This window comes from Ursus arctos, unplaced genomic scaffold (genome assembly GCF_023065955.2).
Source record: "Ursus arctos isolate Adak ecotype North America unplaced genomic scaffold, UrsArc2.0 scaffold_19, whole genome shotgun sequence".
NCBI classification, from domain to species: Eukaryota; Metazoa; Chordata; class Mammalia; order Carnivora; family Ursidae; genus Ursus; species Ursus arctos.
In genome coordinates this window covers 1954761-2189790 of record NW_026622863.1, presented here as the reverse complement: position 1 = coordinate 2189790, position 235030 = coordinate 1954761, and the positions used below count along the sequence as shown (strand labels likewise).

Genomic DNA, 235030 nt, shown 5'->3' with positions numbered 1-235030 from the left:
ACAGTTAACCGCTGTGCCACCCAGGCGCCCCTCCCAGAGGAGCTTCGAGTTGTATTCATGTACAAAATAATTTGGTTAAATTTTCGTCAGAAGAATGGTTAAGCTATTTTTTTTTTTAAGATTCTTTTTACTCATGAGAGAGAGAGAGAGAGCACAAGCAGGGGTAGGGGCAGAGGGAGAGGGAGAAGCAGGCTCCCCAGGTGAGCAAGGAGCTGCACTCCAGTCTTGACCCCAGGACCCTGGGATCAGGATCACAACCTGATCTGAAGGCAGATACTTAGCCGACTGAGCCACCCAGGTACCCTCAAAGTGAGGGTTTTTATAGTTTGGATTATGCAACCATACAGTTAAGAAGACCCATCTATATCTGTATATCCCTGAGAGCAGGCCTAACAGAAGGCTGTGTATGATAACCCACCCCCATGTGGAAGGATTGAATTACTGCTAACCAGAATAGAAAGAAACATAGCTGTCGGGGCGTGGGTAACCCCTGTTGGCAGGAAGGACCCCAAGCAGAAAGGTCGCAGGCAGCAGATAATTATTTCACGCCGAACCCCAAAAGCTTTGTGTGTCCCGAACACTTTTATAGTCCCTTATATATAACGTATCCCATACAAAGAACACTAAGGAGGGTATGGTCATAGCACAATGAGAAAAAACTAATAAAAAGAGATCATTTGTTTTTATGCTAGATGAGACTATAATAACGAACACTTTGTTATGGGGAACTGATAACATCCAAGGAGATGAGCAGGTCACAGGGCAGGATACATTTCAGTTGGTTCCCCACAAGTCCCAGAAACTAGTATTTCTTGGACCTGAGTAAACTGTTAACTTTGCCCATTCTGGTTCTTACAATCCAGATGTGAAAGGTGGCATCTTACCCGCTGCTCAGAAGAAACAGCCAAGGTAATGGGAAGAAAGCAAAATATTCAAAGGCCAAATAAGAGGGCCCGTAGACTCTCAAGAGATCCCTCCCTTAACAGTCCCATATATGGGCAAAAGCTGGAAAAACAGCAATCCTTGAGAATTTCCTTAGAATTAAACAAACGAAAAACCTGTGGAACGGCGAATCAGCTGTTCGTGCTCATTCCAGAAATAATGTTAGATTATGTGAGTGATTTGTGATGGCTTTCCTGCATGCGCTCGCTTGCAGATTTCTGAAGCTGTCCACCAGGGACAGCTTCACGGGGAGAGGAAGAGCTGCAAAACGGTGCCTCTCCCAGCCGCTGACACTCCAAAACACTGCAGTCTAGTGAGGGTCAACTTCAAAATCCTCCTGACTAAATCCTTCCTGAGAATAGCTGCCGGGGCTGCTCTTGAGCAATACTTGTTTGTTTACTTGTTCTAAAGAGCGAAGAGAAGACACAGGAATGATAGGACAGTGGGCCAATAGCTGCCCAGACAGCCTCCAGGCTGGACTATTTCTTCCAATCAGAAAGAGGAGAGGTGGGACAGGCCAGGCAGGCCCGTGGCGAGGAACGACTTCTCGGTGTGACTTGTCCTCCATGTTGTATGTGTCAAAAATAATGTGTCCTGCACTGCAGCTTACTGTTTCATGCCTCATTTAACAGATTCTTAGAAATAGCTAGACAGCATGATGTACAGCCATGTCACGTCACTAATGCTGGAGGCATCATGTTCGATTTTTTTGTGGTTACCCTATTTTCTCCACAATATGGCCATTTCATTTGATGGAAAAGGGAAGAGGGTCGAGGTATTTAAAACTGACACCATCTGGCTTTCTAGACTAATAGTTTGATAGTTTAAAGGCACCCTGAGATTACTGGAGAAAATATTTAATAAATTTGAAAGATGTGTTCTTGCTTTTCTACTTCATATGGATTATTTTAAGGAACAGTAATATGTGTCATTCATTTAAAAATAAATCATACTATGCTTACATTAACTAGCTTAAAATAATTCATGAATAATATTAATTTACCACTCTGAAAATTGTTCACTACATCAGACTTCTATTAAACTGCAATTGAGGGCACATGAAAATTTTCTAAGTTATTTGTTTATCCGTATGTTAATATAAGTTAATAAACTTTAGATATAATTTATATATTATGAATATGCTATTCTTACAAGGAGATTATGCTTATGAGACACCTTTACATGCCCACAGCCTTGGATGATTTTCTGAGAAACACATAGGGAGATGTGGTTTTAGATGCAAGTAGGAATTCAAGGTTAGGGGAAGACTTTAACAGTCACTGTAAATGTGGACTTCAGTACTTGAAAATCACAGTGATCCTGTCCCATCACTTGCCCAGCCCTTGAAGCCTATCCCTGCATGGCTGTGAACTCAAGGCCTGGGGTAATTTGGCAAAGCTTTATGGATGCCTAAGGGACTAGGGAAATATGAAACTCTCCTTCCCTTCCCCCAAACTCCATATGCCAGATAATTGATTTTTTTCCCCTCTTGCATTTGGAACAGTTGTCCAGCAAGAGAACGAAAAATCCATTTCTTACAAAATAGCAATTAAGCCAAGAAAGCAGCTCACCAGTCAATACTTAATATCCAAAAAAAAAAAAAAATCCAGAAAAGAAAGCAGCAAACAGTCCATACTTTTTTTTTTTTAAGGCTTATTGATTTATTTTAGAGAAATAGAGAAAGAGCGAGGGGGTGGGGGCAGAGAGAGAGCATCAGAGAATCTCAAGCGGACTCCCCACTGGGGAGTCTGACACTGGATCTCACAACCAGGAGATCATGACCTGAGCCAAAATCAAGAGTCCCCTGGCCAACTGAACCCCCCAGGTGCCCCTGCACTCTCTTTAAGACTTCAACCCTGGTTATTTTGTTTGGCAGAAGGTAGGTACGTAAGAAGCACTGATTGAATTTTTGTTTTTCAACTTTCACAGAATAAATACAAAGCAACCAAGATGGTACACTTGGAGCTTGAAGCCTTCGTTCGGAACTTTGGAAACCAGATAAGATGTTTAAGTGCTTTGATTCAGAGGTTTTTCAAGGTAAAGAACGGTGACAAAGAGGGGAGAACACCTGACAGAAAGTGACACAGGCACAAATGAACTGTTGTCTAGTAAACAGCAGAATGAAAAGCTACAGCTACCATCATTGTTCTGGGCTTGGGGAATAATAATACAAGGATATGCAACATGTTTGGCTTCTCTGTAAGGAAAGAAATCCCAGCTACATTAAAACCATTTTCAGGAATATATTTTAGTATGTTTTGTATGTTTGCGTAATCATGTATACAGCACAATGCAATTACTCTATCAAACGGTCCTATAAGAAAGGCTTCCACAGACTCAGAGGGTAAGAGGTCGGGAGCTATGGTAATGTTTCTAAATATTAGGTATTACAAAGCAGGCAGTCTAGGACTGCAGCGCTGTCCACACAGCTGCACGTCCAGCAGACGTGGGGACGCGCAGCGAACGAACGGTCTGCAGTTTGCAGGCTCCTCTCCAAGCACCTGGCGTCCTCCAATGTAACTGTGCGCTCACAGCGGACTCTGAGGCTCGGGAGGATGTTCGGCGGCGGGGAGCCCGAGGGGTGTGAGCGGGCTGGGCCCTAACTCCCTGGGGCCACATGGGACCAGTTTCCTAAACACACAACAGCGACAGGTGCCCGACGTGGACGAGCAACCAGCAGCACCCAGACCCGTGGCGCTGAGGCGGGAGCACGCAACGACTGTACTTTCGAGTCGAAGCTTCCTCGGCCGTCGGCACAGGGAGGCGGCACACCAGCGACTAGGGGTCAGCAAGAGAAGCTGGGCCACGCGGGACGGCGCAGGAGGCGCACCCACCCTCCTGCGGCCGCGCCTGGACCTCCGCGCCAGGTTTGGGTCGGCCCACGCTCCTGCGCATCGTGGGCTCTCCGCTGCGCACGCGCGCGGCCCAGCTTCCGCCACGCCCGCCATGGCGGCGGCGGCAGCCGGCCTTGGCCCCGCCCCCCCGGGACGCCGCGCCGGTCACCTGACGCGGCTGCGGGCTGAAGAGACACAAGGGAAGTCGCTGTCGCCACAGTCAGAGCTTTTGCCGCCGTCGTCGCCACCGCCTGCAGCAGCCGGGATCCTCCGCTTCACCGCCTCCGCCTCGCCGCCCGCGCTATGCCGTCGGAGAAGACCTTCAAGCAGCGCCGCACCTTCGGTGGGTGCCGCGGCGTGGGGGGGGGGGCGGTGCGCGGGCCGGAGGAGGGGCTGAAGCGGGGACCCAGGGCGGCCGGGGTCGGCGACGGCCGGGGCGGGGGCCGACGGGGGGCTGACGGAGGAACGGGGTTTGACGTGGGGATGAGCAGGGTGGGACCCAGGAGGGGCGGAGGCGGGGACCCAAGGTGGCCGGGGACAGCGACGGCCGGGCCGGGCCGGGGGCCGGGGGAGGGCTGAGGAGGGCTGAGGGGCCGGGGGCCGACGGCGTTGTGGGGTTGCGGGGGGAGGGTCGGGGCTGACGGAGGGCTGAGGGGGTCGGTGTCGGGGCCGGGGGAGGCTCAAGGGGCTGAGGGGGCCGGGGCCTGAGCGGCGTCGGACCCTGGCAGCTCCCTCCCTCCGTCGGCCGCGTCTCGGGCGAGGGCGGCCGTCCGTCCGTTCCGGGTCGGGGCTGGGGGCCAACGTGGGCCGGAGGGCCGAGGCCTGAGCGGTCGGACCCAGGGAACCCCTCCCCCGGCTGTGTCGCGGGCGAACCCAGAGAGCCCCCCCCACCCGGGGCCGGGTCTCGGGCGAGGGCGGCTGTCCGTCCGTCCGCTCCGGGTTGAGGCTGGGGGCCGACGTAGGGCTGGGGGGCCGGGGTCTGAGCGGGGTGGACCGTAGGAGCCTCTCCTGGCCCCCAGGCCGTGTCGCGGTCAATGGCGGCTGTCGGCCGGGGGGGTCGGGGTTAGGGCCTGTGCGCGGTCGACCCAGGAAGGCCCCCCACCCCCACCCCGGCCGGCTCGCCGTCGAGGGCGGCTGTCAGTCCAGAGCGCGCCGCGGCGGAGCTGCTGAATCACCTTTTTGGCCCCCAGCGGCCGTGGCCCGGTTGTTTGCTGGGTTCTCACGTCAGCCCTGCAGTCCTGGGGGTCGCTGCGCCTCCGGAGGCGCAGACCCGAGTAAGAAGGGTGCCCATGGGGGAGGCCAGGCTGTGACAGGTCCTTTGAAGTGATGACACCAGTATGCAAGTGAATCATCTCCAGGTAAGTCGCCTTGGTCACACGTGGTCGCTTGCAAACGTTGGTACCCTGCTTGAGAGGAGGAGTGTGCAGACTGGTGAGCTCTGGAGGTGGAGCTTTGTCCACATCCCTGCGCCGTCCAGTGTAGACCGGGTGTGGCGGCACGTCTGGATCTTGTCCGTGGCAGGCGAGCGAGGGTCAGTGGCTTTTCTTTTTGGCTTGCCGTTGCATTCATACTTTTCCACCAGCAGTAAATCCGTTCTTTCCCAGTTGAGGCTAGAAACCCAACTTGGATTTCCTAGCATTTGGCGAAACTGAAAGTAACATTATCACAATATTTACGCCTCCAGAAAAATGACGATAAGGAAGTGACTGGTGTTCCCCGGTATCAAGAAAATCCTGCACTAACAACGGGGCCCCCGGGCAGTGTGTTGAGGGGGTGGTGTTTATAGCAGCTCAGGGGAGTTCCCTGGGGTCATCTTCCTTAGGGTCTGTGGCGGCAACACCAACACCACGCACTCCTTTTGTTTCCTTGCCTGAAGTCTACAAAGAGCTGAGCATTCCCACAGCTTGGACGTGGTGGTGTGGGTCTCAGTACTAGTAATGATTTGATTGCTTGGCCCTGAGCAGCTGCCAAGCACACCTTTTCAGTCTCTTGGGCAGTTTGTTGTCTAGCAACAACACTTGGATGTGCGGTTTTTGTTGGGAATGTTCTCTTTAATGACCCCTGTGAACTCTCAATATTGTTTAGCTTTTATGCAGCCCTGAGAGCAGCATCTGAAGCAGATTTCCTCTCGTATCTGGCTTCAGGCCTCACTGGCGTTTTAAAGTTAACTGAGGGGCGCCTGGCTGTCTCAGTGGATGGAGCACGTGAGTCTTGATCTCGGGGTTGTGAGTTCAAGCCCCACGTTGGACATAGAGCTTACTTAAAAAAAAAACAAAAAACAATAGAAGTTAACTGGGGACATTTGTGTGGGAAAGATGTTTATTTTCTCATGACTGAAACTATAGTTACTTTGCTTTTGCTTTGAGTATTTTTAGGTTATTCTAGAAAAATCTCTGAAGAGTAGGTGGTAAGACTAGGAAAAGTGAGATTAACGTATTCTAATTCACCTGGAACCTGTGGCCCTGAGGGTAAACCAGGAATGCTTACATTTTTTCCCCATTAGTACATCTTATATATACTCTTTGTGGGCTCCCCCCTTAGCTCACCTTTACCCCCCCCTTTTTTCTTTTTTTTTTTTATAAGATTTTATTTATTTATTTGACAGCACAAGCAGGGGGAGCAGCAGAGGAAGAGGGAGAAGCAGGCTCCCCGCTGAGTAGGAAGCCCAATGCGGGGCTTGATTCCAGGACCCCGAGATCATGACCTGAGCCGAAGGCAGCCGCTTAACAGACTGAGCCACCCAGGCGCCCCCCCTTTCCCCTTTTAAAAAGATCTCTTTAATAGTCATTTTGCAGAAACAGATCAAATATCATTTAATGGCTCCTGCCTTTCTTTGCTTCAGTGCTGACAATTTTTACTGATTTGTAGCCCAGTAAATGAGGGAAATCAATTCTTTGGAGAGAACCTCTTCAGTAGAACCTAAGAGCAGCCGCACTTAGCTTAAGCAGTTCTTTCTCTTTCCAAGTGAATGAGTTTAGGTTAATTCGGAATTGAATATAGCTCTGCTGATATCTTCTACTGGGATTGACAGGGTTGAAGTGGACCTTGGGGCTCACCCCAAAACAGCCCTTTTTTTTGTAGCTGAAGAAACTGGGTGGGGCCCAGAGGTGAAGATCATGGTCCACCTAGTGGCAGAGTCTGGATTTGCACTTTATCTTCTGCCGTGTATTTTCCCCGCCTCCAGTAGGTAGCCATCATTTCCAATACATGAGATGGGCCAGCACTAAGTCAAAAAGCATAATGTGCCTTTGCAGGTATGTGGAAAAATTTTATGAACTTCCAGAGTTGTGTTTGAGCAAATAATTCTGGATTTGGTCTGCTCACATGTAATAATTTTGATTCAGCTTCTGTCCCAGTTTATTTAATGACACTGTTCTGCTGTGATTTAGTGGTGAGCAGGTTGAAGCTTCTCCATTAATATCAAAAAAGTTAGCATGTCTTGAGGGAAGTTTATGTGTTGGTCTAGAATAAACACCTCCAAGTACTCTAATAAGGTAGACTGTAGAGCGAGGGTTATGCCAAAACGTAGGTAGCGCTGCCAGAACTGACGCTGTGGTACTCCTTGATGGATTGAATATTACGTTTATGATTTATAGACAGATGGGGGCAATATTTATTCTTCCATTTCACTGAGTGAAATAAAGTTTTTTTACTTTAAATACCCCAGGGAATCCCAAAGCAACTTTGCAAATGGTACGTTGGTAAAAATAAGACACCTTAGACTCCTTTCCTCTATTTTTATGTTTCTAAGTCTTGTAAGGATTCTTAGAGACAGGAGAAAAGGAATCTGGGAAGTATATCTTGACACACATTTGGAAGAGTGTTTATTTCCATTTTACAACTTTAATTTGTTTATTAACCATCTTGTGTGTGCAAGGCTGAGCCCCTGTAAATACAAAGATGATTAGAAGCAGGTCCCTGGCTGCCAGGGGCACTCTGTTGAAGAAGACAAACAATAAACAGGTCATTACAGTATTAAAAACAAACAAACAAACAAAAAACCCACAAAAAACTTGAGTAAAAGAATTGCTCATATGTGCCTTTGATTTGTGTTGTTGGTAATATTTTTGTTAAATATACTGTTTGTCTCTGAAAATAGCTGTCTATTCAAAAGAGTAAGGCGCAGGCCTATACCATATTTGCTCAGTTAATCCAGGCTTACCACTGGGTTTTCACTGCAACTGGCCAAGATATTCATGACATTCCTATGAGACTTTGCTATTACTTGTTTTTACCTTAAGGAAGTAACTCGTTTCATACCTCAGTTTTCCCACCTTTAATAAAAATAATGATTTTTGGTCATATTTTGGGAATAAATCAAGGTAAACTTTTGATACTAAAGTATAGAAATTACAGTTTCTGATTTGAAGCCCCACATTTATTTTTTTTTAAAGATTTTATTTATTTATTTGACACAGAGACAGCCAGTGAGAGAGAGACAAGCAGGGGGAGTGGGAGAAGAAGAAGCAGGCTCCCACCAGAGGAGCCTGATGTGGGGCTCGATCCCAGAACGCCGGGATCACGCCCTGAGCCGAAGGCAGATGCTTAACGACTGAGCCACCCAGGCACCCCATGAAGCCCCACATTTAAAGCCTATTTTGTTTCTTTCATTTTCCACTTGCCAAAACAAACCTATTTTCTTGTATTAAAAAAACTCCCTCTTCTGTCTGAATGTTTCCACTTAACTTTCAAATTTATTAGGATAAGCTTTTTTTTTAAATTTGAAAAATCTTAAGCAGACTCTGCCCTGAGCGCAGACCCTGAGATTTCGACCAGAGTGGAAAGATGCTTAACCGACTGAGCCACCCAGACATACCAGTTAGGATACGCTTTTAAATATGAAGCATATTCCAGGGTATATTAAAGAATTACCATTCATTTGCTAGAGTGAATTAATTGTGATTTCCTCTAACCTCTAAAATAATCTTCCCTGACAAAATGGAGGTTTTTGGGGGCACCTGGGTGGCGCAGTCGTTAAGCGTCTGCCTTCGGCTCAGGGCGTGATCCCGGCATTCTGGGATTGAGCCCCACATCAGGCTCCTCCGCTATGAGCCTGCTTCTTCCTCTCCCACTCCCCCTGCTTGTGTTCCCTGTCTCGCTGGCTGTCTCTGTCTCTGTCAAATAAATAAATAAAATCTTTAAAAAAAATAAAAAAATGGAGGTTTTTGTTGTGAAGAGGGTTGATAGCTAAGTCTAGATGGTAGAGCACCTTTTCCTGGGGTAGGACAGACATAGGGTAGGTCTCAAAGCTGAGAGAAGCATTGAAGGGGGATCAGTGACACCCACAGAAATGGAGAAGGATTTGAAGGATGATGCCAGGGGAAAAAAGTCCTCCTCCTCCTGTGTTTCCTTTACTCTCCGTATTCTACTAATCAGCTCCTTCACTTTGGACCCTAGATGTGTGGGTTTTCCACACATCAAGCAATTCGGCGGACTGTCCTACAATTTAAAATTTTTAAAAATTTTATTTGATTAATTTATCTGTCTATCTAGTAATCTCTATACCCAGGGTGGCACTTGAACTCACGACCCTGAGATTGAGTCAAATGCTCAACTGACTGATGACTCTCCTACAGTTTAACTCAGTTCTAATTCTGTTTACCTGGTGAAAACCTCAGCCCAGCAGGTTGAGTTCAGCCCCACAGTACTGCCTCCCGCCTGCGACTCCGAACACTAACCGCAAGTGCAGCTTGTTACTTGTGCTTTGGACCAACTGGCTATAAATCAGAGGTTCCTACGCCCCCCTCGTGTTCAGTTAAATTGCTAGAGTGGTTCACAGGAAAACTGTTTCTTTGCTAGATTACTGGCTTATTACAAAGCATATGAAAGCATACACATGAACAGCCTGATGAAAAGTATATAGGGTAAGGTCGGGAAGAGTCCTGAGCACAGAAGCTTCTGTCTCTGTGGAGTTTGGAGTGTGCCACTCTCCCAGCACCTGGAAGCCTGAGCGCCATCCTTTTGATGGAGATTTCATTACTTGGGCATGATTGGTTAAATCATTGGCCATCGGTGATTCGTCCTCCAAGCTCCTTTCCCCTCCCTGGTGGTTGGGGTGGGTCTGAACATTGCAAACCCCAAATCACTATTCTTTCTCCCTGGCAACCAGTCCTCCATCTTTAGGAGCTTTCCAAGGAGCTTTCCAAAAGTTACCACGTTAAAATAAACTCAGGTATGGTTGATTGGGGTTTGCTGTGAATAACCAGCTCTGCCGGGACCAAGTACAGATTTTTTTTTGTTATTACTCACTACGTTGTAGATTGTGAACCACTAAGCTAAACTTACTATTAACAATAACTAAATTTATCTCTATTCTCACGTACTGAATAGGAATGTGTGCCAGTAGGAATCCCTGAGTTTGCAGTCTTTTATAGCAGATATGTTAGTAATTTTATCTTAGAAGCTGATTTAAAAATGTTGAGTGGGAAAATAGAAATAGAACCTATATGTCCGTATTTGAACGTGGGAATTATTTCAGTCATTTTTATGAAAAATGATACTAAATGTTTTTTTTAGATCCAAAAAAATAGGCAACGGTAGAATATATTTATATAGATGATAGCATCTTTTTTCTGAAGCCACCAGGACTTCTCAGGAAGTCCATGACGTGGATCATTCATATAAGGGGGAGGAATACAGAGATATTCTCCAAAAAAAAGTATTCAACAGTAGAATTTGGGCTTTAAACTTTTTGGATGGGGGTGGGAGGGGGCAGTCACTGAGCAAAACTTTTTTTTTTTTTTTTTTTTTTTTTAAGATTTCATTTATCAGAGAGAGGGGGTACAAGCAGGGGGAGCCTGGGCTCCCCACTAAGCAAGGAGCCTGCTGAGGGACTCAATCCCAGGGTCCTGGGAACGTGACCTAAGCCAAAGGCAGACTCTTTTTTTTTTTTTTTTAACATTTTATTTATTTATTTGACAGAGATAGAGACAGCCAGCGAGAGAGGGAACACAAGCAGGGGGAGTGGGAGAGGAAGAAGCAGGCTCCCAGCGGAGGAGCCTGATGTGGAGTTCGACCCCAGGACTCCGGGATCACGCCCTGAGCCGAAGGCAGACGCTTAACAACTGAGCCACCCAGGCACCCCCAAAGGCAGACTCTTAAACAACTGAGCCACCCAGGCATCCCTGAGCAAAACTGTTTAAATGTCAAATAGGGCATTCTTTTTTCCCCGTATCTCTTTTGGGCAGTTTCTTTTCTATTAAGCACTGTATCATTGAAAAGCAGGAAGTAATAAGAGAAAATTGCATTGACGAGCCTATGGTTTATCTTAGATTCCTATATCAACTTAAATTTTGGACAATTCACAAAAATAGGTCGTGGGAGTCATTGGAGGAAAGATTGGTAATGCCACGCAGTTAATCTGCTCTTTATATTTGACTGCAAGCCTGTGGTCCCAAACCCTTGAAACTGGGAATTCTGTACTCTTGGTCTTGTGTCATACACCTGCAAGAGCTGTGTAATTGCATGTTGGTTTACGTACAAGTTGCATATGACCTTACATATCAACTTCTGCCAGATATGATGTGCCAGGGCGTGGTTCCTCTCAGTTCTACGGAAGATGTCATTATTGCTCTGCTCTGCCACAGCTAGGGATAGGTGAATTTAGATACAGAAACCACCAGGAGAAATGCAGGAAAGAAGCTGCATTTTGGCCCTTAATAATGCCTGTGTCTCTTCCTTTTCGTTGCAGAACAAAGAGTAGAAGATGTCCGACTTATCCGAGAGCAGCATTCTACCAAAATCCCAGTAGGTAGTCTCCGGCACCTATGTTTCAGGGGTTAATAATGTACTCAAAAGAGAGCGCTGCTTAAGTACTTTAGTACAATGCTGAAGTATGCGTAACTGTGGGACAGGTTTCTACGGAGCTCGTCAGACAAGTAACCCCCATTGTCACTTTCATGACCTAGAATCGAGATATCTTAATATACAGTTCTTTCATATAATCACATTCTGTTTCCTCCTGAGTCTGAGTTTGCTGCCTTAGTGTTACACTCTTCACAAGTCAAATGTATTTGGGGGGAAAAGGACAGAGGGGCTAGGACTGTTGGTATTTTATCAATGGAAGGAAGTGTCCTCTCTGTGCCAAAGGAAGGAGTACTGCGGTAGGAAAATCAGCTCTCCGGATTGAAATGTGACTGTACGTTCCAGGCTGTCTTTTGATGCCCCAGAGAAGTCTGTTGTATTTGGCTGCTTTGCAGGAGATGGAGGAAAGACACTGCTCGTTCTTGTCATGCATAGGTGTCTCCGATGCTTTTTGCTGTGCCGAGGCGGCAGCACCCTCTACCCCAAATCCTTTGCTGGCAGACCCTAAAAAGGTTTCTGCTGAGGCACCAGGTCTGAGGAGAAGTGGTTAAGAGGAACTTCTGGTTTCAGATAGCAGCTGAGTTCAGGTCTTAGATTCAAGGTTACTGAGTGATGTTGAGCTAGTTACTAAAATTCTGAAAGGGGCTGCCACATCCTTATCTGTAAAATGGGAAGAGAATCCCATTCCGTGTAGTAGTTGGAAAGATTTGCCTAGTTCTGTGTACATGGTTGTTACCTCCTATGAAGGCTACAGACCACTTAGAAAGACACTCCACTGTTAAAAGTTCTGTAGAAGTTTCCATGTTTGGCTTTCTGACGTGTCCTATCAGACTAAGCTGAGGGGAAAGAGAAAAGGTCCAGAGGGTTGGGGCTGTAAGGTACATAGACAAGATAAGATGGGTCTGCCTAGCATTTTCCCAACTGTAGGATTCTACAGTAAAAGACACAGTCTCTGTTTTCCTTGGACTGTTTAGAAATTTCAGTCTGTCCTTATATTTGGGGTCAACATATGGCCTGGGGAATTTCCTTAATTTTAAGGTTTTCTTCATTCTTCACTTTTTGGTGCTAGCTAGTGGAAACAGCTAGCCCAGCAGTCTGCCAGGATTCGTTCTGCCCCCTCCTTTTGAAACACGAATATCTGTGTACATCAGCTGTCCTCTTTGCTAGCAGTTCCAGGGTTTTTGCAGAAATCACATACTTGTACTTCCACATATGGGCTCGTGACCCCTGAACAAGTTTACAGGCACTTCTTATTGGGAATAGCACAGATGGACAGAGAAGGAACGGGCAGCTTGCTGGCTCTCCGGTCCCCGTTCTCCACTCCCCAAGGACGGCTTTTTCTTCTGCGCTCCTGTCCATAACACTGCTGTCGAAATGTAACACTCGAGAAGGCACTTTTCAGGTCTAGCCAAATGCCTTACTCATAACTTACGTGTCTTCTCTCCCGAATTCAAAGTACAGGAAAAAGAAAAAATAAGAACCAGAAAGTCAGTCATTTGTAGGGGATTGTTTTCATGGAAATCACCAGCATCAGAGAGTCAGGGACACCTGAAAGGAGGGAGGTGCTCAAGGCCATGCTGTCCTGTGTCCCCAGGCTGCTGCTGTGTCTTCCTTTAATGAAAAGGGTCTAAGGTCAGGAGATGTTCTTCTCATTCTGACTGCTTCTGCCTCTTCCTGGACCAGGAATTTAAGATTTCTGTATTGCCTCTGATCTCTGCTGCTAGTCTAACCCAGGCAAAAGTAGTCTATCTGCTGATTCTCCCTTGTGGCTACCATGTTCTGAACACGCCCCATGAATAAAAGTCCTCGATCTTATCAAGGAAAGGAATAGCAGTTTGATTTGGCCTTACACAGACCCTTATGTGGGTCGCATACAGTGGAACAATGTACAGACAAGTATCTTCCCCTTTACTAAAGAAACGTTATGCAAAGATTTCCGTTCCTCTCTCCCAACTTCTCATTGTTGTGGCAGCGTGGGGCGTTGCTCTACCTGGAGAAGAGTGTCTGTGCTACAGTAAGAAGATGACGCGGCAAGGCGGTCAGCTCCCTGTGGCCAGCTCTTCTAGTGGCTTAGAACTAGGGGAGAAATTGTCCTCTGTGGAAAGGAAGTATGGCAAGGAGCGCATGGATTTATTTCCGTTCATGATGTGGAGCTGTTTTTGTTCCCTGCGTAGTGCAAGATTCTTGACTCTTAAAACTCATTGAAGAACTATAAGAAGTATTTCGTCAAAATGAAAGAATCTTCAAGTCTTTCTGCATAAAATTGGTTTCCAGAACCAACTGATCATTGTTATCTGCTTATCAGATTTTTACTTAGGACTTTTTCCACATTAGATAGAGAAACCAGTCTAGTATTAAAAAACACTTGTATTACCCAAATTAAGATCTCACACATTTTAGAGGAAATAGTGGTATTGCAACTGAATAGATTCTGAGGTTACACTTTAAGCTGGTGCCTAGCATCTGCTCTTATTTTTCTGACTACTTAGTATATTTTCATGGTTCCAAATAACAAAAAGAATATATAGAAAACTTTCACTACCGTGTTCACCTCCCTGGAGGCAGCCACATTGGCTTGCGTCCTCTGTTCTGTAAGGGATGAGACAAGTCTAAGCTAATGATCAGTCTTCCCAGAAGATCTGTGGGCAAACTAACAAATGTGCTGTTTCTATTTCAAACCCCATTTTGGTACGTGCCAGTTACAGCATAGGAAGTATTTCATCTCTTCATTGTTAATGGTTATTTTAATCTCTCGTCTGGCTGCTTTTCTAGGTGATAATAGAACGGTACAAGGGTGAGAAGCAACTTCCTGTCCTGGACAAAACCAAATTCCTTGTACCTGATCATGTCAACATGAGTGAGCTCATCAAGATCATTAGGTATTTAATCACCTTTCCCCTATTTCTTTGGGTAACTGCTCATATTCTGTATCAGACTTACAGGTAACCTTTGGTTCTGATTAACACTGTGCAAGCTTAATAAAACCTAAAGACATTTCCTTCCTTTCCGAGTTCTTCTCTTATCTGCTGGGTCTCCTGTCCCTCTCATTCTTCCATCATAACATCTAGTGTAGATGTTGTCTTTTTTTTTTTTTTTAAGATTTTAGTTATTTATTTATTATTATTATTATTTTTTAAAGATTTTATTTATTTATGTGACAGAGAGACAGCCAGTGAGAGAGGGTACAGAGCAGGCGAGTGAGAGAGGAAGAAGCAGGCTCCCAGCAGAGGAGCCCGATGTGGGGCTCGATCCCGGAACGCCGGGATCACGCCCTGAGCGGAAGGCAGACGCTTTAACGACTGCGCTACCCAGGCGCCCCATTAGTTATTTATTTGACAGAGAGAGGGCACAAGTAGGCAGAGTGGCAGGCAGAGAGAGAGGGAGAAGCAGGCTCCCCGCAGAGCAGGGAGCCCAATGTGGGACTTGATCCCAGGACCCTGGGATCATGACCTGAGCTGATGGTAGATGCTTAACCAACTGAGCCACCCAGGTGCCCCCTAGATGTTGTTTCTTAATCAGAAAAGTGTACAAGTTTTGTATGTTTCTCTCATTAGAACACTAATGGCTAGTCAGAGAGCATACTAATTTAAAACTGGCCTCGGGAATACAGTAAGAACGATCTAAGGATTACTGCTACTATCAGTCATGAATGTAGTCCCAGGAGATGCCCTGTGTTTTATGAGAAGTTTCAGGAGAGTCATCATCAGTAGGCATACATGTTATTTTGCCAGAAGCAGCATTTACAAAAGCTTTATACTTTTCTTTTTTTTTTTTTTTTTAAAGACTTTATTTATTTATTCGACAGAGATAGAGACAGCCAGCGAGAGAGGGAACACAGCAGGGGGAGTGGGAGAGGAAGAAGCAGGCTCATAGCAGAGGAGCCTGATGTGGGGCTCGATCCCACAGCGCCGGGATCACGCCCTGAGCCGAAGGCAGACGCTTAACCGCTGCGCCATCCAGGCGCCCCAGCTTTATACTTTCCTATTAGTGCGGGTGGGGATATTTTTACATGTCCCCTGCGTATTGATGCGTTGGTGTCTCTTCACATTGTTTTCTTTCAATAGGAGGCGCTTACAGCTCAACGCTAATCAAGCCTTCTTCCTGTTAGTGAATGGACACAGCATGGTGAGTGTGTCCACACCGATTTCTGAAGTGTATGAAAGTGAGAAGGACGAAGACGGGTTCCTGTATATGGTATACGCCTCTCAGGAGACATTTGGAATGAAATTGTCTGTGTAAGACTAGAAAAATGCATCTGTTCTTGAATTTTTTTAAACCCTTACCAAGAAAAAAAAAAAGGGATATTACCAACTGAGATTGATTGATCAGTTCATCCAGTCACAGATCATCAAAACAGTAGTGTTCCTGCCTAGGAGTTTTAGGAAGTTGTTTTGTCCTGCAGGCAGAAAAACTGAGCTCCAAATGAGCACATTCAGCTTTGGAAAATTATATTATTTAACCTAGGCTGTTTTGTTTTCAAATTTAGAAGTTTAAAAATAAAATACTTTGCATTCTAAGTTGCCAATAAAATAGACCTTCACATTGTTTTAATGCTCTTATCCTATTAGGAACCTTCAGTTTAAGCAGAGAGACATTCTTCACTAGGTTCACTGAACCAGCCAACTTTTTGTAGAAGGGTTTCTATTCAACTGGGGAAATCTCTGTAAGAGGATCTTTAAGCATAAGTTGTCAAGCATAGCCCCCCCCCCCCCCCCCCCCCCGCCGTTTGCCATAATAGTTGGCAAGAAGCAGGGAAAATGGGGGTAGGAAAACTCCGGACCGCTGCTCAAGGTTCCTGCTCCTAGCGTACGTGTACCCTGAGTCCGTGCTCTTGCGGTGCTGGCGAGTTCGTGCGTGCTTCTGTAGACGGTAACAGAGAAGAGCACCACCGCTCCGTAAGAACCTTGAATAATTTAAAATTTTGGTTTAGTTTCTCAAAGGGCCCAGAGAAGGGACGTGTGACATTTCTCCCGGTTTGTATGTTCTCTAGGAAGTCAAACTGCTGTCTGCTTTGGTAAAGAAACAAGCTGTTCTATCAGTTTCATTCCTTAGGACAGTGCTGGAAACTACAGAACACGGAAACTAAAGCATTACAGTTCAGATGCGCTCCCTCCACCCTTTGGCCTAAAGCTGTAGATGATCCATGTTTTATGTTAAGTGTGTGACTCCTATTAAAAAGCTACCACATTTTTGAGAGTATTTCAGTTGGCACTGGAGGTCAAGCAACCATTCAAGTTCCTCCACTCCTGAGTGCATGTCAGCTGTGAAGAAAACAGCAGCAAAAGGAGACCTAACGCTCTTTGCAGTTATTAATGTCAGAAGTTAAACATTTTCCAGGTTCAGCTAGACTAACCAGTGCTTCATTCTACCTGCATGGGGTTCACTACTTACTGTCTTTGTGGGAGTAGCACAGAAGGCTCGCAGACCACTTTAGACTGTGCCGTACAGGTCACGACTTCCCTCTGTGTGTTTAGGTGTGTGTGGTATCCCTGTACCTGTTAGTGGAAGTGACTTCTTAATGGGGGGGAGCAGTAGTACTGCGTATGCGCACTTGGCCCCCGACCTTCCAACCACTCTTCCCGCTGCATGCATCTGTCCACATGGCTAACTTTTAATATGTGTATTTTTACATTATGTAAATTCTTAATCAGCCTGTCTTGTTTAGAATGTATACATCATTATATCTGACATTCTTGTAACTACTGCGTGATCAGTACTATTCCTAGAAGAAATTCTGCTTTTTAAAACAACAAGTACCATGCGGAGAGGGGTGACTTCTATCCCACATGAGTGGGTGGTCACTAGGATCTCTAAACCAAGTACATTTTTAATGAACTAAGGTGAATAAAGGCACAACTAAAAACTGTCATCAAGCTCAATTTAATGGATCAGTATTTGATACTTGCAGTGCTGTATGCTGTCCGTACTATCCCGAGCCAGGCGGTGGTGGCAGTGGCAGGGGTGGGGTACAGAGGGGCACCCACCTCTGAAGGTCTCTGCCTTGTGCCAGGCACCATCCTCACCTTGGTCAGGGTTCTGCCAGCTGGTCTTGTCCTTGCACAAGTAAATTCTCCTGAGAACTAAAAGACGTGGCACAAAGTGGTTGGATAGATGGATGTGGGACCTGGGTGTTTTGTGGGAATAAACACTTGAAAACCTGCCACTCCAAATGAAAAAGTAAAACACAGCAGGTGCTGAGTGGCCCAGGAGGCATTACGTGGTTTGTGGTACCTTATGCCGCATCAGGGAAAGATGCCGTACAAACATCAGCCAGGTAGTGGCCAGCGTTACTCATTTGAAAAACTCACCCATTCCAAATTTAAGCAGGCACTTAAAGTGCTTGTGAAACAAACAAGCCAGGGAGCAAGATGAGGAAATGTTCTGCTTCCCCAAGTTCGTTGCTCAGGTGTGCATGTCCCCCTATCTTCAGAGGCCTGGTCTGACCAAACAGCAAGTCGGGGGGGCGGGGGGGAAGGCTGCTGTCGGCCGCAGGGATGGGCCAGTTGTGTCTCCTGACAGGAGCCCTGACGGCTGGAACTGTGTGTGCACGAAGTTTCCTCTGGGTAGCCACGGGCCTGGGGACCTCTGCTGGCAAAAGGCACCAGATTTCTCCCTCTGGTGTCAGCACTGCTCATGAGAACACCACAGTCCGGGGCCAGTTTGTGCTCATTAGACCACCACCATCCCAAATCCAGAGAGGATGGTGCTTTAAATGCCAGGACATGTTCACACCATGTGTTCTCACGTGTCTGGAAACGTTCCAAAGAAACTGGACATCAGTACATGCCAATCTTGATTTCTTATGGAACCTAGAGCTGTAACATCCCAAATCAAGAGTTAATGTTTCTGGTCATAGCAAGAATATTTTTTAAAGCCCGGGAAACTTGATAGAAAGTGGATTTAAAGCCATGTATCTCTTTTGTCAAGTGGAGAACGCAGAAAGGGGTGACTTGACTCCCTAGTCTGCAAATCAAGAATTGTGATTTATTTGAAGAGACGTGTGCTTCACATTCTATGAGACAGAGACCTAATAAAATGAAACAGCTTTTTTTAATTTTTATTTTCAGTACATTAAATTTACTCATAAAAACATTCTAAAAATGTACAATTTTTCCTTTTTAACAAAGTATAATAAAACATAAAAACTTCAAAAACAATACTTAACATTTACAATTCAAAATCAAATTAGCAGAATATTAAATATTTACAAAACTATATCTTTTAAAAATATTTATAAAGTTACATGCAATTTTGTAGAACTGACATAAAAGAATGGCTCAAAAATGGGAGAATTTTCCTTCATTCCTAAAAAGAAAATCTGTCCAATATAAGCTGTGAAGATTCTCGAGTACACAAGGTCTCTGGTTTCACTACCAAAGCCTTCATCTTTGTGCATGTAAGAACTTAATGCGTGTGAGGGGCTTGTCACAATCCCGGGGACTGACTGATGAGCCACACTGAGCTCCCCTCCCCCCAGAATAATGTAGTCAAGTTGACCTTTGGCCTCGACCAGCAAGTACATGGTTTTGAGAGTGCTGATTAAAAGATTTTTTCATTCAGAACCTCAGGACTTTGCAAACTGAGCCTCTTCGGAACCCACGGCTTTAAACGTCACCGGACTCATTCTTTGGGAGTCACCTGCACTTTGGAAAGGACGTCTGCCCACTCAGGTTCCACAGACCCATCCTCTGGGAAGGACACGGTTTCCCTTGCCATCCTTAAGACTCAATACATACGCCATCAGTAACCAGTATGTAAAACTAGCAAGGCATCAAATAACCCACCACAGAAGCAGGAAGAGTACAAAATGATAGGGAGTGAGGAGGGCGCAGCCCGATTCCGCGGGGCCAGCGCTCTCCAGCGCCACTGGAATGAGCCCAGAGCAAACCTCACTCAGATCCGGATGGATCGGATCCGCTGGCGCTCCAACCCGGACGCGCTGCAGTTGCGCTGTGCCGCTGGGCGGGGTCGCTGCGGCCGCTCCACACCTCCACGCACAGTGTAGTGCAAACTAGCTACGGTGACTTCTAAACAGTGAATTAAAACACCGAACCTACTAACTACTATATTCACAAGCCGACTCCTGTAATCTGGAGATTATAGATGATGCTGGTTATTTTGTTTTTTATTTTAATACCCAATCACACATACCTGCTTTGAAGAAAATAATTCTGTCGTTACTGTAAGTGCTACCTCCCATTTCCTCAGTGCTCTTTAGCAATTACGAGTTTTAACATTTAAACACTTTTCCAATTTTCAATATTACCATGAAATAAAAATTAGAAAAGAAGGTAGAAAGTTGAATGTTTGCTAAAAAAAAGAAATTAAATAGTTGTTTTATCCCAACGTTGTCTTCTACTTCAATCTGTACATTCCGCTTCCCCCATTCTTGGAGACAAAAAACGGGGATAGAAACTTTGCTGTATGACAGACGACACAGAGCCAAGTGGCTGGGCCACACCTACCTGGTTGCCACAGCATCTGCAAACTGAGCCCATGATTTCAGGACAACGACTACGCAGGTGAAAGGGTCAGTCAGATCTGTGTTTCTAAGAAGATGAGGACATCTGAGGAAATGCAAAATGCTCTTCAGGCTTACTGACTTTGGTTGCTTCTGGAGAGAAATTTATCAGAGATTACACTGCCAGCAAACATTCCCAAGTCCGAATGTTCACTTGGGAAGAGTCTCCCAGGTCGGCAGCTGGATGCTCTGTGTCCCATGTATCTCACGTTTACGTTTTAAAGTTCTCACCTTGGAATGGCCTCACTGGAGACATCACACTGCACATGCACTTTCAAAGACAAGTGGGACTTTTTCTAAGACCTTTGATGACTGGAACACAGCCGCACAATGTCTGGACTTCTTTACCTCAATCTGTCCTACTTCGAATCGAAGCTCCTATTTTAATTTTTTGTTGTATGGAACACACTAACCTCTAATATTTATCAAAATAGTCATCAGGGTAACAACAGACACTTTCATTCCCCAATACTGACCACTAAAACAAAAACCTTAAATATGATTTTTTTTCTTTTGTTATGAGACAGTTTTCAACAATTTCACTGTGTTGAAATAGGATTTATTTAAAATATTTCTTTGTTTAAAAAACCAAAAAATTTAAAAGTTTGGCTTTCAGCACATGTCCAGGCCACCGTAACGGCCTTCAGAAATATTAAAATCGTAAACATCAGTGGACACTCCCAAGTCTTCCTTTAACATCATATGACAAGTTCCAGGCTCGTACTCTTTAAGGCAAAGTTGTGTCAGTTCTCATTATTTTGACATTTTGTAGTGTTTAGAATTAAGAGATCAATGTAACATTCCCCAAAAAAGTTGTTGTAAGCATCACCATCACTTCAAAACTGTATGTAATACTGTGTACCAGGAAGAGAGAGAAGCATACAGAGGTCTGTCAATTCTGCATTGCATAGAAATGAAACTCGACTAAAATAAACTCTAAAAAACTCTACTAAAAGCCTTTCATAAAAAAATCTAACAACTCTGCTTTAGTTTCCCTCCAGCCAGGAAACTGATCATAAAATTTGAAGCCTCACGTCACCGTGCCTCAAATTCTAGGGTATTCTTTTGATTTACACCAATTCGGCATGAGGCTGATTGTCCCATTTTAAGAAAGGTCTCAACACTATGATTTTCTTTTTTTAAATAAATATTCAACTGCAAAATCCCTGGGCAAGGCCTTACCAATCAATATTTTAATATTGAAGGCTTTAGTGTTTAATAATGTTTGAGCAGAAAATTCCCTTTTAGCTTTAAAGGTTTAAGTCCCTAAATTTCAGACCAAGAAGCTTTCATTGTCATGGGGTGGAACAGAGCTGCGTGGTGAGGGCTTATTTCCCACTTCGGATAAAACTAGACTTCTGCAGATCTTGCAGCTCTGTGCTGTTGGTGTGGGCTCTTTCAGAGTCTTACCACTTTCTGTTGTGGTTTTCAGGTAATTTTTAGCAGAACTAACCACTAATACACAGCCTAATACAAAAGAAGTTGACAGGAGAACATTTCAAATCTTTTGCTCATAAATTATAGGACTGTATTATTGTTGAAATGTCTGTCTCAAGTGTGAATCCGTTAGCAGGAAGCCTTGGGGTCCTTGGGAGATCCGTGTGAGATAAAAGAACTTGCAACTTTGCTAAGGACGAGTAGCATCCCTCAGAGACTGCTCACGAAGGCCATGCGGTCACCGTGTCTCTGCGAGAGCTCCGTCGCAGTGGAAGATGACAGGACTTCAAGCTACTGAAGGGCCGGGAAGGAAGGGATTCTCAAAGCTTTGACAACTAGGGATTCTCTGGGACTTGGACCCTTAGATATTAAGTTGTTGCGAGTAACTACTTCTATTTAATAACATAGTTTAAATTTATTCGCAGAAAAAAAAATTAAAAACTTGAAACTGCTACAAGTGTTTTAAGGAGGGAAGGAAATGCTAAAATCTCTGTTGTGTACCAAGTCACGTAGCCTGCTGGTGCCAGCTCCTTAAAAACGGATTCTCTGAGTGTCTTGCACTGACTGGTCTCAGGGAGTCTGTCTCCCAGAACAGCGAGATTGACATCAGTTTACATTCTTCTGTAGTGCAATCCTTAAAAAGCCCAGAGAGATTAGTGTCTAACCACTTGAGGAACAAAACAAAACAAAAAACAAAACAAAAGGAAGGCGACATTTCCCTCACCCAGGGGTGTCAAGAGTCCGACTGGTGGAACTCCACGCGGAGAACTCCAACCTTCAGTTCTCGATTCCGATCTTGCGTAGCTGCCCTGGAATTACGTTGTGAGCCTGGAAGGACCGATGACGGCAGTGCTCCCCGGGAGACGGAGGTCTCCGCATTGCGACCACGGTGGAGGCGCCGACCAGGCAAGTCCTGACGTCAAGCTCCGATCTAGGATTTTGGCAATAAAACTGAGTTTGATGCACTCCTACGCTAGGTTTTCTATCCAGTCTAGTAAAGTAAAGCACCTTTGGATTAAAAATATTAAGCTCAACAGCAACTAGACTTCTCAGTTTTGTATTTAATTTTCCTTATGTCTCCATGGCTTAATAGTGTTCTGTTGCCAGAGAAAAATATCAGTCTGTGGAGTCCAGACTTTCTGCCGGAGGGGCATATTTCAACCTAAAAGTACCTAGAGAGAGGGGGGGAAAAAGAGATCAAATTTGAATCACTGTGCAATGACTACCAACAACTGAGCTGTCCGAAGTCCTTCCCAGAGTCACTGGTCAAGAGACGGGTGCTGGAAATTGGGACTACCTATTGTACCCACTCCCGGCTCCTCACTCCCACCCCCAAAACTAGACACTACAATGGGTCAATGCAAGGGGTGACACCGCCGGTCACCAGTCCGGTTCCCTATTCTTCAGGAGCTCGGTTGGGCTGTGGGCAGGGGAGGCCTGACCCTCACCACGGGCCTGTGCTCCCTGTTTCAGGAGACAGCCGCCGGGTGAGCACAGCCCACAGCCACGCCCACCTGCCACCAGCGTTGTCCCTAACGCTCTCTGGGTGACCGAGATGCACAGGCGGGCTTAGGAATCCCAGGTCTGGGGCAACCATCAAACGTCTATAGAGACCAAGTGACTTTTCCAGGCTGCACAGTGAATATCACAGAGCTGAGAGAGACCTTCCTCCTGCCTAGTGTAATCTCCCTTGCAGAGCAAACAGAAAGAACCAACCAGTGGCACCACCGCATCAGATACACACTAGAACTGGACTAGAGACACAGCAAGTGGAAGTAAGAACTTGGGGGGCGCATGCGTGGCACCACAACGAACGGTGACATCGCGCAGCCACGCACCGCCAGCCCGGCCACCGCGGAGGCAGAGAACAGGAGCAGGACAGCCGCAGCATCCGCACCGGCGAGCCACGCCCTCGGCTCTCAGCGGGACGCTGGGTGGGGGCGGTGCTCCCCAGCTCGCCGCCGGACAACCCCTCTCCCCCGCCGCCCGGTCCCCTCCGCCAGGAGGAGCAGGCTGCGACCAAGGGCAGCTTCGAGACAAAGCAGCCCTTTCGGAGGGCTTCACGGCCTACCAAGAACCACATGCTTTTCCAAACAGCTTTCAGAAAACTAGTTTTTGCTTGAAAAAGAAGGACGTTTCCTACTGTTCTCCTACAGAGGAGAGCTGTGCGCGCCCGTCTCCTCGGGAGCACGCCGCACCGCTAAGCAGCGCAGCCCGCCCTGCGGCCGCCCGCCTTTACCTTGCCGATTGAAGTCCATGGACGGCTGCTTGCAGTCCTGAGCGCGGTGCCCGGTGGCCCCGCAGTTGTAACACGACAGATTGCCACTCTTCTTGTGGCCGGAGCCGTTGCTGCTGCCCACCAGCCCCGGCGCCTGGTACACGCCCGCCGCGCCCGCCATGAAGCTCTGCATGGGCGGCACGGCGAACGCCGACTGGCCGCCCAGCACGGGCTCGGGGGGCACGCTGCCGCCGTAGGGCGAGTGCACCACGGGGAAGGCGCCGCCGCCGTACTGCTGCGCGCCCACGTAGCCGCTGCCGCACACGGGGCTGAAGGGCAGGAAGGGGAAGGGGAACACGGACGGCCCCGAGAACGGGTGCTGGAAGTAGTTGGCGTAGCTGACGGTCAGGCCGCTGGAGCCGCAGCTGCCGCTGCACCCGCAGGACGTGCACACGACGCAGCCGGGCGGCGGGGCGGGCGTGGGCTGCTGGGGCGCCGACTGCTGCTGATGGTGGTGGTGGTGGTGGTGGTTCTGGGCGGAGGCGGGAATGTTCCCGGGGGAGCCGCCGCCGCCCCCGCCCCCGCCGCTGCTGCTGTAGAAACTGCTTTCAGGGGCCGAGGAGAGCGCGGGGCTGGAGCTGGGGGCCGGGCAGCTGGGCACAGTGGCCATGCTGGCGAAGGACGTGGAGGGGTGGCTGCTGGAGGAGGCAGTGTTGCTGTTTGCACAGAAGCTGCCCTGCAGGGGCCCCACGGGCACACTGCTCATCGCAGAGAAGGCAGCTTTGGTGTTGGCGGTGTACAGAGCAGTCCGGGGGTTTATTATTGCAGGGGGCACGCTTATTTGCACGTTATTCGAACAGGGAGTTTGCCCAGAAATGGCAGAATCCGCAGGGACAGATGAAGACACCAGAAGTTTGATGGGTGGCCGAGCCACGTGGAAGACGGTGCTCGACGTCCCCGCGGCAGCAGTGCTCGCCTCCCCGCCCAGGGCCGGCTGCGGGGCCGGCTTCATCACCCTGTCCAGCGCAGATGTGTGCACGACTTTGGCGCGGGGACCGAAGGAGACGGTGGGTGACACAGAGCTGCTCTCCGCCAGGGCAGAGAGGACCTGCAGGGGCTGTTGGGGGTTGGGCGTGGGTGCCGCGTCGATCACGGCGTGGCCGAAGTTCTTGTCCACTTTGATGCCGCCTCTTGGTCCCGAGAGTTTACTCCTTTCTTCTAGAGACAGCAGTGAGTGCACGGAAGGCGGGAGGAGCTTCATGTCTGCGCCCCCCCTTTCCGACTTGTGCACGGAATTCAGCATCCGGATGGGCGCCAGGTGCGAGGCCGCGGCCATCATCTGTGGGGGGAGGGGGTGGTGGCCCGACGGACCGGAGCCTGCCTCGTTCTGCACTGGGAGAACCTGGGCCGTGGGTCTGGCGGAACTTGAAGCGAAATGGTTCAGTAGCATGACGGGCTTCTCCTTCTCCGAGCCCTCCAAGTGCATCTCCACACCTAGAGATGGAAACAGAGCAGTGGACACGGCGCCGCGGGCCAGGGCAGGGGGAGCAGAGCGCGCACCAGGACGGGCGTCCTTACGTCTGTCGCTCTCCTCGGCGCTGTCCGAGCTCTCTTCCCGGGCCTGCACCCCCATCGGGCTGGGCGAGGAGCTGGAGCACTCCGAGGAGCTGCCTTCCCGGGCCGTCTGGTGAGGGGGCTGCTCCACCTCCACCCGCAGCGCTGCAGAAAAGGGGCCGACATGGGTCGTGCCGGCCAACGCCTGCCGCGCCCTCCCCCCTGCTCAGCGCACGTCGGCCCCGCTGACCCGAGCGCCAGCCCCGGGGAGGCAGGTGCTGTCACTCCCGCTTCAGACAGGACCCGGAGACTCAGAGGAAACGGCTGCCGGGGGCCCCCACAGCTGGCCGCTCACAGGTGTGAGCACAGCCAGGCTCTGGGCCGGGTGCTGCAATGCCTCCCCACTCACACGTGGGACGAGAAGAGATAAGGGTCCCCTGGCCACCACGGTGCTACAGAAGTCCCCTCCCAACACTGAGGGACATCCCATTTTATGAGGCCAAGGGACGGAAGACCTTTTAGTCAAATAACCACTAAAAAGATACACTGCATGCTTTTCTCCCTGGCTTCCTGTTACTCTTGATACTTCCACAGTGTAAAGAAAACGACGGGCCAGCTGTCCCCATTGTCCTACGCCCATCTGCGGAGGCGAACAGCTAAAGCCCAGGCCCCGCGCAACAGGGAAGCCACGCTCACACACACCGGGGAGTTTCAAGATGGACCTTCGAGGCGAAGACCCACACAGGACCTGCCTGCACCCTCCTGGGGAAGAAGAGTATCTTCCTCGTTTGGGGTACTTCCTTCTCTTTCTCTCTGGCCATGTAGCTTCTGGATCTAATTCTTTAGCCCAAACAACTTCAGGAGAGTCACCGGTCTCCAGCTTCTAACCCAAACGTCCCTTCTATTTTTTAACGGTAGAAATGATAAAAGCTAAAATAATGAGCAGTAATTGTAAATTCTAAAAATAGGCAAATGGCAGGAGTCTGTGTATGGTCTGCGGTCTAATAACTACCCTCAAAAGGAAGAACCCGTGATCCCCCATCAAGGCCGCCCCGCCCTCGCCCACCTGCGGCGTGCGTGCCCCGCACGGTCTGCACGGGCCCGACGTGGCTGGTGGGGGGGACGCGGGCCACTCCGCTGCTGGTGACCGGGGGTGGGGCTGCGGGGTTCAGGCACCGTTTCTCGGACTTCTCCCTGTGCAACAAGACAGCACGTGAACAAGTGAGTGTTCAGGTCTTCTGTTAAAGAAGCTTTTAAAGTCTCCCAAGCTCTGCTCTAGTGCACAGATTCCACCCAAAGGTGACCGCCTCCAAATGCCCTCCGAGGTGGAAAACAGCGCATTCCGCCTTGTCGGGTTCGCTGCGAGGGGCCTTTCCTCGCACACCCAACCACGTCCGTACAACTGGAAAAGCGGGCGCAGAGCTCTGCCAAGCAAAGTAACGCAATCCCTGGCATCAGCGGCGAGTGCAGCCGGGCCCTGTGCTGTGTAGGGGCGCTTTCGGAGCGACCCCTGGCTGAACACAGGCCCACGACGTGACCCACCTCGGAATATCCCTGGGCCCCAGACCACCACTGCACTGCTTACAACCAGCACAGTTACCAAAAACGGGAAGAGTCCACACGTCCTCACCTTCCCTCTTTCAATAAAGCCCCACCCGTGGCCTCCTGACAGCCTCTTAACACACCTGTCTCCTTTGTTCCGCCTCAGGTGAATTCTTTCACTCTCCAGGCCACCCAACGGTCACCCCCCTTGTGGGGGCCCCCATCCAACTGAGACATCCCACAGATCCCACACTCAGTACATCAGGGATGAAAAGGGACAGACGTTTCGCAGTTTCCCACTTACTTCTCCAGCTCCAGCTGGGTCTTGAGTTTTTTCTTCGCTCCCATTGTGAGGGATTCAAATTTATTTAGATCTTCCTCAGTAAGGCTCAGAAACTTCCGCAGAAGAAACACAGTACAAAGTTACCGAGAATCAATTAGGACTCTGAAAACAAAGACCTTGGAGTACAATTTAATAAATGTATGCTACCAGGAGGATACATAGACAGATCAAACCTAACTGGTTAATAAGAGTCTTGGGATCAGTGACTGCCTTCAGTTCAGCTCATGATCCCAGGGTCCTGGGGTGGAGCCCCCCATTGGGCTCCCTGTTCAGCGGGAGCCCGTTTCTCTCTCACCCGCTCCCCCTGCTTGTGCTCGCTCTCTCTTGCTCACTCTGTCAAATACCTAAATAAAATCTTTAAAAAAGCCTTGAACAGTCCATTGCTAAATGATGTGGTGTCCCTCGTTCAAAATATGAAATGCTCTCTTCGCATATGAGGCTCACAGGCCACGTGCACCGGGCCTTCTGCACACTGCCTGGAAGGGACAGGGCACCTGGAAGGTCTGCGCTATGCAGGCAGGCGACTAAAGAAAATGTCTTGGCAACTTCCCCTTCTACGGAGACTGGGTCTCCGGAAGTGTCCCCTCCTGCCCAGGGATCCACCCCTCAGACGCAAGCCATTTGTCCTCCCGCACACAGGAGGACTCTTCACTGCTCTTTTGTCTCAAAATCACCACCATTTTAGGGTAAAGCCAACTTTGTTGGGAAGCAAACGATCCGGAAAAGCAGACGCACCTGAACTGAAGGGCTAGCTAACCCGGGGGTCCTCCACCCAGCAGACACAACACGCTGGCTCCCACGACAGCTCATAATGCGATCTGTGACTTTATGGCAAAATTCAACCCCTACAGTACATCAACACTTTAAACTGATTATGAGACAAAGTTAGCAATACCTGTTGTTTTTTAGGGTTTATGAATCCTAAGCCAAGAGTATTACAAATATACCTAGAAGCTATTTATTATGTACTAAAAGCTTGATTTCTAGGTTCAGTTGTAGATTTCTGGACACAAGATTTTTATAGAGATAAAAGCACCAAGTGACTGTATCCAGCAGGGGGCATCAGAGCTCAAACATGGCCATGGGTCAAATTTAGTTTTCTCGGGGACGCCAAGACTTCAGAAATTCCAGAATTTTCTTTAACAACAAAAAAATGTTCATCAAAACTCTGTCGTAAAAACTAATTTCCAGGGCGCCCGGGTGGCTCAGTCCCTTAAGCGCCCGGCTCTTGACTCCTGATTTCAGGTCAGATCATGATCTCAAAGTCCTGAGATCAGCCCTGGGGGGCTCTGCGCTCAGCAGGGAGTCTGTCTGAGATTTTTCTCTCTCCCTCTGCCCTTCCCCCACCCCCTCTATCTCTTAAAAAAAAAAATCTTTGTAGGACTGCCTGGAAGACACATCAAATTCATCTATTCCTTTCAGCTGTATGACCCTCCCATACAGGCACCCATCATGGACAGTCTGGACACCCAACGCCAGCCCTCCAGGAATGCGGCCGGAGGAGGACTCCGCTTTGCCTGCCTGGTCACCCACATACCTTCTCCATGGTCAGCTGCTTGAAGACAGGGTAGTACTTGTGCAGGCGCAGTTTCCTGAGCCAGTCGAGGATCCCGTTCTGCTCCTGGGGCTGAGGGGTCTGCAGACTGGAGGGCATCAGGATGGCGGGCGAGGTGTCCATCTGGGCCCGGTAGGCCAGGGCGGCGCTTGCACCCCCCGTGTGGGAGCAGTGGGGCAAGGCGGCCGCACTGGCCGAGTGCTGCATGTGGTGCTGGGCGCCGCTCTGAGAGGAGGGGATGCCGGCCACGCCGCACACAGGCCTGTGGGAACAGCAGAGAGGTGGTCGTCACGGGACCGCAGCCTCCACCACACCCGGGTGGGCAGTGGGCAGCTGCCACGTGCTGGGCTGCATCCGAGGCCGTGCCCACTGCCAGCACCAGAGCCCTTTCGTGTCCCGGAGCTGTGGGTGGGTGTGCCCAGGTACACGGATGTGCACCCATGTGTCCAGGTGCGTCTGCGGGACGAGCCTGCGAGCAGGCACGTGTGTACATCCGTCTGTGAGTACGTGTGGGTGTGCCACCACCGGGCTTCTGGCGGAGCTGCCAGGTTTCTGTGACTCCATTGTAGCCCGACACTGAAAATCATCGATTTCAACAGACTCCTAAATCTTTAATCTCTGAATGAACTTCCTGTGACAGCGAGTCCTAGCAGCAGGCTGCATGGAACACTCGGAATTCCGCGTCCTGCCCTTGGCCCTGCAGCGCCGACTGCAAACCCCCGATGTTTACGGTGGACTCGGTTCGCAGCAGGCCGGGGTACAGGAAGCCCCCCCACCTGACTGCATCTCACGTAAGCGTCCGCAGTGCGTACCACTGTCTGTGATGCTGGCCCACCGTCACAGCAGCCTGTCACCCGAGCACCGCCACAGGCACCGTCAGGCCTCCTGCTGACTGGAGCAGTGACTCTGCCACCTCATGGGCACAGTCGCTCCCTGGGAGCTTGTAAAAATGAAGATTTTGTGAAATTCTGCTTTCCTAGGATGCACAGGGCCCGGAAATTGGCATTTGCAATAAGGGTCCTTGGGAATTCCAACTCCAATGGCTCAGAGAACCATTTCTTTTTTTACATGGAGAAATCGTAAATTGCAGTATCTCTATCCAATTCCCTCACAATATTATTCAAGACCAAGACCAAAAATGACTTCACTCTACAAACAATTATTTACACACAGTCAGAAGTAACCTCTATGCTGATGGGAAATGTGGTTACACAGGACGCCTCACCTTCCAGACACGCCCATCATGGTACCCACTTTAGAGATGGAAGGGGTGCCCGGACCTGCAAGTTAAGATAAATGTCATGAAGTTTACAGACAATAAAGATGTTTTTGTCTTTACGTAATCACATTTCACAGACTCACTTGGACTTTGAAGCTGTTGGGTGGGAGATGGAGTGCTGAAAAACTTCTTAACGTGGTCATTTTTTAGTACGTGAGAAGGTAATGAAGCCAAATACCTAAAAATTAAACAAAGTGGTTTTATCAGCATTAAAATGGTTATTACCAAAAACTAATGGAGAGAAATTTTAATTTTCAGTTAAGAGAAATACCCTGAGAGAAAAAAGTAAATGGAAGTGCCACAACCTATATTCTCCCTGCTCTGATTCAGTTCCTGTCTTGATTCCTACTGTTCCCCACACCCACCGCATCGCCCTGTGCGGGGGGCAGCGGGCCGGTACGAGAGCACAGTCGGGCCCACCGCCGTCTCCTGCAGCGTGCGGCTGCTGGGCCGCATCCCAGTCACCGGTGCTGGGATGCCGGGCCTGGACCCAGGAAGCAGGCCTGCCCCTTCTGCCCACTGACCTATGCAGGGTGTGCTCAACAGCCAGGAGACCCCGGCTCATGGGACTTTATCGGGCCCTAGTTTTGTCCTCCAACAGTCTCAACTTTCCACTATGGGACAGAAACAGTAGCTGGATTTTATTTCATCAGACTGTCAAAATCACATGAAGCAGTGGTATGTACCGTGCAACTCCTTTACTCATATCCTCAAAATCATGCCTATGTTACCAGCTCCACCAAACTCTCCATAACTGCTGAAAGTCCCCAGGGACAACAGAGAGACCCAGACTGCTGGGATGACCAGGCAGCCCAGGCGTGCACCGCTCTGGCCACGCCACACATCGCCACACAGGCCAGCAGGTGCGGAGCAGCCTTACCGCAGGTCCGCTTCCAGATCCATGTGGTTTCGCTCTATGTAAAAGGAATCTGGGCCAGCTAAGCAAGGAATGAACTTCTCCAGATTTTCCTCAGGGTACAGCTGGGGTAACTGAAAGAGACGGAAAAGCATCGGACGCCTGTCAAAATTCACCTGACACGGGCCTCTTCTGGTTGAGAGACGGGCAGGCACTAGATGCTGACACCTGCAGGACACTACAACCCACCCTGCTCTCAGCTATCTGCGGCTCTACTTCCACTCAGAACGTGGAAAGCCATGAAAGAACATGGCACCCACCACAGCACTAGTAAAAACCTCCACAGCCTACATGAGCGCACCCATTCGTGAACCCATCGGGAACCCCTTGCAAGGTCACCACATGAACGGAATTTCAAGAGGGACCTGCCCCTCCAAGGAGAGACAAGACACATGACCCGTCTCTGAGGTGGCAGAACATGAGGAAGAGGTGGCCGCCATGCCAGCAGGCAGAAGAGGTCAGAAGATGGACACTTCCCACAGGCTGAGTGTGGGCCAGACATCGGTCAGCCAAGAGCCCCAGACACAAGGGGAAAGTGCTCCCCTTCCCGAGCTCGCTTCCACAGGAGACTGGAGAGAGCCTGCAGGGCAGCAGAGGTGGGGCCTGGCTGCCCCTTGGGGCCCAGCGGGAACTCCTATGCCTTCCCTGGACCCTAAATCCAAGGCAAAGGGCCTTAAGCCCCTGGGGGAGGGACAAGACCCTCCGTTTCTGGGGATGCAGCAGAAGCACTACTGTCCTGCCTCCGTGGGAGGGGAGGGAGTCCTCCTGGCACAAGGCCACGGGCAAAGACACCCTGCTTCTGGGGGAAGGTACAAGCACAGCCTGCCAGCCCTGAAGAAAGGGCAAAAGCCATCTTGGGCTGAGGATACTGTACCAGTACAAAGAGGAGGTCAGCTGCTGCTGGGGAAGAAAGGGGCAGGGATGCCGAGAAAGCCCCCCAGGGCCCTGAGCCTGGGACTGAGGCTGGACCAGGAGGACGGAGAACGCCCCACCCCCACCACAAGTCTTCACCAGGCAACAAGCAACCGCAGTCTCCCGGGTGGGGTGGGGGGAGGTCAACAGAGCAGGGAGAGCCCCTCCGGGCCATGGACACACAGGACTGCTAAAGGCCAAGGGTGAAGCCAGACCACTGAGAGGAACTTCTCCCCAGGCTCAAGGTACCAGCCACCCTCCACCAGAGGAGGGAACCTGCAGCCCTCGGGGACACTGGAGGAAACTGCAGCAGCAACAAAACCCAAACCCAGCTCAACTCCTGATGGGACCAAACCGAGGACCCCACTGAGGGCCTGAGAGAAGCAGCAGGATGCCCATTTCCGGGCAGATACACTGTTTCCCTCCGTCTCCACATTTTCTAAACATCATGTCTAATATTCAGTCAAAAATTACAAGATACAGAAAACAAGTAAGAGGGAATGAAAAGTATCGTGAAGATAATCGTCAGAGCCAAACTCAGAGATAACGAGATGCTGGAACTATTAGATAAGGGTTACAGAACAACTATGATTAACATACTGAAGGATTTAGTGAAAAAACGGACAACATGCACGACAACAAATGGGAAACCTCAGCAGAGAGATGGAAACTTTATTAAAAGATGTGTCAAATGGAAAAGCTAAGAAAAACAAGAAATCAGAACAACAGAAAACCATGGTCCCAGAGATGAAGAGCTCAGCACATAAAACAGGCTAGCGGCAGCCTGGGCAGAGCTGCGGACTGGACGTCGGCGAGCCTGAGAAAAGGGCAACGGAAATCGTCCAACCAAAACACACAGCGAAAAGAGCAAGACAAACAAAAAGGGCACCCAAGAGCTGTGGACAATGTCAAAGGTCCAGGTGCGCGGAGCTCCAGTCCCAAGGCAAGCGAGAGGGGGCAGAAGAAAAATCTGAAGAGATAATGGGGACAAATTCTCCAAAATTAATAAGAGACAACAAACTAGATATCCAGGAAGGTCAGAGAACGCAAAGCCAGGTGAACACGAAGCACCGTCAGCACCCAGTGGGGTCAAAGTTCCCGCCAGCGTCAGCGCAGTCCAGAGCAATGAATGTTCTACAGACAGAGAGGCGAGGCACGCGGGAGAGGAAATCTGGCATTCTCGGTGTCACAGGGGAAAACGTGAATTCCACGGGAAGGTCAGGACTCCCAGAAAGCATGGCTGACAGGCCAAGAGGGTAGGCGTGAGCAAACAACTTCTGTCCAAGCTTTTAAAATATCCATCAGCTGGATTTTCTCCTACAGAATTACATCTTTGATTTTACAGGGAAAACGTTAAGACTCGCTTTGGAGACACTTTCGATATGTCAGTCCATGAAACAAAGGGGACTAATTCAGATGCTTTGGCTAAAGACAGCGGTTCACCGTGATGGCCCGGGCCAGGGGGCGGCAAACACATTTTAACTGTGGAGGTCCGTATGTAGGTATGTAGGTAAGGACACGTGTCTACGTAGGGAAAGTGGTATTTATTTAGTAGTGGAACCTTTTGTTTAGATGACATTTGTTGAAGCAATCAGAAAATGAACAGGAAAACCCAGTATGGACAACAGATGGAGCTGGGACTGGACTCTCTCTGTCTTGGCTGCAGAGGAACTGAAGCAAACACCCTTCAGCCGCCTGTGCAGGTCACAGCGTCCTGCCTCTTCTCTTTGCCAACAAGTGCGAGGAGCACAGATCGTGGCATCGAGGACCATGTTTTCATGGTCGTGCACGAATTACTTGCTCTGCCACTGAAATCACTCTGCAATATTATCGAGAGCCTTTTAGTTTTGTAAGAGCCCTTAATCACCTTACCTTTGAAATAAATTCAGTCACTTCAGAGGAAGATTTGGTTACTGATGTTACTGAAGAATCAGACCACAAGACCTTAAAAACAAACAAACAAACAAACCTTAAAAACAGACGCCACGTACGTCCCTCACAACACACCTGTCCACGGAGTCTTCCCGGGCAAGGTGCAGTGAGCATGCTGAGCCCTAAGTGCGTGCGCCTTGGGAATGGGGTAGTTCACATCCCCCGACTCGTGAGAAAGAAGTTCACATAAGTCCTTTAAGCTGCACTTCCTGTCTTGTGCAATTATTCAAATCTCACCAAATTACTCAAGCATGGAGTCTGAGGCTTACTCCACAAAGTTGTACGCAGTCACCGACGAGCACAACTGCTTGTGTGTGCCAGTGCACACCGTCCTCAAGGGGGCCCCCTCTCAGCTGAAAATGAGATAAGGCCCCCGCCCTCGGGAACCTGACAGAACAGGGGGCCGGGGCAGTGAGCACTCGGGGCGCGGCGGGGGTGCGGGCGGAAACCTCAGGAGAAAGCAGAAAGGGCTCTCTGCAAGCGCCTCTACCGCGCCAGGCGTGCCCGAGACCCGAGCACACGGCTGCGTTTCCGCGCTGCATGTGGCGGGCGGGCGGCCTCACGTCATCACTGCGTCCCAGCCAGTCCCCTCAGATGGACTGCAGGTGTCCTGGAGGGAGTTCTCCTCCCTCCATCTTCCCAGTGCTTCTCCAGTGTTTCCTGATCACCTCGGGGCGCGAAGGGCTGGTGGGGGGGGGGGGGGCGGCACTCAGACATGGGAGCAGGGCTGGAACTGAGCTGGGAAGCAGGGACTCCACCCCAGTTAGAGGCGAGCAGGGGTCAGGCAGGAGGGCCACAAGAAGGATGAGACCATGAAGCAGGATTTGGCCCTCAGATCCAGAAGAAGCACCGGAGGGCTTCAAGTCACGAAGTGAAACGATCAAAAAGAAAGCATTACATTTGAAGTGATGGAGCAGATGGAGCGTGGCGGTTTGGAAGACCCCTCTGGCTCCCGCCACCCGTCCGCGCCTTCCGAAAAACAGCCCACTGTGGCTGCTGACAGACGCCACGGCCCCTTTGCTCTGCTGAACCCCACGTGAGTCCCTTCCGTCCCCACAGCTGCCACACCACAGAACACCTGCGAAGGTGGCCATCTCCTCGAGCTCCCAAGAAACACAAGCCAGCAGAGGAAAGGGGGCTCCTCCGCGATCTCCGAGTTCCAGGAGCCCGGGGACACCTACACGACGCGGCAGGCGCAGGCACTCCCGGAATGAATGCTGCCCCGCCGCCCAGATGGACCTGCGCCCAGCTGCAGAACCCCCCCTCCTTTCGTCGGAGAAAATCTCACGACAGCACTGAACACAAGTCTGGGGCAAGCTGCCCCCGATGAAACACCAGCGCCACCTATGATTAAAGGCGGAAACTTTCTGGTCCTTAGATATTGGACCCAAAGCACGGCTGACATCTCCTGTTTGTCACAGGGCAGCATGAGGTGGAAGATTCTTCTTTTCCTTGCGACTCTTACACCAGGATCAAAACCCGATTCTCTTTCCGTCCACATTCAACGGCATGAATGCATCTTAAAGCCCACGAAACACGAAACCCAACATCCAAGAAACAAGCGCAGCACAGACGGAGCGTGTTATGTTCAAACAGACAACGTGCTTCCCCGACGATGATGTCCTTGCACCATTACCACAGGCTGTCACCTCCTGATGCTTTACTTTTACTTCCAAAAGGAGCAGACACTTCAGTCCAAGGCAGACAGAAAGCAAGGGCTCGGTCCCGGGCTGACGTCAGCACCACCACGCTCTGCAGCGGACGCAGGCTTCCTTCACACTCACCCTCGGCCTCACCCGCCAGGCCCGGCCCCCGCACCAGAAGAGGGGACGGGCCCCAGGAGGGGCAAGGACACACAGCATGGACATGCTACACGCGTCCTGTCAAATCCGAGGCGGCACCAACTGTAAGCCACCCCATTATGTTACGCACCACCAAGAAAAAAGCTGCCAGAGGAACGACGGCAGTGCGGTTTCCTATTGCCTGTACCTGTTCATCAAGGGCCTCACTAAGCCAGAGCATAAACTACCCTAAATGCACACAAAAAGCCGAACATGCACAAAACAGATACTTAGGACTCATCACACCACGTCTCAGTCCTCTGACTCACGTGTCAGCTCTGCCCCCAACGTCCCCACGTCCCCCACAGCACGCTACTCTGGAGCACAGGGAGCAGAACGTTCTCTCTGCACAGGGAGCAGCCCAGCTAGAGGCCCTGCCCACGGCTCAGGCCGCACCACGGACGTGAGCCCGCGGCCCGGCACCAGAACACCTAGCGCCGGGCCTCGAAGAGCTCAAGGCAGCCAGGCGGAAACACAAACCATGTGTGGAGAAGAAAACGGTTTTAAAAGACTAAAAACTATCATTTATATTCTCAGTGATCTAAGAAAAGAAAAACATAACCAAGAACAGGATGCTATGAAAAAAGAATTGTCAGAGAACAGGTATTCTTTGAAATTAAAACCAGGACAGAAGTGACAAATTCCACTGATGAAGAGGGGAGATGATGCAGTCCTCCATCAAGGAGATCAAAATATCAAATGGAAAGAAAACAGAAAAAAATAAATAAAACAAAGGACCAGGTGTGAGGTCCAATATGCAGACAGCAGGACTTCCAAAGGAAGGACACGGAGAAACACAGAGCAGAGGAAACCCAAAAGGGAGCAATCAGGACGGGGCCCCCAAATTATGGACCTGAGTTTTCAGGTTAAAAGGGCCCACCGAGTCCCAGCACAATGACGAAAACAGACCCACAGCCAAGCACGGGTGAGGAGTGTGCAAACACCCAGGACTGAGGAAACCGTCAAAAGTGCCAGAGCTCGGGATCGGGAGGTGGGAAGTCAGCAGCGCTCCCCGACCCCTGAGGAAGAGCGAAGCCCAGCCTCCTTCTCAGTCATATGTCGGGGTGGGGTGGGTAAAGGCATGTCCAGACATGGAAGGCCTCGAAGTAGGACCTCCCAAGTGCCCTTCTAAGAAGCTACCAGACAGAGGATGACATAAGACCTGAGAACAGGGGATGGCGCCTGTAAGGAGGGAGGGGCCGCGCAGGTGGGGATGAGGGGGAGAGCTGGGGCCCACCGAGGGCCATCGGGTCCATGTGGGAGCAGAATCACAGCTCTGAGATGGAACCAACAGGACTCTGAGCCTGTCTGAGCACAATGGGGGGACTCTGAGACAATCAAAGGGCTTTTGGGGTGAAGTCATTTCTAAACACTTGTCCCTAAGCAAAAAACAAACCAGGAAACACAAAGAGACGACTCGAGGGAGAGCCCTGAGCACACGCCAGGTGGCTCCGGGACCAGCAACCCTCATGCAGTCACACGAACCCCACAGAACCACTGAGGTGCTTGTCAAAACACACACTTCCCTGCTGCTCTTGGCAATGTTCGCAGAGTTACTGGACTCCAAACTCTGCAAGAACAGCTGATGAAAACGAAATTAAATTTAAAAAATAGCTGTCAAGACTCATCTTTGCTAATGGCTATAAGATATTCAGAGCAGTTAAGATTATTTTGAAATGAAAAAATAAAACTTTCAAGGAAAAGAGACAGCACTAAGGTAAAGGTAACGGCTGGGTTCTTCAGAAAGAATGGCTTTGAATAGCATTGTCCTACAGTTAAGGTGCTAAAATTCTACAGTCTAGAAAGTGCTTCAAGGGTTTGGGTCATCTTCTGATATCTTCCCTCTCTATCCTTCACTTTGAACAAGAAATATTTTTATTTAAAAAAGATTTTACTTATTCCAGTTTCTCAACAGTGAATCTGGGAAAACGGGCAAACTCGGGACACTTGACACGTGCGTACTTCCACGCTGACTTTGTACGTGCAGCCACTCGCTCCCCGCACTCCGGTCTGACCCCTCAGGAACCAGTAAGGAGCAGCTCCGACTCCAGTACCAACACGGCCAACCCCAGGGACAAGAACGGGAAGCGCAGACCCCTATCTGCAGGACACGTTCACGTACAGGAGCGTGCTGAAGCAGCCCCGCGGGCTTTCCTGTACAAGACGCCTTTCATCTGTATCTGGAAAACACTGATCCATGAAAAGTGAAACTAGAGATGGACAGGACTGAGGGAATGGTGGGCAGCCATGGAGGCCGGCAGGAGAGAGGGTTCTCTGTGGCCCCCTCTGCGGCCGGCAGCGCCGTCCCATCGCGGCCGACGCTCCTGAGAAGGTGTTCGATGGCTCTGGTCCCGGTAGGGTAGCTGTTTATTTCCACATACAAAAGACACCTTAAAGGACAATTTATTTACTCTTCATTAATTGGGGTTCTGTGGACAAAAGGAAAGCCTTCGTCTCAGGTAACCTTTTTTTTTTTTTTTAAGTTTCACTGAGTGATAACGGACGATAAACCACACCTGTCTAAAGGGCATAGCATGATAAGTCTGGGCAATGTTTACATCCAGGAAACCATCACTCCCATCAATGCCACGAACATGTCCATCATCCCCAAAAGTTTCTCCCTCCTCTCCCCAGAAAGCCACTGTGTGCCTTCCGTCACTCTAGACGGTATGCATTTCCTACGGTTTTATGTAAACGGGCTCACACCATGTATCATTTTTGGCAAAGGGTCTGGTTTTTTTCACACACTGTCATTATCTGAGTCTTCCCCACATTGCTGGTGTAACAACAGCTCAGTCCTTTCCACTCCGGGTGGTCTTCCACGGCGTTTATGGAACCGCCACATGTTTATCCATTCTTTGTGGACGGACACTCAGGGTGGTCCACATCAAGCTGGTGTGAACATTCACGTACAAATCTGTGTGAACACATGCTTTCTTTTCCCGCGGATTAATACCTGGTGGTAGAACTGACGGGTCATACTTTAGTGAAATTAACTTTTTATAAAACTGCCAGAGATTCCTTTCCCTTGCAAAGAGGTTATACCCTTGAGCACGCGCGCCGGGCCGCGAGGGGAGAGGCCCAGCGGCGCTGTGTGCGCCCCTGGCAGCAGCCGGCCAGTCCGCAGGAGCAAGGCACCACCTCCCTGGGGCTCTAGTGGTCATTGTCCTAATGACTAGCGAGGCCGAACATCCGCTCACGTGGGGTATTTGCCCTCCGAACATCTCTGCTGAGGTGTCAGATCTCTGGCTCATTTTCTACTGGGTTGCTCTCTTATTACTGAGTTGTCAGAGTTCCTTATCTGTTTGGAATGAAAGCTGTTTATCGAACATGCAACGTGCAAATATCTCCTAGTCTGCACCCCTGTTCTGCCATCCCCTCACGGTGCCTTTCGAGGAGCAAGTTCAACACTCTGATCGAGTCTCACGTATTCATTTTGTCTTTCGTGGATCATGTTCTTGATGCCGTAGCAAAGACACCTTGGCCTAGCCACACAGTCTTGTATGCGTTCTTCCAGAACTTTTATCAGTTTATGCTGTACATTTAGGACTAGGATCAGTTTTTTTTTTTTAAGATTTTTTATTTATTTATTTGACAGAGAGAGAGACAGCCAGCGAGAGAGGGAACACAAGCAGGGGGAGTGGGAGAGGAAGAAGCAGGCTCCCAGCAGAGCAGGGACCCCGATGCGGGGCTCGATCCCAGGACTCTGGGATCATGACCTGAGCTTATGATATGAGCTTATGACGAAGGCAGACGCTTAACGACTGAGCCACCCAGGCGCCCCAGGACTATGATCAGTTTTGACTTGGTTTTCTATGTGAGGTGAGAGGTATGGTCAAGGGTTCTGGAGCCATTTGTTGAAAAGACCGTCCGTTCTTCACTCAACTGCCAGTCTGTCAATCGGCCTTGATCTGCGAGTCTAACCCTGGACTCTCTGCATCGACCTGTGAACAGGTGCCCCATGCTCACGGCGACCCCACACGCCAGCATCCCTGCAGTCTAATAGCGAGTCTCCAAGATAGGCGGTGTGCAGCTTCCAAGTCTATTCTTCTCAAAACTGTTCTGACTACTCTGTTCTTTGCATACATGTTTTAGGGCTAGCTTGTTGATTTCTACGACAGAGAAACCCGACTGGGGCTGATTTTTGAGGGAAGTCACCTCACACGACAGCAGGTGGGTAAGTTTAGGTGGGTCCGCTGCTGTCCTCGGGCCACCTGCCCTCAGCCCTCCTGTCTCCGGGGCGCAGCGCTGGCGGCAGCCAGCGGGAGCCCCTGCGCTTACACTCCCGAAGGTGCACGGCCTCGAGCAGTCCCCCTTCCTTGCGTGACAGGAGTCCCCAACCTGACACGTGAATGACAGCCGTCAGCAGCACCCTAGCAGCTTCACACAAAACAAGCACACAGTTTAAGCTGCGCAAATGAACAGTGTTCTGTAAAAACAAAGTAAGATTTTTTTTTAACGCTGACCCTATCTTTCCTTTGTGCCTCGAGTTACCATTCAACACACACAGTTTGGGCTGTGAGTCCCTCGGGGCATATCCAATTAGTATCCCAAGGGGTGCCTGGGTCGCTCAGTCGGTTAAGCGTCCAACGCTTGATTTCGGCTCAGGACGTGGTATCAGGGATTGGGCCCCACGTACGGCTCCGTGCTGAACACGAGGTCCGCTTGAGATGCGACCTCTCTCCCCGCTGCCCTCCTTCCCACTCACTCACTCTCTCAAATAAATAAATAAAATCTTAAAAACAAAAAAAAAAGTTAGTACCCCAAAAGAAAAAGTAGTTTGGTCTTCCAGGTTAGAGAAGAATTTTCACTTTTCTACACACAAGAATACTTTTGTCACTTATCATTTCAGGAAAAGGAAGATCTGCAGATAACCAAAGCTTTTGCTGTGTTAAAACACCGCAGCTCACCCACCGGGGTAGAGACGTCTTCACCTGTGTGACAGCGTCGACACCAGGCGACACTCCCGAGCCTAGGGCCGCAAACTCATGGATCCAGGCTCCTTCTGGAGTTGTGCAGCCTGCTTGCAGAGGACTCAGGGCGCCATGTCCTAATCCTCACCAGCTTGTTGCCTCCCCATTCCTGCCCATAACTGCCGTCTCCTCTGAGAGGCCAAGTGTCTATTTTGCCAAAGCTCATTTCTTCAGAGAGAAGCTGCAGGCAGTCACGTTCGCCACAGTCACATATCTCACAGTGTACAAGCCCAGGCTGTGGGCTTGAGGATGGGGGCAGATCAAAGCCCAGCAAAACCAGACGGGCTGAGGGGGGCCCACCCCCCAGAATGGCTCAGCCCTGTGGAGGCAGATGACCACGAGGGGAGGTCTGGCCACGAGACTCAGAGCGTGGTGAAGGGGAAAAAACATGCTCAGCGTTCCAGGGACCTCACCCCTACGAGGCCCTGAAGACGCTGGGATTCCAGGGTTCTCTGGGTGCTGAGACCTGGGTGCTGGTCACAAGTTTCAACAGCCTCAAAGCCTTAGGCAAGTCTTTCCCGTACATTCTGAAGACACATGCATAGTGAAACAAGGGATTTGCACAATGCAGTACACCTCTGAAACAAATGAAGATTTTATCTTTTTCGTGGTAAAACTAGCTGAAGTATTTCGATGCAGCTATACCCTCTGAAAAGTTAGTGAAGCACACACAGCATCAGAGCATACAACCTCGGTGCGAACTCGAAGCTTTTACTCCTGAGAACACTCCCTAGTAACGCAGGAAGCAGATTCTTCCTTATCAATCAGTCTTCAGGCACGCGGTCAAAGGAGAACCTCACACAACATGAGGGCCAAGGAACAGAACCGGGGACGGCCAGCCAGAGTACATGTCCCAGCCTCCTGCACAGCTAGGCAGGACCAAGAAGCCAAGTGTTGGCCAACAAAATGTAAGTGGAAATGTCTAGGGGCCACTTTCAGAATGTTCCTTAAAAGAGAGAAAAAAATAAAGTCTTCCCTCCTTTTCATCCTCTGTCTTGCTACCTGGAACGAAAACGTGAGGACTAGTGCCCTGGCTGCTACCCCAGACCGTGAGACTGCGGGTGCACACCCCAGGGATCTCAAAGCCGTCAACTGGGGGGAGCGCAGGCCCCCAAAGACCTCATGGAGCGCAGCTCCCGGCACACTGTGAGGCCGCTGAGCCACGGTTCCCGGGGGCCTCCGATCCTAATACGCAGCGTGTCTCGATTGTCACACGGGGTCTCTGCGTCAGCCAGCTCTGGTGACCAAGCAGCAGCAGCTGAGCACGCCGGTCTAGACGCTCAGCACACAGGCGGGAGGCAGCCCGCCCGTGGCCCAGGCCCGGCTTTCTGCCTCCCACAGCCTTGGTACGGTGCTTGGCAAAAAGGCCCATCTTCCATTTACAGCAATCTAAGTATCTACTCATGGCAAATGTTTCCTTCCTACCCCTTAGAGGAGAAAAGGGAAAAAAAACTTGGCATCTTACCTCAAAGGAACATTCAACATTTCTTTCATTTTTTTTGTGTGATAATCCCTTCAGGTCTATCTTTTCAACACTCACTGTAAAAGCAAAAAACAACAACAACAACAAACAAAATTATAAAAATGAAGTAAAACCGTGAAGTACATTTCAGTTAGCATTTGCTATTTCAGCAGTTTTCAGAACGAGGCTCTCGGCGCCGGCGCCGCTCGCGGTCCTCTGCACAGTGCTCGCCTGGGGGAAAGCAAAGAGCCGTCACACTCAGGAACGGAGGTGAATTTAAAAGCAGAGCAGAAGAAAACAGGCCACACATAAAAACAAGTCACAGCAAAGGAAGAGAACGGTCCCTGGAAAGAGAACCGGAGTCGACGGGACCGCACGAGGGCACAGACGCCCGGGACGGTGGGGACCGGGGAGGCTCTGTCTGGACTTCAGAAAAGCTAACGCTCCACACTGTCGGCTGCGGCCGTGTCAGAGCCCGGAGCCCAGGCAGCGTCTCGTGGGGATCTTCTGGTCACCAGAGAGGGCGTCCTCCTCCTGGGACAGGGCCGGGCTGGCGGGACTCGAGGCAGCGGTTAGGGAAGCGGCACGGAGGGCTCCCCTCTGCAGGACAGGGCGGGCTGAGCGAGGCGGCTGGGTGCAGAGCGCCCGCGCCAGCGGGGACACAGCCACACCAGCGGGGACACAGCCCCGCCGCGGGCCTCCACACGCCGCTTTCGCCCACGCTCTCCCGACAGGGCTACACCCTGTGTCTCCTCAAAACTAGAAGGGCAAGTAAGTTCTTACACACTTAAACTGAAGTTTGAAAATGCAGATATCTGAGCACAAACATTGCTGAAGATAAAAGAGCCACTTACAAACCTGACGCAGGTTCCAAACTCCCAAACCACACTGAGGCGTGCGCGTCCTGTGTCCAATTCAAATGAAACGCTTCTCAAGTACTAATGGGACAGATTCCCGGAGCGTCTCTGTTGTCTGCAGACACCGACAGTCCAACCCCTTGGCGGCTAAGGAAGAAAGTCCACGACAGCCGAGGAACTTGAGTACGTGCGTGTTACACACGTCTTCCTCCGTGTCAGTTCTCCCAGGCCCAGACAGCCCCTGGCCATGGACCACGAGGACTTCCACAGACCTTTCAAACCTAACTGTCCAAGAGGAAGCACTTAACAGAACCTCTGAAACTACTAAGCTCCACGTCCTGCAGACGCCCAGCGTCCTGGCGGGCCACAGCGCGCCTCCCAAGGTCTTCTCCAAGAACACCGGTGCTCTAAGATGTTCAAGGGTACCCCCAGAAAGGTGCATGGTCAAAAAGCTCAGAGGAAAAAAAACCTAACACTTTCTGGTAGACTGTGTACATTAACAATATTAAAGGCTCTGAGCAGTCCTGAAATGAACAAGTCTGTTCTGGTAACAATTCCCCAGTTTTTTGGGCCACAGAACTCTTTCTTCCCCTCCTGTGTACACACCTTCCAGAGAACAACACACGCTCTGTGCAGCGCGCTTCAGGGATGGTTCCAACCCTACAACGCCCAACACCGCAGCCACTCACCACATGTGACTATTTACATTTGTATTAATTACAACCAAAGAGAATTAAAAATCCAACTCTCTGGTTGTACTAATCTCATCCTAAGTGCCCCACAGCCAGATGTGGCTAGCGGCTGCCTCGCTGTGCAGCACAGATAGAACATTGGGTCATCGCCGAGACCTCTCCTGGACAGTGCGGGTCTAAGCGGGGCTGGCAAACTAGAGGCCGTCCTGGGCCTGTTTGTGTAAACGGCTTTGTTGGCACACAGCCACACCGTTTGTTTACATATCATCAGTGGCTGCTTTCCACCCCACGACAGCAGAGCCCAGCCGCTCTGCCAGAAACCCTATGCTTCCCGAAGCCAAAAATATTTACTATCTCGATCTGCGCAGAAAAAAATGTGCGATCCTTGATCTAAAACCAACAGTGGTTCACTCACCAACATGTCCTTTCAGATTCCTGCTGTGCGCAAGGTCAAATTCTAGGGGCTGGGGACAGAGCAGTGAACACGACAGATGGGTCCTCATACTCAAAGAAGTTACTGGCTGTTTCGGAGAAGACCCTTTACCTGCTCAACTGTTCTCTCCTCGCGGCCTCCCTAATTGTGTAAAGTGGCATGAGGGTCTATATGCATCTTGGGAGATGCGAGAACCCATTCGGTTTGAAGTATTTTAAGCTTAAAATAGCACCTTACAGGAAGGAATTACTCTTAAAAAAAAAAAAAAAGTGTTTGTTTCCTTTCTGGCAAAACGAAGAACACACAGTTCGAGGCTGCACACCTCCCTATTTTCACTCAGTGAAACCGCTCGCTGTTCTCGTCTGGCTTCCTCCATCAGACTGTCAGCAAATAAACAGCTTTTATGTTTTCCCAATCAGTATTTTTTAAAAACTGACCCACAATGACATCACTCTAATCCAGATCTTCCCCCTTTTTAAACAACAGAACATACGAAGTCAATGAACACAGAAAAATGTAGTCAGCATTTTCCCTGGCCACGGGACAGCAACGTAAACCTAAATGTCCCAGGGCTGAATATTATTAGCATTTATGAAAAAGAGTCAAGAGAGAAAACCCCAACTGGACCGGGAGCGGAAGTGACTCATCTTTGGACAGGAGAATGTGGAAAGCAGATGAACGCCACTCAGCCGTCTGCAAGTCCGCGGCTGCAGTCTGGGCGGCCGGAGCGACTGGCGCCACCACCCCACCTGCGGGCAGCGTGTGCGGCTCGGGCGCCAGGCGCCGCAGGGGAGCTCTGCTATGTCGCCTGCAGTGGACTTGTCCCTGTGGAGGCACCTGTGGTCATGAGGGGTGGGGCTACGGGGCCTTTCATTAGGCTTCAAAGATAGTGAAACATGTTCTCGATTTTGGAACTCACGTTAAGGACCATGATTTCAAGAACAAAAAAGTGAAAACAGCTTGCAATATTAACTAAAAAACTACAAATTGTATGTGTAACATGGCTATAGCTGTTTAAACCGTAAAAGAAAGATGAAAAATAAGTTATCAAAGCTAACAAGGGTCATTGTGATTGGTGGTGGAATTATGAGTAGTTTATCCCAAATTTCCAGAATGCAGTTTCACGCTTTTAAAGGGTATTCATCTCCACACGCACACGAGCATGTTTGTGACCCACTTCTCTACTGGTAGATACGGCGACCCCTGTGCCTCACACCGCCCGTCAGTCCTGTAGACCGTCATCCCAAGGGCACGCAGAGGTCTCACGACTTTCTGAGGAGTGCAAGCAATCACGGCTAGGTCTGAGGGCTAGAAATCAATCCTTCAAGAAGGGTTGGGATTCGCACCGCCCACAAAGACTCCAAGACATAAAGGCCACGGCCAGTGGAGCACTGGGAAGGTGGGCGGGGGAGGGGGGGGCTCCTATGTGGGAAGAAACGGGCTGGGGTCTGGACTGCGTGCAGGCATGTCTATCGAGGACCGACTGGGCCCGGCCAAGGGCACCCGAGTCTAGGCCAGCCGGCTCGCTCACGCTGAACTGAGAAAGCAAAGCGGGATGTGTGTTCTCCTTTTAAGATGGTTTGTTATAACTTTCCTTCTTTTCCCATTCAAGACACACATGAGGAATCTGCCTCCAGTCCTGCAAGTCGACCACACAGCCTTCAATAAAACATCTAATTGCACTGAACTGCCACTTTTATAACTGCATCAATACCTAACTTCAAAAACCAATATGCTAATGTAATTGGAAAAGGCGGGAGGGGATTCGTGTGGGAGAGAAGTACAAAGGCATTGCTCGAGCAGTCAGACAGGGGTTCCAAACGTCCTGAAGCAGGACTGGGCATCTGAATGGGGGCGGGGGCTGGCAAAAAGTCAAGACGGTTTAGGGCTGAGCCGGCCCAAAGGCCTCTCAGCCAGCAGCGACAAACCCAGGACCAGGAACACAGTCTCGCCATCACAGCCCTCGGAGTTCCCAGTTCAAACTGCTGTGCTCTAAGGGTCACCCTCACTGCCAAGCATCTTCGAGCGGTTTACGAGAGCTGACCGTCACGTCACATGTATATCAGACACTTACTGTGTTCCAAGAATGAGTCACTCTTCTGAAACTTCTTCCCTTTCTACCCTAAACTCTTCTGGAAAAAACTGGGTAGTTGGTACTTTTCTGCCATAGATCCTTTCCTTGATTTTGAAGTATCTTCGGTCAAACAGTTTAATTTCTACGTGCCCCACATAGGAAACCACTTCATAACTTAACAAAACTATGCTATAAGCCATCACAGGAGGGTATCATTTATGACTGCGGGAAAAGATGCGAGACCCCCCTCCCCCGCTGCATAAACACCTCCTTCTCCTGAGCCCTATACTGAAGAACTCAATGTCTTCCTACTTGAAATAAAGAAACTGAAACAAAATAACATTTATGATGCTTCCTGCTTAAATTTTTATTACTGAAATCTAGTTTTCACCTAAAAATTGAAAAAGTATATTCTTAAAAGTATATTCTTAAAAGTCTCAGGAGTAATAACGTTCCTCAAATTATCGACAGACATTCTCCCTTCCGTTTGGTTGTCCGTGTTGGTGGAACCCTTTCTAGAAGCAGTTCTTCAGCTGCTGTGAAAATCTGAGTGTTCACTGCTTCACTGATTAACCTGAGCCTCCTCTCTGGCTTCTTTCTAGGACGTATCATGTTATATTTAAGAGTCCCCTAATTTGTTTTTCTTTTCTTTTCTTTTTTTTTTTTTTTATCATCTAGCTACCTTGCATTTACTTGATTGGTCAGTTCTCCAGAAATATAAACAGGAGTAGTACACGGCATGATCTAGAAAACATAAAGCTGATAAAAGGGACTTCTCAAGTAGCAAAAGTAGGAAATGAACACACACATACTCTATTTGAATGGTTAGTGATATGGCACTTGAATCTAAGGGCCCAAGGATTTTTCACTTATTTAAATATTCAGGCAAACATTTTATTCAGAATTAGTATGTTCCAGGCACAGCACTAACCATAAGTGATACAAAAATTACAAAGTTCACAGCAGTGACATGTGAGTTCGACTTCAAAGGGAAGAGCCCATTTAGGCAGAGGAACGTGGTGATCAAGGCTCAGGCAGGACAGCACAGGGAGTCTAAGGAAGTTTGCTCACGGCTAGAGCCAGGAACTCAGAGTGGTGACAAGAGACCAGAGAAGGGACACGAGGACAAGATGAGGCCAGCCCACAAATCCCAAAAACCCCACAGCGGGCCTCCTCCAGGCAGGTCGAGGTAAGCCCGTGGGCTCTGCTGTGAAACGGGCTCAGTCAGAAATGTGACACTTTCCAGCTCAGTGATCTTGGGCAGTTACTGAATCCCTGAACAGAAGGAAGACTGGTCCCTACTTCACGGGCCTGTGACATCAACGAGGTGCACACACACATGGAGGGGGGCACCTAGTGCTGGTCGGTGCTGTGACAGCAGTTGCTGCTGGGAGCCCTGTGGTCCAGCTGCAGGGCAAGTCCCTGCTTGGAGATGGACCAGACAGGAGAACCCACAGGCAGCAGAGGGGACGGAGACCTGAACCAGGACGGCGGCTGCAGTGGTGGCCCCGCTGAGCCCACTCGCGTGGGGGCAGGGAGCTGGGGTGGGCCTGCAGGTGTGGCTCCAGACGCCTGAAGGCTGGCACTGGAAACTCATTTTAGGGGCAGCAACGGAGGGGTGATGGGTCCATTCTGGGCACGTGGGCAGAGGCACCAGCAGGCCACATCAATGGGAATATTCACAGGAATTCGGGGTCCTGGGCAAGGGTCTCAGCTGAATGCTCAGATCTCAAAGTCATCGACAGGTGAACAGAAGACACCCAAACAGAGTGTGAGCGGGTGCCAGAGAGGAGCCCAGACAGCACCAGCGTTTCAGGGGCAGACAGAAGAGGGGATTTCACAGCAAATGAACACAGAGGCAAGAGGGGAACCGGGACGTGTGTTACCAGGAGACCAATGGAGCACAGCCCCCAACGGTTCTGGATGTAGGATGCTCCATGGTTTAAAAACGGAAGGAAACCAAGAGAGGACAGAGTGGTGGCGGTGGTGGCGGGAGCGGTGTCAGATATGCCAAGAGAAGATAAGAGCTGACCTGTCGTGACTTCTCATGACAGCATGAGAGGAGGGTGCTGAAGTCAGGGTGCAGGGGTCCACGGGTCGCAGAGAACCACCTGCTCTTCCTGGAGCTGGGCTGCACCGCACAGCACGCGTGCACATGATGGACACAACCGTAGCAGACAGAACAGGCGGGGGGGGGGGGGGGGCACTGCAGCATCACTCTGCAAAATGTGTCACGGCTGGGGGCACCTGGGTGGCTCAGTCAGTGAAGTGTCTGCCTTCAGTTCGGGTCATGATCTCCAGCTCCTGGGATCAAGGCCTACATCGGGCTCCCTGCTCAGCAGACAGCCTGCTTCCCTCTCTCCCTCTGCCTCTCCCCCTGCTTGCACACTGTCTCTCTCTCAAATGAGTAAATCTTAAAAAAAAAAAAAAAATCCGTCACAGTTGGCTGCGGGACAGCCTCTGCTCTGCGGTCTGTACCCACTTCCAAGGTGTAAATACTTCCACCACGGCTGATTCACAGCCATACAGGGCGTCAAGAGGCTAAAACCCTTCCTGCGCTCTGCACAGCTGACCTCACGGGCCCGCGTACGCTGGCTTCGGCACATGCCACTGAGCACACTGCGAGGTTCTCATGCTCCGCATCAAGGGCTGGCTCTGAATTCAACATAAGGCTTGAAAAGTCACAGATGGATGCTGCAATCCTGGTGGCCTCCCTCGATGGGGACTCAGACCAGCTGAGCCGTGCTGTCTGAAAGAAGCTGCTGTGGGACGGTCAGCTCGACTCCAACCTGTCACTCTCTCTTTGGGGGATGAGAAACCACCACTCAGACAACTCTGCTCTGTGCTTCAAGTGAGACTCGTTGGCTGCAGAAGGCTGCAAACAACCAGTGTTCGAAAAATAATAATAATACTGCATGAAAACATAGCAAAAAAGTCAACAGAACAACTTACTTTGAAATGCAAAGTCCTAAAAAAAATGCAATGTCTTCATGGATGGAGAGATAGTTAAGAGAAGCAGGTAAAATAAAATGAAATTATGGAATCTGGATGGTAGGTGTTCACTGTAAAATTCTCTGAACTTTACCGTACGTTTCAAAGTCTTAATAAAATGTTGAAAGAGCCAACAGACAAATTATCTAAACGCCTCAATCCCAAACACACCTTCAAATCCCCAGTGCGGCCTGAGCAAGGCAGCCTACTACTAGGCTTCCAGAAGCTGGGTTTCACTGCCATGCTTCTTACCAAAATTCGTACTCTAACTCTCTATGGTGGGTTTGCATCCCCAACAGGACAAGACTTTTGGAGCCTGACCTTGACGGTACCGCATGTCGTCATGCTGCTGCACGACAAACACAAAAACCACAGCGGCACATGACAAAAACCATTTATTTAGATTAAAAAGAAAATCTCAGTTTTAACTTCAAATATGATAAATATCTGTAGGTATAACCTACATGAGCAAAAGCTCTTTGGAATCCTTAAGTTTTAAGAATGCAAAGGTCTAGAGGCCAGGTTTTAGGACCGCTGGTAAGTGGTCTGCGGTACCATCAAGCTTACTGCGACTGTCTCGCACAAGGACAACTCTAAAAAACAACTACTCCAACCCAGGAAACCAAGTTACACAACACCTTCCACTGACAGCATCACTAAAAGCAATTCAACCTCACCTTGTATGTTACAGATGTTTCCCTAAGTGTCAGTAAAATAAGCCGGAAGCTGTGGGTTTGGGGAAAACCCTGAGCTCTCCCAGAGCGAGCACAGCAGTGCTGCCTGACAGTCTCAAGGAACTCAAGGCCCGTCTCTGCTGCTGAAGCCAGACGCTAGGAGCTGCTGCCCTAGTCCCTCCACTCCGTACTTGAAGACCTTCACAACGAAGCGCACAGGGAAAGACGACCGCCACCTCGAGTGCCACCTGACGGAGCAGCCGGTTTCCAGCTGAACTTTCGCACACAGCAAACCTAAGTCTGACCTCTTTTACCGCTGAGGACTTCCAAGGAAGCAGAGGAAAATCAAACACAAGGAGAACACAGAAAAGACAGTGAGAAAACTCCACGGTAGCAGCACTGCAGTGACTTTAGGCTTTGCCAAGAGCAACCGCCCAGCCCGCACAGCATCACGAGAGGCGTGACTACGAAAACTGACTTCGCTTGCTTGCCAAATTCTGGGCAGAAGCAGCGCCTCACTCAGAAGCATTGAACGGAGACTACGGTGGACAGCTAACAACGCCTGGCTCTCTCTGCTTCGCGTGCTGCACCTGAGGCCAAAGCCGGCTCATCTGCGGGCTCTCAGGGCACCACAGCACGTGGACAAGGGAAGGACAGGCATGTATCTTGCAATTACATTTAAAAGATAGGAATGAGGGTCTTGATAATTATGTCTCAAGGGAAAAGCACTATGGGAAAGAGGAGGCCATCCGCCCACAGGAGGAGGGTGCAGGGCACAGGTCCCATGCTGGACAGTAGAGGGACAAAGGACGCGAAACCTAATTGGGAGGCACTTCTCCCACAGTGACGTGTCTAAGGAAAAAGGACAAGAGCAGTCCCAGGATAGGAAAGTCCCTATGCCTGAGGGACAACTAACCATGGCGGGAGGTGAGGCCCTGCGTATCTTTGGAACCACGGCCCCACCCAGGAGCTGACCTGCGAGGATTCACGGCTTCGGTTACCAGCACGTGCGTACACACACAAACACAGGCAGCAGTTAGCATGTGGCTGTTTCCAGCATGTGACCTAAGTCAGGGCTGGCTGGCTCTGTGATTCTGTCAGAACAGGGCTTTATTTTAAAAACAAAGCATTTATGAAGCACCCGTGAGGTACGCTGTGCTGAGGCACGATCCAAAGGGGAACAAAGGTGAGTGAGCGAGGGGGTGGGGGCCTTGAGTGTCCTGGGCCTCTTGATCACTGGGCCAAATCGGGGCCATCCTGGCCCTCACGAGTCCCACACATCACCTACACTCGCCTCCTGGGAAGTCCCCATATACCACTCAGCCTGCAACCGTATGGTCAGGGTGACACTGACTGTCCGGCTGGCCCAAGAATCAAGGAGACTCAGCTTCGTCTGACATGCTGTCATCTCTAGAGCGGCGCTGTCCAATACGGTGGCCCCTATCCACGTGGAGCTATTGCGGTTCCAAATGAAAGGAAATGAAAATAAAATTTCAGGTCCTTGGTTGCATGAGGCACATTTCAAGCGCTCAGAAGTCACATGCGGCTGATGGCGACAGACTTAGTGCAGAGAGAGAACATTCCATTCCTCCATAGAACGTTCTAGAGGATAGTGCTGTTTTAGAATTTAGGACTTACTTGGTACGGGGCAGGGACGAGAGTATGTAACAACTTCCATTTTTCCCCTTAATAAACGTCAATATTTGAGACTTTTACAGCCAAGGTGTGTTTATATATTACTTGCACAATTTAGAAAACCAATGTACCTTACTAAAAGACCACGGCTGATGAAAGATCTGGAAGTATTTAACCAAAGAGCATCACAAAGATCTGCCTTCCACACCCTGGTGCACCTCTTTCCCTTGGAGCCCTCGCACAGACGGACTCACCTTTGGAGTGTTTCCCCACAGTCCTCTTGGGCAGCGACTCCTCTGTGGAATGTGCTGATGTATGTAGTGCGTTCTCCAAACTATTACTCACGCTGCTGACGGGGGCCTCGGTTCTTGGAGTCACCTGGGAGGACAAAAAAAAAAAATTATCTTATTTTCTTCCATCTGGTCCATGCAGAATGATTTTTTGTTATTATCTGAAAGTCACTGATGCTTAATGTAGTTTCGAGTTTCATATAAAACATACATACAAAAATTTTATATATAATTTTTTTGTACAAAACACTACTTACACAATATTTTCACAATAAGCACTTCCTGCAACAGACAAAAACATCACCAATCTCCTACTCACCACTGAAATTGAAAACCAGCCAGGTGAGCGTGAGCGCACACGGGAGCCTGGCTGTGCCGCAGCTTCGTGCGCCCGCACCGGAGCGGTGCCAGCCGAGCTCTGTCTCAGGTAAAACCTTACATTTTATTTCTTCAAATCATACCGATCCCTAAACAATTAATTACGCAGCTGGACCTAACACTGCCCTATAAATCTTCAGTCACAAAATGCTCTAAAGAGAACAGTCGAGAGGAGCATACAACTGGGTCTACGTGGGGTACACTCTACAGCACACGGCAGGCCCACTTCGAGGAGCTCGTCACACGAAGGCCCTACACGTGGGGGGGGGGGGTGGCGCTCACAGCAGCGGCTTCTCTAAGAGTGAAAGGCAGGAAGCCTCCGTAACAAGCTGCGCACAGAGCCCCGGCCAGAGGAAGGTCGGCGGGTGCCGGGCCGGCCGGTGGCACCGTGGTGGCCGGCGAAAGCAGCCCTGCAGCACACGGCCAAGTTCGCGCTCGGGCTTCCCCCTCCTGCTCTCTGCCCCCCGGCCAGCGCGTCTCTGTGCAAACACACGGCCAGAAGCGGGAGGAGACAGCAAACTGTGCACCGCGGTGACCTCAGAGAAGAGAGGAGACCCCCGGGTGCCTGGGGTGGGGGCAAGAACTTTCACTTTTTCCCCCCTTAACAAGAATCAGTGTCTAAAAAGTTCACAGCCAAAATTTATCTAGTACTTGTAGGACTGAGAAGAATGAAAGTGGCCAACGCTCTGACCCCCTCAGAGTCACAGCTTAATATACATCAAAATTTCAAAGGAGAGTAAATTAAGACTTTAAAGTTTATCAAGAGAGGTGTGAGTTTTAAAGGGTGAGAAACACTATGCTACACATACAAGGAAGGGGAAAGGTTTGGGGGAGAAGAGGAGCGTGACTGCTGGCCTCCATCCTGACGTGGAGTCCCGTGAGACACATGCCTCACCAGCCATTGGGTTTAGAGATTGTCTTCACTACCTGGAAGGCGGGGGCGGCCCATCGGAGGGGCCTGTAAGCCCTCTGCAGGCACGGAGGGGCACGAAGGCAGAGGCAGAGGGCCACCAGGAGAGGCCAGAGATGTCACCACGCCGGCAGCACGGCAACAGCCAGTCCCTCCCGGACAGACAGCACATGCCGCGTACCCGGTGAGCCCTCTGTCCTCCCACCACCCACATGCAAGCCATCGCAGGGAGGCCTCCCCACACACACAGCACAGGACCAACAGGTCCTACGCCACACCAGAAAAGCAACCCAGCAGTCCAGTTAAATGTGAAAGTTCACATAGCCCAAGGAAATAAATCCTAACCACCCCAATACTCCTCTAAAAAGTCAATTTTTTGGATAACATTACAAGATATTATCAAGACAGTTAAAGTTTTAAATTACTTATATTTGTCATTTAACTAAATTGGATTATTTCCCTCAGATTGGGCAAGGTTTTATCCAATGGTCTGAATATTCCAGAAATGAACTACTTTCCTATTAAATAAGATAAGAGAAGCAACGGTTACAAGTAATTACTGAAAGAGCTAGAGTTTTAGTTCCCAACAGTAAATACTACTTTGGGAAACAACTCAAGAGGTTAGCATTTTTACCCCTTGCAACAACTCTAACCCCAGCAGACACCATCGGATCTGGCCCGGCTCAGTGAGCCTCCACGTCCTCGGAGCTACCATGAGAAGTATGTCTATGTCCTCGGCCACAGCAGAGCGAGGCTGAGTTGTCTGGACAGCCAACCGCAGCAGTGCCAACCTCTCCCGCACACACCGACGCCCATCCGAAAGCATCCCGAACAGCCACAAACAGAAGCAGGGGCAGGAGGATGACGCATCGCAGCCAGGACGCCTGCCGCGAGCGCAGCCTGGGAGGCACAGACAGCTGCACTGGACGGGTGCTTCTCAAGCTCGATGCATGCAGAGCCCCCGAGGCCCGGCAAGAATGCGTGTCGCCCACCCCCACCCCATCAGAATTTCCGGAGCGGGGCCAGGACACTGGTCTCGGTGGTCTTTTGTCTTGCGCACTGGGCACCTCAGCCAGGGTGCAAAGCACAGGAGGCCCGTTGTCTGGTCAGCCCCTGTGAGGGCCAGGTGTCACCTGGGGGACAGGAAGCTCCTTCCGTGGGCCGACAGGAAAGGTAAGGGTGTAGGTCCACGCGCCACGGCTCCCGGGAGAAGGGGAAAGCCTCGGAATCACACTGTGGAAGCACATGCCATGCCGACGACACAAACATGCGAAAGAAAACTCTTTAAAATTATAACCAGCGAAAAAGAAGTATTTGTTTGCCTCACTGTCTTACCAGAGCGCCTCTTCCTAGTTTTCCAGATGCTCACTTTTTCCAACCAAGCCTTTATCTAGACTTTGCTCCTTTGTTTACATTGAAAGCTCTCTTCCCCTGCATTTCCCAGAAATGCTGTGTTTGGGGTTATTTTTGGTTAAGTTAATTTGCCCCATGTGACCTCCACAGTTCAACTCAGATGCTCTCTGACTCACGCTCACAAGCGGAGCTCCAGTCATGAGCCTGACAGACACGAGAATAAAGACTTGATCAGTTCCAAATGTCACCTCCTGCTACGGCTGGAAGGGCAACGAGAAGATGCTCTCCGACAACCAGCCCGACTTAGCCGCTTCCACGAAGTTCCAAGTCCTCTGTCCTGTGAGCCACCTTCCTTTTTCACTCAATGGACACTCTCTGTGCCCCTGGTCACCATGCCACCTCCAGACAGCCTCTGCCACGACCTACAGGGGACCTGTCACCTCCCACTTCTCCCCTCCACTCAACCCACTGTGGCCACCAGGGTGGACCTGGCAGCCAGGATCTGCCTGAAGTGCCCCCCAGACCCTGTACATATCTGCATGGCCCCTCACAGCTGTCACGTCTATGCTCGTGTGACCTTCTTAGTGAGGACCTCTCAAAGCTTGATGAAGTAGGACTTTTTGTGTTTCGTTCGCTGCTGTGCCCTCTGCACTTGGAATAGTGCCTGATACGACACAGGTACCTAACGGGTGTCTGTAAAAGCTGACGATTTCACCACGTTTTAGTGAAATCAGGATTAAAACGGACAAAAACGGCAGCTCTACTTCAAAGGAAAACATCTGCGTGCTCCGTGACACACTACACAACCAGCAGAGTATCTCGCCGGACCCAACTCAGGACCGACTGAACTGCGAGCGTGAAGGAAACCGGACTGGAGCACGTTCCTGGGCATGAGGCACACACTCCAGTCTGGGGCGCCTCCGGGAAGGTGATGTGGTCCGACAGGGGCAGCATGCTCATGCTCGGGGAGACAGTAACGGACCAGAGTGCCAGTCCCAGGACACAAGCAGCTGGCACCCCAGCTCTGAGCGCCGGCCCTCTCACTGGCACAGGCCTCGGTTTCCAAACTTCCACGTGCACAACGCTTCCAGCTTCTAAAGTGCTGGTTCTGACTCAGGTCAGGTGGGGCCTGAGACTCCGCATTCCTCTCAGGCGCTGCTGGTATTCGAGACTGTTTCAAGGTGAAGCAGCTCGCCGCGGTCAGAGCGTCCAAAGGCCAAATCACCTCCCCTCAGGCGGGATGCAAAATGGAACCCCAGCACTGCACAGAAAATTAGATCACATGACCTCCAAGTCCCCTCCAGGGGTAAGGGACAAAGACGCCAAAGTGCAGCCCAGCGGCCCGGAGAAGCGAGGCTCCCGCCCGTCCATCAGCTCCCTCAGATAGATGCTTTCCTCAGAGGTTTCCTCGGTGCCGGCCTCTGACCAGAGAGACCAGAGGAACACAGGCTGCCTGAGGGCTTGTGCTGGAAACTCACTTTAATACTCAGGGACCAGAACTACAAATGTCAGAAGAGAGGTTTCATTTTTAAAAATCGATTTCATCACATATCATTCAAAGTCACTGGATGGGACAAAGGTGTGCAGAGGGCAAGGCCTGCAGCAAGTGTGCAAACGTTCAGCATCTGAGTGATGGACGGGAGGTTTTAAGAAAAACCTGGTAAAGCAAGAGTGAATATGCTGAGAAACCAGAGTCTCAGGGTCCCAGCTGTGCTATAATGTAAACAAATCTCCAATAATCAAGGCAAGAAGCTGAAGGCGCTGCAGCAGCGACAGGAGAGCCCCATGTATTCCGAAGGTGATGCTTCTCAATGGTGAGGCTCCCCGAAGAATCTCCTGCGGAACTCCTACAAGAACACGGTGGCCAGCCTTTCCCCCCTACCACGAAGTTGGCAGTTCCAAATTCTACTCTCAGATACACCGGGGCACATTCGACACGACATCTCTACGAGGTTTTCCCCCACAATGATGCACGCAGTAACAATAAAGTGCTATTCCCGAGGGCTGTAAATAACACGACGGCTGTGCACGGGGCCGGGAACGGGACGGTGAGCCAGGCTGTACCACCAAGAGGCTTAGGTTAAGAGAGCACTTCAGCTTAAAACGCAGGTGCACATGGAATGCCCGAGACATGAACGCACAGGAAGAGGCCACGGAGAATAAGAAAATGGAAGCGAGTAGATTATGAGCACACTTTATGCCATTCTTATCATGGCTGCAATCTGCTTGTAATCGCACCAACCTACTCAACCCTCCTAATCCTCTCCACTTGGAGCCGTAGGAGCCACCAGCCCCGCCAGGAATTGCTGCCACCAGACCAGTAGGGGGCAGTCCCGCAGCTACCAAGCTTCCTGAGTTGGCTGGTGCAGGTCAAATCCAGGAGAGCAGAGCCCGCCTCCAGAGGCCACAGCGCTGGTTCCAGCAGCCCCGGCTGGCTGTGACGGGCGGCCAGGATTCACGCCACTCAGGTCCAGAGTCCCACAGTGCAAACGGGGATAATGGTGTCTACCTCATACAAGAAATGCACTGAAAGTAGTGTGCTGGGCAAACAGTCAATATTTCACTCTAACGTCGGCTGCTCGTGCTCCTGTGACCGCAAGCCTGGCTGGGACGCAGTGACAGGCACAAGCGCTCCGGCGGAGACTGGCTCCGTGAGGACGCCTGGAAGAGAAGCACACCTCCGACATCCTGTCAGAGAACCGCTTCCACAAGGCTGATTCTCCCCAAGCGCATATCAACTCAACGGTGTTTGGCCGCAGCGGGACACACATGCTGACAGGCACTGGCCACGCCCACCCGGGACGAGCTCTGCACGGCCACCACTTTCTGTGGCCCTTCACCGGAAGCTGGGGGCTACCTTCTCTCAACAGACAGGCCACTGAAACCCGGACTCCACCAACACCAGTGATCACCTATTCTAAAACTAGCACAGAGCAGCTAGAAAGATCATTTATCATTTGAAGGACAGCTGGACAAAATGCTCTTAAGAGTCAATGTTTGTACTGCTACAATGCGAGCAATCTCAGCCCCAACTAGCAGGTGCAAAATGGGTCAACGGTCCTCACAAAAATTAGGCGTAAGTAGCAATCTTTTATGACGCCAGTACTGGAGCTCTGAATCTACTAATCCCTCTGGGAATAATCCATCCTAAAAACACAATCAGTGATACAGGCATAGGTTTGTGTACAAGGAGGTTCATCTTAGCTTTAAAAGAGCAAAATATATGTATCTACATATGACAGAAATAGTAAGATTAACATCTAAACACGTAAATAAATTCACATCCACATGGTGACTATTACACAGCCTTTCAAAGGTCATTTGAGAAGACAAAAGGCACGGAAATGCTCACACTCAGATCCTGGGAGCGAGGCAGAACACGTCGCCAGTGCGTGCACACAGGCACTGAAGACAGAAGAAGATATTCCACAACACTCACAGCGTTTATTATCTTTGGGTGATTTTCTAAAAATATTTTTCTATTTTCCAATTCTTCGACAAGGAACAGCTACTATTAGAACTAGAAATAAAAGTTAGAAACTACTAAGCCTCAGCATAAGTAACCGCTACAAAACAGGAACACAACAAGGAAAACAGAAGCAGCTTCTAAAACCAAACGGCCCACCCCGAGGTGCTGAGCAGCCCAGACAGGCGGGGCCGATGCTGCCGGGACTCCGGACGCGGGGGGCAGACACAGCAACAACTAAGGCAATTCCAAGGGGGGGGCACGGACTCCGTGGGTGCAGGGACCGCTTGGCCGAGGCCGAACTGGAGGAGGAGACAGCCAAGCAAAGGAAGGGCCTTCCAGGCACAGGAACGGAAAGTGTGGAGCCCTGAGGCAGAAGGCCTTCCTGCCCAAGCTTACGAATGTCGAGGGGCAGCGGGGGCCAGGGCCCTCGAGCACAGACACGAGCTCCAGAGTGTCAACAAACGGACTCATTTATTTTCAGTTTGTTTTCCAAGCAACCCACCTCCATACAGTAAAGAATATCATCTGTTAAATACTTTTAACTCAGTGGGAAAAAATACATAAAATCAAAAAGAAAAGTGATTTGTAAGCATTTTACTAAAATAGTAATTATGTGTCTCAAAAAACCAGAAAAGGAAAATAGATAGTTTAGTACTGAAAGCTATTTGCTGACTTAGGCCAAGTGAAAGCCAATGCTAACCAGAAACCGTTCTCCTCGTGAAAACATTCCTTTTAAAATTTCTTACCCTACAGCTGTACTCATTTAAAAAAGAGAAAAAGATCACTGCTCACAATCTCGGCAAAAGGTATCAAGTACTTTGCTACAGGAGTTCCAGCGAAGTGACTACAAAACCAAGTCCTTCCACCAGGAGCCTTCAGAACAGAGCAGCCTCTTCCAGGAGTTCCCCGACCTCCCCGTGCACACCCGAGAAGCTCTTACAAATTCAGACTCCAAGGCACCCCCAACAGACCAATTAAACTAGAACCTGGAGGGGGAGGTCAGGTACAAACAGCCGTGAAGCGCCCACAATCCCTGCCCCAGAGACTGCAGCGCAGACTCAGCACGGAGTCAAAGTCAAGAGCCCCAGTTGGCTAAGACCACACTTCCAGCCGCGGAAACCTGCGGAAAGGGGTTAAAGTAGCACCCTAATCCACTTCCTAGGCTTGTGCAGGTCAGAGCGGCTAGTACCTCGAAAGCCCGTCAGCTAGCAGGTGCTCCGCAAACAGCCACCGCAACCCAGGTCAGAGGCACAGCTGGGGAGCAGGTGTAGCAGGAAGGCTCTTCCCTCGGAACAGCCACACGACCAGCATCTCAGTCACCTTAAACACAGTGCCAAGAGGCTTGGTGTGTTCTTCAGAGAAGAGGCAGCAAATTTAAGGCGAGGGCAGGGGAGTAAAAGCAACCAATGGGTGCCAGGGGAAGGTACAACGTTAGCAGGAAGGAGCGACAAGTGACAGGAATTTAAAAGGCACAGCCATATGGGAACAACGCAATCTTAATAAACTTGAGGGTAACACCGCATGTGAATAAAGAACAATGTGTTCAGGAAGACAGTCCCTCCCCTTCCAGAAACACTTAAATCATGTGACCAGCGTGCTATGGAAAGTGGTGAAGCGCCCCGGAGCTTCAGGTGTACAGGCCACAGCTCCGTCCCTGTCACACTGAGCCCACGAAGGCAGGGCTTCATTCCGCACAGGCCGCCTCCAAAGGGGCAGCGGGGAGGCATCTGCTGCCGGCTGTTTTTACCTTCAAGGCTTCTGACGTTAAGGGAATATATACCCAGTACTGTTGTGATGCATATTTTGGTCAAAAGTAGTTTAAATATTGGGGTTTTTCTTTGAGAAACTGGCTCAGTGTCTAATACTAATAAGTAAACTCTGCTATAATGACCATTTTTGTTCCCAATGTAATATGCAACTGCTGAGATGAACCATTTAGAGCTGTTAGCACATGAAGACAGTTGCTTTATAACCCCATGAGACACTGGCCATGACAGGAGTTCGGTCACAGAGCATTTAGACATCCAGGATGGGAAAGAACACACATTAAAACAAGCTAGAAGTGACCAGGAAGCACCTGGATGAGAACGAGAGCATATCAAAGGTCCAGAAAGTGTCAGTAAAACATGCCTCTGGGTTTTATTTCCATAGAAGCCACAAATTCCACTTAATGAGTCTTGACACCTATTAGGAGCAAGGCCCAGCCGCTCAGAGAGTCAGAGACCAGGCCCCTATGGTTAGCCACGCAGGGAGAGGTCAGGCCAGAAAGGGCTCGACTGGATTGAACAGAAAAGACTGACCTCCTACAGCAGATATAACCAGACCCTGCATCCAACAGGGAAAAAGTATTTGCCCACAGGAGTCCCCTGACAGCAGGGAGGCCAGAGCCCCCACTGCCCTCCCACACTTCTCCCGCCAGCTCACGTCCAGCTCCTCAGCACCTACCTCCTCAGGACCAGAGCACCTAATAATCACCCCACTTACATTCTCAAACGGCTCTCTGATCTCAAGGCACCAGGCCAGCTCGTTTCTCCTCCACACAGAGCCTCATTCTTTGTAAGGACAAATGTCAGTTACCGTAAAACCCTCCTTTCACAGCTATACTTGCTTAGAGAGAATTAATCCTTCCTACAACACACGGCCCATATTTACCACAACACGCCGATTATAAAAAGCAGGTGGTTCTACTTTCAATAATGGCTGAGTACTCAGACCAACCTCGCAGATAACCATAAGCTCTGGACAAAGCATAAAAAAACTGAACATGACCAAAAGCAGACAGCAACTAAAGGAAGGTCTACACTTGGAAAAAGAGGTTTGCACGGGGTGGGTTTTATGTGCTGCAGGCACATCAGAAAAAGCAGCAGCTGAAGCTCAGCTTGAACTCCACAGTCCTACTGATTCCAGGAGCCCAAGAGCAGAATTCTGGTAAAATATAATGGCAGCAAAGTGAGGGAGATGTGCCTGACAGAAGAGTGCCTTAAAGGGAAACACGTCTAGGGGCTCCTGGGGGGCTCAGTCGGTGAAGCATCTGCCTTCGGCTCAGGTCATGTTCCCAGGGTCCTGGGATCAAGCCCCATGTCGGGCTCCCTGCTCAGCAGGGGTGTCTGCTTCTCCCTCTCCCTTTGCCCCTCCCCGTGTTTGTGTGCACACATGTGCTCTTGCTCTCTCTCAAATAGATAAAATCCTAAAGAAAAAAAAAAAGGAACATGCCTAATTCTGCATATAAATTCTGCCCACACCTCTGTATGAGCCCTTGAAATAAGCACACATCGGGCAGGACCCAAGAAGCCAAGCCAACACCAAACAACCAGAGACTGGGGCTGCTGGTCAACAGAGGAAGACAGTTCTGGAGTTTGAGTCCAGCCAAATGTACTGCCTGCTAAAACAAACGAAACAACAACATGATCCTCTTCAGGAGGACCAAACAAAATCCAGGGTTTCTACAGTGTCTCGTTCACAAAATCCAAGAAGCAATTACTAGACACGTAAAGAAACAAGAGCATGACCCATACAAAGAGAAACAGGAGGCCGAGCACAAGGTGAGTCACACACTGGAATCGGGGGCAAGCAGCCAGAAGTGGCTGTTACAACCAAGCTCAACAAAAGGAAACATTTGTGATGTAAGAACCAAAAGAACATCTCAGGAGAGAAATGGAAACTCTTAAAATATGAAAATTCAAGAAGCAATCAAGATGCCCACTGTAGGGGAACACATAAATGAACACATGGACATGTGCGTCCATCCAAAGGAATATTATTCAGCAATAAAAAGGCGTTGTCAAGTCATGAAAAGGCACTGAGGAAAATGAAATGCATACCTGAAAAGTCTACATCCAGCGTGACCCCACCTGGATGACACTCTGAAAAAGGCAAAACTATGGAGACGGTGAAAGATCAGGGGCTGAAGGGCAGTGCTGAACAGGAAGAGAGCCCCAAGGATCGTAAGGACAGTGAAAAACTCTGAGGCACCACGGTGGTGGACACCCGTCATCACACGTTTGTCCGAGCCCCCAACCCGTACGACACCAAGAACCGAGAGTGAACCCTGATGTAAACCACAGACCGTGGATGATTACGACACTCGATTTACCTGTGAACTTAAAACTGCTCTAAAAATTAAAAAAAAAAAGCCTTAAAATCATAAAAGAGAATTTAAATAAGAATCATAAAATGAAAAAAAATGTTATTTCTGAAACAAAAAATCCATTGGATGAGCTTAACAGCAATTTGGAATTAACACAAGACTTGCAGAATTTCAAGACAGGTCAACTAAAAGTGTCCAATCTGAAAAAAAAAAAAGAGAAAAAAACTGGATAGAAACGAAAAAGCTCCGGGGACCTGTGGAATAATATCAGAAGCCTTAACATCCCTACAGGGGAGCCCCAAAAGGAAGGAGACACTGAGACAGGAAAAACAATGGAGAAATTCTGAGTAAAAATTTCTCAAATTTAGTAGAAGACATAAACTTCCAGATCTAAGTTCAGAGAACACCAAACAAAGATTCAGGCAAAGGGCGCGGAGGCGCGTCACAGCCAGACCTCCTGCACTGACGGCGCGGGCGCGCACCGGGGCGGCGGGGGAGCCAGCGTGGCCCGGCCAGGAACACGCGCTGCGGCCCCTGCAGAGCTGCGGTCTCCCCTCCCTTCGCTGCTGGCGGAAGGCTGTCAACAAAAACTCCTACGTCCAGTGTAAATGCCCTGTCACAACACAGGTACAAGCAAAACACTCTTTGGATGAAAGAAAACTAAGGGAACTTCTAACCCACAGACCCAGACTCCAGAAAATGCTGAAGGAAAGTTTTCCAGACTGAGGGGACAGAGTCACAAACTGGCTCTTCATTGAGGAACGGAAAGCACTGAGAACAGCAAATATGTGGGTAAATATAAGACTAGATTTTTCTTCTTAATTTTTAAAAACACACTCGTATTAAAGCAGAAAGTGCTATGGTATCATTGGGGTGTCCAGCACGTGCAGAGATAACAGGTATGACGACCACAGCATGAAGGACAGAGAAGGTAAACGGTCGCAGCCCAAGTGCGAGAGGCTTACACTTCATGATAAGCCGGCTGCCACCATCGCGATGGGCTGTGGAAGGTAAGAACATGTGCCGTGATCCCCAGAACAGCCAGTGAAAAGAATGCAGCGTGGTACACCAAGAGCTACAACGGGATCCTGTGATTCCACTTAAATGAAGTTCTAGCACGGGCAGCACTAATCAATACTGGAAAAAAAACCCACAACAGAAGAAAACATAGTTAAAGGTGGGAGGTAGGGGGAGGCCTGAGAACTGACCGGGAAAGGACAGCGACAGGAACCGTGCTACAGAGCTTCACGCATTTACCGAAACTAAAAAGACTGAAACAACCTGAAATGATACACATAAATGACCACGTTTCACGGAGTGCACATATGCGAGGAGCTGGAGTGCCACGGATCCCCCCCTTCGGGTCGCTGAATGAGCAGGAATGAACACTGCGGGTGGCGTGGGCGGCCATCGTGCTCTCACGACAATGACAACACCGTGGAGTCCACAAGCACCACCAGCACAGGGGCTCAAGGGCCCCCAGGGCCCCCAGGGCTCCAGCGCCCGCGAGCCCCAGAGGTCTTCTCATGTCACAATCTTCGCTTGTCCCTCTTACTTTTAATGATGAAGTGAAAACATTGTTAAATATACTTCTGGCTTCACATAATAAAAATAGCCAGTTACTAATGTCACCTTTGGCAAATTACTTACACTTAACCTCTTGGTGTCTGCCTTCTCACTGCTAAAATGGGGACAAAGACAGACGGGGACTCACGGAGTTGTTCTGAAGACTAAATAAATACATGGGAAGCTCGCAGACAGCGCGTGCACACAGCCAACACCGAAATGTTATCGCTGGCATCATTCCTTCTCACTACCTGTTCTCTCCTTCCTCTCTTTATTGATAATTCTGAAAGAAAGAAATCATTCTGATTGGTAAATTAGCCTCCTCAATACAAATATTAATAGTACACCAACTCATGAGCTTCATACCTCACCTCTAAAATAAAAAAAACCACCGCACAGCAACTGTTCTCAGAAGTCCTACACCTTGCACAAGTGCCCACACAGGCAAACTCATCGGCCAGGGGAACCCCACGCTCACGTAGTGAGCAGGCTCCGGACCGCAGCTCCATACGAACGGTGTCCTGGTCCAGCACGCACACCACGCAGCACCACACACAACTCCTGGACCCGGTACTTTCAAAGTGTCTCACTGATTTTACTAACCTTAGCAGGGCTACGTGAGTAGCATTATTCCCAAGATTTTACATTTTGTTGAAATGCCCAAAAGAGATGAGAGAAGGGATCCTCTTCCCTATAAATTAATTCTCCTCCTTCCATAGTTATTTTTTCTAGTCTAGACTATATTTCCAGAAGTTGTTCCTACATATACATGTCTTAATTAGATTCACTGTGACTCAGTAAGAAACCTGAGGATATAATTTCTTTCTAGTAATTCTACTGAAGCTTTTACATAAAAGTCCCAAATAATTAGGACATGACTCTGTAATGCTTCCTTCTAATTAATCTGATGTCCCTTTTGAAAGTATAGAAGAATATAAACTACACTTTAATTGGCATGACGAATACTTGTTTGGTTTATTGCCATTCTCTAGCAAACTATAACACCAAGACTTGCCGTGATCTATACTCCCGTAAACACGAAAGGACCATAATCACAACAGCCTTACTGCTAGGGCTGCCAACACCACTCTATCAGCAAAGTCCCAGGAGGCAGGTCTACAGAGCACCAGAGAGCTCACGCCTTTCCGGCGCCCAGTGGACTGGTCCATACACTTCTCTCTGTCATGGGGTGATGCCTTTTGAACTCTCATGCACAGAGAGTTGCTCCCATGGGAAGCTTCTGCATACCAGCTTTTGAAAAATAATAAAGTAGAATACTGATGTTAAAAATTCACTAGAACCCACTGCCATGTAATGCATAAGAGAAATAGCCAACAAAGCCGTTAAGGAAGAGTGTGATCAGGTGTCACTGACAGGACCCTAGGAAAGAAAAGCAGGAAGGAAAAAATGTTTTCACCAGAGTGGCCTTTCATAAACACCCAACACCTCCCTCGCACTTGGCTTTCACAGACGCTCGGGACACAGCCCCTGTTGGGTGGCAGGGACCATGAGGCTCTGGACCGAGAGAGACAGGCTCTGCCCTCCAATAAGTCGTCTGGTGATGGAAAGTTAACAAAATCCACTTCAGGAGAGTATGATAAGGTCTAAGACAGAAGAAGGCCACAGAAGGCTTGTGTGTGTTAGCCAACAACTGGGGGTTGGGGAGCCCCAGGTACCAGGGAGCCTACCTGAAAGAACAGTATCTACAGAGGCTCAGGGGAAAGAGGGATTGCAGTAAACATAAGGAACCTCAAGTCCAGACATAGGTGAGTATAGACAAGCAGTGGACAAATCACAAAGGCCACAGCGTGCCGTGCTAAGACCTGCATGTTGGAGAGTAACAATCCTATAGGCATTTTACCAAGACCATTCCAGGGACAACACGGGACCTGCCGTTAAGAGGCTAATGATGGGCTGTCACAGTAGAGTAGATCCAGGCCACGGGGAACAGGTTGTCATAGCAGACTAGACCCAGGCCAGGGGGAACGGCTTGTCACAGTAGACCGGACCCAGGCCAGGAACAGGGCGTCACAGTAGACTAGACCCAGGCCAGGGGGATGGGTTGTCACAGCAGACTGGACCCAGGCCGGGGATGGGCTGTCACAGCAGACTGGACCCAGGCTGGGGATGGGTTGTCAAAGCAGACTGGACCCAGGCTGGGGATGGGTTGTCACAGCAGACTGGACCCAGGCCGGGGATGGGTTATCACAGCAGACTGGACCCAGGCCGGGGATGGGTTGTCATAGGAGACTGGACTCAGGCCAGGGGACAGGTTGTCAGACTAGACTAGATTCAGGACAGGCGGGTGGGTTGGCATAGTAAACTAGACCTAAGCCAGGGGACAGGTTGTCATACTAGACTAGACTCAGGCCAGGGGGACAGACTATCACAGATTAGACTCAGGTCAGGAAACAGGTTGTCAGACTAGACCCAGACCAGGGGAACAGATTATCATAGTAGATTAGAACGAGGCTGGGGGTACGGGTTTTCATAGTAGATGAGACTCAGGCCAAGGGGGACAGGTTGTCATAGTAGACTGGACCCAAGCCAGGGGGAATGGGTTGTCCCAGCAGACTAGACCCAGGCCAAGGGGGCAGGTTGTCATAGTACACTAGACCTTGGTCAAGGTGAGAAGCTGGACATGTCACTGTTATTTCTAAGAGTTAAGGTACTAAAGTTTCTGGATAATTTAATTAAAAAACCAAAGAGAGCAGCTACAAGTTGTTTCTTGTAGACTTTAAACACTGACATCAGCTTAATTCTAAAAGGAAGGGATCACTCACGTACATGCCAACATGCGTTCTTGACTGACGGGAAGGAATGAAGTTACACGAGGCTAGGGTTGTGCTTGTTCCCTTAAGACTATTTTAATCTATGCCCTGGCTCTCTGGCAAATGGCCCAAAATCTAAGGCCGCCTCCACAGAAGTGTGCCATATATGGGACCATCACGTCAAGTGAGATGGCAAGAGAGAGGGACAGACAGAGGGGAAACACTGACTGGGGCTGTGGTGGTGTCAACAGAGAAGAAACCTGCAAAGTTGCTGAGGGCCTGGTACCTGACTGGGGGACCAGGAGAGAAGGCAACGGAAAGGCATGGGCTTCTGGCTGGGGGATGGGGCAGCAGTCAAGGAGAGTGAAAGGGGAGCTTGCCTTGGACATACTGAGCTACCTGGAACCTCCAGCTGGAGGCCAGGTCTAGTGGGGCATGGAGATTTTGGATGGATCAGTGAGAACACCAACATGTAAAGGGCAGGAGAGCAGAGAGAAACTGAGAACACTCAGAGAAGCGAGAGGAAAACCAGCAGTGCCTAGGAAGGAAGGAGGGCAGAGACTCTCAGCAGGACACCTAGGCCACGCCCAGACTCCTGAAAGCCCCATCTGGGGGCGGCACCTCCACAACCATGCTTGCTTAAAAAGAAGAAAAAAGTAGCCTCCCCTGGGTATTCCACTGTGGGGGGGCCCACGGAACCAATGAGAGCTAAGACGGGTAAGGACTGAAAAGCATGCAATGAACCAGGCAAATCAGAGGCCACCCAGATAAAGACATCAGTGAAACCAAATACACACCGTCTAGAAGGAAACCCACATCTACAAGGGGAGGGCGGCACGCAAGCAAAGGTATCACTTCAAACGGGAGAGGGAAAGACGGATTATTCAACCAATGGCATTGGAGCAACTGGGTTTTCATTTGGAAAATATTAAACTCGCTCTGCACCTTACACCAAATAACTCCACATGGATGGAGAAGCCACACATGAGAAGCCACACGAGTTCCGTACCTGCAGACGCCGCAGGGAACGCTCTCGCGACGTACACTGCGGAGCGCGCCCCCGTCACCATCCGTGCGACGCGAGGTAGAACGCACTTCTCACGGCGACACAAAACCCAGAAGCCATACAAGACTGATGAACAGGAACTGCAGGGTAAAGTCGACAGGCAGGAAAAACCACAGAAAAACAAATTCTTGCCACTTCTACTAAAGACAAAAGGACAATCTCCTTGAAACTTAAAGAGCTCAAACAATAAAGACCAACAACTCAACAGAAATGGGCAAAGGATATGGAGAGCTTGCCAAAAATAAAACTCGCTTGAAGCAATGTTCAGCCGCACTCATCAGAGGACTGCAGAACACACCTGTGGCACCTGCGCACCGCCTCCCAGCAGCCGGGGGCCACCACCAGCGGGGACGCCGGGAGCCCGTGCACCCCACACCGCCGGGAGGCATACAAACAGGCACTCTCATGCACACTGCTGTGGGGGCGCCAGAGGCGGGCCACCACAGCGTCTAAAATCATGACGCAGGTACACACCCTTTGGTCCACCATCAACCTCACTTCCAGGTTTCTAGTCCCCAGATAAACTCGCCGAAACGTGAAAGGCCAGGCACCCTGTTTGTCGTATAGGTGACGCGTACATCACCCATAATCGACCGAGTTGTTTGTAGTAGCAACATGGGAACCAAACGTCCACGAGCAGGGACTCACTACACAGCCTGCCTGAGGCAGAATGAAGATGCTCCATGGCCTGATGTGGGCTGCTCACCCGGAACGGCGGCCCGGAGAGGACAGCAAGGCACAGGCCTGTCGGAGTAAGAGGCCAAGTACCCGTCTGTAAATACAAAGCAAGTGTCTCTGGAAGTTTCTATAAGGAACAAAGAGGGGGACAGACTGGGAAAAGGGTAGGAAATCTTGTTTTTTTTAAATGTGAAATAACAGGAATCAAAGCCCAGGTAAAGGAACAGAACACTGCCCACACCTCGAAATGTCCCGTGGGCCCTTCTCTGATGTGAGGGGGAAAAGGAATGTCTCACTGAATATCCTTTTGTATCTTTTCAATTTTTACCTCTGATTATATTAACTTTTTTTTTTTTTTCCAGAAATCTTTGAGTTCCCTTTACTAAAAATTGATTTAGTCAGAGAAGTTGGGGGCAAAAGCCAGGTTCCAGGAAGCAGAGGCATAAGCTGATGGTGACCTGGCTCCACTCTATCATTGGGGGGGAGGGGGCAGCGTGCAGAATAGCACCTGTCGGAAGATCCTGTATTATTTAAACATGTCCATAGAATGTTTTAGAAGAACACATATATATTTACATGTGCATAAAAACATCAGAAGGATATACACCAAAATGTTAAAACTGGACTACCCCTGGCAAGTAGGAGTGAGGTTGGTTGGGGCAGGACAGAGAAGAGGAGCGGCTGATGGAGGTGGCCAACAGCGAAGGGAGGAACCATGACTGTATTTATGCGCCAACTGGAAAAACAGAGGTCAAACACTGAGGTGGGGGAGGCGGGGAGGTCAGGAAATGGCAAAGTTCAGACACCTGAGGTAACAACATCCCTGAGGAAACAGAAAGATATAACCAAAACAGAGACTGAGGGACTCGCTTGTGACCAAAAGAACACTGTCTCAGAACGAGAAGAAAAAGGAAGGAAGGGTAGGGGCTCGTGATTTTTCTACAGACCTGAGAAACACCCACCTAAAATCCCAGACACCACTTAGAGTAAGACTCAGTAAAAAGCGTCCTCAAGGCCCAGAGTGCTCCTCGCTGCTTTAGAGATGGGACCACAAGTCTGCGCCAGTCCTTGGGGACCACATGGCGGGTCCAGGCCCACTTCATTACGCCCTGATCACAGATTACAAGTAGCTGCCAGAGTATCAATTATGGGAAAGATATTCAGGCCTCATAACTCAGAACAAAACAAACTGCTTAAGAATGAACCTATTTCATGCCCATCCATTCAGTGTAAGAGTGACTGAATAAACTCTGGCTGTACTAACAAAAAAAAAGAAAAAAAGAGAAAGAATTAACCTATTTTATGAAGCGCTTGATGACGGCTTTTCAACCTGCCAGAAGCAGCTCGATAACGTGTTAGGTCTCTGTATGTACAAAACCTCCATGGAGCCTGGGAAGGAGCCACCTTGCGGACACTATCTCCACATTGCACACGTCAGGGCTGGAGTACGAAATCAGAACCCCTCAGTGATCTGTAATCTCACTGGGGAGCTTGTGGCAATGGTTCTCACACTCACGAGAGAGCTGGTGTCCTAAATGGTGGTGAAAGAAAGAAAGAAAGGAAGAAAAGGAAGAAAGAAAGATCCAAAGGATCTTTTTTCTGAAATGTAATCTAAGGCAGAAAAAAGACACAACACTTATATGGAAACCATTTTTCCCTAAACATAACAGAAATTTTTGTTCCTAACAGTCTCTGGGAGGTTAGCAGCGACCAACTGAACGAACAAAAATGTCCCATCTACTAGCTTGCCTCTGAGGTCGTAAGATGCCTATGTTGATTTGTGCGGAAGAAAGTGTATCAATCCCAAATGTCCTCAGTCCGAAAGGAAGGAAAATGAAGTATGCAGGGCTGAGGGAAGAAGGGGTACACTGAAGCCTGCGTAACTGCTGAACGTCAAACACTGCAGACCAGGGCAAACGCGGACGTTTGTCATTACGCTGTGTGAAGTCACACCGCCACGTCGCTCCGGAGAAGCTACCAGAGGACCTGCAGTTTGCACAGCGGCACTCGGATCGCCGACCGGAGCAGGAGCGCCAGTGTCGCCGAGTGGGGCCCAGCACACGCGCCCACGAGGGTCCGCAGCCCCCATGCCGCCGGAGGGCGAAGGGCAGCACCCCCGCAGGGCGCCTCACCCTAGGCCGGGGCACCGGCCCCCCCGCGGCTCCACACCGGCCTGACGACGTGCGCAGTTTCAGCGAGGGACCCACCCCCACCCGCAAGCAAACGTGCACCCAGGTCGTGCCCCTCACCGTCAAGAGGGCAGCTGGCCAGCCTGTAAAAGCTGGCCAAAACCGAACAATCCAGCATGTGTTAGGACATGATTTCCTGTCGCGTCATAACCAAAGTGGTGGCAGCAAAGGCAGCCAGACCGAGCTCAGACCGCAGGCCCGAGTCCGTGGGCCGCCCTACTCAGCTGACGGGAGCCCCAGGGCTGAAGCCCCCGCGGAGCCGCCACCATCAGGGATAACAACAGCCGCGCTGGACCTTCCCGTGGCGCATCACTCTCAGCGACACCGGGCAGCGTCTCCAGGTAAAGGAGAGACCAGAAGGGGACAGTCACACCCTGCAGGACAAGCTGCGAGCGAACTTGGCTGGCACCCGTGAACCGCAATGCTTCTGACAGCTCGCAGGAAGCACTGCAACAGAGCCAGCTGCCGTCTGGCCGGGGTGTGCCCTTGTCAGCAGCGCACCCCACTTCCAGTGCTTCCCCCAGAGTGCCCGCGGGGGACATCCCACGGAAGACCGCCGCTGCACTCCCGCAGCAAGCCCTTTCAAAAGGTGCGGCACCCACTGGACAAAATCAACCTCGTGACTTTTCACAACCTCGTTGTTCGGCTGTGATCCTTGTCATGAGGATTCTGAAACACCAGGGTGGGGGCAGCTTCCCGCTACCCTGCCCAGCTAGAGCTGATGCTGCCACCCGGCTCCCGACCACGATGGTCAGAGCAGTGTGCTCTCTGCCACCTTCAGCCATGGTTCTGGAAAGCGGCGCTACACACGGCGCCCTGCACACCCCAGGCAGCCTCTCACCACCATGGGGAGGTCCCTCAGACGGCCACGCGTGGACAGTGCTCCAAAGACGACTCGTTAAGTGTTAGGTGTAAGGGATTAAAATAAGAGTCTATTAACCACGAGGGGGAAAAAAGTCTAAAAATAAGCACATGCAACAACTCAAGGGTCCATCCACAGAACAGTGGATAAACAAAACGGGGTCTATCCACACAGTGAATATTATTCAGCCCTAAAAAAGCAGAGAAGCAATGACACATGCTTTGAGAACATGATGCTGAGTGAGAGAGGCCAGACACGGAAGGCCACACACTGTAGGATTCCACTTCCATGAAATGTCCAGGACAAGCCAGTGCACAATGCCGACGACTGGCTGTCAGGGGCTGGGGAGAGGGAATGGGGAGGGAGTGCAAACAGGTACAGGATTTCTTTGCGGGGTGATGAAATGTTCTGTAAGGATACAGTGGTAATGGTTACACAGCTCTGTCAGTATGTTAAGAACTACTTAAGCGTACACCCTGAAAGGGTGAATTGTATAATTTTTAAAAATTAAATCACAAAAACTTTAAAAAACAAGCATATACCTCCAACACATTACGATTTACATAAACAAAAAAAACTGCAAAGGGTAAAGTTAAACTTTTCCCAAAGCTACGGCTTTTTACTTAAGTAGGAAGAGAGTGACAGTCCCAGGCGACCTTTATCACTAGCTCACGCGGAACTCCGAGGAGCAGCGTACCTACGGCACCTGTCGCCTACTGGGCACAGCAATGCTACTGTGCTCTACCACCAGCTTAGCCGGGCTGACTGCTTTCCTTTCTGCACGTGAAAACGTCTATTTTACCTCACTCACACCCCGAAGTGTCTCCTGCTCATCATCCGAGCAGGAAGAATCATCGAGTAACAGTGAGGATCTGGAGACGCAATTGCAAATCATGAATATATCAGAAAACATCGTTGTACGAACTATCGCTTCAAAGTAAAGAAAAAATCAAACCCATGTCTTTATCCCTAAAGGATAAACACAAAGCCTCTAAGCTCAGAGAGTTCAAAACAAAATAACAACAGCTTACAAACGAAATGCAAGCAGAGCTTTAATGGGGCTGTTTTCCCAGGATGACAGTAAATGTTAGATCCAGAGACACCAAGAAGGGAAAATGCTCAGACGTTAGACTTCACTGGAGGGACCGCCTGCAAAAGCAGCAAAGGGTGTATCAGGCCTTAACAGTAACAGAAAGTTACATGAATGTGACTGAACTTAGCTGAGCAGTGACAGAGGGGATGTGGGGAAAACTAGACACCATGCTTGCTCTGAAATATGGAAGCAATAGCCCTAAGGTTACTCACCATCACATCATTAAGGGTCAGGCAGAATTCTTCAATTTCCCATGGATAAACAGAAAAAAAATTGTCAGCTCCAAGTAACTACTCAAAAATCAATTTAGAAAACAGGAACCCTCTGAGACATAAATATTTCACTCTGTAACAATGTGCCTTGCCTAAGTCAGCACTCCTCCATAAAAACCCAGAGAGGATGGACGTGGCAGAGAAAGGAGCAGTCCCTGCACATGTGCTGGGCACATCACGCATGACCTCATGCAGCCCTCCAGCAAGCCCAGGAGGCAGGTAACCTGCCATCGACTCTACAGAGAAATACCAAGGGGAGGCGGGATCCTGGCCAAGGTCACACAGCTGGCCAGTTCCAAGTGTGTGAGCAGGGGTGAGGGGGAGACTGGCCCTTCGTGTCATCAGAGGGATTTCTCACTTGACAGAAAGGTTCTCTTAGCACACTTTCGTTCTACCGCTAGCCCCTGCCCCCCCAAGATAATAATCGCCATCTTCCCCTTTTGTAAAGGGATGAATCTGCATACACAAAGGAATCGCCCTCCAGAGAGGAGCAGGACTGGAGCAAGAGCCCCAGACGTCAGCGCACAGCGTCCAAACACAAGGCTAGCAGCACAGGAACCTGACCATCAGGGACTGAGATCCCACGAACAGGTGACATGGCACTGGCACCCCAAAGCTGACTGAGCCCCCTACAGACAACCACACTGCCTAGGACACTGCTTTCCCTTTGTTGCAGTGGGAACACCATGTTTCTGCCCAGTGCACAACATGAGATTCACAGTGGCATTTCCACACTCATTTAAAAAGAAAACCACAGTCTCGGAGCTCCACGTCACCAAAAAAAGAGAAGACACATTAAAACCAACGTAGGTAGCACAACCACATCTTAGAGAAAAACATTAAAAAAGAAAAGCCACAACCCAGGGCTGAGAGACAGCTTGAAAACCACCAGCAGCAAACCAGAGAGGACCCAAGAGGACCCAGACACCGAGAAAGGCACGCAGCACTACTGGTCCTGACTGCCGTCTCTTCTCCAAGAGTCCCAGTGCCATCTGAACACACGCCACACTGGGTCAAAGAGAAATCCTTTTTCTTGGAGCACCATTTTGGCACTGTGTCCCAGGGGGCTGTGAAAAATGAGTTTGAGCCCCGAACAAGCACTTGTTTACATAGTTTTGAAACATTTAGACAAAAGTTCACATTTCCAAGTGAATAACCACAATGCTCTTCCTGTTTAGTTTGGAGACGGGAGCCGTTAACCTAACATTCCTTAGGAGACCAACACCCTGGGACTCGCGGCAGACCCGGGATCTGCTCCCACAAAGGCAGGCGGCCCGCATGCGTCCAAGGCTGCAGACGTGTTTCTGTGCCTGTCACGGGAGCCGGGCTCCGCACCTGCCCAGCGGCGACACCCGCCCCACCAAGGGAAAGGACACGTAGGCCGTGGGGGCGCCGTACAGCCCCCGCGCCGTCCGCTGAGGTTCCCACCTCCACCTCGCCAGCGGCTTCCCTTCCGGCTAAGAAGCACCGGATTTGGAGAAACTCGGACGACACCCGGCGTAACTGACCTGTAGCCCAAGGGCCCCATTAAGGGGACAAAGGTCTTACTGCGCCTGCAGCCGCAGGCGTGAAAGGAAAAAAGAAAAGCACAAAGGAACAGCGAACTCTGACTGGGCAGGCCTCCCCGGGGCCCAGGCGCCCCGCAACCTTCGTGCGGCGGACGGGTGCGACCGCTCACGAGGGGCCCCGGGGGCGCGGGGTGGCAGGGGGCGCGCACCTTGTGGCAGGCCGGGCAGGTGGGCAGCGCGCTCTTGCCGCCGTGGCCCCCGCCGCCGCCGCTCAAGCTGCTCTGGATCTGCGTGAGCTCCTGGCGCAGCACCTGCTTCTGGTGGAAGCTGAAGGCCGGGTGGTTGGAGGCCATGGTGAAGAGCAGCAGGAACTCATCGCCCGTGCGGCCCTCGTTGAGCTGCAGCCCGTAGTTGTGGATGATGGAGTCGATGTGCGTGAGCGTGCGGTACAGCACGCCCGCCGCCTCGCGCTGCTCCGAGCCCAGCAGCGCCAGCGACACGAGCAGCTTGCTGCGCACCACCTCGTCCGTCAGGTTGGTGAGGCTGCCCAGGTCGGCCGGGTTGTTGGCCTTGATCTCCGAGTCGCGCAGCGAGTGGTAGTCCTTGCGGGCCAGGTCCTCGAGGCACGAGCCGAGGAAGCGCAGCTCGAGCGGGATGCACAGGTCCAGCAGGCCGCACAGGAACTCCACGCGCTGCGGCGACGGCAGCTCCGAGAACCAGCGGTACACGCCGTCCCTCTGCAGCGGGCAGCGCTTCTCCACCATGCTGCCGCCCGCGCCGCGCCGCGCCCCGGGGCCGGGGGCCGCCGGCCGGGGCCGGGGGCGCGGGCGGGCGCGGGCGCGGGCGGGGGGCGCGGGGGTCCGGGGCGCGCCGGGACGGGGGGCGCGCGGGCTGGGGCCGGGGCCGGGGCCGGGCGAGGGCGGGCGAGCGCCGCGGGCCGCGCCGGGGCCGGAGCCGGGGGCGCGCGGCGCGGGCGGGACCCCCGCCAGGGGCCGGCGGGCGGGCGCGCGCGGGGCGCCGGGGGGGCCCGGGGCGGCCGGGGCGGCCGGGGGCGGCGAGCGGCCGCGGGCCCCCCGCTCACGGGCGGGCTCCTGGCCCGCGCCCGTCCCCAGCGGCGTCCGGTGCGCGGCGGCGGCGGCGGCCGCTCCTCGTCGTCGTCGTCGTCGTCGCCCGGGAGGCGGCCGCCCCCATCTCCCCCCGCGCCGCAGGGTCTGTCACTGCGGGCCGCCCCCCGCCGGAGCCGCCCGGGCCATGCCTCCTCCTCCTCCCGCTGCTGCTGCTCCTCCTCCTCGTCCTCCGCCGCCGCCGCCGCCGCGCCTGGGCCGGCCGGCCGTTGCCGGGTCGCAGGCCGCGGGCGGCGGGCGGGCGCGTCGGGAGCGGCGAGCGGGCGCGGGGCGCGCAGGGACTGGCGGTCGCGGCGGCGGCAGCGGCGGCGGAGTCAGCGGCGGCGGCAGCGGCGGAGGGATCTGCGCCGGCACTCGCGCGGCCTCGCGCTCCGGCCTCTCCCCGCGCCGCGGACGGATCCGGGCCGAGCGCGGCCGCGTTCGCTGCTGACGGGCGCCGGGACAAGGCGCAAGTGGGCGGGGTGGCCGCCTCTCGCGACAGCCGCGCCGGCCAGGCCCGCCCCCCCCGCTGATTGGCTCGGGCTGCCCCTTCTCGGCCCGTGATTGTTCCGGGTCCCCAATCCGATTCGCCCCCGCTGCGGCCACGCCTTCCCAGGGCTGTCGATCACATCGGAGCCGCCCCGTCCCGCCCCTCGGCGGCCGGCGGGGCGGGAGCGGCGGAAAACCCGGGGCGGATTCCTGCTCGCTTTTGTTCCCCCAGATCTGCGCCGAGCATTGTTTGAGGTGAAAGCCGGGCGTCCGGCCTTCCTGTGTGACTCCCGGGCGTCGCCGTAGGGAGGCGGCGAGCGTCTCCGGAAAGCTGCTGGAGCGGGGTTCCGGAGACCCGAGCCGCGCGCCCCGGGGCTCCGTCAGCAAAGCTGTGTGACCTTGGCCGAGTCGCTTGGCCTCTCTGAGCCCTGGGCGCCTCCGCGGAACCCGAGGGTAATCCTGACCGCCCCGGGGGGCTTGCGAGAAGGTCGTGAGCTTACGGAGGGCCGGCGCTCGCCCGTGCGAGCCAGCCGGCCTGCCTTGGGGTGAGCAGGGAGCCCGGTTCTCCGCAGACCTCGCCCAGACGGAGCCATTGTTAAGCCGGCCTCCTGTCCGCGAGCGGGGAGGCTAGAGAGCGCAGATGCGCCCGCCTGCCCCAGCCTGTGCGTGGAGCCGGGCTGCAAGCTGCGGGGAGGCCGGCGCACCCTGTCCCCTGGACACCCTACAGCTGCAGGCGGTGGGTGTGGAGACCGCTGCCGCGGAGCACTCGCCCATGCTCCCCGCCCTGCCCCTAGGTCCCGTCTGCGGGTGTCTGTGACTCATGTGCGGGTTCATTGGTTCAGCAGCTGTGTGTGCCAGGTTCTGAGGCCTGGGGCCAGGGGTGCGCACTGCCCTGCCCTCCTTGCCCTGCGGAGCTCATACCCTGGTTCTCAGCAGTGCACGAGGCGAAGGACTGGATCCATGAGCGCATTTCTTCAGGACATGGTCCGAGATGCTGGAGACTTCCTAACAGGACGTTCTCCAGCCTTGGGACTTCAAGGTTGGACAGATTTTGCAGAGCCACACTAGGGAGAAAAAGAAAATCTGCTTCCCACTTCCTTACCCCTCTCCACTCCCTGGGCAAAATTTCTCAGAGCCACTCTGGGGCTCTTGGCCAGTGACAGGAGGAGCAGGCGTCCGGGTGACAGTCCCAGACATCCCAGCATCCAGGTGACACGCCCAAGCATCCCAGCATCCAGGTGACAGCCCCAGGCATCCCAGCAACCAGGTGACACTCCCAGACATTCCAGCATCCAGGCGACAGTCCTAGACATCCTAGCAACTGGGTGATACTCCTAGGCATCCCAGCAACCAGGTGATAGTCCCAGGCATCCCTCATCCAGGTGACAGTCCCAGGCATCCCAGCATCTGGGTGACAATGCTAGGCAGTGTAAAATCCACATAGGCAGCAGGGGAAAGTCTGGCCCCATTGGGTCTTCCTGCCTCATTTCCCCAGTACAGACTAATTTCTATAAATAATTAAATTAATCCTTGTTCTCTTTGACCTCATGTTTTCAAGTGGCTCCAGGGAAGTAGGCACATTCCAAAATTTATGGTATGTGGAAGTAAAGCAATGTGAAAATCAAGGCAAGTCAACACCTTTGCCTTCTCTTGGTTAATTAGGTTCCTCGGAGCAGAAAGATCTCAGGGCTCTCCGTCACTGAGGGTTCCTCCAATCCAGCCCAGCCATGCTGTGAAGGCCCCAAGTGATGGTGTCAAGCTGACCTGTGTTCCAGTCCCAGCTCCAGCCAGCTGTGTGACCTCGGCCACTCACTCAAGCCTCAGTTTCCTCATCTGTAAAAGGAAGCCAGGACCCCACTCCCAGCTGGCAGTGGTGGTCAGAGGTGCTAACAGGGGCCCCGGACAGCTGGGACAACTGAGCCACACGTACCAGGACAAGGCCTGCCAGCTCCTGACTGCTTTCTCGCCACTTTCTGCTGTGCTGTTTGCTGTGGAATGTGTGTACTGGCCTGAATGGTGTCCCGCAAAAGGTCGTGTCCACCCAGAACCTCGGGGTGTGACTTTTTTTGGAAATAGGGTCTTTGCAGATATACTTTAGGTAAGAATCAAAATGAGTGTGTCTCTTGTTATACACAGGAAAGAACAAGCAGGGATTCAGGGGACGGGGGAGGGGGGGTCACGATTGAAGACATAGGTAGAGGTTTGGAGCCACCAGGAGCTGGAAGAGGTGGGAAGGACCCCCCCCCCAAGCCTGTGGAGGGAGTGCAGCCCTGTGACCTCTCACCTTTCGATGTCTGACTGCAGAAGAACACTTCTGTCTTGTGAGGCCTGCAGGCTGTGGTCATTTGTCATGGCTGCCCCTGGACACTCTTACAGCGTGATTTCCCCTCAACTTCGCTCCAGCGCAATTTAATTCAGCTCCACAGATGGTGAATCACTACCCTGCAGGACCAGACCCCACTAAGGACTTGGGGACCTCCAAGAAGAATGAGACCCAGCTCGTCCACTTTAAGGAATGGACGGCCCGCACTCCCGTCTTCAAAGCAGATGGCCACCCATCTGTGGGAGCTTTCTCTTAGCATACTGTTCCCTTCCCCAGGAAGCAGCCAGGAGCCTCCTGGAGGGGAGAGTGGACGACGACCTGCCAGTCCCTCCCAATGTTGTCCCTCAGGCCTGGCCATGAGGCTGCAGTTCCCTTAGACAGCTGCTGCTCTTCCTCACACTTAGGGTTCTTTCCCTAAAACAACCTCCAGCTCTGAGCTATTTGGAGCTGGTCCCTTTCCCTCTCTCTGCAAAAGGTGATCCCTGGCTTCAAGTGGGATTTGAACATTTCTCCACTTCCTTCAAAGTGGAGGGCCTGAGGATCCATGGGAGGAGGCTGGGGAGGGGGAGCACAGGATAAGTCAGATGGCAGGGCATTCCCCCATGTGATCAAAGGGGTTGTAGGCAAAAGGGAAGCAGGCCCTGTGTTCAGACAAGGAGAGATTCCTGGTAAGAGGCTGAGTGGGACAGCAAGTTTACTCCCAGGAGTGAACACACCTGCCACGTGCCTAACTTGGGCCAGGGGCTGGTCCAGGTGCTGTGGGCCCTGCCCTCGGGAGCTCACAGTCTAGGTCTAGGGCAGAACAGTATGTCTCTGTTTTCCATAGAGCTGGAATGGAGTTTAGATTAGTACTATTTTTGAGGAGAGAGAGAGAGAGAGGGGGAGACACTGGGAGTTCACCCCGAATGCCCCAAAGAAATGATTTTGCAATGAAGACGTGATGTGCCTGGGATGACTTCCTTTGTCTGGAGTGGTAATACCGGTGACATTGCTGTGGCGGCAGAACCAGGGCTGAGGCCAGAGCTTGGCCACCTGGACTCCATGTCCGGTGCTGCACCCCATCCCCGCCTCTGTCACCCCACTTCTCCCTTCTCATTTACAACCTAACCCTAGAAGAGGAGCCTAGAGGCCACATTGTGATAGGAAAATGAAAACAGCGCCTTAAGGTTGGGACTCTGGTTAAGACAATAGCTCCTTGAGCAGTCAGGGCGCAGGTGCACACACAGGCTCTGTGCTGGGATCCCCCACTTATTTTTCCCTGAGGGTTCGTTCAAGGGTATGCGTGGCCTCCAGTTGGAGACGCCTACTGAGTTTCATTTTTTCTTTGTCCAAGGCCCTGCCTTTCTGCGACAGAAAACAAAGGGACCCCAAACCCCTTATGTGCAGGCCTTAAGGAGTGGGTCCCTACTCTTCCTGACGGGATCCTTGCTTGGTGCCTCAGCTCCTGATCGCCTGGTGTGACCACCACAACTCTGCATGCCTGGTTCTCAGCTACTGCTATTGTTCCCTTTTACAGATGTGGACTAGTCACCGTGGGCCCAGGGCTGCGCAGTTTGTGCGTGTTGGAACCACATCCTGACCTAAGTCAGTTGCCCAGACTGTCCCTCCCGGAGGAAAGCACAAAGGTGACATGTCATTTATTCATTATTTCTGCAAACCAGAGACTCTGGTTGTATTTGTTGCATGCCAGTTTTTCCCAGCCTGGACTTTGCTGACTGAGTCCACCTGAAGTCATAAATGGGCAACCATTGCCAACAGTGCCAGGAGCTGTTTCTGCACAGCTGCACATTTTCCTCCAGGGCAGACCTGCTTTCCTGAGTGTCTATGGCCTTTGGCTAGGTGCAGCATTTCCACAGTGGGAAATTGTCCGGGCTCTTATTTAAGATGGACATTCCTTAGCCTGAGCCTGGGTACGGAGTCAGACTCCCAGGGGCTGGGGTCTTGGACTCGGCATTTTGCTAGCTCTCGGGTGACCCCGGTGCACACTGATGTTTGAAAACTGCTTTGGGGAGTGGAGGTTTTGCTTTCAGGCATCTAGCCTGCTTCTCTGGACCAAGAGCAACCACCAAAATAATCAGTCACGTCCATACCATGGGCCTGCCTGTGGACAAGGATCCTCCTGTTTTACAGCCGGGGAAGCTGAGGCTTAAAGAGGTCAGACCCTCAATGGCTCATGGGTTCTCGTTAAGTCCTGAGTCTTCTTTCCTTTGTCTGTTTGTTCATTTTTCACATTTCTACCTTTCTCACACCACCGTTATATGCTCTGAAAGCCAGCAGTTAATTCATAGCTGCTTTCGGTTTAGTGTGTTTTGCTTATCTTTCTGCTATGGAAATTCTCAAGCATACCCAAAAATCATTAGACTGGTATAGTGATTTCCTGAGTCCCCACTGCCCAGCTTCCACAGCAGTGGTTCATCTATTGCTCCCACTGCACCCTGGCAGACGTACGTTTTTCTAATGGACCATTTTAAAGCAAATAAGTTAGGGGTTTTATACATATATAAGTAATAATATATGTATATATTAGTGTTGTTTTGCCTGATTATGGGGTAATACATACTCCTTGTACAGAGATTCTGTCTCACCAAAAAACAATATAAAAGTCACAAGTAATCTCACTCCTCAGTCATAACCAACGTTAACATTTTAAAACACATCCTCCTGGATGCTGTTGTATTCACATGTATTTATGCACACCTATTTTTACAGAAGTGGTATTCTCCACAGAGATAGGGCTGTTCTCCACATTTTACGATCTCTTTTTTTCCATTTAACAATGTATTGCAGATGTCTTCCCATGTCACAGACTCTCTTGTAAGTCCTGGTTTTCAAGGGCAGCCCAGAATCCTGTTGTTTGGATATACCTCGATATATTCTACTAATCCCCTATTGCTGGGCGTTCAGGTTGTTTCTGTGCTTTGCTGATTGAGTTTCGGAGGGCAGTTCTGCTTACCCTGGACCTTGCACCAGGCTGAAACCCGATCTGCCTCCTCTAGATCCCCTGGTGTGTCTGAGAAGCACAAGCAGGGCTAACGTGGAGGAACTGGATTGCTTCCCAGTGCCATCCCAGTCAAGGCTTCACTGCCTGGCTTGACATCTCAAGACACAGGACACACCCAGACTCAAATCCGGGTGAAAAACACATTCCAAAGGCAGATAACATGTTGTCTGGGTGACAAGGTGTAACTCTAAAACATGGGAGGATTCTTTTTAAGCAAACACACCAGAGCTCACCCAACCCAGTAATGCTCCCTCCTTCAAGGTGCTCACCCCAGAAAGCAGTGCTGCTGTTGTGATAAAACTGTGATTGAAAATATATCCACAGGGGCACCTGGGTAGCTTAGTTGTTAAGTGTCTGCCTTTGTCTCAGGGCGTGATCCCGGCGTTCTGGGATTGAGCCCCATATCAGGCACCTCTGCTGGGAGCCTGCTTCTTCCTCTCCCACTCCCCCTGCTTGTGTTCCCTCTCTCGCTGGCTGTCTCTAGCTCTGTCAAATAAATAAACAAAATCTTTAAAAAAAAGAAAAAGAAAAAGAAAATATATCCACAAACTCTTTCACACAGCTGTCTCTACACTTACACACTCTGTGTAAGTAACTTTTGGAGACACTGTAGGCTGGAAAGTCTTTGCGCTTTGAGGTGGATTGGTATCTGGAAACAGCCTGTGCTTATGAGATAAACTGCAAACAGCAGAGTCTACTATGTCTGGTTTGACCAGAAACAGGTTTATTAAATTACAACAGGGGACTCAGAGTCTCTGGCAGGGTTGGAGAACCAGATGTAGATGCCATTTTTGTATCTTTTTTTTTTTTCTTAATGAGTTGCCTGTTCATGTTTTTTGCCCATTTTTCTATCAGGTTTTGCGTCTTGGTTTCCATCAATTTTCATTTAATTATTTATTTTATTTAAATATTTATTTATCTTTAGAGAGATGGAGTGGGGGGCATGAGTGGGGAGAGGGGCAGAGGGAGAGAATCTTTCAAGCTGAGCAAGGAGCCAACACCGGGCTCCATCCCACAACCCATGAGATCATGACCTGAGCCGAAACCAAGAGTTGGATGCTTAACAGACCAAGCTGCCCAGGAGCCCCTCCATCAATTTTTAACAATTCTTTATATATTAGAGTTAATAGCCCTTTATCTGTCATTTATTTTGAAAATATTCTGTCCCGGTTTGTCAATTGCCTTTGACTTCATTTACGGTGTTTTTACCTTGAAAACGTTTATTTTTATGATCATTTATTACATCTGGATTTTTAGTTGTGGTTAGAAAACCCCTCACTACACCCAGGTTATAAAGAAATTTATATGTTTACATGTTTTCTTATATTATGTATATGGTTTCATTTTTTTTCATATTTAGATCCCTGACCCATTTGAATTTATTTATTTATTTATTTATCTATTTATTTATTTATGAGAGAGAGAGCCCAAGTGCACACGCACAAGCAGGGAGAAGAGGGGCAGAGGGACCGGGAGAATCTTACGCAGGCTTCACGCTCAGCACAGAGCCCAGTGCAGGGCTTGACCTCATGACCCTGAGACCATGACCTGAGCCAAAATCAAGCGTGGGATGCTTAACAGACTGAGCAACCCAGGCACCCCTGGAGTTTATTCTTATGCATGATATGAGGTATTTGCTTTTGAAATCCAGTTTTATATATAATTACACCAAGGGTTACAAATTAAAATACTTTTAAAGAGGCCAGCAAAAAGTGAGTGACTGAAGGTGGATGGAATAGTAAAGTCAAGTGAGGGTTGTAGCCGGTCAGGGTTACATTCAAAACATGCACACACACCAGGGCGCCTGAGCGGCTCAGTGGGCGAAGAGTCTGCCTTCGGCTCAGGTCCTGATCTCAGGGTCCTGGGATCGAGTCCCCCGTTGGGCTCCCTGCTCAGCGGGGAGTCGGCTTCTCCCTCTCCCTCTGCCTGCCCCTCTCCCCCACTTGTACTCTCTCTCTCTCTCTCAAATAAAGAAACAAAATATTAATAAATAAATACATAAATAAATAGCACACATACTCAGTGGGGGTATTAGTTCCCTAGGGCTGCCACAGATTAATTATCACAAACCTTGTGGTTTAAAACCACAGAAATGTATCCCCTCACAGCCCTGGCAATTGGATATTTGGAATCACTGGGCCGGTGGGGCAGCCTCGCTCCCAGCCTTGGTGCTCCTTGGCATGTAGCCACATCACTGCAGCCTCTGCCTCCATCTCCACGTGGCCTCCTTCCTGTGTCTGTGTCCAAATGTCCGTTCTCTCACAAGGACCCCAGGCTTTGGGTTCAGGGTCCACCCGAAACAGTGTGACCTCATTTAATTTGTTTATATCTGTGAAGACCCTATTTCCAAATAACGTCACGTTCTTAGGTGCCAGGTAGACGTGGGTTTTGGGGGGATACCATTCCACCCAGTACAGTGAGGGAAAGGCAGAGCCGTCCGAAGCCCCTGTAGCCTGTGTACTGAGAGCGTGGGGACCCTCATGGGTCTCTTCTTCTGCTGCTGGGGTCATCTACACCTAGTGAGGAAGAGTCGCTATATTGGGAAACTCATTACACTTCATTCTGAGAATTGGTTTTGAAAAGCTCTGACACCTCGTCACTTTAAAATGTACTGAAAAAAGGAAAAAGAAATCTAATGGCCAACTCTTCCGAGTGTGACCTGATGGATGGCCTGCCCCACAACCTGCAGAAGACACGTTTGTTCGGTATGAATATTTGGGTTTCCCCTTGGAGGCCAGGTCTCTGTTATGTTTTTTTCTTTCAGGGTAAGGGGTAAGGGCCTATTTCATACCAGAGAAGGAGGAAGGTGGTTCTTCCCTGCCAAGAGATGGGGTGGGGGTCTCTTGCAGCTAATCTCCCTGTAAGACCTCCCAGGGTAGGCAGAATTCCAAGGACGCCCCCCTCCCCCGATTCCCAGCCCCTGGTTATCCAAACACTGATCTAAGTGGAGAGATTTTACAGATGTAAAGTCCCAGGTCAGGTGACCCCGACACATACAGAGATGATCTGGGTGGGCCTGGCCCAATCAGGTGAGCCTTAGAAGTAGAGCTTTTTCTCTGGCTGGTGGCAGATGGGGTGTCAGTGATGTTAGAATAGTCAGGAGGGCAGGAGATGTCATTGCTGCTTGTAAAACAGACAGGGCCACATGGGAAGGAAGCAAAGGGGGTTCCTGACCTATACCCAGTAAGGACACAGGGACCTCAGACGTACAGCCTCAAGGAAGTGGATTCTGCCACAACCCGCTTGTGCTTGTAAGCAGATTCTCGATTCTCCCATGGGCAAGAACCCAGCCACTGACACCTTGATTTCTGCCCATGAGACCCGAGCCGAGATCCTAAATGAGTCTGCTCCAGTTCCCGGTGTGTGCGGCTGCCAGATGACACATGCGTGCTGTTCCAGGCCTGTGAGTTTGTGCTAATGGGTTCTGCAGCCGCACAGATTAACACACCTGTGCTCCTGGTGAGGGTCTGGGGGTGGGGACGCTGAGAACGACGACGGGGAATGAAGTTGTAGGGTTGGACAATCCCCTATTATCCCTCCCCCGGCCCTTACAAAGTCATAGAGGCACCAAATGAACTCAGCTTGGGGAGTGCTCGGTGGCTGCAGAGGTGAACGGAAATCAGACACGCGTCCCCTGTCCTTGTGCTCAAGCAGCTACTGAAGATGAGGGAGCTGAGTGGGTCTAACCACGTTTTATCCTGCTGTTTCATAGGTTTTTAGGACCAGGAGACATCTTGCTAAAGTCCTCTAACACAATGAATTCCCTCTTTGGGGTAACATCCCAGAAAATTGCATCCTGCCCCCCCCCCAAAGAAGCCAGCAGCAAAGTTTTTTGCTCTAGGTGCACCTAGCTTGGGCGCAAGCCGCTTCCCAGCTCCCAGGAGCTCCTGCCTCATGACTCGGAGGTGGTAGGCGTGAACCACTGGGCTTGCAGCAGGTGCTCAGTAAGTGCGAGCAGTCAGGGTTGGGATCCTCAGGTGTAAGGATTCTTGCCCCTCACCCCGCCCCCACGTGCTGAAGCTGCATGCCCCAGGGCTGCTCCTCCAAGAGCAATTTCCTCATCTGGTCACAAAGGGGAGGACTGCGGAAGGGGCTTACGCGGCTCTGGCTGCACAGGCATGTCACCTGGGGACAGGTAACCACTGCCGGTGCTGGGCCAGGGGAGGAGCTGAGCCCTGCCTGGAAAGGTGACCCCAGGAGCCCTGAGCATTGAGGGGCCACGTGGACGGCAAGTGCCGGGTTTCAGGCGGGAGGTAAGTTCAGGTGTTTGAAAACCATTTTGTCTCTGAAGGGCTTTGGGACTCACATGTCTAAGAAAACCCTCAGGGAGGTGGAGGAGAGAAGAGCCCCCGCCGCAGAGGACCCCGGAGGGCCTCTGGTGGACAGGGAGTGTGAGGAAGGAGAAGGGGGGATACGAAACCTCCTACTCAGGCAAGGCTGACCTGACTCCATGGGAGCAGGGTGGGGTGGGGGGGGTCTAATCGTGGAAGAAGATGGCTTTGTGCTTCTGAAGGGGACAGGTGTGGTCCATTACATTCCCTCCCAAAGACAGAAGGCTGACACGGTCTCTGTTAGGAGTTGTGTTCCCCCAAAAGTCCCAACCCCCAGTACCTGCGAATGTGACTTCATTTGGAAATAGTGTCTTTGCAGATGTAATCAGGTTGAGATGAGGTTATGAGGGTGAGTCCTAATCCAAGAACTGGAATCCTTTTAGAAGAGGAGAGGAAGGACCTCCCGTAGAGCCTCCAGAGGAAGAGAGGCCCTACACCACCTTGACTCTGGGCTTGTGGCCTCCAGAGCCGAGAGAGAGCAGATTTCTAATGTTTTAAGCACCCCCCCCCCACTCTGTGTGTGGCGGAGCTTTGCAACGATGGCTCCAGGGCATGGATCTGGTCTCCAAGGCAAGGGTGGGGACGGACACTCGGACACTTGGTAATTGTTCACCACGGCTGGTGAACAACCAGAAGGCCATTCCCGGGTGTTCTGTCTCACCATCTCTGGCTACAAAGGTTGGAAAACAAAACTTCTACATGTCCAGCTTCACTTGTATCCAGGAGGAACCTTGTCATCCAGTTCTGGCCAATAAGACAGGAAAAGCCTGACGAGGGGTTTCTGGAAAACCGCTTTTCTAACAGAAGGGGAACTGCGGCAGGCAAACCTCTTCACCCTCCCCACCAGGGTTCTCTTGAACACGGTGCGGCCACAGCGTTGGAGGGCCTCAGCTGCTATCTTGTCACCTTGCGATGATCAACGCTCGCCCAGACCTTGTGCCTGGCACCACCCAGCTGCTCCACTGTGCTTCTTGCTTGAAAATTAACCCACATTTGTTCAAGTTAGTTGGGCTGTCTGCTACCTGCTGCTGAATGCCTTCCTAGCCGATACCATGGTTTGCCCACCGGAGCCTTCCCAAGCCCATCTTCCCTCTGGTGGACCAGAGAGGTTAAGGGCAGGAGCTGCAGAAGTCAGAGGGAGCGGATTCTAATCCTGGCTCTCACCCCTGGATTGCAATTCGCCTCCTCTCCTGTGTCTCCCTTCCTCTGCAAAATGGAGGTAAATGTGTCTACTTCAAAAGGTGGCTGGGGAATGAGATGAGATACTGCTCAGCAGGTGATCAAGACATGGTGGCTGGTGGCGTCTCTAGGAGCACCTTCCTCCTGTGTTCCGACGAGGGTGGGGGTCCCACAACAGGCTTGTGCTGTCAACAGTGGAGACAGGGCCAGGGTGAGGCGTCTTCCACATCACCTGGACTCTGAAGGAGCTCTGGATGCCGAATGAGCCTCCCTGACCTGTGTGTGTGTGTGTTTACAGCACAGACAACCCCCAGGTTGGCCCAAGCCATCTCCGTGTCACAGACCAAAAAGAACAGGATGTTATCACACTTGCCGTCATTTATCCAGTGGGTTCGATGCACAGGGCACAGAGTCGCAAGTCACTTTTAAAGGACAGACAGCCTGTAAGTGACAGAGCTAGGCCTCAAGGCTGGGAGCTCACCGTGCCTCCTGCCAAGCCCGGCCAAGCTAAAGGTTTTGGCACCAAAGCAGGAAAGGCAGAAATGCCAGGGGACAAAGCACTTTCACGCCTCATTTAACCGTGTGACATGCCTTCGAAATCAATAGATCATTATCCTCACCTGGCAAAGGAGGCGATCAGGCCTCAAGGAAGGAGAGCAGATGCTGGCATAGTGGGACCAGAACAAAGGTTTCCTGGTCCCCAGTCCTGCTGCCCTGTCCCCTCCACAATGGCTCAGCTGGAGGCCGAATACTGAGGAAGGTCATCATAGAGTGTGTCTTCCACACGGCTTAGGGGGCCGTGTTGTCACGGAGCTCACAGCCCTTCTGGAGACCTGCCGGAGGCTGGGTTCTTTGCATCATTTCCCTCGGTTCTCCTTTCACAGATGAAGAGGCTGTGTTCTCTCTGCACACAGCCAGCAAGGACAGATCCCATGTCCTGGCCACTGGGTGACCCTCCTCACATTAGAGGTGCCCTGACTGAGTGGAGGCCTTGGCCTCCCACGTTAACCACAGCAGCCCAGGTACACATGTGTGTTCGCGTGCTTGCATATGTTAATGTGTATTGACGTCAGACCACAGCAGCCCGGGTACACGTGTGTTTGCGTGCTTGCATATGTAATGTGTGTTGACGTCAGCTTCAGATATTGTTTGAAGAGTTGTTTCTATAGCTGACTTTTTTTTTAAACCACTAGTCCATATGTCGTACGTGTGATTCTTTTCATGCATTGGCTCCTTGGTGCTGAGACTTCCTCTCTTTCACGCAGGGACAGCATGCCGCGCAAACATCTGTACGAACCATCAGAACCATCCTGGCTGTAAAATGCAGTGAGGCCATGCCAGAGCATCCCAAGGGAAGGTCAGTCCTGTCGACACACATCTATTAGAACCTTAACTAAATTCTTAGCTCCCTGAGGACAGGGACTAGTTCTGATATGTGTTTGTCACTCTGGGTTTCCAGCTCTAGATGGACGCCTTATATACAGTAGGCACTTATTAAATGTTTGCTGACGGTCGTCCTGACTTCCCAAATAAGTTTTTGCAATGCTTCTTCCAAAGCTCTCCCTTTTCTTTTGTAAAGATTGTGGTACCATGCTGATTTTTCCAATTAGTACAGTATCTTGCCTATCAGAGATGACTTGTTATGTGTAATTAAGTTTCTACCCTCATGCTTGCGGAGTGGAATTTTTTTTCCAAAATATTATTAATATTTCCTTATACTACGAATCCCAGGATAGGAGAGACTTGATCTGGAGGAGAATTTGGTGGTCATGTGAGGTTAACTTCTTAATTAGCAAATGAGAAAAGAGGCAAAGGGGCCATCAGGGATCACTGAGCCAATCCGCTTATCAACCTACATGTGGGAGTTGATTGCTAATGTAAAAAATAGTTGGTATGATTCGCAACATCTTCATATTTTTGGTCACCTATGTTTGGCCACATTTTTCTGTATTAAGGGTATGATGACATTTGACAGAAATACGTTCTATTCACTCTCCATCCATGCTTCTGACGTTAGCATGTGACATTATCCATGTAGCCTGCTAACTAGCAGCTCAAAAAGCCAAAAAGTCCTGAGATAGGAAGCTCCAGAGTTGTTAATGCCCTGGCTCACAGACGCCATTGTGGACCCAGCCTCCTTCTGTCCATACACTGTGTCAGCCTTGACCTCAGTCTGGTTCTCCTCATGCTCACAAGTGGCTGCAGCTGTTCCAGGCATCACATCCAGCTTCCAACAGATGGAGAAAGATTATCTTTCTTTGTGTATCAATTTTAAGGGGAAAAAAATCTTTCACTGAACCCCTCCACTCATTGGCTAGGTTGTGTCACGTATCCGTGCTGGAAGTAGCCACAGACAAGGGGACTAGAGCCATCATGGTGGCCCTTGATCTATAGGGATTTTCTGGGGCTGGAGCTGGCCTCTCCTGAAGTCCAGGGGTGTGCAGAGTGTGTGGAAGCCAGAACAAAATAAGGGTTCTGTTTGCAGAGGAGGACAGTGAGGCTCAGGAGGTCAGCTGTGGTATACCGTCGTGCCGGATTTCTAACTTTGACCCCGGCTGTGTCTCCACAAGGCTGCACTACATGAGGTGTGGGTGGGTGGAGCTGGTATCGTGACCAGGCTGTTGTCGCCCTTTATCATCATCGTGGGGGTCATCATATTCCATGAGGGTCTGCTTTTGATCGTGTCTGTGCTCCATAATCAGTTGTTTCACAGCTGGGCAGATACGGCTAGCCCAGATGACCACCTGGGCGCCTTCCAGCATTGTCTGAGGCCAAGTCTGCCTGGTTTATCTCCTCGCCAGCGGGGATGGACTCTCAGGCGCTTTCTGCCTTCCCATCCACTCCGTGGCTGGTTAGCCCAGAGCGAGGGATGGCACGTGTTGGTTCTGTGTCCCCTGTGAGCCCCTCTGGGAGGTTCGAGGGGCTGTCCATGGTGAGATAGGAGCACCCCTGGATTATCTCCCATCGCTGGCCCATTGCCACGGATAACCGAGGGGCTGGCCCCTCCACGACAGCCTTCTCATCCTCCTCGCTCCCTGGGCATGCACACGGCACTGCCTGTGCCCTGCCTCGCCCTGCGGTGACCATGCCGGCACCCTCTTCATTATACCTGGCTTCACTCACAGTTGGCTGTGTCGGAAATGAGAATGAGCTGGAAGAGCCCAGAGCCTTGGGAACCTGGGTTCGTGGCTGTGTGGCCCTGGGCACACCACTCAGTCTCCTTGCACCTTACTTTTTCTATCTGCATAATGGGCTGCTATGTGGCTCAGGGCCGTTGAGCACAGCAGCCTGTGAGTGGCTGGTGCCCGTGAGCAGGGGCAGTTTCTCACAGCGATTTGGGTGTGGGCGTGGTGGGATCGGATGGAGCAGAGGGGTCACCTGACATCTTAGCATTCTCTGAAAGGAGAGCTTGAATTTTCCTATGGGGGCAGGCTTCCAGGTCTGTGGGCTTGCTCGTTCTGTGCAGGGAAACCAGGAAAGAAGCCCCAAATGTTTGTTTCGGGGCAGGTGTCTTGCCTTCCTGTGGCCCCTGTAACAAATGCCCACAAACTCCGGACTTAAGACAGCACACGTGCCTATTTCCCTGTTCTGGAGGTCCGAAGTCTGACACGAGTCTTACAGGTTTAGAAATGGGGGTGAGACTGGAGCTCCCAATGGCCAGAAATGTTGGGGGGCCAGGTCTGGCTCTCTGCCTGTGCAGTGTGCTGGTCCTGCGTGCACAGGGCCGCTACAGGGAACACACAGTTCTGGGTCCTTCTCCCCTTCAAGGCTGTGGTAGCAGGTGGAGACCAACATCCCTCCACTCCTTTCCCTGACCACAGTGCTGGCCCAGGGACACAGGGCGGAGGTAAATGTGTTTGGACAGTGGACGGAGATTCTTATCAGAGGCCTTCAAGGAGAGCTTGACCTTCCTGAATTTAGCCGCCACGTTTTGCACAAAAGCCTGTGCGCATTTTTTAAAGCAGAGTATGTGGCCTCCACAGCGTCCCCGAAGGAGTCCGAGACCTGAGGGACATTACAAACAGTGGGGAGAGCATCGTTCTGAGCTCAGGCAGTGTTCTGGCTGTGGCGCTGTCCTCTACCTCTAGGAGCCTCAGCTTCCCTTGCCTGGACAATGGGACCATCTTGCCCCACTCGGGTTGTTGTCATGGATGCACAGCCAGGCGCCTTGAGGAGTTCCGTGGTTGGCGCCGATGCCCAGTACCAGCGGCACTGGAATTCGCTGACTCCATCCTTCTCTCTAGGGCTGCAGTGGCTGCCCCGGGTTCCCAGCCACCAGTTTCCCCAGCAGCCTTTTTGTTTGTTTGGAACGGTTTCTTGGGGTCTCCTAGAGAAAAGATTCTCCGCTGAGCTCCAGCAAACAAGCCCGCTCTCCACCCCCTGCTTGGAGGGCTCCCAGCTGCTCTCTTGGCTGCCCGGCTGAGAAGAAATGATGTCAGGAATGTTTATCTCTTGGGGAAGCTGGAGACTCCTTTCAGCAGGACGAGAAGACACCATGAAAAGGGGCGCAGGGGGTCTTGCCAAAGCATCCTCACATGGTGCTGTGGGAATATCCGGTCCCTATGTCCGCCTCCAAGATGGGCTGGGCGGGCTGGGCTGGTGGTCTGGGTCTTGGTTTTCTCAGCCTCATCATGCTCATTTTATGCCACAAAACACGTTAGTGGCTCCTGACCGAAGGGGCTACCCCAGCTCCCATCCTGAGGGGCCGTCTCGGGGCTCCACATCAAGGCCTCCCTTCCTGGCCAGCCGGGAGGTGGCGCTGTCCTTAGATGCCCTGTGGCAAGAAGACGCAGGGCCCCTCAGTGAGGCTCCCGTCCACACATCACCGTTAGGAGCCTCTGCTCTGGAATCGTCCTAGCCGGAGCTTGAAACCGGGCTCCACCACGTTGGAAAAATGACTCAGTCTGTCTGAGTCTCAGTTTTCCAACCTGCAGAGTGGCAACAGCAAGGATTCCTGCCGCCACAGGTGGTCGTGAGGCCTGAAGGGGTCCCTGTGGCCGGGCGTTCAGCACAGGTGAGCACGGGCACGTGGAGAGTGGGGCGGAATCAGGAGCCACTGGGATTTTAGTCACCTGACTATGAAGTCAGAAAATCGGATAATACAGAAAACGTCAAGGAAGAGAACCCACAGCGCTCGCAGCCCCCGGGGCCTGGAGACGCACACTGCTAGCTTTTGTTACGCGTCCCTCAGGCCTGTTTGTAGGCTTGCGTGTTTCACAGACTCGAATCGCTGTTGAATGAGCACAGCGTACGTCTGTATATGCGTGCTCGTTTTTCTTAAGACCGGGCATGATGTTGCTTAACCCACTTCTTTTAAACTTAAAAATGTATCGAGAACATTTTCTCCAAATCATTCCATTTCACCAGATTGCATATTTTCCCACACTTTGATGTTTCTGAAATAGGGACGTGTTTTAGAATCATTGTCAGAAGAAACGTGCCAGCTGCTGCTTCTCTCTTTCTCTCCCCTGACGGGGGTTACGGGGTGGGCGATCGTGTGACAAATGACAGCGTCTCAGACTCAAAGAAACGGGGCGTTCTGAAGATGCTTCTGGAACACCACAGGGTATTCTTTGGTACCTTAGCCATAATTACCTTGATTGACCCCTATTTTTTGGACGTTTTAGCTCCTTCTGGTTTTTCGCTGTTATCAACAATGCCGAGAACAAAAAAAAAACCATATGGCAGGAAATGCAATCAGGTGGGTCACTGACCCAACCAGAGAGGCTGGGTGGAGAGGTCAAAGTTACGGCCAGCCTGTGGTGACCTTTGAGGGAGGAAGGCAGGAAATGAGTAGCTCCCGGTGTCGGTTCCTCAGGTCAACCCCTCCTTCGTGGCTGGGGCGCAGAGTGGCCCTGGGTGGGAGGGGTGATGCCCCACGCAGCAGCCCCATTGAATCGCAGTGCTGGCTCTAGGCTGGGGAGCTTACCACATGGGCTTTCCCTTCCCCACGCGGAACAGAAGGCGCGGGGAGAGGCCCCTTGTCAGCGCCAGGCACAGCTCGCTCAGAGTCCGCGTGCTCCAAGGCAAGGGAGGAGATGCTTTCTCCTTTTCTGGAGTTCCGTCTCATGCCTACGTTTCGGGTAGGATGCTATTTTTAAGTGCCTGGCACTGTGGGTTTGTACACCCCAAGGGAGGAGGGGGACTCAACGCAGGGCAGGGCTGGGCGGGCAACAGGCTGGGGAGCGGGCGGGGGGCTGCATTTGTTCTGCTCGAACAATGAGACTGCGGGCTGGCAGGCTGGCGGGCTGTCACACCCACGGCCGACATTAATCACATCCTGCCTTGCCTTCCCCAGCAGCTCTGACACATGAGGCCACATCCCACTTCTGGAAAGTGCCCCACTCCGACTGTAAGGGTGCTTCTTGGCCATACTTCCTGTGTTGGGTCCTCCTCCCCGCCGCCCCCCCCCCGCTCCTCCCCCGCCGCCGACATGTGGCCATTTTGCCTGGCTCTGGAGACTGGGTGGGCTCTGGCCACCACCGGTAGCAGATAAAGCACTTTGCAGGCTTTGAGGCGAGGATGCCAGTCCCCTTTGGGACGTTACCAGTTATGTGGGGCAGGGCGTGATGCCCAGCTGGGTCACTTTGTCACCCAGGGTTTGGGGGGGCTGGCTCTTGCTAGCCGTGTTGGGTTCAGGGGTGGGGATTCCTGGGTGGAGTCAGGCGAATTTATAAGAACAGAAAGGAAAGATGGATGCCTGATTACGGGTCAGACAGGAGCAGCACAGTGCCCAGGATCTGGGAGTAGGATCAACAAGCAGCCTGGACTGGAGGGGGTCAGTGGGCTGCGGGTATCAGTTTGCTCCATCTTAAACACAAGCAGCTGAGAATCAGAGAGGAAGGGACTGGCCCAGGGTCACATGGCTCACTGGAGGCAGAGCCAGCCCCGGACCTCAGTCCACTGACGCTGTGCAGTGGGACCAGCCCAGGTCCATGAAGGCTAGGGCCCCCACCACGGTCCACCCTGCAAAGCTCGAGGTCCTCACAGCAGGATCAACTATCCCAGGGCTCCTTCCCCTCCTAGATCCTGACCCCTCGGGCCACACTTTGCTTACTTTGGATTGGCAGGCAGCCTGCTCCCCAGGAAGAGGGAGGGAGGCTCAGGCAGGACCGGGCTGTGACTCATTTCTGTCTACCCAGCCAAGTGCCAAACAGAGAGGCTGGCAAGCAGGAGCCGGTCCACAGCCACCAACCAGAAACCAAAACCCTGCTCAGAGTGGCCAGGCCTCAATTTACACACAGGTCACCAAAGAATGGCCTTGGCAGGAGGCCAGTCCTTGCCTCTCTGACCACCAGCAAGCCCCCTCGTCAGCATCTGCTCCTGTGATGAGCCCCTCCCCTCCTTGCCACGTGACAGACTTGCTGGTCCTCCCTCCCCACGCAGAGGCAAGCATGTGGTCCCCTTCGGCTAGAACGCCCTGCGCTGGTTTCCTCTCAGCCCCGCTAGCTTGGCATGAAAGAATTCAGGCAGTCAGAAACCCACACGTCTGGCTTCCCAGCTTCCTGGTGTGGATCTTGGGCAAGCTGATGGCTTCTCTCCGCCTCTGTTTCCTCCTTTGTAACATGAGACCTCCCTTGCAGGATTACTGTAAAGATTGGGAGTAAGGTGGGCAGACGACACCAAAGGTCGGCACAGAGCAGATGCCAGCTACAGTGCTCTTATTCTCTGCCCAAGGCCTGGCATCTCCCCGCAGGACCAGCCTGGAGGAATGTTCCAGGCCCCACGGTTTCTCTCTCTTGTGCTGACAATCACCTTGATCTGGGCCATTTGGACCACACTTAGCATATGCTACCCTGTACTGCACTCGTGGCAAAAGGGAACATTTTGGTTGCTTAAACCCAAGCCAAACAAAAAACAGACTGTCATCGATTCTTGCCCTCTAAAGGGAGTGGCAAATTCATACTGGGGATGCTGGCCTGGGGACTCCGGTTAGCCAAGAGCAGAGGAAAATATGTCATTTCAAAGCACAGGCTTGTGCTTCATGCTGCTAACTGCTGGAGTCCCGCCTTAGCCGAGCTTTTTTGTGCTTCCAGTCTGTATGTTGCTTGGGATTCTTTTGGCTGCAAATGATAGAAATTCCACCCAGATCTCTAAAGGAAAAATAATGTTTATTGGCTCACTAACTGGAAAAGACAATCGACAGGTGAGTCGAGCTTCAGGTACAGCTGGATCCAGGAGGCTCTCCTTCTCTTCGCTCTGCTTTCCTCTGCATTGGCCTTGTTTTGTAGATAGCCTCAATGTTTGGCCAGGGATGGTGGTAGCTCTAGGCTTCTGGGGTACGTTGTTGTGTATTCCAAATTTGGCCACATCTACACACATCCCATCCACACGTTCTTCTAAAATGTGACCTTAACATACAGTTGTCAGGAGCTAGGGTTTACAGTCCCTCCTTTTGACCTTGAATGCCCTCTGAACTGCCTCAATCCACAGACAGTGGTGGAAGTTACTTGTGATTCCTGAGGCTAGGCCTTAAAAGGCATGCAGCTTCTACCTGGCTCACTCTCTTTGGGGACACTAGCCCTGGGAAACCAGCAGCCACACTGTCAGGAAGCCCAGGCTGGCCTTTGCAAAGAGACCACATGGAGAGGACCTGAGCCTTCTGCTGACAGCAGCCACTGCCCCGTTTAAAGGCTGGGCCTTCGGTGAATTCGACTCTCGCTTTCAAGACTCGCCATTGAGGCCCCGGATGTTTCGGAGCAGCAAGGTCATCCACACTGTGCTTTGTGCTGACCCACAGCATAGTAAATGGTGGTCTTCTGTCACTAGGTCTGGGGTAATTTGTTACACAGCTGCAGCAACTGCAGTAGATTTCATGATCGCTAGAGCTCCCAGTCTCAGGTGAGGAGCTCGACTTTCCCTCTCCCAACATCCAGCGTCAGTTCTTAGTAAAGATGCAGGTCGATTCAGCTTGGGTGTGAGTCACATCGAAAGCAGCTGCTGTGGCCAGAGGTATGAGGAGCCCTGGCCGCCAGGCTGGGTCGTGAGGCACGCTCGAGCCTGGTGAAGGGGGGGGGGGGGGTACAAGGATAGGCAGCCTGGTGAGGTCCCCTGGGACTTGGCCAGGGCGGCTCAGGAAAGAAGAGTGCGATGCAGCTGGTATTGCTCTGCCTACCAAGAAAACGTTTTATTTGTCAAGGTGTACGTGGTGGGGAGCTGGGCAAAGGAACCCAGAAAAACAGGAGTCCTGCTGTTTTTCCAGCCGTACTTGGGTAGGATTTGGAGAAAGCAGGATAACGCAAACTGATTCCTCAGTTACCTCGGTTTGTGTTTGTGTGAGGACCTGACTCTCTCCCAGCGCCTGCTCTGAGCTCAGCACTGCGTTGGGTGTCTTATATACATTCTCATTCAGTGAGCCCACAACTGTTGGAGGGCTGGGACTGGGCCTCCCGGGCAGCATCCGGCACACAATGGTATGTATTAATTAGGATTACATCTTGGCTGCTAGAACAGAGGCCAAAATAACAGTGGCTTAACCAAGGAAGAGGTTTCTTTCTTTCTCTCACAATTGCCCAAGACTAAACAATTCAGGCTAATATGACAACCCTAACTGGTCTTTTATATTTTGTCTTGTTGCTCTGCCAACCCCAATATGTGGTATCCACCCTAAGATCTAAGGTGGCTGCTCCAGCTCCTGCTAGCACATCTGCGTTCCAGCCAGGGCAAAGAGAGAAGTCAGAGGAGGGAAGGGGCGCCCCCTCCTCTTTGTAAGGACAAGGCCCGGGAGTTTTACTCGTTTCTTCTGTCTACATCCCATTGGCTGGAACTCAGTCATATGGCCCCAGCTAGCTGCAAAGGAGGCTGGGAAATGTAGTTTATAGCCAGTGACCATGTCCCCACTGGAACTCAAGGTTTGTAATGCTAAAGAAAAGGGGGGAGAATGGCCATTGAATGACAGCCAGGAGACTCCGCCTAGGACTCTCAAAGCTGTAGAATTGGTAGTATTCCCTGTGGGAGATGCAGTGTGTACCCTAAGAGCTCAGGCCCCAGAGCCAAACTTCCAGTGGCTTTCATCATGGCTCTACCCTTTAAGAGTGGGGTAACCTTGGCCTCGATTTTCGGTTTTCATATCCATAAAATAGGGGTGACGATAGCACCACATGTCATCGATTTGAAGATTCGCATGTTAACATCTCTAAAATTGGGATGTGTTTTCAAGTACAGATGTGTCTCACTGGAAGTTTCTTTATTTCTAAATAGTGTAGAACATAACGGTGTCTCTTACACGTTTGGCGTCTAGTATTTGATGAAACACAGTTGTTTTGAGGGTAAAATATGGAGTCAACACATTCGATTTATGAATAGATTTGTCAGCAGATTATATAGGATGGAGATGTCAGTATTTGTATTTTGCACTTGGCGAGTGCCAGGGCTTTAGGAAGGACTCAGTAAATGCCGCCGCTCTTGGTATCAAGCATGCCCCGTGGGGAGAAGGAGCTGGCTCAACCAGCTGGAGCTGACATACCCAGGGCTCAGTGAGTCTATAAACCCCCCGTCGTTCAGCAAAGCAAGAGCCCGGCAGGTCCTTCCTCCACCCCACACACCACCCCGGTTCTCAACATCAATCTTGCAGCTGATGGCTGGATGGAGGGGATGGGAATCAACCTACATATTCGTCGGCTCAGGCTGCGGCAACAAAATGCCGCACACCAGGCCAGGGGTGGTGGTGCTTATCAACAACACACTTATTCCCATAGTTCTGGAGTCAGAGTGCGGCACGGTGGGGCTCTGGTGACCTCTGCCTGAATCTTCACATGATGGGCGGCAGAGCTGGGGCAGGAAGCCCCTCCCAACGCTCAGAAGGGCACGGGTCCCGTTCCCGGGGCTCCATCCTTATGGCCTCGTCTAACCCTAAGGATGTCCCAAAGGTCCTACCTCCTGATGTCACATTAGGGGTAGGGTTTCAACATAAGAATTGGGGGGGGGGGGTTTGGACACAAACATTCAGTCCACAACACTTACCTTCTCGGTTTTCCATCGTAAGCCCTGGAAGAGTTTCCTGTGGCCGCCATTACAGATGGCACAAACTGGAGGGCTTCCAACAAGAGAGATATATCCTCTCAGTCCTGGAGGCCAGTCTGAAGTCACGGTGTGAGCAGGGCCACGGTCCCTCTGGAGGCTGTGGGGGAGGGCCCTTCCTGCCTCTTCCACTGCTGGGGGCTCCTGGAGTCCCGTGGCTTGTGGCCATGTCCCTCCACCCTCTGCCTCCGCTGCCACCTGGCCTCCCCTCCGTATCTCTCTGTGTCCTGTCCTCCTCTTACAAGAAGCAGGCCCATGTGAGGGCACACCCCAATTCCATACGACCTCCTCGTAGCCTAACTACACAACTGTAGACACCCTGTTTCCGAACAAGTTCACGTTCTGAGGTTTTGGGTAGATGCGAATGTGGGGTGGGGGGGCGCTGTTCGACATGGAGCGCCCTTCCTCATGGTCTGCTCCCTGCCTGGCTTTGGTGGGCTCTGAGCCTCACCTCCTCACTTTTGCTTTGTTCCGCTCCCTGGAACATCTGCCAGTTCTGTGTGGCATCCCTGACACCACCCGTTCTGAACATTGTGTTCCACGCAGATGGCAAAGGCGGTGCCCAAACCCTTCTACTAGCTGCCATTAAAATATAATAAGCTAGAGAAGAGAAGAGGGAAGATAAGCCTTGGAGCAGTAATTAACAGGAGGGAATGTCACGCGGCGCGAACTCACTCAAGCACAGCAAAACTGGTTGCCAGAGACTTCCTTGGAAGTCGTCTTCTATTTATTTTTATTTTATTTTTTCTTTCAGTAAACATTCCAGTTAGGCACTGAACTTGTCAGAGCACAAGGAAATGGCATAAGGAAGAGTTTGAGTCTGGGGTATCGGCTTTTCTCTCTCTCGAGGTGAGAGGGAAGCACACAAGGCAAGCTGGTTGGGAGTGTGGGTCACCGATGGGCTGCTGATCTACCCGGGGACGAAGGAAGCCTCTGGAGAGCCCCGGGGTCAGTGAGATGAAGTCAGCTTCTGGACACACGTGGGCCACTGTGGTGCAGTGACAGTTTGGGGTCGTGCAGAAGGCACCACACTCGGTTAGCATTGTGGAAAAAGCTTTCTGAGGTCAGGTTCCATCATGTAGAAGCTGGAAGGGATCTGAAGAAATCAAACAGAGCTCAGTGGTCCGCAGACTTATTTCAGCCCTAACGCACACCTCAAAATTTTTTTGAATGCTCTTTTTCTTATTCTGAAATGAAATTCATAGGAAACATAATCTATCCACACACCCGTTGCAAAAAACAACCAACATGAGGGCCTAACTGTCACATAAAGGGAAGGTCATCTGAAATGAAACAGTGGACGTCAAAGATAAATGTTTGGGGCTGACCCTACCAGACAGCACGGTCACTTGAGCTGGAGGGGGAGGCTCGGTGACACGGTGTGTCCCACGGAGGCTCAAACACCATGAAGGCATTGCTCCAGTGATGTGATTTTCCGAAGTGTTGACCGACTCTTGGCCAAGTCCGAATGGAAGCGACGATTTCCCCTTGACCGCGGGGTAGTTGCAGTCCTGGACGACCCCCTGTACATTGTCACTCTGCAGACAGCAGACAAACAAGGAAACGGAGCGAGGTTCTTGACCCGTGAATTGCAAGAGGAGCTTTCATTTCCATGAAGGTCTGCTGTTGACAATGGAAAGTGCAGGGATTAGGGGATTCTGCGTTTTGGGGAACTGTGCCACTCATGGAACCCCTGCAAATTTACAGAATACTCTTTAGGGGGCATCAGTGCCCCTATTGAGGACCAGTGATGTGTGGCGGTCCCTCATTTTTTAAGGTAAGTGAAATGAGGCTGAGAGGGGGAGTGGGGCTTACTGAGGTCGCCCAGTGGTGTAGCCACAGAACCAAGTGTCAGAGCGGGACCCTGTCCCCTTGGCACAGGCTTCTTTCCCGCAACAGAGGGCCCTTCCTTCCAGCACTCAGTCCTTTCTGCTGAGAGATGGGGGGCTGCTCCTAGGCTAGGTAGCCTTGCAAGCTGCAGAGTCACCCGAACCAGCATCCTGGAGGAGGGAAGAGGAGTCCCCCAGCACCCCAGACCTTACTTTACAACAGTGAACTGTTTGGAGTGCGATGGACCGGGGTCCAAGTCCTGACTGCTGTCAACTGCCCAGTTGCTTAATTTCACTCTGAGCCTCTGTTTTCTCACCTATGGAATGGGATTAATAATCTGACCCCCCCGTAGTGGGGTTGAGGGACTTAGTGGGAAACGTGCACGTGAAGTGCTTCCTTAGCCAAGGACCCTGGGCGACTTGGCCAGTCCCACTCGTGATCATGAGAGGTTTGTAGAAGGCCTCCGCGGGGTGTGTGCGCGCGCGTGTGTGTGTGTGTGTGCAGAATCCCTTTTCAATTAATCCTGCACTTTGTTTGCTTTATATCCAGTGGCATTTAGGATATTCAGACAGTCACGCAAACATCATCACTACCTACTTCCAGAATTTCATCACCCCCGAAAGAAGCCGCATATCCAGTAGCAGTCACTCCCCACTCTCCCTCCCTTCAGCCCCTGGCACCGCTGGTCTACTTTCTGTCCCTACAGATTTCGGGACATGTCACGTGCGTCATGCCTCGTCCTTTATGCCTGACTGCGTTCACTCAGCATAATGTTTCAGGGGTTCATCCCCATTGCCGCCCAAGTCGGGACTTCATACTCTTCACGGCCGAATGATATTCCACTGGATAGACCACACTCTGTTGATGCGTTTATTAGTTGCCGGACACTTGTTTCTTTCCCCCACATTTTGGGCTCTGATGAATAGCACTCCACTTTGATGGCCCACCCCCTGGTGCGTCGTAGGTGCTGAATGAGGGCGAGCTGAATCTTTTCCGAATCTGGGCCTTTGTCTGGGGCGGGAAGGACCTGGATGGGATGAGCCCGGGTTGGGATCCAGTTCCATATAAACCCCTGTGCGTCTCTATTTCCTCATTGAGCAAATGGATGGTTAGGAGCAATCAAGAAGGTGTTTTGTACCTGACTAGCCCGTAGCAGGTATTCAACACATGGTCCCATTCGTCCGAGGACAGCCCCTTTAATGCCTAATTATTGCCGTCTGGCTGGGGCAGGGTGTACCTGTTCAACCCCGCTCACATTTACAGAGTCCGGTGGGCTTTAGCGAGGGGCTGACTCGCGTGCCTTTCTTCCCAACTCTGCAGTCAAAGACATGGATCGGTAGCTTGAAATCAGCCACAGTGGGAGCATTTACACCTTGGAAATCCGCACGCCTTCAAATGAGGGCTCCCCCTACCCCGCCCCTGAGAGCCTGTTGTTAAACATTAACCAGCACTCCACGGGTACTAGTATTTTCTGTCAAGCTGGCCTGGGTGGCAGCCGGCCAGAGAGGTCAGGAGGGGGTCAGGTGAGACAGTCCATGGATGAAGCCCGAAGGTGCTGGGGCAGACACAGTTTTCTGCCCAGCGCCCGACTACAGGGCCTGCCACCCACTGTAGATGTGGAGACATCCGTCGGAACCTCACCCTATAGCCAATAGGGCCTGGTGTGGGGGCTGCTTTGAGGGAATGCTTTCCTCCCCCATAAGTTTTTCAGAGCTCAAGATGCACCTGTTCCTGGGTGTTTCCGTGTCCACATACGTGATGCCTACCACGACAGCAGCTGTCACGTTCCGTGTGCAGATAAATGCCAGGGATGAGGGAGCAGAAAGAAAGAAGTGGGGTCCTCAGTAGCACCCTTGTCCCCTGAACCAGCTCTGGAACTGCCCGACTCTGGACTACTCACATTAAATCGTAAAAATTCTTTGTTGTTTAAGCCATTTTTAGCCCAGCGTTCTGCTCCCTGCAGCCCGCATCATCCTGATTCAGATGCCGACATTGGAAGAGAGGAGTGGAAGGAGACTGGGCTTCCCCAGAGAGTCGAGGGCAGCCAAGATTCAGGAGGCAGGACCGCCCCCTAGAGCTCGCCAGACAAGGAGTCTTCAATAAATGGAAACAGTATTAGAAAAAACATATCAGCCAAAACCGGCTCACAAAGGAGGAAGTCTGAACAGTCCTGCAACCAAAGATGATACGGGACAGTCATTCCAGATCCTCCCACGAAGAACACACCAGGCCCAGCGCGTTTCACAGATGTAGTCCTACCAGATGTTCCAAGTCTCTGTCGTGGTCTTACACACACTCTTCCAGCGAATACAGAAAGGAGGAGCAGTTTCCAAACCCATTCCCTGAGGCCAGTGTAATCTTGACAGTTAAGGAACACTGACACCAGTAGTGTGAGAACGGAAAATAAACGTCAACATTACCCATGAACACCGACACAAAAATCTTACAATATTGGCAAGCCCAGTCTTTGATACATGAAATGGTAACGCTTCAAAACAAATGTAAATTTACACCAGGCATACGAGAGTGATTTAATATGCGAGAATGTATAAATGTCAGTTATCACAGTAGCAGATAAAGGAGAAAAACCAGGTGACCATCCACACTGATGCAGAAAGAGCCGTGGCTAAAACGCAACATTCTTTTCTCCTAAAAACTGGTAAAATAAGAACAAACTTAAACTTTAGCTGGGGCACGTGGCTGGCTCAGTCAGTGAAGCATGCAACTCTTAATCTCAGGGTCGTGAGTTCAAGCCCCACGTTGGGCATGGAGCTTACTTAAGATAAAAATTTAAAAAAATTTTTTTAAATTTCTTAAAAAGAACACAATTAACCGTTCTTAATATGATAAAGCACACCTACCGAAATGCTTTAGTAAATACCATTCTTAACAGACATTCAAAGCAGTGTCTTTAAAGTCAGGGGCAAGGCAAGGATGACCCTTGTTTCTGCTCAACATTGTACGGGGGGAGCTCCCAGCGTAAGGGAATGAGGAAAGTAATGAAAACTCTCAGGGTTGGAAAGGAAGAAGCAAAGCCATCAGTACTCTCAGATGATATGACTATTAAAAACTTGAATCTACAGGAAAAAATAATTAGGAATGATAAGAGTTTAACAAGGTTATGTCCAGTAATAAAAACTCAGATATAGAGCCCAGGGAACAGAGTGACAAGCAGCAGGACTTAGACGGAGGCCCAAGAGCACAGTCCATCACAGAGCCTCTGGTCCCCAGGCTGGGTTGTGCCCTAGGCCAGAGCTGGAGCAAGAATGTGGGTGGGTCTGGTTCCACCTGGTCAGAGAGGAGGCACGGCAGGGTGGGGAGCAAACAGTTCCTGCTGCTAGCCTCAGGAATCCCGGGTTTCATTCTCCACTGGTCCCAGAAATGCCGTCTCTGGGTCTCTTCCAGTCCAGCTAGCCTGCAACCAAACGGTCAGCTTAGATTCTTTCATGTTTGTGAGAAACGGGCACACCCAGACCCCATGCCCTTGCTCTGCTGCCAGCGAGCCTGGCGTCTCCGTACCTTTCTCCCTCTGTCTCCGTGTGCCTGCTGCCCTTTGGCCCTCATCTCCCAGAAGAAACGATCTGGTTGAGCACGCCTGTCCTTCACCCGTGCTCACCTCCTCTTGTTCAGCTTCTCTGGGGCTGCCTGACCAGCTACCCCAAACCTAGTCACCAGAAGAAAAAGGAAATCATGTAGTATTGTGAGCAGGACTTGGCAGGGACAGCGGGTCTGTGCTCTGTGGATTCAGGTGGGGCAGCTCGGTGCCTGAGGGTGGTTCAGTGGTTGGGAGCTGTGATCCGCTGAAGGTTCTCTCACTCACAGGGCTCATGGGACCTCACTCGGGCACTGACATGTGACCTCTCCATGGCGGCTGGCTTCCAAGAGCGAGCATCCCAAGAGAACTGGATGGAAGGTGCATCGCCTTTATGACCCAGTGCCAGATCTGGGATAGAGTTACTTTGACCATTGTCACAAGCCTGCTCCAACTCAAGGGAAAGAGATCTAGTCCCCACTTCTTTTGGGAGGAGCAGAAAAATCCCACTACAAGAAGAGCATGTAGGTGGGAGATATTGTTGGGAAAACACAACCTGTAACTCCTTTCCCCTGCTCCCGGGCTCCCCCTTTGCTGACAAACCCATCCTCCGTCCAGAGGAAGCCCATGACCCAGGCTGGGCCAACTGCAATGGACTGTCTCTCCAGCCACAGGGATCGGGCCGGGAGTGGGCACGTGACCCCAACTAGCTCAGTGGAAGCCAAGCCCATGGCCACAGACCCATGTCAGGAATGGACAGCACAGCAGAAAGACATAGATGACGCCATCCTGTTGCTGTCCACCCGGGACTCCTGTCGTCAGGGTCTAACGAGGAAATGGACAGCCCAGCTGGACGAGCCACGGGAGTGGGTTTTCTGTGAGAGCCGAACACAGTCCTAGTTTATACTCGGAACAAACAGCCACTTTCCCATCCTCGCCGTGTTCATCACTGAAGGGGGCACAAAGCCCAGGATCACCGTGGACGGTGACGCTGTTTGAATGGCTCTTCACAGAGGGACCACGTCTCTCTTGTTCATCTGGGACAGTGGGTCTGGGGTCAGATCCATCTGGGTTCTAAGCCCACTCCCCCTCTCTCCAGCTGTCGGATCTCGGGCAGGTCCACTAACCTGTGTCGCCCTCAGTGCCCTATCTGTCGAGTGGTGCTACCGCGATCAGCCGCCTGCGAGGCTTGTGAGGATGCGTGGGTGGAACGGGGCTTACTCTGGTGTTGTCAGCGACCCAGGCAGGAGGGAGGGCGGCCCTGGAGGCAGAATGATGGGAAGGGGCTGCCACCTCCACGCCCGAAGGGGTGGGGTCTGGTTCCAGCATTTACATGTCCCTGATCCTTAGGGTGGTTTGGGCTGGGCTCAGCTGGCGATTCTTCTTCAGTGGGATGGTGTGGGATCGCTCACGTGGCTGTAGTGATTTGGTGGCTCACTGGGGCTGCGTGGTCAGAGGTGGCCGCCGCCACCTGCCTGGTGGTTGGTGTAGCTTACTTGGCTCTGCTCTGCTCCACATGGCCTCATCTTCCGTCGGCAGACTGGGTCTCCCGGTGGCCATCCAAGAGTGGGAGTGGGGACTGCAGGGCCACTCGGAACCAAGGTCAGAGGTCGCACATCACTTCTGCCACACTGTGTGGGCCGAAGCCCTTTGCAGATTTGCCAAGTCACATGGCAGGGAAGCAGGTGCATGGGCCCACGTGTTTCAGCACCTTTCCGAACCATGTCACCCCCTTGATAATCTACCCCCGAAATCTGCGGTTTTTACTCTGAATAGTTTTCTCCGGCTGTTGTCATAGATTGCCACAGACCTTGGATTAAAGCTCTGGAGGTCCGAAGTTTAAAAGGGTCTCCATGTCTGCGTTTCTCCTGGAGGCTCTGGCGAGTGTGCTCTCTTGCTTTTCCCAGTTTCTCGAGGTGCCGTGCTCCCTGGCCTGCGGCTCCTTCCTCCCTCTTCCCAGCCAGTGGCTTAGGATCTTTGCCCCTGTCTGTCCCCCTGCCTGCCTCTCATGAGGACACTGGGATTGCATTTAGGGCTTATCTGAATCGTCCACAACAATCCACTCGTCTTGACACCCTTCATCACATCTACATGGGTCCTTTTGCCAAGTGAGGTGAATATTCACTGGTTCCTTGGGACGTGGACATTGCTGGGGTGGTTGTTCTCACACCACGGATTCTCACATGCTTTCTTTCTAATCTGGTAGTTTCCAGACTTCTTCTAACACATTGCCGTATGAGGTTAAAGGAAAAAAAAAGCGTGCTGCACTCTATGTAGTTAAGAGCCTGGGCTCCTCAGCCCAACTCCCAGGCCCACCCCCTGCCTGCTGCCCTGGCCGCACTCCTCCTCTTCCCCACACCTCCGTTTCCCCAGCTGCACGACGAGGGCTGCTCACATCCTGTGGCTGCCTGAACAAAACCTCACATGCTGGGTGGTGTAAACAGCACACACTGACCGTCTAATAGCTCTGGAGGCCAGTCGTCCGAGATCACGGTTTCCGGGGAGGACTCTGGCTCGCAGGCCGCCAACCATCCGTTGCATCCTCCCACGATGGAGGGAGCAGGCGTGCTGTATGACATCTCTTCTTGTAAGGACACTGAACCTCTTGGGTCAGGGCCCCCTTAGGAACTCCTTTCCTCTGCTATTGTCTGCACGGTCATGAGCGTGCAGCCATGTGGGGGGCTTGGGCTTTGACGGATGCATGGGGGGGTGCCCAGGTCTGTCCACAGCGGGGGTGAGACATCTCAGCGAGTAGTGAGGGGCGAATGAGTGTGCGTCCGTGAGTAGCTGGGGCCAGGGCTGTGTAGCATGGGCGACAGGAGGGGCTAGCTGGCACTGGGATGTCACGCAGAGGGCCCGGGTCTGCACCCGGCTGTAGCTTTATGCACGTCATCAAACATAACTGAGAAACTGTAAAAGGATGAGATGAATTGAAGTGGAAATTATACTGGTTTCTTCCCGCACTGCCAACCGGTTCTCTTGCATCCAGCACTTCCGTTTAAAGAGGGTGCCTCCTGTGTTCTCGGTGTCCAGCGAGCTGGCCCTTGGACCTTCACTGATGCCGGTTCTCCATCCCCGTGGGCACAGCCGGCCAACAAAAACACTGGTTTGGGAGGCCCGACTGCCTGTGACGGGTGTTCGTTTTGGAATGCGGAAAGCGCCAGCCCGGTGGGCTGTGGCTGGGCTGAGGGTGAGGGCATCTGCCCTGAGAACTGCTTCCCCCTCGCTCAGCTGCTGTGGAATCCAAACGCCAGCCTCTGCGCAGGCGGGGAAAACAAATTCAGTTTGCCCTTTGCCCTCCAGGACGCATTTGCTAACAGCCCAGGGGCTAACGCAGGTGGAGAGAAGCCCTGTGCTGTCTGATTTGCATTTTCATGGCCTGTGCTGGGTGTGCAGACTGAAACGGCACTGGGCCTCCTGTCTTCTGACCTCCCAGCCACACACCCCTGAAAGCCAGAAGAAATGAAGATTCCTGCCTCCCTCCTGCCTCTTTCGTTTTCTGCCCTTCATTCTTTTTTTCCATTCATCTTTTTTTTAATTGAAAAATTAATGTATGCAAATGATGAAACAAGACCCAGACACTACAGAGAGGTATGCAATGAAAAGTAAGTCTCCTTCTACCCCAAACCTTCAGGGTGCCAGACCCACCTTTCCAGAGCTGAGCAAGGTCATCCGTTCCTTGGGTGTGTTTTCAGAAATAGTCTCTATCCACGCGCGTGTGTGTATGCGTATCCGTGGACAAGTGTGCACCACGCAGGTGTGTGTTTACAACACAGCATGCATCTCTTCCTACACAAACGGGAGCATCCGTGCGCCTTGTTCTTGTTCCTTCGTTCATCCTGGAGACTGTTCGGCGTCACCTCAGACAGACCCAGCCCTTCTTTCTCTCCAACTGTGTGCTGGTTGTTGGTGTTCGGGCACCAGGCAGAATGTATCCTCCCCTCGCTCCAGAGAGACATCAGGCCCTTCCTGGTCTCCGCTGTAGTAAACAGAGCTGCATGGGACGTGGCTCCGGCACGTGTGTGGAATGCACCGTGACACATGCATGCTGGTGCCTGGGACGGCAGGAACCTCAGAGGCAGGACTGCACAGGGGACCCGCCGTCACGCTCCCACCCAGGGTGGTCAGCACAACGCCCTGCGGCCACACCACGCAGCTGGCCGCGTGCCAGGGGCCCTTCAGGTGTCCCAACAGGGCTCACTCATCAGAGAGCAAAGGCATTCAATCGGCTTGATTTTCAAATGACTTAACCACGAAATCCACCTCCTCAGCCCTTGGTTTGTGAATGTGAGTCCTTCCCCGGAAACACTGTTATTAGAAAAAAAGATAAAGAAGGAGGAGAAGGAGGGGGAGGAGAGGGAGAAGAGGAGGGCCGGTGGAGAAGAACATCCTCAGAACGTGGACAGCACGACTTCCTGCGCCGAGGGAGCCAGACAGACTAGAACCCAGACCCGCAGACCCCAGTCCCTTTGCTCTACCAGGGCTCGCCCAGCCCAACAGAGCATTCAACAGGCACTGTCCTTTCCAGCTCAGAAGCAGTGAGACCCATGCCTGTGCTCCTAAGCCTTCCTTAGTCCCCAAGTCACCAGAAGGGGTCCTGAACCCACACACTGCCCCCTGCCAACACGCAGCCGGTTCGGATGAGAACATCTCTGGGGTTCACCGATGAGATGAAACAGCCCCAGATACATTCTCTGAAGCAGAAACTGCTGCGGGATCGGGCTAGGACGCCCCTGCCCAGCGGGACAGAATGGGGCTTTAGACAGACTTTCTGGCTGCGACCTTGCCTCCCAAGCATGGCCGTTTCCCATGGACGGTGGCCCGGCCTGCTGCCACCACGAACCGCCCTGCCGAGCCCACCCCATTCACACCACAACGACTGATCTAGAAATTATTTATAAACCCGAACTCCACAGAAACCGTTGTCTGTCGTTGCTGTGGCAACAGGGATGTGGCACAAGCACTGGGCTTGAGGGGACCACGGAGGCCAGTGAAGGTGGCAGATTTCCCGCCGGGAGCCCCCAGCTCCCACACGCCATCGGGGGTCACCGGGAATTAAAAGAGGCTTTCAACTGTGCTTCCAGTGAGGGCTGGCACGTGTCCCGGAAAGCAGCACCACCTGGATGTTTGGCTGCTGGCTCGTGGTTGGGTTTTTCTCAGAGCTCTTGATGAAATCGTCCAGAACAAGGTGCCCAAGCCTGGCGGAGCATCGGCCAGCCGTGGAGACTTTCAAGATTCTGGCTTCTCATCCCAGGCCAGCTGCGGCAGGCTCCCGGAGGATGGGGCCCAGGAGTCTGTATTTGACTTTTTGGATTGCTGGAAACCCATGGGACTCAGTGACCTAGCCCCACAAGGGTCGCACAGGCACACTTGCACCCGCTCACTGTCCGAGGCACTTTTGTCAGCATCCCAATTTCTGCTGGTTTTCTGGATGGAGATCAAACACGTACAATGTAAGTTCTATCCTTCCCCTTTCAAAAAATAAGGGTACTCTATCCACTCTTAGGCACCTTGCTTTTTTCACTTAGCAGTATATTTTATTTTATTTCTTTGTGTTTTTTTAAAGATATATTTATTTATTAGAGAGAGCATGCACAAGCAGAGGGAGAAGCAGACCTCCCACTGAGCAGGGAGCCCAATGTGGGGCTCGATCCCAGGACCCCGGGATCATCACCTAGCCAAAGGCAGGCGCTCAACTGACTGAGCCCCCCAGGCGCCCCAACAGTATATTTTGAAGGCGTCCCCAGATCAGTAGCTGCCACTGCTGTGTCTTTTCATAACCGCGCAGTGCTCTCCCCTCTGTGTAGGTCCTGCGTACTTCCCCAGATCTTTTTTCTAGGGAAGCGGAACCTAACGTGAAGATTTGCTTGCGGGTGACTATTAGGAATGTCTGTCCCTTGGAGAAACGGGTACAGGTGTGGGAGAAGGAGGCCACACAGGATGCCCACGTCTTGGTTAAGGGCTGCCTGGAGCGATATAAACTGCCAGGCATTTCCACTGGTGAGGGCAGAGGGGCTGCAGGAGCCAAGGACAGGGGGAGGTGTAAACACAGCAGACCTTCGGTTTACAGAAATGGCAAGAATGGATCCCCAAAACCAGGCAGGAGCCCGGACACTGTGCCCTGAGTTTGATTCACAAACTGCAGCTTCCCAGAGGCTCTCCCCTAGCTTAGGGGCCATCCCTATGTATGGGGGACCTCCGTGAACAAGGGAGGACGAGGGGTCCACGGGGTACGGAACAATTCCCTCCCAAAGCCCAGTGCCCGGCCGGTGAGCACCGTCAGACATGCTGGCCCCGTTCTCATCACCCGGCAGCCGGTGCCTCGAGCTCAGGCGCCCTCTCTGCCGGCCATGGTGTACACAGAGCCCCGGTGCCGAAATCACTCCAGTCGTCACCACATTTGATCGATCTGTTTGTGTCATCAGTGTAAAATACGTTTATTGGTAATAGCTTGGTGATCGATTCCCCACAGTCGACAGTAAAGCTTAAGGTCTTTTGGATACGCAAGGTCCTGAACGTGCTGGCACAGATGCGGCCTCCGCGGTCACTCCAGGCCGCTGCCCACACAGACCTGCCTGCCGCGCATGTTCTGCCAATCATCCCATGGCTGGAGGCCCGGCGCCGGCACGGCCTGCGTGGTCCTGTGTCAGCCGCATGCTTCCTGGTTCAGCTGCGTTCCTGCAAGAAGTTCCCCGTAAGGACTTCTGACACTGCTGGCCACCGGTCATGCTGTGACCGGCCTCAGCGCCTTCCCAGTCCTGTGCAGACCCTGCCATGGGCAGGCAGGGGCCCTCGTCATCTTCTCCAGCGAGTCTTCAAGGCTGTGTCAGCATGTGAGGCGCAAGCCAATCCGTGGGGTGTCTTAGGGCAAATGGGAGAAAGCACAGCTGTCTGGGTGCAGGAGCCTTAAAGGTGCCCACGGGGACAGGGGCTCTGTCCATCTGCGCGGCCTGGGCTCTTAACTGTCCCGAAGAAAACCAAAGCCGCAGAGGTGGAGTTTCTTTCTGCCTCTCTCATGTCAAGGTCGAGGTCAAGGTCAAGCTGGCAAGGTTCAGGCACCTCCTCACTCATGACTTTCTGAGTCCCCTGGTCCTGCACCAGGCTACAGGGGCCGGCCCCCAGGGGGAGATCTGCACGCAGGAGGGGTCCCGAGGCGCTGCCAGGCGGAGGGAGCACCTGCACTGTGATGCAGCCTCGCGGGCCTCAGCTGACCCCATGGGGGAGTCTAAGGAGGCGTTCAGGAGCCGTGCACATCACCTCTGCTCAAGGTCCTGACCAGAACTCAGTCCCGTGGCTGCCTCTCCCTGCAAGGAGGTTGGCGGTGTGGTGTTTACCGTGAGCCGCGTGCGCCTGTTGGAAGCCAGGGGTCTGTGCCGTGAGAGCGGCAGGGAGATAGATCCCAGCACCTAAGCCCCCACGGGCCAGCCCAGAGCCCAGGGGCTCGTTAATGATGGCAAAGAAGAGGTGAGGGCCTGACTGTCTGCTACAGGTAGGAAAGTGGGGATGTTCAGAAGAACTCAGAAGGACCATGCGTGCTTGTTTTCTAGGCTGCATAATAATTGCCACAAGCTTAGGGGCTGAAACACCCAGTTACTGTGGGTCAGGAGTCCAGTCTCGGCTGTGCTGGGTCTCTGCTCCAGACCTCAGCGGCTGCAGTCACCGTGTCAGCTGGGCTGGGCTCTCATCTGGAGAGGCAGCTGGGGAAGCTGGTTCCAAGCTCTCTCAGATTGTTGGCGGTATTTATTTCCTAGTGGCTGAAGGACCCAGGATCTCACTTCATCACTGGCTATCACCTGGAGGCCATGCTCAGGCCCCGCCTCACGGATCTGTCCACGGGCATTTCCTAGCACGGCTGTTTACTTCTGCAAGGCCCTCGGGAGGGTGTGCAAAGACATAGCCTTACATGAGGAAACGTAGTGCCATCCTGTATCCTATTGGTTAGAAGCACGTCACGGGCACCAGGGTGGCTCAGTTGGTTGAGTGTCTGACTCTTGGTTTTGGCTGAGGTCATAAATCTCAGGGTTGTGGGATTGAGCCCTGTGTCAGGCTCTGTGCTCAGTGTGGAGTCTGCTTGAGATCCCCTCTCTCCCTCTGTCTCTGCCCCTCTCCCTGCTCTTGCTCTCAAATAAATAAATAAATCTTTTTTTAAAGAAGCAGCAAGTCACAGGTCTTGCCCACACTTGAGGGGAGGGGATCCCATAGGGCGTAGTTCATTGCCAGTCACCGTGGGACGTGTCTGCCACAGCATGAGACTGCGAAAACAGTTCCAGAAGGCCCTTGTTTCAGACCCATTTCTGCTACTGCTGTGTGACCTCGGGCAAGCTACTCACCTTCTCTGGGCCTCAGCGTCCTCATCCTCATCTGTGTAACTAAGCAGTAGAGGTCAATGGTCAGTAGTTTCAACATTAAAATAGATGCACGTTTTTCTTATGTTCAAAGAGCATGCTTAGCAATGCTGTCTTTGTGTCAAGCGTGAGAATGCCCCCGACTGTGGCTCTGCGTGCTAACCATAACTAACTGTGCCACAGTTGGAATGGCTCATATACACATCGGTATAATTGTACAAGGGCAGGAATGCCGCCCTCACTTCACGGACTGGGACACCTGGCTCAGAGAGGCCGAGGGACCTGCCCAAGCCACCCAACTAGAAAACGGCCGAGCTGGGCACTCAGCCGAGGCAGGCCCAACTTCAAAGCGTGTGCCCTTCCCGCTGTCCCCTCTATCTCTAATTGGCAGCTGTCACTGCTCTCTGATGGAATTTAACTTTCCAGCAGGCAGGCTGGCGGGGGGGGAGGGTGGGTGAAAGGAGGCTGCCTCCTCTGACCTTGACAAAGTGCTGGGGAAAACCTGGGCCCATCACCACGCCCTCCTGCTGACCGCACCCCCCCTTCACTGCCTAGCTGTGCCCAGCAAATGCAGGAAGGGACAGCTTGACTCTCTGGTGGCCAGGCTGGCCCTGGAGTATGCTCACTGTCATCACACATCTTTATGACATCCCATCTCGAGGAGAACAGTGACCCAACCGGTCATCACCAGTGAGGTTGTCTTTGGGACCTGTTGGTGCCTTTGCCTGCCATTGCCTTTCTGACTTTTACTGGGGTTTCTGCTTCGAATGATAGCAGTTGGGGTTTCTGAAGGAGGGAGGGTGGTCATTGCACACCTACAGTAGGACAGCACAAGGAGGTGTTTACGGAGTGTGATTTACAGTGGCGTGGCAGACAGAGGGCCACAAGGATAATGCAGTGATCTCGTTGGCCAGGGGGATGCAGGGGAGTGGGGCTGGAATGTGGGGGAACATGAAGCTGTAGCCTTGAGGGGGTGTGACCTTCAGTTGAGGGACCTGGCCAGATGCAACCCTAGGGGAAGTTTCCACAGGAGGAAGCACTCGGATCTCCTTCTGTACCCTCACACTCACTTTGCACCAGGGCGCCTGTAGGCACCCAGAAGCCAGAGAGCAAGGGTGGCCGTTTCTACAGAACATACAGGTCAGCTCTGTGGGCAGAGAACAGGGTGGACAGGGGTGGAGTGTGGATGGGCAGCGTGGTTTTGGTGGCAGTCATCTGAGCATATGTTTGCACGGGCGTTTACATCAAGCACGTGTTTGTGGCGGGCTGATCATGTGGCCAAAATCGCACGGCGGGCAAGTATCAGAGCCAGCGTGTTAATCAGACTCTCTGGGCTGGAGCTGGGTGCAGGAGGAGGGCCTGGGGAGAGCGGAACTGTTCTGCAGGATGGATGGAGGACTGGACAGGGGGTGGGAGAGCAGACGGGAGGGAGGACTGAGGAGGGATGGACGTGGAGAGAGCAGAAAGGAGCCAGCGGGAGGCAGGAAGCTGGGTGGGAACCAAAGTGAGGGGCAGTCTGACTCTTTGATGGCACGCTGCCTTTAGCAGCAAAGTGCCTGTGATTGCAAAAAGCAAAATGTACACAACTTTGGGGAAAAGAAGCCATATCTTCCTGACTTTATGGCTGAGAAAGAATTCTTTAACAAGATCCCCAAACACAAATTGTGGAAGAAAATGTGGTGCCTTTGGCATTAAAAATGTAAAAATTTCTGGGGCATCTGGGTGGCTCTGTCAGTTAAGTGTCTGCCTTGGGCTCAGGTCATGATCCCGGGGTCCTGGGATCAAGCGCCACGGGGTCTGCTTGCCCCTCCCCCACTCGTGCTCATGTAAATGTGTACACAGGCGCGCGCTCTCTCTCAAATAAAGTCTTTTTTAAAAATGTAAAAGTTTCTGTTACAAAGTGAAAGCACAAGTCACAGACTAAAAGATACTTGCAGTATAAGTAACCGATGAAAGAGTAGCATCCATCCAGATCATCTGAAGAGCTTCTGAAAACCTGTAAGTAAAAGGCAAGATACCAAATAGAAAGATGAGCAAAGGGCACAAGCCGGCAGGCGAGGGGAAGAGAGAATGTGTTTGGGCCCCGTGTGCTGCACGCTGCGGGACTCGCCGGTCCTCGGGACGCACAAGTCAAGTCACAGCGCGATGCTGTTTCAAGCCCCGCAGGTCAGCAAAGCACCAGGCGTGGTCAGGATGGGGGACGTAGGTGTGTGGCACTCCCTGCAGAAAGTCCCCGCGGGCAGCCCCCCGCAGAGAGACGCCGCACACGCACCATGACCCGGCGGTAAGTACTCTGTGGAGGACAGGACACAGAAGAGTGCTCCCGGATGTGCAAAGACACACGCACCAGTGTTCACTGTGTTGTTGTTTATAATAGAAAGCAGCCTGGGAGCGTCGATCAGTGGGAGAATGAATCACTCAATTATGGTGCATTTGTACAGTGGGATCCTGGAGCCATTACATTAAATGAACGAGAGCTGGTTAATCTCCCAACATAATGAATCAGAAAAGCTGAATGGCAAGTGTGGTATAATGCTACTTCCATACGGTTTGAAAGGAAGCCCAGAAAGGTGGTCTGGGGTTTACCTGGGAGGTGTTCGAGGCACTGAGATGCAGACTCCTCCCTCCCCTGCCCCTCACCGCGTCAGAGAGCCCCACCGCCCCGGCCGGGGGAGGGGGGGGGGGGGCTGGGAGCGAGGCAGTGTAGGATCGTGGTGGGGGGCTGTGGCTGAGGGGAGCGTACATGTGAGCGTGGGTGAGTGTTGGTGTGGGACTGTGTGTGTGCACATCTGTGGAGGCGTGTGGCTGGGTGTGTAGGAGTGTGAGTGTGACAGTGTGTGAGGGATGTGTGTGATTATACGTGAGCGCGAGTGTGAGTCTGTGGACATGTGTGTACTGTGAGTGTGAACAGTGTGAAGACAGATGTGTGAGTTGTGCTAAAGTGAGGCTGAGTCTCGAGGTCACAGGTGGGAAACCCCGAGCGGCCATCCCCGAGGTCCCCGTCACTGGGTGTGGGGCACTCGGCCAGCCAGAGCCAGAGGGGGGGCCCGAGGAACGGGGTCGCTGGCCTCCTTAGGAGTCACCTTGGGGTGAAGAGCACAGCGATGGGGCCCCAGGCATGAGGACCTTTCGTCCCCAGTTCTTGAGGAATGTTCCCACCAGGTGCACTACCTGGGCTTTCCAGCAGGTGGCGCTGCCCAGGTAATTTGCAGCAGGATGTCTGGGTTTGGGCCCAACCCCCTGTGTGCAAGTCGGGGAAACTGAGGCAGGAGTTCTCTTGCCCCGGAGGCTTTTCCCTCCACACCCAGGAATTCATCCTCACAAGTGCCAAGTGCTCATGGGGACCTGCTCCATGCTGGGGGGCTGTGAACTGTGGTGAGCAGAGAGGATCAGGGCTCCCTCTGGAGTTCATGTCCCTGAGACAGGACAGGTGTATGCCCAGTGGGAAGTGCCTGGCTGGCCCTGAAACAGTGCCCTCATCCCACACCCGGAATAGCGTGCATGGAAGCCCCAAGCAACGGCTGACCCTGAGCCCCGTCTGGGATTTACGGTTCTGGCTGTGCACCTCGTCTCCCTCAGTAACCCCTGGTCTCTTCTGTCTCCACGTGTTTTGGGGACAGGCAGCACATCCCAGTGCACAAGAATGGGGACACAGATGGATGTGAGACGCCCTGCAAAGGCACTGGGACCCCTCCATGCAGGCACCTCAGCAAGCCCTTACCTCGTGTGTTGGAAGGGGTGTGGTCAGCACGTGTTCAAGTCCTACCTGTTACCTGTGGATGCGGCCTTTTCTCGAACAGGGTGTGTGGAGAGGTCAGTTAAGCTGAGGTCCTGTTGGATGCAGTAGGGTGAGCTTTAAATCCAACGTCACATGTCCTTCTAAGAAGAGACGCAGTGACAGACGCACACACCGGTCAGGCAGGAGGGTGGGCCTGGAGCAGCCCACGGCTCAGAGGACAGACTTTACCCGAGGGCCGAGAGACGAAAGTGCCCCCCGGGTGGGGCTGACGTGTAAGGCTCCCACACAGTTTGTGGGTTGAAACCTGAGTGTTTAAGAGCACACAGAGGTTCGGCTGGAGGAGCTTCGGAAACGGATGAACAGGGCTGTGAGGTTCCTGAGCGGAACATGAGCCCTTCGGACGCACCGAATCCAGATGGAAGGCCCCCGAAGTCGGGGTAGAGTGAACGGCACACAGTGGATCCTTGATTTTCTGGCAACATGTGTCAGAGATCCAGTTTGGGAGACTGACCTTAACATCCATTCACTAGAGCATAAGGCCCGACCGCAGAGCCCGGGACAACAGCAAGTGCAAGCAGGAGCGAGCAGGGGGCCTGGGAGTCCGGAGGCTGGGGCAGGACACCCACAGCAGCCCCAGGTGCCAGGTCTCCCGTCCTCCGCAGTGGCAGGTGCTGCATGGTCTGGCCCTACGCAGACCATGCTGGACCCCACTCTGCAGCCAGAAGTATCTGCTTCCCTCTGTAGCAGGAATAGGCAGCTGGAGCCCCAGAGGAGAGAGGTCGAGGTCCGATTTTTGTTGCTTTTTTTTAAGGTCAGATATTTCTGTAGGACCCACATGCTGGGCATCTAACGCCCAGCTGTCCTCCTGATGTCAGTGGACACATAGACCACGAAGTAAAGCCGCCATTCCTCTCAGACTTGTCACTGCAATGTAAACTTTGGCAGGTATGGCTGTTTTAAACGAACCATCAAACATGCACCGGAGGGTCCCTGGGCATCTTGTCTGTAGCCAATTCGGTAAAGCCAGGCCAGCCAGAGGGCAGTCCCGGACACAAAGGGCACTTTGGGCTTGAAGACGTTCCCCCCATTGTCATCTATTGTGGAAAGTACTGCGGACAGCAGACGCGTCCAGCCCCAGGGCATGGCAGAGTGAACAGCGCTGTTTCTCCAGGGCGTCACCGGATCATCGACAGAGGTGGCTAGAAATGTTATCGCGTGCTCTCCAAGACCCAGTGGGTTCACTTCGCGGAATCCCTCTCCAAGGCACACCCAAGGGAGAGTTTACAGTGTTTCACAATCATTGTGAAAAGCCGGACTCCACCTCGCTGTCACCCAGCAGAGACGTGGTTAAATAAGCTTCCGAACTTGGAGCGCGGAAGGGAACGCAGAAACAGATGGGCAAGTTCGAAGAATTCAGTGCAGGGTCGATTTGTGAAGGTGTGCGTGGGGCTCAAGGCGGTTAGCAAAGGAGGCGGGAGCCAGCAGCCCTAGCCTTCTGGGAATGGGGAATGCAGTCCCCTGCCCACCTGGATGGAGGAGGATGGAGCCCCCTGTGCTTCGGGGAGGGGGGCAGCAGAACAGCAGGGTCTTGGGACAGAGGCCGCGGCATTTAACAATGTATCTGAGTATATGCAGAACTCCTAAATTCGATATATTTTAGTGTCTTTGCTCTCCTATCTCAGTGGGGGTGTGAGACTGTGCAATGAAGTAAAACGTATAAATGTATGTACAGGTGTGAATATAAACATGTGTGGATATGTATACACACGTACATGTGTGTACATACATGTAAAGTGAAAAATGTAACAGCAAGCACATATGTAGGTATGATCTTAAGTTTGTAAATAAGTCAACAAATACATTTCTAACAGAGATGGTTTTTAACAATCAGCCTGGCCCGGTGGGCACCGAAGGGTTAACAGTGACAAGCCCTGGATATTAGGGTCAAGGGCAATCTTTTTTCCCCTCTCTCTTCATTACACTTTTTATTTTCTGAATATTTTGCAATGAGTACTCCTCTTACAATGAGAAAAATAGCTATTTTGCAATAAGTACATAAATAAGTGTTGCAAGGGAAAGCCAGCGTTTGCCAGGATTACGAAACAGTGGGGATAGACACTTCTGGAGGTGCCGTGAAGTGGGACAGGACGGCGGCCCAGCGCGTGTGCTCGGTGTATGTATGACACGTGTGGACAGAAGGGACCCTGTCTAGGCCCTCTGATGGGGGAGGCAGCATGGGAAGGGCTGCTTCTGCCCCCTTTCTCTGCATCAGCTTTTCTGTAAGATTCCTGCACAAAAATAATCAGGCTTTTCAGAGAGGGCAGAGAGGCTCAGCTGTGAGAAAGCGAGCCGGACGCCATCTCCAGACAAGAGGAAGGGGTCACGTCGGATCTAGACAGTCCTGTAAGATGGGACAGAGTCCACTCTCCCAGTTCCCACATGGGGAAACCGAGGTCTGGAGGCACTAACGCTCCTTCCTCGCTCGCTGTGCCCTCAGTGTTGTCACATGGGCTCCCTGCAAGAGCTCTTAAGACTAGATGCTCTGATAATTCCCATTTATTGAAACAGACAGAGCAGTTATGCAACTTGCCCAGGACCGCACAGCCAGAAGCAGGCTTTGAAGCCCAGAGCCAGACTCCGAGGCCGCGTGCTCGGCCGTGCTTGCTGCCTCCAGGAAGGGCTTGTCCGCTCTGGCCCACGGTTCAGTCCTTGCTGCTGAACACCATTGCCCTGCCTGCGTCCAGGCCGATCCCTTGCCTGAAAAACCCTCACTTTTACATTCTGCCTGGAGGAAGGAGGGGCTGGGCTGCTATGTGGGCAACATCCCTTCCCACACACTCTGACTTGCCAACCAGCTTTGGGCCATGCCCCTCACACCCAGCCTCCCCAGGCACAGTGGCCACTTACTCACAGCTGGGTAGCGTCTCCGTTTCCCAGCCAGACAGCATTTCCCATTCTGCCTACGCTTTCCGGAAAACCAGTGTGATGGCTGGTGACTAGATGGGCCTGGCCCTGAGTGGCCTTCCTGGCTTGCTGGGCCCCGGGGACATGGTGGGCACAGAAATAGCCTAGGTTCTCCCCAGCTGCTGAAAGCCTGCCCAGCTGCTGGCTCAGGGTCTGAGGGCCTGACTGGACTGTCCTCTGCTCGGGACTGGCCCCGTTTCCCTCCTGGGCAGAACAGAATGCAAAGCCTCAGTCTGTGACCCCAGGGTTTCCAGGCTGGGACTCAGGGTGGGGTGGGGGCACAGAGGCCATCGCCTCCAACAGCCTGGACTTTCCCACCGCCACTTGGGGTCGCAAGGTTTAAAAATCCCCACTGCTCGGGAACGAGAAGGACAGCCTCAAGAGTCCCTGCCAGCCCAGCAGCGAGGGCTGATTCCCACTGGAACAGGGATTCCTAAGGGGTTCATGGAAGAATTTCAAGGGTCTGTCAACTGAGATGGGTAGAAGGAATGTCACCTTTTCCCCACCAGTCTTTAACTGATACATGCAGCCCCCAGCCTCAGTGGGATTAGCCAGGAGGCAACTTTGCCTCCCATGGAGACTTCAGGTGATGGTCATATCAGCCACAGTCAGGGCAGACATCTCAGAGAAATGCTGTCCTCGCCTCCAACCTTCCAGGCAGGTGCTGTGATCATCCCCACTTTATTTACAGATGAGAGAACCAAGGTTGGCAGGGAGACGTGACTCAAGCTTGTGAATTCCAACACAGGTCCATCTAACCCCACCTACCCAGCCATCCTCTTATTTTTGGACATATTTCAGAGTGTGTACATTTCCCCCTAAGTATTTCGACATGCATATCGCAAGCAAGATATTAGTACTATAGACACTTAATTTTACTTCTGGAAATACAGATATCCTGCCTCCTTCTTGCCTGTCCCCCCTCCCACCCTGCACCCACAGGCTGAGAGATCCTGGGCCAGGAACCAGCAGGACCCTCTGAAGTCCCCCCCTTGACCCCTGGTTTCTGGAGGACACTCTTCCTTGGAGAATCTGAGGACAGAAGCTGGTGTCTTAGTTTTTGCCTGGGCTTGCTCCTCTGGAAGCCTTCAGTGCTGCCTTTCTGCTATGGAGACACACGTGCAACATTTTCCCCCAGGTGTCCCACCAGCTCTGGCACCAATGCCGAGCCCCTCAACTTGGACCAGCTGTTCCCATAGGTAGTGAGCCCTCCGTCACTGGAGGCAGTTAAGCAAGGGCTGGGAGGAGCGCTGGAGTGGGTGGGAAGATGTCATAGAGCAGATTCGAACCCAGAACAGGGCCTGACTGGCATCAGGGTTTCTGCGCCCCTGCCCCGTGGATGCTCTGGATTGGATGGCTCTGCTGCTCCGCCCCGGGCACTGCAGGCTGTTTTGTGGTGTCCCTGGTCTGCGTCCACTAGATGCCAGTAGCACCTCCCATCCAACCAAAATGACCCCCCAAAATGCCTGCGGCCATCGCCAAATGTCCCCTGGGGGGAACTCGCCCCCTGTCGAGAACTCCTGAGCTAGCAGGAACTGAAGGTCCCTACTGTCGTCAAGTCCCAGGATTGGTTCTGCTCCCAGGACAACCCCCTCTATCCTCTCTGTTCACGGTGCTGCAGCCTTTCCGTTGCTATGGAAACTGGGCATTTTCTTGCCTCTCCATCTCCTTGCCCACCTCATTTATACCTTCTTTCAACCAACAACACCCGTGTGTGGAGCCCAGGGGACGCCACCACAGACAGCCCTCAGTTTCCTCTTCTGTCAGACCGGAGCGCCAGTCACTGACCTCCCAGGATTGAGAATTAAGTGAGAGGTGCTGGCAAAGGGTGCAGAATGCGGTCTCCTAGAATCGGGATGAAAGTCTGCAGGGGAGGAGGGGCAGCAGACGGAAGTGGCTGGGTCCAGTGGGGCGGGGCTCGAGGCCGGGAGGGGGTTGGGGGACTGACACCCGATTGGAAATGAAGGAAGGGGGTGCATGACAGAGGTGGACAGCTGGGCAGCGTGCTGTGGCTGCAGAAAGACCTGCTCTGGCGTGGTCCTTGCCCCTGGAGGCAAGAAGCCCCCTAAGGGGCCCTAAGCAAGGGTGAGTGACATATACTGGGAGTGAGAAGGAGGTAGGAGAGGGTCTAGGAGACAGGCGGGAGGCAGTTACAGCCGTCCAGGAATGAGGCAGTGACGCCTGGGCCCAGTGGTGATGGCCAGAGGAGGGACTGGGCAGGAGGAATGCCAACAGAGGAAGGACAGGTCCTAATGGAGGGGAAGAGCCAGGGCGTGGGGCCACATATCCTGGGGTGGGGCCAGGCCTCCTGGGGATGGGGCCATATATTGTGGGGGTGGGGCCAGTCCTTTGGTTGGAGAAGGGAAAGGAAAGTTGCCCTCCTTGCCGGCCTTCTGGCTGCTTTTCACGGGCTACCTCTGTGTTTCCCTCCTAGCCTTAGCCATCTGGCCAAACAGTACCTTTAGAAATCCTTGCCTGGAAAGCATGTGCCTGGAATGGTTGGAGATAGCCCAGTGTCCGTCAGTGGGGTTCTGCTTATGTCACTTCGGGTGATGTCAAGCATGGAGTGCAAAACTGCGCCTGGTCTAGGAGGGAATCTAGGCACAACTGTAGAGTGCAGAACCATGTGCTGCATGGCCACCATTGGGGTGGAGAAGGAAAAACTGTACTGTTATGTGCTTGTGTGGGCATCCAGGTTTCTGGGATGACCCCAAGACACTGGCCATGTTGCTTATATTGCTTGCCTCTGGGGAAGCTGGGCACTGGGACAGGGCCGAGAAGGAGACTTCTCACCTTATTCCTGAGCTGGCTGGGAACTGCCTGTGTGCACTTCAGGGAACAGAACCAGGCTCGGACATAGTAGGTAAGGAGCACATCTCATTATGGGCCAGAGGCGAGCAGATGTGGGCATCCTGGCTGGGGCAGCAGTGACCTCACCCAGCTCCTGTCTTCACGGCTGCAAAACAGTGGCTGCACCATCGCCCTCCGTGGCCTCCACGCAGGAAGGAGGGCCGTGCAAAGTGCGGAAACCAGCTGAGCGGGAAGGGCTTTTCCAGAAGCCTTTTCCTGACGTGCACGTGCTATCAGCGGTGCTGGGTCCCGTAGCCCGACCCAGCTGCAGGGAAGGCTGGGACATGGGGGTTTTCCGCAAAGAGTTGATGCCCTGGACGAAATCGGAGCCCTGGTAGGAAAGAAGATGGAAGGCGTGGAGGCAGGAGGGGCAGCCTGTGTGCCTTTTGAATTTTGTGCTAGGAGACTCCATCACTTAAGATAAACAGCCCTCTCCAGCAGTGCTGGAGGGTGTGCTGGAGGGCAAGCTGCTTGTCCTGCCCCTGTGGCCCCCAGCGTGCATCTGCCCCACAGCCTTGGCCTCCGCACACGGCCCCCCATGGGAGCAGGATGCAGGCAGTTTGGAGCGAGGAGGCTCAAGGCAGCATGGTCTTCCCCCTTCCTGCAGCGGGAGGATGGGGATATGCCAGGGACAGGTGAGATGGCAGATGGTGGCTGAGGGGGGTGGCAGTCTGCAGGGTAATGAGATAGCTCATTATTAGGCAATTTTTGTTGGTGGCTGAGAGCCCAACCCCAGTCCAACTCACTCAGCCCAGGGAGGTGAGGTCTGGGCCTGGTCCTGCCTGTTTAGAGAAGGCACAGCCCTGCCTGCGTGCAAAGGATCCTTTGGTGCCCGTCTGTGATGGGCCAGGATTCCCAAATCTGCTGCCTAGAGATTGGTGTGCTTCAAAGGCAGGTCCTGGGCTCCTCCACCCAGACAGGAAGATTCAGCAGGTCAGAGGGGCCCAGCAGCCTGCCTTTTCAGACAAGCTCCTGGGTGGTTCTGATGTAGTCAGGTCCCTGGCTTGACCTGAGAACCATACCTGGAGGAGTTTTGCTGAGCACCCGTGGGAGGCTGAGCACAACTCCCTTTATGTGCATTACGGTTCATCCAGTCCTCGGGATCGGCACCCACGAGGTAAAACTGTCATTAGCCCATTTCACAGACAAGGAAATAGAAACCTAGGATATGAGGTCCTTTGGTCAAGGTCATACCGCTGTCTGGAAGGAGGCTCTATCCTGGCAGACAAGCTTGCTCTCCGGAGCCAGCAAAGCCTCTGCCTGCTGGTCCAGGTGGTCCATGACCTGACGGTGTCCCATCGCTGTTTGTCTTCAGCACAAGGGCAGACTGACACCTTAGGGCTGTGTCCTCACTCCGAGTTCCAGCCCTATCAGACTCTAGGCACCTGTAATTGTCAGAGAAACAGAATTAATATTATGTAACCGATATACACTTATATATACACATATATACACGTTGTATATTTATATATATAAATCTCATACACACACACATATATATTTATTTATGGAAAACTGGCTCATGCAATTATGGAGGCTAGCATTCCAGAATGTGCAGGGTGGGCTGGCCCAGGCTGGAGACCCAGGGGATCGCTGATGCCACAGTCTCAGTGTGTTACATGCTGGCAGAATTCCCCCTGACTAGGAGGAGGTCAGTCTTTTGGTCTCTTCAGGCCTTCAACTGATTGGACAAGGCCCACCCTCATTATGGAGGGTAACCTTCTTTACTCAACCCACCAATTTAAATGCTAGTCTCATCTAAAAACATCCAGAATAGGTTTGACTAAATAAATATCTGGGCACTGTGGCCCAGCCACCTTGACACATAAAACCAAACATCACAGAGCCCGGCAGATATTCATTGAATGGATAAATCAACCCTGTTGGGGCCAGGCAAAGCCCAATTCCATTAGGGCAGATTCCTCTTTGATGGGCATCAGCCTGGATGCGGGACAGCCTGCTGTGTCTTAGGCCAGCCCTTGCCCTGCTGGCCACCTCTTGCTGTGGCCTCAGCCCTGGGCTCCCATTTGTTCCCTTGCTGGAGGGAGACCAGTCTAGACTGGGGCCAGCTGGGTACCTGCCCACCGCTCTGCACACGCAGAGGTGTCCAGCCCTGCAGGGCATGGTGGTGGCCTCCCCGGGGCTCTGCCTGCCATTGGAAGTGTCCCTGGTCTGAGCCCTTACCACCCCTTCTGGGACATTGTAGAGCTGTGTGTCTCCACACATTGACCTTGAGGCCTGAGGCTTGGCTTTCCTCTCTTGTTATGTAACCTGCCCCCTGGGAGCGTTCCAAATGTTTACTGTGCCAAATCGACCTTGCCATCACCAGGGAGCGCATTCAGGGCCCAGGCTACCTGTGGGGAGGCGCTGTCAAGCCGTGGCCCTGGACTGCGGCTTTCTGGGTTTCAGTCCCTGCTCTGCCACTTGGCGCTGTGTGAGCGAGCGAGGTGGCTTGCTTCCTCAGCCGTCAAAGGGAGAACACCCTGGGTGGTTGCAAGAGTCCAGTGGGCAGTGCATGCAGGCTCTGAGAGCCGGGCGGTAGGGAAGACGTCCGTGATGTCAGCATTGTGGTGCTGTCCACAGAGGCCAGCCTCACTCGGCCCTGCCACGGCCTCGCAGAACAGAGGCCGGGGGCTGGGGGGGGGGGGCGGCAGTGGTGGTCTTCCCAGTCGCTCGTCGGCGTCTTCTCCACCGTGCTCTCCCCCATAAACACGTTCCCAAAGGGCCGCGTCAGGCCAGCCGCCAGTGAGGAATCGGCCCACCGACCTGCAGGGATGGCCCTGGACAGCGAGCCCCATTCTGCCACGTACCGCCCCCACCCCCGGCTGTTACAAAGATTCCTCATCTGTAACATGGGGGCAATGATCGTGATGACTCCCTAGATGGCTTTGGAAATGAAACAGGATTGTAGGAAGGGGGCTCACACTGGAACTTGGCACACAGCAAGGACTCAAAACGCACGCTTAATGGCAATCGACAGGCGGTGTGTTGATTAGAAATCCCAGCTCCTTTTAGATTGAGCTTGCTCCTTGACACTTCCACTTCCTTAAACACAAAATTCCCCGTTCCAAGGGAGCATTCAGTGGTGTTTAGCACGTTTTCAGAGTTGTGACGATCATTAGTACTACCTGCTTCCAGAACTTGTCATTGCCCCAAACAGAAACCCCGTCCCCATCAGCAGGCACGCCCCACTCTGCTCCCAGGCACCCAGGAACCTGCCCCCCATCTCTGGATTTGCCCCGTCCCCATCAGCAGGCACGCCCCACTCTGCTCCCAGGCACCCAGGAACCTGCCCTCCATCTCTGGATTTGCCCAGTCCCCATCAGCAGGCACGCCCCACTCTGCTCCCAGGCACCCAGGAACCTGCCCCCCATCTCTGGATTTGCCTCCTCACACAGCTCGTGTGGATGGACCCACACGGCAGGTGGCCGGGGGATTACATCCAGTTTTCTCCTCCCTGTTGTTGCGCGGGCCAGCACTTCCTGCCTTCCACTGCCCAATAACATCCCACTGTTGCCACATCGTGTGCGTCCATTCTTCAGTTGATGGACACTTGGGTTGTCTCCTTCCACTAACTCTGGAAACATTTTTATCAGCAGACTTTTTATTGAGATACGACATACCAGCAAAGTGCACACAAATCCTGGTGTGCCGTGGGTTGCATTCTCAGAGTTAACGCACTCATGGAACAGTAAGAACGGAACATCGCCCACCCCCATAGCCCCTGTTCCTGTGCCTCCTTGACACTGGCTGCCCCTCCCCAGAGTGAGCGTCAGTGTGACCTTCAGTGTGGAAGGTTGGCTTCTGACAAAGCAGGTGCCTGTCCTGCTCAGCGCTGTGTCGGAGACTCATCCATGCTGCGTGCATTCCTGTTCATTGCCGCATAGCGCTCCATTGTGCGAGCAGACCACGTTTATTTATTCCTCCTGCTGTTGATGGACAGCGGGTTGCTCTAAGTGAGAGCTGTCACCAGCTGCACTGCTGCGGACGTCCTAGCCTGTGTCTGTGGGTGGACGGGTACATTCATTTCTGCTGGGAGCGGGGCTTGAAGTCGTGGCACGCGTGCGTTCGGCCTCAGTAGGCACGGTTGGCTCTATAAGGCTCTGTAACTCAGGACCCCAGAAGTGTCTGGAGTGCCCGTTACACCGCGTCCTCACCCTCTGTTAACGTTTGCTTTGTTTACGGCTTCACTGAGCTACAAGCCACAGACCATACGATGCATCCGTGTCCGGTGTGCGGTTCAGTGGTGGTTAGCGTACTCACAGGACTGCACGGCCGTCACCACAGTCCATTTTAGGACGTTTTAATTACCCTGAAGAGAATCCGTGCATGCACTAGCTATCGCCCTCCAGCCCTGGGCCGTCTCCGATTTACCTTCTGTTTCTGTACAAATGCAGTCATACAGGATGTGGCCTTTTGTGACTGCTTCTTATTTTGACAGAGGGTTCGAGGCTCCCGCCTATGTGGCGTGTCAGCACGTCAGTCCTCTTTGTGGCTGATTAACATTCCAGTGTGCGCATAGCTCGGGTTTCGTTTGTCCGTTCAACAGGTGAGGGCCGCTTGGGTTGGTTCCACGTTTGGCTGCCGTAGGTATTCTGGTACAGGTTTTTGTGTGGACACATGTTTTCATTTTCCTCGGGTCGATACCTAAGAGTGGGATTTCTGGGGCAGTTACTCCACGTTTAACTGTGGAGGGAGTTCCAGACTGTTTTCCACAGTGGCTGCACTGCTGTCCATCCCCCCAGCAGCCATCTCTGTGCCCAGCAAGACGCGCCACTCCACCAGGCAGGGCTGAGCCTGGGCAAGCCTCAGGGAAGGTGGCATCTTGTCTCTGCGTGCACGCTGGCGGGGCACCGTGCTGGAATCGCATGGATGGCCCAGGACAGCCAGCATCTGGGGACAGTCCAGCTCGCCCTTGGAGGCCAGCCGTGTACGCAGTGGCCATGCAGTGTCTTGAGGCAGCGCTGGGCCTAGAGTCAACAGTGGGGTGTGTTGCTGGCAGCCGCAGCTTCTCTGGTGGCAGGAGTGTCCTAGGAAAGAAGATCGGTACAAATTCCTCACACAGGTTGGAGGGGCCAGGCTTGATTAATCTTGTGGTTTCTAGGGAATTTCACACAGGCCTGGCCAGAAATGCTGTCCAGCGCCGACGGGCAGTCCCATGCTCATGTTTTGCCAAAGCCCAGCTTTTGCTTGTTGGTAAGGGTGGGACTAAAACAGCTCCTTGGTTCTCAGTCACTCACAGAAAGTTCCAGAAGTTTGCCTTTGACATGGAGAAATCCCCCAGAACAGAGGAAGGGGCTCTGGCTGCTGACTGCAAAGTGGGTCAGCCTTCCCAGGGGGCCGTTGCTGCTTGGACGGAAGCCTAGAGGGATCCTAGCGGGCTCTGGTCAGCGGGGACCCAGCTTCGGCATGAAGGCACTGGGTGCTGGGCGGTCGAGGAGGCCCTCCTCCTCGCCTCAGCTCTGGGCCTCTTACTCTAACAAGATGCACAGTCTGGCGGAATCTGGGCCCAGCTGAGTAGCAGGGGCTTGAATTCTGCCCGTGACTCCCGAGTGGCCTGGGGCAGGATGGTCTCAGGAGGAGCACAGGGTCAACCCGATGATGCTCTGGGCTCTCCCAGTGCTCTTGGGAAGCAGGCCCGAGCTGCACACTGGTCTTTGGACAGCAGTCCCCCGAGTCAGCTAGCAGGGCCTGTGACCCTCCCAGAGGCTGCGTGGAATGCGTTTATATTCTAGAGCGGAGGAATGCCTGGTTCCTGGAGGTGGGCCGTCCTGGCGATCCTGCCTGTCCGCCAGCGACCGCCCAGAGTCCGTGGAGCCCTTGGGCCTCCCAGTGGCAGGAGGGAGAAGGGACAGCTTCCGGAAAGCTCCAGACATTCCTTGCTTCCTTCCTTTCTAAGATTTTATTTATATATTTATTTGAGAGAAAGAGAGACAGCGAGCATGAAAGCGAATGAGCACGAGCAGGGCAGAGGGAGAGGGAGACGCGGGGGCTCGACCCCAGGACTCCAGGCTCATGACCTGAGCCGAAGGCGACGCTTCACCGACGGAGCCACCCAGGTGCCCCCAGACGTTCCCATTTCAACAGGAACTTGCCCAAAGCGGTGCGATTCTCTTTCCTTTCTTTCATTTACTTCGCTTTTAGCTCAACGACCTACTCTCGGTGCCTGTTTGATACATTCATTCACTCATTCACTTGACGACGACGTTGAAGTCTGTGGTCAGAAACCATGGAGGTGGCGCCAGCCAGCTTATCACCTGCACACTGCAGTGGCTGCCTCGGGCTAGGTCTGCACCCCAGCTCTAGTGTGGCCTCTGCAGAGCCCTCGAGAGGCAGGTGTCCTGTCCCTTTGAGAAGGAGGAAACGCCGGGCGCGAAGGGGCAGGGCCGTGGACCTAGGACCGACTGCTCAGGACACCCTCTTTGCTGCACACCGCCCATCCCCCCAGGCCCAAGCAGGAGTGATCTTTACCTGCCCATGCTCCAACCCCCGCCCAAGGTGGGGTGGTGCTATGGGAACCCCTGTGTGCTGTGGGAAAGCCGCAAGGGGTCCGTCGTGCCCCGAGGAGTGTGGGGAAGACACCGCAGAGCAGGCCACCCTCTGGAACTCTCTGCAGGCGGCCAGAAGGGCCCCAGTGCAGGAGAGGGAACTCTGGGACACTTGGTGAGGCTGTCTGCACAAGGGCTGCGGTGGTCCCCATCTCGTAGGGCCATGCAAGGACGCTGGGCACTTAGCAAAGCTCAGTTTATTTATTTATTTTTTAAAGATTTTATCTATTTAAAAAAAAAAGAAAAGAAATTAAAAAAAAGATTTTATCTATTTATTTGAGCGAGAGAGAGAGCATGAGCAGGTGGCGGGGCAGAGGGAGAAGCAGACTCCCCGCTGAGCAGGGAGCCCTACACGGGACTCGATCCCAGGACGCTGGGATCCTGACCTGAGCCGAAGGCAGACAGTTCACCGACAGAGCCACCCAGGCGCCCCAAGAGCTCAGTTTAAAAAGGCCTGTCACACTGGGTCTCTGCAAGCCCCTCATTTGGTAGACGGAATGGGGCTGGGGGACTCGGGTCTCGGGGCCAGTAACCTGGAGCTAGTTTGATGGTGAGGACGACAGTGCCGCTGACCACTGGCGGGGCACACACGTGCTGATGGCATGAGGGCGCTGACCTGAGGAATGCCTATGTAGGGGCTGGAGAAGAGTCCCATCTTTGGAACCCCAACCCCCTGCAGCCTCCACTGTCTTCCAAAGCTGGTGGGTGCGTGATACCATATGAGGATCCCGGGGCCGCGGCAGCATAGCCCACAGACCTGGCGGCTTAGAACCACGCAGCTTACTCTCTGGCGGGCTGGAGGTTGGGAGTTAAGTATGGCCTCCCCGGGGCTGCCGTCCAAGTGCCTGCAGGACTGGCTTCTGGAGGCTCTGGGGAGTCTGTTTCCCCATCTCTTCCAGCTGTGGAAGTGTCCAGAGTCACGTAGGAGAGAAGGCCCTAGGAAAAGAGCGGCTCACACGGAGAAGGACCAGTAGCCCTCTGTCTGCTTCCTCCTACCTGCTCTCAACTCAATTCCCTGCTTCCCCCAATGGGCCTGATTTATTAATTACTCTACCTCCCTCCCGTGCCACCTCCCCCATGCTCAGAAGCGCTCCCGGCTACCTGTCGTGCCCCCGTTTTAATGACAAGGGCCCTCGGGTGTTCACATGGCAGCTGCTGGGCTAAGCCCCCCACCCAGGTCAGCTCGTCACTCTCAGGACTCTCCCCAGAGGCAGGGACCCTTGCAAAGTCCCTTTCAGCAACCAGGCCTGGAGGAGTTAGTCACTTGCCCAGGCTCACACCCCTAGTTAAGCTCCGAGGCCAGATTCAAACCCCAGCATGGCCTAGTGCTCAAATTCTTGGCTGTGGGCCTTTTGTCGCTGACGGTTGAAGCAGCTGAAGCAAGGTGCACCCTGTGTTTCTAAGTCTAGATGCGCTGTGGCAGGGCAGGCCGCCTGTGCGTCCACTTCTGGCTGCTTTGGTTGTGCAACCCTGAGCCCCGCAGGTGCCACCGAGACCGTTTATCTACAGAACCGCAAATATCTACTGCCTGGCCCTACCTAGGAGAAGCTGGCTAAGCCCTGAGCTGCCTGTGAAAGGACAAAGAAGGAGGGGAAGGAGCTTCTCCCCCCCGAACCTCAGGTACCGAACAGCTGCTGCTTGAACGGGATCCGAGAAGAATCCCGCGTCTTCTGGAAGGCAGACGGTAGTAGACCATCCTGAGTGTGGTGGGTCCGAGTGTCCCTCATACGCTCCAGTCTACTCTTGCATGTGTTTGAAAATCCCCTAACTAAAAAGTAAATCGTAACACAAATAACACATAACAGGTTAAAAATAAAGCCACCTAAGAATGGTATCTTTACAGGTCAGTCTTTCAATTATTCTATTTTGAACCAGTGCATTTATTTGGAGAACAAAGCTTCTTCTGAAAGGACCTCAGTGGAGGCCCTTACGGGGGCCACAGGGGAGAAGCAATGAAAGAGGACGGAGATGTGGGTTTAGCCAGTCTTCTGTGGGGAGGACCTCCCGAGTGTCGGGGTCACAGCGAGTGAGCCTTTTAGTGCTCTCTTTCCAAAGAAATCCTGAAAGCCCTGAAGTGCTGAAGACCGTTTATCGAAACCTGCGAGTGAACTTGGAGGACGCCGTGCTCGTGTTCCGTCAGCGGAGACATGTGTCAACACCAGCACCGGAGTGGAGTCTGACCTCAGAACTCGGAGAGAGCAAGATGCCGCGCTTGCGTAACGGAGTGTGGAGGCTCACAACGCAGCTCACGTCGGCGACACACGTGGTGAGTCTGGACACGTGATTCGTAGCAAGCACGACCTCTAAGCTGACCTGTGGACTTAGAGCGGGTCTAGCACCGCACCGAACACTGACACGGTCATGTGCAGTAAGCCCTGGGTTTCTTCCTTCTCGCCTCGGTCGTGGCTGGGTGTCTGGTGCGTGGTCTTCGGGGGCCCAGGGCCCGTCATGTGGAGGGCCCACCGTCCCTGGGGCGTCAGCATCCTGGGGTGGATTCGGCGTCCAGGCAGCCCGTGGGCTTTGAGCTGGGGAAGGCTGGATGCAGGAGTTCTCTGAGGCCAGGCCTGGAGTGAGGCACGGTGTCACCGCTGGAGTCCGCCGAGCAAACCGTTGTGTGCCTGCGCTCCTGCCAGGGTGCCTGGGACGTAGAGTCAGCCTGTGTCCCCAGGAGTAAGAGGGGAGCAGCTGGGGGGACAGCTTGCCAGCCTCCACCACATGTTTTGTTTTTATTTTATTTTTATTTTTAAAAAGATCTTATTTATTTATTTGACAGAGAGAGAGAGCGCGCACAAGCAGGGGGAGGGGCAGAAGGAGAGGGAGAAGCGGGCTCCCCGGGAGCCCGATGCAGGACTCGATCCCAGAACCCTGGGATCATGACCTGAGCTGAGGGCAGATGCATCAGCGACTGAGCCCCCCAGGCCCTCCCACCCCTCACATGTTCTATGGGACCTTATTTGGGATCTAAAATGTAGCTGACGAATTTCTAATTTAGCTGACGGATCAGAGCGCATAAGCATCCCTGTGACATCCACAGCATTGGGATATTCAAGTTGGACCGAAACCTATTTGGAGGATTCTACTGGGCGTCTCCCCAGGTTGGAGGCTCCCCGATATCTAGGCACTGGTGTGATTTCTTGATTGGGAAAGACGTTTGCAGAGAGCAGGGGAAAGAGCCCGGTGCCGAACAGGAGGGTACTGTCGCTGCCTGCTCACAGCCGCCCTCCCTCAACGACGCAGGCGGGGCCCTGCTCGGAGGAGCTCGTGGAGGGACAGCGCCCCGCCGTCTGACGGGTGAAAACATGGCAGGCACGCGATTTCATCTTCCCACGAGAAAAGCACACACATATCTGCACGCGAGAAGGTCTGTAAGGGGACACGGAAGGTGAATAGCGGCCATCCTGGGAGCAGAAAGGGCGACTGTCTATTTGGTCAGGTCGTTGTTGAACGTGCACGAAGAAACGCACGTGTGTTGTAAGTCAAAGGAGCACAAGGACGCAGCCGCCCTGCCCGGCCTGCTCCTCCGGCCCGGTGGCCGCCGCACGTTAGTCCGTCCTGTCTGAAGTTCAGCGGTGCTCACCGAGCCCTGTGCCGGGCTTCCTGCGCCGGAGCGCCATCGCCCTGCGCGTAGATCAGGGCGGTTCACTTCCTCCCCGTGCGGTGCACTTGGGGGCTTTAAATTCCTCCTGATGCTTGTTTATATTTTCTCATTTTCCTGCAATGTGTATATGTTACATCGTGAAACCCATTTTTTAGAAATCAAAGCAGCGGGGAGAAGCTAGTCCGTTGCAAGGAGAATTCAAACGGCACTGTCCTGGGGCTTCCGGTTCAAGAACAGCTTCGGAACGTATCATTTCTGGCCAAGGCCGGCCTGTCTGGCAGCCAAAGCGGGGAGCGCGGGCAGCGGTCACCACAGGTGACGTCCTTCTCCGGTCCCATGATCCGACCCTGGCAGGCGGACGAGGCCCGAAGCCAGGAGGGAGGTGGCCTCGCGCCTCTGTGGGCTGAGTGTGCGCTCCGGAGGCACCACTCCCAGCCTTTGGTCTCTGCTGGCCTTTTTCTTTCCCAGTAAGGCTGGCGGTGAGTGAGAAGGGGAACCCATCCTCCAGAAGGAGTGGTCAGGCAGGAGGTGCCCTGGGAGTGAGCAAGGCTCGGCGCTGTGGTCAGAGGCTCACCTCAGCGCGACAGAGCGGGTCCTGGCGGCCGTCAGAGAAAGGACACAGCATGTGCGGGCTGGGCCGGAGGTGGTCCTGCAGTCTGGCGATCACGGGGCTCCGCCTCTCCTCTGGGACCACCAGGCTCTGGGCAGGTGTGGAGCCACACCTGTCACTGAGGGCCGCGTGAGCTTCGGGGTGGGGGCAGCGCCGCGTCTCTCCCTGGAGTCCTTCCTCTCGACGGTGAAGTGAGCACACGTACCAGGTACGTACAGTCTGGGATTTCCTGCTCCCTTCGGCTACGAAGGAGAAGGAGCCAGCACAGAAGGAAGTGCCTTCACTGATCAGAGGCTCAGAGGGGAAGATAGATTGACGTCTGTGAGTACATACCCTAGCGGGTCAGTGTGGGTTCCAGAGTCAGGCTGTCTGCTCTCACGTCCCGGTCCCGCATCCACAGCTGTGTGGCCTCCCTGAGCCTCAGTTTCCCCATCTGCAAAATGGGAATAATGGTAGGCCCAACGCCAAAGGGTAGTGCAGATTAAATGGGTCACTACATGTAAAGCCCTAGGATGATGTTGGGCCTGACAAGTGCTCAGTAACTATGGTGAGGTGTGCAAACATACACACACATGCACAATTCACTCAGGCACACATGCACACAGATACACGCAACACACACCAACATACATATACACATCTTATGTACCCATGCACGCACACGCATGTGCGCTACATGCATGTGCATATGCATGTGCACAGCCACACGTGCAAACACAATGCTTACGTGTGTGCATATGTATACACATGTGCACATGCATGTACGTGCTCACACGTGCCCCTCCCATGTCCACAGGAGCCTTATCTACTCTCAGGACCAGGGCCACTAGGACAAGGGGGTGCTGCCCCAGGTGTAGGCCTGCACTGCCAGACTCTGAGGGGACGTCCCGCTGGCCTCCGCTGGTCCCAGCCTGACTTGTGTCCTCGGGGGGATGCAGTGCAGCCCTGGGCAGCCCATGGAGCCAGAGAGTAACCGCCTAGTACAACAGCCTCGGGAAAGCCCCTTGAGTCTGGTTAAATTTTACTGTAGGTGATCAGGCATCCCTCCTAATGGCAAGGCTGGTCCTCGGCTGGAGCAGAGGGCACACCTACCGTCTTGGACTGGGTTCGGGGAACAGACCCTGAGCCAGGATTCAAGTGGGTTCAGTCAATCTGGAGGTGATGCAGGAAGACCTGGGGAGCGGTGGGGGTGGAAGGAGGGACACGGACATGTTAACTCTAACCACACTAGGATCCCATCCCACTGTTGTCCTTGGGGCCAGTGTAGGACGTAGCATAGGTCCTCCGCACCATCAGACATTCAGTAGAGGTTGTCCCTGTGCACAGCCTGCACGAAAGCTCCCAGCACCTCAACCCACCCCGCGTCTGACTGAGCACGCTCCATCTGCTCAGGGGTCCTGCTCCCAGATTCTCGGGCTTCCCGGCAACATCTCTCCTAGCCTGTTGGCTCGTACCTGCAGTCCATTCTCACATTAACAGGTGCTCCCCGAGTATCTTCATGCACCAGGCCTGGATGCGGGGTGAGCAAGCCCCCCCACCCCCCCACTCACATGGGGCTCACAGACGTCCATGCAGATCTTTCCCCAAAGTCTCGTGGAAAGTGAGTCCTGGAGACAGTGCAATCATGAGAGCGCGGAGCTCCGAGGGTTGGTGGGGGCTGGCAGGCGGTGGGGCAGGGGGAGGGGTGTCCTCAAAAGCAAACAGTCTCAGGGAGTCCACACCCCGCTATCTCTCCGGGAGAACTGAGACCACAGGTCCACACACAAACCTGCGGTGTTACTCACGACAGTCAGAATGTGCCAACGAGCAAGCGTCCGCCCACCGAGGAGTGGACAGACAAAGATGTCGGCCCACAGGATGCAGTGCTCCTCGGCCATAAAGGGGTGACAGTCTGATGCAGGCCGCAATGCAGATGCACCCCGAAAACGTGTTCCGACGTGAGTGGAGCCTGCCTCAGGAGGTCCCACAGCGTCCGAGCCCTCTTATGGGACATGTCCAGAAGAGGCAGATCTGTACAGGCAGAAAGTGGATTTGTAGTTACAGGGGCTGCGGGGGGGCCGGCAGGGACTGCTCAAGGGGGCGGTTTCCTTTGGGGGCTGACTGTTCCGGAACTAGACTGTGGTGACAGTTGCAGCAGTTCTGTACTAAATGCCACTGGATTGTTTACTTTAAATGGTTAATTTTTATGTTGTTGAATTTTACCTCAATTAAAAAAGAAAGAAAAGATAGAGTTAGCAGGGGGTGGGAGGCGGCGTGTTTCCATATGGAGCCTAGAGAAGGCCCCGCGGGACACGGGAGGGACCGAGGGACCCTCCCTGCCCAGGAGCCCCTCCCCTACCACACCCCACCACACCCCACCCCAGGCCCCAGGCAGAAGCTACGGTCAGCCACAGGTCCCAGGCCGCCCCCAGGGCTGGGCTGCCGAGCACCTCCTGTCATCGTGTTAATAAAGTGATAGCACGTTCACTGACTCTAAGCGCTGCCCCCCTCGTCTGCCTCGATTCTCTCCGTCGTCCTGGAGATAGGCAGATTATGGAGCCCACTTTCCAGAGGGATCCTTGGGGACAGAGATGGTGGGAGGAGGTTGGAAACTCAGTCTGTCTGACTCGAAACTCTTGACTTGGGGGCAAAATTCCAAACACCTTCTGTGGCAAGGACTGCTGAGTTCTGTGTCAGAACTGACATCGGGAAGGAAGCCTGGCCAGGCGATGGAGCTGCAGATTGGAGCTGGTCTGAGTTTATTCTGTGGTGTTAGTCCCTGGAGGGGCAGATGGCCGGGCCATAAGGGAACAGGCTGGGGATGGCAGGCTGGAGGACAAGGAGGGGGACCGGCAGGAGGCATTTGCCACTGGGGCTCATACACACGTGCTGCATGGGTTCAGCCCTCTGGGGCACAGCTCAGAGTGCGGGGTCAGGGGTCCACACTGGTGGCTCCTGCGTCATCACCACCCCATCCAACAGCAGGACACTACGAGGAAGAGACGCTTTGAGACTGTGGACGCCCAAGTCCGCCTGTGTCCTAGCACCCAGCCCCTGAGTGATGCCAAATGGGTGTATTAGTTATTAGTTTGATGCATAACAAAGACCCCCAAACTCATGGGCTTAAAACACACGTATAAGCTCCTGGTTTCGGTGGGTTGGGAATCTGGGAGTGGCATGAGGGTTTCTGGCTCCTGACGTCTCGTGTGGTTGAGGTCGGGGGGTCACGTGGGGCTCTAACTGGGGCAGAAGCTAACTTTGTGGTTGTCGACAGGCCCCAGGTCCTCGCTGGCTGTTCGCGGGAGGCCTTTACTCCTTGCTATGTCTCTCCACAGGGCGGCTCCCAACCTGGCAGCTGGCTTTCCAGAGTGAGCGATCTGAGAAAAGGCGAGAGAGAGGGAGAGAGCACTTCAACTCTAACTTTGATCTTAAAAACATTCAAAGCAAATATGAAGAAAATTAACATGTGTTCGATCTGGGTGGTGGTACACGGGCATCTGGTACACGCTGAACTATTCCTAATTGGAATCTTGAATGTATGTTGACAATGGAGCTGCTAGGAGGACGCTCTGGGAGAGGTGGGCTGAACACACCCCCACAGACACTAACATGCTGGAGACTCACGGGGTCATCATGCTCCCCGTGCATTGTATGTGCACGTGTGCACACGTATGCCTGCCATGCGTGTCCCTGAGTGTCTCGGAACCGGGAAGCAGGCATGCCAACCTGTGGTGGCATCTGACTTCATCTGAGATGCAGCACTGCTGGCAGCGGTTATGCCCCACCCCCATTTCCCTGTGCCCTGTGGCCAGGCCGGCTGATAAAAAGCCCAGCTGCTCCCTCCTTTGGTGCTACGGTAGGTTCACACCCCACAGCTCCTTTCTAAGTGGAGGAACCCTCACACTGGCCCCACCCTCCAACCACGAGAAGATCCCAGGCCAGTCTCCTTCCCCTGTTCTTTCCAGACATTTTGGAGGAATTTGGGAGCTGCCCTGCTCTCCCCCGAAAGCCTCATCACAGGAGTACCAACTTGCTCCTGCCCTAGCAGCGTGTGTGTGGCTCATCACTCTTGACATCCAAACCCAACTTTGGGTGGGGGTCTGCCCTGTTTCTCCAGTGTGGCTGCAGCACAGTGACACCTGGAAAGTTCTCACCTCCTGATTCTGGAAGGCCGGGGCCAAGTGAGTCCATAATCTGGCTACGTATTAGCATATTAGGATTTTGGCTCCTGGGAGCCCCACCCCTGGGTCAGCATTCTCTGGGCATGGAGCCCTCAGTCTGGCCCCCCTCCCCACCCCACCTGGCTGCTGTACCCTGGGGCTGACCCTCAGAGTCTTGGAGAAAAGAGGAAGAGGAGAGCCCCCACTGATACAGACAGATGCCAGTCCCCTAAGGGGCCTCCTCCCCCATGTTAGCCCATCATCCCTACAGGCCTGTGGCTCTGGGAAGCACATGCTGAGGCCCAGCAGCCCTATTATTCTGGAAAGAGGAAATCGGGGCACTGACTCTCCAAAGTCCCCAGAGCACTGTCTGCAATTCCTCAGGGTCAAAGGGACCGAGGAACCCAGAACACCTGACACTTGGTGGCGTCTCAGGTTCCATGAACTATGGCCCCTGTAGGTAGCAATACGTGTGAGATATGTGATTGTGTGCAAATATACCAGCTTTGCGCGTCCTGAGAATGGGCGAGCTTGTAAAAAACACCCGAATTTGCTCTGATCATTCACATTGAACCTTGTGAAACCGCCTTTCTGGCGGGCAAAACGGCCTATCAAAGTGCCATTTCATGTGGTTTGTAGGGAAAGCAAAACACTCTAAGTTTATCCTGTGCCCTCCCCCCAACTTTTACCAGGATTAAAGTTATTTGCTTGTTTGTTTCTCCCCTCCCCCAATCCTGACACAAGGAAAGCACAGGCTTTGGCAGCCTCGTGAGGTAGAACGGAAACCCCCGCGTACACAGTCTCCGGTTCCCCATTGCTGGGGTTTGCCGTGGAGAGAGCCCGCGGCCGCACTGCACGGCCACTCCCGTCCAGACGGGGTCTCCCTCGGCCCGCCATCCTCTCCGGACTCGCTCGCTGCTGCCCTGCAGGGACCGAAACCCCCAGGCCCAGGAAGCTGCAGGAAAGGCCCTCCGTGCACAGGGCTGGAGCCCCGCCGCCTGGCCTCGGTACAGAGATCTGGACTCTCTAATCCCGTCTGGGTGGATTAGATTCGCAGAAACTGGCTGCATAAACAGCCAGGCTGGGCTAGCGGCTAATGGCAGAGGCTCAGGCTCCGTGGGGTGGGCAGGAGCGGCGCCGGACGCAGGCAGCATGCCAAGAACCCGCCTTCTCCAGCCCCCACAGCCAATGCAGCTGACCATTAACACCCCGCCTGGGGCTGCGGGCTGCCGGGCTTCCTGCGGTAGGGGCAGTGGCAGAGAACCCGTGGACTCCTGGGGACCCCTCCCACTTGGAGGAGAAAGGCAGAGCTCAGGCCCCGCCCAGCCCACTGAACCAGTGTCTGCTTTCTCATAAGAGTCCAGGTGATTTTGGTGCTGTGGAAGGTTGAGCAGTGCTGTGACAAAGGGGACCATTGGGCGGCGGCAGCAGGCTTGCAGATGTGCGTGCCCTTTGACCTGGCCCTTGCACATTTTGGGAATTATTCAACATAAGTGATCAGAGCTGTATACATGGAAACATTCGATCTAGTGAGAAAGCACCCACTGTGGATGTCCCATGCCATCTTTGCAGCAACCCTGGGGTGTGGCTCTCTGAGGCTCCTGAAGTTAAGGAGGCCAGAGTCGCCCAGCCGGACACGGCAGGGCTAGGAATTAAGGTCAGACAGTTGCCTGCAGACCGTTTGCCCACGCCCCTCCGCAGCCCCACTGCCTGCGTGTGCAGGTGACATTATGTATTTGTGAGGGGAGGGATGATGCATCTCCCACCCTGGGGGCTGGCCAGGTAGGATGCAGTCTGTATAACTGGGTGTCCTGCTCCCTAGTTTGGGGGACTCTCATGGACACTTGAACAACACCCCTCCATACTGGTTTGAAGCCTATGCTTTCCTCCCTTCTTCCTGCCCTCTTAAAAAGTCCTGGAACCCCAGGGGTTCGTGTGGCTTCCCAGGGGAAGGGGAGCCTGTTCTGCCAGCCGAGACCTGTGTCCTGGCTCCTGGGGTTGTGGCTGCTATTGGAATCGCTGGTTTCCATGGACCAGTAAAGCCCCCGTCTGTGGTGATGTAGGCCAGCATCGCCGCAGGCAGCCTGGGGCAGTCCTCGTTCTAGAACGTGATGCTTGGGACCAAAGGGTGGGGAATTTTTGCTGAAGCTAATGCGAGCTCCGTGCCGAATGAGTTTCCAGTGCTTCTCACAGGTGCAAGAGGGCACACAGGTCTGTACAGACAGGTGCAGCCACCTTCCCCACCGCAGGCTTCTGGGAATGGGGCAGCGGGGGCACAGACAGCCCAGCATCAGCTACATGCTTGGGTACAGAGTCAGCCAGCCTTCCTGCCCCTCTCAGGATGCTTCCAGAGCTCTGAAGAGGAAGCAGCCTGCTGTCACCCCCCAGTGCCATCCCTGTCTCATTTGTGCCCATAACAAGGGCACATCAGAGGCAGCGTGGACTCTGGAGCCAAACTCCTGGGTCCAAATCCTGGCCCTGCCACTTAGCAGCTGTGTCACCCTGGGCAAGTGGCCTTACCTCTCTGTGCCTCAGCCTTCTCCTCTGTACAATGGGTCTTAATAGGATATTTCATTCACACAGGTGTGAGGATTAAATGAGTTGACATGAAGAGCACTGAGAACATATGAACACAAGGTAAACAATACAAGGCTCTAAAGCACAATTTAAACTACACACATGTATGATCATTTGCTGTTATTAATGGCTACAGACAGACACCAGCAACTATGAAGTTGGGCTGTAGAAGACCCTTTAATGAAATGGCATAGTGTCTGGGACATATTGCTAACTGAAGAAAAAGTAAGTACAAAACAGCCTTTTCAGTATGACGCTGACTTGTAAAATATATCCATGTTAACTGTGCCCCGAAGAAAACAACTCGAAGGAAATAAATCATTAACTGTGCGAGCGCCGGGCAATGGGATAATGAGGATTTTCATTTCTCATGTGTGCTTTTCTGCATTTCCCAGAACGTGTATAGTAAGTGTAATGGCTATGGTCTGAACCATGCACATTCTTAACAACTGCTCTGCAAAGAAGCAAGCTGTAGTTCAGAGGTCCCCGACCCTTTCTGTGAGGGAGCTTCGTCTCATTTTCCCAGAGCCAAGGCCCCTCCGCAGGGCGAGTGTGTGGGGGTGGGGCAACAACCACTGCTCCCTCGCCCTGCTTCTCCCACTCTGGGGTGTCTGTCTCCTTTCCTGGGGGTGCCTCCCACAGGGGGTTGTTGTGCACAGTCCCTGGGGAATGCCTAGGCCAGGTCTTGGTACATAGCTCTTCATAAACAGAGAGGTTGTCACCACCTCCCTCCAGGTGAGCCCCGAGAGTCACTTACGTTTGTTGTGTGCCTGGGACCTCATCTGTGCAGTGAGGAGGGGCTGCCGCCTCTCCCTATTTGACAGGGGACAACTCTGAGGCTCAGAGAGGCTGAGTGACCTGCACCCAAACCTAACTGCCACTTGTCAGTAGACTGTGTTGAGCTTCTACAGTGTGATAGCTTTCTGGCCACGTGGACAAAGACCACCCTAGCCTTGGGTTTCTTGAATGAATGTTGAGTGAGCTGTTAAATGTTCAGGGTGAAGGGTCTATGTTTTGGAGGCAGGAAGGTGAGTGGGGAGGGGGCAGGGCACAGAAAGAAGCGAACATGGTCAGCTCTTCAGTTGGCAAAGGGCAGAGATTGGTTCCTGCTGGCTCGAGGCCTGAATGTTGTCTGGGGTGGATGGAGCTCACAGACACTGTAATGGGCCAGGAGAGCCACCTGATTCAAGTAAGGTCCAGTGTCTTCAGCCCCTAAAGGGGTGGAGTGTGACTCGTGCTCATGCTCTATGATTGGCCCCCTCACTTGTCGCCCACCTCTTTCTGGTCCTTCTTTTGGGAAGTCCTCGAATGTCCATCTTCTCCGGTCACATTGGGAGCAGGAGTGTGTGGCTCAGAACCTGGTCTCCCCCGGTGCCCAATATGCTCTCTCTGAGAACGCAGTGTCGTGGGAGCGGGCGACACTGCCATGGTGGGCTCAGACATACCCCTGTCCTCAGGTTCTCATTGTGAGGCCAGGCTGCCATGCTGGGAGGACAGAGGGCAGGGCAGAGTCTCAAGGGGGATCGGTCCTCTCAGAGAAGGTGGGCGTGTTAAGATTCTTTCTTAGCAATGACCCCAAAAGCATAGGTGACAAAAGGAAAAATAGATACACTGGACTTCACCAAAATAAAAAAATTTGTGTTGCAACGAAAGATGCCGTGAAGACAGTATAAAGACAACTCACAGGAAGGAAGACAGTTTTTGCAAATCATCTATCTGATAAGGGGTTTGTCTCCAGAATACATAAAGAACTCCTACAACTCATAATAAAAGCACACATTTAGAAAAGGGGAAAGGGTTCGAATACATATGTCTCCAAAAGAAGACATAGGAGCAGCCAGTAAGCACAAGCAGAGACACTCTGTGTCACTAAGCACCACAGCAGTAGGACAGCTGGTCCCGAAAACGAGCCGGTGACACCATAGAAGGTGAAACAGAGTCACCGCATGACCAGCAACATCATCCCTAGCTTGACACCCACAAGAAGTCAAGACCTACATGCACACAAAGGCTTGAATACAAACGTTCACCACAGCATCATACATGGACCCCAAGGTGGAAACAACCCAAATGTCCATCAACTGAGGAACAGATGTACAAAATGTGGTCCATCCACACGATGCGCTATGACTCAGACATAAAGAGGAAGGAACTTCTGACACCTGCCATGACATGGATGAACCGTGAGGATGTTGTGTTCAATGAAAGAAGACGGTCACAAAAGGCCCCTCTTGGATGGTTCTATTTATATGAAATGTCCAGAGTGGGCAAATCCATCGAGACAGAAAGCAGATTCATGCTTTCCAGGGGCTGGGAGGGAGGACCCGGGAGTGACTGTTAATAGCTCGAGGTTTCTTTCTGGGGTGATGAAAAGGCAAAATTACACTGTGGCAGTAGTTCACAACTTTATGATTGTACTAAAAACACTGATTTATACACTTTACAGGTATGTGTTATACGGTATGTGAATTATATCTCAATAAAGCTGTTAAAAAAAATCCTTTTGCAAATGCCAGGAAACCCAGCTCGGAATGATATAAGCAAAAACGGAATTTGTTAGTTTCTGTACGTCAGTTAGGGAGTAAATTCAAACTTAGGCTGGCAACCTATGGGAGCTCAGCCCCCTGCCCGCAGCCCTTGTTCGGACTCCGTGACTTTCATCTGCCTCTTCAATGAAGGAGCAGATCCAGGAGCCTGCTGCCATTGCCCTGCTCACTCACCTTCCTGGGGATGGGCAGATCCGACACACAGGAGGTAAGGAAAAGGATGAGGAAACCACTAGCTGCCTCATCCTGGGGAGATCTAATCACACTTATTAGCCCTGGGAGGCAGAGGAGGGGGAGGAGCAGAGGAAAGGAATCCAGCTGAGAAGTGTTTCTCTAGATGTCTTTATGTCCGATGCACCATCTGCTGACAGGAAGAGGCCTCTGGAACCTCCCCCACGCCCCCGCCAGTAGACTGCATCCCTGCATGCCGTGTCAGTGATACCAGCCGGTGTTGAGCAAGGTCAAAATGCAGATTGGGAACAACCACAGCCGGGTGTCTTAACACCACCTCCGGGCTCCACCATTCACGTCTGCGACATGCTTCGATTCAACAAATGTTGAGGGAATGCTGACTCTTCATTCATTTATTCCTTTGCTCATTCATCAGTTACTCAAAGTTCTATGATCACATTCCTAGTGCCAGTCATTGTGCTGGGCCCTGGGTGGGGCCCTGACAGTGTCCCAGCTGGCAGCACTCCTCCCCACCCCATGTGAGTGGATGAGGCCATGAATTAAAAGACCACTACCCGGCAGAGTGACATAGGCTGTAATGGGGGGAGCACAGGGGCTGACAAAGCTCAGAGAAGAGGCACCCTCTGGGCCTGGGGATCCCTGGAGAGGGAGGTTTATAGTAAGTGTTCCTGTGCACACATTTCAGGATACATAGACAATAGCCCCTAACTGGAAACAACCCAACTGTCCAGTTACAGTGGACCAGGCATCCATACTATGGAATATTGTGCAGTGAAGGGGAAAAAGAACTGAGAGACACAACCACGAGGACGGACCCCAAGCACAATGTTGGGCAAAAAAAGAACACGTATCATCCAAATCCAGCCACATAAATCCAACGACAGATGGAACTAAACTGCAGTGCATAGGGACACGCATTCACAGGGGGTAAAGCCATAAGGGAAAACAAGATGATCATCAATTCAGGTGAACGGTTCTGTCTCAGGGGAGGAGACGGTTATGACCAGGCAGGGGCACACAATGGGTTTTGGGGGTGTGAATAATGTTCAGTTCCCGGGCCCGAGTGCTTGATTGTTCGTGGACATTTGCTACATAACCATTTGTTAAATTGCACGAATATGTGGCTTGAGCACAGACAACAGCTCGTCTTCCCCCTTGAGGGGACATTTATGCACTTGAGACAGAGGAACATGGTAGTTACATGCTCATGCTCTGCTGTGAGCTGCCTGGACTCATTTCCACTTGGGCAAGTGACTTGACCTATCTAAGCCTCAGGTTTCCTCATCTGTAAAATGGGGATAACAATAGTAGCAGCCTCATAAAATTGTTTTACGATGAAATGTGATAGTGAATGTAAAGCGCTCAACACAGAGTTGGTATAAAAATGTAACCATCATCATCACCATCACCACCACCATCACCATCATCACCATCACTATTATCATCACCATCATCACTCTCACCATCATCACCACCACCACCATGAGTACCATCATCATCATCACCATCACCATCATCACCATCATCATCATCACCATCACTACCATCATCATCATCACCATCATCACCATCACCATTACCATCACCGTCATCACCCTCACCATCATCACCACCACCACCATCACTACCATCACCATCATCACCATCATCACCATCACCATTATCATCACTGTCATCACCCTTACCATCATCACCACCACCACCATCACTACCATCATCATCATCACCATCACTACCATCACCATCATCACCATTATCACCATCACCATTATCATCACTGTCATCACCCTTACCATCATCACCACCACCACCATCACTACCATCATCATCATCACCATCACCATCATAACCATCACCATCATCACCATCACTACCATCATCATCACCATCATCATCATCACCATCATCACCATCACCATTATCATCACCGTCATCACCCTCACCATCATCACCACCACCACCATCACTACCATCATCACCATCACCATCACCATCATCACCATCACCATTATCATCACCATCTTCACCTTCACCACCATCATCACCACCATCACCACAGCTTCTCTTGTTCTCTTCTTACTAATTCATCCAAATCACTTCACATAATCTTCCTTTTCCATTTCCTCCTTCCTTCCTCCACCTCTCTATTTTTCATAATAATCTTCATTTAGAAATTGACTGGCCAGTGACAGTTCCCCTGAGGTCATAGACAGCTCTAGATCTTGACAAATAAGGAAGTAATTATTCCTGTTATTTTTCAAAGCTCTTCCATTCTCAATTTTAAATCATCTGTCCCGTCAACAGAACATCCCAATTTTTGCCTCTGGATGTGCTTCCTCTACTTGTGCTGGGAAGGCTAATCGTGTGTTCTTCCTGCTGTCATAAGGCAGGTCCCCACTACCTGACCATGGCTGATGGTCAGGAATCAGTGCCTGACTCAAGCTGACCCTAGTGGAGTCTCTCCCAGAAATTTGGATCTATAGAGTCTGGTTTATTGACTGTCAGGGTTTGGACTGAAAGGCAAAGCAAAGAGCAGAATACAGCAGACTGCAGAGAGCAGACACACAGCAAATGGGCCAAGAGGAGAGATGGGGGGCCCAGGATGAGGGACAGACTTGAGTTCTGACTTCCTGGTTCTTGGCTTATGTCCGAGCCTGCTTTCAACTCTATCTTCAAGGTCAGAGAGGTCTCTATCTCTTCAACATTTGCCGCATTCCCACCCATGCTGGTCTATTAGTTGCATAATATTTCTCTTTGAATGGATCTCTCCCCACCTCCTTTCTTTCTTTTTTTTTTTAAACTGGATGAATTTATCTTTAAAGAAAACTTCACATTAGTAATCTAAATAGAAAACCAGTAGCATTGATACCTTCAGAAGACTCTAAAAATAGGGGTGCCTGGGTGGCTCAGTCGTTAAGCATCTGCCTTCAGCGCAGGTCATGATCCCAGGGTCCTGGGATTGAGCCACACATCAGGCTCCCTGCTCAGCAGGAAGCCTGCTTCTCCCTGCCCCACTCCCCCTGCTGGTGTTCTCTCTCTTGCTGTGTCTCTCTCTGTCAAATAAATAAATAAAATCTTTTTTAAAAAGACTCTAAAAATAAATACAACAAATAAATAATAATAGATATGTTTGTATCTATTAAATTAAAGTAGTGAGCTGTAAGTAAAAAAGAAGCCTAATTAATTTACAAAGTGTTTCAGGAATTCAAATTAGAATCACAGTGAGATACCACTACCGTACACCAGATCGGCTAAAATTTAAAAGGCTGATATTACGAAGTGTTGGTGAGGACATGAAGCAACTGGAATGCTCACCCTCTGCTTGGGGGCAGGTTGCAAATTGACTTGATCACTTTCAAGAACTGAATACTAAAATTAAATATACATCTACCCTAGGCCCCAGGAAGTTCACTCCTAGGTGTATGCTCAAGAGATGGGCGTCTGCCAGAAGATGCATAAAAGGGTGCTCGTACCAGGTTATTCAAAATAACCCCCAACCGGAAACAACACACATGTTTATCAATGGGGAAGAGAGAAATAAATCGTACTGTATGCATGTCATGGAATACTATGCAGCACCGGAAAGAACAAAGTGCTGCTACACATGAACACATCAGATGAATCTGAGCCGTGATGTTGAATGAAAAGGGCCAGACACAAATGTATGAGTGCATGGATGTGAGGCTCCAGGATAAGGCAGAACTAATCTATGTGATACAAGACATCATGGCTGTTCCCTGTAGTGGTATGTGGGGGGGGGAATATTGGTGGGAGGTACATGAGAGGAACACTCTCTATCTTGAACCAGATAGTGCTACTATTGCCGCTATGCCTGGTACCTGCATGGGGTGGGCTCCAGTAAGAGCAGCGACAGGCACAATAAAACCTGCTATTTTTGCAGCTAGCTCTGGATGCCGTGATGCCCGCGGCTGAGTGGGAGGGGATGCTGCAGGCCAGCAGGTGGCCCCATGCCTGCTGGGAACCCCGACTGCCACTTATTGGCAGGATGGGTCATCTGCCCCAGCCTCTCGCTCCTCATCTGTAAAGTGGAGCCCACCCTAGGGGCTGATGTGTCTTGGGGGAGGTAGGGGTTTAGGGGCACTGAGCCCAGCTCGAAGCAAGCACCCCTGGCTATCCTTATGGACGATGTCAGGGATCTAGGTTTCTGGCACTCCAGATGGAAAGGACGGTTAGTTTGGATGAACTTGGAATGTCAAGCTTGGAGATCTGATTTCTCGAGAATTTACTTGCTTATCTTAGGCAACTCATTTATCTGTTCTCTGCCTTAGTTTCTTCATCTGTAACATGAAGATAACAACATCCTCTTGGAGTTGCTATGAGGAATAAATGAATTAACCCCGGGCACTCCATTAGCACTTCTGTTAGCCCCTGTTAGCCCTGCATTGCCCGGAACTGAGACGGGAGTGAGCCAGCTCCCGCATAAGGGAAAAACACTCCCAGCAGGATGTCTTAGAGTGTAATTTCAAAGCTCAAACTAGGTTTCTCAACTTTTCTTCTTAGCAGACTTTTGACCCTGGAGCTGGTCAGCCGCTAATCAAAAACAAAGGATTCCTCTGTCCCTTGTCCCCGTGGATCAGTCCCTGGGGTGGCATGCCTGCCCCGAAGGCTGGGTGCTGGTAGCAGACAGCAGCCCATGACGACATTCCCATCAAAGTTCACCTCACCTTTCTGGGATCAATCCCTGGAGTTGGCACTGGCTAGCTCTATGTGGCCTTGGGCTACTCGCTTTACCTGCCTGAGCCTCAGTTTCCCCATCTTTAAGAAGGAAGAGATGGTCACAGTCTGGACCCCAAAGGGCCATGCCAAGACTTAGATGAAATGAGGCATTCAAGGTCTGCCCAGAGAGATGGGCCAACAACATCCAAGGATCCTGACTACTTCTGATTTTGCTCCGACCCAGGGCTGGCATCTTTCTCTGCCTCTGGTTTGGGGAGGAGCCAGAGCCCCGGCACAGTCTCATGACATCTCCAAGTATTCGTCATCTTGTATGGTACGGTACTTGTCCGTACACGTAGGACAGGTGGAACATTATGACCAGATGATGAGCAGGGGTGGTTGGGAAGAGGACGGGGGCCTTCCAGCACCCTTGGGGTGATCTTCATTCTCAGGAATGACCACCCCCAGAGGGGGCAAGGAATGACAGCTATGAGTTGTTGGGGACCAGTGAGGCACTAGGGATCCCCAAACACCTTCCTCACCTCTGCCCTTGGAAGTAGGAATTGGTGTTGGTAACATTTTACAGATGAGGAGAAAGGGACACGGAGCCATCCTTGCGAAGCATACGGTCTGTTCTGGTTGCTCCGCTGTGTAACAAACCACCCCAAAACTTAGTGGCTTAAATCAGGGTGTTACAGACTGAAAGTGTCCTTCAGTTCATATACTGAAGCCCTAACCCCCACTGTGGCTGTATTTGGAGTAAGGAAGTAATTAAGGTTAAATAAGGCCATAAGGGTGGGACCCTGATCCCACTGGATTAGTGTCCTTATAAGAAAACTCACGAGAGGGTTTTCTCATTCTCTCCCTCCCCACCCCACCCCCAACCCCCTGCCACAGGAGAACACGGTGAGAAGGCGGCCATCTGCAGCCCAGGAACACGGCTCTCCCCAGAACCTGACCCTGTCGGCACTGTGAGCTCGATGGAGTATGGAAGCCCAGGTCACCTGAGGAGTGCCTGTGAGGTCACTAAGGTGAGGGACTCACCCCAGAGCCTGGGGCCCAGAGCCGGGAAACTCTGCATGGTGCTATGGCTCTTTGTTTTTTCTTCTGGTTTCTGTTTTGAAATTGCTGGGTGGTACTGTGTTTGGAGTCTTACAGAGTATCCTCCAAAATGAGATCAGTACCACCCGCCGTACCTTACGGGAGAACGATTTCCAAATGGCACAAAATGGACGCCTCTAATATCTGCATTTCAGAGAATCAACGCCGTCCGTGAAGCTAATAGGACCATGCGTGGGAGAGAAGGGAGGGTCGGCTGGGGGAGGTCAGAGGAGGGCTCCCTTGGAACTGCCGGGGGAAGGGTATGTACTAGCCAGAGGTACAAGGTGCTGACCAGAAATTGCTTGAAGCCTCAAGCCCCCATTTTCCAGCAAGGCCTCGGTGGTGAGCCCCCGCTCCTGTGAGGAAGGGCTGCTGAGTCAGCAAAAAACGGGTTGGGCCTAAAATGGTGGAAAGGAAGTGCAGAGTGTAAAGGCAACAGCAATTCTATTGTCAGTGAGGTTTGCGGGGAGCGGGCTGAAGGTCGGGCATCCCATGTAGGAATCCACGACCTTCGTGGAGGGGCTGGACTCCCGATGACACCACTGTTGCCCTTCTCCAGCGCTTACCATGCCCCTGACGTCAGCTGCTTGAGTCCTCATGGCAACCTTACGGGAACTAGTATCTGCCAATTTTACAGACGAGAAAACCGAGCTCGGAGGTAGTAAGGGACTGGCCCAAGCCACACAGTGGGCCGGCTCTGGAGGCGGGGTTTGAGCCTGAGTCTTGTGGGGAGCATCTGTGGTGGGTTCACCTACACATTCACAGCACGTAATTTTTCATTGACACCAACCAGCCCCCAGACACTATTTCCTATCCATTTAGATTAACAAAAGGAAATAAATGGAAACATAGTAAGAAGTCTGATAATACCAAGGGGTGGCCAGGACACCGAGCGCCAGAAGCAGGGCACTGCAGGACAAGAAGGAAACCGTTCTAACCTCTATTAAACCCAAGATGTGCTTGACCCAATTCCACCCCTAGGCATTTAGAGAAACCTTTCAGGTAGCACAGGGAGGCAGACCCCAACTAGAAGGCGCAATGAATCATTGTTATTGCAAATCACAAAGCAAAACTAAAAACTCCCTAAATGTCCCTTGAGGCGGGGGGGGGGGGGGGGGGGGGGGGGGGGCGTGGATAAGGTGGTAACTGCTGTTTGGGCCGGTGGAGCTTTAGGGACAGGGCTTTGGTGCCCAGAGCAAGACAGAAAGTTGAACTTGAACTCTGGAGTCCTGGAGGAGCTGGTTTTCTCCCCTGAGAGCCTGTGCAGCCAAAGATGGAAACAGTGCGTTTAGAAGTGTGAGCTGGGCCCCTGGCTGATTGGGAGACTTCAGATCACGCCCCTTCCGCGGGCTAAGTCTCAGGCTCCATGGCCTGGCTTGCAATTCCTGTCTCCCTGCCGTCTGAGTTGTGGGCCCGCGCGGCGGTTAGCCTGGACCCTGTGCATTCTCCCCCCTCCCCCCGCAGCACTCCTGCGCTGCCATTTGCCGCACACGTTCTCGGAGAGCCGAGAACCCTGCTCCTGCCTGCGGATTTATGGTCCAGGAAATGCATTTTAAATTGGTCCCAGGATACTCAGATCCAGGAATCAGTCACCATCACTTGGGGGTGGGGGTGGGGGGGAGTATGTATGGAGAAAGACTTAGTAACGGCCTAGTGACGATCCCACTTTGCTCCCCCAAAGCGCAACCGCTCCCGTAGTTGGGGGCTACCTGTTGGTCTGGGCGCAGGGAAGGGACAACATTTGGGTGTCTTTACTACAAGACATGTGCGTGTGGCCGGACTTTCTGTTAATTTATGGGGAGGGGACATTCACCAACCACGTCTTTTCTGGGGCGATCGCCCCCATCCTCCCACATGTGGTCTCAAAACTGCCCCGTAAGGAAGAAGGATGGATTATTTGTCGTAGGGAAAACCACCTGTGGTCTGCCAAGAGCCTCTCCACTCAAGCCAGGGACAGGTGTCGCAGATAGGAGCCAGGCGCCAGGGGCGAGACGCAGGGTGGGAGAGAGGAAACACGAGGGGCACCCCAGAACGGGGCCTGCTTTGCAGGCTTCACCTCGCGGCTCCCGGGAGGGGGAGGAGAGCGCCCTGGGTGCTGGGCGCCTTCCCGTTACGCAGTTCCTGTCCCTTTAAATCTAAGTCCCGGGAAAGGGGGGGCTGGGGCGACCTGTCTGGACCCCTATTTCCAGGCCGCCCCGGCAAGGGGGAAGCCCGGCAGGCAGGAGCTCCGGGTTGGGAGTGCGGTCGCCCGGGGTCCCCGCCCGCGCCCTCCACTGGGCGGGGCAGCGCCCCTCTCCAGACTGCCTGCGCGCCCAGGGCAGGGGGCCGGTTCGGGCGCGCGCGGGTCGGGGTGGGGCGTGCGTGCGGGAAGCCGGTGTGGGGGCGAGCGGGTGGGAGTCGCGCGGGGATTGGGTCGAGGGCGAGTGGAGAGGTGCGCGAGCGGAGGGTCGGATCGGGGACGCGCAGGGGGACGCGCGAGTCCGGGGGCCGGGGCGGGGGCGCGCGGGCGCTGGCAGAGAGCTGATCAGGGAGGGGGGCGCGGGCGGGGTGCGGGGCGCGCGGGCCGGGTGCGGGTCGGGGGCGCGCGGGTCGGGGGCGCGGGTGGGGTGCGGGCGCGCGCCGCGCCGGCCCGAGCGCGCGAGCCGGGCCCGGAGCGCACGCCGCCGCCGCCGGCGCCTGCCCGCCCCGCCGCATTGCTGCTGCCGCCGCCGCCCGGCCCGGCCCGCGGCCCCCAATATGGTGCAGCCGCCCGCGCCGCCGCCCGTGCCGCCGCCGCCCGCGGGCCCCGCCGCCGCCCTCGGGCGCCCGCAGCGCGGCAGCCGCAGGTGGGGGGCTGCGCCCCGGGCCTGAGCCGCCCGCCGTTCCCACCCCGGCTTGCGCGGCCAGCCCGGCGGGCTCGCCTCCGAGGGGCACTTGCCGCTGAGGTGGAGCCGTTTGCACCAGACGCTCCTGCTCCTGCCCCCTCCCTCCCCCTCCCCTCCCCTCCCCCTCCCTCCTCCCCTCCGGTCCTGTCTCCAGCGGGAGCGCGAGACGCTGGTCAGGCTCCGCGGCGCAGCTCGAAAAGGAATAATCGCCCCCAATTGACTTAAATTCCGCCGAAGCTGGCGCCGCGGCCGCCCGCCGCCCGGGATCTGCTCGCTGTGTTTTTTGCTTTCTCCATTCTTCCTTTAAAAAAAAGCAAAACAAAACCAGCCAGCCAGCCAACCAAGAATCTGGTTTGTTGATCGCCTTGGGTTTTTTTTTTTTTCACCGTTTGCGGGATTTGCAAACCGAGTTACATGCATGTCCAGTGGGGGTAGGTTTAATTTTGACGATGGAGGGTCCTACTGTGGAGGCTGGGAGGACGGCAAGGCGCACGGCCATGGCGTCTGCACCGGCCCCAAGGGCCAAGGCGAATACACCGGCTCGTGGAGCCACGGCTTCGAGGTTCTGGGCGTCTACACCTGGCCCAGCGGCAACACGTACCAGGGCACTTGGGCGCAGGGCAAGCGCCACGGCATCGGCCTGGAGAGCAAGGGGAAGTGGGTGTACAAGGGCGAGTGGACGCACGGATTTAAGGGGCGCTACGGGGTGCGGGAGTGCACGGGCAACGGGGCCAAGTATGAAGGCACCTGGAGCAACGGGCTGCAGGACGGCTATGGCACGGAGACATACTCAGATGGAGGTAGGTGCCACCCGATGGCCGGCCGGGGGCTGGGCGGATGAGGGACCTTCTTTTCTTGCATCTTCTGTTTACCTCTGGGGAAGTTGAGCTTCTCCCTCCAGTGGGGCCGTGTGCACCTGGGGCATTTCCTGGGGCTTCCTGGAGGCTACAGTTGCCCTGGCTACAGGTTGCCCCGCTGCCTGGTGGGAGACAGCACCCCTGTGCCAGCTGAAGGGTGTTGGGGGCTTTCCAGGAGCAGAGCCAGGCCCAGAGCCCCGGGGCTGAGCAGAGTGTCAGTGCATGATCCAGGCACAGGCCAGAGACCTGCTGGAAAGGCCAGACTGGGCCCCAGGCCCTGGGCCCTGGGCCTCATCTGGGACCCACCAAGGGCGGAGGGGAGCTGGGAGACGGCCCCTTGCCCTTGTTGGTAGAGCTCCTTTGGTGCTGGGCCTCCAGGAGTCAGGCCCCAGCTCTGCTCCTTGTTTTCCTGCGGTGCCGAAGGGCCTCCCTCAGTCCTGATCAACCCAAGCCAATGGAAAGGGAGCGATTGGGAGAGGGACACAAACCCGAAGGAACACAACACAGCAATAAACTTCTAGGTGGTTGGACGCGGGCTAGCGCAGCCAGAGAGGCTGCTGGAGGGAGGGAGGAGGAGGCCCATCTGTTTAGCGAGAGCCCAGGAATCTTGCCTTCCAGTGGCTGAATCATTTTCACCGGTAGTTTAGGGAATGCTCTGTGCCTTCATTCCAGCATGCCACCACATCCAGGGCTGAGCCTGCCTGCCTGCCTGCCTGGCCTGGCTGCAAGATGGTTTCTGTGCACGGAGCCCTGGCCAGCTTTGCAGCTGCCCCCTTGTCCCGGACACTCCTGTGTCCACTCCTCCGTGCAGCGGGGAGGCATGGAGCATTTACTGTTCCTGGAAGCCAGACCCCAAACAAGCCTGCTTTCCAGATGCCCCCTTCTGGGATCTCATCATCAGAAGTGGCTCCGTGCTTCCCTGTGGGTAATTTCTCAGGCATGGATGTCTGGGGAAGGCTTGGGGCACAGCAATGACCTGTGTGCTTCTGCTGGGCATGGAAATCGTGAATGTACGTGTGGTCTTCTCCCTGCCTGCTTGCTGCCTTCACGTCTCCTGAGGCAGGCACTTAACACCTGCTCCCCGGGCACATCCAGGACTGATGGAAGGCTGGAGAGTAATTATTATTTTGGCTTATGCAACTGAGAGGCAGGGTTCATTATTACTCAAAGGGGAGGAGGCGTGGGGGGCAGTTAATTATGTAACGCTCCTGCCTGTCAAAGCCGTGCCCAGCCTCGTCCCAGGCGGCCTCTTCCGTGCTCTTGTTGTTCTCATGGAGCAGGTTGGAGAGCATCCCTGACCCTGGGGTGCAGGGGCTGGACTGAGCAGACAGCCCTCTCTGGGTCTTAGGCCGTGTGTGTGCGCATGCGAAGTGTGTGTGTGCGCGCTCATGGCGAGGCTTGGGCCGCAGATGTGGGTGGCTGAGGTGGGCGGCTCAGCAGCCTGGCGCTCCCAGCTGGGCTCTTTGGGAGCCCAAGGGTAGTTGTCACCCTGGGGGCTCTGGCCATGCTGCTCTGCGGATCTGTCCCTCCAGAGGTGCTCCCAGCTGTGCCTGAGCCAAGAAAGCAGCGTTGCGGCCTCACGTGGGAGCCTGGGGAGGAGAGGAGCCAGGCCCCTGTGTCTGTGGAACTCCCCAGAATATCTAAGAGTGAGGTCTAGCCCTCCAGGCTGCCCACCTTCCCCAGACATCTTGGGTGGCCTGCAGAAATCTGTCCTTCGTTCAACAGATACCTGCTATGAGCAGGTGCTCTGGACTCTGGGAAAACAGCAGTGAGCAAAGCAGACAAAAGTCTTTATCCTCAGAGAGCTTCCATTTCAGAGGGAAGGGTAGTAATTTCCTTTGTGCTTACCGGGGGAAGTGAGGCTCTGATTCTGTGGCTGGCCATGAGTTTAGGGTCTGATATGTTGCTGTGAGAATTGCTTCCTTCAATGGATCAATGTTCTTGGGTCTCTGTCCCCCATCCAATTGCCTGTGCAGGGTTCTCTCCTAAAGCACCTCCCTCTACGTTGCCCACTTGGGTCCTCCCATGGCGGAGAGGAGGAGCTCATGTCCAGTTAACAGATGAGGCCAGAGAGACCCAGGAGCCCATGGAACAGGCCTGAGCCCCCAGCCCGTGGTTGCAGAGTCGTGGTTGGAACCTTGACTTGTCTAGAGTAGAGCCCCCACTCCCCACATCACACCACCTGTAGGCCAACCAGGGTAGGCTTACAGGCGTAGGGTGCCAGGGCTGACTGCTCCCTTTCGGTTCTTGACATGGTATGATGGAAAATTGGGATAATCAGGCCAGTCGTCTGGGGCCACTTTTCTGCAACATGGTCCTTGCTTCTCATCCGGAAGGAAGTGACTGTAGAGAGGGTGTGCCCTCCAGCAGTCCGTCAGGCAAGCAGAACCCAAGCGGGGTGTTGCAGCTGTGGGTCTGGATGCCCTCTCCCCAGGCAGCGGGTGGGTGTGGCGGCTCAGGCTTTGGGGAGGGCAGGCGGAGCCTTAAGGAGTTCATGGTCCTGACTCCAGTCCGACTTTTCCTTTGCACGAGGGACGGGAAGGTTGGGCAGGCATCAGCACAGCTCCCAGTGCTGACTTTGGGAAACGGTGATTTTCATGAATAACGCACAAACGGCAAATGTATGCTACGTTTGGCTGTAATCGGTATGGACCCCATTTCAACTGGGCCACTTCTGCCAGCTCCTTCTCCTCCAGGTTCATCCTCCCCCAAGCGCAAGGCAGGCGTTTTCTAGCGAAGTGAGCCCAGTGACTTCCACGGTCAGTCGGTCGGTCAGTAGATCAGTCTGCTGGGGGACCCCGTGGAGATGGTGAGGCCCTGGGGGTGGCAGGAGCACATGCCGTGGAGTTGCAACTATTAGGCTTTGTGACCTTGGGCAAGTTACTTAACTTCTCTGAGCTTCTGTCTCTTAATCTGTATGAAGGCCTGATAATATCTGTAAAGTAGGTGGGAATTAATTGAGGTGCGTGCACGGCTATGCTAGGATTATAGTAAGCTTTCATTATCACTTACCACTATTCTGTTCTCACATGACACGTGCATTGAATGCCACTTATGAGGATCATTACTGGAACTGATAGCCAGGTGTGATCATGGTAATGATGATAATAAATGGCAATATTAAACACTTACCGTGTGCCAGGCATGGTGCAAGTGTTTGCATGAAATCTAGCCCTTAATCCCTGTACCTCTTTGGGGCTGGTTTTCTCGTTCCTCCCATTTCCCACACTGGGAAGCAGAGGCTCAGGGAGGGCAGATGACTTGGCTGGTGGGTGCTGGGCAGCACCAGGATTCGCGCTCGGGACGGCAATTCCAGAGCCTCTGCTTTTGTGTGGAACACGTTCTCTAAACTCCCTTGTGCAAAACTGCCTCCTCGTTCCTTCCTCTTCCTCCGCACCCCTTCTCTGGGTGTGGCAGCCTGGAGTTGTAGGCAAAGGCAAGGTGCACTCCCAGGTGTTTCCTCCAGCCCCGCCCGGGCACGCATGTCCCCTTCTCCACTCGCTGGACCCCTGCGCTTGGCCACACAGGTAAATATTTCCTCCTGGTGCCGTGCACACAGCACCCCTCGGACCAGAGTTACCCCCACAAATAAACCCTCCCACAGCCTGAAAGATGTGAGTCATCTCACACACCAGGCCTCCCCCTTCAAATGCAGATTCCGTTCACTGGCCCAGATCCCTCGGCCCACACAAATCACACACGCCCACAGTCAAAATTCCAGGCCCTCTGCGCCTGTGCGCACACACACGCACAATACACCTGTCACCCAGAGACGTTTCCACCCCGTCCCCCAAAACACAGCCACGTGTACCCTCCAAATCCCTCCTGAGAAGCAAGCAGGGATCCCTGTGAAGGGAGAGTGCCAGCCTTCCAGGAGGGAGCGGGATGCTTTGTTTCCACTTTAAACACATGTTCATGCAGTTCATGCCCCTTTCCAGGGGTCAGAAGCCCTCATCCAATCCAAGGAAATGACCACGGGGCGTGGTTTTGATCCTCGACCGTGAATATCTGAAAGCAAACTTTAAAAACAAACACCCAAACGCCCAGGTTAGGGAGGAAGCTGGTGCACGCACGCGGGGGCCGGACAACGTAGGCCAACAGGAATTCATCCCAGAAACAAAAGCAGCACTCCGCCCCTGGAGATAAAAGCATCTCCTCAGATATTGTGGTTCAGACACTTTGGCAAGAGGAAAGGCTCCGGGAGGTGAAAGGAGGAAGAAAAAGCAAATAACTAGTTCTTTGTTGCCAATAATAGCTGAGAAGTGTTAGTGCCCGCTCCCCTCACCCAGCGCAGCCCGGGAGCGGTGTGGGTGCTTTGGAAAGGAAGGCTACAGCACGCTGGGGAGGAGATGGGGGTCAGCACCCTCCGGAAATAGCCGCTCCGCCGGCCACGGAGTTAGCGAGGAGCCCTGGCTGGTGGTGACAGTGAGCCTAGCCGACCGAGGGAGGAGGGGGCACGGCCGGGAAGACAAAGGGTGGTGGCCGCTGCTGGGGGAAGGCCGGGAGCCTCTGGCGCTGTTCCTCGAGGCCCCCCTTCCTCCTCGCTTGCCCCCAGGCCCGCACAACTCTAAGGATAAGTGGTGGCTGTCATCTCTGAGATGAGAGCCGTGTATCTTGCACAGCGTCCTTTTATGACAACAGGATACGTGGATTTCTGGACTCCGGAGGGAGCGATGTTGGTTTGGGTTTCCCACAGTGGTTGCCCCCTCTTAGATTAGCCACTCCCCCAATTTATAGTCTCCTGGGTCGTGCGAGGCACTCGGTGGGTGACATGAGTGCCGCCCAGGGTCCTGGCTTTACCTCAGACGGGCTCTGTGCGTCCGAGCAGGGGTTCTCTTGGACCCTCTGTGTCTTCATTTAGGACAGAGGACCTGCTGGTCTCTTCAGCACCGTGGAGAGCGCCGCACACTCTGAGTCCAGGCTTCTCTCTCTTACTCTCCGGACCATCTCTTCAGCCAGGCTGCCAAACTGACCCTCCCGGCCAGGGACCCCCTGGCCCTGACCCATCCAGCACCCTCGGCCACGAGAAGTTTTCCTGCCCCTGCCTGCCCTGTCCGTGCGTGGGTTCCATACTCCGAGAAACACCGCCCCTGGGGCGTTTGCTGTTTTGCACCCCGATACTGTCATGTTGGGGGCCTCCAGGTGTCTGCTGGTGACCTGAGAGCATCTCCTGGCTCGTGGTGCGGGTCTGGAGTGGGGTCTTTGGTAAGACTTGTACTAGTTGCTCTGAGCCTGAAGCTACTTCTGTCTCAGGGTAGGTGCGCCTTTGCGCTCGTGGGGCACGCAGGGGCCGACCGCGCACGACCAGAGGCAGGCAAAGGAATGATCTTGTCCGTAGCAGCCAATGAGAGAATACCGTGCCACCTTCTCCTTGAGTCAGCACCCGTGGGTTCCTCACATAGACCCACCCTGTGGCTGCTGGCCACATGTGGCCGTTCCAGTTTGAATTAATTACATGGAAATAAACTGTAGATATTCAGAGTTTGCTTCTCACTAGCCACATTTCAAGTGCTCGATAGGCATGTGGGACTTGTGGACGGGGCAGACATAGAACGTGTCCCCCATCACAGAACGTTCTGTTGGAGTGGCAGCTTCGCGCAGGGAGGGGTGGGTCCGTGCCGGTCAGTGCCCAGCGTGCAGCGAGAGCGGTGGTGCCGGCGTGCTGTTTGCGGAACTAACGAAGGCAGTGCCTGACACCATCACGCCGCGCGTCCACCTCATCGCAAGCCCCACAGCTGGGTCTCCTGCCGGTGGGTCAGCCTCGCTCACTGTTCCCTGAAAGCATCATGGCTATAGGTCCCCGGATGGGTTTTGCTTTGCTCCTGGCTCTGTTCTTGCTTGTGAGAGGCTCTACCGTTGTTTCCCGTGAGTGAAACTCTCTACGGATGGCGTAGAATAAAGAGAATCTGTTCTGATGGTCCATGTGCTGACGTCCCGAGGGCGTGGCGCAGTCGTGGCCAGAGGACGTGGCAGGAGCACTATTTAGCGAGTTCGTGGCAAAGCGCTGGGAAAGACGCAGAAAAACAAGCGGCCTTTCCTCTACCCGATTTGTAACTTTCTTTGCTGCTACGGTTGCCTTGGCTGGACTCTTCCAGTCGCTGAGATGCATTTCCTGAGTCCCTACTACGTTCGAGGGGGAAAGACACAAAAGCTCAGGGCGACCTTTAGTGAGTCAACCTGGAAGTAGTTGCTGAGCCTACTGTGCCTTCGTCCGTTCCAGCTGCTGTCAGAGAATCCCATAGACTGGGGACACTATCTCTCACAGCTCTGGAGGCTGGGAGTTCAAGACCAAGGGGTGGGCAGCTGGGTGTTTGGTGAAGGCCTGCTTCTGGGGTGCAGACTGCTGACCTCCCTGTGTCCTCACGTGGGGAAAGGGCCGGAGGAGCGCTCCAGGTCTCCTTTATCAGGCACTAATCCCATTCTTCAGGAACCCACCCTCATCACCCTCCCCCGGAGGTCCCACCTCCTGACAGCCTCTCGTTTCTAACCTGTGAACCTGGGGGACACAGACGTTCAGTTGTTAGCGCGAGGTATGCGGTCGGTGTGTTTGCAGCCATGTCCAAGACGCAGGATGACGTGATTTCTACTAAAATGTGTAAAATAATCTGGGGTTTCTCACTCCAGAGTGTGGGGACTCTGGTGGAACCAGTGCAGGGGAGGGTTCCGAGAAGGGAAGGGGGACTGCTTGTGTCCTTGGGAGCAGCAGAGGCCTCCCAGGGGAGGGGGCCGCTGAGCTCAGGCTGAATGATGGCGGGTACGGGGCCGTGGCTCCAAGACTGGGTTGCTGACGGGTCTGGAGGCGTGTCCTCTGTCGTGGAGTCATCACACTCTTTCCACGTGCCACCTCCCACCTTCCTGGGGTGTCCGTGGGGGTCTACCTGGTGCTCCTGGAAGCCCCGGAAAGAACCCAGGGTCCTCTGTGCTGCTGGGGGCAGGGGTTGGGCCTATGGCCCTCGCTCCTCGAGGCCAGCACTTTGCAAACTTGACTGCATGTCAGAATCACCGGGCATGTGCCGAAAGCAGATTTGCTGGCCCCACCCCTGAATTTCTGGCCTGAGATCCTACCTGATAATGTGCGTTTCTAACATGTTTCAGTTGGTGCTCCTGCTGCTGGTCTGGGGACCCCACCTTTAGAAGCGTAGCTCTAGGCTGCTTTTCTCTTTACATTCAATTAATTAACATACGGTGTATTATTAGTGTCAGAGGTAGAGTTCAGAGGTTCATCAGTGCACGTGACCCCCAGCGCTCATTCCATCACGTGCCCTCCTTAATGCCCGTCACCCCGTGACCCTGTCCCCCCAGCCCACTCCCCGCCAGTCTCTTACGATTTGCCCCCCTCTGATTTCCTCTTATTTTTTTTTCCTTCCTTCACCTACGTTCATCTGTTTTATTTCTTAACTTCCACATGAGTGAGATCATATGGTCTTTGTCTTTCTCTGACTAACTCATCTCGCTCAGCGTGATACCCTCTAGTTCCATCCATGTCATTGCAAATGGCAAGATTTCATTTTTTGATGGCTGAGTAGTATTCCATTATCTGTATGCACCACATCTTCTTTATCCATTCATCTGTCGGTGGACATCTGGGCTCTTTTCATAGTTTGGCTGTTGTTGATAATGCTGCTGTAAACATGGGGGTGCAGGTGTCGCCTTGAATCTGCATTTTTGTATCCTTTGGGGTAAACACCCAGTAGTGCAATTGTTGGGTCGTAGGGTAGCTCTGTTTTTCACTTTTTGAGACACCTCCGTACTGTTTTCCAGAGTGGCTGTATGGGCTGGTGCTTCTTAACCCTAGCTGCATAGCAGAGCCACTGAGGGTGGTCCCCGGGGAGACCGTTAGAGACGTAGAATCTTAGCATCGTCGGGCGCCTGGGTAGCGCAGTCGTTAAAGCGTCTGCCTTCGGCTCAGGGCGTGGTCCCGGCGTGCCGGGATCGAGTCCCACATCGGGCTCCTCCGCTATGAGCCTGCTTCTTCCTCTCCCACTCCCCCTGCTGTGTTCCCTCTCTCGCTGGCTGTCTCTCTGTCACATAAATAAATAAAATCTTTAAAAAAAAAAAAAAGAATCTTAACATCGTCCCCCCCACCCCAGCCCAGGGGGCTCCAGGGCCAGAAGCCCATGTTTGCAAGACGTCCAGGTGGCTCGAGTGTAGGACCTAGCACACTAGTCCCAGTCTCAGCCGCACGTGGAGTCATCTGGGTGCTTTGGAAAATGCTGATGCCTGGGCCCCACCCAGCCACGCTGACTGAGGGGGTCTGGGTGCTGTCTGGGCGTTGGGATTCTTTGAAAACTGCTAGTGACCCTAACGTACCACTGAGGCAGAGGGCTCCTCGTCCAGGGCGTCACAGGGAGAGCGGCAGCGAAGACCCGGCTGGGGTTCCGGCAAGGTCTGGGAGGGTGGGCCCCTGGCCTGGGTCCGTGATAAAAGCCGACAGAGCTGGAGCCGGTGCTCTGGACGGTTCTCCAAACGCCGGTCAGGTGGCTCCTGAAGAAGACGTTGTGCTTCATTAAAAAAAATCAAACAGACTTGCAGATTTTCAAGCATGGCCGATGTTCCAGCAAGGAGAGCTGCTGTGTGTGTGCGCGGCCCCGCTCACCTCTGCCTTCTCCTCCTCCTTCCTGACCAGGCGCCCGTCCCCGGATTTAGGGCCCTGCCAAAATCCGGGACGATGTCTCAGGATCTTTAATTCATTGCACCTACAAGAGCCTGTGTCTGTGTGAGGGCCCTGGGGTCGGGACGAGGATACTACCGTGTCTTACGGACCCCAGTTGCCAAACAGACATGGTCACCTAGAATCCCAAAGCCACGGAGATGCCTTTGAAAGAAGGACGTTTGGACGTCTGCTTCGTTCCAAGTACTGGCCTGTGCACTTTACCGTAGACCTTATTCCTTTTAGTCCTTAATTAAAGCCGTGCTTTGAGGTGAGGCATGTGGTCCCACGTATGAGGCCTGCGCTCACAGCGTGGGGCGGCTTGGCGAGGCCGCAGGGCCACTGGGCAGTGGGGCTGGCCTAGAGCTGTCTGTAGTGCCGGTGGGGGCTCCTCCTGGTGGGACAGTCGTCTTGGCCACCCCCTTGCTTGACAGTTGAGGAAGCTGATGACCAGGGAGGTGCCCACTGTCTAACAGTAACACAAAGGCAGGGGAGGGGAGCGCTGTCTTCTGAAGCCAGGGTTTCCGTGGCCCTTCGCTCAACAATGCATTAACTCGTGGGTTTTCCCAGACTTCTCCGAGAGTGTGGGGAAGACGAGGGCCCTCTCCCAGGACACATGCGGGTCCCTGCACACACGTGGCATTTTGTGGGTACTTGTGGGGGTTCGCAGCCTCCCCGAGACTTGTCCATGGACCCCAGGATGGGAAACCTCTCATTCTCTGTGGGGCCCAGACGCGGTCATCAGTACAGCAAGAGGGAAACGGCAGGAGGGCCAGGCCAGCGGGTGCCTGTAGCCCCCTGTAGCCGGAGAGTCCAGATCAAGGACTGGGGCGGGCCAGGCTGGCCTTCCCCGCCTCCTCTCCCGTGAACACACTCCCTCCTCGCTCCCCCGGGCCCGCAGCTGCTCCTGCAGGAGTCACCGGTCTGCCTCTCCAGGCAGCATTTGACCCTCAAAACTTCTCCATCCTGCGCCCTCCCCACCAGTTCAACGAGACTCGAGTCTCAGCGAGCGTCTGGCCATGAGCTGGGAGCTGCCCGTGCCTTCTTTCATTCGGTCTGCCTGGGAGGAAAGCATGACTCCCCCATTCTGGAGGGGGAAACTGAGGCCCAGGGAGGCCAAGGAAATGGGGGTGCTGGCTCAGGGTCTCAACAGCTAGTGCTCTGCTCCAGACCTCCCGCCCTAGACTCCTGGGACAGGCTCCCCAGGAGGGACTCTAGCAGAGGGCACACATCTGGGGCCGTCTCGGGCGGGTCCTGAGGACCACACCTGAGATGCACCTGTCCCTCCCTGTCGGCCTTTCTCTCGGGTGAGGACAATGAAGGGGAGAAGAGGAGACCCCTGAAGGTGGCAGAGGGGTGGTCTCACTGTAGGGAGCCCAGGAGGGATTTCCAGTGAGGAGGGTTTTAGGTACTAAGGGAGGCCCTGAGGGCCCTCCTGGGGGTACCGGCTGGGGCCCTCCTTGGGAGGCATGCATGGCAAACCAGTGCAGGCTTTCTCGGAGGCTGGTTGTAGGAGCTAAGCTGAGGGGCCGTGAGCTGGCACCCCACTGCACACCGGGGGACCGTGCAGCCAACTTCTGTGCACGACCTTTCTGTGCGCACCCCCCCGCCCCGCTGTCTGGTTGCTTCCCGGTGAGTTCAAAGGCCTGTCTGTGGGTAGCTCTCAGGGAGAAAAGGCAAGAGGTGAATGCCTTTCTATGAGGATGGTGTGGGCGCCAGACTGCCAGAGCGCCTCCGTGGCCTCTGTGCACACGTGCTCCTGTGGAGGTCCCTGAGCTGTGGACTGGAGCTCTGGGGGGGCAGAGACTGGGCCTGGCGGGCTCGTCACTGGGGCCCCGCGGCGGGGGGAGCTCCAGAAATCCTGGTTGGCTGATGCGTGGATGGTAAGCCCGCGGAGAGCTGGAGGGTAGGAGTGGCAGTCGCGTGGAGAGCTGGAGAAGGGGCGTGCAGAGGCTCCAAGGAGGCCAGAACAGGTATGGCTCATTCAAGATGCAGATGGAGAGGGCGAGGGGGTGGGGGGTCTGCGCACAGCTTCCAGGCCCCCGGAGGGAAGGGTGCGGAAGGATTTCAGCAGAGCAGCCTCCCTGGCTGGTGTTCATGCTTTTGTAATTAAGTTTTAATTTCGAGATGATTGTAGACTCACAAGCAGTTGTGAGAATAGCGGAGGCATCCCTGGTGCCCTCTACCCGGTCTCCCCAGAGGTAACACCTGACGCAAGGACCGCACAGCGTTGCGGCCAGGATGTCCGCGGGGACACAGTGTTTCATCATCAGGGACCCCCAGCCGCCTTTCAGAGCCACACCCTCCTCTCTCCCATCCCTGACACCCACTCAGCGGCTCTCCCTCCTGGCATTTTCTCATTTCTAGAATGTTCTATACATGGGATCGTACGGTATGCAACCTTTCGGGACTGGCTTTTTTCATTCCCTGTGGTTCTCTGGAGACGCACCCAGGTCACGTGTGCACCCACACTTCGTTCCTTTTCTCTGCTGACCAGGGTCCTGGGGGTGTGTGTGTGCGTGGACCACAGCTTGTGTAACCGTGCGCAGCTGAGGGGGTCTGGGGCCGCGAGGAATACAGCCGTCGCAGACTTTCGCGGAGAGGCTCTTAGGGGAACGTGAGCCTTCGTGTCTCTGGGGTAGACGTCTAGGAGCGCAGCTGCTGGACTCTTGCTGTCTGTGTGGTTGTGTTTGGGTAATCACGCTGGCTGCTGGGTGGGGAAGGAAATGGGGGCCAGAGTGGGAGCTGGGAGGGCGCTTGTGTCCAGGGGAGGGGAGGTGATAGCCTAGGTCTGGGTGGGGGCAGTGGGTCGGGGAGACACAGAGCCCTGAGGGTTTGGAGGTGGGCCGAGCAGGTGGGCAGAGCCCAGGACGGGGTGGGCCTCCTGATTCAGACAGAGGGGACTCTGAGGGCGGGGTGGGTATGTGGTGTGAGAGATTGCATGCAGCCAGGTAAGGGTGGAGGGTGCAGGGAGGTGGCGTGAAGTCGGGAGGGAGTAGCACTGAAGGGGAGAAGCCCCAGGACTCAGAATTGGGCAGGAGAGGGAGGACGATGGGGTGGAGGATGCAGTCAGGCCGGCCGAGGGGGAGGGTGCTCCCGGGTGCTGGGGGGCGGGGGAGGACAGCAGGGACAGAGACGGACGGGCACTGAGCCCCATGTTCCCCCTTCTCCTCCGTGAGGCCACCTTATTGTCCCTCCACCCATGAGGCCAGGTCCACACAGCTGCACCATTTCACCGACGCGAAACTGCGGTTGGGGAATAGGGTGACTTGGGAGTTTCGGATTCCAGCCGTGAGGGAATCATAGGATATAGGTCCCGAGCGCCCGCAGGGCTGTCCCGCAGGCAAAGGTTTCTGCGCGTGTGCCGGCTGCACGTGGAGGCTCCACGAGCCGCTAGGACGTCGTGCTGTTACTGTAACCCGTTAGGGACAGCGGTGGTGGGTGAGGGCCGCTGCTCTGCACGGCGCCTGGCTCCGCGCCTGTGCTTCCTGCGCCGCGGCTGCAACCACGCCGGCACCCATCGCGCACAGACGTAGCGCTGTGCCGTGGTTTCCGTGCCATCTTCGCGCAGCTGTAGGTGACATCGTAAAGTTTGCCTTTTGACGTGTATGATCCGGCCGTTTTTAGTATGTCGCCACCCCTCAATTTCAGAACGTGTGTCTCCCCAGGAAAGAAACCCCTCATGCCGTAAGTCCCACCGGGACACCCCCTGGCCTGCTGTCTGTCTCTGGAGCCGCTGGCCCTGCACATGTGGTGTGGTCGGGGGCCCACAAGGAGGTCTCTGTGGCCAGCCTCTCCCTCAGCGCGAGGCTCTCCGGGTTCGTCCACGGACGCCCCCAGGCCGTAGCCTGTGCCACCATGCGAGCCACCATGCGATTCCGTTTTCAGGCCGAGTAACATCCAGCGGCGTGGCGAGAACACGTTTTGCTTATCGGTTCATCCATTGGGGGACGTTTGGGGGCTCCGCCTCCGGGCTGGTCTGAATGGTGCGGCTGTGACCACACCTGGGTGAGATTGTGTGTGGACGTGCGGTTTCCGGGCGCAGGCAGACACCCGGGTGGGATGGCGATGGCCGGGTCCGACAGGCCGCCGTGCCGTTCTCCACGGCTGCTGGCCCATCCTGTGCTCCTGCCAGTGCTGCTGCGGGGTCTGGCCCTTCCACGTCCTCGCCAACACCTGCTGCTGTCGTCCTTCCCGTCCAGCCATGCTCGAGGGCGTGACGTGGTTTCTCCTGTGGTGTGGGTGTGCATCTCCCTGAGGACTGGCAATGGACGTCTGTCCACGTGTCCGTGGGCCACGCGCATGTCTTTGGAGACATGTCTGCTCAGGTCCTTGCCCACTTTAAAATTGGGTTGTCTTTTACTTGTTCAGTTGTAAATTTTTAAAGTACACTGTAGGTAGCATGGTGACTTGATGGTCAACGCCTGACCCCTGACCGCCCCCCAGATTCCTGTGTGCCTACTGCCTCCCCCATTGGACGGTGGATTCCTTGAAATACGCTTGGTGCCTTTCTCTTGCCCGCAGAGTACGGAGCGCAGTGCCAGGCACACAGTAGGGGCTCAGGCAATGTAGACTTGATGGAATCAGGACCACGGCCCGGCGAGGAGGTCAGGCGATGCTGCCCAGCCCCGCGGTGGGGGCTTCAAAGGGCGGCATTTAGGGTCTGCTCTACCAGCAGAGGCAGAAGGCCATGGTGTCCGCAGAGTTGTTAGGACCCACGTAGGTATTTATGCAGTGCTGACTGTGTGCCTGGCAGTGAGCCAGCCCCCGGGGCACTATGGTCCTGTGGTACTGGCTGAGGGGACCGTGTCCATGCACCTGTTACATAGCTCCCCTTTTACTGCTGACGGGATGGAGGGAGCTGGCCCAGGGCTCACAGTGAGACTGGCCAGGTGTGAGAAAGCCTGCAGGGGAGGGACTGTCCCACAGAGGCCCGGAGGATGGTGGAGGGAGGCTGGGCAGGTCACAGATGCTCCAGGAGGAGTGTTTTTAAGTGCATAGGCGGAGGGAGCAGGGCCAGACCGGGGAGCACAGTGAGCCAGCATGGCTGTGTCTCTGCCAGACTCAAGGGCTGTGTCCAGGGGTCAGGCCGTCCCTGGCCGTGGAGGCTGCAGCCCAACCCTTTGGGTCTGCACAGAACCAACCTGACTGTAAACCCCTGGGGACAAAGGTCCCGGCCCGCAGCCCAGCCTGGAGCCTCCCTGGACTCCGGCGCCCCACACCCCCCGGACAGCGTGGGGGCTGAGTGGCTGTGTCTGCGGTGCAGAGCCCGATCTGGAGAAAATTAATTGTGGATCCCCGAGAGAATGCGGCAGAAATATAGCAGAGGTCAGAGTTCTCTCAGGACTGGAGGCGGCCCTGGCGACAGTGACCATGAAGTGTCCACAAGAGCAGCATGTCCTGCTAGCTGGAAGCCTGAGCAGGGGGAGGGAAGGGCAGGAGTGTGCTGGCCAGGGGAGGGTAGTGGAGAGACAGAGAGGGAGGGAGGGAAGGCGGGAGAGACCAGGAGAGGGAGCAAGGCAGAGAGGGAGACAGAGAGAGGGAGAGACAGAGATGGAGAGACAGAGAGAGACAGGGACAGAGAGGAGAGACACAGAGATGGAGAGATAGAGATGGAGAGGGAGACACAGAGAAGAAGAGACAGGGAGAGGGAGAGAGACAGAGAGGGAGACACAGAGAAGGAGAGACAGGGAGAGGGAGAGAGACAGGGAGAGGGAGAGAGACAGGGAGAGGGAGTGAGACAGAGAGAGGGAGAGACAAGAGGGAGAGAGACAGAGATGGAGAGACAGAGACAGAGAGGGAGACACAGAGAAGGAGAGACAGGGAGAGGGAGAGACAGGGAGAAAGACAGATGGAGAGAGACAGGCCCAAACTTGGAGCTGGCATCCCTGGGGGCTGCAAGGGCAGGTGGGGACCGGAGCCCTGCGTGTCCTTGGGCTGGCCCACCCTTGGCATCCAGCAGGGTGGGGGTGAGGTTTGTCCTGAGCCGTTGGGCCCTGCTACAGGGGGCAGGCCTGGAGGTAATGCTACCCTAGGAGTTTGCAGCCACTCTCGCTGGGGTGTGCCATTTCTATCGCTGACAAAATCGCAGCTTTGGTGACTGACCACTGTGGTTTGCTGCCGGTCTACACCTCGAGGAGAGGGTAGTGAAAATAAAGATGTAAGTTCTTTTTCCACGACCCCCACTTCTATCCTTGGACCCCCTGGAAGTCTGCACACCCCAGGCTGGGGGCCCCTGCTCCCCTCTCATCCCTTGGGAGCAGGTCTCATGTCTGAAATCGAACTGTCCACCTCTGTGTCCCGTGGGGAGTCCTGACCCGGGCATCCTCCACTGCACAGGCCGTGGGACCCCCTGGGCGGCCGAGCAGGAGCCTCCCCTCCCCAGCAAGCCCACAAACGGGGATGGTGGAGGGCTGTTATCTGGCAGTTCTGGGAAGTGGAGGTGCGTTCCCACTGGCAGTGATGTCTCCGTCCCCAGGAAGGCTGGAGCCGCCCTGCAGCATGGCCTCTCTGCTGGGGCTGCAGAGTGGGGCCCTGCTAACCCAAGGCTTTATTCCTTCTAGTCTCCAGTTTCACCCAGCACACACCACACCCCCTCCAAGGGCACAATTCAGCGACTCCTGGTGTGTTCAGAGTTGTGCAGACATCACCACCATCGACTGTAGGGCCTTCCATGGCCTCAAAGAGAAACCCTGTACCTAGCTGCCCTCTCCCTAGCTCCCCCTCCCCTTGGCAACCACCGATTCTTTTTTTTTCTTTTTTTAAGATTTTATTTATTTATTTGAGAGAGAGAGAGAGGCAACCACCGACTCTTCTGTCCTGGGTTTGCCTGTCCTGGACGTTGCCTGTACACGCATGGAGCCCCCGTCCCGTCTTCTCGGTCCGTCTATACGGTTACACGTGCCAGAGCTCTGCTCCTCCGTACGACTTGCCCGTGTTCCAGGGCGTGGACGGACCACATCTGGCTCACCCAGTCATCCGTTGACGGCCATCTGGGCTGTTTCCACCTTTGGCTGTTCGAATTGCAGTGCTGTGAACGTTCGTGTGCGGGGGTTTGTGGGACGGGCATTTTCTTTTCTCTCGGGGGTGCACCTCAGCTTGGAATCGCCGGGTCATATGGTGACTCTGGGTGTAATTGTTGGAGGAACTGCCAGACTGTTTCCCAAAGTGTCTGCACCACTGTACATTTCCACTCAGCTTATTTTTATAAAAAGAATCTTCTGGAAGCTCAGAAGTCCTTACCAGCACCCCCTGGGCGGGGTGATGGATTTATTCCCGGACGTGGCAAAGTCTGTGTTTGGAGGAAACCCTAACAGGGCCGGAGATGGTGGTCGTGCCAGGCGCGGGGAGCATGCAGTGTCTCCCCCCTCATGCAGTCCCCACCACAGTCCCGCCCCTCTGCCTCCACCCGAAGCCCTGCTCTCGTCCTCGTCCTACCGGTGGTGTTCTCGTCGTGTGTCTCTGTCCCTCTAAATCTCAGATCCAAGGGGTTCTGTGCATGTTCTCCACCCCAGCACGTCACAGGCTCTTCCCAGACAGTGGTTAGGTATTTAGAGTAGGGGTCTTCTCCCCACGCTGCAGAAACGTGGCTTAGGGCGTGGGCAGGGGCCTAGAGGAAACTCCATAGCTGAGCAGTGACCATGATCCCACTCTCTATGGGAGAGGTCATGGGAAAGGAGATGGCATTGATTTATACCAGCCCCGACCCCTGATCAGTCTGTTTTCCTCTGAGATGGCAGACCCTGAGGGACCCACATAAAGACGACAGAGTTCTCGGGGACCCCCCTGAGGAGAGGGCAGACACGGGGGGCTGTGGCAGACACAGGGGGGGCCTCCGTGGGGCCGTAGCAGGCGGGGGGCTCCGTGAGTCTGTGGCAGGCAAGGGGAGGACGGCCTCCGTGGGGCTGTAGCTGGGAGGTGGGGCCCTCAGTGGATTGAAGAACACACAGGGCTCCATGCCTCACTCTCTGCCCAAGTCCTCCTAGGTTCCCACGTTCAGTCCCTGTCTTGCTGCTGTCCTGTGGATTAGGTACCATTGTTCCCATTTTATGGATGTGGAAACTGAGGGTCAGTAACTCACCTAGCCTCACCGTTGATGGTGGAGCTAGACTTGCATCCAAGTGGCCTCGTGGGAGTCCTGCGCCTTGGAACCAGCAGCCCCATGCAGACACCACCTGCCCCAGGTCCTCTGGCCCAGGTTTGGGAAATGGGCCTGTAGAGGTCTCACAGGGGCTTAAAGATAGCCTTGAGGGGCTTGGAGCCCTTGTGCCTGCTGTGGGTGTGGGTGTGTGTCTTCCTGGGATGATGGCCCACAAGCCACGCTGTGAGTCTTGTCTTGGTGTGGCCCCCGGGTCCCAAGGCTGGGCGCTCAGCAGCGGTTCTGGTGCAGCTTTGGCGTGTGTGATGCCCCAACTGTGAGAAGCGAGACAGCGCGGAGACGTCCCAGGTGAGGGAACAGAGGAGGCTGCTGTCTGGAGGCAGGATGGAAGCTTGACTGGCTGGTGACTTTTCAGCAACAAGATCCTTGGTTGTCGGAGGGCAGTCTGTAAACAAGAAAGTGATGGCAGAACAGGAACCTCTTCAGAGCTGTTCAGTTCTCTCCTGTCCAGACCCCCTCGGGCCTGTGCGTCTGGGCAGGCCAAGTGTCCATGACCAGTTTCCAAAGCTCTCCAGGAGCTTCTCATGGGAGAACTTGGGTTCTCGACCCTGAGTGGCATTGGTCACCTGGAGGGTCACCCGAGGGCCAGCCCATCTGCAGGGGAGGCCTTGGGGGGACGTGCGTGGTTGGAACTGGAGCCTGCACTCCTGGTTGCTGACTTCTCCCTTGTCTTTCAGGGGGTAGGGGAGATAATTGTCCAAACACGGGCCTGGGTGCCTATCAGGTACACCTGGTTAGGGTCCTAGCTCAGGCGCGTTCTCCATGTGGGGAGTTTGGCCAACAGACTCTGGGCACCCAGCGGGAGAAGCCACTGGGCAGTGTGGGCTGTGCTGTTCCTGTTGGTGGGTAAAGGCGCCTCCACCCTCTTCTGCGAGGTCAGGGTGATGAGGTGAGCAGACTCGGTCTCCCTGGGGAGTGTGGCTTGGAAGGAACGACATGGGGACCCCTGGCTGGGGTCTGCAGACCCACCACTACTTCAGACTTGTCCTGGCCTTGCACCAACCAGCTGACCTCACCAAGGGTGGGCCTCCCCTACGATGGGGACCAGGAGGCTGCAGAGGTTCCTGCCAGCTCTGGGGACAGCCAAGCAGGGAGAGTCAGAGCTCCCCGCTCTCCCTGCTGTGTGCATTGGAAAAGTGCCCTCGTCTCTCTGAATGCCCGTGGGCCCTTGTGGAATGACCACACGTGGCACTCCATCATGATTGCTCGGCAGGCAGCAGCGGACCGTGTCCTTCAGACACCGTGGTTGTGGTTCCTGACTGCCAGGCTACCCAGCAGGGTTCTCCAGGTGCCTCAACATCGAGCAGGCAATGTGTTGAGGGACATCTTAGTGACGACCAGGGCCCCCGACTTGGAACAACAGTGTGAATTCTGAGAGGAGGTTTTTGTGTCCTTCTGTGGAAAAGCACTTTCCCTGTATTCATAATTGCCAAGCTGTGGAGGCAGTGACGCTGCCCTTCCCCGGGGGGCGATGGCCACATACCGGTGCGCAGCCACAGGAAAGCCGACGCCGTGGGGGCTGGGCGCTGTGTGCACGAGGCCAGCCTGGAAGGCTTCACCGCGCGCATCCCGCCTCTGGGACAGCGGACAGGGCAGTGCTCTGGGGACAGTGAAAGGGTCCGTGGCTGCCCGGGGTTGGGGGGAGCGAGGAACAGGCAGAGCATAGGACTTGTCGGGCAGAAGGATAATTCTGTAGGGTGCATGGACGTTTGTCCAAACCCACAGAATGTCCAGCCCCGCGCGGGATTCCTGCTGTTGCCCACGGACTTCCGTGAGTGCAGTGACATTGGCCCAGTGACTAGAGCAAATGCATTGCACTAATGCAAGGTACCAAAACGGCGTGTGTGCAGGGGGAATTCAGAAAGTCTGTGCTTCCCACTCAACCTTTCTATAAACCTGAAACTGCTCTTAAAAAAAATTAAAATTAAAAAAAAAAAAGCTCTTCCCCTTATGGACGGGTGTGGGGAGTAGATGGGGCACCGTGGACACCTGCCATGGACTGCACACTGGGGACGGGAGACACCGGTCTCGAGCCTAGTCCCTGGCCTTCATGCCCCCAGCACAATCAGGTGTGCCCCCCTCCATGGTCCACCCATCGGGTGACTCCTCGTGCCCGCGCCTGCCCCACACCTGGGTCCCGTCTCTGCTGGGCGGAGCGAGGATGAGCGTGGAGGCCGTGCTTGCTGCTTTCCAACGGCCTCTGATTTTGCTCTGCCCCCTGCGGACCCCAGGGCGCTTCCTGGCTCGTGTCCCGCTCTCACAGCCAGAATGACTGTTCCCTGTTGACGCTGCCTGTGACCTCCTCGGTCTGTTTCCTGCCTGACACCTCCGTCCCAAGGAGACCTCTGACCTGAGTGGGGCTCGGCCCCCTCTCTCCAGCTTGCCCTACCAGCCTGCTCAGTACCCAGGCCGAGCACTCACTCTGCAGGTCGGCGTCCTCTGCGGGGAGCGGGGCCTCGGTCGGCACCCCCACGAGGTCTGAAGCCTGCCGGAGCCTGGGCTTCCACAGCCAGAACGGTGAGGACACGATGACTGGTGCAGAATCTTCTCGCAGCTGTTCCTCCCCTCCCTGCCCCCCTCAAAGTGTTTGACCTCCACCGAGATAACGTATGCCCGGAGTGGCAGGTGTCCATTAGGGCCCCAAACAAACGCCGCAGGCCTCCCCCCGCCCAGAACTTTGAGCCGCTAACTCTGTGCACTTACGGTTGTGTTCGCGCTCCTGCCGTCACGTATGGACTTGCTCCGTGCGCTCCGTGAAGAACTTTCCGTCGTAACTGCAAGGCGAGCGCTTACAGGGATGCCCGGCTGTGGCTGATTCCCCACGCTCCTCTCCGCGTCCTCACGCCCAGCTGAACCTCCTGATTGCTGCCTGTTTTCAACTGCGTAGCTTTTAAATCCCTCGTTCTTCCTCCGCCTTCCAAAGGCTCCGTAAGATACGTCTCCGTGCGGCTTTTCACGTGAACACACCCGCCAGATTCTCCACCCGTTTATCCGTACGTACACACAGGTTCTGCGTAATACACATTCTCTAGGTTTCGCTTCATTGTCTCCAGGAGTCCCGCGTCTGTCCCCTGCTCTCCCTCTGCTTGGACCTTCCCTGCGCCTCTTCTGCGCGTGGAACCTCCCCACCTCTTGCTTTTTCATGGTTCACTCCCTCACTGGGCTGGCGTACGTCCCGCAGTAGCTTTGTAAGGAAGAGTGCCTGAAAGATGGTTTTAGTGGCTTTGCTGATAAATCGGTCGTGTTCAGAATTCTAGGCTGACATTGTCCAGAACTTGGGGGGGGGGCAGCTGCCCCTGACGGCTCAGTTTCACTGCTGCCGAGGAGGCCCGAACCGTTCTGATGCTCGTCCTTCGTGCGCAGTTGCCCCCGGCCCCCCGAAGCGTTTGGGATCTTTACTCTTGGGTGGCGGGCGGGGGGGGTCTGGAACGCCGCAACGCCGAGTGTTGGTGGGAGTCCTTTCCTTCATCGTGCTGGCGTCTGTGAGCCCGTCCAGCCTGGGCCCTTGGGTGCTGGGTCGCTTTCCTGTTGTACGCCTTTGGTAATTTTCCGGAACTCCTACTGTACAGACTTGGGGCCCCTGGCTGACTCATGCTCGACTCCGACTTTCTTCTCACTGTTTCTCACTACTTTGCCCACCTCTTCTTTTTGTTCCATTTTCTGGTTTTCTTGAATTTATCTTCCAAGTCACTTACCAAAATTCTTATTTTAGCTACCATGCTTTTAATTTCCAGGAGCTCGTTCTCTGTCTCCGACTTTTCCTTTTTTTACCGCATATTTATTGGCACTTTGTGGACACAGGATCTTCTCTCTTGATGGATTTAATTCCTGGGCTTCCTGATGTCTTCTGTACTCTGCATTTTCTGTGATTCTCTCCAATTCCTGCCCCCCCCCCCGCATCTATTTGTGTGTTTGGGTCTTTCTTCCTGTTGGAGGCTTTCTCCAGATGTCTGATGGCCCTTGGCTATTTTTTTTCTAGTATTTGAGTGTGAGCACAAGTGGGAGGAGGGGCAGAGGGAGAGAGACTAGCTGACTCTGGGGCTCCATCCCAGAACCCCAAGGTGCTGACCGGAGCCAAAGTCAGACCCTTAACCCCCTGAGCCACGCGGGCGCCCCTTGGCTGTTCGTTTATTAAAGTAAGATACCAAACAGCCCCGATTCAGCCCCTTCAGAGGAACGCCCCCCTCCGGCCAGGCTGCCGTAATCCCAGCAGCCAGTCCCTGGATTGCCTGGGAACGCGGGCAGGGTCTCTGTTCGGAGCAGGGACTTCCTCCTAGAAGTCAGTGTCCAGCTCCTCTCTGCTGGGGGTGCCCCAGGTGTGACCTTCTGCTTGTGCTTCTCCAGCGACTTTTCTTTCTGCGTCGGGCAGGACGGAACGTGTACGTGTTCTCAGCACCCTGGTTTTTATATGGGTTTGCTGGGCTGTCATAACCGGATATCAGACTGGGAGGCTTAACCAGTCGGCCTTTGTTGGGTCCAGTCTGGAGGCTGGAGGTCCCAGATCGAGGTCCCAGCAAGTTGGGCTCTTCTCAGGCCGCTCTGCTGGGGAGCAGGTGGCCCCCCTCTCACCGCCTCTTCATACGGGTGTTCCCCTGTGCCCACACCCCTGCTTTCTCCCCTCCCCCCTTCTTACAGGAACGACTGGGTTAGGACCCAGACTAACAGCCTTCTACTTCTTCTTGTGGTCAAAGACCACATAGAATTTACCGTTTTCACCATTTTCAAGCATACAGTTCACTGGTATTGAATACAGAGCGTCGTGCAGCCGTCTCCACCGTCCGCGTCCGGAAAGCTGTTCTAAAATCCCCTGCTCCCGTTAACCACGCCCCTCCAGCCCTGGCACCCCCCGTCCTACCTTCCGTCCTGGGTTTTAACTTAAGTATCTCCTGTAAGTGGAACTGCACAGTAGCTAACTTTCCGTGTCGGCCGTTCTCCGCAGTGTCCCGAGCATTCACCCGGGTCCTGGCACGAGTCTGGATTCCCTCCTAGGGTTGAGTAGCGTTCCGTAGTGTGCGTAGGCCACGTTTTCTTTATCCGCGTCTCGGTCCGTGGACCCTTGGCTGCTCTGGCTTCTTGGCTGCCGTGAATTCCACAGGTCAGAGTTCGCACCTGGAACTGTGGTTTCCTCAAAAGAAAAGAAAAGAAAGCCGATGGCTTTCGTGTTAAGGGGCGGGTGGGAAGCAGTAGTTTCCCTGTTTCAGGGCCCTGCCTGGCTTGACGGTTCTGGGCTTGGCCCCGTGTGTGGAAACACGGGCGCAGTTTGACTCCTTGGTGTGTCCTCCTGCTGGTCAGACGGCCCCCTGTGCACCCAGCCTGGCCGGGGTGCAAGGATGGAGGGAGGGGCCTCTGTGCGTCTCCCCCACCGCCCAGGCATGAAGGCCGGGGTGCAAGGATGGAGGGAGGGGCCTCTGTGCGTCTCCCCCACCCCCCAGGCATGAAGGCAGGGGTGCAAGGATGGAGGGAGGGGCCTCTGTGCGTCTCCCTTACCCCCCAGGCATGAAGGCAGGGGTGCAAGGATGGAGGGAGGGGCCTCTGTGCGTCTCCCTTACCCCCCAGGCATGAAGGCAGGGGTGCAGGGTGTTCTGTCCACCCGAGGACAGAGGAGCCGGGAGCTTTGTAAATAACGTCTGTTACTTGCAGGGTGACACCGGTTCAGCGTGAGGCTCTCACGGCCAGTCTGACACGTCCTGGGGCGCACAGACACCTTGAGGACAGACGGGTGGTTCTGGGGTGTCTTAGGGAGTGTTTGGGCCCAAGGGACACATGCGCTCCCTAGGAGGAGTGAGGGGTGTCCCGGGGAAGAGCCCTGGAGAAGCTCCCACCTCTGTGTCTTACTCTGGGGAAGAAGACCCTGGCTGCGTCTCTGTTTCCTCCCCTGGCAGGAGGCAGTCACGCAGGCTTCCTCACCTCCCGGCCGACGTCTAGAGGGAGAAGGTAGCCACAGTCTGGGGTCCAGTCACCTGTGACGGGAGGGGAAGAGCTGCGCCCGGCGCCCCAGGAGGGGATGGCCCTGTAGGAGGCAGGCCCGTCCAGGTGGGGTGGGAGGCTTCTGGAGGGGAGAGCACAGCGGGCTGTGGCATCGGCCCACGGGGGCCACACCAGATGTTGAACCTCCGTGGGGTCCCAAGCATAGTGTCCTCCTCCCCGGGGCGCTTGTTAGGAATGCAGCTCAGGCTGCGCCCCCTGAGTCAGGAGGTCAGGGAGGGTTTGGCACGCCCCATGGGGGGAACGCTGTTGCTGCTTAAGCGTGAGACCCCCCTGCTGGCCTTGTCTGGTGGGCTCTTCCCTGCACGGGAGGCTCGCTGGCTCTGGATGGCATTTCATGAGCGAGGCTCAGGGCAGTTGGCTCGCTCACCTGCCGTCCCCTTGGATCTCCTGATTCCAAGTTCGGGTGATGGGATGGAGGGGTCTGTCCATTATCTTCATTGCGATGGGCAGGGGAGGGGGCGGCGGAATCCATGAGCAGGTCACCTGCGTCCTGAGCTTACCTGGAGGGAAGCAGGCATACCCCCCAGCGATCCATCCGCATCTGGGTGTCTTTCTGTGAGGGGCAGCCCGGGGTCAGGGTGCAAGTGCACACAGGAAGTTATCTGCTCTGGGGGCCCTTCCAGCATCCTAAGGGACAGCACCTGTCAGGCCCACTTGGCCTTCCCCCTCGAACTGGGCATGTTGGCCTCTGCCTTTTCACACACAGGCTGCGTGGGGTGTCAAATGAAACAACAAAACACTGGATTTAATGTTCTGTGAATAACCAGTTGGATTCACACAACATTGGGAATCGGGGGGCTTGAATTGAACCCTGTCCCCCCACCCCGCCAGCCCCAGTAAGCAAGGAGAAGGCGGAGGACTAGCGCAGGGAGGAGGCTGGGAGGGAGGGCAGAGGGTGGAGGGTGGGAGCCTCCCTTCTGGGAAGCCGCCTCCCCACGGCCTGTCTGGGGTCTGTTTTCTTGATTCCTACCCGTTCTTTGCAGCCGAGCGATGAGGCTGTGCTCCCAGGCAGGTCTCAGCAGAGCTGGTCTGCAGATTCCGCGATGTCGAATCCCGTTTCTTACCGACATCGGCCACAGCCTCAGACATGAGTTCCCACTGGGAGCAAACACGCTCGGACAACCGAACCGCGGGCTCCAGCCACGCCCAGCGCGTTATGTGCATGCAGCTTACCTAGTGGGGGCCTGGCAGGGGAGGGGGGCTCGGTTATCACCCCAGGCTGCCAGATCGGACTCAGGCAGCCTCACCTGCGGTGCACCTGCTGGGGGCTCTGGCCCCTCTCGGCCTGGACCCATTGGCTGTAGGACTTTAACTCTGTAATGTCTCTTCTCAGAGCCCCAGAACTCCATCATCTCTACTTTTGCCTAGTTTTGGGAGTTTGGAATCCTATATTCACTGAGTTTCCGTTCATTTCTCTGCTGCCAATCTTTACATTCTTTTTAAAAAATTGATATGAAATCCACATAATGTGAAGTTAACCACTCTTTTTTTGTTTAAGAGAGTGAGGGCAAGAGCCCCAGAGCTCAGGCCCGAGTGGGTGCCTTCGCTCCGCTGCTGTGGGCACTGAGGTTTGCAGAGGCCGTGGTGTGACCTGGCCACGCTGCCCCTCCCAGCAGAGTTGTGCGGCTCGTGGAAGGCCAGTGTGGCAGGACACAGGTGCTTGGGGAGCGGGGGAAGCGTGCTGAGCCATGGGTTCGGATCCTGCCCTGGGAGGGCCTCCTTCCCTCACCTGCAAAGTGAGGTGCTGCCGGCTCTCTAAATTTGGATGAGCAAGAGTTACTGTGAGTGTTGATGACCTTTGCAAGCTCTGTTCCTGTTCCCACCTCCGTGCCCGCACGGCCGTCTTCCCCATCTTACAGAGGAGGACGCGGAGGCTAAAGCAGACTTTCCCAAGGTCACAGATGCAGCAAGTGTGGGGTTGGGACTCGAACCCAGGTCTGTCCCACTTCCGACGGCTCCCCTAGCCCCTGCCCATCACGGCCTCTACCAGGCTATGCGTGAAGCTCCTGGGACTGCCTTCACAGTTTTCATTTTTTTAAATTTGGCCAAATGTGCGTGAACTCGACCACCTTAACCGTCCTAGAGTGCGTGGGTTAGCAGCACGCAGCGCGTTCGTGCCGTGTGGCCATCGCACCGTCCGCCTTCACAGCTTCATCCTCATCTCCCCGAACGGGAGCTCCGTGCCCCCGGCACCCCCGTCCACCTCCCGTCTCCGTGGATCCGGCTCCTCCAGGGGCCTCGCGTGAGTGGAACGGTCCCGTGTTTGCCCCGTTGGGACGGGGACGGGCTGTTTCACGGAGCGTCGTGTTTGCCAGGCCCGTGTGTGCTGTGGCAGGCGTGAGAATTCCTTTTTAAGGCTGAGCGATACTCCGCTGTGTGGACGGACCTCACTTTGCACATCGGTGACACCCTAACTTCCTTGTCTGCAAGCCTCCGGCTCCTCTGAGGGGAAGGAGGGGTGCGGGGGCAGGGGCTGGGCCTCCCTTCCCTCCCAGGAAGTCCTGCGGTTTGGGGGGGCTGCCATCCTTCCTGCCCCCCCTGCAAAACCCGGGGTGTCCTCATGGAGGGTCCCCGCCCGGGGGCCAGATTCAGCAAATGAACTCGAATTTCAGACCATCACCCAAGGCTCCTGTATAAAGATGTCCCGGTTTCTTCCCCAGATTCCTTGTGCATGTGAGACCCAGCTTCAACCCGGCGTCCTGTGCCGTATCTCACAGTTCTGTCCCCAAGCCACAAGTAGAAGGGCACCTTAGGTTTAGGGGAGAGAGTCCCTGCAATGGCAGCCCGTTTGCAGCCTGAACTGGGACAGGAGGGCCGCTGTGTGGGCAGCACGTCGCCTGCCTGACCGGGCCCGCTTGCCCCAGGCCTCCCCACCCCCGCCGCGCCTGGTCCCGGGTTCCTCCTCACACGCCCAGTTGGTGCCAGCCACGGGGTCTCTGTCCCAACGTGGGCCACACTGGGCATTTGGAGTGTCAGTCACCTCACCTCTGTCCTGCCCCCATGAGTGTCCCCTGCTTACAGCCAGGTTGAGTCTGGGAAGGGGTACAGTGGACTCCGTGGGGCGGGTGGGTGCCCCCCTGGGGCTGGGTGCCCACTGCCCGGCACAGGCAGCCCGAGGCAGGAAGAGCTCGTGGTCAGGGCAGGGGTGGGAGGAGGGGAGCAGGTGGGGAGCACTCTGCTGCTCTGAGTCTGCCCCTGCACTTGGGCAGGGGGCCCAGGACTGCCTCCCCACAGGGCACACCCCTACCCAGCAGTGTCGGGGGTGCAGAAGTCCTCACCTCGGGGTGGGATGAATCCCACGGGGTCGGGCTGAAGGGCGCGTGCAGCTGCGACCACACCGGCTCGGCTCTGCCCTCTCTCGGCGACAGCTTCAGGAGGACACCGGTCTCAGGCTCTGCTTCCAGAAAGCACCTGCCTGTGGGTCACTGGTTCCACGGATAGGCTTCTGTCTGCTGGAGCAAAGGGCTCCCAGGTCCTTTGTCCTGGCTGCTTGCCAGGCCACATCCCCCCCCCCCCCGAGGCCAGGCACTGGTCGTGAGGAGGACAAGGTGTCAGAACACGAGGCCCTCCCCCTCTGGGGAGCTTATAACCCGGTGGAGCAGGGAGACTGTCCTGCAAAGCCGGGCGTCCCCAGAGTCGGCTGCAGAATGCGGACATTGGCCCAGATGCTGGGGGTCCTGTGTGGGCGTGCGGTCAGCTCCTTGGGCTGCGGCACCGGGAGACGTTACTGAGGAGGGGGTGCCAGCTGGGTCAGATTGGGTAGGATTTGAATGGCAGGGGTGGGGATTGAGTAAGGGCAGGCTGTGTGGATAGGGTCTCAGACAAGCCCGTGACTTGTTCTGACTTGGGGTTGTGGGTGACAGTGATGGGGAGTGACACATCACTGGAGTCCTTTGGGGCCACATGGAATCCTCTGGATTCCACGCTTGGTTTGTGTCTTACCTCTGGTGTGGGGCAAGCACGTGAAGGAGAGGGCCTGGGTGGGAGACAGTAGGGAGTAGTGGGGAGTGGGGCAAACTGGCAGGAGCACCCGGTCTAGAAGAGGCAGCTGCTGCTGGACTCCACTCCATTTTGCCATCTGAGAACAAAGTTCGTGGGTTGCCAGATCCTATAATTGTTTAGGACAAAGAAGAGCTGAACTTTTATGTGAAACATCTTGATTTTGAAATGTTGGCAATTCATCTTTTATAAAAACACCGTGGGACAAATAAAACCTGTATATGGGTGAGTTTCTGGTTTACGGCCCCTGTAACAGTGTGTTGGAAAAGCCCTCCCAGGGTGGGGAGCCCCTCCTTGGAGCCCGGCTGAGGCCTGGCCGTCAGTGTAGGAACGTGGGGTGGACTCCACACTGAGAGCCGTTCTCTTCTCCCAGTGACTTACAGCATGAGGGCTTTCAGACTCCTACAGATGAAGAGACTGAGGGTCAGAGAGGTTCCCATCACACAACCACTAAATAGAGCAAGGACATGAGCCTGGTTTTAAAGTTGATTTATATTTCCTTTTTATTCTGTTGTGGGAAGATATTCTATATATCGTAAAATTTGCAGTTTTAACCACACTTTAGGCAGCTCAGTGGCATTATATTCATGGTCTCATGCTACCATCATCTCTATCTACTTTCAAAACGTCTCCATCACCCCAAATAGAAACTGACCCCATTAGAGAACAACTCCCCATTCTCCCAGCCCCTGACACCTGCCCTTCGTCTGTCTCTGAACTTGACTATTGGGGGGGCCTATGTCAAGGTTCTCACGTGGTGTCTGTCCTCCTGAGCCTGCCTGGTTTCACCGAGTCCTCAAGGTGCACCCATGGTGTAGTGGGTGTCAGTTTCGTGGCTGAATGATATTCCATTGTGTGGATGGACCCCATTCTATGTATGCATTTGTCCATCGCTGGACACCTGGGTTTCCAGCTGTTGGCTGTTCTGAATGATGCTGCCGTGAACATGGGTGTGCAAATACTTCTTCGAGTTTCTACTTTTGATTCTTTTGGGGATGTCAGGTCTGCTAGTTGCAATGCCTTCGCTTCCCAAAGTGCTTAAGATGTCCCCTCTTACTGCTTCCAGTCCCTTCTTGGATGCCTCCAGCAACTGGGAACTTACTCCCAGGGCAGCCTCTTCACACCCGGTTAGTAGCCCGGATCTGTGTCCCTGGGCTGGACTCCTGGGCCCCGTGACTGCTCGGGGCCCCTCAGTAGCATGTGCTTCCTTCTCCTCTGCTGTGTTCCTCCCCTTTGCCCGCGTGCAGTGGGGGCTCTCCAGTTCACTCCTGACTGCGTCAGACTCTGACACACCTCCCCTTTCCCTCCCCAGCTTCTAAGAGAATGAAGGGCAACCGTGGGAAGCAGGGCGGAAGTGTCTTTACCAAAGACCATCGGTGCTTTAATCATGAAAACACTGTGGCCTGTCGGCCTCCAAGCAAACTTCACCAGGTTGTTCCCAGACAGAACCATGGAGGCCGGGCCCGCTGTGTCCCGTCGCCCTCCGGGGCTCACCCCTCTCTCCTTTGTTTCTGCAGGGACCTACCAGGGCCAGTGGGTCGGCGGCATGCGCCAAGGCTACGGTGTGCGGCAGAGCGTCCCCTACGGCATGGCGGCGGTCATCCGCTCGCCCCTGAGGACGTCCATCAACTCTCTGCGCAGCGAGCACACCAACGGCGCCGCGCTGCACCCCGACGCCTCCCCGGCGGTGGCCGGCAGCCCGGCCGTGTCCCGAGGGGGCTTCGTGCTCGTGGCCCACAGCGACTCCGACATCCTCAAGAGCAAGAAGAAGGGGCTGTTCCGGCGCTCGCTGCTGAGCGGGCTGAAGCTGCGCAAGTCCGAGTCCAAGAGCAGCCTGGCCAGCCAGCGCAGCAAGCAGAGCTCGTTCCGCAGCGAGGCCGGCATGAGCACCGTCAGCTCCACGGCCAGCGACATCCACTCCACCATCAGCCTGGGCGAGGGCGAGGCCGAGCTGGCCGTCATCGAGGACGACATCGACGCCACCACCACCGAGACCTACGTGGGCGAGTGGAAGAGCGACAAGCGCTCGGGCTTCGGCGTGAGCCAGCGCTCGGACGGGCTCAAGTACGAGGGCGAGTGGGCCGGCAACCGGCGGCACGGCTACGGCTGCATGACCTTCCCCGACGGCACCAAGGAGGAGGGCAAGTACAAGCAGAACGTGCTCGTCAGCGGCAAGCGCAAGAACCTCATCCCGCTGCGCGCCAGCAAGATCCGCGAGAAGGTGGACCGTGCGGTGGAGGCCGCCGAGCGGGCTGCCACCATCGCCAAGCAGAAGGCGGAGATCGCGGCCTCCAGGTAGGGGCGCGGCGGGCGGTCTGCTCGGCCATGCCGTCCTGGGGATGAGGCTCGGGTGTTTCTCAGACGGTGCCCCGTGGATCCCGGGGGCCCCTCGGAGGTTCTCAGGCGGTGAGGGGCCGGGCAGCGGTTGGTCGAAGGGGGTTCTGGGCCCGACAGCCCAGAACAGAGCAGCGTGCCCTTTGTTCCACGCACTGGTGTTTCACGTGGGGTCGCGTGGGTGAAGAAGGTGGGCCGTTCTGCTGGCCACACGAGGGTTGGTGTCGCCACGGTCGCGCTGCCAGCGCTGTGGGCACGTCGGGGAGAGAGAAGCTGCCATGGTTGTCTGTGGGCCCCAGGAGACAGCCCAAGTGCACGGACCAGCTGGGGGCGCCCGGCAGGGGGTTCATGGGACACTCGGTGCCGTGGGCCGACAGCTGGCGTGAGATGCAGCCCTTCCTGAGTTGGGGTTCAGCAGGGCTGCCGGGCACTGGGCAGCGGGTCCCGAGTCGGCTCTTGGCGGGCACTGTGTTGGCGCTTGAGGTGACTGGTGCTGGTGCAGGGTGCGGGCTCAGAGCTGGAAGAAGGGGCTCAGGGCCTGGCTCCCCGGAGCTGCAGGGGTCGGTAGGCGGGCATCCTGGGGACGGCGTTAGGAGTCGCACCTGCCCAGGCTGGAGGTGTCTGGGAGGACGGCCCCGGTATCTTTCTGGATGATTCTGTGTTCCCAGCCAGGGGCAGGAAGGCTTCTGGCTCCGTGAGGGCTCAGGCTGCCCAACCTCGTCACTAATTAAAGTTTTCGTCTGTTTGGCTCTGGTTTCCCGTGACCTTTGACCCACAGCAGAACAAAACCGTAGCTGGTGTTTATCGGCAGGGTATGTGCTGCTCCCGACATCTGAGGTGTTAGAGGGAGAGGAGGTCCGTTCTGAGGAGCCGAGAGAAAAATGGAGCTGTTCCCTGAGCACTAAGGTCCCAAATTGCTCGCGCCCCTCCTCCCCCAGATGCTTTCAGGCACAGAAACAAACAGGACCAGCATTTCTGACGACTCCCCTGGCATGAAATTAGGGGTAATGTAATTTTTTCCATCCTCAATGTGACACTTGCTCGTATGGAACACGGAATGTGAAAGGAGGAAGGTGTCGTCAGCTCTGGTCGGCTACGGCATCCAGACGGGCTGGCATTTGGGTGTATTTCCTGCCGTCCAGTTGTGTTTGTTGTGGTTTGTTGACCTCCGTGGACGAGAGGCCGTTCCAGGGCTGGGACACAGCGTGGTCGAGGATCTGGGGTCCTCGGGGTAGCTCCTGTCTGGCTGTGGGTCCATTCTCGGCCCCTGGGCCTTCGGCAGAAGTGACTTTAAAGTCCAACGACCAGGAGAACGTCCTTGGGACTGAGGATGTGAGACGCAGGGCAGTTTTCTGCAGTTCTCTGACAAATCCCACAGAAATGGGGGCCCGAGGTTGTGGGCAGAGCTCAGAGTCTGCACACCTGACAAGCTCCATGTAGGGCAGGTTTCAGTCTGTGAACCAGGAGTGACGGCCCCGGCCTACGGCGAAGGTCCCAGAACTCAGGTGACAACCCCTCTCTGTACTGGGGCCCGCTCAGGGGGGGCTGCAGACCCTGGTCTGGCTCAGGCCCGTCACTGCTTAGCAGCCTAGGGAAGGTGCTTCCTCTCTCTGGGCTGGGTTCCCTGTGGAAGGACAGGATGAAGTAATGCAGTGCCCTCCGCCTGTGTGGGGCCCAGCACAGGCCATCGTCACCCTCCCAGCCTTCCCCGCCCTGGATGTGCCTGCAGTGAGACGCTGAGCCACTTGGGCCTCTTGCTGCCCAGGGTCACCCACTGGGGGTAGGGGTGACAGTGTCCTCTGTTCCTGCAAATAGGGATGAGGATAAAATCCCTTCCAGGCTGTGGGATGGGGCCATACTTCTTGCATTTTCTCATTGGGCTTAGATTTGGAAAAGAGAGGGCACGGGCCTCTGTCCTCAACAGCAAAGCCCGCAGACGAGAGCTGGGTCCACCCCAGACACCAGTGGAGTGTGAAAGTGGCCTTGGCAGCTGCAAGGTGGCTGACCCCAGGTGGACTCTGATCACTGTCATGGCCAAAAGACAGCCAGGCTATGCAGGTGGTAGCAGAGGGGAGCTGCCACTCACTCCCTGGGTCCCGGCTGGGCTCAGGTTACTGAACCAAGTCCGTGAGAGACGGTGTGGTGTCTCCTACCCCAGGGGAGAGCTCTGTGGGGACAGCTGCCCAGGCGATGGGGACACACGCTTTCCTGGAACACATGGGTAGGGGGGTGGCACACAGAGCGTGAGTTCTGAGAGGGGGTCCTGTATGTGGCCACATAGCTAAAGGGATGGCGGGGTCGGAGGAGTGTCTGCAGCCCAGTTCACAGTCCCCGGTCCATGCACGGGAATCCCTGGGGCTCTAAGGCACACGGAGCCCAGCCCCCAGACCCCCAGAGGTGCTGGGTTCCTTGTGTGGGGTGCCGCCTGGGCTCTGAGCTCTCTCCGGCTTTCCAGGCCATCATCTGGTGTCAGCAACCCCAGAGGTGGGTGCACGCAGAAGGCGCCCCCCCCCCCCCACAGAGCTGCTGGTTCGGTGGGTCTGGGCACAGCCTGAGATCCTGCATTTCTCAGGAGCCCTGGGAGGCTGGAACCGCCAGCTCTTCTGTGTGATGGGAGGCCCGCTGGGTGGAGGTGCTCTGGGAGACACGTGGGGGAGGCCGTGCCAGTTGGGTCTGTCTGGGGGGGGCTGCGATCAGAGCAGAAGGTGCTGCTGTCCTTCCCCTGTGACCGTCTGTAGATTCCCCTTCCCCCTTTGTGACTGAAGGCCGCCACCTGCCCTGTCTCCGACGGGGGGACAGCCCCGAGCGCCCTCAAGGAGCCTGCTCTGAGCAGCGTGTATTCCGATGGACCTCAGTGTAGACGCCTCCCGTTGTCAGACACTCGGGTCCTTCCATGAAGCGTCCTTAACAGGACAGCAGACGCGTCTCTCCCATGCCTGCTGCCTCTCCATCATCCGGGCCGGTGCCCGGGGCAGACATGACTAGTCGATCACCGCGCTGCTAGTGGCACGCTGGCCTGGGGGACAGAGCCTGGGGGACAGGCTGTGATTGCACCACAGCTGCTGGTCTTCCTGAGGACCAGCCTGGGGTCTGGCTGGAAGTCACAATGGGAACCTGTCCCCTCCTGGCCCAGGGGCTGTCCCGCTCAAGTGTCCAGTAGCTGCCCTCTGTCCCACAGCTCTCACGGCTCCCCGAGGAGGCAAGTGCTAGAGGAGGCCGAGCTGGGGGTGGGCCCGTCCATCCCCCTCCCCACCGCACATCTCCCGGGGCTGCTGAGAAGGTGGCCGACAGAGGTCAGTGAGATCCCAGCTGCGTCTGCTAGGTGAGGGCGGGCGGGTGTCCAGAGCCTGTGAGCGTTACGAGGGACCGCGGTGGTGGTCGTGAGGGGGCCCCCGTCTGCCACCTCTGTGGCACCTCACGAACGCTACCGGGAGAGCTGTCAGCGGATGTGCACCGTTCTCAGATGGGCCGAGGGATTATTCCCGGTTGTTCTGGTGGAGCAGAGACTCCTGGCCGGGGGCGTTTCTGTCACTGCTGAACCCCTGGGGGCTATGGAGCATCCGTGCATGGCCATGCTTGGAATGAATGAATGAATGAATGAGTGGATGAATGAATTATCGCCTCGGCCCCACCTGCTCTCATCGTCAGGGGCAGCTTCCTTGGGGGCTGGGAGCCTGGAGGCGTGGTGGTGGCCATGGTGTTGGGGGGCAGGGCACTAGTCAGCCAGGCTCACCCCAGCTACCTTGTCCTTTCCGCGGAGACTGTGGGAATCCTCTTGCTCCTTGGTGCCCACGGACTCTGGCGGGTGCAAAGCGGACCCTCCTGGGCCCAGCAGGCAGGGCCTCCTGGCCGAGCTCACAGAAGCAGGAACCGCATTTTCCCGCACGGTCACTCTGGTGTCACAGCTCCCGGGCCCTGACATCCCGTGGTTGGCGTTGGGTCCTGACCACGGGGGCTCGCCGTGCGGGCCATGGGCGTGTCACCCAACTCTGCGGGGGCTGGAGGTCAGTCCCCCAGCAGCATCTCACGTTGTGGGGCTTACACAAGATGGTGTCTGTGCGTTGCTCAACGCAGTGCCTGGGTGTGGCGGGCGCTCGTGCTGACGAGGATGAGAACTCACAGCGTGCGACACACACCCGCCCCCCAACACTCCCCCCTACCCCAGCGACCCCCGCAGGGGCCAGGTGCACCTCTGGGCTTGCTCCTGAGCTTGGCCGCGGCTGGTCAGGGGATGGAAAGCCAGGAACGTGCCGGGCGGGTGAGCCAGGATGGTGACACGAGGGCTCTCTGTCCCGCCCCCCACTCCCCAGTCTGGCTTCCCTCTGGCGCTACACCCGCAGCCCCGCGCTTGGAGCCAGTGGTTTCCTGGGAGTGGCTGTGATGCTTGGGGTGAGTGAAGCAGTGTGGGGGCAGCTGTGCTGTTCAAGGGGTCTCTGTCCCCATGGGAGCAGCCCCAGATGGGCATGGGTGTGTGGGTGGGGGAGGCGCTGTGCTGGGAGGCCGCGGGGTGGGGCAGGCATCCCTGCGTCTGTGCTGGTGGGGGCCGGAGCTGCCGTGGCGGTGGCGGTGGCTGGGCAACAGAGGACACCTGTTCCTGTATGCTGAGGCTGGCCGGGTCATCATGGCAGCCAACAGGGCGGACAGGTGTGCGTGCTGGCCCTCGGCTGACGTCCGTGTCTTGTGATGCTTGGCTGACTGCGTGGGACTGCAGGTGGGAGGAGATGGGAGGTATCATTCCTGACTCGCTGGCGGCCGTCCCCTTCCCACACTCGGGCAGACAGGGCTCCCTGACCACCGCGCACTCATGGTCACCTGCCAGGCCGGCCAGCCCTTCTGAGGCGGGAGTGTCCCTGCCAGCGTGCTGGGAAGGTGAGCCATGTGGCCGAGGACAGGCCCCGATGCTGAGGGGGCAGTGGCCCGGTCAGGACTAGATGCACCGCCAGGGTGCTGGCCGCCAGCCTCTCTTCCTCTTGCCCCTTCAGGCCTGAGCAAATTCTGGGACCCCCAGTCAGGAATATGGGGGGCACGGGCTGGCTTCCTTGAAAAGTTCTCTAAATACAGTGCTGCTGCTAGGATGGGAGGGTTCCGTGAGGCCTGCTCCGGGAGGGCCTTCCAACCTGCCAGCCGCGTCTCGAGCACCCGCTGTGTGCCCAGGCCGAGCTGGTGTCTCTGCAGCTGAGCCTCGGGGCGTCCTGCCAGTTTCCTTCCAGCTGTGCCCAGTGGCTTTGGGCAGCTGTGAGCTTGGCATCTGCCCCATTCGAGGGGCGTTCGCGGGGTGTGGGTGTGGCGTCTGGGCGGGCTGGCCAGATCATCTGCCAGGAGATTACCTGGGGCATCTTTCCTTCTTAAAGGAAACAAAACCTTTCAGGATCTGAAACTGGGGGGGGGGGGGCGGAGGGGCTTGCTTTTTAAAAGAATTTTATTTCTTATTAAAATGGTATATCCATGCAAAAATAGTAAATCAATAAAACAGATTGGGGTGTGATAACTGTCCCACTAAGACCGGTTCATCTTAGAATTACAGGGACCCCACCCTTATCCTCAGGGACCTGTTCCGAGACCCCCTGTGGTTGCCTGAACCGTGGGCAGAACCGAGCCCCGTGCCCTGTTTTTCTAGACATCAGACCTGTGAAGCAACTTTGTTTATGAATGAGATACAGAAAGAGATTAATAACGAAATGGAACATCAACAATATAGTGAGAAGTCACGTGGTCTCTCTCATCCCCTTCCACGTGGTGCGGGGTGGTCACATGCTCCGCGAGAAGACGGAGTGCGCAGAATGACACGGGCATGTGACAGAGCGTGAGGCCACCGCTGCCCACAGTCAGAAGGGGGGGTCACCTGCTTCCAGCCCTCGGCTGACTGTGGGCAGCGGAAACCGCGGACAAGGGGAGGCTACATGCATTTTTAAAGTAGGTTCCACGCCCAGCATAGAGCCCAACGTGGGCTTGAACTCATGACCCTAAGATCAAAGACCTGAGCTGAGATCGAGAGTCAGACATTTAACGGACAGAGCCACCCAGGCGCCCCTGACAGTCATATGGTCTTGTCAGACTTTTCTCCTGGAGACACGGGTCTCACACCCTCACGGTTTCCTGTTACAGTGATGGGGCCGTGCCGTCCGTGGCCCACTTTCCTCCTCACTTATGTCAGGATGCCCAGACCTGCGTGTCGCTCTGCTGGCTGCACGATATTCCAGGACGTGCTGCGCCATATTGGTCCGACCCCGACTCTGTGAGTGAGTTGTGGATGCGTCCGATCGCCCGGTCTGACGAACGAGGCCGCAGAGGCTGTCTGCACCCTCCGCGGCGGCTTGCGCAGTTCTGCCTTCCTGGAGCGGGCCTTGCTGCCTGAGAGAGGTGTGCGTTTAGAGTATGGTGATGCTGCCAGGTGGCCTGGCGGGAAGGCTGCCCTGATTTACCGTGGCTGCGAGGGGCGGAGGGAGGGCCACAGCGGGACGTGGGGCATTTGTCCCTGTCGGAGGCTGATGATGCGATGCCCCAGAGATGTCGTCCTCCCGATTGCTGGACCCTGTGGGTAGGTGCCCTTCCACGGCAGGAGGGACTTTGCAGCCGTGGTGAAGGGTTTTGAGTCCTTTGCAGGGCTGGGGGGCAGTGTGATCACAAGTGTCCTGGGGGAGGTCCGCACCCCCTGAGTCAGAAGGACTGATGGTGGAGGAGGAGGCGGGTGATGCAGCCACGAGCCAAGGATGTGGCCTCCGGAGGAAAGGAGGAAACTGAGCCCCCCACCCCAGCCTCTAGAAGGAACTCCCCCCCCCCCCCCCCCCCCGCCTTGTGACTCCGCGCTGAGATGCTGGCCTCTGCCCTCTGTGGACAGAAGCCGGTCGGCGTGCTAAAGCCGCCGTGTGCGGTGATTTGCCACAGACCCTTGGGAACGGTGTGCACTCCCTGTGCAGGCCAGGGGCGGGGTGCGTCACCCCCGGTCCCCTCTCTCGAATGGGCAAGCCTGTCTCTTTGCCACCCTGCCAGGCGGCCAGCTCTTCCAGGCCCTGCGGAGCTGGGCTCTCTGCAGGGTACTGAGCTTCCTGCCTCCGGGGGAGGGCCGGCCACCTGCTAGGACAGGCCTTCTGGTGGGCGAGAGCCATCTGCTCGACTCTGGCCTCCCGACAGGAAAACCGGAGGAGACGCTGGGGAGTGGGGTGCTAGATCCTGGGAAGGGGCTGGGGCTGGGGCCGGCCGAGGGCTCGCTTGGGGGCGAGAGGCTGCTGCTTCCCGAGCTGTGTGCATCTCCAAACCTTAGGTCCTGCCCCAGAAGCCCAGAGGCTCCTCCACGCCTCCGCCACGCTGTGCCCCGTGTGCCTCACCCTCACACGCGGGGTCAGGGGATGCGGGCTGTCGGATGTGATTAGGCTGGTGGCCTGCTTTGCTCCGCTCTGTGCCACTTGTCAGACAGAAGGCACGGAGCCGGTGACTCAGCCCCAGGCAGTGTTCCCACCTGGCACTCAGACAGGCACCTTGGATGACGTGGGAGACAGAAAGCCAGCACCATGCTGGCCACATCCAGGAGAGCCCTGCCTCGGGGGTCCTGGGGCCCAAAGTGGGCCCAGGGGCCCTTTCATTCGTCCTCCCCTGAGCCCGCCACCTCTCAAGAGAAGCCGGTGCCTCTTACAGGGCCCTGGAGAGAGGGACCTCACATCAGTCTCAAGGATCTGTCCCCAGACTTGGTGACTATGGGGTATTCCCCCTCAGTGGGGCCCCCAGCCCTCCTGCTGCAACAGGAGCCCGTTTCCTCCTCTTGGAGACACGTGGTAGGTGGTCCTGCTGTGTGCAGCTCTCTGGCCTCAGGTGAGCTCGTGAACTCCCCGGGCTGTGTCTTCAACTCTATAAAATGGGTTGAAGACAGCAGGTGCCTGGTGGGGTTACAAGGACAGAGGACACTGGGTTGTCCTTCCCTGGGACATGAGAGCAGGCAGGGAGACAGGTTCAGAGAGCGGAGCCAACCCCTGCCCTTGACTCCTTGGTGGACACTGAGCCTCCATGTCCCCCCGAGTGAAATACGCCCTTGGTGCAGGGGGCAGCCACGTCCACGTTAGTCAGACCTGGAGAGTGTGCGGCTTGTTTCAGTCCAGGCTGGAATCCAGTGGCAACTTCAATTTGTTCCTGACTCCAACCCCACCTCTGGCCTTGCCCTTTGCCGTGTGACTTTGGGGTCCCTCCTGTTAGAGGCTCGGCAACATGCTTTGTGTGGTCAGTGGCACGGGGTGGGCGTGGTGGCCAGCCCCTGGCTCACCCCTCTTGGGCTCCTGCCAGCACCGTGACAGCATGACCTGGGGAGCCCCGTCCCTGGGAAGACCCCGATGCCCAGCAAGAATAAATGATTATTGTAAGCCACCTCCTTTGGGGGGATTGTTACCCGGCGTTACAGCTGACTGCTACAGCGTCCTGCATGTGGTTCTGGAAGGAAGGGGCGTCTCTGCTGTGCCCCAGCCACGCCACACTGCTGGTCCTTTGGGGGAGGGGGATACTCCTGGTCTTCCCCATGTGAGTGTCCTGAGGCTGTCATGACAAAGTGCCACCCATGGTGGGTTGGGGGGGGAGCTGAGACCACAGGACTCTATTCTCTCCCAGCTCTGGGGGCAGAGGTCTGAAAACAAGGTGGGGCTGCGCTCCCTCCGAGGCTCCAGGGGAGGGTCCAGGAGAGGGTCCTTCCTGCCTCCTCCAGCTCCCAGGGTCTCAGGGATTTCCTGGCTGGTGGCCACGTCCCCCCAGTCTCTGCCTCTGTCTTCACTTGCCCTGTCCCCGTGCTGGTGTCTGTGTCCCCCCTCCTTATAAGGACACATCATTGGATTGGATTTAGGGCCGCCTTAACCCAGTCTGATCTCCTCTTAGTTAGATCTGCGGAGACCCTACCCCAGGTAAGGTCATGCTGAAGTTCTGGGTGGCTGTGAGTCCGGGGGCGGGGGGGTCATCCTGATTCTACCTGCAGCACTCTGCCCCACAGCTAGGCTGTTCCATGCTTACGAACACCGTTCCACCCACTCCTTCACCACTTGTAAATCACAGCTCCTGTCTGTGGGATCAGCCTGTGCCCCGAGAGCTGGCATCGCAGCTCAGCCCTCACTTGGTCAGGCTTCCCCACCCCACAAAGTTTCTTTAGTTCTTGGGGTCCCGTGGCCCTGCCTCCACTTTCCTGGAGTTTTCCAAGAAGCACCATCTTCCCAAGGCACGCGGTGTGGCGGACCTCACCGATGGCGAGATGGTAGGGGGGTTATGTTGTCACTGACGGAACCTGCCACGGCTTACAGATGCCACGGCTCTCAAAACCACTCCTCCGACTTGAGCTTCGGGCTTTGTCTGCCGCCTGCCCACCGTCGCCACCCCCAGACTGTGACCTGGGCCTCCCCCTGCCTCTCCCGGGTCCCACCCACAGGCTCTGCCAGGCAGTGAACCGCCCCAGCCAGCTGGTGCCCAGGGAAGGCCCACCCCTTGAGCGAGAGAGTCATGGCTTCCACCCCGCCAGCTTGGAGGCCGGAGGGAGAAACAGGCAGGGGTGAAAGGAACGGGATGGGAAGTGGGGCCGTCTCGCTGCAGGAGCACGTCGCCGAGTCTCCACTCTGTAAGGTTCCATGTAGTTGGTGTGACGGAGCTTCTGAACGCATGCTCCAGGGGGTTTCGAAGAGCAGTTTAGACCATTCGTGGTTTTCTCCAAAACTAGGTCTGCGTGAAGTGGGAATCGGCCGTATTAACCAGGACTCAGTTGTAAGCAACAGTCACCACTCAAATCAGTTCAAGAAAAAAAGACTGTGTTGGCTGTCATTCTGTGGGTCACCGGCAGGCACAGCCAGATCCAGGGTTCAGATATGTCAGAGCTTTCTCCCTCTCGGCTCTGCTGCCCTCTGTGTGTGCACCTCCTTTTCCAGCAGGTTCCCTGCATGGGGTCCTGGGGTCGGAAAGACCAGCAGGTCTGTGCTCATGTAATCCTTGCAGTTCTCAATGTGGAGGGAAGGAGAGAGCATTGCTCCCAGCTGCCATGTTGGAATGATCTGGAAAGGCTCTGAGTGGCCAGACTGGGTCATGTGTGCACCTCCAGCGTGAGGCAGGGGGTGGAGGACCATGGGGCGTGGAGTGGGGGAGGGACGGTGCCTGCTGGGGGACACGGCACGCGAACCCTGCCCGCCGCATAGAGGCTCATGTCCTCGCGCGTGTGCTGAACGCGGGCGTGCCTCGGCCCGCTGGCTCCTCCTGAGACATGTTCACATGACGTCCTCAGGTTCATCCCCACCGTAGCAGGTACCAGACCTTTCTGTGGCTGAGTGCTCCGCGCACGATGGGCCGCGCTGGTGGACCCACTCCCCCGGGGCGGGCGTCCGGGTCGTTTGCGCCCTTGTGATGAATTCTGCTGCCGTGCACATTCACGTACAGAATCCTGCGCGGACATGGTTCCCGTTCTCTCGGGGGTCCACCCGGGAGCGGAGGCGCTGGGCCGCGCGGCAGTCCTAGTTTACCTTTCTGGGGACCCGCCGTGCTGTTTGCCGCAGCGGCTGCCCTGTGTTACGTGCCCAGCGGCAGCGCAGGGGGGCTCTGCTTTCTTCCTGTCCTCGCGGCCCTGGTCATCGGTCTGCTTCTCATGGCGCCCGTGGGCATGAGGGGGCGTCTGCCCGATGGCGTGTGGGCCGTGGGCACATCTTCTGCGGGGAACCGTCTGCAGTCTGGGTTTCTCACATTTATGTTCTCTGCCCCGTCAGCTACGCTTCTCTGTTGGAGTCCTGCTTCTCAGCGTCGTCAGGGCGGGGGGGGGGGGGGGGGGGGGGAGGGGGGTGCGCCTGGGCCAGGGTTTGGGGAGGCAGGGAGGGAGCGACCCCTTCCGGAGCCAGCCGTGAAGCTGCACAGCGCTAACCCGCGCGGCTCCGAGCCCTCGACCCCATGGTGCTGTCCTCGGGGAGCTGTGGGCCAGCCTGGGGACAGACCTGAGTCTGCAGTCGTCACCAGGGAGACGCGGTCCCTCGCGCCCTGAGGCCCTGTTGAGCTCATCTGCTAGAGGTGTTGTCTCAGGGCCTCCCCAGCGTGGGTCCCTCGAGGGAGGAGAGCGCAGCTGCTCGGGACCCTGATCCCTTCCTGCCCTCGGCTGCCCCCCAAGCACCCAGCAGGTGCAAGCGAGTCGGGGAGGCCTCTCCCGTCTCACCTCAGCCTCGCCCCTGGAGCCCCCAGTGGTGCGCAGATGTTAGCGTCCCCGCTCTGCCCCCTGGGCCTCCCGCTGCGGTCGATGGGAACGCCGGCTCCTTGCGGCTGGTGAGAGGCCGCGTGTGTGGACACGGTCACGTGGGCTGGCGATGGGGTGAATGGTGCCCCCGATTCACATCCCTCCAGAGCCTCAGAAGGGAGGCTCATGTGCTCATTCACACCGTGACTCCTTTACCCCCCGCTGGTGCTCTCAGCCCTCGTGCCCCGCTCCCAGGTCCCACGGCCGCCTGGCCCTGACCCTCTTGGCTTGGGCAGATTCATCACGTCCTCCCTCGGCTTTGAAAGCCGCCGTGAGCAGGAATTTTCCTGGGGCAACAAGGAAAGTTGAAATAAGGCAGTTTCCCTCCCTGTCCTGCTGGTACTTGGTCCAGCGTGACCGCGCAGTCCTGGCTCACAGCCCACCGGCCCATCCCCCTTCTTCCCAGGCGCGCAGCGGTCCCTGCGGCCGGGTACCCGCATGCCGGGCACAAGCCAGTGGAGTGGGAGCCGGCGTCCCCTCCGGGCCCACGGCATCACATGCATGGCAGCCTTGGGAGCCAGCATTGAGGCTCCCGGGCACTTGGGTCCCACATCCCCACCTGGAAAGGAGCCGTGGTCCACTAGGAACACCTATGTATTTAAAAAAATTAATCGTGGTAAAACACGTGTGACGTGAACTTTACCATCGGAACTGTTTTTAAGTGGACGTTTGGTAGCATTAAGTACATTCATAATGTTGTGCGCCCATCCCCCATCTCCAGAACTTTCTCGTCTTCCCAGACCGCAGCTGTGGTCGCAGGGAAATAGCAATCCCACTGCCCCCGCAACCTCCTCCCCGTCTCTGTGGATCTGACTCCTGTGGGGGCCTCGTGTGAGCGAATCCTGCGGTGTTTGTCCTGTCGTGACGGGCTGGCTGCCCTGCATGTGGTGCCCTCCGGGTCCATGCGTGCTGTGGCAGGTGTCACCGTGGCCTTCCCGTGGTCTGCATGGACCCCCCTCGGTTCGCCCATCAGTGGACACTCAGGTTGCTCCCGCCCTGTGGCCACTGCGAACATGGGTGTGTCGTCTTATTTTTACTTTGTATTGGAGACAATTTCCAAGGCCTACAGAAGTGGAGAGAAGTGTCGGTGACACCATGGGCCGCTTCCCTGGCTTGAGCCCTTAGGAGCTTATGACTCCTCTTGTTCGCCTGACCCCTGACCCAGCCTGTACCCCGGGGTCGCTTTTGGAGCAAATTCCAGGCATCCTGCCATCTCTTCTCTAAAGACAAAAAAAACACATCATCCCACCTGAGCCAGTAGCACCAACACCTGATACCGCTGAACAATCCAGCCAAGCCTCCCCCTGTTGTCACGGGCTGCTAGGTCTCTTGGGTCTTGCTGGAGGTGCCCCCTCCGTCCCTGCCTCCCACCGCCTCCTCTCCTGGCGGTGGGTTTGTCGAGCCCACCAAGCTGGTCTGTAGAATTTTCCGCAGTCTGGGATTGGCTGAGTGCACACAGGGTGGCCTTAACCTGCGGCTCTGTCCCGTGGGTTCCCTGAAACGGGCAGTTAGACCAGGAGGCTTTACCAGATTGCGATTCTGTGTGCTTGTTTCCACAAGGACACATCCGTCTTGGTGCGGTCGGCTGTGGCCGCGGCCTGGTCCGTTGTTTCAGGAACACCCGGTTTTGACTTTGTGTGACCGGGAAATCCGCGTCTGTTCCATCTGAGCTGTCGTCCACTGGGCCTGTTTGTTACGCGGTTGGCCCAGCCTGACAGATACATGGATCGTTGAGGCTGAAGTCCGTCCTGGTGCCGCCAGCCCAGCCCTCGGGGAGGTCATTGGACACTCTCGAGGCTGCTGGCTGGTCCACCAGGGCACCTGAGGGGGGAGGCCCCTCCGCATGCTGGCTCACGTCCCAGCAGACATGGCAGCAGAGTCTGCTGCTGTGACCCAGACAGGCAGAGGAGGGGGCCGTGCTGGCAGGGGGGACCCCGCGCCCAGGCCTCTAAAGTAAGACCAGGGGCCCCTTTGTTTCCTGCTCAGCCTCTTCTGATGTAGCGATTTCCTCCCCTGTTATTAAAACCCAGGCTCCAGGCCCACCACCTCCGAGTGTCACTGCCAGCAGGGTGGGACTTTCTGTCCAGGGTGCATGTTTGCTGTGCACGTAGACACGTGTGTCCATGTCAAGGACGCTATGCGCTTCTGGGATTCTGTCCCCATGCTTCCGTTCCGACGCCATGAAGGTTTCTGCATGTCACAACGCCGCTTAGACATACGGCTTCCAAGGTGCTTCTGATGGGAGGCTCCAGTAAAAATTCAGCACCTGTGTGGAGTGGGAGCCTGTCTTTGCGAAGGAAAGCAGACGTGTTGATGGATATCAGACGCTCGAGTTTTGGCTTTGTGGCTGAATGCCTGTCAGTTTCCGAAGCGCCCCAACTTGGCCCGTGCCTTTCCCATGACCGGGATGGTGCTGTCGGCTCTGAGTGTGGTGCAGGGCAGGGCCTCAGTGGGGTCCCTGCTGCGGAGGCCACGTGCCTGCTCCCCTCTGCCCTCCCCACGGCATAGGTGGGGCCTGGGAGGCCCTCAGCTCAGGGAGGGCCAGGCACCCACCTGCAAGCCCCCCTGGAGTTGGTGCTCCGTCCTCTTCCTGGACACCAGGGATCGGCTGGAGACCGTGACTGCCGAGGCCAGTCTCTGAACTGGCTTTGACGCAAGGTCTGTGGGGCCTTCTCTTCTCGAAGGAGCTGGGCACCTGCTGCTGGCACGTTGGGAATAAGAGAATTTGGGGGGGTGGAGAGGGGATCAGGCAGTCAGGGTCCAACCCCACTGAGCATTTTCTGTAACTCCGACTGGGTTGTCAGACGATCCAGACTGGCCTCCAGATGCCCACGGAGATCCAGAATGACCAGGAGACCAGTAGGTATGGAAGCATCAGTGGGGGCCTGTCTCGGGGCTCTGGGACCTGCGAGGGTGGATTGGCCCAGCTCTGTGGAAGGTCTGTGCTGGTGCCGAGAGGTGAGGACAGGGACCTCCTCTGGGAGAGCTCGCCCCTGCCCGTCTTCAGTGCCTCCTCTCCGGTCGTCTCTGCACACAACAGACCGCACATCAGCAGCCGTGAGGAGTCCGGTCTCTGTTCCAGGGCTTCCGAGTCTCCAGGATACAGTCCAGACTCCCTGCTAAATGACAGCCCTCCTCAATTCTGGCCTTGGGTCCTCCCACCCCCTGGCCGACATCCTGCATGGGTACCCCACCACCCTCTGGCGGGTTTCCCCTTTGCACATTCCGTTCCCTCTGCTTGGAGTGCCCTTCCTTCAGTCCAGTGAGCTCCTACACAACCCTCAAGACCCAGTTCAGACGCACCTCTCTGAACTCATCCCCGACCCGGAGGAGGAGTGTCGGCTGCTCCTTTTCTGGGACTCCTCTGTGTTGGCGTCTGTCTTGAGGTGCAGGAGTTCCTAGTTTGTTGGGACCATGAGCTCCCTGAAGTCAAGACTTCTGTGTGCAGCAGATATAGGAAGGATGAGGGGAAGGAGGGGAACCTTGCTGATACAGCTGAACCTATCTGAGGAGTCCGCGTTGTGGGCCATAGGGTCAGAGCCTCAGTTTCCTGATCTGTACCTTGGGCACCACTCCCAGGGCAGCAGAATGGAACAGGAAGATGTTCATGGGATGCTCGGCACATCCCTGCCACCGGGAAGCCCTCCGGGATCGTAATGGTCTTCAGCCTGGGAGCCTCTAGTCTGGTGCGGACCTGCAGCAGCTCACGGGCTCTGGGTCCCGTCTCGGCCACACGCAGATGCTGTTCCCTTGGGTTCTGATTGCGGCTCCGCCCAGCCCAAGGGTGACCACACAGGTGCTCGGCTCACCTGGCAACCTCCTGGCAGAGACGCGGGGTAAATTCCCGCTGAGCCTACAAAACGTCGTGCCCGCGGACGAGCTGCTCTGTGTTGCGAGCACTTGAAGGGTATGCCTGGCAGGTCACTGTTGTTCGCCGTGGTCGTGGCTGGTGCCAGCCGTGAGCTTCGGGGGGCCGGAGGCTAGCAGGGCTTGGGCACTCGTGGCGGCCCTGCTCTGCCTTGTCCTTGAAGATCTCGTTGCTCCACGCCGGGTCGGGACCTCGGTCGGCACCGTCCGGTCACACGGAGGCCGCCAGACCTGGCTCCCGTGCGGGCCCCTTGGCCAAGGTGCCTCACTGCTGGGCCTCTGTCTCCCTGCCTGTGGAACGGGAAGCCTCCACTTCCATTTTAATCTTCCTTTCCTGTTTTTCCTATTCTATAACTTCCTGGGTGACAGTGAAAATATGTCACGGCCCACGTGGTGTCCCGCTGGCTGGCATCCCGCCTCCGTGGAGGGGACCTGTGTGGCCGTCCCAGGTCCACACTCTGCTGGGTTTGCCTCCCAGGAGGCTCCAGATGCAGTCCGGGGGACAGGAAGTGTGCACGCCGCACCTGCCACCACGTGCACGCTCGGGGATCACGGGTGCCCCTCCCCTGCTTCCACTGGCCAACGAGCTCCCCTTCCCACCCTCCCAGCGGATTCTGCAAAATCGTGCCGAGTTCACCGCCCCCGGTGGGGCCTCGACGGGTTTTGAGGGTCACCAGCAAGCTGTGCCCCTCGAGGTGAACCAGCCAAGGTGAGCTGACCGTGAACGTCCCTCCTCCAGCTGGTCCCCGGGTGCCCCGGGGTCTCTGTCCCTCCTCGGGGGCCGCGTGGGACCCGTTAGGCCTGTGTCGCAGCTGAGGAGGTGGCCGTGTGCTCTGCTGTGAGGCTCTTCCGGTCCCGGCACGTATGTTCCCCCTTCACCGGCTGTGCTGTTCGGCTCCAGCGGCCGTGACCAAGTGTTGCAGACCAGGGACTCCTGGTTAAGGGGGACGGGCTCCTGTGTGGGGCGGTGAAGAGGCCCCTAGCTGTCCAGCGGCGTGGGGTGATCAATGCCCCTGAACTGTGCACGTAGAGGGGCTGATGTGGCGAATTTGGTGGGGATAGAACATAAACCATAGTGGGAAAGCCCGCGGTGGCCTAAACAACACAGATGCTTATTTCTCGCGGTAACATCCCTGCTGCTCCCTCCTCTGAGCCGCGACCAGAGGGTGGGCACCGGGCACACACCCCATTGGCCAGAACTCAGTGACCTGGCCACTCGGCCGCAGGGAGGCTGGGACACGTAGTTCCCATTCTGGTGGCCGTGTGCCCCACCGAGGGGTAGGCGGCTACTGGCCACGGAGTGGTCACTCCTGAGAACCTCAGTGTCCCCGCCCTGCTTAGCCTTCCCGGAGCACATGGGAGCTGTGCCGCCCCCATCTCCACAAGGCCACGTGGCCGGCTTTGTGTCTCCCACCTGCCCGATGTCGCTCCTTTTCTGGGTGCCAAGGCGCTGCCTGCGCGTGAGGCCGTGTCGCAGGGGCCTGGCGTGAACCCGGCACCGGACATGTGCTCAGCAAATACCACGCGGTGTGAGCGAGAGCTGGACAGTGAGACTGATGTCCTGAGGTCACCGAGCCCTTGAGCGCCTGGCTGGGATTCGAACCTACGTGCAGTGCCTCTGGATGGAGAATTCGGCATTCTCTGCCTTCTGGGGAGAGCCCAGGAGCGTGTGGACGGGGATTCCGTCTGTCTCCACCTGTGGGTTCTGACAGGCCCGAGGGCTGTCTGGCAAGGGAGGCCTGCAGGCGACCTCCTGTGTGGGGCCAGCGGGGGGTTACAGGGCTGTGCTCCCACCATGGGAGAGCGGTGCTCACCCTTGTCCTTCCCCACGCCACCTGCTTGGGGGCCTGGACTCCAACCGCTGTCGGCAGGCGGGTCTGGAGAATCGCGTCTGCCCCTGCAGCCCCGGTTTCCTCCCCTTCTAACTGAACACCCTTAGTTACTTCCCCAGCAGGTGGCCCGGCAGGCTGGCGCTGGCGGGAGGTGACGTGAAGTGGCTGGATAGGGAGCAGTCGCCAGCAGGGCCCCTGTTGCCGAGTCCAGAGTCACCACTGGCACGGCCAAGATGCATGGCGCCCACAGCCAAGGCCTGAGCCAACCCGCCCCGCGTCTGGAATGGCTCCTGGGTGGGCACTGGCCACCATCCACCGTCCACCAACTGGTGTGGCTGCCAAGTGCTCTGGGTCTGGAAGGACTCAGAGGCCAGGCTGCACTCAGCAGAAGGACCCTGACAGACTGGGGCCACCAAGAGGAGCGTGCGTGTAATCGCTTGTCTGTCTCGGGGGTTTGCCCAGAAGCAGACATGGGTGGAGCTGTCCTCTCCGGCCCTTGGTGCCTGTGGCAGGTTTTTCCAAAGTTTGTGCTATAGTGAAGGACACAGAACGTGCGTTTTACCACCCTGACCATTTTTAAGTGACCAGGTCAGCAGTGCTTCGTATAGTCATGTGGTCACGTGGCTGTCCCTGCCACCACCTGCAGAACTAGTCAGTCTTCCCAAACTGACCCCCGCCTTCCCCAGCCCCACCGCCCCCAAGCAGCTGTGTCTCCACGGATGGATGCCACCAGGCCTCACATCCGTGGGACATCTGTGGGACATCCTTGTGGCATATGTGGACACCCGTGGGACATCCATGGGATATCCGTGGACATCCGTGGGACATCCTTGTGGCATCTCTGGGACATCTTTGTGGCATATGTGGACACCTGTGGGACATCCATGGGATATCCGTGGACATCCGTGGGACATCTGTGGGATTGTATAGTGTCTGTCCTGCTGTGATGGGCCTCTCACCCTGAGCATGATGTCCTCAGGGTCCCTTTGGCTCTAGCAGGTGTCAGGGTTCCTGGCTTTTTTATGGTTGACGGGTCCTTCTGCCACAGGGACGGGCCACGTGTGGTTTGCCCACCATCCCTCGACGGACACTTGGCTTGTTTCCACCCTGTGGCTGTCGTGGACAGTGCTGCCGTGGACACGTGTGTACAGCTCCCTCTTCGAGACCCTGCTCTCCTTGCCCGTGGGACGTGTCCAGAAGCGGGACCGCTGGACCACACGGTGGTTCTCAGCTCTGTCCCTTGAGGAACTGCTGGGCTATTTTCCACATTGGTTGCTGCATTCTTTGTTCCTGCCGACGGGGCACTGGGCTCCAGTTCCTCCGCGTTCTCGCCAACACTCGCTGTGTTCTGGTTTCCTGATGGTGGCCATCCTAACGGGCGTGCGCCGGTAGCACTGTGCCCAGCTTGTGTTAAATCTCCGTGAGTGGCCCCGCCACACACCCAGTGGGGCGGGCCGAAAACCCAGGCCCCGCCGGGTGCCTCCCCTGACCGGGCCCTGCTGGAGCCCATCCTCCAGCGGCCTACCCTGGTCCTGTCTTCTCTGAAGCCTTCTCCACAGGCAGCGTCCTTTCCCGAAGCGCAGACTTCACTGTTGCACCAACAAGACCCCCCGAGCTCTGGCGTTCCTGCCGGTCCGGGCACTCGCCCTGCAGCCACTCCCTCTGCCTGGGGGCCCCACCTGGAGTCCCCCACCTGCCTTCCTTAACTGAGGCCCAGGCACCACTCCTTCCAGACCCTCCTGGTCTATGGCCATTCTTAGGGCAGCGCTGTGTCCCCCTACCCCATCCCGTCCCACCTCCCACCACAGGTGTGAGCCAGGTGAGAAGTCAGGTGCCGGCCCCACCTGTCCCCCCCAGGCTGCCTCTCTCTGCCTTGGAGGAGCAGGCTTCCTGGGCCTCGCAGGTGGGAGGGAGCTCAGGCCCTGGACGTCCACTCACTACTCTACAAGGTCCTTGCCAATGGGAGGCAGGAGGGTCAGAGTGGGGACAGGGGGCAGCAGAGGTTGGAGAACGAGCGGGGTGCCGTCACCTGTCTGAGACTCGGTCTCCCGGCGTGGAGAGGAGCTAGTGACAGGCCTGCCCCCAGGCTGTGGTCGAGCCTGGAGACGTGACTGTCTTGGCAGTATGACAGCCCTCCCAGAGGGGCTCCCCAGAGTCTGTTTTAGGGCAGTGGGCTTCCCCCAGCACAGGCTGTGGTGCTCCCCCAGGCAGATGGACGTCTGCGGGGAGGGCAGAGTACGTGAGCCCGAGGATGATGTCCAGGGGTGGAGGCAGAGCTGGGGGTGCCCGAGACTCAGACCCAGGACTCTGTGCCACGGGGGGCCCAGCTGATCAGGTCTGCTCTCCACTGGTTCCCAGGACCCCCAAGGGTCTGTGACGTCAGCTTGTGCTCAGGCAGAACCGGGCATCGTGGCCCCAGCTGCTTCCTGTGGCGCCCCGTGCAGGCAGGCTGGAACCCGTCCACACCCGCATCCCCGCTGCCGCCGTCAGAGTCAGAGGGGAAGCCACACCGTCCCAGGCGGGTCTCCAGCCTCCCACCAGCCGCCTCTTCCCAGACACGCAGCTCTCACATCTCCCCCCCTGAGCTGCACTGTCCTTGTCTGTAAGATGGGACAGCAGCGCCCACCCCACAGGGCGTCCTGGGCACTAAATGACGAGCCCACATAGAGCTGGAGGGACGTGTCTGGGGGATCCTGTGTCCTCCTGGGACACATCTGTGGGATCTCGTGCAACCCATCCTCCCTTCCCTGAGTCTCAGTTTTCCCATCTTGTCAAATGGGACAACGGCTTAGAACAGTGCCAGGCACGGAGCAGGAGATGGGAACGGGGTTGGGGGGGGTCCTCGTGCCCCTCCCCAGCAGGGCTGCAGCTCTGGATGCTCTGGGCCTCCCTACGGTGGCCTATGGCTGCCACAACACACGGAGAGGTCAGCGGCTTGGAAACACGGTGGTTATCTTGTGGTTCGGGAGGTCTGAAGCCTAAATCAGCCGTGAGCCGGGCTGGTTCCTTCTGGAGGCGCCGGGGAGCAGCCCTTCACTGCCTTTTCTGGTTCTGGAGGTGCCACGTCCCATGGCTCATGGCCCCTCCCCGGTCCTGCTGGTCAGCAGCTCAGTTTGGTCCCCGGGCTCGCTCTCCGACCTCTGCTGCCTTTGTCCCTCCTCTCACTCTGACCCTCCTGCCTCCTTCCCGTCCGCCGGGGACCTTGTGGAGGCATGGAGTCCGCCTGGGTAGTCCGGGAAATTCTCCCACCTCCAGATTCCTAACTAAATCACACCTGCAGGGATCCTTCCGCTGTGCAAGGGAACAGTCCCAGGTTCCAGGGAGTAGGGCGTGGACGTCTTGGGGCCGTGGCTGTGCTGACCACGCGTTTTCCAGGCCCACCGTCCGAACCTGTGGGTGAGAGTAGATCCTTGTTGGAGGGAGCAAGGCCTCGGCCCTGAGTGTGGACTGGCCTGGGGCTCAGGCTCTCGGGGGCAGCTGCGGTGAGGGCTGATGTCTGGGGACTGTGCCCCAGCCTGCCAGGGGTCAGAGCAGGGTTGCGACCAGCTTGGATGGAGAGGGATGACATCTGCCCTTGCGCCAGCCTCGATGAAACCTGGTGTCTTCCCAGCCAGGCATTCTGGCCCCAGTGGTGGGAGCGCCGGGCCGTGGAGTAGCACTGACCCAGCGCCACGGGGTCACGGGGCAGCGCAGGCCACATTCATGGCTCGTGTCACGTGTTCTTCGAGAAGCACCGTGTGTGCCTGGCTCTCGAATGTGATTTGTAAATAACGTTTCCAAATAATTGGTTTCCTTGGTGGCCCCACGAGCTGTAGCTCACATATTGAAAACCACCCTGAGAGGGCCTGTGGGTCGCGCCTACGGGCCGCGCCTGCCTATGGCAAGCACAGGGAAGTCCGCCGCCCCCAGCCCAGCTTTCCCGCGTCTCCGGGCCTGCCTGACCGCAGCGCTGGGACAGCCCTGTCGTGAGAGGTGCGCCGTGGGCAAGGCTGGCGTGGGCGGTGCCTGGCCTGGGAGGTGCCCCGCCGACCTTGGAGGACCCCGAGAACCAGCAGGCCCATTGTTTCTGTTGGCAACAGACTCTGGGCAGCCCTGAAACCGAAGGGACAGCTGGATTTTCCCCCCGTCACCTGTTTTTGCTGGGTTCGTATCTGATTTCCTGGGACTGTCCGCTAACGGGCCTGGGTTGTGGCTGTTTTGGTGGGCTTGGCACTGGTGTCCCGGCTTATGTCTGGGGTGTTTGTTTTGGGTCAGGGTCCTATCAGGTGCTCAGAGCAGAAGACCAGGGGAACGTGAGGCTCGGTCCTTCCACGGTCAGTCCTGGGTCATGGCCATGTATCCGAGGGGCCTCGCGGAAGGTTTGGGGTGAGGTGCACACTATCCCCCAGGGTCGGCTGGCTGGTTCTCCCCCATTTGCCCCTAAATAAAAATGTTACTCAGTCCCTAATCACCTGCCACCCAAGGGCCCAGCAGCCTCCTCTGGTGTCCCGTGAAATCCACCCTCCCGGCAGCCCCGTGACCCGCAGCAGCTCTGCCGTCACCCGCAGGGATGAATATAGACCCTTGCACCAACGTCGGGGCCCCACGGAGTCAGGTGCTGCCGTCCGCCCAGCCCAGCAGCGCTCACCAGCCTTGCTGCCCCTCTGCACGCTGGGAATGCAGGGACCATGAGGTAAGGTGTGATCCAGGCTGCAGACCAGGTGATGGGACAGTTTGCAGGTGGCTTCTCGATGGCGTCCTTGTACCGCGAGTTCTGCTACAGCGTCTGCTCCAGATTAGGGATCGGTTTGAACGTAACGTAAATTACGTGTTGAAACATGTAAACACGGGGCGGACAGGCAGCCCCCGAACTGAGCAGGGACAGGGCACACACCGAGCTTCAGAACCAGCCTCCCGCTGGCACCGCCAGCCCCCGCAGTGGCCGCCCTGCCGTCCCCGGGAGCCGCGGGCCATGTTGAGTGCGGTGCTGATGCGTTTGACCCCTGAACGCACGTGAAGCTGAGCGGCTGTCTTACCGGGCTCCCATCTTTACGTGTCACTGATGAAGTGTTTGAGTTTCCCCGCAAAGCGTGCGTTTATGCTGTGGGATCCCACACGGCGGGGTGATTTTCAGGAACACGTGTGCCGCACTGACCGCACTGTGTTTCCAGGAGAGAATGCCCTTGACTTAAGGAAATGCTGAAGAATTTAGAGCTTAAAGCTATTACCTCCCTGGGGGCCTGCACCCCGCTTGCTCTCCGGCCCTGAGGGCGCCTGGGGGTGCAGCAGGGAGTGGGGCAGGCGGAGGCGAGGCGAGGGCCACGGCGCCCAGTCCCCTTGCGCCCATGGAGCTGCTGGCATTGCTTGGCCTCCCCGGGTGGCTGGGGAGCAGAGCTCCCAAAATGGGGTTCTGGCAGCATGCGGAGAGACCCCCAAACCTTCTGCATCTCCCTGGGGGTCCCTTCAAAGCAACAGTCTCTGCTGACTGGAGGGCTGGTTTTCTCAAGGGGTGAAGGCCCAGCTTGGCGACAGCGACAGGAGGGCGGTCCTGGCGGAGGTGCATCCGCAGGCACGAACTGATCCGCATAGACCCGCGTCGCCCACGGCACCTGCTCCTGGGGCCGCGTCCCACCTTCCGCCCTGGCTGCGCGGCCCCTGCCGGTCCGCTGACAGTTGTCTCGGCCATGCCCGGCCCGTGCCCTGTTCCAGCAGCTCACAGGCATCAGTCACCTGTGCCGTCACCGTCCCACCCCTCAGGTGAGGAGACAGACCTGCAGGGGTGCAGCCGAAGGCCTGGGCCTCCTTCCCCTCCTGCCCCCAGGTCTCCGGCTGGCCGCTGCCATCCGAGGGCACAAGGAAGACCAAACCAGCGTCCTCGTGGGGGGGGGGGGCGGTGGAGATTGGCCCCTGCAGGTGGTTCAGAGGTGCCCGGGTCTCTGCTGCTGGAGAGGCCTGGACCCCGCGGGCTGCCTCGCGGATGCACGGCTGTCACTGAGTGAGTGGCTCCCGGGGAGGCCGCTAGCAGGACAGAAGGGCCCCAGAGCTGTCAAGCTCCGGGGCTGGCCACACGCCCTTACTCCCATCACGCTGGTGGGATGGGCGTCGTGGTCCCCATTGCATACAGGGGGAAACCGAGGCCCTGAGCTAGCAGCCCGCTCCTCCCCGGCCCCCAGCCCGGGAAGTAGCAAGCCTGCCTGCTTGGCCCTCTGCAGAAGGCCCCACTAGAACCTTCTCACCCAGGGTGGGCACCCAGGGCACCAAGCCAGGATCCTTGAGCCATGACCCCACAAGGGTTAGCTGCCTGGGGACCTGCTCTCTTCTCTCAGGGGCGGGCTCGCGGCGGAGCACTGGGGGCTGGGCCTTCGCACGACAGGAGCCCAGAGTCCCAAACCAAGGTATGACAGGACCTCGCTCACCCCAGCAGTGCCAGGGAAGGGTCCTTCCTGTCTCTCCCAGCTCCTCCCCAGGCATTCGTGGCTGGTGGCCACATCCCTCCGCGCCTTGCCTCCGTGGCCATGTGCGTCCTTCCCCTCTGTCCCCCTGTTCTAAGGACACTCACAAAGGCATTTAGAGTCTACCCTATAACCCAGGGTGGTCGTCAGTCTCAGGACCCTTAACGTAATCGTGTCTGCAAAGACCCTCTTCCCAAACGGGGTCAGCACTCGATCCAGCGCGGTGACGTGCTGCCCCGGGTCCGCATCTGAGCACGGGCAGAGGGGAGGGTCACGTGTGATCCGAAAGCCTCCCCTCGATCTGCTGTCCCCCGTCCCCCAAACCCCAGCAAAGAGAGAAGAACACTCCCCCCAGGCTGGACTCAGGAGTGTGCGAGCCCTCTTGTGGTTTTGGGGTCACAGGACGGGATCACAGGGGAGCCTGGCCTGCATTCTCCACGGCGACGGCTGGTGGTGTTGGGCGAGGTACTGCCCCTCTCGGAGCCCCACAGGGGACGAGGTTAGACACTGACCCACAGGGCGCCCCTTGATCGGGTCCACGCTGTCTGTAGAGGGCACAGCAGGTCGCCTCAGGCTTTGCCGGCTCTGGGGTCTCGGGTACAGAGGGTGCTCCCTGTTTTCCGCAGCCCCTTACAAGGCGAAGTGGACTCTTCACTCCAGGCCACGGGCCATGTCTGCCCCCCGCCGGAGCGGCGGACCCCTGCCCGCCCTCCAGCGTCCCTCTTGCTTTGGGGCTTCCCTTTCTTGCACCCCACCCACGAGCCGAGCACGCTGGTCGCCTCTGCTCCCACGGCTCCTGAGCCTCCTCCGGTGCACTTCCTCTGAGAAGCCCTCCTGGTGTCCCCACCCCAGACGCACTGCCTTTGCCGCCTGAACACGGCTCGGAGGCTGGGCCTTCTGCCCCTAGTTGCCAATCCTGATGGAGGAGAAGACGTCTTGGGTCAGTCGTGGGACAGTTAGGGGGAGGGTTCCCTCTGCGCGGAGTACCCTAACCCGACAGGCCGCCCGACATGCCTCCCAGCGAACGGCTTCCCTTCTGTAAAGCGGGAGCACGGCGCCTGCCTCGCCAAGTGTCTGGGGCAGTCAGTGTGGCTGGTTGGGGCCCAGGTGATTCTCACGGCCCACTGGGCCCTGTTCCCTCCCTCCCTGGCCAGTTGGCCGAATGGTCAGTGTCTGAGGGGTCCTTGTGGCCGACCCGTCAGGCTGTCGTCCCTGCAGAGCAAAGAACCTGGCTCCGGGAGCCACTCCCTGCCCTCCTCCGCCCCGAGGCTGCGATCCTGGCTCGGAGCCCCTGCGCCCCTCCCGCCACCTGGGGCGCTGCACTGGGCCGAGCTCTGCCATCCAGCTTGCTGCTTGCATGCGTCTGGGCCTGGTCTCCAGGGGGCTCCAGACACTGTGCAAACGTGTCATTAATCCTCCCCGCGTCCTGGGAGGTTACCTCCCACAGCCCGGCCTTCAGGGAAGTGCACGCCAGCACGGAAGCCTCCCCCAGCTTCTAGGGTGGGCGGGGGAGCAGCGGGGCGCCATGCACACCGGCTGTCTCAGGCCAGGTGGGGGGAGGGTGCGGTACAGGGTCTGCCCTGAGCCCCCACAGTAGCGGGGCACGCAGGGGGTGGGCCCTGGCTCCCCTCCCCCACAGGAGACCCCGTCGTGGTGTTGGTGGGTGGCAGGTTTGGGACCCGAGATGCCCACCTGCTGCGTGGGGTGGGCCGGTGAGCCTGAGCACCCAGAGCGGCTCAAGAAAGGGGGGCTTGGCTCCCTTTAGGCTAATGCTTGTGCCTGGAGAACGCTGCATCATGGTGGGAAGAGCAGGCCCCTGGGCCAGACGCTTGCCGGTCCCCTCAGGCAGGTTGTCCAGCATGCGGTGCCTCGGGGTCCTTTTCTGTACAGTGGGGTGATCGCAGCATCAGGTGCGCAGACGGGAGCCGTGTGGGACAGCAGGGTGTTGGCGGTCTGCAGCCTGGGGTGAAAGCTCCGGCCTGGCTCGGGGAAGCGGGGCGGCTGGGGCCACGTGGCTGGTGTCTGGGTGCAGTTCGGGGGGAGAGGAGGCCAGGCTGGATCTGCTGTTGGCTGTAGCCACAACGCAGCGGCGGCCTGGCCCTCCTGCGGGGCCGTGTGCACGGACTCCCTGGGTCCCCCATTTTATGTGTCCGGCTGCACGTTGAACCCAGCCGCCTCCCTGGCTGCCTGAAGGCCGCTGCTGGGCCAGCCCATGTGCCTGTCTCCAGAGCGTCTCTGCCCTTCCTGGACGGAGCCGTGGAGATGGCGGGCTTTCTGTGGCGCTGCGTCAGCAGCGAGCCGGGCCACCCCTTGGGCAGCTGGCTGCTAGAAGCCCGGGGGCCTGACCGGGACTGGCGTCCCTCCTACAGAATGGATGAGGGGCTGAGGAGGGCTTTGGACGGACACGGGTGGGTGACTGCCGCGGGGCGCCCAGCAGCAAGGACGGAGGCCCGGGGAGGGATGGGCAGCTAGAAAGATGGTACCTCCAGTAAGTGGCCTTTGCCCCCATTTGTCCCATCACTGCGCCCCTGGGAGAAGCAGGCCCACGGGGGAGACCCATGGGGGCGCAGGTGGGAGCACAGAGCATGGCCCCCACTGGCATCCGTGCCGCCAGGGGTCCCCTTGGACCTGGCCTTACTTTACTTATTCTGTCAACAAACGTGTTGATTCTGCTGTGTGAACAGTGCTGTGCCAGGTCCCAGGACCCATGTGGGTGGACCCCAGACTAGCGTCTGCCCGCACGAACGGCGTCCTCAGTGAGTGCCCGTCAGCCCTTGTCCGTGCCTTTGCCTGTGCTGTTCCGTCCTTTCCATGCACGGATATTGCGCGTGCCCGCTGTGCGGCAGACTCCGCCTGCTGCTGGACGGTCACGGTCCTGCTCCTGAGGAGCTGGGGAAAGGAGGTGCTCCTGGAAAACCACAGAAGTGTATTGATGGATTGATTCGACAGGTGCCCGTGTTGGCACCTGCCCCATGCCAGCCCCTGCTCTTCTCGCCTGGGATAAAGATCACGGTCTCCTGGAGCTTGCACACCAACTAGGAATACAAGCTAAGAGATAAAAGCAGCAGTGGCTCTGGGAGCTTCTCAGCAGGGTGGGGAGAGGGAGGGGACCCGCCCCAGCCTAGGGAGGGGCCCGGGCAGGAAGGACTTGCCAGGGGAAACGCCTGGTCAGAGATCGAGGGGCCGGGGGGAATTAATCCTGGCCCTTCCTGAGTCGGAGGCAGCATGACGTCACCAGAGGGTGGCGAGGCAGTTATCAGGGTGGGTTTCATAGGTGTGAGGCCAGGACGTTTGCAGCCCCTACACCCACAGCGGCCCTGCTCCGGGCGTTCAGTGCCCAGCCTGCCCATCTTGAAATTCCCAACCTCCATGGCTGTGTCGTGTAACTGTGGTCGGATGGGACCAGGAGCTCGGCCCCCAACCCCTGACCTCTCCTGCCCCCTGGCCTCCCCTTCGGCATTCCGCAATGGTGATCAGGTTGGGGGGGTGAGGGAGCCCACGTCCCGCCATTGCCCACTGCCCCGGTGGGGTCCTGGAGGGTCCAGCACTCAGGGTCACCCTGAGCAGGTGGGGTCATAGCACGTTTGGTGGGCCCTGTGGCAGGGGCCCCCTTGTTCCCCATCAGCTAGTGGTATGTCAGGGCCTGGAGATTTGCCTTCCTGCTTGCCCGTCCCCTGGGGCAGGGGCAGAAGGCCCCAGGGAGGGGAGAGTGACCGCAGGGCCCATCTGTCACTCGCACTGGGCCCCCCTGGTGGTAGCGTCCATTGCATGGTCCCCTTCACCACCCTGCTGACTTGGCCCCACTGGACGCTGGACGTGGCCCCAGACCGAACTGTGCTGGGCCTCCACCCCTTGGTGTTGCCCTGCCGAGGTTCCTGGACAGCACGCCCTTCCTCTCTGACCTGCAGACGCCAGGGGTCCTGGGCCCAGTGCAGACATCGTGGCCAAACGGGTTCCTTTACTAGTGGCTTGTGCCTGAGTGTTATTTCAAAGAGCAGGTTTCGGGCAGGGCATTAGGCAGGCAAACCTCAGACGATGGGGCACGAGCTTTCTCAACTAGGTTTTGGGTAGATATTTGTTCCGTGTGGGGAGGAGGACGGACACACACCACGTGTGTTCGCTCTCCGTGCGTTCAGGATATGCGGTGCCCGGCCCCCCAGGCCCCTGCCCTTCATCGCCCTGCCCCCCATCTCCCTGTCCCCATCCCCCTGCCCCCCCAGCCCCCATCTCCTGGCCCCCCACCCCCCTACCCCCCCCACACTGATGCCCGCCCCCCCCACCCTGGCACAGACAGTCCCAGACAGAGGTGGCCCGTGTGCCCGGCTGCGATGGAAGTGCAGTGCCCGAATTAGCCACGTTTCCACTTGCTCAATGGGTATGTAGGCTACTCGCAGGGTGACGGTTCGCCTGCTATTCCTGGTGTGCGGGGGCTTGGGTGTGGGGTGAGGGAGGAGAAGAGGGGGCGCTCAGTCTAAACATAGACCGCGGCCGGGAGGGGCGGCGAGGCGGTGGGGAGAAGGGCAAATGATGTTGGAAAATCAACTCCTTAAGAGAAGCGGGTGCCTGAGGAGAGGCGCCTGCGGGTTGCCATGGCAACTGGGACAAGCCCCCCCCCCCAACCCCCCTAACAGGAAGGCTGGGGCCCCACAGGCATCCCGGCTGCGTTTCCGTTGCAGGTGGCCACTTGCCACCGTCACGCCCCCAGGGGAGAGGGGGACTTGCCTGCAGGAGCCTCAGTGCTCTCCCCTGTGAAATGGGAACGGTCTCCCTCTGTCCTCGTAAACTGCACGTTAACAAGGAGAAACCCAGCCTCGCTCTTAACCACAATGCAAACTAGAACAACAGTGGAATCAGGCAGTGTTTTACCTGTCAGCTTGGGAAGGATTTTTTAAAAAACTGACCGTCACCAAGTTAGAGCAGGTGTGTGGAAACAGGCCAACTTGAAGTCAGGTGTGTGTGTGTGAAGTTCCCGAACTACCAGGACCAGGTTTGTAACTGCAAAGCCGAGAACAGTCTCCACGTCCATCAGCAGGCCGGGCTCAGTCTATTTCTGGAAAAAAAAAAAAAATCCATTAAAAAGAACAAGACAGCTCTGTGTTTGCTACTGTGGAACAATCTCCAAGATAGAGCGTTAGGTTAAAAAAACACCCAACAACAAAAAGGCGAGAGGCAGAGCTGAGCGCGGTGTGCGAACATCTGCGTCCGAAGTGTGCGATGCCTGCGCGCGGGGGCTGCTGCCCGGCGAGCGGCTCATTACGCGCCGAAGACGATGAGAAACACCTCCGTGAGCCTGGACGCAGACCCGGCCGTGACGTATGAGGGGCCAAAACAACCGACGGGAAAGAATACATAGACTAAGGCGCCATTTAGATTTCAGAAATGAGATGTGCACGCCTTTGAGTACGTGGACCATGAGCAGAACCGGAGTCCACCAGAATTAAGAGTAGTTGCCTGTGGGACGTGGAATAGTTGAGCAGACAGGTGGAGGGGGATTTACATTCATTCTCTGCACTTGAAAGAGAAAATTTTAAAGGATTCATATTGCTTTTGTAAATTTAAAGATGTGTATATCCAGCCATAATAGCCAGACAGGGGGCCGTTCCAGACCTGCAGTCTTTAGGGTTCTTGCCATTACCCACTCTCTCCCTACAAGGCAGAGGCTGCTGCCTCCCTGCCTCACCTCCCTGGGTTCTGACGTGCTGTTGTGGCTCACTCCCCTGCCCCCGGGCCTTTGCACTTGCTGTCCTTTCATCCTGGAACTCGTGGCCTGGCCAGCCCCTCCTCGCCTCCAGCTCAGGGACGCCTGTGTGCCACCCAGGCCACTGCTGACGCCCACTGCTCTATGGTTCTGTGCACACCGGCCGTCCACCATCGGACGTGCCCCCTCCTCAGGGCGCGACCTCCCTCGTGCTTTGAGTCCCCGCTGCCAGCACATGGTTAGTCGATGAGCGCACCAGACCTGTTCTCCCTGGTGGGAGCAGCGGGTGGTCTGCGGTGATCGGGCAGGGCTCCGGGTGCTGCTTCTGTGTCTGGGGCGAGTGTTGGAGCCTCTTCTGTCTTCTGTGCTGTTCCGAGAGGGTGGTTTTCTGGAGTTCTGTCTGTTTTTATAGCAAAGAGTTCCTTTGACCTCCAGCAGGGGCTCCACGGTGCCAGGCGGGAGGCGGCCAGGGTGCTGCAGAGAGCGGGCGGGGGCTGTCCACGGAGACCACGGCCCCGCCCTCGGGTCCTCGGCTCCTGCCTGAGAGAAGTACTTTCGACACAGCCACCAAAACGCAGGGCGGAGGAGCAGGTGCAGGCACGGGGGCGGGGGAGCCGCGGGCGCGCGCTGACGGGCACCAGCTTTCCCGTAAGGGCGATGTTACAGAATTAGCTCACGGTGATCGCTGCACAGCTCCGAGGACACGAAACACCACTGACTCGTCCCCGTCGAACAGGAAGGTGTTACAGGGTCCGAACTGAATCTCGGTAAAGCTGCTAAAATATAAAACCCACGGAGAGCTGCTACCAGGCACCAGCAGACCGTGTGTGGCCCGCGCTGTGTCGCCTCACGCGCGGGAGGGATCCTGCTACAGTTGGGTAGACGGAGGCTCACGGAGGCCTGACCCGCCCCAGATGAAGTAGCAGGTGGACGGCGCACTCCTCCCCCTTCCCCCGCAGCCCCGGGCCTAGCACCCGATTCTAGGGAGTGGGGAGCTGCGGGGTGGAGGCGGTGGTCAGGACTACTTTCTGGGGTGAATCTGGCCCGGGACGGAGGGTCCTGAAGGGTGGAGCCTCACGCCCTGTCTCAGGTGGGACGCTGGGCCTCGGATCTGTCCAGCGGAACCTCAGACTGTGCTCTTCCTTAGAATGAGGTCACTGCGATGTCACCGAGGATCTGGAGATGAGGTCATCCTAGGTGACGTGGGCCCTGAATGTAATGGCAAGTGTCCTGGGAGCGGGAAAGACAAGGAAGCCGAGCAGAGACCGGGGTGGCGTGTCTGCAAGCCGAGGAGCGTGGAGGTGGCGGCGACACCGGCGCTGGGGGCCAGGCCCTCCGGGAAGCCCGGCCTGCGCTTCTGGCTTCTGGTCCCAGAGCTGGGAGAGGACACGGGTCTGTTGTTACTGCCACCCCAGGACACTGGCACGGCCCCCAGCCCCCTGGGTGTGGTCTCTGCGTCAGGCACAGGCCATTTCTGGGCTGCTGTGCAGAGCGCTGGCGGCTGGCTGTCCCTCTGTGACGGCACCTTCGTGACCCCCGCCAGTGTCTGGCTGCCTTTGTGAGTCAGGCTTGCTCGACCCCGCCAGCGCACGGGCATCGTGTCCTTCGTTAGTTTGGGTGGTTTTTTTTTTTTTTTTTTTGAGGATTTTTAATAGGAAAAAAATGGGGGTGGGGAGAGATGTGGCAGGGGAGGAGAAGCCAGCTGCTGTGGTTTGATCTAGAATGTTCTCCGGCTTTGCAGACCACTCCAGTGGATGTCTCTGTCATTCTGACCAGAAGACACACGCTCTCCAGAGACTTAGGTGGGACTCAGGCTCTTTAGAAACCCCACCCCCACCCCCATTTCCTGGCTCCGGTAGAAAACCCCATTGAAACCAAGGGACTTTCATACTGTTTGGCTCTGTTTGAGTTCTTGTCTGACTTGAAGAGTTTTTAGAAACCCCTCCAGTCCCCCACCAGCTCCTATGGACCGGCTCAGGCAGACACGTGGTGTTGCCTCCGCCACTGGGGGCTGGGACAGGCAGGGCGCCCCCCCCCGTGGGCCCGTCTGGGTTTGTAGCTTTAGTGGGCACCCGCGTCCCCTCTGCCCCCCGGCCCGTCCTCCCACACCCGCTGAGGGCCCTCTCTACATGCTTCTGGGGCCTGGGCCCACCCTGCTCATGACCCTCCAGAGGCCCCTTACTGGTCTCAGGAGGAACAAGGGCTCTGGGATCCAGTGGCTGCCCCACCCCCTTTCTCTGCTCAAGTCCTTGGGGGCTCCATGGCCTCCCTTCCCACCCAGGACCTCCACATGCCTCATCTAGTCTCCCCCACTCACCTTTACCACTCCCCTACTTGTCCTTCAAATCCCAGCTCACTGTCCCCCTCCTCCAGGAAGCCCTCCCTGAGCTGGTGCTAGCCCCTGGGCGTGCACGCTCAGCACCTGCTAGAACAAGAGGCATTGTGGTGAAGGCCCGTCTGGCCCTGTGAGCCTCCCGAGGGCAAGGGCTGGGCCTTTATCTCTCCTGTGCCCCCAACACCTGTACAGGTCTGACACCGTGGTGGCGCTCGTGACTTAAAGCTGAGGCCTTTCCCGTCTCTGGTCTTGGCATCCCCACCTGTCACGGTGAGCTGGGTACGCCGCCCGTCACCCACGTGAGCACATGGGGGATCGCTGTGTGCAGATGCGGGGGGTTCCGCCGTCATGTCCGCGGGTGCACCTTGAGGGTGGACGCGGGGCACTCCGTGACCACCAGCCGCTGGCCGAGCCGCTGGCGCTAGAGTGTGACGTTCTTGGGCCCGGCGGGGGGCGGGAAAGGCAGGTCCGGAGCTGCGGACACGCCTGACACCTCCAGCCTGCCCGCCGGGCTTCACGGCCGGCTGTCCACAGGGCGTGACGACACAGCCTGTAGGACAAACAGAATACCAGTGGTGACGTGTCCCATGGGGTGCACGCCGGGGGCCCTGGGTCACACACCCAGCTCTCCAAAGAGACCCAAGCCTGTGGGAATGTCCCCCCAGCAGTGTTTGGCAGCCCTGCCTGGACAGAGCACCTGGCCGACCTCGAGAAATGCGGGACAGGACCTACCCACGGCAGTCCCTGTCCCCCCGGTGAAGGAGTGATTCTGGAATTCACCTGATGGCTTATCTCTATCCTGGGTGTTGGTTACAGCCACGGCCCCCACATGCATGAACGCCCCCACCCTTCCGCCCAGCCTGGGCCCCCGCACATTCCTCCCGAGGCACGCGCTGCACCCCTGCCCCAGAGGTGGGTCCCAGGCACGGATGAGGCTCGACTGGCAGGGCCTTGACCACACATCCTCGTAGGCATTTTGTATTCTCTCTGAGAAGCCCCCCAGCCTCAGAAGCTTCAGGGCCCACCGCCGCTGGCTCCTCCCATGCCCCCCGGGTAGCCTCATCGGGGCCGAGGTGCAGGGGGCCCCTGATTTGGCAGGGCCTGGTGGGCCTGAGTGTCTGCATTTCTGTGGGCCCCCAGGGGACGTTGTGCTGCAGGTCCCAGGGCCTCAGGCAGCTCGTCCTCCAGCTGGCCTGTCCCTTGCTGGGGGGAGGCACACAGGTGGGGCGAGCGGTCCCTCCAGAAGGGTGCGTGTGCAGTCTGCGGAGCTTGGCCGGGGCTCCCCATGTGCTTCTCCTGACAAGCGCACGCGCGGCGGCCCCAACAACGGCTCACGGCTCTGAGCTTGTCTGCTGACTGACGGCTGCCGGGGCCGCTGAACACACACACAAGGCTCGCGGGCTGTGGCCAGAGGCCCCCAGAGGGAGCACGGAGATTGCTTGGTGCCGTCGGCACTGGAGGGGGAGCAGCCTGGGGCCTGAGGGCTGCCCTCAGCACGGTTGCCCACGTGCTTCCTGAAATAAAGCAGCCTCGGGGTTCTGTCGAGAAGGGACATTCCAGTTGCAAATGGGAGGATGGACCCCCCAGACTCCACCCCAGGATCTCCAGGGCCTCCCTGTCTGCTCTGACCAGGGCAGGTCTTTCTGACATCCCCTCTCGGCCCGCCCCTTGGGTGAGCCTGACCTCTGGTAGTAGGGTCCGCTCTGTCCCTAGAGTTCCGCGGGCCTGCCAGGGGCCTGCTCCCTCAGCTCGGGGCCTGGAGGAGGGACCAGGGCTGGCACAGCCACCGGCCCCTTCACCACGATGGATGGGGCTGGGGATCGGGGCGGCGAGAAGCCAGCTTGGGGCTCCTCCCGGGCTTCCTGCGTGCTGGGCTGGTGCCGGCAGCATGGCCTGTGGGGTCTCCGTTCCCCAGCAGGGAGGCTGGGGTCCACAGGGGCCTGGTGACCGGCCCATGTATGCGGGAAGGCAGAGGGCCAGGCCCTCAAGCCCAGGCTCGGAACTGCTCCTTCAAGGTGCTCTGGGCTGGTCTCTGGTCTCCCCCCAGGGCACCACCTGCCTGGCGCCCCTGAAGGATGAAGGCTGAGTCCTGGTCAGAGGGGTGGCACACTGGAGGCTCAGCCTGGCCTGTTCTGAGCTGGGTTTCTGTGGTTCTGCAGGTTGGTGGGGCCTGAGAACCTGTGTTTCTGACCAGCTCTCGGGTGGTACTGTGGCTGCTTTCTCACCTGAAAACTCTCAAGCGCGTGCCAGGTCCCTGCCAGCTTCTCCCTTCCCTCCCCTCCCCTGCACCAGCCCTGATCCTGCTCCCTCCCAGCCCAGCCCAGCCAGGGTTCCCCCCCCAACTTAGTTTATCAGAGCAGCGGACTCCTGGTGAGGAAGTCACACAGGTTTGCAGAAGCCGCAGCCTCCGTTTACCAACGTGGATCTGGAGGGGCAGGGAGGGCGGGGCACTGGCAGGTGGTCCTGCTTAGGAGGCCCTGGGCACGCCCGGGCTGCAGGACGGCACCTCGTGGGCGCAGAGCAGGCTGGGAGTGGTCAGATCGGGGGTCAGAAGCTGGCTCTGCCTCCTCTGGGCCTTTGTTTCCTCTGTGACGGGAACACCTGTCCACGGACGGGTGCTGGACTGCAGGGCGTGGGGAGTCGGGTCCAGGAGGGACGGGCTGCGTCCTCCAGGGCTGGATGGTGCACACCGAGCGTGGGGTGGCAGGGCTGTCCCGGCCAGCCGCAGGGGCAGCTGGCTCCGGACTGGGCCCTTGCCCTGTCCTGCATACAGCGGTCAGGGCCCGGCTTGCTTGGATGGCAGGAAGACTCTCTTCCTTGGCTCTCGGAGTTCGGTTTGGTCTCAGCGTCCCTGAGCCCCCAGGCTGGTGGGACTGGCTCAAACCACAGGCCTGAGGGTGACTCAGGGATTGGTGATGGCCGATGAGGAAGAGATGGTGCGAGTGAGGGGCTGTGTGTGGAATGAAACCACGCACGTGCTGTCGGCTCAGGCTGTGTCCCCCAGCACCGCCGGCGGGGGCAGCTTAATGGAGCCTTTCGCCTCGGGTCCTGGGGGCTGGACGTCTGAGAGGCGGTGTGGGCAGGCCGGCTCCTCCTGAGGCCGCTCTCCGGGCGTGTGTCTGTGCCCTGACGACCATGTCTTCCCTCCATCACGTCCTTCCGGATGGGTTAGGGCCCAGCACGTCTCCCGGGGACACGGCTCAGCCCCTAGCTTATGCACACACCCTCGGTGGGGCTGAGAGCCTCCCAGGCCCGGGAAAGACAAAAGCTGCATGTCTCCACCGGGCAGGAGAGTCCGCCGTGCCTCTCGGTGGCTGCCAGAGCACGCTTTGCCACACGGGATCTGAGAGCGGACCCCGCTGCCCCAGGTGCCTCACTGGGCGCGCCCCTTCGTTCCCTGTGCCGGCGAGAGCCTTCATGCCACAGCCCGCCTATTCCCACAGCCGTCACTGTCCTCCAAGGCCAGGGACACAGCTGCAAGTGGGATGGGGGCAAGACCTCTAACCAGGGGCACCTGGCAGGCCAGTGACGGACTGCACAGCACGTGGAACTTCATGCCTGTTCCGCAACGTCAGGCCCCCTCCTTAAAAACGCAGACACCCCCATTGTCCGTGCCCTGGCATCTGCTGCCAGGCCCAGCGTGCCCTCTCCTCTCTGCACAGGGCCACACTGATGGCGGGGGGCCAGGGGCTGGGGTTGGGGGCCAGGCAGCAGCGCATGGGGCCTGAGTGCACCGGCGGCCACAAGCCCAGAGCCGGGGTGGTGATGGGGCGGCCGGCACACACGGGGGACCCCAAGTGCCACCCTGGCTTGGACGGGAATGCTGGGGGAAGGTGCGGGAACAGAGTTTTTATAGAGCGAGCGCAGCTCTCACTCACGGAACGGCCTCGAGCACGTCCATTAGTTGAGTGGTTATGGGGTCCCGCTGGTCTTCCGTGGGTTTGTAGAAACGGTTCACGGAGCCAGCACGCTGGCTGGGGAGGAAGGATTTTGCATTAACGTGAGCTAATCATACCGCGTTTGCTTATCCCTGAACTCTGGCTTTGAGGTGTCAGCCTCTCTTCCAGGTTCTGCCCCACACGTGCCTGTCCTTCCCTGGGCCCCACATGGGGGGTAGGGGACAGATGGGTCTGGTGCCGCCGGGCTGCACGATGGACATGGCCCCACAAACCTGGTTAGGGTGAAGGTGTCTCATGCACCAGGGGCTACCCTGCCCAGGCAGCAGACCCCGAAACCCATGTCAGGTTGGGGAGCAGGTTTGGCCCAGAAAGCATGAGCACGAGGCCCAGTGTGGCGAGACTTGACGCGGGTGCTGGGGTTGCGTGTCGCAGGACCCCGCTCATGAGCAGGAGCCAGAGTCAGAAGTCGGAAGGCGGAGGGCCGCTGCAGGGGGCCTGGGAGGGACTGGCGGGTGGGGGTGACTGCTGATGGGGACGGGGGACTTTGGGAGGAGACGGAGACGTTTGAGAATTCGAGGTGATGGCCGCGCAGCTCTGTGAATGTGCTGAAAGGCCCCAAGTTGTAAAAGGGTGAACTGCGTGGTGTGTGGTGGGGGAAGGAGTGGGCGGTGAAAATGAGCCCTCTGGACCACGAGGCAGGTGTCCTGTTGCAACGTGTAAGACCCCTGACCAGGGCGTCTGCCAGGAGGGAACGGGTCAAGGGCTGGTGAGAGGGGAGTCCCTCCGGCACGAGCCCCCTTGGCCCAGCTCTGTGCACCCAGCACAAACCTCCCCCAGGCACCTGTTGCCCCCCCCGCCCCGGAGGCCCACTTGAGCCCCTCAGTTACCAGCACTGGTGACAGCGGGGTGCTCTGTGGTGACATCCTACAGGGGGCCTGGCCCTCAAGGAGTAACAAGGAACACTGGACTGTGAAGACAACCACATTCTGAATTGGGTGGGGAGGGTCTGGCCAAGCTGGAGACCCGAGAGCTGGGGAGCCCATCCCGGGTCACATGCCCCCATTTGTCTGGGTCGGGGCTGGTGCTGGCGGGATGCCCTCAATCCAGGGTGTGGGAGTGGGCTGCTGGCTGGCTGTGGGGCCTGCATCAGGTGCAGAGTGGACGGAAGGTGGGGCCTGTCCAGGACGAAGGGTTGCATGCAGAACAGCTGCAGGCCCGGGAGGGCGGGGGAGGAGAGGGCCGAGGACAGGGGCAGAGAGTCTCAGGTCTCTGGCGTTTGGTACAGTGGGTCTCAGAGCGAGGTCCCAGGACCACTGGTAGCATCACCTGGGAGCACCGGGAATGCAGATTTCTGGGGCAGCCAGCATTTCCAGTCGTGCCACACCTCGCACAGACCCTATTTCCCAAGGTGGTCACAGCCCCGGGTTCCAGAAGGACGGGGGCGACCGGTCCAGTTCAGGTGCCAAGGGTGGAACTGGGTGGGGGGCGGACATGGGCCTGTCACCCTCCATCCTGTCACGGGCCTCTGCTGCCCGAGGTGGTGCGTCCGCGTCCTGCGCGGTCTCCGTGGGGGAGGGAGCCCGGCGCAGCAGGGGGCGAGGGCGCCGCTTCCTCCCCGCCGGCCCTCTGGGTCCCCGCGCTGGTTGTGGGGGGCGGGGGGCTCAGGCGCCCCACTGCTCACCCGGAGAGCTCGATGCCGGCCCAGCCCCGAGTCTCATTCAGCGTCAGCCCTGGTGACGCGCCGGGAGGTTTTCTCTATTAAACGCACTCTTCTTGATTCAGTTTTATTTTAAGGCTGGCATAGCGTATTCTCTATGTGTGAACGTATGTATGTAAATACACGGACGATGTTGGTGAATTAACGTTTGTGGTATTTTTACTAAGTGAAGATGTGGAAAGCAAACAGCGGCCCCTCCCGGGGTGCGCACACCCTGCTCTCCGGGAGCGTGCCCCCCGCGGGAGGGTCCCCTGTGGGACGGTGGGGCCACAGCCCACCGTGCAGGCTGCAAGACAGCAGCGGAGCCTCTAGGCTCGAGGCCGGGAGCCCACAGGACAGCGTGAAGGTAGTGACCAGGCTCTCGCCGTCCGTCGGGGCCCAGGCCACACCAGCGCCGTGCAGCCGCTGCCCGAAGATGTGCGGTCCCACGGACCCTCCCTGGCAGCAGCCCTGTGTCGCTGGAGAAGGTGGGGGTGGAGAGCCTGGTCACTTTGTTTACAGGGTTTGGGACAGAAACAGAAGGGAGGCTGTTAGAGGAGTTCCTCCATGGGAGAGGCTGCCGTGGCCAAGCCACATGTCCAGTGGGGACGGAGGACCTGAAGGGGTGGCTCCACATGCTGACACGCATGCCGCTGGGGCACATGTGCAGATGCTTCCACACCATGCCCTGCTAGCCCGACACTTGGGGGACCGAAGCGCAGTCCTGCGAGGCGGGCGCTCGTATGACACACGCGCAGGCACGTTGCCCCTCTGAATGAGGAGCCCTCAAGGTCGCTGCTTGCTTTCACCAACACAATGTCTCACTGCTCTTCTGCACCTCCGACCCAGGAGCAGCCTCGTCCAACAGCGGGTGCGCGCTTGGCTGTGGCTCCGAAAGCTCTAAGCACTCCTCACCGGCCGTCTGTAGCTGCCCATTACCCCGCGGCATTTCCTCCAGTGGCCATGCTCTGCCACCCGTCTTGGGGGGTGACCTGTCCCGTCTCTTGGTCCAGAGCTGTTTGGGCTCCATGTCCACCCACATTCACCTGGTTGGCAATGCTGCTGGGAACGGGGAGACCTGTCGTGACCAGGCAGCCGAGGACATCCCCATGATCTCGGGAGGGGGGTCTGGGTAGGGGTGTTGCCTGCCCTACGCCATCCACGTTCAACTTGGAGGAAGAACCACAGCGTAAGAGCCCCGGGCCCTGTCCCAGACCCTCGATGCTGGTCTTTGGGTCGTTTCCCCTGAACTCCCTTTGCGTGACCCCAGCAGACAGCATCGAGGGTCTTCCCGGGAAGCCTGAGGCCCCTGTGAGGCTGACCAGGTTCTTCCAGGTCCAGAGCCTGGCCGTCCCTCTCCTGAGCCCCAGGTTTGTGTCAGACGTGTGCCCCTGAATGGCACTCATGACGTTCCCCTGCTGGGCCTGGCCTCCAGGGAGCTCAAGGCCTCCGGCACAGCGTGTGCGCCCCCGCTCAGCTCCGCTGCTCTCCGTCTGGTCTGCTCTTGAACAAGCTCACAGAGCAGCCTTTTACTGGAAGGCACTGGGGTGCGGGCCCAGTGAGTGCTGTGATGGCCCGTGGGACTGCTCACACCAAGAGGCCTGGGCGTCTGTCCGCGGGCATTTCTCGACCTCGCGGTGCCTCCCACCGGGCTTGGGAGCCCCCGTGTTCCCTCACCTGACCTCCATGGCTGGGTCTGCAGCCCGCAGCAGCATGGACGGGAGCGCACTGTGCGCCTGGAACAGGCCCTTCCCAGACGCGGTACACGGAGGTGTCCAAGAGGCTAGGGTGGTCATTGCCTGCTCTGATCCCCGGCAGACACACGCATCACCGGCTCAGATTCCCGGATGGGGGGCACCAGTGTCGCACGCGGCAGCCATGTGCAGTCGGGCCCCGTGACCATGGTGGGTGCTTTGTCAACGCCAAATGGTCACGGAGAAGCCCCCAAGCTGGGGCAAGATGGGAGTGGGGAGGGACTGCTCATGGGGATGGGCTTCCTTCTGGGGGATGGAAACATCCTGGAACCAGACAGAAATACTTCCTGCACAGTCCGGTGAACGTGCTTGGTGCCCCAACGGTACCCTTTTAATTCGTTAGGTGAGCTGCAGTTAAAAACGTGAGTCACAAGAGAACCAGCTGGGCAGGAGAGTCAGAGCAGACCCCCTGACAGAGAGGGCTGTGGGGAGGGGCTGGGCAAGGGGGTCACAGGGGATAAAGGGCGTGGGGTCTTGGGGTGCCGAAGGCATTCTTAAAGCGGTGCAGTGTGAGTGCATGCCATGAAGACCCCAAAAACCGCTGCATTGTAGACCTTAAATGGGTGAACTGTATGGCACGTGAGTCACAGCTTGATAGGACAGTCGTTAGGGCAAACCAAACCAACTCACGGAACATTCTGGGGAAATCTGTATCATTTCCCCAGAGCCAAGCTCAGCTGCTGTGCTGGTCTGGGTGCATGTCGAGAACGCGCCGTCGGCAAGAGCACCCCTCCCCAGGGCCAGGCCGTCCAGCTGGGCCTCGTCTGTCCACTGTGTTCAGGCCGCGTGTCTTAGCTGCAGGGCACCACGGTCTGGTGAAGGCTGTGGTGAGGCCAGGGCAGGACACGGTGCAGACCAGAGCGTCAGGGGCTGGGCTGCAGCCCGGAGGCTGGGCAGGATGGGGCGGAAGTGGCTCCTCCAGGGCTCCAGCAGCACCCCGCCCCCCACGCGGGGAGGAGTCCTCAGGAAGCAATGACCATTTATCAAGTGATCTGTCCTTGGTGACAGGCTGCCCCTCTCAGGGACAAGCCATAGCTTATTGGTGTCTCCAGGGTTGGGATGCAGTGCCCTGGAGCCAGGACACTGGGCTGGGGAGGTGCACGGACACCTGGGCTCATCCTGCCTCGGGCACCCCGTCACGCAGAGGAGGTGGGTCTCGTGTGGGCTTCCGCGTGGAGACAACACGGGGTTGTCCTGCTGGCAGGTGCAAGGCAGCGTCCTCGCTGGGGTGTGGCGTCCTCGGGGCGGGGCTGTCGGGTGTGTGTGTGTGTGTGTGTGTGTGTGTGTGTGTGTGTATGTGTGTGTGGAAGAGTCTCCCGTGTCAGGCCTGAGCTTAGGGACGTTAGGCCCCACACACGAGGGCAGTGCTGCCAGAGTCCGTGGGACCAAGAGGGTAAACTGAGTCCCAGAGAAGCACCTCCCCAGGCCACACAGGTCCTACAGGGCAGGGCCATGCCTGTGCTCCATGTGGCGGTCGCCCCCAGTTAGGAGCCGATGGGAGCTGGGCGTCCTCCCTGGGCAGAGCCCATGGGACGCGGACGTGATTTCTCTCAGCATCTGGAGACCACGTTTCATGCTGACTTGGAGAAATCTCTCAAGCTCTGTGCTGGTCCCCTGCACACGCCTGCAGGGGAGTGACGGGATGGTCAAGAAGGTCCGGTGGCCGCAGGTCAGCCCCTGCGCACCCCAACTTCCTTTCCCAGAGCCCCGCAGGTGCCGTGGGACAGAGGCATTCGAAGGCTGCCCCGGTGGCTGCTGGGCTGGCGCTGGCCTGGGAGGCAGGTCTGGCTCCGACACAGGGTCCAGCCCTGGCAGCCGCTGCCCGCCCTGGGCCTGGAGTCAAGCCTGGTCCCGGGGAAGGTGCGTTTTGTTCCTTACACCCTTGGACTTTCTGAGAGCTGGCTGGTCCGGGCATCAAGCCTGCCCCGCTCCCTCTCCAGAGCCGGGCCAGCCCGTTGCTCACCACACCCACAGGTGTGGCTGGGTACCCCAACTGCCTGCCTGGGCAGGCCGGCATGGACCAGGCTCCTGCTTGTGTCTGGAGGCTCAGAGACGCGCTGGCTGCGCGTTTTGTCCTCTAGCGTGCAGACACGACACTGGGCAGGATGGAGGCTCCTTCAGGAGGACCTGCTGCTGGACCGGGCTGAGCCCTCCTGCGGGCGCAGACATCCGTCTTAGGCCAGGTCCTGCCCTCGCTGGGGTGCGCCCTGGGCCCGGAGGCACGGGCAAGCACTCAGGCCGGCTCTTTGGGGGGGTGGTGTGTTGGCTGGATGAATGAATGCACGGGGTCTGGAGGCCATTGGCCCTCCACCTTGCTTCAAGAGGCCTGACCGCCCTCCCTGCCTCCCCCTGCCAGGACCTCCCACTCCCGGGCCAAGGCTGAGGCCGCCCTCACCGCAGCACAGAAGGCCCAGGAGGAGGCACGCATCGCCAGGATCACTGCCAAAGAGTTCTCGCCTTCCTTCCAGCATCGGGAAAACGGTGAGTGTGCCTCCCAGCAGGGGCGTCTGCGTGCGGGGCCGCGGCACACGCCTCCCTCAGACATGCACTTCGGGGTGCGAGGCTGCAGCAGCTCCCCACCCCCCGCCCCTGCGCTCTGTCTGTGCGCCACTCCTGCTCTCCACAGAGGGCACTGTCCACGCACCCCCCGCCCTTACCGCTCTGTGGTTCTAGAGCTTTCTTCTGGAACCACTCTGTCCAGTCCGGGGGCTATCGAGCTCACTGAGGAAATAGGGCTTCAGTGTTTACACTGTGTGAACCGGGGCCTGGGACGCATGGGGGCCGGCAGGGGGGACAGCGCAGCTCTCACACGGGCAGGAGCTACAAGCCACTGCACCGCAACCAGGGTCCAGCTGTGTCTAGCCCGTGAGCCCTGATACAGCTCAGGGCAGAAGGAAGCCTGGAGCAGGGGTTAGCGATGACCAGACACTGGAGAGCCCACCCTCAGGCCGGACTAGCTGCCCGCTGCCCCCTCCCCCTCCTCCATCCTGGTTAGGACCCAGGAGGGAGCAGAAGCCGTTCTTCCCCGACCACCCCAAGCTGTCCTGGAGCCCATGGCTCTAGGCCTCCCTGGCAGGGGTTCCGGCCTTGCGGGCAGCCCAGAGAGGCCAGGCCTGCTTCCGGGAGGCAGGAGGACCCAAGACAGGGGACACGGGTGTTGGGAGTCCAGCTGTGACACTACCCCATCGACCCTGGTTTGGACAGTGATGCTGCCACGAATGGCTTGTGCTCTGGAACTAATCTTAGCTGAGCATTGGCTCCCGGCTGTCGGCACCGGCAGTCGAGGTGCTGGGGCCAAATGGGAGGGCGTGGGGCCTCCCTCCTGTGTACGGAGTCCACAGTGCAGCTGACCAGCAGCCTCCTGGCCTTCCCATGGGGCGTGGTGTCCGGGCTCCCCTGGCCCGAGGTCATCCCAGGCACAAGCAGGGCAGGGCAGGGGTGTGATCCCTGGCCTCCTGTGGTAGGGCACCCTAGGGACCCCCATTGAGGGGGCCAGCTCTCAGGGCAGCTGCTTCAGACCCTCTGTGCTTGCAGGGGTGCACTGCCACCCCAGCCCCCGGGCCCTCACGCGCCAGATGGGGTGTGTATGGACTTGGCGAGTGGATGGGGCTGACCGGTCACTCAGCCCAGCACTCACAGGTCTGAGGTCCCTACCCCAGGACCCCATGGGCCTCTCTCAGACACCCTTCTGTGGAGTAGCCATGACGACTAAGCCGGTGTCTGAAGTTCGGCCTTGTGCTGCTCCCTGCTCTCAAAATCCCCAGGGGCAATAACGTGCCACATTTCTCCTCCACGAACAGAGAGCTGGGTCCAGCCCCTGCCAGACCGTGGGGGCCACATCTCCGGCAGCCCTTCCGGCCCCAGCTCAGAGGCTCCAGCAGAGAAGTGGAGAGGGGAGACCACTCCTGTTCTCACACACTGCACCCAGGGAGGTCCTCAGACCTGTAGCAGGCCACCTAACACAAGAGGCTTCTTTCCAACTTTAGGAGGGACTTGGGGTGGGGGACAGAGGACCTGAGAGCATGGGGCAGGCTGGCCTATGCATTTGCATGCTGAGCCCTGGATCTCTTGTGTGGCTGGGGGCGGGGGGGGGGGCGGACCAGAGCCTCTGTCCACCGTTGCCCCTCGGGACCTGGTCACCCTCAAAGTGCCCGTTGGCTGGTGGGCTTCGGGTGATACACAAGGGCTCTGGGAACCACTGTGCCCACACCCCACTGGTGAACGGCGAGTGCCCTAGCTCTGGCCGCTGCCCCCCACGGCCCAGGCCCCATCCTGGTCTCCTGCGGTCCTCTGGTGAGATCAGGCCTCAAGAGACACACAGGGTCTGAGTAACCCAACCTCTGTGTGCTTCCTGCCCCTCCATAAAGGGCTCGAGTACCAGCGGCCGAAGCACCCGATTTCCAGCAGTGACATCGAGGTGGCCTCCACGGGGACGCCCCTGCAGCAGGAGAGCCCCGAGCTGTACCGCAAAGGCACCACCCCCTCGGACCTGACCCCCGACGACAGCCCCCTGCAGAGCTTCCCTGCCAGCCCCACGGCCACCCCACCCCCGGCCCCTGCCTCACGGAACAAGGTTGCCCACTTCTCCCGGCAGGTCTCGGTGGACGAGGAGCGAGGCGGGGACATCCAGATGCTCCTGGAGGGCCGGGGAGGGGACTATGCCCGCAACAGCTGGGGCGAGGAGAAGGCCGGCGGCTCCAGGGGCATCCGCGGCAGCACCCTCCGGAGCAGTCAGCCCACGGACGACTTCCGCTGCCGGGGCCCGGGCCACAAGCAGCCAGGCAACCCCAAGTCGCGGGAGCGGCGGACGGAGTCGCCCCCCACGTTCTCGTGGACTTCCCACCACCGGGCCGGCAATCCTGGCTGCGGGGCTGCACAGCTGCTGGAGCTGGAGGAGGAGAAGCTGAGCAATTACGAGCTAGAGATGAAGCCCCTGCGGAGGATGGACTCGTACGTGCAGGAGGCCCAGCCCCAGAAGAGACGCCACAGCAAGGGGGGGGCCTGCCGCGGCCTGGGCGACGATCCCCGCGCCGACGACCGGGGCTTTGGGGCCCAGAGACTGCGGTCCAAGTCCCAGAACAAGGACAGCACCAGGCCGGCCCCCGGTGCGGAGCCCGCGGTGCAGAGGCTGGAGAGCCTGCGGCTGGGGGACCGGGCTGAGCCCCGGCTGCTGCGCTGGGACTTGGCCTTCTCCCCGCCCCAGAAGTCCTCCCCCGTGGCGCTGGAGTCGGACGAGGAGAACGGGGACGAGCTCAAGTCCAGCACGGTGAGTCCTCACTGGCCACTGGCGGCAGGCAGCGCCCTGCTGCCTCCAGCTGAAGGGGGGCTTGGGGGAGCGGGGGGGTGGCGGTTCCTTCCCCAGAAAAGGGTCCCTCCCACTGGAAGCCTCTGTGGGTGATGGGGTCCCACCTTCCTTTAGGGCCAAGGGAGGGTTACTCCCAGGCTTGATCCTAGCAGCAAATGCACTTGGGTGGTCTCGAAGCTCCCAAAAGAAACGGGGCTGTAGCGGGATTCCATTCCCCGCACACACACCCCCGGCCCCAGGAGGGTCCACCCCTGCTCTGGTAAGGAAGCCTCGCTATCACCAGGTCCAAGGGCAGTCCTGGGTCCTGGAGGAGAGCACGGAGGGCCAGCCAGAGCCACTGGGGCATCAGGCTGGGGACCAGCTCAGGACTGTTTTGTCCAGGCCATACCTTTTAACTTGGGGGCCAGGCACTGGGTCCTCCCACGATGCCCACTCTCATGGGCAAGGTGGACAGAGGATAAAACTTTGTGAAGGCCGTCCAGGCCAAGGCTTCCCTCCCTACCAGAGCTGCAGTTCTTTGCACGTAGCCTGAGGACACAGCCTTCCTGGCTCACCTGACACGTGGGGCGTGGCTGCGATCCCGGTCACCACGGCCAGTGGGGGACACTGGGGCTCACTCACAAGTCCTCGTGTAAGCTCACCTCCCCTGGCAGGCAGCTTGGAGGATAGAATAGAGGCCCTGGGGCTGGACTGTGTGGGGCCGGGTGGGTTCTCACAGGAGGGACCTTCTGGGACCCTTCACCTGGAGGGGCAGCCATGTCCTGCGCCCCGGGCCAGACAGCTTCTCAGCCCCACCCAGAGGCTAATGTTCCCGTGCGCTCCACGCTGCAGTGACGGCAGCAGCCCGTGAGGGCCTGGCCCGCTGCTGGAGTGCCACATACCTGCCCCACAGGGCATACCGAGTCTTGGACACCTCTGGGACCCACAGTGCGGCCAGGCAGGGTCAGTGTCCATGCTTGTCCCTGGGAGGAGCTGCTGCTTGGGGGCAGGTGCCTCCCTTGAAAGCACTGGGAACATCTTGTGGGTGGGCTGGTTCCTTAGTGCTCCTGCCTCCCCGTGCCCCGATCCCACCGGAGCACAGCCCTAGGAGCGGCCGCTGGGGAAGAGCAGCTTGTGCTCACAGGCCTGGTCGCTGGGGCGGCAGCCGGGAACGAGCACGCCTCTGCGGCGTGTGTACCCACGTGCCTACACGGTGCACACGCGGTCATGCTACGAAGCAGGACAGTGGACATGGGTGGCAGACATGGGAAGAGGTTCTCTCTGTGGCCGCCTGCGCTATGTTGGTGCTGGGAGAAGCTCCCTGCCTCCAGCGGGCACATGTTTACTCCGCTGGTGCCCCTTGTGCAGCACGGGGGCCTCTGCACCCCTCAGCACGGACGCTCCAAGGACAGTCAGCCCAGGGAGGGGAGTCTGGGCCCAGGCACTTCGGGGGCAGGAAAGGCCTGCAGGCAGCCCGAGGCTGCACGGGGACAGCACGAGGCCCAGAGCCTGCGCAGCTGAAGGGAAGGAGGGGGTTTGCTGAGAAGCCTGTTTGACGGCTGGGACATCAGCGGATTGCGGGGGCTCAGGCTGAAGGCTGGGGCCGTTCTGGGTAGGCCATACTGGGAATCCCAGGGACAGTATTTTGTCCCAGCTGCTGAGGACGTTTACTTAAGGTGACCCAGAGCTGGAGGGAACTCCAGGACCAGTCACTGCAGCCCAAGAAGCAAGGGGCCCCTCTCCTGGACTTGGGCCACCACCCTGGCTGCCGTCTCGGAGCTCCTGGTTGGGGGGTGGGGCAGGCCAGACATGGGCTCACCTCTCTCGTCCTCCTCCCGCTGCAGGGCTCGGCTCCCATCCTGGTGGCCATGGTGATCTTGCTCAACATCGGAGTCGCCATTTTGTTTATTAACTTTTTCATCTGACGGGATGTCGCGTTAGCAAAAACAACGGCTGGTGTACAAAAGGGACGGATCGTAACTCGGGACGGCCCAACGACCACTTCTGAGTCTTTTCACAGAACATGATTGGGTATTACTCACAGTTTGCCTTTTTTTCTGGGTAATGTTTTTTGGATTTTAGCCAAAATTCTTTGCTTGTATAACACGATGCTGTGTGGCATGGCAGAAGGAGGCCAGCACGCCGACCCTCCAGCTTGATGTGGAAAGGAAAGGGATCCCAGCAAATCAATGGCCAAAAACAAATGGCCACGGTCCTCGCCGCCATCACACCCCGCCTGGGACTGGAAAAGGAGGCAGCCGGAGGAAGACCCCTGCGTGTGCGGCTGAGCCGGTCCCACCAGCCCTGGCAGGTGGGGAAGCAGCCGCTGTGAGGCTGAGTGTGGGAAGCCTGCTACCTCTGCTTTTCGTCCGGGTCCTGGAAGAGCGAGCGGGTGACGCGTACCGGCTAGCGGCAGGGGGGAGAGGGCGTGCCGTCCTGCCCGGCAGCAGCCTGGGCCTCTGTGTTCAATCTGTGCCGTGTACTTGAGAAAGCAGGGACCTGCCGCCTCTTCTTTTCTTCCCCCCAAAATGCCACACCCTGCCCTCTGCTCCCTTTGGCCTTCACGGCGAGGCTCCCTCCCCACAGAGTCTGAAAGCAAAGTCCTTATGTTCCCCCTTCCCATCTGCCCCCCCCCCCGACCCCCGGGAAGCAGGGCTGCGGCTGGGACAGGGCAGGCAGCGCTGTGGGTTCACTTAGCCATCACAGCTGGCGCCGAGTGTGGCATTTCTACACTTGGCACGCAGGAGGTGTACCCAGGCTTGCCTGCCCCCATCAGACGTCATGGCAGTGACTGACATGGCCCTCAGCAACATCATCTTCTCTCGCAGTCACTAAGCACACGGGTTTTCCATCTTTGTTGGCCCCCAGATACGCACACTCCTTCCAGAAGCCTAGGTCATGGTGCGGAGCTGGTGTGGTCCCAGGACAGGAATGTGGGTGGAATCCAGTGGCTTGAACGTCCCTGAGCAATCCTAGCCTGTCCCTCCCCCACCCCATACACCACGTACCTGGTTTCAGTCAGATCTGCCTTCTCTACCAGAGTCACTCCATCATCCAAATGAAAGAACAAGGTCCCAGAATGTTTGGGCGCTGGAGCCACCCCTGGCCCGTGCGTATGGACGTGTCTGTGGGGCACGGCCACGTCCATACGCAGGCCTCCGCGTTCGCGCCTGGGGCGGTCCTGACCGTGAGCCCCCCACCGTGCTGGGCACAGCCCGGCTGTGGACTCTGCCTCGCTTTGCTTATGTTGAGCTGTTTCTCTGCTGCCTTTCAAGCAGATTTCTTTACTACACTGCACTGGATTGCTATATTTTTAACCAGAAATAAACTCAAGATTAGAGCATGTTCCAGCTAAATCCAGTTTTATTTTTTCTGTTCTACATCCACTCCCCATTTCCTCTCCTTTTGGCTTAGTTTTGGGGGGGGTCTTTTTCGGGGAGTGGGGACCTAGGCGAGCGAGGGTCTGTAAAATACACTGCGGAGAATGCTGCGTTCTGGAGGAAAGGAGAGCTTTTGGTATGTCACCTTCCCGTTCTTTTTTACTACCGTTTGCTGCGGACCTGAGGTGAACTAAATAAAGACTGCTCCTTGCAGCTCAGAGTCCTCCGGGCCAGGACACGGGTCCTAGATTCTGTTTGCGACTGTCTGTAAAGATGACAGACTTGCGTGCATTCCGGTAACGCCGCAACACACAGTGGGGCCTAAATGTGCAGGTTACACACACGCACACGCTGACCCAGAGGAGCTCAGAGAAATGCGAGTCACCGCCCTGTTTTGAAAGCAGTAGTGGTTCCGCGACGAGGGGCGCGTGTCCCGTGACGCATCCGGCCGCTGACACCACAGCTGTGACACCACACGGCCCATCCTTTCCCTGCACGCTCAGGGAGTTCCCTGTGGATTCCACCGAGACCACAACATCCTGGGTCTTAGAGACTCTAGAAGCTGTGCACTGGTTTCCCCACTGATTAAGGCCCAGGCAGCTCAGCAGGGGGGAGTGCTGCTGCTCCCCTGGCTGGCTTTTCCTACTGGCCCAGAGCCTCAGGTCCCGACAGGTGCCAGTCCTCCTGTGGGGCAGGGCAGCTCACCTGCTTCTCCCTCGCGTGTACCTGGTGGGCGCGCATGCAGAACGCTCCCCGCGGGAGCGTCAGGAAGGACAGGCGTGCGCGTCAGGGCCGGCCCCTGTGGTACGAAGTGTTGGCACGTTTTAATTACTCCCAGAGCAACCTTGCAAGAGTCCTTTTCTCCTGTGACAGCGTGTTGTGCTCCACACTCTAGCTGTGAAAGCCGGAGGCAGAGAAACGGAGTGACTGGAGCTCCTGAGCCCAGGGCCGTGGGGCGGGGGGCAAACAGGTCACCACTCCATGCCCAGCTCTTGCCACCCTCCCCGGGGTGAGAAACCTGCACTCACACCTCACCCTGAAAGACCTGGGAAGGACACTGTGCCCTCTGGGGTCAGCAGGTGAGCTCGTGTGTGCCCAAAGAGCACCTGTTGCATTTACCAGAAACGTGAGGAAACTTACACGGCGGGTTACTCGTGCTTTTCTGAAATTTGCTCAGTGCCTGTAAAGTGCTTGGATAATTTCAAGCACGTGAAAAATTATCCACGCTAAGCTTCCTAATCATTAGCACATGGGATTCCCAAAGACACAGAGCAGGGATGCAATGCAGGAGCCTAATTAACAGGAAGAGGACATCGCCAGAGGAAACTTCCAGGTAGCCACAGAAGTGCGACACCTGTTGCCAAAATCACTCTCCCCAGAAGTCCACAACCACATTTACCGGCCAATAAACTCACGTCCTTGTTGAAACGACTGCACGGGCTGTGCACTCACACACACTGTAGGATAACGGGCTCCTTGCCACTTGCGCCAACCCAGATTCCCCAGCGAAGCAGGTAGAACACAGGTCAGGTCTCCGCAGCCACCCCTTGGGGCCCGGGTTTGGTGCCCACACCAACAGGTAACACAAACAGGGCAGCCCCACATCCTGGTCCTAAAAGTCCTCCCTTTCAAGAGTCCCAGTCTGGACGATCCATTACACAGCCACCCCGCTTGAAACCAAAGGACATTGCTGAAAGCCCAGTGCTGATACAAGACGTATGGGGCTTGATGTGGACGAACACCTGGGGGAGTGAAGGAAATAAAGTGGTGGTGTTCCTCGCAGTTTTTAGTTTGGGCTTTTGGCCACGTTTTTTTGATCCCCTCCTGAATCAGCGCCAAGGTCCCCACTTGAGGCGGGTCTCACTTGCACCCACAGGGGGACACGCCTCAGACGCCCACAGCGCCTTCCTCCAGGGGCAGGTGCGTCCTTCCCCTTCACAGACACAAGACGACACCTCTCACCCCTAACGAGAGGGCCCACCTCGGCTCTGGATGAAGCTCACTTTCCTCAACTCCTGTGGGTCTTGTCTTCCGGTTTTTCTTGCCTTTGGTCTCAGAAACTCCACATAAAGGTGCCTACTAGATTTTAAGCCTCTATGTCCACAGCCACATGTGCTGCCGGGCCCTACAATCCACGGCCAGCACCAAGTAGAGCAGACAATGGCTCACGTTTCCATGGTGTCCTGCCTCGGACAGGATCTGCTCCCGTCAGTTAAGCGTAAATGTGAAGCAACAGGACCAGGATTCCAGACAAAAAATAAGGAATAAGGGTGAAGTGTGCTCTTGTCAGCAAACTCAAGGTGTCTTGCTAGTTTCGTTCCCGGCCCAGGCCTGGCCACATGTCACACGCTACTGTCAGTAAGCAAAGACTGGAAAAATGATCTGTCCCCGAAATCTATTCCTGAGAAGTGTCGCTAACTCAGCCTTAAAAGCAGCAAGAAAAAATACAGTTACCAGCGTTCAAAAACAGAAAGATGACGCTGTATTTTACGGTCTGAAAGCTCTGGGGACCAAGGGTCGCAGACGCAGAACGCCTCCGCGGAAGAGGGTCCCCGCGGAAGAGGGTCCCCGCGGAAGAGGGTTCCCGCGGAAGAAGGTGGGGAGACGCTGGGCACCTCGAAAAGCCGCCGACAGGAGACACCAGCACGTGTGGCGCCCGGACAGTGAAAAACTGTCCCGGCTTCTCCAAAACTGTGGCCCACGAGCTAGGAACAAAGGGTGCTTTCCGAGTCTGCCTCTGCATGAAACCCCAACACGGAAGTGCCTGAGATATAAGAGGGCAAACATGGGTTGTTCCAGCTTGTTCCTCGACCTTTGGGAAGCAGGCAGCCCGCTGGGGCAGATCGCATGATCGCGAGCAGCCCGTGGGCACTCTGGGTGTGCGGCCCGGGCCCGGGGCTTCAGGGGACGGCAGAGCAGGGAAGGCGGAGAGCAGCACACCTCATACCTACCTCACTTCTGTCTGCCCCCACCACTCCCACCTGCTGAAGTCCCAGACACACACCTCACTGCTGCGTCTGCACACACCGTCCCCGGCTGCCCGCGCGCCCCCCCATCTGTGCCGCACGTGCACGCAGGTCTCTGGCTGAGCCACCACTGCTTGGTGACACGGGGACGGTGTCCGCCCAAAACCACGAAGGGCAGGAGGCCCCAAGGGATGGCAGGTCGGGTGTTGGCTGGGCCCCTGCTCCCCTCCACCGTGCCGGCAGCACCCGCCCCGGCGATGCATTCCACCCCTGTGATGAGGATCAGAGATCAGCACGCTTAAGATTTCTAGTCCCTTACGATCAGAGTTACCGTCCCCCAGCGCTTCCCACGTGAGGACACACGTCACAGAGGAAGGGCTTTCCATCACTGTTCAACCGTGAGGCCAACAGCACTCCCGCCGCCTGAGAGGGTCTCCCTCCCTAAACACTGTCAGTCCCCAGGGCAGCCCACCGTGCAGCCAAGGGCTCTTCATCGAGCCGCACCCGCACCACCTGCCCGGGCGCGCCACCTGCCCGTGAAAAGGCAAGAGAGGAGTGGAGGGCTGCCCTCCAGTCCCCCAGCCGGGCTTCCACATGGGGTCGGCTTCGGGGAGAAGACGGGTCTGGACGCAGGAGGTGGGGAGTCTGTGCCGCGGCCCCAGCCCGGGACCCCGAGGGGGTCCTGCTCTACTCAGCACCGTCACTGCCACCACCAGAGCAGCGTGGCCTGCGCGTTGAGCCCTAGGCCCGCTGGTGGTGGGCGGGCCCTCGCTGCAGGACGCCCGGCACTCAGCGGCTCACACGTGGGCGGGGGTCCCCGACCGCCGAGCTGCTGGGGCCTCCCGTGCACAGAGCGAAACCCGACAGCCGGACTCTGCTTATTTGCACCATTCACCACGTCCAAAGAAACACCACCCGCTGTAGCCTGACTGAAACAAAACCGCCACAGCCCTCACCACCCGGTGAGCGGCGTGTGCACCCTGGCCCTCACACTAGACAGGAGACCACTCACCCTGACACAGATGCCTTCCTGTGAATTCTAACATAAACCGGTCTCAATCTGCATTTTCTTTTCCCACTTTTTTCCCTGGTGCATGTAAACTTTAATACAGTGCAATCGTTTGTGCATTGACAAAAAGGGAATGTTGACTATGTTTTGATTTTTCTTATTGATGAAGCGGCTAAAAATGTTACCTCGCCATTTTATCTTTTAGCTGGGAAAAATAGCTTGGTTACTTACAAAATGAAAATTAAATACTTCTCCTTAATGAATGTAACACTCTAAGTCATACCGTTACTATGTATTTCACTATCTGAAAGCAAGAGACACTGTCGAGAGTTGAAACAATTTTGCTCCTTTTAGTAATAAACACCATCATTTGAAAACTCTGGGTCCCTTGCGTCATCTCGTTACAGACCAGGGTCTTCACTGAAATCTCCTAATGCCAAAATTTTGAGACGGAGAAACGGAATTCTTTCTCCGGACAGAGCCAGTGCTCCCCCGACGGCAGCCCTGCAGCCTCGGTCTTGGGCAGGAGGGGAGCCCAGCCCGAAGCGCGCCCGCTGCTCCCCCAGCCGGCCCCACCAGCCCCACCAGCCCCACACGCTCCCCTCCACAGGCTCGGCCCCAGAGGCCTCACGGGATCGCTGTGCTAAACCCAGTTTGATTTAAGCTTCTCATGGGGGAACTTCCTCGCCTTTCTTTCCGAAGAGAGCTTTTCCCGCCTCAGGATCCCCCTCCACACACCTGGGTCTTCCCCGGCCGGCCTCCCCAGTCCAGAGCCCCGGCACATGGCTGCCGAGCTCCACGAGCTGGTCTGGTGCCGAGGGTCCCCCGCCTGCTCGGCACCGGGGAACCAGGCCCGGCACTGGCTGTACCCGTGGCAGCTCCTCAGGCCCTGATGGCTTACGCGTCCTCGGCCACTGGCTGCGCCGGTCAGTGCCTTGGCTTCCTGCTGGACACCGCGGTCAGACCGCCCGAACCCAGCACTACCAAAGCGCTCCCGCAAAACAGGAACGAAGACGCCTCTGCTCTACACTCAGGAGGTACCTGGGCCAGGAAGACAACACTGGTCTACGGTGACCAAAGGCATGCGCACAGCCCGCTTCCCAGTTCAAAACACCCGGGAAAGCAGCAGTTACTAGAAAGCTCCTTCAGTCTCGTGGAAGTAAGCAGTGGCCAGCAGATGGATTTCATGCTCGCTCAAGCTGAAGTGGGTCACGTCCCCCCCGCGCTAGGGAGCAGCTGCCCGTCCCCAGCCCCCAGTCAACACTCTGTCACCTCTTCCTCACCCCGACACACGTGGGGGGCTGGTTCCCAAGTGTGAACCTCACTTGGGTCACCCGATCTGAACCCAACCTTGCACTGAAATTCCCCTGGGTGGAGGCCTGAGGGCCCCTCTAGCCACAGGGGACAGCCCTGAGGAGACGATCTGTAACTGGCAGGCCCTGGCCGGCCTCTGGCCCCTCAGTGTGGGTCTGCTGTCAGCTAGCGGCTGACTCCCTGCTTGTACAACTTGGTAAAGGACCCAAAAGGTGTCAAACTGCAACAAATAGCACTCTCCTATCTTTCAGAGACAGACGGAGAAACACGTGGAATGGTAAGGACCACCAAGCTATGGTGGTAGTTCCTGGACGTTTGTTCCATTCAAGCCAACCCCAGAAATCTGCCATCTCTGGCCAGCCCTTTCAAATCTATCTTCCTGCAGCATGACCCAGAGAGCCACTTAGCCGCCCCCGGGGCTTGGGGAGGACGCAGAGTCTTCACACTCGAAACCCCCACGCACCCCAAGGAGCTCTGCTGGTGTCTGAGAGGGCACGGCCAGCGGATGGGTACCGTAAGAGAAAGGGGCAGAACCCAACAACCGGGCCAGTGGTACAGGGGCTTACCAACAACTCAGCAAACCAAGGAACAGACAAGATGTGCGACGGGAGGGCCCTTGCTGACCTGGAATATAGCTGTTTCCAGCTGTTCTTGCTCCAACAATGCAGGAAATGCAGGCCTCGGGCTTCCTACTGGCCACTCATGCCCACGGTGGCCATCAAGGTGTCCAGAACGTTCAGTCACCGGCAGACAGCAGGGTAAGTGTGCTGGTCCTGCTCCTGGGGGGACTCTCGCGATCCTAGAGGGCATCGCTGTCTCTCCCACTGCTCAACACCTAAGGTGTACCTGTCCTGGTGTTTCAATCACAGCAAGCAAGAAGCAGAGACAGCTCCTTCTCTGGAAGCCTGTTAATTTATTCTCGCTGGCGCACTCAAACTGAGTGTTTTAGCAATAACCCTATGGACATGACAGCAAAACAGAGACTATTTGTATGAGGAGTTTCTTCAGGGGATTTGCGAGTTCTCATTCAACTTGGTTGATTAAAAAATATCCTCTTCGGGGCGCCTGGGTGGCACAGCGGTTAAGCGTCTGCCTTCGGCTCAGGGCGTGATCCCGGCATTATGGGATCAAGCCCCACATCAGGCTCTTCCGCTATGAGCCTGCTTCTTCCTCTCCCACTCCCCCTGCTTATGTTCCCTCTCTCGCTGGCTGTCTCTGTTTCTGTCGAATAAATAAAAAAAAAAAAAAAAAATATCGTCTTCCCTCAAACCTGCTCCATCATACAATCAGTAACACACTGGCCTCTGACAACAGAAAGCTGAGGCGGGGCCCACAGGCTCTTCCAAGGACCGCCTCTCAGAGCAGCTGCACAGCCAGTGCCGAGTGCCACGTCCCAGGAGTGGGCAGAATGGGCACCAGCCGTGGCATCCCACCAGCCATGCCGGAGGACCTTCCAGCGAGATTCCAGCCCAAGTGTCCGAGGAAGACCGGACGGCCCCCGCATCCCAGGGAAGGGCCACAAACATGCCACTGAAGCCAGAGCACCCAGCTTTTCTACCAAACCCAGCCCATGTCGACCGAAGGGTGCTGTGCCGCCCGGCCCGCGGCCTGGCCCCTCTTGGACAGCCAGGGCCCCCGCGGGCACTGCCCCCAGAGTGGGGCTCTGGCAGGCAGACGTGCAGACAGGCTCCAGTCAGGGGACAGCTTCCCGTCTCTAATCTGCGGTGAGAGCCCACCCCCTCCAGGCTCCGTCCCAGAGGCCGGCCACTCTGACTGGTGAGCTCACACTGTCAAAGCTGGGGGCGGGGGGCGAGTAGCGTGAGAAGGCTGGGGGAGCGAGGGGCCGCTTCTGGGACAGGTCAGCCCCTCGTCCTTCCATGAACACCCTCCCAGGCCAGGCCCTGCTCTGCCACAAGTGGGGACGGCCACTCTTGTCTATTAGCGTCCAGGCAATGACAGGATGGCCTGTCCCAGGGAACAAATGGGGTGCTGGCCCTGTCACTAAAAACACTACATTCTCATGGTAGCAGACACTTAAGATGAAGAAAAGTACCAAGTGTGACTTCAAGGCCCAACTTCCAACCCCAATTATACAATGAAAACTGGTCTCCAGCCACGCACCCTGGAGCAGACACCCGTCTGTGCGCAGACACCACAGGCTGCCGTGACGGCCCCCACTGCACGGGTGCTGGATGGTGGCACCACGTGGAGACAGCGGGGTTCCCGACCTCAGGCTTCCCATCCTCCCGTCACTCTGCTGCTGACAGCCTGGCGCCGGAAAGGGGAAGGGCAGGGGTGGCTCTAGCAGCTCCTCCTGAAAGGCCAGTGGAGCAGCTGCGTCATCGGGACACGCACTCAGAGCCCCCCGAGCAGCCAGCAGCAGAGAAAACGCAGAACTGCCAGCCAACAGGAACTTTATTTCCAAGACGGACAGAGACACAAAGTGTGGCAAGGTGGGCTGCCACCCACAGCTTCCAGAGATCAAGGCTGGGACCTCCAGACCGACAACGTAACATCAACTAGGACGTGTGGCTCCTTGTCTGGCCAGAGGGAGACGGCCCACAAAGCACCCCATGTTCTACTTCATGTTCGAGGTGCCGCCTGCAGCTGCAGCGGGGGCGGGGGACTCGCCTCCGCACCATTGGCGCAAGCAGGGCTGCACAGAACACCAGCTCTGCTGCAGCTTCGCCCCAAGGCCGGTTTATCTTACACCCAGTGATGCTGAGGGAAGGCCACTGCACCTCACTCGGGTTAACTTCCGGCCCAGTGCGGGGCTGGGGGGTGCTCAGGCCGAGTCGTCACACACAGTGTTTGCCAGGGCGTGGGCTGCCCTCTTCTCGGCGTGGGGCCCAGCATGGTCCAGGGTGAGCTCCACTCGATACTGCTCGG

The 235030-nt window shown here is 55.6% G+C and overlaps 3 protein-coding genes across 12 annotated transcripts; 2 read left to right on the top strand and 1 right to left on the bottom strand.

Moving 5' to 3' along the window:
• The first annotated feature begins 3477 nt into the window (after positions 1–3477).
• On the top strand, positions 3478–17448 carry MAP1LC3B (microtubule associated protein 1 light chain 3 beta). Its single transcript, XM_026494641.4, has 4 exons — positions 3478–4119; positions 11467–11522; positions 14352–14458; positions 15644–17448. Exons 1-4 carry the CDS (start codon positions 4080–4082, stop codon positions 15816–15818), a joined length of 378 nt encoding a protein of 125 aa, XP_026350426.1. The 5' UTR covers positions 3478–4079; the 3' UTR covers positions 15819–17448.
• A 1162-nt stretch (positions 17449–18610) lies between these two features.
• ZCCHC14 (zinc finger CCHC-type containing 14) lies at positions 18611–74706 on the bottom strand. Of its 2 annotated transcripts, XM_026494640.4 has the most exons (13): positions 74122–74706; positions 51675–51798; positions 42068–42141; positions 33729–33800; positions 30909–31018; positions 30112–30206; positions 29975–30029; positions 28732–29011; positions 27156–27247; positions 26376–26503; positions 25334–25474; positions 23777–25249; positions 18611–22709 (listed from the first exon to the last, which is right to left on the bottom strand). In XM_026494640.4, the coding sequence occupies exons 1-13, from the start codon at positions 74674–74676 to the stop codon at positions 22654–22656; spliced, it is 3255 nt and encodes a 1084-aa protein (XP_026350425.3). In that variant the 5' UTR covers positions 74677–74706; the 3' UTR covers positions 18611–22653. The 2 variants fall into 2 exon arrangements, with proteins under 2 accessions (XP_026350425.3, XP_048079806.1); XM_048223849.2 differs by lacking the exon at positions 33729–33800.
• A 720-nt stretch (positions 74707–75426) lies between these two features.
• Positions 75427–226828, top strand: JPH3 (junctophilin 3). 9 transcript variants are annotated; one of them, XR_006408985.3, is made up of 6 exons: positions 75964–77602; positions 79344–79452; positions 85883–87360; positions 87604–87695; positions 98112–99134; positions 101119–104564. XR_006408985.3 is itself a non-coding variant. In XM_026494639.4 (5 exons), the coding sequence occupies exons 1-5, from the start codon at positions 149888–149890 to the stop codon at positions 225395–225397; spliced, it is 2265 nt and encodes a 754-aa protein (XP_026350424.2). In that variant the 3' UTR covers positions 225398–226828. The 9 variants fall into 9 exon arrangements, 1 of the variants encoding a protein (XP_026350424.2); XR_008960201.1 differs by lacking the exons at positions 85883–87360; positions 98112–99134 and adding an exon at positions 75438–75957 and having other exon boundaries at positions 77167–77602; positions 103010–112950; XR_008960200.1 differs by lacking the exon at positions 98112–99134 and having other exon boundaries at positions 103010–112950.
• Positions 226829–235030: the final 8202 nt, after the last annotated feature.

Excerpts from the sequence above, each read along its gene's own strand:
- JPH3 (XM_026494639.4), top strand. The coding sequence starts at position 149,888 with ATGTCCAGTGGGGGTAGGTTTAATTTTGACGATGGAGGGTCCTACTGT. Across the intron at positions 150,270-178,638 it reads GGAGACATACTCAGATGGAG|GGACCTACCAGGGCCAGTGG; the intron begins GTAGGTGCCACC and ends TTGTTTCTGCAG. Across the intron at positions 220,670-222,555 it reads CTTCCAGCATCGGGAAAACG|GGCTCGAGTACCAGCGGCCG; the intron begins GTGAGTGTGCCT and ends CCCTCCATAAAG.
- ZCCHC14 (XM_026494640.4), bottom strand. The coding sequence starts at position 74,676 with ATGGTGGAGAAGCGCTGCCCGCTGCAGAGGGACGGCGTGTACCGCTGG. Across the intron at positions 30,207-30,908 it reads GATCTGGAAGCGGACCTGCG|GTATTTGGCTTCATTACCTT; the intron begins GTAAGGCTGCTC and ends TTTAATTTTTAG. Across the intron at positions 25,475-26,375 it reads GCGGGGCACGCACGCCGCAG|CGCTGCGGGTGGAGGTGGAG; the intron begins GTGGGCGAGGGC and ends CCTTTTCTGCAG.
- MAP1LC3B (XM_026494641.4), top strand. The coding sequence starts at position 4,080 with ATGCCGTCGGAGAAGACCTTCAAGCAGCGCCGCACCTTCG. Across the intron at positions 11,523-14,351 it reads AGCATTCTACCAAAATCCCA|GTGATAATAGAACGGTACAA; the intron begins GTAGGTAGTCTC and ends CTGCTTTTCTAG. Across the intron at positions 14,459-15,643 it reads GAGCTCATCAAGATCATTAG|GAGGCGCTTACAGCTCAACG; the intron begins GTATTTAATCAC and ends TTCTTTCAATAG.